This window comes from Pseudophryne corroboree, chromosome 3 (genome assembly GCF_028390025.1).
Source record: "Pseudophryne corroboree isolate aPseCor3 chromosome 3, aPseCor3.hap2, whole genome shotgun sequence".
Classification (NCBI taxonomy): Eukaryota; Metazoa; Chordata; class Amphibia; order Anura; family Myobatrachidae; genus Pseudophryne; species Pseudophryne corroboree.
The window spans coordinates 11,111,265-11,388,395 of NC_086446.1; the positions used below are offsets into that span (position 1 = coordinate 11,111,265).

Consider the following 277,131-nt stretch of genomic DNA (forward strand, 5'->3'; position numbering starts at 1 on the left):
GTGGACAACTGGGGCCTACCAGATGTAGACCTGATGGCGACACAATCACAAGATTCCGGTCTTTGGAACAAGAACAAGGGATCCTCAAGCGTTCATGGATGCACTGGCATTGTCTCTCAGACCTGCAGGGTTTTTCGATAGAGTGTCCTCTTCTACTTCCACAATGCCCAGACCTCTTTGTTCAGGGCTTCTGTGTTTACCAGGATCAGGCCCGACTGGCTTTGACGGCTTGGCTCTTGAAGCTTCCGTCCTGAGGGCCAAAGCTTTTTCTGAGGCGGTCATTCAAACAATGTGGAAAGCCCGTAAACCAGCTTCAGCTCGGATTTATTATATAGTCTGGAATTCTTACTTCACCTGGTGTGTGGCTAAGAATTACGATGCATACAAGTTCAGTACTGCCAAACTTTTGGCGTTGTTGCAACAGGGCCTGGACTTAGGCCTTCGTCTGGCCTCCCTCAAGGTTCATATTTCAGCCTTATTAATATGGTTTCAGAGAAAAATTGCGTCTCTGCCTGATGTTCATACTTTCACTCAGGATGTCCTACGGATTTAACCTCCCTATGTCCCTCCGGTGGCTCCTTGGGATTTGTCTGTTCTAGATGCCCTGCAAGAGGCTCCGTTTGAACCTCTTGAGTCTGTGGACCTTAAATGGCTTACGCTTAAGGCTATTGCCACTGCTAGACGGGTTTCGGACTTGCGTGCCTTGTCATGTTGGTCACTCTTTCTGATTTTTCACCGTGACAGTGCGGTTCCTAGAACTCTCCCGGGTTATTTACCTAAGGTGGTGTCATCTTTCCACCTTAACCAAGAGATTGTGGTTCCAGCATTTATCTCTCCTGATTTGTCCTTGAAAGAGCGTGGTCTTTGGATGTGGTACGGGCTCTCTGTATCTATGTGAAGAGAACCGCCTCCCTTAGGGGATCTAATTTTCTCTTTGTCCTTTTTGGTTTTCACAAACGTGACTGGCCTGTTAATAAGCAGACCTTGGCCAGATGGATTAGAATGGTGATTGCACAAGCTTATGTACAGGTTGGACTTCCAGCTCCTGCTTCTATCAGGGCCCATTCGACTCGGTCTGTTGGACCTTCTTGGGCAGCCCGCTGTGGTGCGACCCTTGAACAATTGTGCAAGGTGGCTACGTGGTCCTCTGTGAACACTTTCATAAGGTTCTATGCCTTCAATACTTCCGCCTCCCAAGATGCTTCCTTTGGACGTCGGGTTCTTGTGCCTGCTACAGTGCGTCCCTTCCCATGAGGAACTGCTTTAGGACATCCCCGATGTTATTCCCTGTGGAATACCAGTGTACCCCACTGCAGAAAAGGAGATTTATGGTAAGAACTTACCATTGTTTAATCTCTTTCTGCGAGGTACACTGGATTCCACAGGGCACCCACCCTGACGAACTTAGCTTCTTTGGGTTTGTATGACATTAGCCGCTGGTACCTTCTCCTGTCGTGAGAATGTGGGTCTGTGGCTGCTAACTGTTGTCTCTTTTACCTGCTACTGCATTCGACTGGTTAACAAAACTGAGCTCCTGTGTACCGAGGCAGGGTTATAGAGGAGGCAGTGCAAGGCATACTGGGAACAGTCAAAGCTTTAGCCTGTTGGTGCCTCGGATGAAGATCCAACTCTACACCCCGATGTTATTCCCTGTGGAATCCAGTCTACCTCACAGAAAGAGATTTAACAAAGGTAAGTTCTTATCATAAATCTCCTTTTATTGTTTGCAAGGGGGGGGGGGGTGCCGAAAACACTAGCACTGGCCCTAGTTCCGCTTAATGTGAGGGGGGCTGGGTAAATTAGTTATACCACCTCTCCAGGACAACTTTAAGCCCTGGATTATAATCACCTATCAAGTTGTCTTAATTTCTTTAAAAGATTATTTACAAGACTTCCGGTGGGTGGACCTGGCCGCTGGCCGCCTTTCACCTGAGCTATCCCCTCCTGGCTGTTACCAGCACCGATTGCAGCCGTGAGCGCCGGGACTAGCGCCCCCAAGACATCGGAGCAGGCGCCGGAGATAGCGGTGGGCAAGCGGCAGCAACTCCCCGGCTCCCCACCACCCCGTACAGGCCGGAATCGCAGCGTTTGTAAAGACGCTCCACGCGGTGGTCGCCATCTTGCCACCAGCGTAATCTCTTCAACATTGCAGCGGCTCTCTCCTGTAGCCTGGGATAAGCGCCATGCCATCACCCAGACAGGTACAAATCACTGTGGGGACATAGTTTGCATTTCCTGGTGGTCAAACTCACCAATATGGCATCAGCTTCTCTGCACTAAAACGGAGAGCCCTCTCATATACAGCTGAGCTGCAGAGACACACTCAAAGGGAGAGTGAAGTTACTCCCTGCACACCCTGCAGTGTATGATATCCTGCTTCCACTGTTCCAAAGGCTCCAGTAATCCTTTATACCTCCCAGCTGATTTACACACTCTCTATCTGATTACACTGCAAGTGTCCTGAGTGATTGACATTCTGTAACACTTGTTCTGCCACTTCTTATTGTCATCCTCAGCATATAATTCCATTGGGTTTCTCCATTCCTGCTTCTGAAGGTAGTGTTTACTGGACATTGTTTGCCTATACAGTCGATCATTACACAATTCATACACTGTTATACTACCATCTGCTGTGTGTGACGTAATACTGCTCGCTCTTGTTTGCTGGTTTTATTTCTGTGACCAATTGTGCAGTGCATCTCCTACCATGGATAAGTTTGTTGCTAAATCTCAGAGGGGCTGACAGGGGGTGGTACAAATGCCAAAGCTCGGGAAACGAGAGCTACTGCCACGCCGGCGCCAAGTCCGCCGTCTTCGCCATCTGGAGACGATATACTGCAGGGAGTATTAGACCCTACTTCCTTCAGTGCTGCATCCATAGCCAAGGTTCGGGAGATATCTGATTTATTATCACCTCTTTTGGATAAGAAACTTGCCGGCCTACAGGCAGCCATCGAATCTACTGTCACTCAACTTAAAGAACATAGGCGGTCATTCCGACCTGATCCGGGTTGGAACTGCGCATGTGCCGGCGCATGGCAGTCGTCGGTGCCCAGTGATCGCCTCTGAGGCAGAGGCGGTCACTGGGCGAGAGGGGGCTGAACGCCGCCGTTTAGTAGGTGCGGTCCGACCAACGCAGGCTTGGCCGGACCGTTTGGGGGGCGTGGCACGGCGGCTGTGTGACGTATCATGCAGCCGCTGCGGCCAGCGGCAGGAATACACAACTCCCGGCCAGCCGCAGGAGCTGCGCTGGCCGAAAGTTAATCCACAGATACAAATGCTTTTGTATTTGTGCGGGGGGGCGGCACTGACATGCGGGGCGGACTAGCCCTGTGCTGGACATTCCCACGCATGTCTGTTTACGATCGTAGCTGTGCTAAATTTAGCACAGCTACGATTAACTCGGAATGACCCCCATAGTGCCCGCATTGATGAAGCTGAACAACGGATATCTAACGTGGAAGATCACTTGATTGCTGCAAAAGCCACCATGGTTTCCCCGGAAGCATCACTCATAATGATACATGATAAATTGGAAGATCTAGAAAATAGGAACCATCAAAACAACATCCGCCTGAGAGGTCTACCTGAATTGGTCAAGCAAAAAGACCTGATGGAGTTGGTTTCTGTGTGGCTTCCTACAGAATTGAGTTGTCTACCAAAGTAGGGCGCTCTACTTATAGAGAGAGTTCATCACATCGGTCCAGACCAACAAAATGATCGTCGCAGACCCAGACCGGTCATCTTCAAATTTTTGAATTACGTGGATAAAGTCTGCATGTTGCTTATAGGAAATCTTGTGATTTGAATTACCATGGAGACAGACTTCTACTGTTTCAGGATTTCACCGACCAAGTTGCGATGAAAAGAAAGGAATTCGCACCTGTCTGTAAATCCCTCTTTAATGCTGGTCTTCGTTTCGCACTTCTATATCCGGCTAAATTGAGGGTGCAACTGGATGGAAAAAGTAACTTCTTTGAATCTGCACAGCCTGTGAAATCATTTCTTGCTTCGCTTTCCTCTCACCCGAACACGTTGTCAGATGACACGGACTAAAACCAGGACTGGTTCGCAAGTATAACATCCTTTATGTAAATTGTTATGTCACTACGGTTGGGTTTGTTGCTTGACTTTTTCTTACAATTTATGACAAAGATATTGCCACTGTTTTGCCATAAGCTCATGTTATTATGGTCTCATTGGTTGTCTTGGATAGCTTGTCTTTATTTACTGGGTGCCAGTTACATTATTCCTTGTCCCCCATTCCCCCCACTACCTCATTTCGAGAAAGTTACAAATGTTTCTGATTGGCCCTTCTGGTATTTGCAGGTATAGAAAAATATGAATGGTTCACCTATGTGGCGCAAAGCTGCCCGTCCACTGAAAATATCAACGTAAAAATCACTGGTTTTACAAAAACAATATGCAACAAAGAAAAGAGATGATATTAATCTATGTCCAGGGTGCATATAGAACATTCAACATAAAAAATACATCCCTTATTATAGAAGATGAATGATCTCCTTCAAATGTAGGCTTAGGAATTTCTCTGTTCGGAATTATCTTCTCTCAATGTGTCGTGAATTTCTCCCAATTCATACAGAAAAATAAAAGCAAAAAAAAAAAAAACATGTGTAGAACAATTTCACATAAATCAGATTATTTCCACAGAAATTAAAAAGGAAGGGTGTACCCCACTCACACAGAAGCAAGTGAGTGTAAACCCATAAAGGTATCTTTGTTAAAGTCTATATTTCTTTTTAAATTAGCACCAGAATTTCAATGACTAAGCGTACCCGAAACTCACACTAAGAGTGAGATGAGAAATCCTATAAGTTATCTTTACAACCAACTGGATGCGTACCCCAACTTACACAAATCGGGGATAGAACATATATATAAAGGTATCTTTTCAGAAGACAATCATATGTGTACCCCAACTCACTCAATAATAGGTAGATGACTCCTATCAAGTTATCTTTATCCTGAGTCGCATACTTGAGAAAAAGATGTATTTCCAAATACCAGAAAAAAAAAGGAATAATCTTTGTATGTATAAAAAAAAGGGAATTTATTTAAAACAGTCCAGTGTATAATCAAGGATACCACCATATATAAAAAAAATATATATAAAACCAATAATAAAACAGAAAACGATTTCCAATAGGACAAATAGGTCCAAATTTGCTTGTCCAAGACTACTCACAGTACAGCTGTCCAATTTGTTTCGATCTTAAATGGACCTTTATCAAGAACTGTCTGCACTGTGAGTAGTCTCCATATTTATAATATTAACATCCAAGAGTGAGTAGCAGGAAACGACATCATTATTTAAGCATACAAATTTTTCTCCTTTAAAAATCGATAATAGAACAATAAAACCATCAAGTGCATAAACCTATATTCCAAATAATAAATTACAAGGTAGTGTACACATTATACAGCACTTTTATACATATTCCAATTACGATCATAAAACAGGCCGGGAATTATGGGAAATGTAGTTTCCATTAAGGACTACTAGTAGCCATATATGGAGTTCCGCCGGAAATCCCGTCTAAACGCCGCCGTGGAAACAGTTCCCCATATCTCTTTCTCCAATGTTCTGTATCTAAATGAATCGGTGGAAGTGACGTGACACTATTTTCACTTCCGTCCCGGAGGCTCATGGGAATTGTAGTGAAAATAGACGCCACTGATGTTAATTCTTGCGGCGCTGTGCTGCATACGGGTTCTTCTTTAGATGGTTTCCCTGGTAACATTAGATGGACTCGTTCTTCTATACATTTATTAATGATTGGGCTCCAGTGATGTTAAACTAGTACAACAATTAAAAACAGTACAGTGTGTATCAAGGATACTAGTACAATGGGACAAAGAAAGAAAAGTAAACATACATGTATTACATGCGGAAAACAAATGTGAATGGACTTTTATAACCCAATATAATCAACAACACAAAGAAATTGAAAATATTTTGAGGAAACATTGGAATTTGGTGAAGAAGGACCCCATCATTGGATCTCTTGTTCCAATGAGGCCAATGAACAGCTGATTATCATGTCTAAGAGCAGCAAGGGTTACGAGGTTACATTAACAGTAACACCAACACTTATAACATGTTTATCCTGCAAAGTAGGATTACCCTCTCAGGATCTGGCACATGATGGTCTGTGTAAAAATTGTTTTTTATTCAGCAGATCACAAGGCAGATTGATCAATGACAGGTTGATCCACCTTGGGCTATGTTTGCACAGACCCTGTGCAGTATAGCTGAACCGGTAGTCCATACAGCTTCAATATCAGGAATAGGATATACTATAAACCCATACATGCAGCTGATAAACCGAGTTTAAATAAATCATCAATTTCACAGACTACACAAGATGATACATCAGATGATGATAGTTCTATATACTCTGCTTCAGCATATGAAGAACAGGTAGAAGGTATCAGCTCAGAGGCTATAGTTGAATTAATTGGAGCAATGAAAGCGATTCTGTCCTTAGAGGATTCGGCACAGCCGGTGTTAAAAACTAAAGCACCAGTGTTTAAACGTCCCAAAACAGTTAGGGTTGAGTTTCCAGGATCAGATCAGCTGACGGAAATCACGGAGGAAGCCTGGGCTACACCCAGTAAAAAATATAAAATTCCCCAAAAATGGGATTCCTATTACCCTTTTCCAACTGGGGACTGTTTAAAGAGAAGTGCCTCCTAAGGTTGATACGCATGTCATTCGATTAGTGCGAAAATCCATATTGCCTTTACCGTCAACATCATTAAATGATGTCACAGACAGAAGAGTGGATGGGTTTCTGAAAACCATATTTTCTCTGTCCGGGGCAGTCATAAGGCCAGCTATGGCCTCAGCCTGGATGGCAAAAGCAGTAGCTGAATGGAGGTACCAGAAGACGGGCTTTCAGCACCGACTAGCGAGCAAGAATCCCATATAGCTCATATGAAACAGGCTGCAATATTCTTAGAAGAAGCAGCATTTGATATGGGTACTGTTGCTTCCAGAGCATCAGCCTTAACGGTAGCTGCTCGCAGAGCAGTTTGGCTTGGTACATGGAAAGCTGATTCAGAATCTAAAAAGGTTCTGGAATCTTTGCCTTTTGTTGGAAATATTCTGTTTCGTAAGGAATTGACAGATATTTTGGAATCAGAAGCAGAATCCAAGAAGGTCAGGTTTCCTGCCACTTATAACCCCAGGCCTAGGGGTTCAGGTTTTCGGCCATTTCGGTTGCAACGAAAAACAAAAGGAAGAAGTGACTTTAAGCAGCCCCTATACAATAAGTTTGGTAAGGCAAAGAAGCAATGGGCCACTAGAATGCCAGCTTCTAAACCAGAGGAAAAGCCATCAGCCTGATGGGGCAGGCCTTCTCCTGGGGGACCTCAGGGTAGGGGGCCGACTTCTTCAATTTGCACACATATGGCAGCAGTCGACAACAGATGACTGGGTGCAGGAAGCGGTATCTCAGGGTTATGCTTTCCCTTTCAAAAGGCAGCCTCCTCAAAGGTTTTTTTGCACCAGTCCATCTCAGATAGAGGCGAAGGCTACAGCCCTGCAGGAAGCGGTTCAGAAATTGTTTCAGTCAGGGGTGATTATTCCAGTATCCCCTGCACAACAGGGACAGGAGTTTTATTCTAACCTATTTTTAGTTCAGAAGCCAAATGGGTCATTTCGGGCCATTCTCAATCTCAAAATGTTGAACAAATACATTTGGGTTCCACATGGAGACGTTATGCTCCATAGTTTTGCCCATGGAACCAGGGGATTACATGGTATCCCTGGATATACAGGATGCTTACCTGCATGTTCCTATAGCATTGTCTCATCAGTGTTACCTCAGGTTTGCCATCCTAGGGCAACATTTTCAGTTCCAGGCCTTACCCTTTGGGTTAGCCACAGCCCCCATAGTATTTACCAAGATTATGGTGGTTACGGCAGCTTATCTCCGCAAGCAGCGGATAAGGATTTTTCCATAGCTCGACGACCTTTTAATCCTGGCACAATCCCAGGAATTGCTCTTGAGCCATCTTCAACAGAAAATAAATTGTCTACAGACGCACGGGTGGCTCATAAATTGGGCAAAGTCATCTCTGATTCCGTCACAACGGATGATTCCTTGGGGGCTGTATTGGATTCAAGTCTGCAGAGAATATTTTTACCTTGGAACAAGATATCCAAGGTACAGTTAAAGACTCAGGAATTGTTACACAGTCAGAAAGTTTCAGTTCACGCAGCTATGTGTGTGATGGGTATGATGGCGTCAACATTTGACATGGTGGAATATGCACGATTCCACTCGAGACCTCTGCAGCATCAGATTCTTGCCAGATGGAATGGAGACAATAAAAAAGCAGACCGTAGTACTTTCAGAAAAGATAAAAAGGTCATTAGTCTGGTGGCTACAGACATCCCATCTGGACAAGGGGAGACCCTTTTGGATATCACATTGGGAGATCCTGACAACGGATGCTAGTCTTCAAGGCTGGGGAGCAGTGTCCAGGCAAAGGACATTCTGAAAGGAAAACCAGTCCAAATCCGCACAGACAATGTGACGGCAGTAGCGTACTGCAACCATCAGGGAGGAACTTGCAGCAAAAAAGCAATGAAAGAGGTAAGTCACATACTAAAATGGGCAGAACTCCATCTTCCAGCATTATCCGCAGTGGTCGTTCCGGGAGTCCTAAACTGGGAAACGGACTTTCTCAGTCGACATACCATTCAGGCAAGCGAATGGGCTCTACACCCGGAAGTCTTTCAGACTCTGGTAGACAAGTGGGGTTTGCCAGATATAGATCTCATGACGTCACGTCTGAACAACAAAGTGCCAGCTTACGGGTCAAGAACAAAGGATCCCTGAGCGATCTTTGTGGACGTCGTGTCAGTGAAATGGGATTTTCATCTGTCTTATGTTTCCTCCGATCACCTTGTTACCCAGGGTGGTGAGAAAAATAAAGCAAGGAAGGGGTGCCATGATACGAATAGCTCCAGCTTGGCCTAAAAGACATTGGTACACAGATCTGCAGAGAATGTCAATGGAGGTTCCACACTTCTGCTGCCTCAACGTCCAGATCTACTGATGCAGGGTCCTTGTTATCACAGACATCTGGACCGGCTGTCTTTGATGGCATGGCTCTTGAAACCTCTATCCTGAAGTCAAGAGGATTCTCACAGCAGGTAATTCAAACAATGCTCAGAGCTAGGAAACCTTCCTCAGATCGTATTTATCACCGAATATGGCAAGTATATATTCATTGGTGCAGTGAACGGAAAATGGACCCTAAGTCTTTCAGAGTATCCAGGGTCTTAGCATACCTTCAGGCAGGAATGGATAAGGGTTTGAAGGTAGCTTCCTTGAGAGTGCAATTATCATTGACTGTATGGTTCCAAAAGAAAATTGCCTACTTTTTTCCAGGGAATATTGCGCATTCAATATCAGTTTGTTCTGGCTGCAGTGCCGTGGGACTTATGTGTAGTCCTGAAGGCCCTTCAAGTTGCCCCGTTTGAACCACTTAATAAAGTGGATCTAAAATGGTTGACAACTAAAGTGCTCTTTCTATGACTATGGCATCAGCTAGAAGAGTATCAGATTTACGGGCGCTGTCATGTCGTTCCCCATTTCTGACTTTTTATCTAGATAGAGCAGTTCTTAGAACTAGATCTGGGTATCTTCTTAAGGTGGTATCAAAATTCCACCTTAATGAAGAAATTGTAGTCCCGGCTTTTCAGATATCGGGACTTTCTGCGGGAGATGCATCGCTGGATGTGGTCCGTGCATTAAGGGTCTACGTGCATCGTAACAGTGCCATCAGAAAGACAGATTCTCTCTTCATTCTCTACGGATTTCACAAGAGAGGATGGCCTGGTAGTAAACAAACGCTGGCAAGATAGGAATGCAAGAGAAAAAATTACCAAGGTAATAGACCTGGCGCTATCAAGAGGAGCGGTTTAAAGGGGTAGTTAGCCCCTGAGATTAACAGTAAAGGAAGGTGTATACAGCGCTTCTGAAACTGTATATGAAAACAAAATGTATTTTATTACATATATTCCAAAGAAAAAAAAGAGCCACAGTCCTGGGAGCAATTTTCAATGCTCTTTTTTTTTTCCCTTGGATCCTATACAGTGGATTTTGTCCAGGCTTCCTATATGGTAATATACCAAATATAATGCTGTGCTTGCCCTTTTTTTATTCAATTTTAGATGCAAATTGTATATTTTATGTAATAAAATACATTTGGTTTTCATATCCAGTTTCAGAAACGCTGTATACACCTTCCTTTAAACGCTGGCAAGATGGCTTCGGATGACTATTGCAGAAGCATATTCTCGTGCTGATCTCCCTGTTCCGGCTAATGTCTCTGCTCACACTACTCATAAGGTAGGTCCTTCATGGGCAGCACAATGTGGTGCTTCAGCAGAACAGATTTGTAAGGCAGCCACATGGTCTTCTATTAACACATTCATTAGACATTATGCCTTGGATACCTTTGCCTCTCATGACGCTGAATGCGGGCGAAGGGTTCTCCTGTCCAATCAGGAGCGTCCCCACCACTAAATTGCTTTGGGAAATCCCATTGTTATCCTGTGGATAACCTGTGGACCCTGCCGGAGAAATATACGTTATGGTAAGAACTTACCGGTGATAACGGTATTTCTCCTAAGTCCACAGGTTCCACAGGGATCCCACCCTGACGCACCTAATTTGGGGATCCTTCTACTCACTAACCTCTTCATTCTTGTATGGAAGGGTGTGCGTGTGTGTTCTTCTCGCCTGATTAGGGCTCTACATGATGCTCCTGTCTAGTGCTTTGGAATACAATCGATTTGCCTGAGCCAGTGGGCAGGGATATATGGAAGGCCAGAAAGCTTTGATCGATTGGTGCCAATCCGCTGACGCTCCTTCATATGCCATTGTTTTCCTGTGGAACCTGTGGACTTAGGAGAAATACAGTTATCAACGGTAATTTCCTACCATAACGTATATGTTGTGAAGTGACTTCTTTTCATGCAGCATAGCAGCAATTACCGAAGCCGGGATACCCTTTCTTTTCAATAGCGCCTTCTCAACAGCTACGTCCTTAAACGTAGCCGCTGTACGGTCGGATAAACAAAAGGACCCTGCTGAAGATCTTCTCATAGAGGCAGATGAAATGGCTCGTCGACAAGAAGAGCTAGAAGGTCTGCATACCACGCCCTGCGTGGCCAATCTGGAGCCACCGGGATTAACATCACGCCTTCTCATTTTAGGCGCTTGAGTAGTTGCATAAGTAGAGGGAATGGTGGAAAAAAGTACGCTATCTGAAACCCCTAAGGAGCTGTCAATGCATCCATCACCACCGCCTCTGGATCCCTGGTCCCCGAGTAATAGCGTGGCATTGTCCGATTGCACCTGCACAGCCTGTCCCCTTAGGATCGGAAAAGCTTGACAGAAAGCATTGTAGATCACTCGTAATCCCAAGATATTGATGGGAAGAAAGTACCCCTGGTTGGACCAACAACCCTGAAACTGGTGGTCCAAGGTCACTGCACCCCAACCCTGGAGACTTGGATCTATCGTCAAGAGTACCCAATTCTGAGGCCCGCCAGCAGATGAGAAGTCTGCAACCACAACTCGACTGCGGGGAGAGGCGAACCAACCTGTGCATGTGCAGATGCGATTCCCGACCACTTGGATAGGAGGTCCAGCTGGAATGTTCTGGAGTGGAATCTGCCATATTGAATTGCCTCGAGGGAGGCCACCATCTTGCCTAGTAGTCGAATACAAAGATGTATGGAGACTCGGTGGAGTTGCAGGACCTGCCAAACTAAATCCTGTATTGTCCTGATCTTGTCCAAGGGCAGGAATATTCGTTGTTCCACTGTGTCCAGGGTCATTCCCAGGAACAACAGTCTCTGCGTAGGCTCCAGATGAGACTTTTGAAAATTTAGTATCCATCAGTGCTCTAATAGGAGATCTTGCATCAGGGAAATGTTCTGTAAGAGCTCCTCCCTGGAAGAAGCCTTTATGAGCAGGTCATCCAGATAAGGAACCACATTCAGTTGACTCATCATTTCTGCCATCACCTTCGTGAACACTCACAGGGGCTGTTGACAGTCCGAATGGCAGAGCCTGAAATTGATGACAATTTTGAAGAGCAAACCGAAGGAAGGCTTGGTGTGGGGTCCAAATGGGAATGTGAAGGTAGGCATCCTTTATATCTAGGGATACCAAGTACTCCTTTCTTTCCACACCTGCAATCACTGCCCGCAGAGATTCCATTTTGAACTTGAAAATTCTCAGATAGGGGTTCAGGGACTTAAAATTCAAAATTGGCCTGACCGAGCTGTCTGGCTTCGGGACCACAAATAAGTTGGAGTAAAACCCCTTCTTTTGCTGCTGAGGTGGGAGCGGAACAATTACAACTGCTTGTAGTAACCTGTGAATGGCCCCTTGCAGAATTACCTGTTTTTCTTTTGAAACTGGTAAACCTGAGGTAAAAAACCGAGGTGATGGTTGCATCTCGACCTCTATTTTGTACCCCTGAGTAATGAGATCCCTTACCCACGCATCTTGACAAGTCAGTTTCCAAACATGACAGAACTTTTTGAGACATGCACCCACACTGGGATCCCCCAGGTGAGATGGTAAACCGTCATGCAGCAGGCTTTGGATCCTGCTGGGGGGTGGTCATGGAACGACCCTGTCCTCTGGTTCCCCTGTTAGCCGTTGAGGCTTCTCTTCAGCAGCCTCTATATCTTGTAGGTGATCAAAAGGACCGAAAGGCCCCGTGTAAGGACGTCTCTGAGGAGCTGCCGAAGGAAGATAGGTAGACTTACCTTCTGTAGCTTTTGAAATCCATTTATCAAGCTCTTCTCGAAAAAAGGGCCACTCCATCAAAAGGTAAACCGTCAACACCTCATTTGGATTCCGTATCAGCCAACCAATGTCAGAACGCACTCCGAGCTGATACCGCCATTGCTGAAATTCTAGAGTTTAGCAAGCCTATTTCAATGGATGCTTCACAGAGATATACTGCTGACTCTTGCATGTGTTGTGCAAATACCACTAACTCATCTGTGGGAAGGGCCTCCTGAATCCCTGAAACTAATTTCTGGGCCCAGGCTTCAACGGCCCTATTTACCCAGCAACCAACTATGGGTAGTCTAAGGGTTACCCCTGCCACTGTGTAAAATAAGAATTTACTCACCGGTAATTCTATTTCTCGTAGTCCGTAGTGGATGCTGGGGACTCCGTAAGGACCATGGGGAATAGCGGCTCCGCAGGAGACTGGGCACATCTAAAGAAAGATTTAGGACTATCTGGTGTGCACTGGCTCCTCCCCCTATGACCCTCCTCCAGACCTCAGTTAAGATACTGTGCCCGGAAGAGCTGACACAATAAGGAAGGATTTTGAATCCCGGGTAAGACTCATACCAGCCACACCAATCACACCGTACAACTCGTGATAATAACCCAGTTAACAGTATGATAACAATGGAGCCTCTGAACAGATGGCTCCCAACAATAACCCGAGTAGTTAACAATAACTATTTACAAGTATTGCAGACAATCCGCACTTGGGAAGGGCGCCCAGCATCCACTACGGACTACGAGAAATAGAATTACCGGTGAGTAAATTCTTATTTTCTCTGACGTCCTAGTGGATGCTGGGGACTCCGTAAGGACCATGGGGATTATACCAAAGCTCCCAAACGGGCGGGAGAGCGCGGATGACTCTGCAGCACCGAATGAGAGAACTCAAGGTCCTCCTCAGCCAGGGTATCAAATTTGTAGAATTTTGCAAACGTGTTTGCCCCTGACCAAGTAGCAGCTCGGCAAAGTTGTAAAGCCGAGACCCCTCGGGCAGCCGCCCAAGATGAGCCCACCTTCCTTGTGGAATGGGCTTTTACAGATTTAGGCTGCGGTAGTCCCACCGCAGAATGCGCAAGCTGAATAGTGCTACAAATCCAGCGCGCAATAGACTGCTTAGAAGCAGGAGCACCCAGCTTGTTGGGTGCATACAGGATAAACAGCGAGTCAGTTTTCCTGACACTAGCCGTCCTGGAAACATAAATTTTCAGGGCCCTGACTACGTCCAGTAACTTGGAATCCTCCAAGTCCCTAGTAGCCGCAGGCACCACAATAGGTTGGTTCAAGTGAAAAGCTGATACCACCTTCGGGAGAAACTGAGGACGAGTCCTCAACTCTGCCCTATCCATATGAAAAATCAGATAAGGGCTTTTACATGACAAAGCCGCTAACTCTGACACACGCCTGGCCGAAGCCAGGGCCAACAGCATGACCACTTTCCACGTGAGATATTTCAAATCCACGGTTTTAAGTGGCTCAAACCAATGTGATTTCAGGAACTCCAAAACCACATTGAGATCCCAAAGTGCCACTGGGGGCACAAAAGGGGGCTGAATATGCAGCACTCCTTTTACAAATGTCTGAACTTCAGGCAGTGAAGCCAGTTCTTTCTGGAAGAAAATCGACAGAGCCGAAATCTGGACCTTAATGGACCCCAATTTGAGGCCCAATGTCACCCCTGCTTGCAGGAAATGCAGGAATCGACCCAGTTGAAATTCCTCCGTAGGGGCCTTCCTGGCCTCACACCAAGCAACATATTTCCGCCAAATGCAGTGATAATGTTTTGCAGTGACATCCTTCCTGGCTTTGATCAGGGTAGGGATGACTTCCTCCGGAATGCCTTTTTCACTCAGGATCCGGTGTTCAACCGCCATGCCGTCAAACGCAGCCGCGGTAAGTCTTGGAACAGGCAGGGCCCCTGCTGCAGCAGGTCCCGCCTTAGCGGTAGAGGCCATGGGTACTCTGAAAGCATCTCTTGAAGTTCCGGGTACCAAGCCCTTCTTGGCCAATCCGGAACCACGAGTATAGTTTTCACTCCTCCCCTTCGTATTATTCTCAGTACCTTGGGAATGAGAGGCAGAGTAGGAAACACATAAACCGACTGGTACACCCACGGTGTTACTAGAGCGTCCACAGCTATTGCCTGAGGGTCCCTTGACCTGGCGCAATATCTTTTTAGCTTTTTGTTGAGGCGGGACGCCATCATGTCCACCTGTGGTCTTTCCCAATGGTTTACCAGCATTTGGAAGACTTCCGGATGAAGTCCCCATTTTCCCGGGGTGGAGGTCGTGCCTGCTGAGGAAGTCTGCTTCCCAGTTGTCCACTCCCGGAATGAACACTGCTGCCAGTGCTAACACGTGATTTTCCGCCCATCGGAGAACCCTTGTGGCTTCTGCCATTGCCCTCCTGCTTCTTGTGCCGCCCTGTCTGTTTACATGGGCGACCGCCGTGATGTTGTCTGATTGGATCAGTACCGGCTGGTTTTGAAGCAGGGGTCTTCCTTGGCTTAGGGCATTGTAAATGGCTCTTAGCTTCAGAATATTTATGTGAAGTGAAATCTCCTGATTTGACCACAGTCCCTGGAAATTTCTTCCCTGTGTGACTGCACCCCAGCCCCGAAGGCTGGCATCCGTGGTCACCAGGACCCAGCCCTGTATTCCGAATCTGCGGCCCTCTAGGAGATGAGCCCTCTGCAGCCACCACAGCAGTGACACCCTGGTCCTTGCCGACATGGTTATCCGCTGCTGCATCTGGAGATGGGACCCGGACCATTTGTCCAACGGGTCCCACTGGAAAATCCTTGCGTGGAACCTTCCAAATGGAATTGCTTCGTACGAAGCTACCATTTTTCCCAGGACTCGTGTGCATTGATGTACCGACACCTGTCCTGGTTTTAGGATGTCTCTGACTAGAGATGACAACTCCTCGGCTTTTTCCACTGGAAGAAACACTTTTTTCTGGTCTGTGTCCAGAATCATTCCCAGGAACAGAAGACGTGTCGTCGGGACCAGCTGTGACTTTGGAATATTGAGAATCCAGCCGTGCTGCTGCAGCACTTCCCGAGAAAGTGCTACCCCCACTACCAACTGTTCCTTGGACCTCGCCTTTATCAGGAGATCGTCCAAGTATGGGATAATTAAAACCCCCTTCTTGCGAAGGAGTATCATCATTTCGGCCATTACCTTGGTAAAGACCCTCGGTGCCGTGGATAACCCAAACGGCAGCGTCTGGAACGGATAGGGACAGTCCTGTACCACAAACCTGAGGTACTCCTGGTGAGGTGGGTAAATGGGGACATGCAGGTAAGCATCCTTGATGTCCAGGGAGACCATGTAATCCCCCTCGTCCAGGCTCGCAATAACCGCCCTGAGCGATTCCATCTTGAACTTGAATCTTTTGATATATGTGTTCAAGGATTTTAAATTTAAGATGGGTCTCACCGAACCGTCCGGTTTCGGTACCACAAACATTGTGGAATAGTAACCCTTTCCTTGTTGAAGGAGGGGTACCTTGACAATCACTTGCTGTGAATACAGTTTTGGATAGCCACCAACACTGCCTCCCTGGCAGAGGGAGTTGCCGGTAAGGCAGATTTTAGGAAACGGCGGGGGGGGGAGACGTCTCGAATTCCGGCCTGTACCCGAGATATTACTTGAAGGATCCAGGGATCCACCTGTGAGAGAGCCCACTGTGCGCTGAAATTTCTGAGACGGGCCCCCACCGTACCCGGGTACGCCTGAGCAGCCCCAGCGTCATGCTGTGGACTTACCGGATGCAGGGGAGGACTTCTGCTCTTGGGAACTAGCTGTATGCTGCAGCTTTTTCCCTCTACCTTTGCCTCTCGGCAGAAAGGATGAGCCTCTAGCCCTCTTGCTTTTCTGGGGCCGAAAGGACTGTACCTGATAATACGGTGCTTTCTTTTGTTGTGGGGTAGCCTGTGGCAAAAAAGTTGATTTCCCAGCAGTAGCTGTGGAAACGAGGTCTGAAAGACCATCCCCAAACAGTTCCACCCCCTTATAGGGCAAACTTCCATGTGCCGTTTTGAATCGGCATCACCTGACCATTGCCGAGTCCATAACCCCCGCCTGGCGGCAATGGACATAGCGCTTATTTTTGATGCCAGCCGGCAAATATCCCTCTGTGCATCACGCATGTATAAGACAGCGTCTTTTATATGCTCTATTGTCAGCAAAATATTGTCCCTATCCATGGTATCAATATTATCCGACAGGGAATCTGACCACGCAGCAGCAGCACTGCACATCCATGCCGATGCAATAGCTCAGGGACGGGGAACCTTCGGTCCTCCAGCTGTTGTTGAACTACACATCCCAGTATGCCGTGCAACAGTTTTAGCATGGCCAAATATCAAAACTGTAGCAAGGCATGCTGGTATGTGTAGTTCAACAACAGCTGGAGGGCAAATGGTTCCCCATCCCTGCAATAGCGGGTCTCAATATAATGCCCATGTGTGTGTATATAGCTTTAAGGGTAGCCTCCTGCTTTCTATCAGCAGGTTTCTTCAGGGCGGCCGTATCCAGAGACGGTAGTGCCACCTTTTTTGATAAACGTGTCAGCGCTTTATCTACCCTAGGGGGTGTTTCCCAACGTGACCTATCCTCTGGCGGGAAAGGGTACGCTGCCAATAACCGTTTAGAAATTATCAATTTCTTATCGGGGGAAGTCCACGCTTCCTCACACACCTCATTTAATTCCTCAGATGCAGGAAAAACTACTGGTAGTTTTTTCTCACCAAACATAATACCCTTTTTTGAGGTACCTGGGGTATTATCAGAAATGTGTAATACATTTTTCATTGCCTCAATCATGTAACGGGTGGACCTATTGGAAGGTACACTAGTCTCATCGTCGTCGACACTGGAGTCGGTATCCGTGTCAACATCTGTGTCTGCCATCTGAGGTAACGGGCGTTTTAAAGCCCCTGATGACATTTGAGACGCTTGGACAGGCACAAGCTGAGTAGCCGGCTGCCCTATGTCGTCAAACCTTTTATGTAAGGAGCTGACACTGTCACGTAATTCCTTCCATAAGTCCAACCACACAGGTGTCGACCCCGCAGGGGGTGACATCACATTCACAGGCATTTGCTCCGCCTCCACATCATTATCCTCATCATACATGTCGACACAGCAGTACCGACACACAGCACACACACAGGGAATGCTCTGACAGAGGACAGGACCCCACAAAGCCCTTTGGGGAGACAGAGGGAGAGTATGCCAGCACACACCAGAGCGCTAAATACCACAGGGATATCACCTATAGACAGTGTTTTCCCTTATAGCTGCATTATAATACTATACTGCGCCTAAATTTTATGCCCCCCCCCTCTCTTTTTTACCCTTTCTGTAGTGCAGGACTGCAGGGGAGAGCCAGGGAGCGATCCTTCCAGCGGAGCTGTGAGGGAAAATGGCGCCAGTGTGCTGAGGGAGATGGCTCCGCCCCTTTTTCGGTGGGCTTTCTCCCGCTGTTTGTGAAACTCTGGCAGGGGTAATTTACACCTATATAGCCCCTGGGGCTATATATGGTGTCAGTTTTGCCAGCCAAGGTGTAAATATTGCTGCTCAGGGCGCCCCCCCCCCCCAGCGCCCTGCACCCATCAGTGACCGCAGTGTGTGGTGTGCATGAGGAGCAATGGCGCACAGCTGCAGTGCTGTGCGCTACCTTGGAGAAGACAGAAGTCTTCAGCCGCCGATTTTCCGGACCTTCTTGCTTCTGGCTCTGTAAGGGGGACGGCGGCGCGGCTCCGGGACCGGACGACGAGGTCGGGTCCTGTGTGCGATCCCTCTGGAGCTAATGGTGTCCAGTAGCCTAAGAAGCCCAAGCTACCACCAGTTAGGTAGGTTCGCTTCTTCTCCCCTTAGTCCCTCGTTGCAGTGAGCCTGTTGCCAGCAGGTCTCACTGTAAAATAAAAAACCTAAACTATACTTTCTTTCTAGGAGCTCAGGAGAGCCCCTAGTGTGCATCCAGCTCGGCCGGGCACAGAAATCTAACTGAGGTCTGGAGGAGGGTCATAGGGGGAGGAGCCAGTGCACACCAGATAGTCCTAAATCTTTCTTTAGATGTGCCCAGTCTCCTGCGGAGCCGCTATTCCCCATGGTCCTTACGGAGTCCCCAGCATCCACTAGGACGTCAGAGAAATTGACTTTAAGGTGGTTTCTAGTTTACGATCCCATGCTTCCTTAAGGGAGGTAGCCCCTGGGACCGGAAGAACAATCTTCTTGGATAACCTCGAAACTGACGGATCCACCGTAGGCAGATTTCCCCACTTCCGTCTGTTATCCATTGGGAACAGGTAAGAGGTAAAACTTCTCTTAGGAATTTGAAACTTCTTATCTGGATGAGACCAAGCCTCCTCAAATAAAGTGTCTAATCCCTGTGCTACTGAAAATGACACAGAGGATCTTTGCCTTGGTCCAAAAAATGAGGGCTGAGTAGGAACTGGGTCAGAGTCTGGTATTTGTAAAACATCTCTTATCGCTAGGATAAGTGCCTCAATCCCCTGAGACGAAGAGTCGGGTTCTTGCTGAGGATACTCCTCTTCCGTTTCCGGAATAAATTCTCCTTCCTCCGGTGTCGGCATATCCTCATCAGATTCATCTGATTGTAGTACCGCAGGAAGCTGCCTTTTCTTAGCCACCTGATTAGATGGAAGAGATTTCTGTGCAGAACCCATAGCCGAAGTTAAACTGTCTTTTTTTAACCTCATTAACTAGGTTACTAGGATCGAGGCTGAGAGTGCTTTAAACCAGTCTCTGTAATTTATTGCCAGAACAAGTCACTGCTTAGGAAAAGCAATACCATTGGTGTGTTTGGTCTAAGATAACGTTCCAGTTATCTTATAGCTGAGGCTAGTGCTGAGTATCAGGTTCCAATTCTGGTTCTATGTAATGGGGTTTGGGTCCCAGGTCTGAGTGTCTATGTAGGATGCATGGATCTGCACTTCCCACCTATAATCTCAGTCTAGTTTTATTTTGGGTCTACTTCTCTTGCTCTCTGAGTTCCTAGCTGTGGGTTCCAGCCCCAAGTTCCAGGATTTAGATGCTAGGGCTGAGTTGATCATGATCAGTTCCAGGGTTTCATTCTGGTTCATTCCATTATTCCCATCCCTAATTCCAGTCCAGTCAAGGGTCATTCCCTATTCCCAATGCTGCCCTGGTCCTGGTAATATCTAGGTAAGCAGAAGTCTTATTAAAGCACCTAGTCCCAGCTTCAAATAGATCCAAGGGTCCATATACAGGTGACCATGACAACTTTGGCCAGCAACACACTAAATTCCTTCTCTCTTCTCCTGTATCTTTTCTTCATTTGGTTCCACAAAGGGCTAAATGTAATAGGGCAAGAGTTCTAACACTCTGCGGGTATAGCGCTAAACATACTATTTCAGAACTCGCACATGTAATAGGATTAGGGAACATACAAAGTCACGTGTTTCTCGCAGTCCCACAACTCGCATGTTCGAAACACGCATCCAGATGTTTTCCTATGAAAAACATACAACTCGGCCATTGTAATAGAGTGCAGATTCTACAGTTGGACCAAAAACTTGTCCAAAAATAGACTTGCTTTTGATAGGCGAGTCCAGGCTTTTGTTTGTAAAGGTGAAAAAACAGTTAAAACACATAAAAAAAAAAAAAAAAGTAAAACCAGCCCAAGCTGGTCCTGATTTTAAAAATACAGGGAAAAGTGCCTGGGGTTCCCCTGTATTTTAAGAACCAGCGCTGTACTCTTGGACCGGTCCTGGTTTTAAAAATGAGTAGGGGTTTCCAGTAGCAGATTAAGGGGAGAGGGCGCCTCTAGGCACAGCAGCAATGGCCGCCCCCGCCTAATTTTATTATTTGGTTATAATCCCTCATGTGATGATGGCCAATTTAATAGAATAATAAAATGCCATTAACGGACATTTTGAATTATGTATACATATTTTCTAAGTCAGACAGTTTACAGGGGCGGTATGTGCATGGTCCTACCCATTTACACACCATTCAAGATGGCATATGGTACAGTACAATAGATATATTTTGCAGTTACTTGTACTTTTTGGACTGAAATTAACAACACAAGCATCCAAGTGCTGCCCCGTGGCATGTGTTTCGTGGCTAATGGGAAATTTGCCACTGGCAGTCTCCCATATTCTTAGAACAAGCATTGGGTTCCACTAGCAGGGGGGTAATGTTACAGCCAGGGTACACACTTTGGTCCTGTGGCTAAAACATTAATCCCAAGAACTAGTCAGCCCAGACCGGGTTTTCCTGGGGAAATGGGGATTCCCCAATAATGCTGAGTTGATAGCAAACAAGGAGTTTTAGTTTGAAAATAGATGGTCTTTTGCAGGACTACAGGTCGCAGCTAGGCTACCCCACATGCAATACTCTTTCATATTTGAGTGTCAATTGTATGCAGATGATACTCAAATTGACTTCTCTCCATATCTCAGCAATCACTCATGTTGGCCCACATTACTGAATATCTGGACGTGCTTATAATGCAGACAAACCCCCAAATTTCCTATTTTTCCGTGGACGCCAAGAGCTGTGAGCTTTAGTCAGATGTCAAGGATTCTCGCGTGTCCCCTATCGACGGGGAGTTGTTGGAGTGACTCTTTCTAATGTACGTATAAGATCTTTTTTAGAAAGATCACTCAAAAAAAATAGTAAGACTATAAAAATAAAATAAAAAGCTTATGGCTGCTAAAAATCAGCAGCCCTCTGACCATAGTCCGGCTCCTGCCGCACCAAACAAAAAACTGATTTGCCTGTGCCAGGAGGCGGGGATATATGGATGGGCCTGTTGCATGCTGGGAGGCCGAAAGCTTTGATCGTTTGGTGCCAATCTGCTGTCGCTACCTCATATCCCATTGTTATCCTGTGGATTTACGAGAAATAGAGTTCTCATCGGTAAGTCTACCATAACGAATATATTTCATGTAAATAAAATATTTAAAAACAATTATGCTGTCATATTACTTAGCACGCATTCTCTGAGGGGAAACTTGCTTTGTACACAGTCATTGCGGAGGGACTCTTTGAACTCCCTGTAGAACAATTGGCTTTATGTAGAGATTATTCCCATCACACAAGGTTATCTGGATTGATCTAGCGCTATAGTACACATACAAAGTCGCAGAAGAACCACAAGACGCCTGTTTGGGACGGAACAAGTCTGCCCACTATCCGGTCTGCTCCAGCATCTAGTGGCCACTTACAGCCACAGCCCTTGCACTAAGACCCGGTGTCTGTGGTCTGCTGGACCACTCTGTACATTTTACAAACTGCAGCCCTCGAACAATTCACCAGTGCAGCCATTATACTAATGCCGGCACCATCCCCAAATTTCTATGGTTATCGTCCATCATATTGCGTTATTTTTGTCCGTTTCACCATGAGTGATGCAGATCATTATACGTCCCCGCATGCCTTCCCCTTTCCGTTCTTATACAGACTCAGACATCCTAGGTCAGCATGACATGCGGAATACCTACTATGCATTAAATCGCCTGGTGGTCATAATTTGGCCACTCAGGGTATACACAGACTATCCCCTTATCAGCTGCTTCCATCCTCTTTTTCCATTTTCTCTGTTTTCTCATGTATATAGTGTTAAGAAAAACAAGACAACTTGGTCGGAATGTGTAGATTTTAATGCATTATTTGTGTACAGACTGTATGTTATATTGATGTATATACTGTTGTTATTTAATCTACTTATTCCCTACATACAGAATAAAGAATTACAGATACAGAATAAAAAAAATCCCTTATTCACTGTGCAAACTACAGTAATATCATACACCTAGGCCAGCGATGTTCTGTAACTTGCATAGAAAGAACGACAACTACAATACTACAAATATTCTCTAAGGTGTTATATCCAAGATCACACTGAATACAGGCAGGGAACATTCTGTAGAGTGATGTCACCCAGTTCATGGAGAAACTTTGTGAGGTCACAGTGAACGCGCCGATGTTGGTTCAGACTACAAAATGGCCGCCTCCACTGTGTTAAGCGGTAATTGTGAGAACCATCCTGCACGTAATACAGCCCAGCTGCAGTAAAAGGTAAGTGTGGTGAGGATTTGAACTTTAAAAATGCTCATGGAGTTTTTGCTATTTAGAGTGTTCTTTGTTTTGGAGGATCTGCAGTCTGCCAAATGGATGGACATCAAGAAAACGATATACAAGTCCAGCACCTCCTTAACCAAACATGGTGGCCGCGAGTCTCAAATATACATCCTAGCAGACCCAATATAAGGTTTATGAGTGCATCAAGGCCATGTACTGCAAGGACCGCCTATATTCACTTAGCTCCTCCCACAATAGGATGCATATTCATCTGGAAACACAAAGCCACGCCCATATCTGTATGAATGGGTGTTTGTACATAAATAGCCATGTCATCAGTCACACCTTCATTTAGAGAGCATGATCACATGTAATGCAACATTGGTATAATGGGGGTAATTCCAAGTTGATCGCAGCAGGATTTTTGATAGCAACTGGGCAAAACCATGTGCACTGCAGGGGAGGCAGATATAACATGTGCAGAGAGAGTTAGATTTGGGTGTGGTGTGTTCAATCTGCAATCTAATTTGCAGTGTAAAAATAAAGCAGCCAGTATTTACCCTGCACAGAAATAACCCAAATCTAACTCTTTCTGCACATGTTATATCTGCCTCCCCTGCAGTGCACATGGTTTTGCCCAGTTGCTATCAAAAATCCTGCTGCGATCAACTTGGAATTACCCCCAATGTTCCTGTGCTACGGGGCTTAGGCAGGGCTGCAGAAAAGTCCATTTTATGGGGGGTGTTTGTGTGATTTTTTTGCACTCTTCATAGCTGAGCTTATGCACCTACGGGAGAAATCAGTCCTATGCATTTCACATCGTATCTCCGCTTGGGACTGAATGGCCATAGCTGGGTGGAAACAAAACCTTCTTGCATGGGCATGTCAACCGAATTGCGGGCTATGCCTAGTTGTGTGTACTCAGAGTTGTCTGGTTTCAGATGGATCTCCTGCACCAGGGACAGAACTGGTGCAAGTGCAGTGAGATTGATGTGCTCAACTATACATATGGGCAAATATTTATTTCCATCCATGCAATGTGAGTGTAATTGCTGCCAACTTGAGTAAATCAGCCCCTTCATCTCTAGCCTGCTGCCAGGGATATTTTTGTACCAAATAGAACAGTGGTGCCCAGGGTGCCGAACAATTCACGTTTTCCAGGTCACCTAGCAGGGGCGCAGGTGTACTCATTACCCACTGACACATTTCCCAGGTCACCCAGCAGGCACACAGGTGTACTCATTACTCACCGACACATTTCCCAGGTCACCCAGCAGGAGCACAGGTGTACTCGTTACTCACCAACAAATTTCCCAGGTCACCCAGCAGGAGCACAGGTGTACTCATTACTCACCAACACATTTCCCAGGTCACCCAGCAGGAGCACAGGTGTATTCATTACTCACTGACACATTTCCCAGGTCACCTAGCAGGTGCACAGGTGTACTCATTACTCACTGACATTTCCCAAGTCACCTAGCAGGGGCACAGGTGTACTCATTATTCACTGACACATTTCCCAAGTCACCCAGCAGGGGCACAGGTGTACTCATTACTCACCTACACACTTCCCAGGTCACCTAGCAGGGGCACAGGTGTACTCATTACTCACTGACATTTCCCAAGTCACCTAGCAGGGGCACAGGTGTACTCATTACTCACCTACACACTTCCCAAGTCACCTAGCAGGGGCACAGGTGTACTCATTACTCAATGACACATTTCCCAGGTCACCCAGCAGGTGCACAGGTGTATTCATTACTCACTGACACATTTCCCAAGTCACCTAGCAGGGGCACAGGTGTACTCATTACTCAATGACACATTTCCCAGGTCACCCAGCAGGTGCACAGGTGTACTCATTACTCACTGACACATTTCCCAAGTCACCTAGTAGGAGCACAGGTGTACTCATTACTCACTGACATTTCCCAAGTCACCTAGTAGGAGCACAGGTGTATTCATTACTGACTGACACATTTAAAAGATCCCCAGGTAGAGCTGATTATTTCACTTGTGATTCTGTGGGGAGACCTGGAAAACATGAACTGTTTGAGGTAATGAGGACAAAGTTTGAGAACCTATCATAGAAGAATGTGGACAGCTACTACTGAGGATAGTAATGCATATATCGAAAATAAAAAATAAAACTGAAACAAGTTGCCCACAAGAGCTAATCTTCCAGTGTTACTTTGATGATATTCATTCCACCTATGTTTGTGCATTGTTGACATTTTATCTGTGTGATTGTAGCTATTTCACTGCCTGCATAGCTCAATGATGTCAGTATTCACTTTACATATACAGTGCATCCGGAAAGTATTCACAGCGCTTCAGTTTTTCCACATTTTGTTACGTTACAGCCTTATTCCAAAACAAAATAAATTATTCCCCCCCCCCCTCAAAATTCAACACACAATAACCCATAATGACAACGTAAAAAAAGTTTTTTTTTGAGATTTTTGCAAATGTATTAAAAATAAAAAACACTAAGAAATCACATGTACATAAGTATTCACAGCCTTTGCGCAATACTTTGTTGATGCACCTTTGGCAGCAATTACAGCCTCAAGTCTTTTTGAATATAATGCCACAAGCTTGGCACACCTATCTTTGGGCAGTTTCGCCCATTCCTCTTTGCAGCACCTCTCAAGCTCCATTAGGTTGGATGAGAAGTGTCGGTGCATAGCCATTTTCAGATCTGGCCAGAGATGTTTAATCGGATTCAAGTCTGGGCCACTCAAGGACATTCACAGAGTTGTCCCGAAGCCACTCCTTTGATATCTTGGCTGTGTGCTTAGGGTCGCTGACCTGCTGAAAGATGAACCGTCGCCCCAGTCTGAGGTCAAGAGCGCTCTGGAGCAGATTTTCATTCAGGATGTCTCTGTACATTGCTGCATTCATCTTTTCCTCTATCCTGACTAGTCTCCCAATTCCTGCTGCTGAAAAACATCCCCACAGTATGATGCTGCCACCACGTTGAACTCATACTTGCCTACCTGACCCCCTCCATGAGGGAGAAAATGCTCTGTTCCTGGACTTTCCTGGTAATGTATGATTGCCATCACCTGTGGTGAAACACCTTTCTTATCAATTAACTAGCTCACCACAGGTGATGGCAATCCTACATTACCAGGAAAGTCCAGGAACAGAGCATTTTCTCCCTCATGGAGAGGGTCAGGTAGGCAAGTATGGTTTAACTGTAGGGATGGTATTGGCCAGGTGTTGAGCGGTGCCTGGTTTCCTCCAAACATAACGCCTGGCATTCACGCCAAAGAGTTCAATCTTTGTCTCATCAGACCAGAGAATTTTGGCAAACTCCAGGCGGGCTGCCATGTGCTTTTTACTAAGGAGTGGCTTCCATCTGGCCACTCTACCATACGGTCCTGATTGGTGAATTGCTGCAGAGATGGTTGTCCTTCTGGAAGGTTCTCCTCTCTCCACAGAGGAATGCTGTAGCTCTGACAGAGTGACCATCGGGTTCTTGGTCACCTCCCTGACTAGGGCCCTGCTCCCCCGATCGCTTAGTTTAGACGGCCAGCCAGCTCTAGGAAGAGTCATGGTGGTTCTGAACTTCTTCCATTTACAGATGATGGGGCCACTGTGCTCACTGGGACCTTCAAAGCAACAGATATTTTTCTGTACCCTTTCCCAGATTAGTAGCTCGAGACAATCCTGTCTCGGAGGTCTACAGACAATTCCATTAACTTCATTCTTGGTTTGTGCTCAGACATACACTGTCAAGTGTGGGACCTTATATAGACAGGTGTGTGCATTTCCAAATCATGTCCAATCAACTGAACCACAGGTGGACTCCAATTAAGCTGTAGGAACATCTCAAGGATGTTCAGTGTAAACAGGATGCACCTGAGCTCAATTTTGAGCTTCATAGCAAAGGCTGTGAATACTTATGTACATGTGATTTCTTAGTTTCTTATTTTTAATAAATTAAAAAAAACTCACAAAATGTGGAAAAAGCGAAGCGCTGTGAATATTTTCCGGATGCACTGTATGTTTAGTTTCTAATTAAGATTAATATAATCAATAGAGTGATGCTATAATCCTGTTTCATATCCATTAGTTCAAAGAAATTGCTTATGACTGCTGTGGATTTTCTGATATCAGAACACAAGGTGATTTTGGTGTAAAACATTTCCCACACTCAGAACATGGAAACGGTTTCTTGTGTGAGTTCTCTGATGTATAGTAAGATAAGGTTTACGTGTAAAGCATTTCCCACACTCAGAACATGGAAATGGTTTCTCACCTGTGTGAGTTTTCAGATGTGTAACAAGAGCTGATTTGTCTGAAAAACATTTCCCACACTCAGGGCACGGAAATGGCTTCTCACCTGTGTGAGTTCTCAAATGTTTAACAAGATCTGATTTCTCTGTACACCGCTTCCCACACTCAGAGCATGAAAACGGCTTCTCTCCTGTATGAAGTCTCCGATGTACAATAAGGCTTGATTTACACGTGTAACCTTTCCCACACTCAGAACATAAAAATGGTTTCTCACCTGTGTGAGTTCTCTGATGCTTAGTAAGATCGGATTTCTGTTTAAAACATTTCCCACACAGAGGACATGGAAACGAATTCTCACCTGTGTGTGTTTTGTAATGTTTAACAAGAGACGATTTTTCTGTAAAACATTTCCCACACTCAGTACATCTAAATGGCTTCTCACCTGTGTGAAGTCTCTGATGTTTAACAAGCCCCGATTTACGTGTGAAGTATTTTCCGCACTCAGAACATGGAAATGGTTTGTCACCCGGGTGACTTCCCTGGTGCATATCAAGTCCAGATTTACGTGTAAAACATTTCCCAAATTCAGGACATGAAAAAAGTCTGTCACCCTTGTGACTGCTGTGATGTCTCACAAGATCTGTTTTACTTGTAAAACAGTTCCCACACTCAGGACATGGAAATGGTTTCTCACCTGTGTGAGTCCTCTCATGTGTAACAAAGTTTGACTGATGTAAACAACTGTTACCAGAATTAGAACAGGAAGTTATTGTATCACCTGCATGAGGTAAGTTACCAGGAGGACATGCCTCATGATTAGAGGGATTATATGACATATTTGCACCGTAGAATGCTGGATATATATTTAGGGTAATAGGGTATTCTTCTTGAGAATTTTTTGTGATGATGTTATCTTCTATCACCACATCTGGAGATAAACCGAGATATCCGTTAATGTCACTGCTGCATTTGAGTCCACCTGCTGAAAAGAAAATATATGTAAGGAAACAGACATCTTGTTTTACACCGACGAGCAGATTATAGCGTCCCAAAAATATTTTATAATCATTAAGTGCCACAGGGTGAACGCAAATGCAGACAAAAACTAGATATAAATACAAAGCGTAAATACAATGTACAACTGTACACCATCACATGACTGCAAACACAAAGAGCCAAAGAATATTGCAGTAAAACCACAGACAAGTACTAGGGGAAAGGATAGAGCAATTCTGTCATGAATACAGAGTTTTGGAGATCTGGATCCAGTCCCTAGCTAGCTTAGTAGGAGAAAAGCTGACGCTGGGGACCTTGATGAAACTCCTGCTCCTCTGGGCTTAACCTAGATGAGTGGCATAGCTTCTGTGGGTACCGAAGGCCTGAGATACGAAACCCAGAATTGGAGTCTGAACCAGAGAAATCAGGACTGGAAACAGTCATGGGACACTCAGGACTGGGACCTGAACACAGGTGCACAGACCTTGAACCTGCTACATGGAACCCAGAGCTGGAATGAACAACAGGTGACTTGGAACTGGCACCAGACTGTTGACGGTAGATATTGCAGTCAGGAACAGAGCACTTGGTAATGCTAGTAGGAGATACTGCTAGAGATACTGCTGTCAGGAACATAGAAGATGGTAATGCTGGTAGGAGATACTGCTGTCAGTAACAGAGAAGATGGTAATGCTGGTAGGAGATACTGCCATCACGGACACAGTACAGATTGTGGGATTACAATTCTGATGTTTACATTTATCAGGTTTCTTAGACGTAGTAGTGGGATCTACATCATCATCGATTTGTAGAATCATCTTAATAGCCTCCACTAGGTCAGGGACATCAACTTGCGTTGTAGTTTCCTCGTCAGAAGCAGCTGTATCAGTGTCTGACGGGTCAGTATATTCCCCATCCTCATCAGAAGTATCATCTGAGATATTAGTGGATTATGAGGAGGCGGCCCGCTTAGATGACCCCTTGACCGCAGAGGGACGTGGAGTAGGTTTTTGTCTAACCAAAGATTGATTCAATTGTTTTATCTGGGTAGACAGAGTATCCGCACAGGGCGGAATTACCATAGTGACAATATGTGGCTGCAATGGCACAGGAGGTCCCATAGGGCGTGCCACAAGCATATTAAGCATATTTGAGAATGCCACCCAAGGTGGCTACAGGAGCAGTGGGCAGACTGGGAGATGTATGACATATATTACACAGATCATCCTTCAAAACTCCCCCCTGCATGATGTAGGAGCGTCCACGGATTTCCAGCCCTTTGTGGTAGACATTATGGTGAATGTAACCTTAGAGCGTAATAGTACGATATAGCCAGACAAATAAAATACCTGCAAATAAATCCCCTATTTATGTGGCAGAAAATGCAAAACACAAGAAGAGAAAAAATGCGGTATGAGGTGAATAAAATAAACAGTAAAATACACTTAACTGTAAATACTGCGCAGCACTTTATAATACACTGACAGTTAAATCCACACAGCAAACACAGGCACACACAGTCACAGTGACAATGCAGATAACGAGATTTATGGTAAGAATTTACCATTGTTAAATCTCTTTCTGCGAGGTACACTGGGCTCCACAGGAAATTACATTGGGGTGTAGAGTAGGATCTTGATACGAGGCACAAACAGGCCTAAAGCTTTGACCTTCTTCCCAGAATGCCTAGCGCCGCCTCCTCTATAACCCTGCCTCCGTGCACAGGAGCTCAGTTTTTGTTAACCAGTCCAATGTAGTAGCAGGCAAAAGAGACGACAACTGTTAGTAGCCACAGACCACACATTCTCACGACAGGAAAAAGTGTCAGCGGCTGATACCATACCAACCCAAAGAAGCTAAGTGCGTCAGGGAGGGCGCCTTGTGGAGCCCAGTGTACCTCACAGAAAGAGATTTAACAACGGTAAGTTCTTACCATAAATCTCGTTTTCTGCTGCGGGTACACTGGGCTCCACAAGGATTCACATCGGGGATGTCCTAAAGCAGTTCCTTATGGGAGGGGATGCACTGTAGCGGGCACAAGAACCCGGCGTCCAAAGGAAGCATCCTGGGTAGGCGGAAGTATCGAAGGCATAGAACCTTATGAACGTGTTCACTGAGGACCACGTAGCCGCCTTGCACAATTGTTCAAGGGTCGCACCACAGCGGGCCGCCCAAGAAGGTCCAACCGACCGTGTAGAATGGGCCTTTATGGTAACAGGAGCTGGAAGGCAAGCCTGTACATAAGCATGTGCAATCACCATTCTAATCCATCTGGCCCGGGTCTGCTTGTGAGCAGGCCAGCCACGTTTGTGAAAACCAAAACAGCACAAAGAGAGAATCCGACTTCCTGATGGAGGCAGTTCTCTTCACGTAGATATGGAGAGCCCGTACCACATCCAAAGACCGCTCTTTGGAAGACAATTCAGGAGAGGCAAAAGCCGAAACCGCAATCTCCTGATTAAGGTGGAAAGAAGACATCACCTTAGGTAAATACCTGGGACGTGTTCTAAGAACCGCCCGATCACGGTGAAAAATCAGTCATGGTGACCTACAAGACAAGGCACCCAAATCTGACACCCTTCTAGCAGAGGCAATAGCCAGCAGAAACAATACCTTAAGAGAAAGCCACTTAAGGTCTGCAGATTCAAAAGGCTCAAACGGAGACCCTTGCAACGCCTCCAAAACTACGACAAGTCCCAAGGGGCCATAGGCGGGATATTTGGAGGCTGAATCCGCAACACACCCTGAGTGAACGTTTGTAAATCAGGTAAAGTCGCAATTTTTCTCTGGAACCAAACCGACAAGGCAGAAATATGAACCTTGATGGAGGCCAAATGAAGGCCCAAGTCCAGGCCCTGTTGTAGAAAGGCCAAAAGTTTGGCCGTATTAAACTTGAAAGCGTCATAATTGTTAGATGCGCACCAAGCAAAGTAAGAATTCCAGACCCTATGGTAAATCCGAGCAGAAGCCGGTTTCCGGGCCTTCAACATGGTTTGAATGACTGCCTCAGAAAATCCTTTGGCCCTCAAGACAGAAGCTTCAAGAGCCACGCCGTCAAAGCCAACCGGGCTAAATCCTGATATACACAGGGGCCCTGAACGAGGAGATCTGGGCGCTGTGGAAGTAGAAGAGGGCACTCTATCGAGAGACCATGAAGGTCTGAGAACCAATGCCGTCTGGGCCACGCGGAAGCGATCAGAAGTAGGATTCCTCCTTCTTGCTTGAACTTCTTTATTACTCTGGGCAGCAGTGACACCGGAGTTCCATGGAATTGCCAGTGCGTCCACGAACACTGCTTGAGGATCCCTTGTCCTTGCTCTGAAGACCGGAACCTTGTGATTGTGTCGAGACGCCATCAGGTCCACATCTGGAAGGCCCCACCTGTCCATGAGGAGTTGAAACACTTCTGGATGGAGGCTCCACTCTCCGGCGTGTACGTCCTGACGACCGAGAAAGTCCGCTTCCCAGTTTAGGACCCCCGGAATGAACACGGCCGATATGGCTGGCAGATAGCGTTCTGCCGACTAAAGAATCCCTCATTGCCATGCGGCTTCGAGTGCCGCCTTGATGATTGATGTATGCCACCGTGGTGGCATTGTCAGACTGTAATTGAACAGGTCAGTTCTGTATAAAATGCTGGGCCAAGTTCAGAGCATTGAACACCGCCCGCAGTTCCAGAATGTTTATCGGGAGGAGAGACTCTTCCTTGGTCCACCGACCCTGAAGGGAATGTTGCTCCAGCACCACGCCCCAACCACTCAGATTGGCATCCGTCATCAGAAGGACCCAGTTGGAGATCCATAAGGGACGACCCCTGCTCAATCATTGGTCCTGAAGCCACCAGCTCAGTGACAGACGGACCTCCGGAGACAGACGGATCATTTGAGACCTGATCCGGTGAGGCAGGCCATCCCACTTGGCAAGAATTAGCTTCTGCAGAGGGCGGGAATGGAATTGAGAATACTCCACCATGTCGAAAGCCGACACCATTAGACCTAGCACTTGCATTGCCGAATGTATCGACACTTGCGGACGAGATAGGACGCATTGAATCCTGTCCTGAAGCTTCAGGACTTTCTCCTGAGACAAGAACAACCGCTGGTTGTGAATGTCCAACAACACCCCCAGGTGCACCATGCTCTGAGCAAGGACCAGGGAAGATTTCTTCCAGTTGATGAGCTTGCAGAAACTGGATAGTCAGATCCAGATGGCGTAGGAGAATTTCTGGGTAATTTGCCAGGATCAACAAGTCGTCCAGGTACGGTAGGATCCTGACCCCTTGACGACGGAGTACAGCCGTCACTACCGCCATAACCTAGGTGAAAACTTGCAGAGCTGTGGTCAAACCAAAAGGTAACGGACGAAATTGGTAATGGAGGTTGACGACCGCAAACCTCAGGTATTGCTGATGCGACACTGCAATGGGAGAATGCAGGTAAGCATCCTGTATGTCCAGGGAGACCATGTAATCCCCAGGTTCCAATGCCAGAACAATAGAGCGAAGAGTTTCCATACGAAACTTGGAGACCCTCACAAATTCAAGGACTTGAGATTGAGAATGGGCCGGGAGGACTCATTCGGTTTCGGGACTAGGGACAGCGGTGAATAGTACCCCTTGCCTCTCTGAGCCAGAGGCACCTGTACTACCACTCCTGTCCAGGAGGGACTGTACCACTGAATGAAGAGTTTTTGCCTTCACCTGATCCGAAGGGATACCTGTCAAGCAAAATCGATGAGGGGGACAATTCTTGAAGGATACGGCGTAACCTTGAGTGACGACTTCCCGTACCCAGGCATTGGAAGTGGTCTTCAACCATTCCTGGGTAAACCCTAGAAGTCGGCCCCCCACCCTGGGATCCCCCAGAGGGAGGCCTGCCCCGTGATGCGGCAGGCTTGTCAGTTTTGGAAGCAGGCTGACGGGCAGCCCAGGCCCGTTTGGGTTTGGAGTTATTGGGTTTGGAAGTGCACACCTGTTTCGGGTACGCCTGACCTTTTACTTTCCCTGGAGGATGAAAGGAGCGAAAGGGAGTACTCTTAGCCTTCGGCACCGAAGGTGCAGTACTAGGTAGACATGCTGTTTTAGCAGAAGCTAAGTCAGCTACTATTTTGTTGAGGTCTTCTTCGAAAAGAATGTCTCCCTTAAAAGGGAGTACCTCCAGGGTTTTCTTAAGAGTCCAGATCCACAGACCAGGACCGTAACCAGAGAATCCGGTGAGCCAAAATGGACGTAGTAAAAGATTTGGCCGCCAGAATACCGGCATCAGGAGCCACCTCCTTAATATAATGAGACGCTGTGAATATATAGGACAGACATTGCCCAGCATGATCAGAAGCGTTGGAAGGCAATTCCGCCTCCAGCTCCTGAGCCCACGCTTCTACGGCCTCTGCAATGGTGGGCCTATGCGCAGCACCAGTTAGGGTGTAAATTACCTTTAAACAACCCTCCACATGTTTATCCGTCGGTTCTTTCAGAGACATGACGGTAGTTACCGGCAGAGCTGAGGATGCCAACTGCGAATCCACTGGCGGGGGTGTCTCACAATTTTTACTTAGCTCCGCCGTGTGGGAATAGCGAGCCAGCATCTTCTTGTGAGGCGTGAATTTCTTTCCTGGATTCTCCCAAGATTCCTGACGTATATCAAGTAAATGGTCAGAGTGAGGTAAAACTTGTTTAACCACTTTCTGACGTTTAAACCTGCCCGTTTTTTTAGGGGCAGCATCAGGCTCCGGGTCATCAGTAATTTGAAGAATGAGCCTGATAGCCTCCAACAAGTCATGGACATCCACCTGTGAAACAGATTCCCCATCAGAAGCATCGGGATCAGAATCTGTGGGGTCAGTATAAACGCCATCCTCATAAGATGAGGTGTCTGGGACGATGGTGGACTGTGAGGAAGTAATTGCCCGCTTAGAGGACCCCTTGGTCTTAGGCGGGCGAGGGTTAGACTTCTGAGTAGTCAGTGATTGGTTCAATTGCTGTAACTGAGCGGACAGTTGATCTGCCCATGGTGGTTGTACTGGCACAGGAGGTCCCATAGGGGCGTTAGTCTAGTTACCAGCGTATTCAATAGCGTGGAGAAGGTAGCCCAAGGTGGGTCATTTTGAACCCCTGTTGCTACAGTACCACTTGGGGGTAAGGATCCCCCAGAACCTGAACCCTCAGCTGCTATGTTTTCCTCAAATTTGTCTGCAGCGTCACTACCACGCAATGTGGGATCAGTCCCAGCTCCGTTGCCCTTTCTAGCTGACATATCCGAAAGCTCAATGCAAGGCAACACAGTACAATATCAGCAGCACAATACCTGACAAGAACCCCCGTGTAGTGTATCAGCACAAACAGGGAATTCAAGAGGTATATGGTGACTTAAAATCACAGAGAAAAATACACACTGAGTATACCCTGTGAACTACCTATATTAAATGATAAACCTGACGCACTTAGCCCCCTCACGTTATAGAATATAGGGATAGCAATCTGAGTGAGATACATGAAATGGAGGTCACACAGCAGCTATATGCACACACAGAGTCACATTGTACAATGCAGAAATTATGACATGCAATAAAACTGCACTGGACTCGCAATACAGAATAGTACTATGTATAGCTATACACTCAATAGATATAACAATGCACAGTAAAGACTGGATGTTTATCACAGGGTACCTGTACTATATAACCCTGACTAAATGCACTCTCTCTCAACTAACACTGTCAGCAGACATGTAGAATACTTCAGTGTCCTTTAAAATGCACAGCGCTGACATGCAGGCGGCTTTACAGAGGAGGATTTGCCCAAACAGTCCCAGGATCAGCTCAGCGTGTCCTAAAGGCGCCCAAACGCTGACAGGGTGTGAGGGAGAGATGCAGTTCCAGGGCGGGAACATTTACTCTAAATGGCGCCCTGAGGCTGGGGGAGGGGCTACAGGTCAAAGCCTTATCCCCCTGCTGGACTTAACCACCGGGTACTGTGGGCTTATATAAACGGTTTATGAGAAAAAAACCGACCTGTGCCCTTACCCTGGTGGTCTAGTGGGGCCCCTGTACTACCACAGTGTCCACGCCAGCACACGCAGCCTGCCTCCCACCGGCCGCGCGGGATCGCGATTTACAGTGGGTCCCGCCGGGGGGGACCCACTTAACTCCTCCCTGAGTGCGGCCACGTGATCCAGGGGTCCAGCGGTCGTGTGTGTGACTAACTGGAAGAAAACCGGAGCCTCCACTGTAGGTACCCGGCAACCAGGGCGCGGGAGTGTACAGCGCCGCTGGGGAGGTGATGGAGCTGCAGCAGGAGATGTCTGACTGACATCTAACACAAACAGTGTCTCTGCTGCAGCCCTTGAAATCTTTATTTTTCTTTAAAAGCTTTTTCTCAGGGCTTCTGGAGCAGCTCCCCTGTTGTATGCCTGCTTACTGCATGGCACAAACTACAAAACAGAGCCCCTGTGCCTGGAGGCGGGGTTATAGAGGAGGCGGCGCTAGGCATTCTGGGAAGAAGGTCAAAGCTTTGAGCCTGTTGGTGCCTCGGATCAAGATCCTACTCTACACCCCAATGTCATTCCCTGTGGAGCCCAGAGTCTCTGTCAGGGAGTGAGGGAGAGTGTGAAGCAACACCCAGTGGAACACCAGCAGTAGATGGCACCCGAGCTGGGGGAGGGGCTACAGGTCAAGCACCTTATCCCCTATCTATGCTGGTCCTCACCACCTGGTACTATGGAGCCTTATTAAATTGGATAATGTATTATCCGACCTGTGCTCCCCTGCTCTGGTGGATATAGTGGGGTCCCTGCTCAGCCACAGTGTCCACGCCAGCGTCGCGGTCCGTCTCCTTAGACCGTGACCGGAATGTGATTTAATGGCGGGTCCCGCCTGGGGGACACTCTTACCTCCTCCCTGAGAAGCAGCCACGCGATCCAGGAGAGCATCTGAGGTGGTGTGCCTAGGAACCTCCGCCGCAAGTACCCGGGAACAGAGACAGCGGGATTATGCAACGCCGCTGGGGAGGTGATGGAGCCGCAGCACAGTATGTTACACTGACGTATGAAGTGCTGCAGCCCTTGAAGTCTTCTAAATAGCTTTTTCAGGGCTGCCTAGCGCAGTTCCCCTGTTAAGTGACCTGCTTATGCAGGCACCAGGGGGTTATATAGAGGAGGCCCCGCAATGCATCCTGGGACAGTCTAAACTAAGCTTTAGCATGTTGATGCCTCAGGATCAAGATCCATCGCTACACCCCTATGTATTCCCTGTGGAACACAGTGTACTCCACTGAAGAAAAAGTAATTTTTTAGACAAATGGAGAAGGAGAGAATCGGTATTACAGGAATCCAGGTACCAACATTACAACCGATACGAACCACTATCTGGAACCCCAAAAAGGGCAAGAGATACAGACCAAGAGGGCGACTAGGAGGAAAGAAAAACGAAAAACCAGCAGTTTCATTGAAACCAAAAGAGGTTTTAAAACTCTCCTCAATACCATCGCAACAGAGATACTATCTAACGGGATGAATTTTACACCCACATCTCAGCCCAATTTCTTTGAGCTCTTCATTGAACTCAATAGATTTGTGAGAGGGTTATGCAGGAAAAGGTTCTGCGCAGCTACCGACAGGCATCGAGATATGAATATTGTTGTTCTGCTTGACCCTAACAGATCAGTCTGGTTTGAATATTTTGAATGATCTACTACTAGGAACGCAGATCCTGATGATCTGTCTAATGGCTATGGTACCCTCTTTTTGATACTAACACTGCATCCAAAAATAGATTAAAAAACAAATCCCAATTTTTTCCTATTCAACATAAAAAGTAGTGCTATAGAAACATTCTATAATACTACTTTGGAAGAGTTCCGCCTCTTATGCGACTCTAAAATACATCCCTGTTTGGTTTCATTTAAGACCGGAGGAGAGGAAAGCATTTAAAACTCTCTCTCTCTAGGTGACCCCTCCCTGACCATCAAGCCGGCAGATAAGGAAGGAGGGGTGGTAGTAGGGAGGCCAATCCCGGGCCGTTTTTTCAATCCCGGGATTCGGGATTGAAAAACGATCAATCCCGGGATTACAGTAGGGATTAGAGAAAATTGTAGGGAGCAGCGCTGGAGGGAGTGTGTAGGTAGCGGTGCGGGAGGTAGGGAGGGTGTAGGTAGCGGTGCGGGAGGTAGGGAGGGTGTAGTAGGTAGCGGTGCGGGACTCAGTCAGGACAGAGGGTGTAGGTCGCAGCAGGGAGGGAGGAAGGCTGCACGGAGGGAGAGAGGGTGGGTGTAAGTAATAGTACTTACTATTAGACGGGCGGCAACCATTAAAACACTGAACGCGGCGGCATTTCAAATGAAGCGCCGGCAGCCAGCCAACCAGAGCTGGCGGACCGGCAGCCAATCAGGGAAGCGGCCGCAGCAGTCGCTCCTGATTGGCTGCCGCTGCAGCTTCCCCGATTGGCTGCCGGTCCGTCAGCCCTGATTGGCTGGCGGCCGGCGCTCCATTTGAAGTGCTGCGCGCGTTCTACTTGTTCATGGCTGCTGCCCGCCTAAATGAGTAAGTATTATTACTTACACACCAACCCTCCTGCCGCCGCGCATGCGCAGAATAATCCCGTGAATCCCGGCATTTCTGGGCCCAAATCCCGGGATCCCACCGATCCCGGGATTGGCCTCCCTAGGTGGTAGTACAAAGCACTGATGATTAAGTGAAGGAAGCCAAGCGTCAATTGTCGGATAGAATCTTCTTTAGACCCTTAAAGCATGATCCTACTGCGGAATATCAATTAGCACCCAAAGACCTATTGCAAACGGTCATTACAGATGGTGTCCTTACACGAGATGAGTTTGACTTCCTCTACCCCCTCCACCCCATCACCCCCAATTACTATCACCTTCCCAAGATTCACAAAACACTTCAGAATTTCCCAAGGTATCCTATTATTTCTGGTATGGAGGGTCTTGCTTCTAATCTGTATTTTTATGTTGATTGCTATTTGCAGCCACACACTTCCTCTCTGAGATCACACATCTGTGATACATCAGAGTTCATCAAGTTAATTGAGGGCTTGGAGTGGGACCCCCGATACCTCTTGGTTACATGCGATGTCCAAGCAGTGTGTACGAACATCCCGCGTGATGCTGTTGGGCTTGGACCTGGACTAAGACAAGAACATCTGAGAGAGGAAGCGTCACTTTATTTAGTAGGCCATCTCTTTTATTCTTTCTCACAATTATTTTTTGTTTGATCACTGTCACTATCTTCAGGTCTTCGGTACTGCGATGGGGACCAGGTTTGCAAACATCTATATGGGTGACCTTGAGAGCACCCTAATCTGGGAAGGTCCCTACACTGCGAACCTAGTCCTCTATGGTCGCTATATGGACCACCTATTCATCATTTGGAATGGGGAACGTTTCTTCAGTAAATAATTTTGAGGACTATATCAATAACAACACATATGGGCTATCTCTCAAACACACACATCAGCCGTCTCGTATTCATTTTCTTGATGTTACGGCAGAGGATATGGTTATAGTCGAATCTTGTAAGAAACTGGTTGTTGTATGTAGCTTCATACCCTACTCAAGCAATCACAACAAGACCTGGATCAACAATGTACCTAAAAGTCAACTGTTTCGTGTAAGAAGGAATTGCACCTCTGAAAACACGTACAGAGAACAAGCAGACAAACTGGTTGCCTCTTTTGAAGAGCAAGACTAGATCCCTAGAATATTTCAGGGGCTGATCTAATACTTCTCTGGGATAGTTAGATCCAAGATGGTCACTTACAAACAGAAACCCCTTGAGCGCGAGAATAAAAATATTTCAGACACTGCCGGTAAACAGGAAAAACTGACCGAGCAAGATAAATAAAGACTAGAGTCTCTCCTTTACATCTAAATACAATGTGGCGGCCAGGAAAGTCCCGAACATTATAAAGATAAATGATAGGCTCTTCTTTGTGCCAATCTAGATAAAATGACCTCCATTGTTTTCAAAAAGGCCAGACATGTGAAAAACTTTTTGGCTCCCCAGCTTTTTTAAGGGAATACCAAAACATGAAAAAGTGCCCAAAGAACCTTAGTAGGACCTAAGGTCCTTGGTTTCTATAGATGATTACTTAATTAGATTGCAAACTATAAAGCATTTAGCACAATTAGAATTGAACAAAGAGCAAATATTTATAAAACATTGGAATAACATGTAACTAAACCACATTACCCAGCAGAAAGTATAGACCCGGCCACAGATGCAGATAAAACAGTTACATCAGACCACTCCATAGAAAATACTTTTGGCTAGTTACACTTTCCAAGCATACACAGTGCCCAGCCGGCATCACAGGACCGGAGTCCTCCTAAGCCAGAAACCATCCCAGACATCACCCTTACACACCGCCCAGCCAGCATCACAGGACCGAAGTCCTCCTAAGCCAACGACCCTCCCAGACATCGCCCTTACACACCGCCCAGCCGGCATCACAGGACCGAAGTACTCCTAAGCCAACGACCCTCCCAGACATCGCCCAGCCGGCATCACAGGACCGGAATCCTCCTAAGCCAGCGACCCTCCCAGCCATCACCCTTACACACCGCCCAGCCGGCATCACAGGACCGAAGTCCTCCTAAGCCAACGACCCTCCCAGACATCGCCCTTACACACCGCCCAGTTGGAATCACAGGACTGCAATCCTTCTAAGCCAACGACCCTCCCAGACATCACCCTTACACACCGCCCAGCCGGCATCACAGGACCAGAGTCCTCCTAAGCCAACGACCCTCCCAGACATCACCCTTACCCACCGCCCAGCGAGCATCACAGGACCAGAGTCCTCCTAAGCCAACAACCCTCCCAGACATCGCCCTTACACACCGCCCAGCCGGCATCACAGGACCGGAAACCTCCTAAGCCAGCGACCCTTCCAGACATTGCCCTTACACACCGCCCAGCCGGCATCACAGGACCGGAGTCCTTCCAAGCCAACGACCCTTCCAGACATCATCCTTACACACCTCCCAGCTACGCATTTAGGTAGCATTAGCATAGACAAGGAAAGATACAGAAGTGGTCCCAACCGGTATCCAAGCACAGAGACAGCAGAGGAGCTACAGTGTAATGATTGGTGTATGCCTATAGTGACATATCCAAGACTGTGGGGTTTGTCTCAGTATGTTAGATTGGTGGAATTACCTAATTTTGCATACCAGCGTTATTGGATATTGAGAAGTAAATATGTAGTTATTATGAAACAAGGAATAAAATGATTAATATCACATGTGGTAGCACACAGCGAGGATTATGTGTCATATATCAGCTAATTTACATGTAGAGTCATGAATAATTACTCACCTGGAGTGATATCTGTAGGGATTTCCTGCTCACACTGCTGATCACCCCTTTCACATCTCTCTTCTTCTCCCTCTGTATCTTCTGCCTTCATATCAGTCACATACGTCTCATCTTCTCCCTCTATATCTTCTGCCTTCATATCAGTCACATACGTCTCATCTTCTCCCTCTGTATCTTCTGCCGTCATATCAGTCACATACGTCTCTTCTTCTCCCTCTATATCTTCTGTCTTTATATCAGTCCCATACATCTCTTCTTCTTCCTCTAGATCTTCTGCCTTCATATCAGTAACATACGTCTCTTCTTCTCCCTCTACATCTTCTACCTTCATATCAGTCACATACGTCTCTTCTTCTCCATCTATATCTTCTGCCTTCATATCAGTCACATACGTCTCTTCTTCTCCCTCTATATCTTCTGCCTTCGTATCAGTCACATACGTCTCTTCTTCTTCCTCTAGATCTTCTGTCTTAAAATCAGTTGGACCTTCATGCTATTTAAACACCCAAAATAAAATAACACTAAAAATGAGTTTTATGGTAAGAACTTACCTTTGTTAAAACTCTTTCTGCAAGGTACACTGGGCTCCACAAGGAATGGACAATAGGGTGTAGAGTAGGATCTTGATTGGAGGCACCAACAGGCTCAAAGCTTTGACTGTTCCCAGAATGCATGGCGCCGCCTCCTATATCACCCTGCCTCCCTGCACAGGATCTCAGTTAACCACTCCAATGCAGTAGCAAGAAGAGAGACGACAACGGTTAGTAGCCACAACACCACATTCTCACGACAGGAGACGTGTCAGCGGCTAATGCCATACCAACCCAAAGAAGCTAACTGCGTCAGGGTGGGCGCCTTGTGGAGCCCAGTGTACCTCGCAGAAAGTTTTAAAAAAGGTAAGTTCTTACCATAAAACTCGTTTTCTGCTGCGGGGTACACTGGGCTCCACAAGGAATGGACAATGGGGATGTCCTAAAGCAGTTCCTTATGGGAGGGGACGCACTGTAGCGAGCACAAGAACCCGGCGTCCAAAGGAAGCATCCTGGGAAGCGGCAGTATCGAAGGCATAGAACCTTATGAACGTATTCACAGAGGACCACGTAGCCGCCTTGCACAATAGTTCAAGGGTCGCACCACGTTGGGCCGCCCAAGAAGGTCCAACAGACCGAGTAGAATGGGCCTTAATGTGATCAGGAGCAGAGAGACCAGCCTTCACAAAAAGCATGTGCAATCACCATTCTAATCCATCTGGCCAGAGTTTGCTTGTGAGCAGGCCAGCCACGTTTGTGAAACCCAAACACAATAAAAAAAGAATCAGATTTCCTAATAGGAGCAGCTCTCTTCACATAGATACGGAGAGCCCGTACCACATCCAAAGACCGCTCTTTGGGAGACAGATCAGGAGAAACAAGTGCCGGAACTACAATCTCTTGGTTAAGGTGGAACGAAAAAACCACCTTAGGTAGATAGCCGGGACGAGTCCTAAGAACCGCCCGGTCACGGTGAAAAATCAGATATGGGGAGCTACAGGACAAAGCACCCAAATCCGACACACGTCTAGCTGAAGCAATAGCCAGCAGAAACACCACCTTAAGGGAAAGCCACTTAATGTCAGCTGAACCAAGAGGTTCAAACGGAGACTCTTGCAACGCCTCCAAAACCACCGACAAGTCCCAAGGAGCCGCAGGCGGGACATAGGGAGGTTGGATACGCAACACACCCTGAGTAAAGGTATGCACATCAGGTAAGGTCGCAATTTTTCTCTGAAACCACACCAACAAGGCAGATATTTGAACCTTGAGGGAGGCCAGACGCAGGCCTAATTCCAGGCCCTGCTGAAGAAAGGCCAACAACTTGGCTATACTAAATTTGGAAGCGTCATAATCGTTAGATGCGCACTAAACAAAGTAAGAACGCCAGACCCTATAGTAAATCCGAGCCGAAGCCGGTTTCCGGACCCGCAACATTGTTTGAATGACCGCCTCAGAAAACCCTTTAGCCCTTAAGACGGAAGCTTCAAGAGCCACGCCGTCAAAGACAGCCGGGCTAGGTCCTGGTAGACACAGGGACCCTGAACGAGGAGGTCTGGGCGTTGTGGAAGTAGAATTGGACGCTCTGACAATAGGCCTTGCAGGTCTGAGAACCAGTGCCGTCTGGGCCACGCTGGAGCTATTAGAAGCAGAATTCCTTTTTCTTGCTTGAACTTCCGAAATACCCTGGGCAGGAGGGACACCGGAGGGAACACGTACGGCAGCCGAAACCTCCACGGTACCGCCAGCGCATCCACAAATGCTGCTTGAGGATCCCTTGTCCTTGCTCCGAAGACCGGAACCTTGTGATTGTGTCGAGACGCCATCAGATCTACGTCTGGAAGGCCCCACCTTTCCACTAGGAGTTGAAACTTCTGGATGGAGGCCCCACTTGCCGGCATGTACGTCCTGACGACTGAGAAAGTCCGCTTCCCAATTCAGGACTCCCGTAATGAATATTGCCGATATGGCCGGTAGATGGCGTTCTGTCCACTGTAGAATCCGTGAGACTAGGCGGCTTCGAGTGCCGCCTTGATGATTTATGTAAGCAACTGTGGTGGAGGTGTCCAACTGTACTTGAACAGGACGGTTCTGAATTAAATGCTGGGCTAGGTTCAAGGCACTGAAGACCGCCCGCAACTCCAGAATATTGATCGAGAGGAGGGACTCCTCCTTGGTCCACCGCCCCTGAAGGGAGTGTTGCTCCAGCACTGCGCCCCAACCTCTTAGACTGGCATCTGTCGTCAACAGGACCCAGTTGGATATCCAGAACGGACGGCCCCTGCACAGTTGTTGGTCCCGGAGCCACCAGAGCAGCGACAGACGGACCTCCGGAGTCAATGAGATCATTTGAGACCTGATCCGGTGTGTAAAGACTTGCGGAGCCGTTGTTAAACCAAAAAGATAACGCCCGAAACAGGTAAAGGCAGTTGCCAATCGCAAACCTCAGGTATTGCTGATGAGACACTGCTATAGGAATATGCAGGTAAGCATCCTGTATATCCAGGGAGACCATGAAGACCCAGGTTCCAAGGCCAGAACTATAGAGCGAAGGGTTTCCATCCGGAACTTGGAAACCTTCACAAACCTGTTCAATGCCTTGAGGTTGAGAATGGGCCGGGAGGACACATTCGGTTTCGGGACTAGAAACAGCGGAGAATAGTACCCCCGGCCCCTCTGAGCCAGGGGCACCTGTACTATGACTCCTGTATCCAGGAAGGTCTGTATCACCGAATGTAGAGTGTTTGCCTTTGTATTGTCCAACGGGACATCTGTCTGGCAAAATCGATGAGGGGGTCTGTTTTTGAAGGCTATGGCGTAACCTCGAGTGACGACTTCCCGTACCCAGGCATCTGAAGTGGTCTTCAACTATTCCTGGGTATACCCTAGAAGCCGGCCCCCCACCCTGGGATCCCCCAGAGGAGGGCCCGTCATGTGGCAGGCTCATCAGTCTTGGAAGCTGGCTGACGGGTCGCTCAGGCTCTTTTGGGCTTGGGCTTACCAGGTTTGGAAGTGCACACTTGACCTTTTGCTTTACCTGAAGGACGAAAGGGGCAAAAGGAAGTACCTTTAGCCTTCGACACAGAAGGAGCAGTACTTGGCAGACAGGCAGTTTTGGCAGTAGCCAAGTCAGCCACAATCTTATTTAAATCCTCCCCAAACAGAATATCTCCCTTAAAAGGGAGTACCTCCAGGGTTTTTCTAGAGTCCAGATCCACAGACCAGGATCTCAGCCACAATAACCGGCGAGCCAGGACTGACGTAGTAGAGGCCTTGGCTGCTAGGATACCGGCATCAGAAGTCGCCTCTTTAATATAACAAGAAGCTGTGACAATATAAGACAAGCATTGTCTAGCATGGTCAGAGGAGATTTCAGCATCTAACTCCAAGGCCCATGCTTCAATGGCCTCTGCAGCCCAAGAAGCTGCAATAGTGGGCCTTTGTGCAGCACCCGTGAGGGTGTAAATTGCTTCAAGACAACCCTCCACACGTTTATCCGTAGGCTCTTTTAGAGACGTGACGGTGGTAACCGGTAGAGCTGAGGAAACCACCATCCTAGCCACATGTGAGTCCACTGGAGGAGGCGTTTCCCAATTCTTAGACAGCTCCGGCGCAAGGGGATAGCGAGCCAGTATCTTCTTTTGAGGCACAAACTTCGTACCCGGGTTTTCCCAGGGTTCCTGAAGTATTTCAATTAGATGATCAGAGTGAGGTAAAACTTGTTTAATCACCGTCTGACGCTTGAACCTATCTGGTTTCTTAGGAGGAACGGATGGCTCGGGATCATCCGTAATCTGTAAAATTAACTTAATAGCCTCCAAAAGATCAGGAACATCCACATGTGAACCACCGTCCCCATCAGCCGTATCTGAGTCAGAACCTGTGGGGTCAGTATAAGTGCCGTCTTCATCCGACGAGGTGTCAGTGACAGCAGTGGATTGTGAGGAGACAAGCGCTCGCTTAGAGGACCCCTTGGACGTAGGCGAGCGACGGTCAGACTTTTTAGTAGTCAGGGACTGGTTCAACTTCTTTAATTAAGCAGATAAATCGTCCGCCCACGGCGGGTTAGCTGCAGGGACCACAAACGGTTGTACTGGCATTGGGGGTCCCATAGGGGATGTTAGTTTATGAATTAGCGTATGCAGAAGCATGGAAAAAACGGCCCACGGCGGGTCATTATTTGCCCCCGTTGCCACCGTCCCACTGGGAGGCAAGGAGCCCCCCGAACCAGAGCCAAAAGCTGCTATATTCTCCTCATAGGTATCTGCGGCTTCAGCAACACCAACAGTGTGTTCAGCCCCAGAACCGTTACCCTCAGAAGCAGACATGATATAACTTGCAGTATCAGGTAACACAGTACAATTTGTCAGCAACACAATACCTCTAGCCCAAACCCCTGCGCAGTGTAGTCAGCACCAGCAGAGATAAAGGAGAAATATGGTGACTAAATCACAGAGAAAAATACGTAATACAGTATATCTTTGTGAAAATCCTATATCAGATAAAACCCGACGCACCAAGCCCCTCAGGTTATAGAATATAGCAGTGGATTCCAAACTTTTTTGAATCACGACGCCCTAGAATATCAGAATTTTTTGCACGGCACCCCTAGGCAAAACATTTTCTTATTGAGAAATTTAGAAAGAAATATTACATTAAGTAGATTGCGTTTATATGTCATCCTTAGGGTCAGTTGTGTGGTGAGGGACAAGATTTGCTTCTGTTTGACCACATATTTTATGACTGGCAGCCACCAGCATCGGTTTTGCCTATTACATTGACCATGAATTATTTGAATTGGTCCTGGACCACCAACCCAGGGCACCCCTGCAAGTGTCCCGAGGCACCCCAGGGAGCCACGGCACACAGTTTGGAAACCTCTGGAATATAGGGATAGCAGGTTGAGTGAAAGACACGAAATGGACACCACTCAGCTATCAAATGCACAAACAAATAGTCACAGTTTGTACAATGCAGAGGTTATTACTGACAATAATACTGCACTGGACTAGCTTACACAGCTATATAACAATAGATATAACACTACAGTAAGAACTTGATGTATATCACAGGGTAATTGTACTAGGAAACCCTGACTAAGTGCACTCTTTCTTAACTAACACTGACTAAAAAGGCAGGTAGAATACTTAAGTGTCTTGTTAAGTCACAGCACTGACAACCAGGCGGCTTTACATAGGAGGATTTGCCCAAGCATTCCCAGGAACAGTGAGCTGAGGGATAATGGCGCTGCAGACACTGCCAGGGAGTGAGGGAGAGACAGATATGCAGCTCCAGGGCGGGAACATTTGCAGAAAATGGCGCCCTGGGGCTGAGGGAGGGGCTTCAGGTCCAAAACCACCGGGTACTGCGGGCTCTAATAAAACGGTTTATAGAGAAAACCTGACCTGTCCCATGCCCTGGTGATCTAGTGGGATCGCCTGTACTGTCACAGTGTCCACCGCCAGTGCGCGTGGCCCGCCTCCCACTGACCGCGCCGGATCGCGATAAAGACCGGGTCCCACTTACCACCTCCCGAAGCGCGGCCACGCGATCCCGGAGAGCCCCCGTCGTGTGTGCCTGACAAGAAGAAAACCGGAGCCTCCTGCTGTAGTTACCCGGCAACCAGGGCTCGGGAGTGTACAGCGCCGCTGGGAAGAGACGAAGCTGCAGCCGTGAATGTCCACTGACATGTAACACTGCTGCTGCCCTTGAAGTCTTCACTTTTTTCCTCAGACAAAAAGCTCTTCTTAGGGCTGCCTGGAGCAGAGCCTCTGTTAAGTGCCTGTTACTGCAGCACCAACTACAAAACGGAGATCCTGTGCAGGGAGGCGGCGTGATATAGGAGGCAGCGCTATGCATTCTGGGAACAGTCAAAGCTTTGATCCTGTTGGTGCCTCGGATCAAGATCCTACTCTACACCCCATTATCCATTCCTTGAGGAGCCCAGTGTACCCTGCAGCAGAAAATAAGAATTTACTTACCGATAATTCTATTTCTCGTAGTCCGTAGTGGATGCTGGGAACTCCGTAAGGACCATGGGGAATAGCGGCTCCGCAGGAGACTGGGCACAAAAAGAAAAGCTTTAGGACTACCTGGTGTGCACTGGCTCCTCCCCCTATGACCCTCCTCCAAGCCTCAGTTAGGATACTGTGCCCGGACGAGCGTACACAATAAGGAAGAATTTTGAATCCCGGGTAAGACTCATACCAGCCACACCAATCACACCATACAACCTGTGATATGAACCCAGTTAACAGCATGATAACAGAGGAGCCTCTGGATAGATGGCTCACAACAACAATAACCCGATTTGTTAACAATAACTATGTACAAGTATTGCAGATAATCCGCACTTGGGATGGGCGCCCAGCATCCACTACGGACTACGAGAAATAGAATTATCGGTAAGTAAATTCTTATTTTCTCTGACGTCCTAGTGGATGCTGGGAACTCCGTAAGGACCATGGGGATTATACCAAAGCTCCCAAACGGGCGGGAGAGTGCGGATGACTCTGCAGCACCGAGTGAGAAAACTCCAGGTCCTCCTCAGCCAGAGTGTCAAATTTGTAAAATTTTACAAAAGTATTTGACCCTGACCAAGTAGTAGCTCGGCAGAGTTGTAAAGCCGAGACCCCTCGGGCAGCCGCCCAAGATGAGCCCACCTTCCTTGTGGAGTGGGCTTTTACAGATTTTGGCTGTGGCAGGCCTGCCACAGAATGCGCAAGCTGAATTGTACTACAAATCCAGCGAGCAATAGTCTGTTTAGAAGCAGGAGCACCCAGCTTGTTGGGTGCGTACAGGATAAATAGCGAGTCAGATTTTCTGACTCCAGCCGTCCTGGAAACATATATTTTCAGGGCCCTGACAACGTCCAGCAACTTGGAGTCCTCCAAGTCCTTAGTAGCCGCAGGTACCACAATAGGCTGGTTCAGATGAAACGCTGAAACCACCTTTGGGAGAAATTGAGGACGAGTCCTCAATTCTGCCCTGTCCGTATGAAAAATCAGGTAAGGGCTTTTACAGGATAAAGCCGCCAATTCGGACACACGCCTGGCTGAAGCCAGGGCCAACAACATGACCACTTTCCATGTGAGATATTTTAATTCCACAGTGTTGAGTGGTTCAAACCAATGTGATTTTAGGAAATCCAAAACAACATTCAGATCCCAGGGTGCCACTGGAGGCACAAAAGGAGGCTGTATATGTAGCACTCCCTTAACAAACGTCTGGACTTCAGGCACTGAAGCCAGTTCTCTCTGAAAGAAAATTGACAGGGCAGAAATCTGGACCTTAATGGATCCTAACTTTAGGCCCATAGACACTCCTGCTTGCAGGAAATGCAGGAATCGACCCAGTTGAAATTCCTCCGTCGGGGCCTTTTTGGCCTCGCACCACGCAACATATTTCCGCCAGATGCGGTGATAATGCTTTGCGGTTACATCCTTTCTGGCTTTTATCAAAGTAGGGATGACTTCGTCTGGAATGCCTTTTTCCTTTAGGATCCGGCGTTCAACCGCCATGCCGTCAAACGCAGCCGCGGTAAGTCTTGGAACAGACAGGGTCCCTGCTGGAGCAGGTCCCTTCTCAGAGGTAGAGGCCACGGGTCCTCTGTGAGCATCTCTTGAAGTTCCGGGTACCAAGTCCTTCTTGGCCAATCCGGAGCCACGAGAATAGTTCTTACTCCTCCCCGCCGTATAATTCTCAGCACCTTGGGTATGAGAGGCAGAGGAGGGAACACATACACCGACTGGTACACCCACGGTGTTACCAGAGCGTCCACAGCTATTGCTTGAGGGTCCCTTGACCTGGCGCAATACCTGTCCAGTTTTTTGTTGAGGCGGGACGCCATCATGTCCACCTTTGGTTTTTCCCAACGGTTTATCATCATGTGGAAGACTTCTGGGTGAAGTCCCCACTCTCCCGGGTGGAGGTCGTGCCTGCTGAGGAAGTCTGCTTCCCAGTTGTCCACTCCCGGAATGAACACTGCCGACAGTGCTATCACATGATTTTCCGCCCAGCGAAGAATCCTTGCAGCTTCTGCCATTGCCCTCCTGCTTCTTGTGCCGCCCTGTCTGTTTACGTGGGCGACTGCCGTGATGTTGTCCGACTGGATCAGCACCGGCTGACCTTGAAGCAGAGGTCTTGCTTGGCTTAGAGCATTGTAAATGGCTCTTAACTCCAGGATATTTATGTGAAGTGATGTCTCCAGGCTTGACCACAAGCCCTGGAAGTTTCTTCCCTGTGTGACTGCTCCCCAGCCTCGCAGGCTGGCATCCGTGGTCACCAGAACCCAGTCCTGAATGCCGAATCTGCGGCCCTCTAGAAGATGAGCACTCTGCAACCACCACAGGAGAGACACCCTTGTCCTTGGGGACAGGGTTATTCGCTGATGCATCTGAAGATGCGATCCGGACCATTTGTCCAGCAGGTCCCACTGGAATGTTCTTGCGTGGAATCTGGGAACTGGCTGTTTGCTGCAGCCTTTTTCCTCTCCCTCTGCCACGGGGCAGAAATGAGGAGCCTTTCGCCCGCTTGCCCTTATGGGGCCGAAAGGACTGCGCCTGATAATACGGCGTCTTTTTATGTTGAGAGGCTACCTGGGTTAAAAATGTGGATTTCCCAGCAGTTGCCGTGGATACCAGGACCGATAGACCTACCCCAAATAACTCCTCCCCTTTATAAGGCAATACTTCCATATGCCTTTTGGAATCAGCATCACCTGACCACTGCCGCGTCCATAACCCTCTTCTGGCAGATATGGACAGCGCACTTACTCTTGATGCCAGTCGGCAAATATCCCTCTGTGCATCACGCATATATAAAAACGCATCTTTTAAATGCTCTATAGTCAGTAATATAGTGTCCCTATCCAGGGTATCAATATTTTCAGTCAGGGAATCCGACCAAGCCACCCCAGCACTGCACATCCAGGCTGAGGCGATTGCTGGTCGCAGTATAACACCCGTGTGAGTGTATATACATTTTAGGATATTCTCCTGCTTTCTGTCAGCAGGTTCCTTAAGGGCGGCCGTATCCGGAGACGGTAGTGCCACCTGTTTTGACAAGCGTGTGAGCGCTTTATCCACCCTAGGAGGTGTTTCCCAACGTGCCCTATCCTCTGGCGGGAAGGGGTATGATGCCAATAACTTTTTAGGAATTATCAGTCTTTTATCGGGAAAAACCCACGCTTCATCACACACTTCATTTAATTCCTCAGAAGCAGGAAAAACTACAGGTAGTTTTTTCTCACCAAACATAATACCCTTTTTAGTGGTACTTGTACTATCAGAAATGTGTAAAAATAAGAATTTACTTACCGATAATTCTATTTCTCGTAGTCCGTAGTGGATGCTGGGGACTCCGTCAGGACCATGGGGATTAGCGGGCTCCGCAGGAGACAGGGCACATCTAAAAAAGCTTTTTAGGTCACATGGTGTGTACTGGCTCCTCCCCCTATGACCCTCCTCCAAGCCTCAGTTAGGTACTGTGCCCGGACGAGCGTACACAATAAGGAAGGATCTTGAATCCCGGGTAAGACTCATACCAGCCACACCAATCACACCGTACAACTTGTGATCTGAACCCAGTTAACAGTATGATAACAAAACGAAGTAGCCTCCGAAAAGATGGCTCACAACAATAGTAATAACCCGATTTTTGTAACAATAACTATGTACAAGCATTGCAGACAATCCGCACTTGGGATGGGCGCCCAGCATCCACTACGGACTACGAGAAATAGAGTTATCGGTAAGTAAATTCTTATTTTCTCTAACGTCCTAGTGGATGCTGGGGACTCCGTCAGGACCATGGGGATTATACCAAAGCTCCCAAACGGGCGGGAGAGTGCGGATGACTCTGCAGCACCGAATGAGAGAACTCCAGGTCCTCCTTAGCCAGAGTATCAAAATTTGTAAAATTTTACAAACGTGTTCTCCCCTGACCACGTAGCTGCTCGGCAAAGTTGTAATGCCGAGACTCCTCGGGCAGCCGCCCAGGATGAGCCCACCTTCCTTGTGGAATGGGCATCTACATATTTCGTCTGTGGCAGGCCTGCCACAGAATGTGCAAGCTGAATTGTACTACAAATCCAGCGTGCAATAGACTGCTTAGAAGCATGAGCACCCAGCTTGTTGGGTGTATACAGTATAAACAGCAAGTCAGACTTTCTGACTCCAGCCGTCCTAACTATATATATATATATATATATTTTTAGGGCCCTGACCACGTCTAGTAACTTGGAGTCCTCCAAGTCCCTAGTAGCCGCAGGCACCACAAGAGGTTGTTTCAGGTGAAAACGCTGACACCCCTTTATGAAGAAACTGGTGACAATGCTAAATTCCTTTGTCGTATAAACAACCCTTTATGAAGTCTAAGAACACTGTACGCTGTTTGCTTAAGAAGTACCGTAAGGGTACGCTATCTGCGTAACGATCGCTCAGCCGTAGGCGAGACGCTCAGGCGTCACGTTCGCTCGCGGCCCAGTGATCACAGGACACGTTATTGGCTATGACTAGAGTAATGATTTGCTATGGCGTAGCTTACGCTCGAGACCACGAGGAGGTCACCAGCGGTGCAGACGCTCACAATGCTATACCTTTATGTCTAAACCTTATACCAATGAAATACACAGAATACCTTAATGTGAATACAGGGTGTAAGTGCAACCTTGTGTAACCTGACTAACTACAAAGCTGCTTGAGCGTTACCGACGCTCAAGTGAACACTTAACACTATAGAAAATACACAGATACTGGTTTAGGGTCCAAAGCCTATTAACTGTATTATATCTAATATACTTGTATAAAGGGGATAACAGTACAAATGATACACTACAATATAACAGAGACTTCCTAACCACAGAATTAAACAACAAATACAAAAAGACAATACTACTCTGCAATACAATACAATACTATGAGGGATATAAGAGAAAAGAGGAGAGAGAGAGACGGAGAGAGATGAGAGAAATTGGCTCACAGAAAGACAATGATTACGGAGAGAAAACTTACGCACAAAGGGTATGATCGCATGCGCCTCGATATCCAGCTCCCGGCTATCAGCAGATAACCGTTGATGAGAGAGTGAAGTTGGATATGGTCGGCCTGCCTATTTATGCCCCACACACAATGCAATCTCATAGTCCCTACAATCCCATTGTCCATTGGCCGAAGGAATTCGGCCCTGCATCATAACAAAAGGTCATAGGGTGATTCATACAGGTGGGCTGTGACGATTTCCAACAGCTCAGGTGGGTGGGAAACTAGGTTTCCCGCCGCATACCTGAGTATGAGTAAATAATAGAAATGGACATAAACTTCTTATGTCCATAACTATTCGCACGAGCGATTAATACGCTCCAAACCAACACCGGAATATTGCTAATTAAATACTCTTCCGATGGGTACCAAACACTGCTGTATGATTCCTGTTAGACCCTTCGTACAATACAAAGAGGGATTCCTTTAGACAGGGACCTTCTATATTAACCAAACTTTCAGAAACTATCAAAGGGATCATGATCTATAAACCACATTAATTGTGAAAATATGTAACGAATGGGTCGCACGCTACGACTACATAAACTCTACCGTAAATACGCATACCGCGCCTGCGAGTGCACGCTATTGCGGGTATGCGCCTTCACGGGAGAGCGTACGCATGCGCAGCGCGGACCAGTGTGCGGTGCAAATATGGCAACGTGCATAGAGACATTTTTCTGACTTTGACAGTCCACCCTTTGGCAGTCAATAATAACTGCCACCTTCTAAAATATTTAAGGAGAAAAATGTAAGTCAGGGGTTAATTGATTTCCATGGTGGGGTAAGGAAGAAGAGAGGAGTAGGTGTGAAAAGGGTATGACCTAGTGAGAGAGTAGAAGCTTGTGTGTATGAGTCCATGTTTGGAGGGTCATGTATCATCGTGCCGTACGTGTGGTAAATCAAGCTTCGAGGTATTGCGAAGTATACATTTGAATTCCTTCTTATCCTGTGGTACAGGTCTGTGGATGGGCTGTCAAACTCTACCGAGCTCATTTCGGCTTTCAGTTGTAACAAAATGGGGATGCACATTTTAGTTGATGATACATGAATGGGGGAGGTATGTGGTTGCTGATATCTGTGCCTGTATTCCCTATCGTCTATGTGTGTCGTTACCTGAGGGTTGTAGGGATGAAGATAAAGAACACTTACGAAAAATGCAATGATATTCTATGTCAGGGAAATGTACATCTGTTGTTGAAGTTGTGTTCGGTATCTGTTGAGAGTCGTCTTCTTTGCGCTGTTTTGCTCCTTAGGCATGAGCAACAAGCTTTGTCAGTGCCATCAGATTTACAAAAAAAATGTTGGGCTTGCGTGAGTTTAAAAGTACTAGGGAAACTGGGGATCCATGGCAAAGTTCATCAAGTGTCCATATCATAGGTTGTCAAAACTTCATCTTTGGTGCTTGTCTGTTGTCTGTATACATCTCGTCTCGTCAGCTTCCTCGTCCAAGGGGGTCTTTGTATCTTGGAGAAAAACAGAAAAACAGGTGAAAGAAACGGACCGTATAATCGCATTTTCATCACATTCTGGTTTCTATCATTGGGTCATAAATCAAATCCAGGTTAATTACGGTTTCCTCACTCCTCAAGCTCATCACTTTTGTACTTTGTTTGCACCTCATTAAAGCCTGCCCGCATCTAAATATCAATCCAATCGATATAATGACACCCAAGATACATAGTAGAAACTTTCCAACATCCATTATGACTCCTTGAGCCCAGTCTCCTAAACCGGAGAACCAATTTCGCGGGTTCAACCATGACACCCAACCAGTCAGCTCATTACCTACAGCAGCAAGGGTGAGATTGTGTTTTCGACGAAATTCCCACTTCAATTGGAGAATATCGTCCATCTTTTGGTCTATGACCTCTACCGGATCCTCGGTGCTATTTGTGATATACGTGCAACACTTTATGCCGTACTGTGTTGCCAATGTAACACAATATCCGCCTGTTACTGCTGTAAGATAATTAAGAACCATCCTATGCTGAACTAGTTCTGTTTTGTAGGCTTGAAGTTCTCTTCCAGTGTATCTAAACGTGTCATCATACATTTCAGTGATATTATCTAACAAATTGGCGAGTGCGGAAATGTATCTATAATTCATCACTCCTCGAGCGGTACGAGTGAAATCTAACGCTACCAGAACCTGAATCCCGGTGGATTCATGGATAAGATCAGAGGCCGGATGCTCTAACCTTTCTGACAGTTGTCTTTTAACTCGGTGCTCGTAATGAGTGTGAGTATAAGGAGCTTGGGCACCACGGTGTATGTCCTTCATTTTGTCATGTGTAACAGTCATCACTTCAGGCAATACCTTTCCAATATAACACAATCCTTCAGAGTTTGGGGCAAGCCACTTGTACGCCTTTCTCCCGCATATGAAATATGCATCATCGGGGAGAACATAAGGGACGGAGAAGGACATGATCATGTTACAAACCTTCCAGGTGAAATCTCCTGACCCTAATTCTTCCATCTGCTTAATGCACGTATCGGTTTGTACGATATGTGCACAGTATCCTGGTGATACCTCTCCAACTCTAGTAATCCTATTTCCTAAGGTATATCGATACCGGAAAGATTTTCCTCTACTGGCTATGTGGCGTACGAGCTCTGTATCTGTAGGCATTCTATCTGCTCTGTGTGAAAAGGTCATGGTAAGGTTGCTCCATGATACTTCCCAATTTCCCGGCTTACGGGGATTGGAGATATTAAAACATAAGAGGGACCTATCCACATGGTATTGGTGGAGCTTCAAACTAGGAGGGCTGGAGATGTTAAACCTCCGGTCCACCGGTCTCCCACCACTTAGCTCAAGTACCTCCCCTAACGTTAAAGGAAATGGCACTAGCCCTGATTTGCTATGACCCTGAGGTACTTGAGAGCATACCCAACAATCTGTTTGGTTTAATACGTTACCCACTAAGGAGTGATAGTCACTCAATGGATGCCGGTCCATATGGATATTAAAACTGGATTGGCATTTCTTTATGCACCCATCCTCAATCAAATTGTCACAGAGCCTACAGATACAATTTTCTTCAGCTAACAATCCATCACAATTTCTTCTATCGGATCGTTTTCTGATACTCGCCTTTGCTTGTTGGTTTGGTTGATCTTGGAAAACTACGCCTCCATCATCATAATAGGAACCCATTCCAGAACCTCTCTCGACCTCTATGGTACTTTCGCCGGAACAGACTGCTCTGGTCAACATCATGGTTAACATCAAAATCCGGGTCACAGTCTCTTGGGGCAAGTCCATCTTTGAGGAGGAAATAGAGAGGAATGAGAAGGGGAAAAAAGAAATTTTAAGGGAGAGGGGATGGGAAGTGGAGAAAAACAATAAAAGGGAGAAGGGAGTCGACAGCTGCTTTCGATCTTCAAGGCTCAGGTGCCACCTCAGTCCTCCTGGAACAGACACTCCAGTGATACAACCTCTACCGTCTGTTCCTTATCACGGGACTTCTCTGGATCAGCAACCTTTTTGCAGTGGGATGAATGGACCCAAGTCTCTCTCTCAGCAACCTTCAATGCTGTGGTGCTAGTCAATAAGACCTGGTATGGTCCTTCCCATCTATCAATAAGACAACCTGAGCGTAGAAAATTTCGTATCATTACATAATCCCCAGGTTCAATGTCATGACAATTACTACCTGGTAAATCAGGAATCACCAACTTCAGATTATCATTTTGATTCCTCAACTGCTTACTCATGTTAATCAAGTACTTTACAGTTACTTCATTGTTACATTTCAAATCATCCTGAGGGTTAATCATGACATGCGGTTGTCGACCAAACAAGATTTCAAAAGGGGACAGATTAAGAGGGGACCTGGGAATGGTTCTGATACTGTACAATACAATGGGTAAAGCTTCTGGCCATGTCAATCCTGTCTCTGCCATCACTTTACTCAATTTATTTTTAATAGTGCTGTTCACTCTTTCGACCTTCGCACTCGCCTGTGGACGGTACGGAGTGTGCAGCTTACTATCAATTCCCATCAACTTACACATTCCTTGAAAGACATCACCTGTAAAATGGGTACCCCTATCACTTTCAATGATTCTAGGGATACCATATCTACATACAAATTCCTGCACAATTTTCTTAGCTGTAAACATAGCGGTATTTGTAGCTGCTGGAAAAGCTTCGACCCAATTCGAGAAAACATCTATACAAACAAGTACATATTTCAAATTTCGACATGGGGGTAATTGAATGAAGTCAATTTGTATTACCTGGAAAGGGCCGCCGGCAGGTGGGATATGGGATGGTTCTGTAGGTATTGCTTTTCCAATATTCTTTCTCAGACAGGTAAGGCATGACATTGCTCTTTTACTCGCATGAGAGGAGAATCCTGGGGCGCACCAGTATGCTCTTACCAATTTGCACATCCCCTCCCTGCCTAGATGAGTCAGCCCGTGAGCTGCTTCAGCCAGACATGGAAGGTATGCCCTGGGGGCCACTGGTTTACCATGTCCATCCGTCCAGAGCCCTGAGGACTCCTGGCCATATCCCTTTGCCCTCCAGACTGCTCTTTCCTGTGTGGAACACAAATTCTGCATCTCACACAACTTTTGTGTGTTGATGGTATTAAATACCATCAGTTGTGTGGTGTCTGTCTGTATGGGGGTAGCAGCTGCAAGCTTTGCGGCTTCGTCTGCTCGGCTGTTACCAAGTGACACTGGGTCTTGACTATATGTATGTGCTTTACATTTGATAACAGCCACTCTGTCGGGTTCCTGTATCGCTGTTAGAAGCCTTTTTATGTGAGCTGCATGCGCTATCGGTGTACCAGCCGCCGTCATGAAATTTCTGAGCCGCCATAGCGCTCCGAAATCATGTACTACCCCGAAGGCGTATCTAGAATCGGTGTAGATATTGGCTGACTTACCCTTAGCCAATTCACATGCTCTGGTTAGGGCGACCAGTTCAGCAACCTGGGCTGAGTGAGGTGGGCCTAGCGGTTCCGCTTCTATGGTGCCTTGGTCATCTACGACTGCGTATCCAGTACACAAGTCTCCCGAGTCTGACTGTCTGTGACAACTACCGTCCGTGTAGAACGTAAGTTCTGCATCTTCCAGTGGATTGTCACTGATGTCAGGCCTTGCGGTAAAATTTTGGGTCAAATATTCCATACAATCATGTGTATCTTCCTTTGCATTAAATCCTCCTTCCCCATCACTCTCACCTTCCACCCTTTGTGCCTGACCAGGCACACCTGGGAGAAATGTTGCAGGATTTAATGCACTGCATCTCCTTATGGTGATGTTTACTGGGGCCATTAATGCCAATTCCCATCTTGTAAACCTTGCAGATGAGACGTGTCTGGTTTGGGCAGAATTCAATAAGGCAGATACCGCATGCGGTGTATGGATTGTGAGGTTGTGGCCTAGCACGACATCTTCGCTTTTCGTCACTAGCAATGCTATCGCCGCAACGCTACGCAAGCATGTGGGGAGGGATCGCGCTACCGTATCTAGCTGAGCGCTGTAGTATGCAACTGGCCTGCTGGCGTCACCGTGTTTTTGGGTTAGTACACCTGCTGCGCACCCAGCACTTTCTGTTCCGTATAGTTCAAAGGGTTTCCCATAGTCTGGCATACCTAGTGCTGGTGCCTGCGTTAGGCATTGCTTAAGTCTCTCAAATGCTGTTTCGGATTCGTCTGTATGCGAAATCCGATCAGGTTTGTTTGAAGAGACCATTTCCTGCAGAGGTAGCGCCAATATGGAAAACCCTGGGATCCAATTACGGCAATACCCACACATTCCTAGAAACGTCCTGATCTGTTGCTGGGTTTGTGGCAGTGTCATGTCTCTAATGGCTTGGATTCTATCAGCGGTCAGGTGTCTCAGTCCTTGTGTTAGACAGTGTCCCAAATATTTTACCTTAGTTTGGCATAATTGTAACTTGTCTTTGGAAACCTTGTGACCTGTGTCTGAAAGATGAAACAGGAGCTGTTTCGTATCCTTCAGGGATGCCTCCAATGAATCAGAACACAGTAGTAGATCATCCACGTACTGTATCAACACTGATCCACTCTCCGGTTGGAAAGACTGTAAACAATCATGCAAAGCCTGAGAAAATATACTTGGACTATCTATGAAACCTTGGGGTAACCGAGTCCACGTGTATTGGACTCCTCTGTATGTGAATGCAAACAAATATTGGCTGTCAGGGTGCAGAGGTACCGAAAAGAAAGCGGAGCAGAGGTCAATAACAGTGAAAAATTTGGCAGTGGGAGGAATTTGCATTAGGATGACAGCTGGATTAGGCACTACGGGGAACTGACTCTCAACTATTTTGTTAATCCCCCTTAGATCCTGCACTAGCCTGTAACCCCTCCCCCCACTCTTTTTAACAGGGAAGATGGGACTATTTGCTGTGCTGGACGTTCTTACTAGAATGCCCTGTTGTAGCAAGCGCTCTATTACTGGGAAAACTCCTAACTCCACCTCTGGCTTCAGAGGATACTGTGGGATTTTTGGAGCTATCCTACCATCTTTTACTTGTACAACTACTGGAGCTACGTTTGCCATTAATCCAGTGTCCTGTCCATCTTTTGTCCAAAGTGACTCTGGTATCTGAGATGTCATCTCTTCTACTTGGGATGGATTCCTATTTGTCATAATGGAATGTGACATTAATTTTGATGGGGAGTCTAACATGTCTCGTACCTCCTGAGCGTGATTCTCAGGTATGTCCAAGAATACACCTTCAGGAGTACAATAAATGACGCAACCCATTTTACATAGTAAGTCTCTACCCAGGAGATTAGTTGGTGCCGATGCAGCCAGCAAAAAGGAATGCTTGGTATGCAAAGGCCCTATTGTAATCTCGGCTGGTTTGCTAACAGGGTAGTGCTGGACTACCCCTGTTACTCCCATGGCTGGAATTGTCCTACCAGTAGTTCTCATGCCCACTGTCGAATTTATCACTGACTTGGCCGCCCCTGTGTCTACAAGAAAGTTTAAAGTTTTACCAGCTACATTGATTGCAATCTCTGGTTCGCTTCCAAGACTAGCAATCAACTTAACTGGGTGCAGATTGCAGGTATGGCCACACCCCTATTGGGTATGCTGACCTCCCTGAATCCCGCTGGCAGCGACTACTTGTGCGGGGGTTAGCTGGGAACTACCAGAGGCATGCCAATCTCTGTTCGGGGGATATCTTTTTGTTTCCCCTGTATGTGGCTCAAAACTCCGCCTCTGTGGACCCTGCTCCCAATGTCGTGTGTCGTGTCGTTGTCTAGGGGGTTGAAAAGATCTTTGTACACTCTTTGTTCTACATTCTCGTGCATAGTGTCCCGGTCTGTTACAAGAAAAACATGTTATTACACTTGCCTTACCCACAGGATTCGGTGGTACATACGCAGGCTGCCTTGTGGTCAGCGCCTGTATACTTACGGACATCAACTTATCACTTTGCGATTCCCTGTGCCTAGTGATGTTTCTGTCGTGATCAATAGCAGCCTCTCTCAATGTGGACACTGACAGACCTCGCCAACATGGTTGTGTGGTCTGTACCCTAGCTTTTAATGTTTCTTTCAAACCATCCATCAGTACAGATACTGCTACTTCTCGATGGTTTGGGTTGGTCTTAATGTCTTCTATACCAGTGTACTTTGCCATTTCTAATAGTGCCCGGTGAAAATATTCTGTTGCTGTTTCGGACTCCTTTTGCTTAATGGAAAATATTTTATTCCATTTAACAACGGCTGGGAAATACTCCTTTAGCTGTAAATTTATCCTTTTTACATTATCCTTGTTGTACACGTCTGTAAGCGGTACATCTTTATCCAATGCGCAGTCAACTAAGAATTGAGTTGCATCGACATTGGAAGGTAAACAAGCTCTTAGCAGTATCTGCCAATCCTTGTTGTTGGGTTCTACAGTGTTACCTAGATCCCTGATGTATTTTTGGCTAGCAACTAAGTCCTTCCTGGGGTCAGGAAATTCGGACACTATTGTTCTTAATTCCATTCTGGAAAATGGAGTGTACATGGCAATGTTCCTTATGGGAGTGGCTCCAGACACATCTGTTTTTCCATTGGGAACTGCTATTACCCTTACAGGAGCAATTCTAACAGCCTCTTCCTGTGTAGATTCTACTGCTTGTTGTGGTACAGTTGTTTCAGTGTAGTGCATGGTGCCGTACTTACCCGTTGACACGACCTCACCTATCCCTCCGCTAGGGGCTTTCACTAATCTCGTGGGTGTCGCTGTGCCTACTGTGGTCTCTGCTATGGTGGCTGCAAGAGAGAGAGCTGAAATTGTTGCCGAATCTTCTTCTTGATCACACTCCTGAGGAAGGTTCAAAACAGGGTACATCTTGCACGGGTTAATACTTGCATGAGTTATTTGGTTAACATCATTAACATTTACAGGGTTACTAAGAGTTTGTGTTTTACAACCCAGTGCGTTTCTCTCCGCAATCAACTTCTCTCCTGCAATGTATGGTGGAGGAGGAGCTGTGGCTATCAGCTTCCTGACTGCCCCAGATCCTGCCGCCAGAGCCAAACCTCTCTGTATCTCACCTTCCTGGTGCCATAACTGTAAATAATCATGATGTTGAATTCGTCTCTTTGTTGATTTTACGAGACATATCCTCCTCCTTAAATTTTGTAACACTTCTGGACTAAAGCTACCTATTCTTGGGAATTTGTCCCTGTCTTGTACAGTCATTTTCTCCCATTCATCACATAAAGATTCGGTGTGACTTCCATATTTTTCACACATTACATATCGTGCCGACCCAACTGGTCGGTTCACAGAATCAACCTGAACCAAGGTTGATCGCCCCCTACCTGAGCAACTGGCCCCCATAGTCTGCAGGTGTTGCTTAGTCCTCCTTGGATTTCTGTATCAAGGTTTTCAGCAAGCCTTTACAGACAACCAAATTACTCCACAGTAGGCCGGCGGTGGCGGTTTACCGAGTACCCCACTCACTCGCCCACCTCGACCAATACGACCTGATCACACCGACGTGGTGCTGGCGTACTCGATACAGGGCCCTACCAAAAACCTTCTGTTTACTGGAACATATGAGGGTTACCCGCAGGACACTTACTCTTTCCAGTAAAGGTGGGGTTGCTAGATAGTTCCTGAGTGACCAGCGAACTTCCCTTTAAAAATAAAAAATTACACAAATCACGTCAGAATGTACAAATAGCGTTTGTGACCACTTTACTCTAATGGTATTAGGTCAGATTACTAACTATTGCACACAATTACGTGCGGTCCAATCGTTCAGTACATAAGCACTACCTGTTATGTACTGAGAGATTTAATGGAATCGATGTTTCCGGCCGCGATTCCTTCAGCAAGAGCTTATGGCCTATATGGGTTCTGCACCAACGCCCCCAGGGGTTGTGCCACTGGACTTTTATAGCGGACCTCTTTAGTACCTTACGACCTCCTGGTCTTGTTACCTTGTGGTCCGCTATACTCTAATGCTCAAATATTATTTAACCAGGGATGCCTCCCTAGCCACCGTATATGTCACTTACACGTATGTCCCTTGACGAGTACCCGACTTTCCTTTTGGTTCCACCTTAAAGTTGTATAAACTTATGTATAAAAACACACTCACTCAACACATGTACACTTTTGTTTCTATATCTATTTCTGCGCAGAAATTGTCTTCAGTCCAACAGTGTTACCAATTAGGAGCAGGATCTGTTAAACTAAATTTCAGATTTTTCCAAAAATAGATTTGCGTTATTTACCGCTTCGCATTACTTATCACTGTGCGTTACTTATCGCCTTTGCGCTAATTATCGCTTTGCGCTAATTCACCTTTTTCGTGACTTTGAGCTACGTGGGCGTAACCGGACGCTACGTTGCGTAATGTACGCTGCGTGCGTCTGCCTTTTGGATTGCGTACGCTAGTCTTTGTTAGCGACACGTGTACGCAATGCAAAGATCCACCGTAACACAATATATACTTTTATCAATGTAAATGATCCCTGATCATCTACCGCAATCCACACTGACTGCCTTGTCTCCTAGACAAATCGTGTGTTGTTCTATACTTTAACTATTACCTTTACTATGAAATAACAGCAAATCTCTTTTAGCACTTTCTATCAACTATAAAAATTGGCAAACAGGAATAGTGATATACGAAATTGAAAAAGAAATGCAGATAAATGTATGCGTGCGTGTATACGCAAGACAGAAGAGAAATAAAACAGTTTTAAAAGACACAAGCGTTTTGTTCTTACTTCCGGTTCCCGGATTCCTTCAGCACTCTTTATCTAAGCGAAGCAGACACTTATCCCGTCAGCACTGCGAGACAACCTCCCACCCTTTGCTGGAGGGATAATGTCTGCTGATCTACCTAGTGCAGATATGAGAAGGATCGGACGAGTCCCCAATTGACAATGCTAAATTCCTTTGTCGTATAAACAACCCTTTATGAAGTCTAAGAACACTGTACGCTGTTTGCTTAAGAAGTACCGTAAGGGTACGCTATCTGCGTAACGATCGCTCAGCCGTAGGCGAGACGCTCAGGCGTCACGTTCGCTCGCGGCCCAGTGATCACAGGACACGTTATTGGCTATGACTAGAGTAATGATTTGCTATGGCGTAGCTTACGCTCGAGACCACGAGGAGGTCACCAGCGGTGCAGACGCTCACAATGCTATACCTTTATGTCTAAACCTTATACCAATGAAATACACAGAATACCTTAATGTGAATACAGGGTGTAAGTGCAACCTTGTGTAACCTGACTAACTACAAAGCTGCTTGAGCGTTACCGACGCTCAAGTGAACACTATAGAAAATACACAGATACTGGTTTAGGGTCCAAAGCCTATTAACTGTATTATATCTAATATACTTGTATAAAGGGGATAACAGTACAAATGATACACTACAATATAACAGAGACTTCCTAACCACAGAATTAAACAACAAATACAAAAAGACAATACTACTCTGACCTAAATGCAATACAATACAATACTATGAGGGATATAAGAGAAAAGAGGAGAGAGAGAGAGAGAGAGAGAGAGAGAGAGACGGAGAGAGATGAGAGAAATTGGCTCACAGAAAGACAATGATTACGGAGAGAAAACTTACGCACAAAGGGTATGATCGCATGCGCCTCGATATCCAGCTCCCGGCTATCAGCAGATAACCGTTGATGAGAGAGTGAAGTTGGATATGGTCGGCCTGCCTATTTATGCCCCACACACAATGCAATCTCATAGTCCCTACAATCCCATTGTCCATTGGCCGAAGGAATTCGGCCCTGCATCATAACAAAAGGTCATAGGGTGATTCATACAGGTGGGCTGTGACGATTTCCAACAGCTCAGGTGGGTGGGAAACTAGGTTTCCCGCCGCATACCTGAGTATGAGTAAATAATAGAAATGGACATAAACTTCTTATGTCCATAACTATTCGCACGAGCGATTAATACGCTCCAAACCAACACCGGAATATTGCTAATTAAATACTCTTCCGATGGGTACCAAACACTGCTGTATGATTCCTGTTAGACCCTTCGTACAATACAAAGAGGGATTCCTTTAGACAGGGACCTTCTATATTAACCAAACTTTCAGAAACTATCAAAGGGATCATGATCTATAAACCACATTAATTGTGAAAATATGTAACGAATGGGTCGCACGCTACGACTACATAAACTCTACCGTAAATACGCATACCGCGCCTGCGAGTGCACGCTATTGCGGGTATGCGCCTTCACGGGAGAGCGTACGCATGCGCAGCGCGGACCAGTGTGCGGTGCAAATATGGCAACGTGCATAGAGACATTTTTCTGACTTTGACACTGGAGACGAGTCCCAGTTCTGTCCTGTTCAAATGGAAAATTTTAATATGGGCTTTTGTAAGACAAAGCCGCCCATTCTGACAATCGCCTGGCCGAGGCCAGGGCTAACAACATGGTCACTTCCCATGCGAGATATTTGTCAACAGCATGGTCACTTTCCATGTGAGATATTTCAAATCCACAGAATTGAGCGGTTCAAACCAATATGATTTTAAGAAATCCCAACACTATGTTGAGATCTCACGGTGCCCCTAGGGGCACAAAAAAGCTGTATATGCAATACATCCTTTACAATCTGGACTTCAGGAACTGAAGTCAATTCTTTCTGGAAGAAAATCTACAGGGCCGAAATTTAAATGTTAATGAACCCCAATTTGAGGTCCAAAACACTCCTGTTTTCAGGAAGTGTAGAAATCGACCTAGTTGAATTTCCGTCGTGGAGCCTTCCTGGCCTCACCCACGCAACATATTTTCACCACATGTGGTGATGACGTTGTGCGGTCACCTCCTTCCTGGCTTTGACCAGGGTAGGTATGACCTCTTATGGAATGCCTTTTCCCCTCAGGATCCGGCATTCAACCGCCATGCCGTCAAACGCAGCCGCGGTAAGTCTTGGAATAGACATGGTACTTGCTGAATCAAGTCCCTTCTTAGCTCCCCAGGCCCTTAGTCCTCTGTGAGCATTTCTTGAAGTTCCGGGTACCAAGTCCCTCTTGGCCAATCCGGAGCCACTAGTATAGTTCATACTCCTCTATGTCTTATAATTCTCAATACCCTGGTTATGAGAAACAGAGGAGGGAACACATACACAGACTGGTACACCCACGGTGTTACCAGAACATCCACAGCTATCGCCTGAAGGTCTCATGACCTGGCGGAATACCTGTCCCGTTTTTTGTTCGGGCGGGACGCCATCATGTCCACCTTTGGTCTTTGCCAACGGTCCACAATCATGTTGAAAAACTTCCCTATGAAGTTTCCACTCTCCCGGGTGGAGGTCATGCCTGCTGAGGAAGTCTGCTTCCCAGTCGTCCACTCCCGGAAAGAACACTGCTGACAGTGCTATCACATGATTTTCCGCCTAGCGAAAAATCCTTGCAGTTTTCACTGCCCTCCTGCTTCTTGTGCCGCCCTTCTGTTTACGTGGGCGACTGCCGTGATGTTATCCCACTGGATCAATACCGGCTGACCTTGAAGCAGAGGTCTAGCTAAGTTTAGAGCATTATAAATTTGCTCTAAGCTTATTTATGCGGAGAGAATTCTCCAGACTTAATCACACTTCCCTGGAAATTTTTTCCCTGTGTGACTGTTCCCCAGCCTCTCAGGCTGGCCTCCGTGGTCACCGGCATCCAATCCTGAATGCCGAATCTGCGGCCCTCTAGAAGATGAGCACTCTGTAATCACCACAGGAGAGACACCCTTTTCCTTGGATATAGGGTTATCCGCTGATGCATCTGAGGATGCGATCCGGACCATTTGTCCAGCAGATCCCACTGAAGAGTTCTTGCGGGAAATCTGCCGAATGGAATTGCTTCGTAATAAGCCACCATTTTTACCAGGACTCTTGTGCAATGATGCACTGACACTTTTCCTGGTTTTAGGAGGATCCCGATTAGCTCGGATAACTCCCTGGTTTTCTCCACTGGGAGAAACACGTTTTTCTGGACTGTGTCCAGAATCTTCCCTAGGAACAGTAGACGTGTCGTCGGAAAAAGCTGCGATTTTGGAATATTTAGAATCCACTCGTGCTGTCGTAGAACTACTAAAGATAGTGCTACTCCGACCTCCAACTGTTCTCTGGACCTTGCCCTTATCAGGAAAGCGTCCATGTTTCTTTTAAGAAAAATCATCATTCCGGCCATTACCTTGGTAAAGACCCGGGGCGCCGTGGACAATCCAAACGGCAGCGTCTGAACTGATAGTGACAGTTCTGTACCAGGAACCTGAAGTACCCTTGGTGAGAAGGGCAAATTTGGACCTGTAGGTAAACGTCCCTGATATCCAGTGACATCATATCGTCCCCTTCTTCCTGGTTCGCTATCACTGCTCCGAGTGACTCCATCTTGATTTGAACGCTTGTATGTAAGTGTTCAAATATTTCAGATCTCACCGAGCCGGTTGGCTTCAGTACCACAATATAGTGTGGAATACTACCCCCTTCCTTGTTGTAAGAAGGGTACTTTGATTATCACCTGCTGGGAATACAGCCTGTGAATTGTGTGAGGGGGAGACGTCTCGAATTTCCAATGTACACCTGGGATATTACATGTAGGATCCCGGAGTTCCCTTGCGAGTGTTGCTGAAACTCTTGAGATGACCCCCTACCGCACCTGAGTCCGCTTGTACGGCCCCAGCGTTATGCTGCGGACTTGGCAGAAGCCGTGAGGAGCTTCTGTTCCTGGGAATGAGCTGCTTGCTGCAGTCTTCTTCCCTTTCCTCTCCCCCTGGGCAGATATGACTGGCCTTCGCCCGCCTGCCCGTATGGGGACGAAAGGACTGAGACTGAAAAGACTGTGTCCTTTTCTGCCAATATGTGACTCGGGGTAACAAAAGGTGGATTTTTCAGCTGTTGCCATGGCCACCAGGTCCAATGGACCGCCCCTTTATACGGCAATACTTCCATATGCCGTCTGGAATCTGCCTCACCTGACCACTGTCGTGTCTTCGTCTGGCAGATATGTACATCACATTTACTCTTGATGCCAGAATGCAAATATGCCTCTGCGCATCACACATATATAGAAATGCATCCTTAAAATGCTCTATAGACAATAAAATCCTGTCCCTGTCAAGGGTATCAAAATTTTCAGTCAGGAAATCCGACCAAGCCCCCTCAGCGCTGCACATCCAGGCTGAGGCGATTGCTGGTCGTAGTATAACACCAGTATGTGTGTATATACTGTTATGATATTTTCCAGCTTCCTATCAGCTGGCTCCTTGAGGGCGGCCGTATCTGGAAACGGTAACGCCATGTTTTTTATAAGCGTGTGAGCGCCTTGTCCACCCTAAGGTGTGTTTTCCAACTCGCCCTTACTACTGGCGGGAAAAAGGGTATACCGCCCATAACTTTCTGTCGGAGGAACCCCACGTATCATCACACACTTCATTTAATTTATCTGATTCAGGCAAAACTACAAGTAGTTTATTCCCACCCTACAAAATACCCTTATTTGTGGTACTTGTGGTATCAGAAATACGTAACACCTCCTTCATTGCCCTTAACATGTAACTTGTGGCCCTAAAGGAAAAATACGTTTGTTTCTTCACCGTCGACACTGGGGTCAGTGTCCGTGTCAGTGTCTGTCGACCGACTGAGGTAAATGGGCGTTTTTACAAGCCCCTGACGGTGTCTGAGACGCCTGGACCGATACTAATTTGTCCGCCGGCTGTCTCATGTCGTCAACCGGCTTGCAGCGTGTTGACATTATCACGTAATTCCATAAGTAAGCCATCCATTCTGGTGTCGACTCCCTAGAGAGTGACATCACCATTACAGGCAATTTTCTCCGTCTCCTCACCAACATTTTCCTCATACATGTCGACACACACGTACCGACCTACAGCACACACATACAGGGAATGCTCTGATAGAGGACAGGACCCACTAGCCCTTTGGGGAGACAGAGGGAGAGTTTGCCAGCACACACCAAAAGCGCCATAATGTATATAACAACCCTAGAAGGTGTTGTTTCTATATATGGGCTCTTAATATATAATTATATCGCCAATTTATGCCCCCCTTCTCTTTAACCCTGTTTCTGTAGTGCAGGGGAGAGTGGGAGCCTTCCTCACCAGCGGAGCTGGTCAGGAAAATGGCGCTGAGTGCTGAGGAGAATAAGCTCCGCCCCTTTCACGGTGGGCTTTTCTCCCGGTTATTAGGAAAACTGGCCTGGGTTAAATACATACATATAGCCTTAATGGCTATATGTGATGTATTTATTTGCCTCTAAGGTAATCTATATTGCTGCCCAGGGCGCCCCCAGCAGCGCCCTGCACCCTCCGTGACCGAGATCAGTGAGCCGTGTAGCAACAATGGCGCACAGCTGCAGTGCTGTGCGCTACCTTCATGAAGACTGAGGAGTCTTCTGCCGCCTGTTTCCGGACCTCCGTTCTGCCGTTCTTCAGCGTCTGTAAGGGGGATCGGCGGAGCGGCTCCGGGACGAACCCCAGGCTGACCTGTGTTCCGACTCCCTCTGGAGCTCAGTGTCCAGTAGCCTAAAACTTCAATCCTCCTGCACGCAGGTGAGTTGCAAGTCTCTCCCCTAAGTCCCTCGTTGCAGTGATCCTGTCGCCAGCAGGAATCACTGATTAGAAACCTAAAAAAAAAACTTTTCTAAACAGCTCTTTAAGAGAGCCACCTAGATTGCACCCTCTCGGACGGGCACAAAAACCTAACTGAGGCTTGGAGGAGGGTCATAGGGGGAGGAGCCAGTACACACCATGTGACCTAAAAAGCTTTTTTAGATGTGCCCTGTCTCCTGCGGAGCCCGCTAATCCCCATGGTCCTGACGGAGTCCCCAGCATCCACTAGGACGTTAGAGAAACATTTTTCATTGCCTCAATCATGTAACGTGTGGCCCTACTGGAAGTCACATTCGTCTCTTCATCGTCGACACTGGAGTCAGTATCCGTGTCGGCGTCTGTATCTACCATCTGAGGTAGCGGGCGTTTTAGAGCCCCTGATGGTCTTTGAGACGCCTGGACAGGCACCAGCTGAGTAGCCGGCTGTCTCATGTCATCAACCGTCTTTTGTAAAGAGCTGACACTTTCACGTAAATCCTTCCATAAGCTCATCCACTCAGGTGTCGACTCCCTAGGGGGTGACATCACCAGTACAGGCAATTGCTCCGCCTCCACATCATTTTCCTCTTCATACATGTCGACACAGTCGTACCGACACACAGCGCACACACACAGGGAATGCTCTGATAGAGGACAGGACCCCACTAGCCCTTTGGGGAGACAGAGGGAGAGTATGCCAGCACACACCAGAGCGCTATATATATGTTGGGATAACACCAAACAAACAGAGTGTTTTTCCCTTTATAGCTGCTGTGTATATTATACTGCGCCTAATTAGTGCCCCCCCCTCTTGTTTTACCCTTTTCTGTAGTGCAGGACTGCAGGGGAGAGTCAGGGAGACGTCCTTCCAGCGGAGCTGTGAGGGAAAATGGCGCCAGTGTGCTGAGGAGATAGGCTCCGCCCCCTTCTCGGCGGACTTTTCTCCCGCTTTTTTTCGGAATCTGGCAGGGGTTAATATACATCCATATAGCCCTGGGGGTTATATGTGATGTAATTTAGCCAGCCAAGGTGTTTATATTGCTGCTCAGGGCGCCCCGCCCCCCCAGCACCCATCAGTGACCGGAGCGTGTGGTGCATGAGGAGCAATGGCGCACAGCTGCAGTGCTGTGCGCTACCTTGGTGAAGACTGATGTCTTCTGCCGCCAATTTTCCGGACCTCTTCTTGCTTCTGGCTCTGTAAGGGGTCCGGCGGCGCGGCTCTGGGACCGGACTCCGAGGCTGGGCCTGTGTTCGGTCCCTCTGGAGCTAATGGTGTCCAGTAGCCTAAGAAGCCCAAGCTGGCTGCAAGCAGGCAGGTTCGCTTCTTCTCCCCTTAGTCCCTCGATGCAGTGAGCCTGTTGCCAGCAGGTCTCACTGAAAATAAAAAACCTAAAACTAACTTTTCCTAAGAAGCTCAGGAGAGCCTCCTAGATTGCACCCAGCTCGGTCGGGCACAAAAATCTAACTGAGGCTTGGAGGAGGGTCATAGGGGGAGGAGCCAGTGCACACCAGGTAGTCCTAAAGCTTTTCTTTTTGTGCCCAGTCTCCTGCGGAGCCGCTATTCCCCATGGTCCTTACGAAGTTCCCAGCATCCACTAGGACGTCAGAGAAAATATGTATTATCTCATTAAAAGTACACAGTATAATATATAAGACACACACAGCTTCTCTACACATCATATAGTGACAGTCACTTTGGTATATTGGTGAGACCCTAAATCCCACCTACCTGATCCTCCTGTGGGAGCCTCTGATTCTCCTCTGTACAATCCTGGGAATACAGAGGACGGGGACATCTCTCTGGGGTATCTCTGTTACTGGGCCTATCTGTAGGAGACACACAGTGACTGAGTACAGTGTATATATGTGATTATCAGATGTGTGTATATAGGGGTCCCCATACCTGCTCCCCCCTGTACAATACATGACAGTCTCCTCTTACCCAGTGATGTGAGGGGCCGGTGACTCTCCATCATCACGTCCTTGTACAGACCCCTGTGTTCCTCTATATACTCCCCCTCCTGCATGGAGACATAGACAGTGACATCCTGACACCTTATAGGAACCTGACACACACAATGATACATTCATCACCCAGACACATCCCCTGGTGTTACTGTATAATGTCCCATTCCCAGCAGTCACCTCTCCAGTCATCACCCAGACACATCCCCTGGTGTTACTGTATAATGTCCCATTCCCAGCAGTCACCTCTCCAGTCATTACCCAGACACGTCCCCTGGTGTTATTGTATAATGTCCCATTCCCAGCAGTCACCTCTCCAGTCATCACCCAGACCCATTCCCCTGGTGTTACTGAAAAATGCCCCATTCCCAGCAGTCACCTCTCCAGTCATCACCCAGACACATCCCCTGGTGTTACTGTATAATGTCCCATTCCCAGCAGTCACCTCTCCAGTCATCACCCAGACACGTCCCCTGGTGTTATTGTATAATGTCCCATTCCCAGCAGTCACCTCTCCAGTCATCACCCAGACACGTCCCCTGGTGTTACTGTATAATGTCCCATTCCCAGCAGTCACCTCTCCAGTCATCACCCAGACACGTCCCCTGGTGTTACTGTATAATGTCCCATTCCCAGCAGTCACCTCTCCAGTCATCACCCAGACACATCACCTGGTGTTACTGTATAATGTCCCATTCTCAGCAGTCACCTCTCCAGTCATCACCCAGACACGTCCCCAGGTGTTACTGTATAATATCCCATTCCCAGCAGTCACCTCTCCAGTCATCACCCAGACACATCCCCTGGTGTTACTGTATAATGTCCCATTCCCAGCAGTCACCTCTCCAGTCATCACCCAGACACGTCCCCTGGTGTTATTGTATAATGTCCCATTCCCAGCAGTCACCTCTCCAGTCATTACCCAGACACGTCCCCTGGTGTTACTGTATAATGCCAGATTCCCAGCAGCCACCTCTCCAGTCATCACCCAGACCCATTCCCCTGGTGTTACTGTATAATGTCCCATTCCCAGCAGTCACCTCTCCAGTCATCACCCAGACCCATTCCCCTGGTGTTACTGTATAATGTCCCATTCCCAGCAGTCACATCTCCAGTCATCACCCAGACACATTCCCTGGTGTTACTGTATAATGTCCCATTCCCAGCAGTCACATCTCCAGTCATCACCCAGACACATCCCCTGGTGTTACTGTATAATGTCCCATTCCCAGCAGTCACCTCTCCAGTCATCACCCAGACACGTCTCCTGGTGTTACTGTATAATGTCCCATTCCCAGCAGTCACCTCTCCAGTCACCACCCAGACACGTCCCCCAGTGTTACTGTATAATGTCCCATTCCCAGCAGTCACATCTCCAGTCATCACCCAGACACATCCCCTGGTGTTACTGTATAATGCCCCATTCCCAGCAGTCACCTCTCCAGTCATCACCCAGACACATCCCCTGGTGTTACTGTATAATGTCCCATTCCCAGCAGTCACCTCTCCAGTCATCACCCACACACATCCCCTGGTGTTACTGTATAATGTCCCATTCCCAGCAGTCACCTCTCCAGTCATCACCCACACACATCCCCTGGTGTTACTGTATAATGTCCCATTCCCAGCAGTCACCTCTCCAGTCATCACCCACACACATCCCCTGGTGTTACTGTATAATGTCCCATTCCCAGCAGTCACCTCTCCAGTCACCACCCAGACACGTCCCCCAGTGTTACTGTATAATGTCCCATTCCCAGCAGTCACATCTCCAGTCATCACCCAGACACATCCCCTGGTGTTACTGTATAATGTCCCATTCCCAGCAGTCACCTCTCCAGTCATCACCCGGACACATCCCCTGGTGTTACTGTATAATGTCCCATTCCCAGCAGTCACCTCTCCAGTCATCACCCAGACACATCCCCTGGTGTTACTGTATAATGCCCCATTCCCAGCAGTCACCTCTCCAGTCATCACCCAGACACATCCCCTGGTGTTACTGTATAATGCCCCATTCCCAGCAGTCACCTCTCCAGTCATCACCCAGACACATCCCTTGGTGTTACTGTATAATGTCCCATTCCCAGCAGTCACCTCTCCAGTCACCACCCAGACACGTCCCCCAGTGTTACTGTATAATGTCCCATTCCCAGCAGTCACCTCTCCAGTCATCACCCAGACACATCCCCTGGTGTTACTGTATAATGTCCCAGTCACCTCTCCAGTCACCACTGTCAAAGTCAGAAAAATATCATGCTACACGTTGCCATATATTCCCCATGCGCTTGCCCGCTGCACGTGTACATTCTCTCCCGTGCGTGCGCATACACAGTTGCGTGACGGCGCCTCCACGGGCGTGCGCTCGAGCGCATGGTATGTGCATTTACGGTAGAGTTTGTGTGCGTCTAGCGGGCGACTCAATCGTTACATAATAAATCCAAATAGTGCGTTTTATAGATAATGTTCCCCTTAATAATAACTGTAAGGTTGTTTAATGTAGTTGGTCCCTGGACAAAGGAATTCCTCTTTTCATGGTACAAAGAGTCAGACAGGGTTTGAGCAGTTGTGTTTGGTACCTAACTAAAGAACATTTTATTAGAAACAATCCGGTGCTGGTTAGGTAAAGATTAATCGCTCCGGCGTATAGTTATGGCCATTAGCAGTTTCTGGACATTTATTTATTGTCCATGTGTTGGAAATCCTGAGTTTCCCTCCCACCTAGGCAATTTGATATAGTCACAGCCCACCTGTTCAAACTAACCTATGACCTTTTGTTATGATGCGAGGAGACATTCGTGTGTCCAATTAACAATGAGATTATAGGTCCCTTTGTAGTATACTGTATGTAGTGTATATAAGAACAAGCCAGCCTGAAGCAGCTCTCTCACTCTCCACAAACGGTTTTCATCTTGACTAACTTGGAGCTGGTACCAGAAAGCTGCGCAGCGATCATTCCCCAGTGTGTGTAAGTAATTCTCTGTAATCAACTTGTTCTCTGTTTGTATTGGCCATACTCTCTCTCTCTCTCACTCTGTTATAGTATAAGATTGTGACGCTATTGTATATTTCTGTCTAGATATTCTGTTAGAATTATATGTTAGCTTGTAGTATATAAGCTGTAACTGTGTACCCCTTTTGATATATCTAAAAGCTCGTTAGTAAAGGTTTTGGAACCTCAGCAGGGTGTATGTGTCTCTCTAGCTAGTACAAAGGGTTTCTGAGTATCTCAATTGCTCAAACAGCTTGCATACTCACAAAGGTTCAGTGTTAAATGCATTATAGTACCACGGTATTAAGGTTTACAGTGTAAGCATATTCTGTGTTTAAAGTTTATAAAGGTTACTGTCTGTGTGTATGCTCGCTGTGGGTATTCCGTACACCCAGCACAGCGTGTGTACTTAATTTGCGTACCACGTGCGAGGTCTTCATATGCAAATAGCGTACGGAGTGCGTAGCATGTGCACGTGGTTTAGCAGCCATTACGGCTACACGACAGTAGTAATAGCTTGTGTTCTAAGGTAAATAATCAGCTCTATCACCACCCAGACACATCCCCTGGTGTTACTGTATAATGTCCCATTCCCAGCAGTCACCTCTCCAGTCATCACACAGACACATCCCCTGGTGTTACTGTATAATGCCTCATTCCCAGCAGTCACCTCTCCAGTCATCACCCAGGCACGTCCCCTGGCGTTACTGTATAATGTCCCATTCCCAGCAGTCACCTCTCCAGTCATCACAGAGACACATCCCCTGGTGTTACTGTATCATACCCCATTCCCAGCAGTCACCTCTCCAGTCATCACCCAGACACATCCCCTGGTGTTACTGTATAATGCCTCATTCCCAGCAGTCACCTCTCCAGTCATCACCCAGGCACGTCCCCTGGCGTTACTGTATAATGTCCCATTCCCAGCAGTCACCTCTCCAGTCATCACAGAGACACATCCCCTGGTGTTACTGTATCATACCCCATTCCCAGCAGTCACCTCTCCAGTCATCACCCAGACACATCCCCTGGTGTTACTGTATAATGCCTCATTCCCAGCAGTCACCTCTCCAGTCATCACCCAGGCACGTCCCCTGGCGTTACTGTATAATGTCCCATTCCCAGCAGTCACCTCTCCAGTCATCACAGAGACACATCCCCTGGTGTTACTGTATCATACCCCATTCCCAGCAGTCACCTCTCCAGTCATCACCCAGACACATCCCCTGGTGTTACTGTATAATGTCCCATTCCCAGCAGTCACCTCTCCAGTCATCACCCAGACACATCCCCTGGTGTTACTGTATAATGCCTCATTCCCAGCAGTCACCTCTGCAGTCAGCACCCAGGCACGTCCCCTGGTGTTACTGTATAATGCCCCATTCCCAGCAGTCACCTCTGCAGTCAGCACCCAGGCACGTCCCCTGGTGTTACTGTATAATGTCCCATTCCCAGCAGTCACCTCTCCAGTCATCACCCAGGCACGTCCCCTGGTGTTACTGTATAATGTCCCATTCCCAGCAGTCACCTCTCCAGTCATCACCCAGACACATCCCCTGGTGTTACTGTATCATACCCCATTCCAAGCAGTCACCTCTCCAGTCATCACCCAGACACATCCCCTGGTGTTACTGTATAATGTCCCATTCCCAGCAGTCACCTCTCCAGTCATCACCCAGGCACGTCCCCTGGTGTTACTGTATAATGTCCCATTCCCAGCAGTCACCTCTCCAGTCATCACAGAGACACATCCCCTGGTGTTACTGTATAATGTCCCATTCCCAGCAGTCACCTCTCCAGTCATCACCCAGACACATCCCCTGGTGTTACTGTATCATACCCCATTCCCAGCAGTCACCTCTCCAGTCATCACCCAGACACATCCCCTGGTGTTACTGTATAATGTCCCATTCCCAGCAGTCACCTCTCCAGTCATCACCCAGACACGTCCCCTGGTGTTACTGTATAATGCCCCATTCCCAGCAGTCACCTCTCCAGTCATCACCCAGACACGTCCCCTGGTGTTACTGTATAATGCCCCATTCCCAGCAGTCACCTCTCCAGTCATCACCCGGACACGCCCCCTGGTGTTACTGTACAATGTCCCATTCCCAGCAGTCACCTCTCCAGTCATCACCCAGACACATCCCCTGGTGTTACTGTATAATGTCCCATTCCCAGCAGTCACCTCTCCAGTCATCTCCCAGACACGTCCCCTGGTGTTACTGTATAATGCCCCATTCCCAGCAGTCACCTCTCCAGTCATCACCTATACACGTCCCCTGGTGTTACTGTATAATGTCCCATTCCCAGCAGTCACCTCTCCAGTCATCACCCGGACACATCCCCTGGTGTTACTGTATAATGCCACATTCCCGGCAGTCACCTCTCCAGTCATCACCCAGACACATCCCCTGGTGTTACTGTATAATGTCCCATTCCCAACAGTCACCCCTCCAGTCATCACCCAGACACGTCCCCTGGTGTTACTGTATAATGCCCCATTCCCAGCAGTCACCTCTCCAGTCATCACCCAGGCACGTCCCCTGGTGTTACTGTATAATGTCCCATTCCCAGCAGTCACCTCTCCAGTCATCACCCAGACACATCCCCTGGTGTTACTGTATAATGCCCCATTCCCAGCAGTCACCTCTCCAGTCATCACCCAGGCACGTCCCCTGGTGTTACTGTATAATGTCCCATCCCCAGCAGTCACCTCTCCAGTCATCACCCAGACACGTCCCCTGGTGTTACTGTATAATGCCCCATTCCCAGCAGTCACCTCTCCAGTCATCACCCAGACACATCCCCTGGTGTTACTGTATAATACCCCATTCCCAGCAGTCACCTCTCCAGTCATCACCCAGGCACGTCCCCTGGTGTTACTGTATAATGTCCCATTCCCAGCAGTCACCTCTCCAGTCATCACCCAGGCACGTCCCCTGGTGCTACTGTATAATGTCCCATTCCCAGCAGTCACCTCTCCAGTCATCACAGAGACACATCCCCTGGTGTTACTGTATAATGTCCCATTCCCAGCAGTCACCTCTCCAGTCATCACCCAGACACATCCCCTGGTGTTACTGTATCATACCCCATTCCCAGCAGTCACCTCTCCAGTCATCACCCAGACACATCCCCTGGTGTTACTGTATAATGTCCCATTCCCAGCAGTCACCTCTCCAGTCATCACCCAGACACGTCCCCTGGTGTTACTGTATAATGCCCCATTCCCAGCAGTCACCTCTTCAGTCATCACCCAGACACGTCCCCTGGTGTTACTGTATAATGCCCCATTCCCAGCAGTCACCTCTCCAGTCATCACCCGGACACGCCCCCTGGTGTTACTGTACAATGTCCCATTCCCAGCAGTCACCTCTCCAGTCATCACCCAGACACATCCCCTGGTGTTACTGTATAATGTCCCATTCCCAGCAGTCACCTCTCCAGTCATCTCCCAGACACGTCCCCTGGTGTTACTGTATAATGCCCCATTCCCAGCAGTCACCTCTCCAGTCATCACCTATACACGTCCCCTGGTGTTACTGTATAATGTCCCATTCCCAGCAGTCACCTCTCCAGTCATCACCCGGACACATCCCCTGGTGTTACTGTATAATGCCACATTCCCGGCAGTCACCTCTCCAGTCATCACCCAGACACATCCCCTGGTGTTACTGTATAATGTCCCATTCCCAACAGTCACCCCTCCAGTCATCACCCAGACACGTCCCCTGGTGTTACTGTATAATGCCCCATTCCCAGCAGTCACCTCTCCAGTCATCACCCAGGCACGTCCCCTGGTGTTACTGTATAATGTCCCATTCCCAGCAGTCACCTCTCCAGTCATCACCCAGACACATCCCCTGGTGTTACTGTATAATGCCCCATTCCCAGCAGTCACCTCTCCAGTCATCACCCAGGCACGTCCCCTGGTGTTACTGTATAATGTCCCATCCCCAGCAGTCACCTCTCCAGTCATCACCCAGACACGTCCCCTGGTGTTACTGTATAATGCCCCATTCCCAGCAGTCACCTCTCCAGTCATCACCCAGACACATCCCCTGGTGTTACTGTATAATACCCCATTCCCAGCAGTCACCTCTCCAGTCATCACCCAGACACATCCCCTGGTGTTACTGTATAATGTCCCATTCCCAGCAGTCACCTCTCCAGTCAGCAGCTGAATGATCTTGTTGGTGAGTTCCAGGATCTTCTGGTCATTGTGTCTCTCATGTATCAGTGAGTGAGGTGGAGGCACCGTAATGAGGCTCTGGGTGCTGCTCAGTCCTCCTGACACATGGGGACGGCTGCTGGGTGTCTCACCGGATGTCTTCTTCACTACTGTGTAATCCTGTGTTTTGGAGAAGACATCAATGAAAAGGTAAATGACAAATTAACACACTTGGAGTGCACGGATTTGGTAGGATGTGCGCAATAACTAAAACTGCAAAAGGTATAAATATATACCATAAACAGGAAAGTGCACTTACCTGCCATCCTTTGTGCACCCAACATTTTTTGAACTGGATCTACACAGAGCAAGGAATGCTTCCTAAACGGAACCCAAAATCTCCCAGAATTCCTCACCTCTCCAGTCAGCAGATAGATAATCTGCAGGGTGAGATGTAATATCCTCTCAGTCATGTGATCCCTGTTCATGTCCATCTTCAGTGACTCAGCGATACATAGAGGATCGGCACCATCCTCACGCAGCGTCTAAGAAATACTCTGGTTAATCATAGCTGGATTGTCTGAGGATAAAAAACATCGGATTATACTCACCGATAATTGTTTTTTTTTTCGAGAGACTCCATGGCAGCCTTACATTGGGAATAGGGCCTGTACCCGCCAGCACAGACAGGAAGTTTTTTTATCAGGGTCCGCCTCCTCACTCTCACACGTCTGTTTTCCTGTTTCCAAGGAAGTATAGTACAGTACAGTACTACGCTGCGACAAAGCGCAGGCAAACGTGATGCGATTAGTTTTACTACACGCCACACGAAGGCTAGATGAGCATGGCTACATCTATATCTCTGCATGGCCCCTTCTCCCCTATATAATAATGATACCACATATCAGTGTGTGCCAGAAGCGGTGTTATTACCCTCATATATCACTGTACGGTCCCCTCTCCGCTATATAATAGTACCACATATCAGCGTGTGCAGAGAGCTGTGCTATTCCCCTTATATATCACTGTACAGTCCCCTCTCCCCTCTATAATAATAATACCACATATCAGCGTGTGCCAGGAGCTGTGTTTTTCCCCTCATATATCACTGTACGGTCCCCTCTCCCCTATATAATAATAATACCACATATCAGCGTGTGCCAGGAGCTGTGTTATTCCCTCATATATCACTGTACGTTCCCTCTCCCCTATATAATAATAATACCACATATAAGAGTGTGATGGGAGCTGTGTTATTACCTCTCATATATCACTGCACGGTCCCCTCTCCCCTATATAATAATAATACCACATATCAGTGTATGCCGGGAGCTGTGTTACTCCCCCTCATATATCACTGTACGGTCCCCTCTCCCCTATATAATAATAATACCACATATCAGCGTGTGCCGGGAGCTGTGTTATTCCCCCTCATATATCACTGTACGGTCCCCTCTCCCCTATATAATAATAATACCACATATCAGCGTGTGCCGGGGGCTGTGTTATTCCCCCTCATATATCACTGTACGGTCCCCTCTCCCCTATATAATAATAATACCACATATCAGCGTGTGCCGGGGGCTGTGTTATTCCCCTCATATATCACTGTACTGTCCCCTCACCCCTATATAATAATAATACCACATATAAGAGTGTGATGGGAGCTGTGTTATTACCTCTCATATATCACTGCACGGTCCCCTCTCCCCTATATAATAATAATACCACATATCAGTGTGTGCCGGGAGCTGTGTTACTCCCCCTCATATATCACTGTACGGTCCCCTCTCCCCTATATAATAATAATACCACATATCGGCGTGTGCCGGGAGCTGTGTTATTCCCTTCATATATCACTGTACGTTCCCTCTCCCCTATATAATAATAATACCACATATCAGCGTGTGCCGGGAGCTGTGTTACTCCCCCTCATATATCACTGTAAGGTCCCCTCTCCCCTATATAATAATAATACCACATATCAGCGTGTGCCGGGAGCTGTGTTATTCCCCCTCATATATCACTGTACGGTCCCCTCTCCCCTATATAATAATAATACCACATATCAGTGTGTGCCGGGGGCTGTGTTTTTCCCCTCATATATCACTGTACTGTCCCCTCTCCCCTATATAATAATACCACATATCAGCGTGTGCCGGGAGCTGTGATATTCCCCCTCATATATCACTGTACGGTCCCCTCTCCCCTATATAATAATAATACCACATATCAGCGTGTGCCGGGAGCTGTGTTATTCCCCCTCATATATCACTGTACGGTCCCCTCTCCCCTATGTAATAATAATAATAATAATACCACATATCAGCGTATGCCGGGAGCTGTGTTATTCCCTTATATATCACTGTACAGTCCCCTCTCCCCTATATAATAATAATACCACATATAAGAGTGTGACGGGAGCTGTGTTATTCCTCTCATATATCACTGTACGGTCCCCTCTCCCCTATATAATAATAATACCACATATCAGCGTGTGCCGGGAGCTGTGTTATTCCCCCTCATATATCACTGTACGGTCCCCTCTCCCCTATATGATAATAATACCACATATCAGCATGTGCCGGGAGCTGTGTTATTCCCCTCATATATCACTGTACGTTCCCTCTCCCCTATATAATAATAATAATACCACCACATATCAGTGTGTGCCGGGGGCTGTGTTATTCCCCTCATACATCACTGTACGTTCCCTCTCCAGTATATAATAATAATACCACCACATATCAGTGTGTGCCGGGAGCTGTGTTATTCCCCTCATATATCACTGTACGTTCCCTCTCCCCTATATAATAATAATAATACCACCACATATCAGTGTGTGCCGGGGGCTGTGTTATTCCCCTCATACATCACTGTACGTTCCCTCTCCAGTATATAATAATAATACCACCACATATCAGTGTGTGCCGGGGGCTGTGTTATTCCCCTAATATATCACTGTACGTTCCCTCTCCCTTATCTCCTATATAATAGCCCAGATCTGTGTCTCTGTGCCTGTGTGTATAACGCTGGGCGTGGCTAGGAGCTCTCATTGGGTTAGTGGCAGGTCTATCACACCCAGTCCACAGCTGATTGGGCGAGAAACGCCCTCTCACACAGGTTACATCCAATGGGAGGCTCTGCCCTTTGCCTGCTGTGTTTTCACAGAGCAGGATTAGTAATGGGACTGATGGAGCTGCAGCTCCAGGTCCACACCCCAAAATAGTCCCACTGCATCTGCAGCAACACACCCTCCAACAATCTACACAGAAAGGAGAAGCATTAGCCGCCCCCCCTCCACCTGCGGTGGCTCCTGCCCCCCTCCCCCACCCGCAGCACCCCCGCACCTCCCCCACCTGTGGCACCCGCGATGGCTCCGGACCCCACCTGCGGAACCTGCCCCTCACCCACCCGCGGCACCAGCCCCTCCCGTGGTACGGTGTGAAGAGCGCCTGTAGGGCGCGATGAATCACCTAGTATAATAATAATACCACATATAAGAGTGTGCCGGGAGCTGTGTTACTCCCCCTCATATCACTGTATGGTCCCCTCTCCCCTATATAATAATAATACCACATATCAGTGTGTGCCGGGAGCTGTGTTATTCCCCCTCATATATCACTGTACGGTCCCCTCTCCCCTATATAATAATAATACCACATATCAGCGTGTGCCGGGAGCTGTGTTATTCCCCCTCATATATCACTGTATGGTCCCCTCTCCCCTATATAATAATAATACCACATATCAGCGTGTGCCGGGAGCTGTATTATTCCCCCTCATATATCACTGTACAGTACCCGCTTCCCTATATAATAATAATACCACATATCAGTGTGTGCCGGGGGCTGTGTTATTCCCCTCATATATCACTGTACGTTCCCTCTCCCCTATATAATAATAATACCACATATCAGTGTGTGCCGGGAGCTGTGTTATTCCCCCTTATATATCACTGTACGGTCCCCTCTCCCCTATATAATAATAATACCACATATCAGCGTGTGCCGGGAGCTGTGTTATTCCCTCATATATCTCTGTACAGTACCCGCTTCCCTATATAATAATAATACCACATATCAGTGTGTGCCGGGAGCTGTGTTATTCCCCCTCATATATCACTGTACGGTCCCCATTCCCCTATATAATAATACCACATATCAGTGTGTGCCGGGAGCTGTGTTATTCCCCCTCATATATCACTGTACTGTCCCCTCTCCCCTATATAATAATAATACCACATATCAGCGTGTGCCGGGAGCTGTGTTATTCCCCCTCACATATCACTGTACGGTTCCCTCTCCCCTATATAATAATAATACCACCACATATCAGTGTGTGCAGGGGCTGTGTTATTCCCCTCATATATCACTGTACGTTCCCTCTCCCCTATATAATAATAATACCACATATAAGAGTGTGATGGGAGCTGTGTTATTCCCCCTCATATATCACTGTACGGTCCCCTCTCCCCTATATAATAATAATACCACATATCAGTGTGTGCCGGGAGCTGTGTTATTCCCCCTCATATATCACTGTACGGTTCCCTCTCCCCTATATAATAATAATACCACCACATAGCAGTGTGTGCCGGGGGCTGTGTTATTCCCTTCATATATCACTGTACGGTCCCCTCTCCCCTATATAATAATAATACCACATATCAGCGTGTGCCGGGAGCTGTGTTATTCCCCCTCATATATCACTGTACGTTCCCTCTCCCCTATATAATAATAATACCACCACATAGCAGTGTGTGCCGGGGGCTGTGTTATTCCCTTCATATATCACTGTACGTTCCCTCTCCCCTATATAATAATAATACCACATATCAGCGTGTGCCGGGAGCTGTGTTACTCCCCCTCATATATCACTGTACGGTCCCCTCTCCCCTATATAATAATAATACCACATATCAGTGTGTGCCGGGAGCTGTTACTCCCCCTCATATATCACTGTACGTTCCCTCTCCCCTATATAATAATAAAACCACATATCAGTGTGTGCCGGGGGCTGTGTTATTCCCCTCATATATCACTGTACTGTCCCCTCTCCCCTATATAATAATACCACATATCAGCGTGTGCCGGGAGCTGTGTTATTCCCCCTCATATATCACTGTACGGTCCCCTCTCCCCTATATAATAATAATAATAAGAATTTACTCACCGGTAATTCTATTTCTCGTAGTCCGTAGTGGATGCTGGGGACTCCGTAAGGACCATGGGGAATAGACGGGCTCCGCAGGAGACTGGGCACTCTAAGAAAGATTTAGGACTACCTGGTGTGCACTGGCTCCTCCCCCTATGACCCTCCTCCAAGCCTCAGTTAGGACACTGTGCCCGGAAGAGCTGACACAATAAGGAAGGATTTTGAATCCCGGGTAAGACTCATACCAGCCACACCAATCACACCATATAACTCATGATAGGAACCCCGGTTAACAGTATGATAACAAAAGGAGCCTCTGAACAGATGGCTCGCAATAACAACCCGATTTGTGTAACAATAACTATTTACAAGTATTGCAGACAATCCGCACTTGGGATGGGCGCCCAGCATCCACTACGGACTACGAGAAATAGAATTACCGGTGAGTAAATTCTTATTTTCTCTGACGTCCTAGTGGATGCTGGGGACTCCGTAAGGACCATGGGGATTATACCAAAGCTCCCAAAGGGGCGGGAGAGTGCGGATGACTCTGCAGCACCGAATGAGAGAACTCCAGGTCCTCCTCAGCCAGGGTATCAAATTTATAGAATTTTGCAAACGTGTTTGCCCCTGACCAAGTAGCAGCTCGGCAAAGTTGTAAAGCCGAGACCCCTCGGGCAGCCGCCCAAGATGAGCCCACCTTCCTTGTGGAATGGGCTTTTACAGATTTAGGCTGCAGTAGTCCTACCGCAGAATGCGCCAGCTGAATAGTGCTACAAATCCAGCGCGCTATAGTCTGCTTAGAAGCAGGAGCACCCAGCTTGTTGGGTGCATACAGGATAAACAGCGAGTCAGTCTTCCTGACTCCAGCCGTCCTGGAAACATATATTTTCAGGGCCCTGACTACGTCCAGAAACTTGGAATCCTCCAAGTCCCTAGTAGCCGCAGGCACCAAAATAGGTTGGTTCAAGTGAAAAGCTGATACCACCTTCGGGAGAAACTGAGGACGAGTCCTCAACTCTGCCCTATCCATATGGAAAATCAGATAGGGGCTTTTACAGGACAAAGCCGCCAATTCTGACACACGTCTGGCCGAAGCCAAAGCCAACAACATAACCACTTTCCACGTGAGATATTTTAAATCCACAGTCTTAAGTGGCTCAAACCAATGTGATTTTAGAAACTCCAAAACCACATTGAGATCCCAAGGTGCCACTGGGGGCACAAAGGGAGGCTGAATATGCAGAACTCCCATGACAAAAGTCTGAACTTCAGGCAGTGAAGCCAGTTCTTTCTGGAAGAAAATCGACAGGGCCGAAATCTGGACTTTAATGGACCCCAATTTGAGGCCCAAAGTCACACCTGCTTACAGGAAATGTAGGAATCGACCCAGTTGAAATTCCTCCGTTGGGGCCTTCTTGGCCTCACACCAAGCAACATACTTCCGCCAAATGCGGTGATAATGCTTTGCGGTGACATCCTTCCTGGCTTTGATCAGGGTAGGGATGACTTCCTCCGGAATGCCTTTTTCCTTTAGGTTCCGGCGTTCAACCGCCATGCCGTCAAACGCAGCCGCGGTAAGTCTTGGAACAGACAGGGTCCCTGCTGCAGCAGGTCTTGTCTGAGCGGCAGAGGCCAAGGGTCCTCTGCAAGCATCTCTTGAAGTTCCGGGTACCAAGCTCTTCTTGGCCAATCCGGAGCCACGAGAATAGTTCTCACTCCTCGCCTTCTTATTATTCTCAGTACCTTGGGTATGAGAGGCAGAGGAGGAAACACATAAACCGACTGGTACACCCACGGTGTCACTAGAGCGTCCACAGCGATCGCCTGAGGGTCCCTTGACCTGGCGCAATACCTTTTTAACTTTTTGTTGAGGCAGGACACCATCATGTCCACCTGTGGTTTTTCCCAACGGTTGACCAGCATTCCGAAAACTTCTGGATGAAGTCCCCATTCTCCCGGGTGGAGGTCGTGCCTGCTGAGGAAGTCTGCTTCCCAGTTGTCCACTCCCGGAATGAATACTGCTGTCAGTGCTAACACATGATCCCATCGGAGAATCCTTGTGGCTTCCGCCATTGCCCTCCTGCTTCTTGTGCCGCCCTGTCTGTTTACATGGGCGACCGCCGTGATGTTGTCTGACTGGATCAGCACCGGCCGGTTCTGAAGCAGGGGTCTCGCTTGACTTAGGGCATTGTAAATGGCCCTTAGCGCCAGAATATTTATGTGAAGCGAAATCTCCTGATTTGACCACAGTCCTTGGAAATTTCTTCCCTGTGTGACTGCCCCCCAGCCCCGAAGGCTGGCATCCGTGGTCACCAGGACCCAGTCCTGTATTCCGAATCTGCGGCCCTCTAGTAGATGAGCCCGCTGCAGCCACCACAGTAGCGACACCCTGGTCCTTGCCGACAGGGTTATCCGCTGTTGCATCTGGAGATGGGACCCGGACCATTTGTCCAACAGGTCCCACTGGAAAGTCCTTGCGTGGAACCTTCCGAATGGAATTGCCTCGTACGAAGCTACCATTTTTCCCAGGACTCGTGTGCATTGATGTACCGACACCTGTCCCGGTTTTAGGATGTCTCTGACTAGAGATGACAACTCCTCTGCTTTTTCCACTGGAAGAAACACTCTTTTCTGGTCTGTGTCCAGAATCATTCCCAGGAACAGAAGACGTGTCGTCGGGACCAGCTGTGACTTTGGAATATTGGGAATCCAGCCGTGCTGTTGTAGCACTTCCCGAGAAAGTGCCACCCCCACTACCAACTGTTCCTTGGACCTCGCCTCTATCAGGAGATCGTCCAAGTACGGGATAATTGAAACTACTTTCTTGCGAAGGAGTATCATCATTTCGGCCATTACCTTGGTAAAGACCCTCGGTGCCGTGGACAACCCAAACAGCAGCGTCTGGAACTGATAGTGACAGTCCTGTACCACAAATCTGAGGTACTCCTGGTGAGGAGGGTAAATGGGGACATGAAGGTACGCATCCTTGATGTCCAGGGAGACCATGTAATCCCCCTCGTCCAGGCTCGCAATAACCGCCCTGAGCGATTCCATCTTGAACTTGAACCTTTTGATATAAGTGTTCAAGGATTTTAGATTTAAGATGGGTCTCACCGAACCGTCCGGTTTCGGAACCACAAACATTGAGGAATAGTAACCCTTTCCTTGCTGAAGGAGGGGTACTTTGACAATCACTTGCTGTGAATACAGTTTTTGAATAGCCACCAACACTGCCTCCCTGGCAGAGGGAGTTGCCGGTAAGGCAGATTTTAGGAAACGGCGGGGGGGAGACGTCTCGAATTCGAGCCTGTACCCCTGAAGTACTACCTGAAGGACCCAGGGATCCACCTGTGAGAGAGCCCACTGTGCGCTGAATTTTCTGAGACGGGCCCCCACCGTACCCGGGTCCGCCTGAGCAGCCCCAGCGTCATGCTGTGGACTTACCGGACGCAGGGGAGGACTTCTGCTCTTGGGAACTAGCTGTGTGTTACAGCTTTTTTCCTCTACCTTTGCCTCTCGGCAGAAAGGATGAGCCTCTAGCCCTCTTGGTTTTTGGGGGCCGAAAGGACTGTACCTGATAATACGGTGCTTTCTTTTGCTGTGGGGCAGCCTGGTCGATTTCCCAGCAGTAGCTGTGGACACGAGGTCCGAAAGACCATCCCCAAACAGTTCCACCCCCTTATAGGGCAAAACTTCCATGTGCCGCTTTGAGTCGGCATCGCCAGACCATTGCCGAGTCCATAACCCCCTTCTGGCGGCAATGGACATAGCACTTATTCTTGATGCCAGCCGGCAAATATCCCTCTGTGCATCACGCATGTATAAGACTGCATCTTTTATATGCTCAATCGTCAGCAAAATATTGTCCCTATCCATGGTATCAATATTATCCGACAGGGAATCCGACCACGCAACAGCAGCACTGCACATCCAAGCTGATGCAATCGCTGGTCGCAATATAATGCCCGTGTGTGTGTAAATAGCCTTTAGGGTAGCTTCCTGCTTTCTATCAGCAGGTTCCTTCAGGGTGGCCGTATCCGGAGACGGTAGTGCCACCTTCTTTGATAAGCGTGTCAGCGCCTTATCTACCCTAGGGGGTGTTTCCCAACGTGACCTATCCTCTAGCGGGAAAGGGTACGCTGCCAATAATCGTTTTGAAATTATCAATTTCTTATCGGGGGAAGTCCACGCTTCCTCACACACCTCATTTAATTCCTCAGATGCAGGAAAAACTACAGGTAGTTTTTTCTCACCAAACATAATACCCTTTTTTGTGGTACCTGGGGTATTATCAGAAATGTGTAAAACATTTTTCATTGCCTCAATCATGTAACGGGTGGCCCTATTGGAATGTACACTAGTCTCATAGTCGTCGACACTGGAGTCAGTATCCGTGTCGACATCTGTGTCTGCCATCTGAGGTAGCGGGCGTTTTTGAGCCCCTGATAGCTTTTGAGACGCCTGGGCAGGCACGGGCTGAGAAGCCAACTGTCCCACATCTGCTATGTCGTCAAACCTTTTATGTAAGGAGTTGACACTGTCGCATAATTCCTTCCACATATCCATCCATTCAGGTGTCGACCCCGCAGGTACACTAGTCTCATCATCGTCGACACTGGAGTCGGTATCCGTGTCGACGTCTGTATCTGTCAGCTGAGGGAGCGGGCGTTTTAAAGCCCCTGATGACATTTGAGACACTGGAACAGGCACAAGCTGTGTAGCCGGCTGTCCTATGTCGTCAAACCTTTTGTGTAAGGAGTTGACACTTTCACGCAATTCCTTCCATAAGTCCAACCACACAGGTGTCGACCCCGCAGGGGGTGACATCACATTCACAGGCATTTGCTCCGCCTCCACATCATTTTCCTCCTCATACATGTCGACACAGCAGTACCGACACCCAGCAGACACACAGGGAATGCTCTTACAGAGGACAGGACCCCACAAAGCCCTTTGGGGAGACAGAGGGAGAGTATGCCAGAACACACCAGAGCGCTATATATCACAGGGATATCACCTATAGAAGTGTGTTTTCCCCTTATAGCTGCATAAAACGTTATACTGCGCCTAGGGAAAAATGGCGCCAGTGTGCTGAGGGAGAAGGCCCCGCCCCTTTTTCGGCGGGCTTTCTCCCGCTATTTTAATATATCTGGCAGGGGTTAATATACACCTATATAGCCCCTGGGGCTATATATGGTGTTAGTTTGCCAGCCAAGGTGTTAATATTGCTGCTCAGGGTGCCCCCCCCCAGCGCCCTGCACCCATCAGTGACCGCAGTGTGTGGTGTGCATGAGGAGCAATGGCGCACAGCTGCAGTGCTGTGCGCTACCTTGGAGAAGACAGAAGTCTTCAGCCGCCGATTTTCTGGACCACCTTCTTGCTTCTGGCTCTGTAAGGGGGACGGCGGCGCGGCTCCGGGAACGGACGACGAGGTCGGGTCCTGTGTTCGATCCCTCTGGAGCTAATGGTGTCCAGTAGCCTAAGAAGCCCAAGCTACCACCACTTAGGTAGGTTCGCTTCTTCTCCCCTTAGTCCAGAGGTTCCCAAACTGTGTGCCGTGGCTCCCTGGGGTGCCTCGGGACACTTGCAGGGGTGCCCTGGGGGGTGGTCCAGGACCAATTCAAATTATTCATGGTCAATATAATAGGCAAAACCATTGCTGGTGGCTGCCAGTCATAAAATATGTGGCCAAACAGAAGCAAATCTTGTCCCTCACCACACAACTGACCCTAAGGATGACATATAAACGCGATCTACTTAATGTAATACTTCTTTCTAAATTTCTCAATAAGAAATTTTTGGCCTAGGGGTGCCGTGAAAAAAATTCTGATATTCTAGGGTGCCGTGATTCAAAAAAGTTTGGAAACCACTGCCTTAGTCCCTCGATGCAGTGAGCCTGTTGCCAGCAGGTCTCACTGAAAATAAAAAACCTAACAAACACTTTCTTTCTAGGAGCTCAGGAGAGCCCCTAGTGTGCATCCAGCTCAGCCGGGCACAGAAATCTAACTGAGGCTTGGAGGAGGGTCACAGGGGGAGGAGCCAGTGCACACCAGGTAGTCCTAAATCTTTCTTAGAGTGCCCAGTCTCCTGTGGAGCCCGTCTATTACCCATGGTCCTTACGGAGTCAACAGCATCCACGAGGACGTTAGAGAAAAATAAGAATTTACTTACCGATAATTCTATTTCTCGTAGTCCGTAGTGGATGCTGGGGACTCCGTCAGGACCATGGGGTTTAGCGGCTCCGCAGGAGACAGGGCACAATAATAAAAGCTTTAGGATCAGGTGGTGTGCACTGGCTCCTCCCCCTATGACCCTCCTCCAAGCCTCAGTTAGGATACTGTGCCCGGACGAGCGTGCATAATAAGGAAGGATATTGAATCCCGGGTAAGACTCATACCAGCCACACCAATCACACCGTACAACCTGTGATCTGAACCCAGTTAACAGTATGATAACAACGAAGGAGCCTCTGAAAAGATGGCTCACAACAAGAATAACCCGATTTTTGTAACAATAACTATGTACAAGTATTGCAGACAATCCGCACTTGGGATGGGCGCCCAGCATCCACTACGGACTACGAGAAATAGAATTATCGGTAAGTAAATTCTTATTTTCTCTAACGTCCTAAGTGGATGCTGGGGACTCCGTCAGGACCATGGGGATTATACCAAAGCTCCCAAACGGGCGGGAAAGTGCGGATGACTCTGCAGCACCGAATGAGAGAGCTCCAGGTCCTCCTCAGTCAGGGTGTGCCCCTGACCAAGTAGCAGCTCGGCAAAGTTGTAAAGCCGAGACCCCTCGGGCAGCCGCCCAAGATGAGCCCACTTCCTTGTGGAATGGGCTTTTACTGATTTTGGCTGTGGCAAGCCTGCCACAGAATGTGCAAGCTGAATTGTACTACAAATCCAGCGAGCAATCGTCTGCTTAGAAGCAGGAACACCCATCTTGTTGGGTGCATACAGGCTAAACAGCGAGTCAGATTTTCTGACTCCAGTCGTCCTGGAAACATATATTTTCAGGGCCCTGACAACGTCAAGTAACTTGGAGTCCTCCAAGTCCCTAGTAGCCGCAGGTACCACAATAGATTGGTTCATGTGAAAAACAGAAAACACCTTAAGGAGAAATTGAGGACGAGTCCTCAATTCTGCCCTGTCAGAATGAAAAATTAAGTAAGGGCTTTTATATGATAAAGCCGCCCATTCTGACACACGCCTGGCTGAAGCCAGGGCTAATAGAATCTTCACCTTCCATGTGAAATATTTTAATTCCACAGTGGTGAGTGGATCAAACCAATGTGACTTTAGGAAACTCAAAACAACATTGAGATCCCAAGGTGCCACTGGGGGCACAAATGGAGGCTGTATATGCAGTACCCCTTTTACAAACGTCTGCACTTCAGGCACTGAAGCCAGTTCTTTCTGGAAGAAATTTGACAGGGTCGAAATTTGAACCTTAATGGACCCTAATTTTAGGCCCATAGACAGTCCTGTTTTCAGGAAATGTAGGAAACGACCCAGTCGGAATTCCTCTGTAGGGACCTTCTTGGCCTCACACCACGCAACATATTTTCGCCAAATGCGGTGAAAATGTTTTTCGGTTACATCCTTCCTGGCTTCGACCAGGGTAGGGATGACTTCATCTGGAATGCCCTTTCAGGATCCGGCGTTCAACTGCCATGCCGTCAAACGCAGCCGCGGTAAGTCTTGGAACAGACAAGGCCCCTGCTGGAGCAGGTCCTTTCTTAAAAGGTAGAGGCCACGGTTCTTCCGTGAGCATCTCTTGAAGTTCCGGGTACCAAGTCCTTCTTGACCCATCCGGAACCACGAGTATCGTTCTTACTCATCTCCTTCTTATGATTCTCAGTACTTTTGGTATGAGATGCATAGGAGGGAACACATACCCTGACTGGTACACCCACAGTGTTACCAGAGCGTCCACCGCTATTGCCTGAGGGTCCCTTGACCTGGCGCAATATTTGTCTAGTTTTTTGTTCAGGCGGGACGCCATCATGTCCACCTTTGGTTTTTCCCAACGGTTTACAATCATGTGGAAGACTTCCCGCTGAAGTCCCCACTCTCCCGGGTGGAGGTTATGCCTGCTGAGGAAGTTTGCTTCCCAGTTTTCCACTCCCGGAATTAACACTGCTGAGAGTGTTATCACATGATTTTTCGCCCAGCGAAGAATCCTTGCAGTTTCTGCCATTTCCCTCCTGCTTCATGTGCCGCCCTGTCTGTTTACGTGGGCGACTGCCGTGATGTTGTCCCACTGGATCAATACCGGCTGACCTTGAAGCAGAGGTCTTGCTAAGCTTAGAGCCTTGTAAATTGCCCTTAGCTCCAGTATATTTATGTGGAGAGAAGTCTCCAGACTTGATCACACTCCCTGGAAAATTTTTTCCTTGTGTGACTGCTCCCCAGCCACTCAGGCTGGCATCCGTGGTCACCAGGACCCAGTCCTGAATGTCGAATCTGCGGCCCTTTCATAGATGAGCACTCTGCAGCCACCGCAGAAGAAAACACCCTTGTCCTTGGAGACAGGGTTATCCGCTGATGCATCTGAAGATGCGATCCGGACCATTTTCCCAGCAGATTCCACTGAAAGGTTCTTGCGTGAAATCTACCGAATGGGATCGCTTTGTAAGAAACCACCATTTTTCACAGGACCCTTGTGCAATGATGCACTGATACTTTTCCTGGTTTTAGGAGGTTCCTGACTAGCTCGGATAACTCCCTGGTCTTCTTCTCCGGGAGAAAACATCCTTTTCTGGACTGTGTCCAGAATCATTCCTAGGAACATTAGACGTGTCGTCGGAAAAAGCTGCGATTTTGGAATATTTAGAATCCACTCGTGCGGTCGTAGAACTACTTGAGATAGTGCTACTCCGACCGCCAACTGTTCTCTGGACCTTGCCCTTATCAGGAAAGCGTCCATATTTCTTTTAGGAAGAATCATCATTTCGGCCATTACCATGGTAAAGACCCGGGGTGCCGTGGACAATCCAAACGGCAGCGTCTGAACTGATAGTGACAGTTCTGTACCACGAACCTGAGATACCCTTGGTGAGAAGGGCAAAATTTGGACATGTAGGTAAGCGTCCCTGATATCCAGTGACACCATATCGTCCTGGTTCGCTATCACTGCTCTGAGTGACTCCATCTTGATTTGAACCCTTGTATGTAATTGTTCAAATCTTTTAGATCTCACCGAGCCGTTTGGCTTCAGTACCACAATATAGTGTGGAATAATACCCCTTCCCTTGTTGTAGGAGGGGTACTTTGATTATCACCTGCTGGGAATACAGCCTGTGAATTTTTTTCCAATACTGCCTCCCTGTCGGAGGGAGACGTTGGTAAAGCAGACTTCAGGAACTTGTGAGGGGAAGACGTCTCGAATTTCCAATGTACACCTGGGATACTACGTGTAGGATCCAGGAGTCCACTTGCGAGTGAGCCCACTGCGTGCTGAAACTCTTGAGATGACCCCCCACCGCACCTGAGTCCGCTTGTATGGCCCCAGCGTCATGCTGCGGACTTGGCAGAAGCTGTGGAGGACTTCTGTTCCTGGGAATGGGCTGCCTGCTGCAGTCTTCTTCCCTTTCCTCTAACCCTGGGCAGATATGACTGGCCTTTTGCCCGCCTGCCTTTATGGGTACGAAAGGACTGAGACTGAAAAGACTGTGTCCTTTTCTGCTGAGATGTGACTTGGAGTAACAAAAGTGGATTTTCCAGCTGTTGCCATGGCCACCAGGTCCAATGGACCGCCCCTTTATACGGCAATACTTCCATGTGCCGTCTGGAATCTGCATCACCTGACCACTGTCGTGTCTATAAACATCGTCTGGCAGATATGGACATCACATCTACTCTTGATGCCAGAATGCAAATATCCCTCTGCGCATCTCGCATATATAGAAATGCATCCTTAAAATGCTCTATAGTCAATAAAATATTGTTCCTGTCAAGGGTATCAATATTTTCAGTCAGGAAATCCGACCAAGCCCCCCCAGCGCTGCACATCCAGGCTGAGGCGATTGCTGGTCGTAGTATAACACCAGTATGTGTGTATATACTTTTTAGGATATTTTTCAGCTTCCTATCAGCTGGCTCTTTGAGGGCGGCCGTATCTGGAGACGGTAACGCCACTTGTTTTTATAAGCGTGTGAGCGCCTTATCCACCCTAAGGTGTGTTTCCCAACTCACCCTCACTTCTGGCGGGAAAGGGTATACCTCCAATAATTTTCTATCGGAGGAAACCCACGTATCATCACACACTTTAATTTATCTGATTCAGGAAAAACTACAAGTAGATTATTCCCACCCTACATAATACCCTTATTTGTGGTACTTGTAGTATCAGAAATATGTAACACCTCCTTCATTGCCCTTAACATGTAACGTGTGGCCCTAAAGGAAAATACGTTTGTTTCTTCACCGTCGACACTGAAGTCAGTGTCCGTGTCTGTGTCGACCAACTGAGGTAAATGGGCGTTTTTACAAGCCCCTGACGGTGTCTGAGACGCCTGGACAGGTACTAATTTGTTTGCCGGCCGTCTCATGTCGTCAACCGACCTTGCATCGTGTTGACATTATCACGTAATTCCTAAATAAGCCATCCATTCCGGTGTCGACTCCCTAGAGAGTGACATCACCAATACAGGCAATTTGCTCCGCCTCCTCACCAACATCGTCCTCCTACATGTCGACACACACGTACCGACACACAGCACACACACAGGGAATGCTCTGATAGAGGACAGGACCCCACTAGCCCTTTGGGGAGACAGAGGGAGAGTTTGCCAGCACACACCAAAAACGCTATAATTATACAGGGACAACCCCTTATACAAGTGTTTTCCCTTATAGCATTTTCACATATGTAATCATATCGCCAAATAAGTGCCCCCCCTCTCTGTTTTAACCCTGTTTCTGTAGTGCAGTGCAGGGGAGAGCCTGGGAGCCTTCCTCACAGCAGAGCTGAGCAGGAAAATGGCGCCGTGTGCTGAGGAGAATAGGCCCCGCCCCCTAAAACGGCGGGCTCTTCTCCCGGAGTTTGTGAGATCTGGCAGGGGTTAAATACATCCATATAGCCTCAAGAGCTATATGTGATGTATTTTAGCCATAAAAAAGGTATAATACATTGCTGCCCAGGGCGCCCCCCCCAGCGCCCTGCACCCTCAGTGACCGCTGGTATGAAGTGTGCTGACAACAATGGCGCACAGCTGCAGTGCTGTGCGCTACCTTATGAAGACTGAAAGTCTTCTGCCGCCTGTTTCTGGACCTCTTCAACTTCGGCATCTGCAAGGGGGGTCGGCGGCACGGCTCCGGGACGAACCCCAGGGTGAGACCTGTGTTCCGACTCCCTCTGGAGCTAATGGTGTCCAGTAGCCTAAGAAGCAAATCCATCCTGCACGCAGGTGAGTTTACTTCTCTCCCCTAAGTCCCTCGTAGCAGTGAGCCTGTTGCCAGCAGGACTCACTGAAAATAAAAAACCTAACTTAAACTTTTATTCTAAGCAGCTCAGGAGAGCCACCTAGATTGCACCCTTCTCGGCCGGGCACAAAAATCTAACTGAGGCTTGGAGGAGGGTCATAGGGGGAGGAGCCAGTGCACACCACCTGATCCTAAAGCTTTTATTATTGTGCCCTGTCTCCTGCGGAGCCGCTAAACCCCATGGTCCTGACGGAGTCCCCAGCATCCACTTAGGACGTTAGAGAAATAATACCACATATCAGCGTGTGCCGGGAGCTGTGTTATTCCCTTATATATCACTGTACAGTACCCGCTTCCCTATATAATAATAATACCACATATCAGCGTGTGCCGGGAGCTGTGTTACTCCCCCTCATATATCACTGTACGGTTCCCTCTCCCCTATATAATAATAATAATACCACCACATATCAGCGTGTGCCGGGAGCTGTGTTATTCCCCTCATATATCACTGTACGTTCCCTCTCCCTTATCTCCTATATAATAGCCCAGATCTGTGACTCTGTGCCTGTGTGTATAACGCTGGGCGTGGCTAGGAGCTCTCATTGGGTTAGTGGCAGGTCTATCACACCCAGTCCACAGCTGATTGGGCTAGAAACGCCCTCTCACACAGGTTACATCCAATGGGAGGCTCTGCCCTTTGCCTGCTGTGTTTTCACAGAGCAGGATTAGTAATGGGACTGATGGAGCTGCAGCTCCAGGTCCACACCCCAAAATAGTCTCACTGCATCTGCAGCAACACACCCTCCAACAATCTACACAGAAAGGAGAAGCATTAGCCGCCCCCCCTCCACCTGCGGTGGCTCCCGCCCCCTCCCCCACCCGCAGCACCTCCCCCACCGCACCCGCCACTCCCCCACCTGCGGCACCCGCGATGGCTCCGGACCCCCACCTGCGGAACCTGCCCCTCACCCACCCGCGGCACCAGCCCCTCCCGTGGCAACCCCGGTTAAGGGGGCGTAGCCATTTACGACGGTGTGAAGAGCGCCTGTAGGGCGCGATGAATCACCTAGTATAATAATACCACATATAAGAGTGTGCCAGGAGCTGTGTTACTCCCCCTCATATCACTGTATGGTCCCCTCTCCCCTATATAATAATAATACCACATATCAGTGTGTGCCGGGAGCTGTGTTATTCCCCTCATATATCACTGTACGGTCCCCTCTCCCCTATATAATAATAATACCACATATCAGCGTGTGCCGTGAGCTGTGTTATTCCCCCTCATATATCACTGTACGGTCCCCTCTCCCCTATATAATAATATTACCACATATCAGCGTGTGCCGGGAGCTGTGTTATTCCCCCTCATATATCACTGTACTGTCCCCTCTCCCCTATATAATAATACCACATATCAGTGTGTGCCGGGAGCTGCGTTATTCCCCCTCATATATCACTGTACTGTCCCCTCTCCCCTATATAATAATACCACATATCAGTGTGTGCCGGGAGCTGTGTTATTCCCCCTCATATATCACTGTACGGTCCCCTCTCCCCTATATAATAATATTACCACATATCAGCGTGTGCCGGGAGCTGTGTTATTCCCCCTCATATATCACTGTACTGTCCCCTCTCCCCTATATAATAATACCACATATCAGTGTGTGCCGGGAGCTGTGTTATTCCCCTCATATATCACTGTACGGTCCCCTCTCCCCTATATAATAATAATACCACATATCAGCGTGTGCCGGGAGCTGTGTTATTCCCCCTCATATATCACTGTACGGTGCCCTCTCTCCTATATAATAATAATAATACCACATATCAGCGTGTGCTGGGAGCTGTGATATTCCCCCTCATATATCACTGTACGGTCCCCTCTCCCCTATATAATAATAATACCACATATCAGCGTGTGCCGGGAGCTGTGTTATTCCCCCTCATATATCACTGTACGGTCCCCTCTCCCCTATATAATAATAATACCACATATCAGCGTGTGCCGGGAGCTGTGTTATTCCCCTCATATATCACTGTTCGGTCCCCTCTCCCCTATATAATAATAATAATACCACATATCAGCGTGTGCCGGGAGCTGTGTTATTCCCCCTCATATCACTGTACGGTCCCCTCTCCCCTATATAATAATAATACCACATATCAGCGTGTGCCGGGAGCTGTGTTATTCCCCCTCATATATCACTGTACGGTCCCCTCTCCCCTATATAATAATAATACCACATATCAGCGTGTGCCGGGAGCTGTGTTATTCCCCCTCATATCACTGTACGGTCCCCTCTCCCCTACATAATAATACTACATATCAGTGTGTGCCGGGGGCAGTGTTATTCCCCTCATATATCACTGTACGTTCCCTCTCCCCTATAATAAGAATTTACTCACCAGTAATTCTATTTCTCGTAGTCCGTAGTGGATGCTGGGTACTCCGTAAGGATCATGGGGAATAGCGGGCTCCGAAGGAGACTGGGCACTCTAAGAAAGAATTAGGACTACCTGGTGTGCACTGGCTCCTCCCTCTATGCCCCTCCTCCAGACCTCAGTTAGGGAAACTGTGCCCGGAAGAGCTGACACAATAAGGAAAGGATTTGGAATCCCGGGTAAGACTCATACCAGCCACACCAATCACACCGTACAACTTGTGATACTATACCCAGTTAACAGTATGAATAACAACGGAGCCTCTCAACAGATGGCTCCAAACAATAACCCTTTAGTTAGGCAATAACTATATACAAGTATTGCAGACAATCCGCACTTGGGATGGGCGCCCAGCATCCACTACGGACTACGAGAAATAGAATTACCGGTGAGTAAATTCTTATTTTCTCTGACGTCCTAGTGGATGCTGGGAACTCCGTAAGGACCATGGGGATTATACCAAAGCTCCCAAACGGGCGGGAGAGTGCGGATGACTCTGCAGCACCGAATGAGCAAACTCAAGGTCCTCCTCAGCCAGGGTATCAAACTTGTAGAATTTTGCAAATGTGTTTGAACCCGACCAAGTAGCAGCTCGGCAAAGTTGTAAGGCCGAGACCCCTCGGGCAGCCGCCCAAGAAGAGCCCACTTTCCTCGTGGCATAGGCTTTTACAGATTTAGGATGCGGCAGTCCAGCCGCAGAATGTGCAAGTTGAATCGTGCTACTGATCCAGCGAGCAATAGTCTGCTTTGAAGCAGGAGCACCCAGCTTGTTGGGTGCATACAGGATAAATAGCGAGTCAGTCTTCCTGACTCTAACCGTCCTGGAAACATAAATTTTCAGGGCCCTGACTACGTCCAGCAATTTGGAATCCTCCAAGTCCCGAGTAGCCGCAGGCACCACAATAGGTTGGTTCAAATGAAACGCTGATACCACCTTAGGAAGAAATTGGGGAAGAGTCCTCAATTCTGCCCTATCCATATGGAAAATCAGATAAGGGCTTTTACATGACAAAGCCGCCAATTCTGACACACGCCTGGCCGAAGCCAAGGCCAACAGCATGACCACTTTCCACGCGAGATATTTTAGCTCCACAGTTTTAAGTGGCTCAAACCAATGCGACTTTAGGAAATCCAACATCACATTGAGATCCCAAAGTGCCACTGGAGGCACAAAGGGGGGCTGAATATGCAGCACTACTTTAACAAAAGTCTGAACTTCAGGCAGTGAAGCCAGTTCTTTTTGGAAGAAAATCGACAGAGCCGAAATCTGGACCTTAATGGAACCCAATTTTAGGCCCATAGTCACCCCTGACTATAGGAAGTGCAGAAATCGACCCAGCTGAAATTCCTCCGTTGGGGCCTTCCTGGCCTCACACCAAGCAACATATTTCCGCCATATGCGGTGATAATGTTTTGCGGTCACATCCTTCCTAGCTTTAATCAGCGTAGGAATGACTTCCTCCGGAATGCCCTTTTCCTTTAGGATCCGGTGTTCAACCGCCATGCCGTCAAACGCAGCTGCGGTAAGTCTTGGAACAGACAGGGCCCCTGCTGCAGCAGGTCCTGTCTGAGCGGCAGAGGCCATGGGTTCTCTGAGATAATTTCTTGAAGTTCTGGGTACCAAGCTTTTCTTTGCCAATCCGGAACAATGAGTATAGTTCTTACTCTTCTCCTTCTTATTATCCTCAGTACCTTGGGTATGAGAGGAAGAGGAGGGAACACATAAACCGACTGGTACACCCATGGTGTCACTAGAGCGTCCACAGCTATCGCCTGAGGGTCCCTTGACCTGGCGCAATAACTTTTCAGCTTTTTGTTGAGGCGGGACACCATCATGTCCACCTGTGGCCTTTCCCAACGGTTTACAATCATTTTGAAGACTTCTGGATGAAGTCCCCACTCTCCCGGGTGGAGGTCGTGTCTGCTGAGGAAGTCTGCTTCCCAGTTGTCCACTCCCGGAATGAACACTGCTGACAGTGCTAACACGTGATTTTCCGCCCATCGGAGAATCCTTGTGGCTTCTGCCATCGACATCCTGCTTCTTGTGCCGCCCTGTCGGTTTACATGAGCGACCGCCGTGATGTTGTCTGACTGGATCAGCACCGGCTGGTCTTGAAGCAGGGGTCTTGCCTGACTTAGGGCATTGTAAATGGCCCTTAGTTCCAGAATATTTATGTGTAGGGAAGTCTCCTGGCTTGACCATAGTCCTTAGAAGTTTCTTCCCTGTGTGACTGCCCCCCAGCCTCGAAGGCTGGCATCCATGGTCACCAGGACCCAGTCCTGTATGCCGAATCTGCGGCCCTCTAGAAGATGAGAACTCTGCAGCCACCACAGCAGAGACACCCTTGCCCTTAGAGACAGGGTTATCAGCCGATGCATCTAAAGATGCGATACGGACCACTTGTCCAACAGATCCCACTGAAAGATCCTTGCATGGAACCTGCCGAATGGAATTGCTTCGTAAGAAGCTACCATCTTTCCCAGGACTCGCGTGCAGTGATGCACCGACACCTGTTCCGGTTTTAGGAGGTCTCTGACTGGAGATGACAGCTCCTTGGCTTTCTCCTCCGGGAGAAACACTTTTTTCTGGTCTGTGTCCAGAACCATCCCCAGGAACAGTAGACGTGTCGTAGGAACCAGCTGTGACTTTGGAATATTCAGAATCCAGCCGTGCTGTTGTAACACTTCCCGAGATAGTGCTACTCCGACCAACAACTGCTCCCTGGACCTCGCCTTTATAAGGAGATCGTCCAAGTACGGGATAATTAAAACTCCCTTTTTCCGAAGGAGTATCATCATTTCGGCCATTACCTTGGTAAATACCCTCGGTGCCGTGGACAGACCAAACGGCAACGTCTGGAATTGGTAATGACAGTCCTGTACCACAAATCTGAGGTACTCCTGGTGAGGAGGGTAAGTGGGGACATGCAGGTAAGCATCCTGGATGTCCAGTGATACCATGTAATCCCCTTCGTCCAGGCTTGCAATAACCGCCCTGAGCGATTCCATCTTGAACTTGAACCTTCTTATATAAGTGTTCAAGGATTTCAAATGTAAAATGGGTCTCACCGAACCGTCCGGTTTCGGTACCACAAACATTGTGGAATAGTAACCCCGTCCTTGTTGAAGGAGGGGTACCTTGATTATCACCTGCTGAGAATACAGCTTGTGAATCGCCTCCAGCACTGCCTCCCTGTCTGGGGGTGTTGTTGGCAAGGCAGATTTGAGGAAACGGCGAGGGGGAGACGTCTCGAATTCTAGCTTGTACCCCTGAGATACCACTCGTAGAATCCAGGGATCCACCCGTGAGCGAGCCCACTGCTCGCTGAAGTTTCTGAGGCGGGCCCCCACCGCACCTGGCTCCGCCTGTGGAGCCCCAGCGTCATGCAGTGGACTTAGAGGAAGCGGGGGAGGACTTTTGTTCCTGGGAACTGGCTGTATGTTGCAGCTTTTTCCCTCTACCTCTGCCTCTGGGCAGAAAGGACGCGCCTCTAACCAGATTGCCTTTCTGGGGCCGAAAGGACTGTACCTGATAATACGGTGCTTTCTTTGGCTGTGAGGGAACATGGGGTAAAAATGTCGACTTCCCAGCTGTTGCTGTGGAAACTAGGTCCGAGAGACCGTCCCCAAACAATTCCTCACCTTTGTAAGGCAAAACCTCCATGTGCCTTTTAGAATCTGTATCACCTGTCCACTGCCGAGTCCACAATACTCTCCTGGCAGAAATGGACATTGCATTAATTCTAGACGCCAGCCGGCAAATATCCCTCTGTGCATCTCTCATGTATAAGACAGCCTCTTTAATATGCTCTATGGTTAGCAATATAGTGTCCCTGTCTAGGGTATCAATATTTTCAGATAGGGAATCTGACCACGCAGCTACAGCATTGCACATCCATGCTGAAGCAATAGCCGGTCTCAGTATAATACCCGAGTGTGTATATACAGACTTCAGGATAGCCTCCTGCTTCCTATCAGCAGGCTCCTTTAGGGCGGCCGTGTCCGGAGACGGTAGTGCCACCTTCTTTGACAGGCGTGTGAGTGCTTTATCCACCCTAGGGGATGGATCCCAACGTAACCTGTCCTCTGGCGGGAAAGGGTACGCCATTAGTAACTTTTTAGAAACCACCAGTTTCTTATCGGGGGAAGCCCACGCTTCTTCACACACTTCATTTAACTTATCTGATGGGGGAAAAACCACTGGTAGCTTTTTCTCCCAAAACATAATACCCTTTTTTGTGGTACCTGGGTTTATGTCAGAAATGTGCAAAACATTTTTCATTGCCGTAATCATGTAACGGGTGGCTCTATTGGAATGTACACTAGTCTCATCGTCGTCGACACTGGAGTCAGTATCCGTGTCGACATCTGTGTCTGCCATCTGAGGTCGCGGGTGTTTTTGAGCCCCTGATGGCTTTTGAGACGCCTGGGCAGGCACGGGCTGAGAAGCCGGCTGTCCCACATCTGCTATGTCGTCAAACCTTTTATGTAAGGAGTTGACACTGTCGCGTAATTCCTTCCATATATCCATCCATTCATGTGTCGACCCCGCAGGGGGTGACCACATTTATCAGCACCTGCTCCGCCTCCACGTAAGCCTCCTCATCAAACATCGACACAGCCGTACCGACACACCGCACACACACAGGGAATGCTCTGACTGAGGACTGGACCACACAAAGTCCTTTGGGGAGACAGAGAGAGAGTATGCCAGCACACACCACAGCGCTATATAATGCAGGGAGTTACACTACACAAGTGATTTTTCCCTATAGCCGCTATATATATAGTATTTGCGCCTAAATTTAGTGCCCACCCATCTCTTTTTTACCCTATTGAGCCTGGAAACTGCAGGGGAGAGCCTGGGGAGCGTCCTTCCAGCGGAGCTGTGAGAGGAAATGGCGCCAGTGTGCTGAGGGAGATAGCCCCGCCCCTTTTTCGGCTGACTTTTACCGCTCTTATAATAATAATGTGGCTGGGGTATTTTACACATATATAGCTTCTTAGGCTATATTATGTGTGATTAGCCACCTTAAGGTACTCTAATTGCTGCCCAGGGCGCCCCCCCCCAGCGCCCTGCACCCATCAGTGACCAGAGTATGTGGTGTGCACAGGGAGCAATGGCGCATAGCTGCAGTGCTGTGCGCTACCTTAATGAAGACCGGAGTCTTCAGCCGCCGATTTCCGTGAAGATCTTCTTGCTTCTGACTCTGCAAGGGGGTCGGCGGCGCGGCACCGGACGACCGAGGCTGGGCCTGTGTTTGATCCCTCTGGAGCTAATGGTGTCCAGTAGCCTAGAAGCCCAAGCTAGCTGCAAGCAGGTAGGTTCGCTTCTCTCCCCTAAGTCTCTCGTTGCAGTGAGTCTGTTGCCAGCAGATCTCACTGAAAATAAAAAACCTAACAAATACTTTCTTATCTAGGAACTCAGGAGAGCCCCTAGTGTGCAACCAGCTCTGGCCGGGCACAGATTCTAACTGAGGTCTGGAGGAGGGGCATAGGGGGAGGAGCCAGTGCACACCAGGTAGTCCTAATTCTTTCTTAGTGTGCCCAGTCTCCTTCGGAGCCCGCTATTCCCCATGGTCCTTACAGAGTTCCCAGCATCCACTAGGACGTCAGAGAAATAATAATATCACATATCAGTGTGTGCCGGGAGCTGTGTTATTCCCCCTCATATATCACTGTACAGTCCCCTCTCCCCTATATAATAATAATACCACATATCAGCGTGTGCCGGGAGCTGTGTTATTCCCCCTCATATATCACTGTACTGTACCGTCTCCCCTATATAATAAGAATAACATTATATACTTTACACGGAACACATTACCTGGCTGTAGCTGAATGCAATGGCTACGAGAAAATGGCGGCTAAAGACTCTGGTCCCGCCCTCTGCAGCTCTCTGGAAGGGAGACAATAAAAACATGGACGCCGTACATGAAGACACGAGGACGTTATATGGATGTTGCTCTAGTGATGGAGCTGGGGGCGGGACAGAGGCAGGCGGCTGCGGATACAGGACGATCTCCGTATTCTCTGCCGCCTGATTGGCTACTCGGTGCGATAATCACAGCCCTGAGTACAAGAAGAGGGGCGGAGCCGTTATTATCACCATTTGGGATTGAATTGGGCGGGCCGTGTTTAGCCTAAGGGGCGTTTACTTTTATACAACGTTAACTTCCAGGTGATGGGCCTAACCGGAGGAAGTAGGGAGCGGCCATTTTTCTGTCTGGCAGCAGGTAATGATATTACTTATTGTTATACAAGGGGAGCCGATTCTAGCGTTTTATTAACATCATACAGGTAGAGCAGGCTATAGTGTTACATATAATACAGAGGGAGCAGCCTGTGGTGCTGCATTATCATCATACAGGTAGAGCAGGACATAGTGATATATGTATATGATACAGGCGGGGCATTCTGTGGTGCTGCATTATCATCATACAGGTAGAGCAGGCTATAGTGTTATATATAATACAGGTGAAGCAGCCTGTGGTGCTACATTATCATCCTACAGGTAGAGCAGGCTATAGTGTTACATATAATACAGAGGGAGCAGCCTGTGGTGCTGCATTATCATCATACAGGTAGAGCAGGACATAGTGATATATGTATATGATACAGGGGGGGCATTCTGTGGTGCTGCATTATCATCATACAGGTAGAGCAGGCTATAGTGTTATATATAATACAGGTGAAGCAGCCTGTGGTGCTACATTATCATCATACAGGTAGAGCAGGACATAGTGATATGTATATGATACAGGGGGGGCATTCTGTGGTGCTGCATTATCATCATACAGGTAGAGCAGTCTAGAGTGCTATATATAATACAGATATAGTAGTCTATAGTGTTATATATAATAAAGGGGCAACGGCATGTGGTGCTGCATTATTATCATACAGGTAGACCAGATCCAGTGTTATATAAAATACAGGGGGAGCACTCACCAGTGCTGCACTATCATACATGTAGAGCAGGCTATTATGATATATATATATATATATATATATATATATATATATATATATATATATATATATATATATATATATATATATATATATATATATCTCCGGTGCAAGGTTTTTCGGCACCCTAGGTACACCTCATAGTTGCTTACCTGACCCTCTCCATGAGGGAGAAAATGCTCTGTTCCTGGACTTTCCTAGTAATGTATGATTGCCATCACCTGTGGTGAAACGCCTTTCTTATCCATTCGCCTGTTCAACATAGGTGCCGGCAATCATACACGAGGCGGGAAGTCCAGAAGCAGAGCATTGTGTCCCTCCTGGAGTGGCTCATGTTGGGAGGTATGATTTTAGGCATACTTGCCTACCTGAGCCTCTCTATGAGGGAGAAAATGCTCTGTTCCAGGACTTTCCTGGTAATGTATGATTGCCATTACCTGTGGTGAGCTAGTTAATTGATAAGAAGGGTGTTTCACCACAGGTGATGGCAATCATACATTACCAGGAAAGTCCAGGAACAGAGCATTTTCTCCCTCATGGAGATGGTCAGGTAGGCAGGTATGGTACACCTTCAGGTTATTGCTCCTCACACCGCCACCCATATACCAATACCTACTTTCCAGACCCTCAGGTGAAAGTGTGCAGGTGTTGGCTAAGAAGTTCAACAGCTGCTGTTTGCATTAAATTCAACAAGAATCCCTCTCTCAGAGACATTCTTAGTTTTGTGATAGATAGACTCAGGTGGCTTCTGATCAGAGGGTTTGGGTGTGCCGCAGACCCCATGAGAGCCATGGAACCCAGTTGTCAACAAGGCACCGTGCTGGCTTATGTGGTTTCATCACGTGGCACAAGTTGGGTCTGCTGGTCCGCATGAACACGTCATTGACCAGTAACCATTACATTGCAATTCTGGTTGTCACAGGGACTGGGTTTTGTGAATCCGGAATTGTGTCGTGCGGTTTGGTATCGGTGACTTTAGGCAGGATTAGCCGAGCAAGTTGAATGAAAGTCTTTTCATAGAGCTTTAAAGGAGGTTCCACAGTTGCCCTAGCTGTTTACTTGTTAGAGCGGTTGCGTCGACAGGACCTGTACGTCTGTGGACGAACGTCTGGCGGAAACCCGGATAGGAAGACTGTAGACTGGGGTAACTGAGACTCGCTGAGAGGGATGGTGACTCGGAGAGGTCAGCATACGAGGAGAAATAACCGGGTGTAGATCCAGCAATCCAGGTGAGAACTCAGGGAACAGGATGCTTTAGAAGCAATGCTGTGGAGCACAGGGAACTAACACACACAAGGCTGTGTGAGAGACGTCGCACTGGCAATTTGCTTACCCAGAAATCCCTAGATTTATACCTGCAGACTGTTTCCCATTGGTTTTGCAAACCTTGCAGGTGACTGAGTGTTTTAGATTAGCTGACCCTTCCAAGGCGGCGACGCCCAACCCGGACCTCTGCAGCTGGAAGCTGCACAAATGTTTGCTGCTGCCTCTGAGCCCTCTCCTCCCAGACATGCCTGCAAGTTGTGCCCCTCGCCAGCAGCCCGCACCCCCATCGGAGGGACCGCGCCAGAGCATCCGGACAGGTAAGTACCGCTGGTCCCGAACCCGATCCGCCGGACCGTGACACTTGTGACCATGTGCATGGATTTCGTGTCCCACGTTGTCCAGAATTGGTTTGAGGAGCATTCTGGAAAGTTCAGATGAGTGGTATGGCCACCATGTTCACCCAACATGAACCCAATACAGCGTTTATGGGACATGGTGGAGAGGTCTATTAGCACCCAAGATCCTGCACCTATAACTATCAGGGAAGTTTGGGAAGCTATTCAGATGGCATGGGTCAACATCTCTCCAGAGGTCTTCTGTCCACTTGTGGAATCCATTCCACATCAACTTGCTGCACTTCTTCATGACTTTTGACATTTCATATTTTATAGTGGTTGTGGCCGGAGAGATCCTCCAGCCAAATGTGTAATGGCGGCCACGGCACCATTTTCCTGGACAATGGGCGCTTGGCGCCACTTTTTGAATGGACAACATTTAAAATGTTATGGGCGCTAGGAGCCGTGTGTTTATGTTTTAATGTCTTCTCCGTGGTCCCGGACCTCTCCGGCGGCAGTAAGGGTGACCCCCGGACGCACTGGCTTGTGTGTGCGCCAGGGGAGATCAGCTCCCGCTGCAGTGCTCTGTGTGTGATGCCGCCGCTGGGGGTCAGGAGCTCTGCTCATGGCGCCTCAGCACTGCAGAGATGGCCAGCCGGGACGAGTGTCCCGAGCTGCAGGGTGGTGCGCCGCTCACGGGGGACCTGGCTAGCCGGCTCCCTATGCGGCAGGGGTGAGCAGGATGGTGAGCGCAGGGGTCCTCAGCGCTGCAAAGAGACACAGAGCCGCCACGACTGGGACGAGCGACCTGAGCTGCCGGGCTATAGGAGGTGGGTGCGCCGCAGCCCAGATCCACTCCAGCGGGTTGCGGCAAGGCCACTAAGTGAGTGCTGCACTGGGGGGCCAGGGAGAGCCAGCTCCCTGGACCCCAGTGGCAGGCATTGCACAGGACTGAGCACTGAGAGTTGCCGCTGCAGCCAGGATGAGTTTCCTGGGCTGCAGGGCTAAGGGAGCCCAGCGCTGTATTCAAACTTAATAAAACATATGAATTGTATGATGAGGCACTGCAGTGCCTGGGTATGTAGAGCCTGTGTAGGGCACAGGCTCAGTTTAGATTTAAAGAAACATGTACAGTGTATTTAAATGTGTTTTAAAGGAAAATGCACTTGATTGTGTGTCCCAGGAGGGGGGAATCCATGGCTGTGCAGGCTGTTGGATTCCTCCAGACCTTTTCCCCAAAAACGGAATGCCTTCTCCTCCAGCCTCAAACTTAAAAGTAACATGGGGAGAGAAAGGAGAAGCTCAGTTTTCCAACAAGCTGAGTGGTTTTCTGGAGCTCCATAGAGATCACCACTGGTGAGCAGGAAACCCTGACCACGGATCTAGGCTGCCCAGCTCAGGAGCCCGAATTCAGGCTGCAGATGGTGAGCTGGTCCCAGGCATATTCCTGGAAGTAAGTTTAGGCGGGAAAACTTCCCCCAGCGCAGAATGAATGTCACCAGGGCGGATCTAGATCATCCAGGATGGGACGGTCAAAGGACAGTGACCACTCCCCACTGTCCATAGAGAACAATGGTAGCTGTGCATGTGACCAAGGCATGCACAGCCCATCGGTAAACACTGATTGGTTGTAAACCACAGGGCGGACTTACCCCCTGTGGTATTGTGTATTGGAGTAGGATAATAGGAGGGCAGCTGCCCCATGAAAACTTTATTATACAATTTTCACTCTGCTGTAACATCTGCTGTATTGCTGAGTTCTTTTCAGAACTATTTTGGCAAATAAACATCTGCCTCAAGACGACCATTTCATCTTGTGACCTGCAGGGCTAGACGAAACATAGCTCCATTTTCCTGCTGTCCAGGGTGTAACCAGTGTCTCCAAGCTCCGCCTCCAGCCAGCTACCAGGTAGAGGCATAGTCAAGCGACTAGTGGGGATTCGTCAGGAATCCCCTATGTGGCCAGGTCCGGTGTAACCTAAACATCCATTCTGTGACTGGGGACGGGATTCAAAGCGGTGAGGGCTGTCGTACGGGACCGTCCGGTCACAGAGGTAGGCTAACTGTGGATTCCAGTAATATGGAGCATGCTGGGACTTATGGTCCCAGTACAGTTGTGGAGTCACAGATTGTACAAGACTGTTGACACTCGGTACATACTGCGGATGTGAGAGAAGAGAATATAAGATGGGTGACTACACAAGTCACCCAGATATGTAGGAGACAGAGGAGTGGAGAAACAGGGAAGTAGTGGGGGAGGTGGCTTGAGAGGTGAGGGGAGCTATCGGAGGGCGTATAAAGTCTTAGGGGTGTGATATTGGTGTGACCTGTGTGTATCATGTGCGTGATACTAGTGTGACTTGTGATCAGTATGTGTCAACTGTGTGATATGGATTTGGGGAAAAGAGGAAAGCTTAGAGGTTACTCATATCCCTTTTCCGGGTTGGTCACGCTGCTGCTGAAGCGGCAGGGTCGGCGCTGGGAGATCACTAGATCTCCCAGCGCCACCCTTCCATTCCCTGTGAACGCGACACGGCTCCTGTTCACACTAGACAGCTAGCCGGGTTCAACCCGGCTAGCTACCCGGGTAGGATTCCCGGATCACTTGAGCCGGGAATTTGCAGGGGGGACCGTTTCCACTAGGGAAAAATACGGGTAAATGCGCGCCCCCGCACATTTACCCGTGTTTTTAGAGCTAGTAAAACCCGCTGATAATAGTTTCTGCAGCGGCTAAAAAAATGTATCTTACAGATGTGGATACATTCCACAGCTCCCCCACTATCACTTTTTTGGGGGAAACTCTTTCACATTTTCAGACTGGAATGGCTGGAGGCTTCTTTACAGAAAGAAGAATTCACTATGAAATTCTTTGAGACATGGGAAAGCTATATAGAAACCCTGTCCCGCCCATTAAAGGAGCAAGTGTGGAGGTGTTTTAAAAACACATTATGGTATGAAACACGTATTTCTGAACATGATCCCCCAATCTCTCTTGACAACGATTGATTTTTCACCATACACAACCCTGAGAAAAATATAGAATCCTTCTATGGGAGGGGGATGGTGAGGGTGTGGTTGTGGTTGTGGGCATGTATCCGGGCTCGCATCTTTTCTCTTAAATACATAGTCAGATTTTATGTATGTTTCATATAAGCAAATTAGATGGTACAATGATGACAATTGTTGAATTACATTTATTGCATCTTGTCTGGATGTTTCAATATATCTGTTACAATGATTGTACACAGTGATGTATTTTGCTTGTGAATTTCTGTCATGCTACAACTGAAATAAATGATAGAAAAAAATGTACTCTGTGATAAATATATATATATATGTATATATATATGTATATACATATATATATATATATATATATATATATAAAATTATTATTTCTCTTACGTCCTAGAGGGTGCTGGGGACTCCGTAAGGACCATGGGGTATAGAGGGGCACCGCAGGAGACATGGGCACTATAAAGAACTTTTAATATGGGTGTGCACTGGCTCCTCCCTCTATGCCCCTCCTCCAGACCTCAGTTAGATCTTGTGCCCAGAGGAGACTGGGTGCATTACAGGGAGCTCTCCTGAGTTTCTCTGATAAAAGAATTTTGTTAGGTTTTTTATTGTCAGGGAGCACTGCTGGCAACAGACTCCCTGCATCTTGGGACTGAGGAGAGAGAAGCAGACCTACTTAAGTGATAGGCTCTGCTTCTTAGGCTACTGGACACCATTAGCTCCAGTGGGATCGGAACGCAGGTCTCACAGCACTAACCAGCGCCATTTTCTCCACAGTGATCTGAAGAGAAGCTGGCTCCCCGGACTCTCCCCTGCTGAATGGTGACACAGGGCTGAAAGAGAGGGGAGGGGGGGGGGGGCACATTTAGGCACAGTGAGTGTATTACACTGTTAATATATATATATATAAAAGCGCTATATCTGTGAATTGTTTCCAGTGTCAGTTGGAGCTGGGTGTGTGCTGGCATACTCTCTCTCTGTCTCTCCAAAGGGCCTTGTTGGGGAACTGTCCCCTTATAGAAATATCCCTGTGTGTGCGGGTGTCGGTACGCGTGTGTCGGCATGTCTGAAGCGGAAGGCTCATCCAAGGAGGAGGTGGAGCAGATTGTGGTGTCTCCATCGGCAACGTCAGGGAAACAGCAGGGAGTCAATCCGCGGATTTAACTGGGTCAAAAGCGTCCCCTATCACAAATAGCAGACACTGATACCGACACGGATTCTGACTCCAGTGTCGACTATGATGAGGCAAGGTCATACCCTAAGGTGGCCAAAAGTATTCATTATATGATTATGGAAATAAAAGATGCTTTACATATCACAGATGACCCCTCTGTCCCTGACACGAGGGTACATATGTTTAAGGGAAACAAACCTGAGGTAACGTTTCCTCCATCTCATGAACTGAACGAATTATTTGAAAAAGCTTGGGAAACTCCAGACAAAAAACTGCAGATTCCCAAGAGGATCCTTATGGCGTATCCTTTCCCTGCAAAGGACAGGATATGGTGGGAATCCTCGCCCAGGGTGGACAAGGCGTTAATGCGTCTGTCCAAGAAGGTGGTGCTACCGTCTCCAGACACCGCGGCCCTTAAGGATCCTGCGGCTCGTAGACAGGAAACTACCTTAAAGTCTATTTATGCACATACGGGTGCTTTACTCAGACCGGCAATAGCATCGACATGGGTTTGTAGCGCTGTTGCAGCATGGACCTTGTTAGCTGACATGAATACACTGGACAAGGATACCATTGTACTGACTTTAGCTCACATTAAAGACGCAGTCTTATATATGAGAGACGCTCAAAGAGACGTGGGGCTGCTTGGTTCCAGAGCCAACGCCACGGCAGTTTCGGCAAGACAAGCTCTGTGGACCCGCCAATGGTTGGGTGATGCCGACTCAAAGAAGCATATGGAGGTTTTACCTTACAAGGGTGAAGTTTTGTTTGGGGATGGTCTCGCGGACCTGGTTTCCACAGCTTCCGCGGGTAAATCTACATTTTTGCCTTTTGTTCCCCCACAGCAAAAGAAAACCCCACAATATCAGATGCATTCCTTTCGGTCGCATAAGTCCAGAAGAGGTCGGGGCTCCTCTTTCCTCGCCAGAGGTAAGGGTAGAGGTAAGAGAACACCTGTTTCGGCTAGTTCCCAGGAGCAGAAGTCCTCCCCGGCTTCTGCTAAATCCACTGCATGATGCTGGGGCTCCACAGAGGGAGTCTGCACTGGTGGGGGCACGTCTTCGACTCTTCAGCCAGGTCTGGGTTCTATCAGACGTGGATCCTTGGGCGTTGGAAATTGTATCCCAAGGTTACAAACTGGAGTTCGTAGAGGTGCCCCCTCGCCGATTTTTCAAGTCGGCCTTGCCAGCCTCTTCCCCAGAGAGGGAAGTGGTATTAGATGCAATTCAAAAGCTGTGTCAACAGCAAGTGATTGTCAAGGTTCCCCTAGGCCAACAGGGGAAAGGATACTATTCAACACTATTTGTGGTCCCGAAGCCGGATGGTTCGGTCAGACCCATTTTGAATCTAAAATCCCTAAACCTATACTTGAAAAAGTTCAAATTGAAGATGGAATCACTCCGGGCTGTGATATCCAGTCTGGAAGCAGGGGATTTTATGGTGTCGCTGGACATGAAGGATGCCTACCTTCATGTCCCCATATTTCCTCTTCATCAGGAATACCTGCATTTCGCGGTACAGGAATGTCATTACCAGTTTCAGACGTTGCCGTTTGAGCTTTCCACGGCCCCGAGAATTTTGACCAAAGTAATGGCGGAAATTATGGTGCTCCTGCGCAAGCAGGGAGTCACAATTATCCCGTACTTGGATGATCTCCTGATAAAGGCGAGATCAAGAGATTAATTGCTGAAAAGCGTGTCGCTCTCCCTGAGAGTGTTACATCAACACGGTTGGATTCTCAATCTGCCAAAAGTCACAGTTGATTCCAATGACTTGACTATCATTCCTATGCATTATTCTGGACACGGAACAGAAGAGGGTTTTTCTACCAATAGAAAAAGCCCAGGACCTCCAGAACATGGTCAGGGACCTGCTAAAACCAAAAAGGGTGTCTGTTCATCAATGCACTCGAGTTCTGGGAAAAATGGTGGCAGCCTACGAGGCCATCCCCTTCGGCAGGTTCCATGCGAGGACGTTTCAGTGGGACCTTCTGGACAAATCGTCGGGGTCCCATCTACACCTACATCAAAAGATAAGCCTGTCCCCCAGGGCCAGGATTTGTGTCTCCTGTGGTGGCTGCAGAGTGCTCACCTTCTAGAGGGTCGCAGGTTCGTCATTCAAGACTGGGTTTTGATGACCACGGACGCGAGCCTCCGATGATTGGGAGCAGTCACAAAAGGAAGAAATTTTCAGGGACTATGGTCAAGCCAGGAGGCTTGTCTACACATCAACGTGCTGGATTTGAGGGCCATATACAACGGCCTACGACAAGCGGAGTATCTTCTTCGCGACCTACCGGTTCTGATTCAACCAGACAACGTCACAGCCGTGGCTCATGTAAACCGCCAAGGCGAGTGGCAATGGCGGAAGCCACCAGAATTCTGCACTGGGCGGAAAATCGCGTAAGACTCCTGTCAGCAGTCTTCATACCAGGAGTGGACAACTGGGAAGCAGACTTCCTCAGCAGACACTATCTCCATCCAGGAGAGTGGGGACTTCATCAAGAGGTCTTTGCAGAGATAGCAAGTCTTTTGGGACTACCTCAAATAGACATGATGGCGTCACGCCTCAACAAAAAGCTTCGGAGGTATTGTGCCAGGTCAAGTGACCCTCAAGCAGTAGCGGTAGACGCCCTAGTGACACCATGGGTGTTTCAGTCGGTTTATGTGTTCCCTCCTCTGCCTCTCCTCTCAAAAGTGTTGAGAATCATAAGACGAAACAGAGTACAAGCAATACTCGTGGTTCCAGATTGGCCTCGAAGGGCCTGGTATTCGGATCTTCAGGAGATGCTCACAGAAGATTCATGGCCTCTTCCTCTCAGGGAAGACCTGTTGCAGCAGGGGCCTTGCATGTTCCAAGACTTACCGCGGTTGCTTTTGACGGCATGGCGGTTGAACACCGAATCCTAGCTGAGAGAGGTATTCCGGAGGAAGTTATCCCTACTCTGATAAATGCTAGGAAGGAAGTAACGGCAAAGCATTATCACCGTATCTTGGTGTGAAACCAAGAATGCTCCTACGGAAGATTTCCATCTGAGCCGTTTTCTCCACTTCCTACAGACAGGAGTGGATATGGGCCTAAAATTAGGCTCCACTAAGGTACAGATTTGGGCCCTATCTATCTATATTTTTTCAGAAGGAATTGGCTTCTCTCCCAGAAGTACAAACTTTCGTAAAAGGGAGTGCTGCACATCCAGCCTCCTTTTGTGCCACCAGTGGCACCATGGGACCTTAACGTGGTGTTACAGTTCCTTAAATCACACTGGTTTGAACCTCTTCAAACGGTGGAATTAAAATTTCTCACCTGGAAGGTGGTCATGTTATTAGCCTTGGCATCTGCAAAGCGGGTGTCAGAGTTGGCGGCCTTGTCTCACAAGAGCCCCTACTTCAGGGGTGGCCAACCAGTCAGAGACAAAGAGCCAAAAAATCTTGTTAGGTATGTCAACGAGCCGACATCGAGCCGAAGGCGCGTGTGCAAAAATGGGGTGTGGCTTTATGCCGGCTAGGGCACACCCCTGGTATAAAATACATTGAAAAAGCCAGATCCAGCATAAAATACATTGAAAAAGTCACTTTCACATAAAATAATTGAAAAAGCCAAATCCCTGTAAAAAATGGGTCCGCTTGCTTGAGTCTGCCCCCCAGGCTAAAGGTTGCCACCAAGCCCCTGAGTGCAGCAGCCCCTTATGTGTCCTCTATTTGCCAGTGGATGTCTCACCTATAGTATTTGGCTTCCTCAGTTTTCAGTCACCGTAGTGCTGCTGCGTGTCTGACTGGAGGGCAGTGGTTTCTGTATCGGTTGTGTTCACGTGACTTTGAGTGTTGGGAGCCACATTTGAGTAAAGAAAGAGCCACATGTGGCTCAAGAGCCACAGGTTGGCCACCGCTGCCCTACTTGATTTTTTATGTGGATAGAGCAGAGTTGAGGACTCGTCTTCAATTTCTGCCTAAGGTGGTTTCTTCTTTTCATATGAACCAACCTATTGTGGTGCCTGTGGCTACGGGTGACTTGGAGGACCAAGTACCTGTATGTAGTCAGGGCCTTAAAAATGTAAGTAGCCAGGACGGCTACGGTTAGGAAAACAGAGGCTCTGTTTGTCCTGTATGCAGCCAACAAGGTTGGCGCGCCTGCTTCTAAGCAGACTATTGCTCGCTAGATCTGTAACACGATTCAGCAGGCTCATTCTACGGCTGGATTGCCGGTACCAAATTCGGTAAAGGCCCATTCCACTAGGAAGGTGGGCTCTTCTTGGGCGGCTGCCCGAGGCGTCTCGGCATTACAGTTCCGAGCAGCTACTTGGTCGGGTTCAAACACTTTTGCAAAATTCTACAAGTTTGATACCCTGGCTAATGAGGACCTTGCGTTTGCTCAATCGGTGCTGCAGAGTCATCCGCAATCTCCCGACGGTTTGGAGCTTTGGTATAAATCCCATGGTCCTTACGGAGTCCCCAGCATCCTCTAGGACGTAAGAGAAAATAAGATTTTAAACCTACCGGTAAATCTTTTTCTCCTAGTCCGTAGTGGATGCTGGGCGCCCATCCCAGTGCGGACTAAATCTGCAAGACTTGTATATAGTTGTTGCTTACATAAGGGTTATGTTACAGTTAAGATCGTTCTTTGACTGATACTGTTTTTTGTTCATACTGTTAACTGTATATTCCAGGTTATACGGTGTGTATGGTGTGAGCTGCTATGTATCTCGCCCTTAGATTAACAAAATCCTTTCCTCATATTGTCCATCTCCTCTGGGCACAGTTTCTCTAACTGAGGTCTGGAGGAGGGGCATAGAGGGAGGAGCCAGTGCACACACATACTAAAAGTTCTTTATAGTGCCCGTGTCTCCTGCAGAGCCCGTCTATACCCCATGGTCCTTACGGAGTCCCCAGAATCCTCTATGGACTAGGAGAAAAAGATTTACCGGTAGGTTTAAAATCTTATTATTTATTCCTAGACAAGTAAAGAACCAGAGAGTATTTACTAGAAGACAAGTGAGGGTGAGACGTGTCCTGTATAAAGTACTGATTCCCAGAAGATGGACAAAGACAGAAGTCACAGGACTGACAGGATACTAAATCTCACCCTGGAGATCATCTACCTGCTGACTGGGGAGGTGAGGGGATCTGGGAGCATCACTGTGACATCACTTATATCTATTGTAATAATACAGGGACGTGACTGGGGAGGTGAGGGGATCTGGGAGCGTCGCATTATCATCACTTATATCTATTGTAATAATACAGGGGCATGACTGGGGAGGTGAGGGGATCCGGGAGCGTCACAGTGACATCACTTATATCTATAGTAATAATACAGGGACATGACTGGGGAGGTGAGAGGATCTGGGAGTGTCACAGTGACATCAATTATATCTATAGTAATAATACAGGGAGGTGAGGGGATCTGGGAGCATCACTGTGACATCACTTATATCTATAGTAATAATACAGGGACATGACTGGGGAGATGAGGGGATCTGGGAGTGTCACAGTGACATCACTTATATCTATAGCAATAATATAGGCACATGACTGGGGAGGTGATCTGGGAGCGTCACAGTGACTTCACATATCTATAGTAATAATACAGGGACATGACTGGGGAGTGATAATACAGGGACATGACTGGGGAGGTCAAGGGATCTGGGAGCGTCAGTGACATCACTTGTATCTATGGTAATAATAGAGGGACATGATTGGGAAGGTGAGGGTATTTGGGAGTGTCACAGTGATGTCACATATCTACAGTAATAATACAGGGACATGACTGGGGAGTTGAGGAGATCTGGGAGCGTCACAGTGATATCCAATAGCTATAGTGATAATACAGGGACATGACTGGGCAGATGAGGGGATCTGCGAGCATTACAGTGACATCACTTATATCTATAGTAATAATACAGGAACATGACTGGGGAGGTGAGGCGATCTGGGAGCGTCACAGTGACATAACTTATATCTGTAGTAATAATACAGGGACATGACTAGGGAGGTAAGGGGATCTGAGAGCTTCACAGTGATGTCACATAGCTAAAGTAATAATAAAGGGACATGACTGGGGAGGTGAGGGGATCTGGTACTGTATACAGTGATATATAGTTTCTCCCCCAATACACAGGGATACGTGATAGTGAAGAAGACATCCGTTGAGTGTGAGACACCCATCAGCCGTCCCCGTGTGTCAGGAGGACCGAGCAGGACCCAGAGCCCCATCACGGTGCCTCCACCTCACTCAGTGATACATGAGAGACACAATGACCAGAAGATCCTGGAACTCACCAACAAGATTATTCAGCCGCTGACTGGAGAGGTGACCGCTGAGAATGGGACATTATACAGTAACACCAGGGGACGTGTCTGGGTGATGACTGTATCTTTGTCTGTGTCAGGTTCCTATAAGATGTCAGGATGTCACTGTCTATGTCTCCATGCAGGAGGGGGAGTATATAGAGGAACACAGGGGTCAGTACAAGGACGTGATGATGGAGAATCACCGGCCCCTCACATCACTGGGTAAGAGGAGACTGTCATGTATTGTACAGGGAAGAGCAGGTATGTGGGCCCCTATATACACACATCACCTGATAATCACATATATACACTGTACTCAGTCACTGTGTGTCTCCTACAGATGGGCCCAGTAACAGAGATACCCCAGAGAGATGTCCCCGTCCTCTGTATTCCCAGGATTGTACAGAAGAGAATCACAGGATCCCACAGGAAAATCAGGTAGGTGGGATTTAGGGTCTCACCAATATACCAAAGTGACTTTCAGTATATGATGTGTAGTTTAGCTGTGTGTGTCTTATACACTGATATTATACTGTGTTCTCTCTCTTAAATTAATATGACTATTTAATTGTCTTTTTATTTTTTTTAGGGAGAAGATCTGACTAATATTAAGATAGAATATACGTATTTGACCGATATGAAGGTAGAAGTTACAGAGGGAGAAGAAGAGACGTATGTGAGGGGTGATCAGCAGTGTAAGGAGGAGGAGATCCCTACAGATATCAGCACAGGTGAGTAATAAACACTTATTACAGATAAGTCACATATACTCCTTACTCAGTCACTACAGCAATCTCTTATCCTACACCCTCTGTCTGTACAATGGCCCTCATTCCGAGTTGTTCGCGCGCTGCTTTTAGCAGCTTTGCACACGCTAAGCCGCCGCCTACTGGGAGTGAATCTTAGCTTTGCAGAATAGCGAACGAAAGATTCGCAGAATTGCGAATAGAATAGCGATCAGAAATTTCTTTGCAGTTTCCGAGTAGCTCGATACTTGCTCTGCAACTGCGATCAGTTGAGTCCTTTTCGTTCCTGGTTTGACGTCACAAACACACCCAGCGTTCGCCCAGACACTCCTCCGTTCCTCCAGCCACTCCCGCGTTTTTTCTCACACTCCCATAAAACGGCCAGTTTCCGCCCAGAAACATCCACTTCCTGTCAATCACACTCCGATCAGCAGAACGAAGAAAAATCTTCGCTAAGTCGTGAGTAAAATACCAAACTTATTTGCAAATTTACTTGGCGGAATGAGTGCCAATATAAGGAAAATGTGTCTGCCCAGTGGAGGATTATGGAGCCATCAGCCCCTATTATACTCCTGCTCTCCCCCTCACATCATGTCACTGAGTGTTACCAGCCCAGAGATCTGACCAGTCTCCTCCCCACACTCTCTGGTGTATCTCATACATCAGGAGCCATCAGCCTCTATTATATTCCTGCTCTCCCCCTCACATCATGTCACTGTGTATTACCAGCCCACAGATCTGACCAGCTCCTCCCCACACTCTCTGGTGTATCTCGTACATCAGGAGCCATCAGCCCCTATTATATTCCTGCTCTCCCCCCCACATCATGTCACTGTGTGTTATCCCCCCCCACCCTCATGATATGGTTCTTCCCCTACCATGGAATGCAGTGGAGAGTGGTTCAGGGTGGGCTGATCACCAGTTCCCCGTGCTGTAGCTGGTTTAACTAAGTTCCTCTCCTCGTACTGTTGTCCCGGGTGCATGTGCCTCAGAGTGCCGTTCACATGCTGTGATGTCTGTGGCCATGGAGCGCTTGCTACATCTGGGCCAGATGTAGCAGAAGTATTTCCTCTTTGACTGCCTGCTGATGACCGTGCATCTCCTGGCGATATAGGGGCACAGTATGGTGATGGGCCAAATAATCGGTCACTCTGCAGACCTCTTGTGGCCAGGGGGAAGGTTTTGTGGAGTCTGTGACCCACTATGAGCAGGTTGCACCACAACTGTGGGAAGATGGTGGTCACCAGAACTGCAGGGTCTTATGCTGACAATTGCCACCTGCAGCAAACAAAGCTCCTCTGTGACAGTCCGCCCTCCGCATATGAGATGGAAGCAGTACCTTAGAGTGAGGAGATGTTGTCCATGGGCAGGTGGATTCCGGTGATAGGGAAGTGGCAGGGAACTGGCTATTTCACTAAGCCTTTCCTCTACGTATATATCCTGATGGTAATGGTCCAAGATGCTCAGATGAGTGAGTTGTTGTACATCTTTAGTTACTAAATACAGTCTGAACTAGAGGAGCTCTGTTAAAATGTGTCCTCAGTGCTTGTCTGCCCACTGGACATCCATACTTTCCAGCCTCGACCGCTACCCACTGAAATTTGGATTCATTGGCATGATAAAATAAACCTTTCCCAGTGATTTCCCCAAGTCCTCGGATAGGCATGTTGTGTAGACTAGATTTACAGGACAACAATGTGGGGGCTGATGAACAATGTGGGGACCCTAGACGTATGGTGTCACAGATCTGCCCTGTCACACTGCCGGGGATGGGGGAATGGTTTCTACAGTTAGAAGCAGTAACCTTACAGGTCAGTTGCAGCTTCCAGGATTCTTCGCTTTGTTGTCTTGCTGATCCCAGCAGGGAATCCTGTCACTTCATTGACCACCATGTATCTCTGTGGCATGGTAAACATCTCATGGACATTGCACATCGTTTCTGCAAGACTCGATCTCGCAGTATTTTTGTTTCATGGGATTTCTGGATAGTCTATCTTTTATTTTTTACTCAACAGATGGACACAGCAGTCTAAATACTTCAGTGGAACATCTCCATTTGGCTCCGGATGATGAAATAGAAGATAATTACATCACACAAGATTATGCTACAGAAAACTCCATGACTCCATTTATACCTAAAGTACTTCACAGTGCAGATATGTCACCTGATGCTTCTAATCACGAGGACTGTGCCCCAGATAGATCAGATATTCTTCCACCTATTACAGGTCTTACAATAGATAAAATATTCCCCCCATCTATAGATGCCAATTGTTTAATACAGAGCACAGAGCTTATTACCCATCAGCCAGCTAAGGCAGGTGAGAAGCCCTTCCCATGTTCTGAGTGTGGGAAATGTTTTACACGTATGTCAAGTCTTGTTAGACATGAGAGAATTCACACAGGTGAAAAACCATTTCCATGCTCCGAGTGTGGGAAGCGTTTTACAAGAAAATCATACCTTCTTACACATCAGAGACTACACATTGGTGAGAAACCATTTTCCTGTTCTGAGTGTGGGAAATGTTTTACACAGATATCAAATCTTGTTACGCATCAGAGAAGTCACACAGGTGAGAAGCCATTTACATGCTCTGAGTGTGGGAAATGTTTTACACACAAGTCACATCTTGTTACACATCAGCGACATCACACGGGAGAAAAGCCATTTCCATGTTCTGAGTGTGGAAAATGTTTTGCGAGGAAATCATACCTTCTTACACATCAGAGGCTACACATTGGTGAGAAACCATTTTCCTGCTCTGAGTGTGGGAAATGTTTTACACAGATCTCAAATCTTGGTAGACATCAGAAAAGTCACACAGGCGAGAAACCATTTCTGTGCTCTGAGTGTGGGAAATGTTTTGCACACAAACCACATCTTGTGAAACATCAGAGAAGTCACACAGGTGAGAAGCCATTTTCATGTTCCGAATGTGGGAAATGTTTTACATGTAAATCAGCTCTTGTTACACATCAGAGAAATGTCTCCCATTAATTTTGATATATAAGGCATTCTGATTTTTGCACATTTTTATTTCATTCTACTTCAGTGAAGAGGCTCAACAGCTGCTCAAGATATTTTGGTTTGTCTTTCAGTTGTTTTTTTCCTTTTTTCTCCTCTCCTTGATAAATAGATCCACCAAAGAGAAGACATTGAAGATAGCCTCCCACTGAGATTTTAATTCTTCTTTTGCAGTAAATGAGGCCGACTAATTTTGAGATTCCTAGGACTGATTGGGCTTGCTATGAATTATACTCCTATAGCAATCTCCCACCAAGTTCTGTTTTTTCTTTTAAAATGGTATTCTCAGATTTCTAGATTTTCCAGAATTTCGTCCTCTACTGTTCCAGTTGGAGGTGATGAGAAGGCTTCCTCTAAAAAATGTTTTCTGTTAATCTGATGTCGAAACATAGTGCAGCCTAGAGAGGGATGTAGTCAGGTGACCTGTGGTCGGGATACCAGATGCCGGCAGAAGGCCCAGGGCTTTTCCCACTTGTGGGTGTCCACGACACCCATAGAGGGAGATTAGAACCTGTGGCGAGCGCATCAAGGTAAGAGCAGTTTGTGCTTGCCCCCTGCCGGCATCCTGGCAGCTGGGTTCCCGATGTCGGTATGCTGAACAATATGAATAACCTTTGCTGCTTATTTTCTAAAGTATCCTCCAGGTGTGACTCAGGAACAGGAGTTCCTAACCATGGTCCTCAAAGCACTCGAACAATCCAGGTTTTAAGGATAGCCATGCTTGAGCACAGTACCTCTGTTTATTTCAATGTACAAGCATGAATATCTCTAAAACCTGGACTGTTAATGTGCCTTCAGGAACATGGTTGGGAATCACTGATCTAAGCTAAAGGTCTCTGGCCATTTGAGTGTGTATAAGCAAACAATATCGGATTTGGTTGTTTTTGGTAATAACCATATAAATCTATTGTAGATGGTTGAATAGAATAGGAATAAGAAGGATGTATACATGTGTGGAATTTGTTTAATAGTCTAATTTAAAAAATATAAGCTTTATAGAATTAATTATAAGTTCTGCTTAGCTTATGCAAACCCATGAGATGTTAAGAAAGACAAGTAATATTGTTGAAATGATGGTCTTAGTAATGAACTGCTTAGTAGTAAACACCAGGCTCCAAGTAGCCAACCACACGGTGCTTGGACAAACTGCCGGACCACGAGATGCAGAGCACAATGATTGAGCAAAATTATGTCTAAACCTATTTGGCACCAACGAGAGTACTGGCTTATGGTGATGTCTGCCCTATTCCAGGAACCAAAGAAACGGATGTGCATTCACAAGGGTTGCGCAATAAAAGCAGACAAGGCAGCCTTACTGACAACACGGATAGGGACAAACACAAAATCCCTGAATACTCAATGAATACAAAAGATGTGCAGTAGTATTGGCGCTGAGTCCGTAAGATGTACCCTTATATTACTAAGGGAATATATAAATGAGATCTAGTGGATGTATGAAGTACAATACATTTTATTGAACATACATACACAACATTGAATGAAGTTTAAAAAATTAAAAATGCAAACTTAATGGACACGATACAATACATATATGTGCAACTGGAGCTGGGGGATAGTGACTTGGTTAAAGTGCTGGTGCAGTAAGCAGATGGTAAGTCTCTCACCCTTTGGTGGCCCTGCCTTGAAAAAGGTCTAAAATAAATGACCGAAACGCGTTGTTACACTGGATTGAACACTGGACCTGGGAACGGTGAACACCTGGCAAAGGACTAAGAAGCTGATTTCTGCCCTGTGCGGTGGTGCCGGGCTACATCAGCGCCGGACCAGCATTGCTTTCTTAAGCTAGCCCACCGCAGGGCCACCAAAGGGTGAGAGACTTACCATCTGCTTACTGCACCAGCACTTTAACCAAGTCACTATCCCCCAGCTCCAGTTGCACATATATGTATTGTATCGTGTCCATTAAGTTTGCATTTTTAATTTTTTAAACTTCATTCAATGTTGTGTATGTATGTTCAATAAAATGTATTGTACTTCATACATCCACTAGATCTCATTTATATATTCCCTTAGTAATATAAGGGTACATCTTACGGACTCAGCGCCAATACTACTGCACATCTTTTCTATTCCAGGAACCACAAAGAGCAGGAACGAATAATAATGAATAATGAACTGTTATGTAATAGACCCTTGAGGACAATAGGAATTCTTCTTTAAGATGCTGTCTACTGATGTCTTAGTATTTGACATTTTATAGTTGAAGACTAGTCATGTATTGGGCTGTGGGACTGGGATCAAATAAATGTTGTGTGTAGGGGGTAATTAAGCTTTTGGCTTGAAGCCTCTGGGGACATGTTCACCCGGGATGTGACACAGAAGGTCATGGCTTGCATGCTATTTTTACTTAAACTTTAAAAACCTGAATTAAAGTCCTCATATCCTCCTCTTCTTTATCTCTGATGTGGCAGTTATTTATTACACTTCAAATACATGCAACTGTATTCTGCAAGCTATCTGGGAACTCTTCCAGGACACACTAGGGTATCGCTGTCGCGGCCTGGGGTTCTGATCCGAGGTAGGATCCATAGGCTTGACTGACGAGAAGTGAAACCTGGGGGCTTCATAGGACTTCTGCACGTGGACCAACAGTGGAGGAAAACTCTGGACCACAATGACTACTAAACCAGAGAACTGGAATCCACTAGCCAGTCCTTGGAACCAGTAAGAGGAACTCTGCTTCAGGCCTGAAACCCAGAAACTGTGAAGCTGGTACCATCAGCCAGGAACTCTGTTAACTGAAATAATTCTATTTCAACCAGATTGGCATACAATAAATTGCACGCTTCCCAGGAACCGGTGCTGGGAAGCCACTGATGGTTAGCATCTGTCTTAGAAGACCAACTCGCTTCATAAGTGCATGTGCTCTCTGTGATGTTGAAAAATGGGGCCTAAGGAGAGGTTAGGTAAGACTCTTCAAGATGTTGCAATTAGGTAAGAGATACAGTATATAGTTAAAACTCAGCCTTTAAAAGTCTAGATCAGTGGTTCCCATACTTTCTTGAATCACAGTGCACTAGAGTATCAGCATTTTTTCATGGCACCCATAGGATAAAAGTTTATTATTAATATGGTTTGGGGGAAAAATGTAAGTAAATGGTGCAATCCTTAGATTCAGTTAAGTGGTGGTGTACAGTTGTGCTTCTGATTGTACACATGTTTTATGACTGGTAGCCACTAGCACTGGTTTTGCCTATCATTTTGACCTTTAGTGATTTGATATGGTCCTGGACCACCAACCCAAGGCACCCCTGCAAGAGCCTTGTGACACCACAGGGTGCCTAGGCACACAGTTTGGTAACTACTGGTCTAGATTATAAAAATTAAAAAAATACTGACAATGAGATGTTGCCAATGAAAACAAACTAACATATATATGGGGCATCCTGTCCCAAGGTACGGCAAAATATAAACACACATGGACACCTAAACATACTGACATATACAAATGATAAAAAAAGCACTCCGGTTCTCCCCCACATTGTGGATAGGAATGATAATTGTGTCATTGGAATACTTCTGTGTATCTGTATTGCGGCAGAGTTTATGTGTTTGCCGTGAGCAAATCGGTTGATGTTTTCTTACTGCGAATGCATCTGAGCTTGGTGATCGCTGCAGGGGATAAGTCACAAAGTGAGTGACAGGTAGATAGAGTTTGTAGGCAGTATGAGGAGTGCTTGGGTAAATGCAGGCGAATCATCGTTCAAATGGTGCTTTCTGCGATCTTGCTAAATAATATGTTTGCATCGCACTGCCTGGAATCTCCTATTGCAAATTAACTGCTATGTAAGTGATCCAAATCTATTCTGCATAAAGGATCTGAGTTTCCAAAATTGTTCCAAAGGATTTCATAAGTGCCATCTTTAATTACTCAACACCACAGTTACACATTGAGCACCTTCAGCTGTTCCCGCAGACAGGTAGAGATCACGGCTGCTGACATTATAGACACCATACTAATAGGCTCATTCAGGGTATCTCAAAATGGTACAGACATACTAAACCTGGGTGCTGGGGTGCCCTGCTCTGCGCAGGAAGTGGGTACACCCAACAGCTTCTTTATGTATGGTTCACCCACAGAGGCTTTCTTACAAGGAAGAAAGGTCAATGAAATGCTCCCCAGATCTTGTACGTTTCACCCGTAGATGCTTTCTCACAAGGAAGACAGCTCAATACAAATCTCTCCAGATCTTGTACAAAGAAAGCTTAATAGAAATGCTCCCCAGATCTTGTATATTTCACCCGCAGAGGCATTCTCACAAGGAAGAAATCTCAATAGAAATGCTCACCAGATCTTGTACGTTTCACCCGCAGAGGCTTTCTAACAAGGTAGACCGCTTCCAGGACATGCTGCCCAGATCTCTCTGTTAAGCTATCTTGTCCAGATTTATTGTCCTATCAGGTGGGATTGTTTCATGATTGACATTCACCATCATTACTCATCATCTGTCAGATCACACAAATGGGAGAGGTTAAATCAAACTAATGCATCTATTTTTCTTTGTGGAAAAGTCCCTGGCATTCCATTAGGTTATATGAGGAGTTCCAAAACCGCGTTTGCGGTCAGATGAATGTATAGACCAAAGTAGCAAAAAGTATTGTGAAGTGACAAACAGTGCGCAATGAAGGCTGCTAGTCATACAGTGCACCACCAGAGGCTTTTCCCACCTCTCATATAAAATACAATGGAAAAAAGATACGTGGAATACCACTCGACCAGCGCCTCACTCTACGTCAGTAGAGCCTTATTTTCACCCAGCTCTCAGATCCATATCATCCTTGACAACATGACAAAAACAATTTTAAAACACAAAAACTACACAATTGTGGTGCAGACATTCACTGGTAGGGCTGACACCCTGGGCAACAACAGTAGAAATGGCTGATTACCGGTTAGAGTCCTAAGTGCTCTTTGGACTGACCTCCTGAGAGTGAACGACGGAGTGTGGACTGAGCCGGTGTATGAAGGAGTTCTGAGACTGGGGAATCCCTTGCTGCAGCCTGGTGATATCCTCTGTGTTACTCATGCTTTTAGAACGTACGTGAGCCAGTTCTCCCCTCTAGCCGGTAATCAGCCATTTCTACTGTTGTTGACCAGGGTGTCAGCCCTACCAGTGACTGTCTGTACCACAATTGTGTGCTTTTTGTGTTTTAAAATTGTTTTTAATTGTCATGTGTGATGTATTAAATTTTTAAACAGTATCGCACTATGGTTGCCCATTATCTCTCTTTCCGGTAAAATTCATGTGACCCATACTGAGAGTCTCTTCCTGTATCAAACGTCCGAAGGATGATATGGATCTGAGAGCTGGGTGAAAATAAGGCTCTACTGACGTAGAGCGAGGCGCTGGTCGAGCGGTATTCCAGGTATCTTTTTTCCAGATGAATGTATAGACTCTATCACCAAAAAATTAGGAGCATCAGAACTCGTATATTACGAGTGTAGATTAGATTGTAATAACTACCAATTAATTTATATCATATTCTTATTTCATTTTTAACCATTAACAGGGAAAGTTGGCATATATATGAAAAGGGGGAAAAGAGGGTTTCTTTACAGTAGGGATCAAACATTTGTGATATAACTCGTGGTTTATTACTGAATGGAATGATTCAATTATAAGTTTAGATGGAATATAGGAATGTAGTAATACCTAACTGACTTCTCTTGCTGCTCCATATAGACTCAGAGCCTCAGCAGCTTACGTTGGTTTGAGCCCTGTCATCCTTCCAAGCGAGGTCTCTACATTGTGTAGAGATTATATGTTAGCTTGGGAGAAAATAATTGTCCGTATACTGTTGTGGCATCCTGGTAAGCTTGAGCTGCACCTATTCTATTACAGATAAATAATCATGTACCCAAAGCGCTAACACACTTGTGCAGCCACTTGAGGATGTAAGGGCCACTTCACCCTTATAGAGATACAAAAAAAAAACAAATACTCAAATAAAAGCGCTCAGTGTTGTTTCATATAAAAATTATACTTAATGTCCATATATGAATAAAGGGAGAGATCCAACTTCAATATGACTCCTCCTGTTGCAATGTAGGTAATTCTTCTACTCCGGAAGATATCTCACGGTAATATGCAATGAAAAATGACAATAACACATCATAGTGTAATAAGTCCTTAAAAAGAGGAAGATTATGTTATCTCAGACAATATTGAATCCACTAAGCATGGATCTTAGCATTGGTATCCAGATCGTGCCGAGACCCCTCGGGCAGCCGCCCAAGATGAGCCCACCTTCCTGGTAGAATGGGCCTTCACTGACAAAGAAAAACATGACTCATCAACAAAACATATTCTGCAATTTCTGGCCATTGATAATATAAGAAACACACGGAGACACAGAAATGAAATAATGAGACTGGCTAAAACTGAGATGAAATGGATTAACAAATTAAAAAGCCTTATTCCCAACGGCTTGAATGCAGACTTTGAACTTAAATGGTTTCTCTAACCATATCTCTTTTTGCCCTTTAGTTCCTTAAATCCCATATATCTTCATTCCTTAATTATTAATTTCACTTTAATTATTCATTTCACTTTAAGCATCAGGATCTATAATCAATATTAACTTTTTCACATTTATGATAGGTGGTTCTAATGCATAGTATTCTATCTCCTCTTTCTCTGACGTCCTAAGTGGATGCTGGGGACTCCATCAGGACCATGGGGATTAGCGGCTCCGCAGGAGACAGGGCACAAAAATAAAAGCTTTAGGACTAGGTGGTGTGCACTGGCTCCTCCCCCTATGACCCTCCTCCAAGCCTCAGTTAGGTTTTTGTGCCCGGCCGAGAAGGGTGCAATCTAGGTAGCTCTCCTGAGCTGCTTAGAATAAAAGTATAGACTTAGGTTTTTTTTATTTTCAGTGAGTCCTGCTGGCAACAGGCTCACTGCATCGAGGGACTAAGGGGAGAAGAAGCGAACTCACCTGCGTGCAGAGTGGATTGGGCTTCTTGGCTACTGGACATTAGCTCCAGAGGGACGATCACAGGCCCAGCCATGGATGGGTCCCGGAGCCGCGCCGCCGGCCCCCTTACAGAGCCAGAAGAGTGAAGAGGTCCAGAAAACGGCGGCAGAAGGCATCTTGTCTTCAAGAAAGGTAGCGCACAGCACTGCAGCTGTGCGCCATTGCTCTCAGCACACTTCACACTCCGGTCACTGAGGGTGCAGGGCGCTGGGGGGGGGGCGCCCTGAGACGCAATGAAAACACTATTTATGGTAAAAAATACATCACATATAGCTCCTGGGCTATATGGATGTATTTAACCCCTGCCATTTTACCGCATAAAAAGCGGGAGAAAGGCCGCCGTGAAGGGGGCGGAGCCTATCTCCTCAGCACACAAGCGCCATTTTCCCTCACAGCTCCGCTGGAAGGACGTCTCCCTGACTCTCCCCTGCAGTCCTGCACTACAGAAACAGGGTAAAAAAGAGAGGGGGGGGCACTAATTTGGCATATAAAAACATATATAGCAGCTATAAGGGAGAAACATTTATAAGGTTGTCCCTATACATATATAGCGCTCTGGTGTGTGCTGGCAAACTCTCCCTCTGTCTCCCCAAAGGGCTAGTGGGGTCCTGTCCTCTATCAGAGCATTCCCTGTGTGTGTGCTGTGTGTCGGTACGCGTGTGTCGACATGTATGAGGAGGAAAATGGTGTGGAGGCGGAGCAATTGCCTGTATTAGTGATGTCACCCCCTAGGGAGTCGACACCTGACTGGATGGTCTTATTTAAGGAATTACGTGATAGTGTCAGCACTTTACAAAAAACTGTTGACGACATGAGACAGCCGGCAAGTCAGTTAGTGCCTGTCCAGGCGTCTCAAACACCGTCAGGGGCTCTAAAGCGCCCATTACCTCAGTCGGTCGACACAGACACGGACACTGACTCCAGTGTCGACGGTGAAGAAACAAACGTATTTTTCAGTAGGGCCACACGTTACATGATCATGGCAATGAAGGAGGCTTTGCATATTTCTGATACTACAAGTACCACAAAAAAGGGTATTATGTGGGGTGTGAAAAAACTACCCGTAGTTTTTCCTGAATCAGAAGAATTAAATGAAGTGTGTGATGATGCGTGGGTCTCCCCCGATAAAAAATTGCTGATATCTAAGAAATTATTGGCATTATACCCTTTCCCGCCAGAAGTTAGGGCGCGTTGGGAAACACCCCCTAGGGTGGATAAGGCACTCACACGCTTATCAAAACAAGTGGCGTTACCGTCTCCTGATACGGCCGCCCTCAAGGAGCCAGTTGATAGGAAGCTGGAAAATGTCCTAAAAAGTATATACACACATACTGGTGTTATACTGCGACCAGCGATTGCCTCAGCCTGGATGTGCAGCGCTGGGGTGGCGTGGTCGGAGTCCCTGACTGAAAATATTGATACCCTGGACAGGGACAGTATTTTATTGACTATAGAGCGTTTAAAAGATGCGTTTCTATATATGCGTGATGCACAGAGGGATATTTGCACCCTGGCATCAAGAGTAAGTGCGATGTCCATTTCTGCCAGAAGATGTTTATGGACACGACAGTGGTCAGGTGATGCGGATTCCAAACGGCATATGGAAGTATTGCCGTATAAAGGGGAGGAGTTATTTGGGGTCGGTCTTTCGGACCTGGTGGCCACGGCAACAGCTGGAAAATCCACCTTTTTACCCCAACTCACCTCTCAGCAGAAAAAGACACCGTCTTTTCAGCCTCAGTCCTTTCGTCCCCATAAGGGCAAGCGGGCAAAAGGCCAGTCATATCTGCCCCGGGGTAGAGGAAAGGGAAAAAGACTGCAGCAGACAGCCTCTTCCCAGGAACAGAAGCCCTCCACCGCTTCTGCCAAGTCCTCAGCATGACGCTGGGGCCTTACAAGCGGACTCAGGTGAGGTGGGGGGTCGTCTCAAGAGTTTCAGCGCGCAGTGGGCTCACTCGCAAGTGGACCCCTGGATCCTACAGGTAGTATCCCAGGGGTACAGATTGGAATTCGAGACGTCTCCCCCTCGCAGGTTCCTGAAGTCTGCTTTACCAACGTCTCCCTCCGACAGGGAGGCAGTATTGGAAGCAATTCACAAGCTGTATTCCCAGCAGGTGATAATCAAAGTACCCCTCCTACAACAGGGAAAGGGGTATTATTCCACACTATTTGTGGTACCAAAGCCAGACGGCTCGGTGAGACCTATTCTAAATCTGAAATCTTTGAACACTTACATACAAGGGTTCAAATTCAAGATGAAGTCACTCAGAGCAGTGATAGCGAACCTGGAAGAAGGGGACTATATGGTGTCCCTGGACATCAAGGATGCTTACCTTCATGTCCCAATTTGCCCTTCTCACCGAGGGTACCTCAGGTTCGTAGTACAGAACTGTCATTATCAGTTTCAGACGCTGCCGTTTGGATTGTCCACGGCACCCCGGGTCTTTACCAAGGTAATGGCCGAAATGATGATTCTTCTTCGAAGAAAAGGCGTCTTAATTATCCCTTACTTGGACGATCTCCTGATAAGGGCAAAGTCCAGGGAACAGTTGAAGGTCGGAGTAGCACTATCTCGGGTACTGCTACAACAGCACGGGTGGATTCTAAATATTCCAAAATCGCAGCTGATCCCGACGACACGTCTGCTGTTCCCAGGGATGATTCTGGACACAGTCCAGAAAAAGGTGTTTCTCCCGGAGGAGAAAGCCAGGGAGTTATCCGAGCTGGTCAGGAACCTCCTAAAACCAGGAAAAGTGTCAGTGCATCATTGCACAAGGGTCCTGGGAAAAATGGTGGCTTCTTACGAAGCGATTCCATTCGGCAGATTTCACGCAAGAACTTTTCAGTGGGATCTGCTGGACAAATGGTCCGGATCGCATCTTCAGATGCATCAGCGGATAACCCTGTCTCCGAGGACAAGGGTGTCTCTTCTGTGGTGGCTGCAGAGTGCTCATCTACTAGAGGGCCGCAGATTCGGCATTCAGGATTGGATCCTGGTGACCACGGATGCCAGCCTGAGAGGCTGGGGAGCAGTCACACAGGGAAGAAATTTCCAGGGAACGTGGTCAAGTCTAGAGACTTCTCTCCACATAAATATACTGGAGCTAAGGGCAATTTACAATGCTCTATGCCTAGCAAGACCTCTGCTTCAAGGTCAGCCGGTGCTGATCCAGTCGGACAACATCACGGCAGTCGCCCACGTAAACAGACAGGGCGGCACAAGAAGCAGGAGGGCAATGGCAGAAGCTGCAAGGATTCTTCGCTGGGCGGAAAATCATGTGATAGCACTGTCAGCAGTGTTCATTCCGGGAGTGGACAACTGGGAAGCAGACTTCCTCAGCAGGCACGACCTCCACCCGGGAGAGTGGGGACTTCACACGGAAGTCTTCCACATGATTGTGAACCATTGGGAAAAACCAAAGGTGGACATGATGGCGTCCCGCCTCAACAAAAAACTGGACAGGTATTGCGCCAGGTCAAGGGACCCTCAGGCAATAGCTGTGGACGCTCTGGTAACACCGTGGGTGTACCAGTCAGTGTATGTGTTCCCTCCTCTTCCTCTCATACCCAAGGTACTGAGAATTATAAGACGGAGAGGAGTAAGAACTATACTCGTGGCTCCGGATTGGCCAAGGAGGACTTGGTACCCGGAACTTCAAGAGATGCTCACAGAGGACCCATGGCCTCTGCCGTTAAGAAGGGACTTGCTTCAGCAAGGACCCTGTCTGTTCCAAGACTTACCGCGGCTGCGTTTGACGGCATGGCGGTTGAACGCCGGATCCTAAGGGAAAAAGGCATTCCGGAAGAGGTCATACCTACCCTGGTCAAAGCCAGGAAGGAGGTGACCGCACAACATTATCACCGCATTTGGCGAAAATATGTTGCGTGGTGTGAGGCCAGGAAGGCCCCCACGGAGGAATTTCAACTCGGTCGATTCCTGCATTTCCTGCAAACAGGAGTGTCTATGGGCCTCAAATTGGGGTCCATTAAGGTTCAAATTTCGGCCCTGTCGATTTTCTTCCAGAAAGAATTGGCTTCAGTTCCTGAAGTCCAGACATTCGTCAAGGGAGTACTGCATATACAACCCCCTTTTGTGCCTCCAGTGGCACCGTGGGATCTCAACGTAGTTCTGGGATTCCTCAAATCACATTGGTTTGAACCGCTCAAATCTGTGGATTTGAAATATCTCACATGGAAAGTGACCATGCTGTTGGCCCTGGCCTCGGCCAGGCGAGTGTCAGAATTGGCGGCTTTGTCTCACAAAAGCCCATATCTGATTTTCCATTCGGACAGGGCAGAACTGCGGACTCGTCCCCAGTTTCTCTCTAAGGTGGTGTCAGCGTTTCACCTGAACCAACCTATTGTGGTGCCTGCGGCTACTAGGGACTTGGAGGACTCCAAGTTGCTAGACGTTGTCAGGGCCCTGAAAATATATATTTCCAGGACGGCTGGAGTCAGGAAAACTGACTCGCTGTTTATCCTGTATGCACCCAACAAGCTGGGTGCTCCTGCTTCTAAGCAGACGATTGCTCGTTGGATTTGTAGTACAATTCAGCTTGCACATTCTGTGGCAGGCCTGCCACAGCCAAAATCTGTAAACGCCCATTCCACAAGGAAGGTGGGCTCATCTTGGGCGGCTGCCCGAGGGGTCTCGGCTTTACAACTTTGCCGAGCTGCTACTTGGTCAGGGGCAAACACGTTTGCAAAATTCTACAAATTTGATACCCTGGCTGAGGAGGACCTGGAGTTCTCTCATTCGGTGCTGCAGAGTCATCCGCACTCTCCCGCCCGTTTGGGAGCTTTGGTATAATCCCCATGGTCCTGACGGAGTCCCCAGCATCCACTTAGGACGTCAGAGAAAATAAGAATTTACTTACCGATAATTCTATTTCTCGTAGTCCGTAGTGGATGCTGGGCGCCCATCCCAAGTGCGGATTGTCTGCAATACTTGTACATAGTTATTGTTACAAAAATCGGGTTATTATTGTTGTGAGCCATCTTTTCAGAGGCTCCTCTGTTATCATGCTGTTAACTGGGTTCAGATCACAAGTTGTACAGTGTGATTGGTGTGGCTGGTATGAGTCTTACCCGGGATTCAAAATCTTTCCTTATTGTGTACGCTCGTCCGGGCACAGTATCCTAACTGAGGCTTGGAGGAGGGTCATAGGGGGAGGAGCCAGTGCACACCACCTAGTCCTAAAGCTTTTATTTTTGTGCCCTGTCTCCTGCGGAGCCGCTAATCCCCATGGTCCTGACGGAGTCCCCAGCATCCACTACGGACTACGAGAAATAGAATTATCGGTAAGTAAATTCTTATTTTTTTTTATAGTTATTGTCTTCTTATATACTATTTAGGTGAGAATGTCATATATTAGAATGATATATTTATTCTATTTACTATATTTATTGTTGCTCCATATATGAATTTATATCTCCATATCCTAATTTTGCATTGCCAACCATGATTTATCTGTATGATAGGAAGGTAGCTGACTAGGAATCTTCCAAAGTTCAGCATTACCGATGTTATGCGCTCCAAATGCGTTCCAGTGACGCAAACCGGAAGTGCATCACCGGAAGTCGAGATGCGGCCTGCAGTGCGTTACACGGACTGGAAGTCTGCGGGCAATACCCGCTGAACACTATTCCAGAGGATCCATTGTGTACAATCCATTCATACCACCAACGTTCAAGCAGAGGGAACCATAAAAGAATTATAAAATAACATTGAAAGGACACGATTTACCGGACCGGAAGTACGGAGGACATCACTTCTGGTGGGCGTATTGTTTATAAACACTATATTCTGCATTTTTATTCAGATATTCATCTATTTAACATATTAAGCTAGAATATCTTATTTATTTGATATGGCTACAGATTCTATGTATAGTTTCATTCCAATCACACAAGTGACCCCGTGACCCGGATACAATTTCTACTTAGGGTATAAATAGCCCATTTGGGCCCAGTTCCTGTCATGCTGCCTTGAGGAAGGGAAAGATCCCGAAATGCGTTAGCACTGTATGACAGGAGCATTATTTCTGGAGGGAGATTCACCAGACGGACAGAGTTGTGTGGACTTTGGAGACAGGTTCCGAAGCCGGTGTCTCCCCACCTTTACATCTTAAAGGCACATACCTCATGAAAATCTGGTAAACCTCCACCTTTATATTTTTTCCGCCTTGAGATGTTTGTTCTGCAAAGTATACACCAGCGAGATACATCTTAAAGGCATTTTATAAGGCTTTCCTTATACCAATATCTGGTAAACCTCCATCTATTAACATTTGATCTTAAAATTGTCTGTATATGGTTTTATTGGCAACTTTTATTATTTTATTGTATTACATTTTTTTTTATTTGGAACGTACTACACCATATTTGGAATTACAGGTTGAGTATCCCATATCCAAATATTCCGAAATACGGAATTTTTTGAGTAAGACTGAGATAGTGAAACCTTTTTTTTCTGATGGTTTAATGTACACAAACTTTGTTAAATACACAAAGTTATTAAACATATCGTATTAAATGACCTTCAGGCTGTGTGTATAAGGTATATATGAAATATAAATGCATTCTGTGCTTATATTTATGTCCCATCACCATGATATCTCATTATGGGATGCAGTTATTCCGAAATACGGAAAAATCCGATATCCAAAATACTTCTGGTCCCAAGCATTTTGGATATGGGATACTCAACCTGTATTTCTTTTTCCCCCACATATGGATTCCGTTTGTCTGAAGTACATGTTAAACCCTACGACAGAGGAATTGTGAGGGAAGTACCAATTGCTTATTGTTATTTGATCAGCGCACCTCGTCTGGTCTAACTTTCTGTGTTCACATTATTATTTGTTGTATTGAGAATACCTTTTGACCAGCTTCTTTGCAGCTCATCTGTCTTGGCGCCTGGGCACTTTTCTGTCACTATTAGCAAAGTACAAGAGAAAGCTTGGCATGCAACAGAACTATAACATAAAATTCATTAACAGAATGCAAACAGGAATGAACCACTGCTTGTGGTTCATAACAGTACCCCCTCCTTAAGGGTGGACTCCAGACACTCCATAAAAGCCAAGAGGACAGTGGTGTAACTACTGCCCTCGCGGTGGCTTGGGGGCGAGGGGCTGCGGGGGCGCCACTGATTTAGCGCAGATTGACATGCGGACGAGCGTCCGCATGTCAATCTACTCCTACTATCCCTCCCTGCTGTGTTGGAGGGACACGGAGGGCACAGCGCGCGCCTCTCCTGTGTCCCCTCCTGCATCTCCGGCGGCCGCGGGTCTAGTAAACGAAGTGCCGTTCGTGAGCTCTGATTGGCTCACGAACCGTCACTCCCTCTATTAGATCCGCGGCCGCCGGAGATGCAGGAGGGGACACAGGAGAGGCACGCGCTGTGCCCTCTGTGTCCCTCCAACAGCGGGGGAGCGGTGACGGCGGGGGAGGGGCACGCACTGAGGGGGCATATATGGCACTGGGGGGGAATATCTGGCACTGGGGGCATATGTGGCACTGGGGGGGGAATCTGGCACTGGGAGCATATGTGGCACTGGGGGGGAAATCTGGCACTGGGAGCATATGTGGCACTGGGGGGGGATCTGGCACTGGGAGCATATGTGGCACTGGGGGGGAATATCTGGCACTGGGAGCATATCTGGCACTGGCGGGGAATATCTGGCACTGGGGGCATATGTGGCACTGGGGGGGGGAATCTGGCACTGGGGGCATATGTGGCACTGGGGGGGGATCTGGCACTGGGAGCATATGTGGCACTGGGGGGAATATCTGGCACTGGGGGCATATGTGGCACTGTGGGGGAATATCTGGCACTGGGGGCATATGTGGCACTGAGGGGGAATATCTGGTACTGGGGGCATATGTGGCACTGGGGGGGTATATGTGTACCTGGCACATAGGGGGGGGCTATATTGTGCACTGGGGTCATGTGAGTACCTGGCACCGTCGGGTAATATCTGGCACTGGAGACATATGTGGCACTGGGTGCACAGCCCTAGCAACAAGCACTACCCCCTAGCAACGAGCATGACACCCAGTGCATGAAACTGCTGGCAACGAGCATGACACCCTGAGCATGAAAACCCCTGGCACCGTGCATGGAACCAAGAGCATGAAACCCCTGGCAACGAGCATGACACCCAGTGCATGAAACCCCTGGCAACGAGCATGACACCCAGTGCATGAAACCCCTGGCAACGAGCAGGTAATTTAAAAGTAATTAGAAGCCTTACTGTAGGACTTAATGTATAATGGGCATTACGGTGTGTGGCATAATGTATCACGGACATTGCGGTGTGTGTCATAATGTGTCACAGGCATTACGGTGTGTGGCATACTATATCACGGGCATTGTGGTATGTGGTATAATGTCTCAGGGTCATTGCAGTGTGGCATAATGTATAACGGGCATTGCGGTGTGTGGCATAGGGTATAACGGGCATTGCGGTATGTGTCAGGCATTACGATGTGTTGTATACTATATCACGGGCATTGTGGTATGTGGTATAATGTATCAGGGGCATTACAGTGTGTAGCATAATGTATAATGGGCATTGCGACTCCTGTCATAATGTGTCGGGGGCATTACGGTGTGTTGTATACTATATCACGGGCATTGTGGTATGTGGTATAATGTATCAGGGGCATTGCAGTGTGTAGCATAATGTATAACGGGCATTGCGATTCCTGTCATAATGTGTCGGGGGCATTACGGTGTGTGGCATAATGTGTCGGGGGCATTATGGTGTGTGCATATTGTGTCATGTGCATTATTGTGTGTGGCATAATGTCTAAGGGCCATTGCAGTATGTGGCATAATGTACACTGGGCATTACTATAAGGAGGAAAAATGACAAATAATGTAAGGGGCATGAATCAGGATTATTTTTCTTTCCGTGCAGGTTGGAAAACTGGGGTATAACAAAGTCTTTTCCTGCAATGCCACGCCCCTTTATGTGAAGCCATGCCCATCCCAACGAAGCCACACCCATTTTGCGGCGCGTGCGCGCCTTAGGCGCGCGCACATTTATCCCTTTAATAGTGCCAATGGGGGATGTGAGGGGGGGGGGGGGGCGCCGAAGAATTTTTTGGCTTGGGGGAGAAAAATTTCTAGTTACGCCACTGCAAGGGGAACAAAAACAGAAGTATAACATAAAATACATAACCAAAATACAAAACAGGAATGAGCCACTGCCGTGGCTCATAACAGTAACCCTTGAGGAGGGGTCAAAGGACCCCAAAATTCAGGTTTTCCAAAACAAGGGATACATAAAAAAAACAAAACAGAAACAGCGTGGCCATTGGACAAGACAAGAACTCTTTTTTTTTAAACAAGGCAAGAGTGAGCATTTATTTCTTTTTCTTCTTTTTTCAACATGGTTCTTGAGGTCTGACCAAGGTAATTCCCCAAACATTGTCTGAACTGATGGTACCTTCTAGCAAGGCTGGGTTCAGTCCCGAGATTGTTTTTTTTTTACCTTGGGGGCTGAACTTTCAGAAGAAGTACTGCTAGAAGAGGATAGAAAAGCACCCCCTGCAGTCAAAACAATAGGCTGAGATTTTTGTTCAGAGTTTATAGTATTCGGTGGACTCAGCAGATAAGACGGGTGACTTAGAGGAACCTAAAACATTTTCTTTGGAACCATATTTCTTAATAACTGCATCACTGAATGCCCGGGCATCCTGAAGAATGGAATATTCAGTTTTAATTAAGTTGGACGCACATTCAAAAGGCTCCCCTCTAAAGGAATATATCAGATAGAGCACACAGTTCTCTGAAGTGATGCCCAAAGATGGTCTGGACAGCAAGAAATTGGATTAAGTCCCCATCAAAGACTATAGATGTTGAGATATCAAAAGAGTCAGGATCCGCTTCATTCTTATCTGACTGACTGGAGTGCATTGCTGGGACCAGGTCACTACCGACCTTACTCGAGGCTGTGGCCTTCAGGAACACCTCTGGGGCAGCGGCCTTCGGAACCCCCTCTGGGCAGCGGCCTTCGGAACCCCCTCTGGGGCAGCGGCCTTCGGAACCCCCTCTGGGGCAGTGGCCTTCGGAACCCCCTCCGGTGCAGCGGCCTTCGGAACCCCCTCCTGGGCAGTGGTCTTTGGAACCCCCTCCGGGGCAGTGGCCTTGGACTCCCTCGCTGGGACCGGACCATCGGACTCCCTCTTTGGGACCGGACCATTGGACTCCCTCTCTGGGACTGGACCATCGGACTCCCTCTCTGGAACCGGACCATCGGACTCCCTCTTTGGGACAATAATTATCAAAACTTCTCCCGGGGTTATGGCCTCCAGGACATTTGCTGAAGCTATGACCTTCAGAACCTCCATTAAAGCTATGCCTCTTGAGTCCTTTCCTGGGGAAGTGACCTCTATAACCCGTCCTGGGGCTGTGCCTCTCGAGACCCCACCTGCGGATATTGCTTCAAAGATCCCTACTTTCTTCATTTTTAATTATGTATACATATTTTCTAAGTAGGACAGCTTTCGTATGTGCAAGTCCTACCCATTTACTGGGGTTGTGCTTCTCAAGTTCCCTTCTGGAGCTATGGCTTTAGATACCCTTTCTGGGGTTGCGCCTTTCAAGTCCCTACTTGGGGAAACAGCTTCTGAGACCCCTTCTGGGATTGACATCTGAACTATTATATCTGATGCCCCTCTTGGACCCTGAGCATCGGGCACCGCTCTTAGACCCTGAGTATCGGGCACCGCTCCAGGACCCTGAGCATCGGGCACCCATCCTAGGCCCTGAGCATCGGGCACCCATCCTAGCCCCTGAGCATCGGGCACCGCTCCTAGATCCTCGGCATCAGGCTCCGATTCAGGATCCTGAGATTCCACTACTGGGGTTTGCAACTCTGATTCAACAGGAAAGTCAAAAGATGAGAGAAACATTCTCCTTTGATTCCGGAATCCATAATGAGCTCTCTTCTAGTCCTAGGACCCCAATTATAGGACAGAGTGCTTTTTTGTGTGGGTTTCGTGACAAGTACCTCTGCCACAGTAGAGACAGGAGTAGGTCTTAAATCCTGACTCATCTTGGCCAGAGGGCAGGACTTGTCACCACATTTTGACTCTTCAAATTAAAAACTCTGGTACCCAAAGGACTTGATGGCGATTTTGAACTTAAGTGGTTTTTATAATATCCTCATGTTTTACTATCCTCATGGTTTTATTCTGATGTCTCTTTTATCTTTTTTTGTTTTTTATGGATTGGATTATTGCCCTGAACCAATATGGCCGACTTTGAGACTTATTTTGGACTATCGTCTAATAAAGTATGACAACGTCAATCTGTTTAATGCCAGGTTACATGTTTAATATATTTTTAAATTGTGAGTGCATAGTGTCAACAAATTTACATTTGTTTTTTGCGATATTGCACTAGGTTTTTTCTTTTCTTTTTGAGATATATTTAATCCTCTGTGGATGGTTCCAACTGTAACTATTGTTATCATATGGAGTGGAAGGATAAGGACTGCTTGAAGAGTCAAGTACACCCGGTCTGAACATTTGCTCCATAATTTGAGACTACTGAATGACTATTTATCATGTATGTGTGCGCTATCTTGAGAGAATCCATTTTATTTATTATTTATTACCAGTTATTTATATAGTGCACACATTCCGTAGCACTTTACAGAGAATATTTGGCCATTCACATCAGTCCCTGTCCCTGTGGAGCTTACAATCTATATTCCCTATCACATGTACATGCACACACATTCACACAAGGGTTAATTTTTATTGGGAGCCAATTAACCTACCAGTATATTTTTGGATTGGGGGAAAAAACCGGAGTACCCGGAGGATACCTATGCAAGTACGGAGAGAATATACAAACTCCACACAGTTAGGGCCATGGTGGGAATCGAACCCATGGCCTCAGTGCTGTGAGGCAATAATGCTAACCATTACACCATCCGTACTGCCCATTTTATTTGTTTATACAATAAATGACGCCTGTTGTGCGGCAGTTGATGTAGTCTTTAATCTTGTTGTCATTTCCATACTTATCTCTTACCATTTTGATCCTTATCATAAATTGGCACGCCTTACAGGCTCCACACGGGAAAGAGCTCATCAATGTGGGCGGTTTTTGTGCAGTTCGAGTATAATGGCTTCTCAGAAGATGATCCAGTAAGTTAGGGGCTCTATGGAAACATTTATAACAATGTGCTTTGACAGATCGTAATCAGAGAGGAGAATATGCCAGTGTTTTTGGATACACTTCTTGATCTGATCCCACTCATGGCTGAAGTTCATAACAAATCTCAGTTTCTCCTCCTTTTTCGAAGTGTCATCACTTTTGCTAAAAATCAGAGATTCCCTGTTGGTATCTCTCAGTGATCGTTTAACTATTTTTATTGAGTTGTGGCTGTAACCTCTTTCCTTGAGTCTGCTGGGGAGTTCTTCACTCTGTTGTTTGTAGACCGAAGTTTCCAAGCAGTTCCTGTGGAGTCTTAAGGCCCATACACACTTGACGATGCACACGTCGTCAACGACCATCGCCAACGACTTCCCTTGAACAGCTGAGCAAACGACATGAGCATACACACTACACAAACGACCAACGACCAATCAGCATCCAAGCTGGACAGTTTATTTAAATAATGGGCTGGGAACAGGGCTGTCACTTGGATAAAGAATAAACACAGGGCTGGCATAAATAGTGTAGAGTGGGCAGGACATATTGAGGGAATAAATATCATCGGCCATTTTAAAATATATGCATTCATGCTGTTTGCCTAGTTTGGTTTGGTTTATACCAGCTGAACATTCTCATACTGCTATTTTATCTGTACTTTGCTACATCTTTATTTGGTGATGGATCCCTTTCATTACGAAGTGATGGTAGCAGTTGCTGGAGTTGCTTTGTTAGCTGAGAGATAGAGGTTGCAGAAACGGAGAAGGTTTCGCTCTTGCTGGTCAAAGCAGTGGCTTTTGCGGAGGGATGCACTCTCTAACACGGTGCTTCTTTCTGAAATCCGCGAGAACAACCCGGACGACTTTCGGAACTTCTTGCGCATGGATGATGCCACGTTCACGGAGTTGTTGGCTCTGGTGAGGCCTAAAATCGAAAGGCAGGATACAAACTGCGCAGGGCTATCTATACCTGCTCACGAAAGGCTTATTGCAACCCTTCGATTCCTGGCCACTGGCAGGTCCTTGCCGGACCTGAAATTCGGGGCAATCATGTCACCGCAGGCTTTGGGGGTCATAATTCCAGAGACCTGCAAAGCTATATACTCCGTCCTTAGCAGTACTTCAAGGTAAGAACATTTTACTATATGGTTTCTCCTTCAAACCTAATTTGCTGCTCCCCTTTATAAAGTCTTGCCACCCCCCCCCCCCCTCCTTCCCCCTTATAATATACAGTCAGACTCAAGGGGGTATATTTACTAAGATTTGCATTTGTAGGAATTTGGTGGGAGAATAAACCCGAATAACATCGGTTGTCACCCACAAGAGTGACCCCAATTAGCCCGCAAAGTTCCCATCATTGGTTACAATAAAGGTGTACCCCGGCTGTGGCATTATCTCTCTGGCTAGTGGAGCCCGGTGCTGGTTTAAAAAATATGGGGGACCCCTACGTGTTTTGTCCCCCGTATTTTTTTTTAACCAGGACAGGACGCAGAGCCCGGTGCTGGTTGTTTAAATATGGGGGGAACCCAATAATATTTTCCCCTGTATGTTTTCAACCAGGACCGGCTCAAAGAGCCCAAGGCTGGTTATGCTTAGGAAGGGAGACCCCACGCAATTTTCTTTTCGATTTATAACCCATTCACACCCCTTCACATTGATAGCCATGTACGGATCAGTGAGATCCGTGCATGCTTATCAGAATACGGATAAAAAAAAGCAGGTCTATTTGAAAACTGTTTTTTTAAAACGAATTGTAACATTTAATGGCAGTGTTTGGCTATTGCCGGCAGTGAGTGTGAATACGGATTCTTATTAAATTACCGAGTTGTATAAAATAACAGGCATGTTTGACCGGTGTTGTATTCATTCGTATTTTTGCCCATCCAAAAAAATACGAATGCCCTCATCACTGGCAAGATTTCTGTTTAGTGAATTCCCGAGATGACACTTTGGGAAAAAAAAATCGGTCAAAATCGTGAGCTTAGTAAATATACCCCAAGATTGTTGTAGCCTGTTGCATTTTAATGAAAAGCCCTACTCATTTGGATATTTGTCCCTGTGCAATGAGTTAGAATCCTGGCTATGTTTGCATGTATGTCGAATATATATCAAGGATTAAATTTATATATTAATTTTTTCTTTGCTATTTTTTTCCTGTCGTTGCCCTCAACTGAGGAGGATTGGCGGCTTAATATTGCTGCTGATTTTAATGAACGGTGGAATTTCCCCAACTGTGGAGGAGCCATAGACAGGAAGCACATCCGGATAATCCCACCTGTGATTACTTTAGTATTGTGATGATGGCTATAGTTGATGCAAACTACAATTTCCTGTACGTTGACGTTGGAAAAAAATGGCTGTGCATCTGATAGGGGATCCTTTAAGGACACCCTATTTTACGAGAGACTCGTATCAAGAAGCCTCTGTCATGATCCGGGTATCTGGACGCCATTTCTTACCTATCAGATGCCTCCTAAGGCTGGCTCAGCGCTCCAGGACCGGATCCCATCTGTTATCCTGATGTGCACATTCCCGCATCCTCTCCTGTCTCTCTGGACGCAGTCACAGTAACGCCTTATACATCTGGCATGGCGTCTCCCGCGGCCTCCGCCGCCGTCCCTGAGCTTCTGCATTCAGAGTGGCGATTACGTCAGCCGCGGCCTCCGCTGTGTCCGCGTGGTCGGATGTGCATCTGTCAACCTGGCGTCTCCTGTCTCCGGTGGCTGGCGCCGCCATTACTGTTTTCCAGACCACATGGATTACAATCCAAACTTCCCTCCAAGTGTCTGCATGGGCGCAGCCATCTTGGATTCTGTCAGCTGATCATTCCTACCAATCCGTTGTCAGTATTATTAATTTGCATAATTGCCTAGCCAATGCCTTCCTTGCTGCAGGTATAAATAGGTTGTGCCTGAGCAAGGAAGGCGTCAGTGCTTTGGTTGTCAAACCTAGTTCCAGTTTGTCTCTCTCCTGTGATTGTCTTCCAGGTTCCAGCTCCTGTCTCCAGACTTCTGCTATAGAGACCCGCACCAGCATTCCATCTGCGGTGTAGCCTGACTCTCCGATCCATTCTGGACTCACCTGTTTCCAGCTACAACATCACCTGCTTCCAGCTCAGCTTCCAGCAGTGTACAGCTTCTCTTAAAGGGCCGGTGTCCTTTCTGCAGTTTACCACTCTCCACCGGTATTATTATTTCTCCGCTCTCAAATTCTACATTTCATCTATATTGCATCGCTCTCAAGCTTTATTTATTATTTAACTGGTTCCAGCCAGTATCCACTCCGTGCCAACACCTGTCTGGTTCTAACCAGTACCCACAGCAGCATTTTATCTACAGCAGTCCAGCTTTCCCTGGAACACCAGCTGGTACGACCCTGGGCTTTCCTCATTGCTACAGTTGAGCCTGGTAAGGACTTTCCAACTTGCAGATAATAAGAACTGTCTCATACCACCAGAGCTCTGTGGCCCCTGCCACCCTGTAGTACCCAGGAACTGTATTATTATTTATCTGCTGATTTTTATGTTTCTTTTTACTGCTACTGTGATGCATGGAGTTTGTCATAAATAAATATCATTGAGTTTTACTCAAGTTGTCGTGGTCACGTCTTCGGGCGGTGTCTCTTCATGTTACTTACATGTCCAGGGGTCTGATACAACCTCCCAGGTTCCGGTACATCTCAGCCCCTACAACTGAGGCTGCCTTCCGTCAGCTCAGGCCCTCAGTTGTGACAGTAAGCACCGACCAAATGAATCCAGCCGGAGACCAGGATCAAGCGGCCAGGCCGATGCAAGAACTGGCAGCCCGACTTGAACATCAGGAGGCTGCACAGGGCCACATCATCCGCTGTCTCCAGGATCTCTCTACTCGGCTGGATGGGATTCAGACAACTCTCATCTGGGGCGTCAACCACAGTGACTCCAACTATAACCCTACCCACCTTACCCGTTTCTGCTCCACGTCTTCATCTTCCAACGCCAGCAAAATTTGACGGATCTCCAAGATTCTGCAGGGGATTTCTCAACCAGTGTGAGATTCAGTTTGAGCTACAACCTGGCAATTTTCCCAGTGACCGTACAAAAATTGCCTACATCATCTCTCTTCTCAGTGGCTCAGCCCTCGACTGGGCATCACCGTTATGGGAGAGGTCCGACACCCTGCTATCTTCTTACACTGCATTCGTGTCAACATTCAGGCGCATCTTCGACGAGCCAGGCCGGGTAACTTCAGCTTCGTCTGAGATTCTCCGTTTACGCCAGGGATCACGTACTGTAGGACAATATCTTATACAGTTCCAGATCCTGGCATGGAACGAAGAGGCCCTGTATGCTGCATTCTGGCATGGTTTATCCGAGCGTATTAAAGATGAGTTAGCTACCAAAGACTTACCCTCCAAGTTAGATGAGCTAATCTCACTTTGTACGAAAGTTGACTTACGTTTCAGAGAGAGAGCAACTGAGCGTGGAAGATCATCTGCTCCAAAATCTTCTGCTCCTCCTCCTCGCCAACTGTCACCAACTAAAGATGAACCCATGCAAATTGGCCGTTCCCGTTTAACTCCTGCTGAGCGCCGAAGACGTCTCTCTGTCTGTATTGTGCAGCTCCGTCTCACACTATTAATGCCTGTCCCAAACGTCCGGGAAACTCCAAATCCTAGCTCGCCAAGGAGAGGGCCGGCTAGGAGTAATGATCTCCTCTCCATCTCCTCAAGATTGTAATCTCCCAGTCTCGCTTCAAGTTGCTCAACGTTATCAGAACGTCATTGCCCTCCTGGATTCCGGAGCAGCTGGGAACTTTATTACCGAAGCCTATGTTAAACGGTGGTCCCTACCCACCGAGAGACTTCCTTCCTCCTTTTCCTTAACTGCCGTGGATGGCAGTAAAATTTTTGATACAGTTATTGCTCTAAGGACTCTACCAGTTCGTCTGAGAGTGGGAGTTCTTCATTCCGAACTTTTTTCACTTTTAGTGATTCCAAGAGCCACACATCCTGTGGTCCTGGGCCTTCCATGGCTCCGTCTTCACAATCCTACAATTGATTGGACGACTACGCAAATCCTGGCATGGGGTCCCTCCTGTGCTGAGACATGTTTGTTTAAAGTGTTGCCTGTCTGTTCTTCCTCCCCCAGGTCGTATGATGTTCCACCTCCTCCATATCAAGATTTAACGGATGTGTTCAGTAAAGCTTCTGCTGATATCCTTCCTCCTCATAGAGAATGGGACTGCCCGATTGATCTCGTTCCAGGGAAGGTTCCACCTCGAGGCCGAACTTATCCGTTGTCTCTGCCCGAGACGCATTCTATGGAGGAATACATTAAAGAGAACCTAGCAAAGGGGTTCATTCGACCTTCTTCTTCTCCAGCCGGCGCAGGCTTCTTTTTTGTAAAAAAGAAAGATGGTGGTCTGCGGCCGTGCATCGACTACAGAGGTTTGAACGACATTACCATCAAGAACCGCTATCCTTTACCCCTGATTACTGAGCTCTTTGACAGAGTTAGCGGAGCTACCATCTTTACAAAGCTGGACTTGAGAGGTGCATACAATCTCATCCGGATCCGTGAGGGTGACGAGTGGAAGACCGCATTTAACACCCGTGACGGACATTATGAGTACCTCGTCATGCCCTTCGGATTGAGCAATGCTCCAGCTGTCTTCCAGCATTTCGTCAATGAGATCTTCAGAGACATTCTATACCGTCATGTCGTGGTCTATCTAGATGATATCCTCATTTTTGCCAACAATTTAGAGGAACATCGTTTTTGGGTAAAGGAGGTTCTGTCCCGTCTCCGTGTCAATCATCTCTATTGCAAATTAGAGAAATGCGTCTTTGAAGTCAAGTCCATTCCGTTTCTAGGGTACATTGTGTCCGGTTCCGGACTAGAGATGGATCCTGAGAAACTACAAGCAATCCAGAATTGGCCGGTACCCTTAACCCTCAAAGGGGTCCAGAGGTTCTTAGGGTTCGCCAATTATTACCGAAAGTTTATACGAGACTTTTCCACCATTGTGGCGCCTATTACTGCTTTCACCAAGAAGGGTGCTAACCCGTCCAAGTGGTCTGAAGAAGCCATGCAAGCTTTTCATCTTTTAAAACAGAGGTTCATCTCTGCGCCTGTCCTGAAACAGCCTGACATCGACTCTCCTTTCATCTTAGAGGTGGATGCCTCCTCCGTTGGAGTAGGAGCGGTGTTATCTCAGAGGGCTAAAGATGGCCATTTACATCCTTGCAGTTTCTTCTCACGGAAGTTCTCCCCAGCGGAGCGCAACTATGCCATTGGCGACCAGGAGTTGCTAGCCATCAAGCTCGCTCTAGAGGAGTGGAGATATCTGTTGGAGGGAGCTTCTCATTCAATCACCATCCTTACAGACCACAAGAACCTTCTATATCTGAAAGGCGCACAATGTCTCAACCCTCGTCAGGCCAGATGGGCACTTTTCTTTTCCAGGTTCGACTTTAAACTCCAGTTCTGTCCGGGCTCTCAGAATCGCAAGGCCGATGCCCTTTCCCGCTCATGGGAGCAAGAAAATGAGTCAGAGTCTTCAGACAAGCATCCTATTATAAATCCGTTGGCATTCTCCACGGTAGGGATGGACTCTACGCCCCCATCAGGGAAAAGTTTTGTGAAGCCGACACTAAGGAAGAAGCTCATGCATTGGGCCCATGCTTCCCGCTTTGCCGGACATACAGGTATCCAAAAAACCCTGGAGTTTATCTCTAGGTCCTATTGGTGGCCAACTCTGAAAAAGGACGTTTTGGAGTTTATTGCATCTTGCCCAAAGTGTGCTCAACATAAAGTATCCCGCCAGTCGCCTGCGGGGCAACTGGTTCCACTATCTGTTCCCCGTCGACCATGGACCCATTTGTCGATGGATTTTATTACAGATTTGCCCATGTGCAACAAGTTTAATACCATCTGGGTGGTAGTTGACCGGTTCACCAAGATGGCACACTTCATTCCTCTCACCGGTCTTCCGTCAGCTTCCAAGTTGGCTCAAGTATTCATACAAGAGATCTTTCGACTCCACGGTCTTCCTGAAGAAATTATCTCAGATCGAGGAGTTCAATTCACAGCCAAATTCTGGCGAAGTTTATGTCAAGTCCTCCAAGTCAAGCTAAAGTTTTCCACGGCTTACCATCCTCAGACCAATGGTCAAACTGAGAGGGTGAATCAGGACTTGGAGTCCTTCCTCCGCATCTATGTGTCCTCCTCTCAAGATGACTGGGTTCAATTACTTCCCTGGGCCGAGTTCTGTCATAACAACCAGTATCATTCTTCATCTTCTTCAACACCATTCTTCACCAACTTTGGATTCCACCCTAAAGTCCCTGAGTTCCAACCGCTTTCAGCAACTTCTGTTCCCGCAGTGGATATCACCTTGCATCAGTTTGCCAATATCTGGAAGAGCGTACGATCAGCTCTGCTCAAGGCATCGTTCAGGTACAAGAAGTTTGCGGATAAGAAGCGTCGAGCAGTTCCTGCTCTCAAGGTGGGTGATCGGGTATGGTTATCCACGAAGAATTTGAGGTTAAGAGTTCCCAGTATGAAGTTTGCACCTCGCTACATCGGTCCTTTTAAAATTGATCAAGTCATCAATCCTGTTGCTTACAGACTCCAGTTGCCTCCCTTCTTAAAAATACCCAGGACATTCCATGTTTCCCTGTTGAAACCGCTAATCTTGAATCGGTTTCATTCCTCACTTCCTCCAACTCCGAAAGTCCAAACTCAACGAGGCGTTGAGTATGAAGTAGCCAAGATCCTGGACTCACGTCACCGTTACGGTCAACTTCAGTATCTTATTGACTGGAAGGGTTATGGCCCTGAGGAACGTTCATGGACCAATGCTTCTGATGTCCATGCTCCTGCCTTGGTCCGGAGATTCCATTCCAAGTTTCCTCAAAAGCCAAAGAAGTGTCCTGGGGCCACTCCTAAAGGGGGGGTGCTGTCACGATCCGGGTATCTGGACGCCATTTCTTACCTATCAGATGCCTCCTAAGGCTGGCTCAGCGCTCCAGGACCGGATCCCATCTGTTATCCTGATGTGCACATTCCCGCATCCTCTCCTGTCTCTCTGGACGCAGTCACAGTAACGCCTTATACATCTGGCATGGCGTCTCCCGCGGCCTCCGCCGCCGCCCCTGAGCTTCTGCATTCAGAGTGGCGATTACGTCAGCCGCGGCCTCCGCTGTGTCCGCGTGGTCGGATGTGCATCTGTCAGCCTGGCGTCTCCTGTCTCCGGTGGCCGGCGCCGCCATTACTGTTTTCCAGACCACATGGATTACAATCCAAACTTCCCTCCAAGTGTCTGCATGGGCGCAGCCATCTTGGATTCTGTCATCTGATCATATTCACCAATCTGCTGTCTGTATTATTAATTTGCATAATTGCCTAGCCAATGCCTTCCTTGCTGCAGGTATAAATAGGTTGTGCCTGAGCAAGGAAGGCGTCAGTGCTTTGGTTGTCAAACCTAGTTCCAGTTTGTCTCTCTCCTGTGAATGTCTTCCAGGTTCCAGCTCCTGTCTCCAGACTTCTGCTATAGAGACCCGCACCAGCATTCCATCTGCGGTGTAGCCTGACTCTCCGATCCATTCTGGACTCACCTGTTTCCAGCTACAACATCACCTGCTTCCAGCTCAGCTTCCAGCAGTGTACAGCTTCTCTTAAAGGGCCGGTGTCCTTTCTGCAGTTTACCACTCTCCACCGGTATTATTATTTCTCCGCTCTCAAATTCTACATTTCATCTATATTGCATCGCTCTCAAGCTTTATTTATTATTTAACTGGTTCCAGCCAGTATCCACTCCGTGCCAACACCTGTCTGGTTCTAACCAGTACCCACAGCAGCATTTTATCTACAGCAGTCCAGCTTTCCCTGGAACACCAGCTGGTACGACCCTGGGCTTTCCTCATTGCTACAGTTGAGCCTGGTAAGGACTTTCCAACTTGCAGATAATAAGAACTGTCTCATACCACCAGAGCTCTGTGGCCCCTGCCACCCTGTAGTACCCAGGAACTGTATTATTATTTCTCTGCTGATTTTTATGTTTCTTTTTACTGCTACTGTGATGCATGGAGTTTGTCATAAATAAATATCATTGACTTTTACTCAAGTTGTCGTGGTCACGTCTTCGGGCGGTTTCTCTTCATGTTACTTACATGTCCAGGGGTCTGATACAACCTCCCAGGTTCCGGTACATCTCAGCCCCTACAACTGAGGCTGCCTTCCGTCAGCTCAGGCCCTCAGTTGTGACAGCCTCGAACTTCCACCTGCCTCACATTGCACAAAAGGCTTGAAGTTTGTCTTTGTTGCTGATGAGGCTTTTGCTTTGCATGAGCAGGTTATGAAACCTTATCCTAAAAGAGGATTAACAACAGAGAAGAGGGTATACAATTATCATCTTTCAAGGGTACGCAAGACAGTAGAGAATGCCTTTGGTATTCTAAGTAATAGGTTCCGTATTTTCCACACTGCACTAAACCGGAGAGTAGATAAAATTAATTGGGTGGTGTTAGCATGTTGTGCCCTGCACAATCTACTTAGAAAAAATAAGATGCCACCTCGCAACCCAGCACGGCCAGAGCCTACAGAAATTGTGAGCAATACCTGTTTCACACCTGTATGTAGACCAGAAGCTACAGTAGTGAACCCTACAGATGCGAAAAGGGTCAGGGAAGAATACCTGGCCTATTTCAATGGGGATGGGGCAGTGGATTGGCAGGATGAAATGATATAATGAAGGCCAGGTTAAAATAATAAATTCTTCTTTTACACCTGCTGTTATTGTATTGGTATTAAATATTAACTTTTAAAACTTATTCTAATCATTTTTCACATTTGCAATTGTGTGTTTTATTGTTCAATAAAATTACTTTTATGTTTTCACCTACTGCTTTGCATGTGTCATAGGTTAGCTTATAACATGGTAGTTACAAGCATTTAACATTGCGTGTGTTGGGATTCATTACTGTCAGTTGGGAAGAAGGCTGTTAAAATATTCACAGCAGCATCCTATCTGCCTGAATGGCGGCAGTGGAACAAGCGCAAAGAATCTACTTGCAGACTCGCAGCGCATGAAACACTGCATGCTTATTCTCAACACAGGGTCACCACATCCTCATATAGGGGTCATTCCATGTCAGTTTCCATGTCAGTTTACCATGTGATTTTTTTAACAAAACAAACACAAACAGCTCAGGCACCATATTGTCCTAATAGAAAATGTACTGCTTAACCCATAAAATTTTAATTTATACCCCTAGATGCAACACCCCCACGCCATCACACTGTAGCCCTAGACAGGGTGTAAATTAACACTCAACACTTTGTTTTTTTTGTTTTTTATATAATAACTTAAAAAAATAACATTTCTGGACTGTATTCATTGAGCATACCAGCCCGCTGAGTGTCTCGGGAGAAAAGAATATGTCAATAGGGATGCCTTAACAAAAAAGGCAAACCAGGAGCATATAGGAGTACAGTAAAGGCAAAACCAGTAAAGCGACAGCCATAGGGTCAAGAATAGAATGCATTTTCCGAACAGTTACCAACAAAAGAACACAATGTGTCCCAAGTCTCAACATCCAGTAACAGAGTCCAAACGAAGTTCGAGACCATCACCGTGGCACTCTTTCCCACTCATGGACAACCTGTAACAAGAACCCAAGGGGTCGCACACAACAATTTCTGAGGTCCATAAAACCGGAAAATAATTACATATTGAAAAAAAATGGATCATCTTGGAGAGTGGCCTGCGCACTCATCCAAACAGAGTGTGGCTATCACTCGAGACATTGGGAATGGTGGAAGGTGGTGGAGGGGCTCGCAAAAATGTATGGGATGGTGGCTGATGCGGAGGATTTGGTTGTGGGGGATGCGACGGATAGGAAAAGCTAGTCATTGTGACTGGGGGAGTGGGTCAACGCAATGTATGTGATGGCAGTAAGAGGCACTCAGGCAATTGGCCATTTTGCGCACATACTAGCGCATCATATAGAATGGTTTTGAAACGCTGTCGCTGGGTGGGTTCCAGCGACTGCATTTCGCAGGCAATATTCATCCCGAAAATCATTTGTGCATCCGGGGGCCTTTGAAGAATCTCCTCCGCACGGTTCAGAAACTGATGTGTACGTGCCTCTCCAGAACTGGAAGTCCGCGGTCCCACCCGACGTCTCCTGTTTGGTGGCTGAGACGGCTGAGGTGGCACGGGTTCAATCTCAATGACTTCCATCTCTGAGTGCTCAGCAATGGGAGGGTTGCCTTCAGTCGTCAAGGGTGAAAGCTGTAATTGAACCAAAGAATTTGTACCATTAGCAGTTTTCTTGAAAAAAAAGTAAAAAAAAATACAATAAACAGGGGCAATGGACATATAAAAGCAGTGAAAAGAAAGTAAATAAACAAAAACAAAAAGTGGTGTAGGGTGTGTTTACCATATATACTATATATCTACTTACCAGCTCCTCACTGCCCACTTCCTCCTCCAGAACTCCCTCGGGCGACTTCGGCATAGCTGAGCACACCGACTCCGTCCTGGGTTCTTGTTCCAGGGTGAACATGAGCAGGTTATAGTACCACAGTGATGGTCTGCGAACTTCATCAGACCCTGCACCGGAACGTTGAGACTTGATCACTCTCTTGTGTTCTTTGTAGAACACTGTTCGGAAGTTTTGGATTCTCTTCTTAACCCACTGGATGTCCGCTTGACTGTTTCTGCCTTTACTGTAATCTATGAGCTCCTGGTATGCCTTCAACTTCTTCTCCCTATTGAAATATTTCTTGGACTTAACTCTCCAGAGACACTCATGGCTTCGGTATAATTCAATAAATCCAGTCCAGAAATCATGGTCTGTGAATTCAATAGACATAGCTGTAAAAAAAAAAAAAAAGAAGGAATTAAAGAGAAAACAAATGACAAAAATAATAAAAAAAATATATAGATATATATCTATCTGTGTATACCTCCACAGTGCCAACACAAAAACACAAGTGGTATTACAGTTGATAAAAGTTTCATTGTTTTGTGATGTTATAGTTAGAGGAACACATGATACAGTGCCCACATTATGATCCTTTGCCTCTAATGTTGGAAATGATAGAGTTTCCTGCAGCGGTATCTTTCAGTTGACTTGGAGCAAGGATTTCTTTTAGAAGAATTCTTTGTTTTTTTAATTCCCCCATGAAAATGAAGCAGGTGGTACAATGTCCCTCAGTATGAGGTCTATTCACAGAATGCGCCAATGTTTCTTCATTCTCTATTTAATTCAACTCTCACCACAATTATACTATTATACTGTGTTATGAATAGTACTTGGTCTTCTTTGGGTGGAATTCACATTTTTGAAAAGTCGGTTGGGTGTGTTTTTTCCCGTCTATTAGATAGGAAAAAACAGACTCCCAACTGACTTTTCAAACATTTGAATCTCCACCTTTATCTTTATTTGATACTCCAGAAGACCTTCCCTATTGAGGCTAGAAGTTTTCACAGTGGCACCTTTAAAGATGTTCTCTGGATACATCTGTCTATGAATCTATCCACATAGATCTGAATTTGTTCCTGGCATAGAGCTTCTGTAGTACAGTTCCTTTAAATATTATGAAATTGGCTATAATGGACGCTATTTTTCCCAATGTTTGGCTTGTCTGCTCTTGTAATGAAGGTAGGTGTTGGCATCCACCTCCATGATATAGTTTTTGGTAATAACCTTTGCCATCATTGTGGAAAAATAATAGATGTAGTCACATTTGAAGTGAATTTGAGCTTAAAAATCGTTGATACCTATATAATGCTTGAACTTATTAAAATATTTTTCATCACTTACCCATATTAAAATGTCTTTGTATTGTTTAAGAAGTTATATCTGCTTAGGGAATGGGTTATTATTGTAAATGTATGCGTCTTCCCACATGCCGATCAGAAGGTTAGCATAAATTGGTGCAAAAAACGTGCCCATCGCTGTGCCCCATACTTGTATGTAAAATTTCTCTAAAATGTAAAATAGTTATAGGTCAAAATAAAATAAGATAACATATAAAATTCAAATGTGGTAGAGTAATAGAGGAGTCTCTCTCCAGTGCTTCTCTGGAAGCTTGTATTCCTTTTTAGTATTTTATGGAGGTATACAATGAATCAACATCTATTGTGACACATAGAAAGTTATCCTGCCAAATTGTACCCTTTGTTATTTCCATGTATTCTTATGTATGGGATATGAGCGGATTCCCACTATGATGGGTCTTCTGGGTGGTTGAGCTAAGCTTCTATGTATCTTTGTAAGATGTGGTTTGGATCCTTTGGTTATGGTTTGTAAGATGTGTAACAGAGTCTAAAGGATTGTTTCGTGTAATCCTATTTTGTATGACCAGACCTTCACCCTCGTCAGCTGGCTTTATAACAAGTTGTTCATTGTTTTTAAAGATCTTCAGTCCCTTCATTTCTTGATTAGGGAGAGTCTTCTCGACTAACTGGGTCATCCAATTCTTTTAAGCTTTACTTGAGTAGGTCATGAAATATCTTGATGTGGTTTCCTTCAGATTCCAGTAGATAGAACTTTGAAGTACATTAAGGCCTGCTTTTGAAATACACGGTCGAGTCACATTATAACGACCTCCTACATTTGATGTCGGCAGTGGATAGCCCATGAAGTTGTGTGCTGGCTTGGTGGCTATATAAGGTGTGTGGTAGGTCGTCTGCACACATCACTCATTGCTAAAAGGGGCAAGAAATGTTTATCGACGTTCGGGCCAAGGGTGGCAGTATATCTGAAACAGCGCAGTTTGTGACCTATTTGCGTGCTGCTGTGGTGAAGGTATATTGTGACTGAACCAATGGCACCATTGTTAATAACTGATGTGGAAACTGAAGAGCACCACATGCCAATGATGTGAGAGGTGAACATCGATGCGTATGGACCGATCGACACGCTACAGTAGAGCAGCTCACTGTCAAACTGAACCTGGGGGCCATCAGACGTGTGTCTAAAGTGACAGTTCAGCAAACGCTACTGCGCATGGGCTCTGAAGCAAACTGATGGTCACTGCACCTAGCTTCTGGTCATAATAATGTAACTCGACCGTGTATTTTCATAATTAGAAATTATGGCATTTTTTTTCCTTATGGAAATATCTCGAGTATGTTTGTGAACATAACTCTTTATATCAACATTTGGAATTTGTTTTTTGTGATGGTTTAAAACGAAGGACATAATTCAACATGGAATGCTGCGCACACACGGAAGCTGCCCTGCGCGTGTGCACACAGTGAGATGCGACGGCTGTTTGCCGGGCGGTCGGTGGCGGCTGCGTGTGATGTCACGCAGCCGATGTGTCCCAAAACATTTGCGGGGGTTGGCCAGTCAGGGCCCGGCGTGCGGGGCGGACTTGCCCAGGGCTGGGTATCTACAACCCATACTGAATCAGGTCCCAAGTCCCTTACTTCATAGAAAGATTTCCGATTAGACTAACTTTGGACAGCTTGAAAATCTCATTATTTGTTGGCTCTTCTATAGGTGTCTTCTTTGCTTGTTGACTTCTCTGGATACTTTTTTTATACAGATGGAGCCATGCTCATCTAGGCTTCTCTGCTGCACCTAGGTGCACCAAGGCTTATTAACATAAACCTTTCATCTATTGTTCTCAGCTGCAATACAGTACAGAGAGAACAATACAGCAGGGGATTAAGTCATTACAGCAGGGGATTAAGTCTGACTGCCCTGGCTCAGTTAATCCTATTGAAGGGATAGATGAGGAGGGTTCCATCTGTATATATTTTATTGAACAGATCACATCATGTTACATTGGCCACAAATTTCAAGGGATAACAGCGTATTATAGAAAAGAGATTCTGGTAACAGATCTGTAGTTATATTAGCTAAAGGTGATGGTTATTTAGAACTAGAGGTGACGAAAAACAGCCTCACATGCAACGGTGCGGCCAGCCGCAGAGAGAGAAAAAAAGAGAGAAAAGGTAAAGTAAGGAATGGAGGGAAGAGAATGAAAAAGAAAGACCAATAGGAGTAAAGGAAAATGTGGTGGCGCTCCTGTTGGAGAGTTATACACAGGAAGAGTTAGCATTACTTATTTACCTACAGAACGGTGAGGGGGCACTATGAGAGGCTAAGCAGGGAGTCCAAATTTTATCAAATGATTTGCTGAATGTTTACTTATACTGGTCATGTACTCCATCTTAGTATACCAAATGCGGGAGATGACCAACTGCGGCAGATGACCAAATGCGAGAGATGACCAACTGCAACGTTGGCAGAGTAGACGATTTCCAGTCTGCTGCAATCTGGCAAGTCGTAGTGGAAACAATGATGTGTTAATTTGTTTTGGTATCTAGACATTGAGAGCCCCGTGGGTGGGAGGAAACACTTGGGGACATAGGCGTTAAATAAAAGCAAGAGATTTATGACTTCGATAAGGATGTTATTCTTCAGATACATCCACCAGATAAAAGGTCCGTCTAAGGATAACACTCTCCATGCATTTTCTTTGAATATGGTTCTCCTTTTGGAGTTGAGTTGTAAGGTTACAGTTAGGGATAATAATCAATTCTACTGAATATGATATACAGTACCGATTACTAATTCTAAGTTCTTGTGTCTTTGGGGGAGCATCTGGTTTCGGTAACATTCTTTTTTAAGATGCATGACATTTTAGAATAGTATATTTTAAGAAATTTATGTGGATAATGACTATGAAAACACCATGAGCGTCAGCTCATTGGGCAAACCTGTAGTTAGGTGAAGGTCGATTAAGAACATGCTTTAGCCAGTAAAGAAGAACAGTGGTTTGTTGGGGACACTACGCTTTGGTAAAGTCCACATATTAGGGGTGAAATGCATCAGTGAGATTATACACACGCCTCGTGGGAAAGTGATTGCTGGTGCAAAGTCACAGCCTGTATAAGGCTGGCTACATCTGTATATACACTGTGGGGGTAATTCAGAGTTGATCGCAGCAGCAAAATTGTTAGCAGTTGGGCAAAACCATGTGCTCTGCAGGTGGGGCAGATGTAACATTTGCAGAGAGTTAGATTTGGGTGGGTTATTTTGTTTCTGTGCAGGGTAAATACTGGCTGCTTTATTTTTACACTGCAATTTTGATTTCAGTTTGAACACACCACACCCAAATCTGTGTCTGCACGTTATATCTGCCCCTCCTGCAGTGCACATGGTTTTGCCCAACTGCTAACAAATTTGATGATACGATCAACTCAGAATTAGGCCCTAAGTGCAAAACACTACAGTTGCCCCAAACTACAAAAGGAGCAATTTGGGGATTTCCAGCACTTTCAAACCCAAATCCTGGGTCCAAGCCAGGTTAATGAAGATGGTTTCAACCTGTGTTGAAGCTTCTCAAACCCCTTTTTTACATTTACTGGTGGTGCTATACAGGTGCATGGTCCGCTGGTGCTTTTCCTGCAGAAAAATTGTACTGAGAATTTAAATTGCTTCACGCTAGCATATTGCAGTAGAAGGGAAATTGTTAACATGACGTGGGAGTGACTAGACTCCAGGCCCTACATGCAATGTTTTCCTAGTGAATTTGCTCCCATGTAACAGTGTAAGTAATATATATTTTGTTTTTACTCCTCTTTAGATAAAAATACTTTGTAGAAAATGGGAAGACACATGTAGCTGGACACGTTTATCTGTATGTCTGTCCTTATTCCACAAAGTCCAGATAAATAAGGATACCACTTCTAGTGTATATGCTGTTAGCTTGTAGGAATGAGGCTGACATTCACACACAGCACATATATAATGATATTCACAGATCCATCAGGGAGACAGGGTAAGCGATTTGTAACATCAAGTCTCTGATACAGCGACTGACACATTTCACCTCCAGCTGATACTTTATGAAAGAGTCATTGATGGTCTGTGAAAGCTTTGTGGTGGAAATGGTCCAATTGCTGCATGGCATTAATTGGCCTTACATGATGTTAGTGGATCATTTAGTTTGTGACATTTGAAAAGTGCATGACATATAAATATATTGAAACTGTAAAAAAAATAAAAAAAATGCTCATGTGAAATTGGGTGCACAATTTATGCGTTTGGTGTAATTCATGTGTTAGGGCTATTCATTAAAACTCAAACACTGAATAAAGAAAGTTTTTACTTTCCTTGGTTAATTAGTACCTGACAGTCTCTTGAATACCAATATTGGAAAGTAGATGTTAATACATGGAAAGTCAGAGAAATCAAACTACACAAAAAAAAAACAATGTAGCACTTCTAAATACATTAGTACATACAACAGAATATACATTTTCAAAAAACTAGATCTTTATAGCATTATCTTCTGAGCTCGGGAGAGTAGCAGAGAATGGTTTATTTGCATACACAGATACACTATATGGACCAAAAGTTTTCAGACGCAAATATAGATACTTTAATATGGTGTTGGCCTCCCTTTCACAACTATTACAGATTCCACTCTTCTTGGAAGGCTTTCCACAAGGTTTTGAAGCGTTTCTGTGGGAATTTGTGCCCATTCATTCTGTAGAGCATGTATGAGGTCAGTCACTAATGTTGGACAACTAGGCCTGGCTCACAATCTCTGTTCCAGGTCATCCCAGATGTGATCAATGGGGTTGAGGTCAGGGCTCTGTGCAGGCCAGTCAAGTTCTTCCACACCAACCTCCTCAAACAATGGGCCTAATTCAGGACTGATCGCTGGGCTGATTATTTTGCTGTCCTGCGTTCAGATAGTCGCCGCCCAAGGGGAGTGTAAATTTGCCTGTGCAATTGCATGTGTACGCCGTGCTACAAATATCCCTCCGTCACTGGACAGCTGCAAATCCATTCACATCACCCTCACCATCTATTGATTTAACACTGTGTGCAGTGTGTGCGTAGCCCAGGACTTACTCCTACAGTGCGATGAGAACGGGCTGATCAGGTCCGGAGCGGACGTCACACACCCTCCCTGAAAACGCTTGGGAATGCCTGTGCTTACCCTGACTCTCCCAGAAAACAGTCAGTTACCACCCGCTTCCTCTCAATTAGCTTGCGAATTGCTGTGCGACTGAAAGTTTTGTACCAGCCTGTCCCTGTTCAGCGATGCCTGTTGTTGTTTGGTGACACGCGTGCGCATTGCGGTGCATATGCATGCGCGTTCTATCGATAATCGCCCGCTGTGCAAAAGCGCGCAGCAACGATCAGGTCTGAATCGATCCCCATGTCTTTATAGTCCTTGCTTTATGCACAGCCATGTTGTAATAGAAAAGGGACTTCTCCAAACTGTTGACACAAAGTTGGAAGCATAGCATTGTCCAAAATGTCTTGGTATACTGAAGCATTCAGATGGCCCTTCACTAGAGACAAGGGACCGAGACTAAACCCCGAAACACAGCCCCATACCATTATCCCTCCTCCAAACTTCACGGTTGGCATAATACAGTCAGACAAGTGACATTCTCCCAACATCTGCCAAACTCAGACTGGCCCACCTGACTGCCAAACAGAGAAGCGTGATTCATCACTCCACAGAACACGTGTCCACTGCTCCACAGTCCAGTGTCGGTGGGCTTTACACCTCTCCATCTGACGCTTGACATTGGACTTGGTGATGTGAGTCTTGCATGCAGCTGCTCGGCCATGGAAACCCATTCCATTAATCTCCTGCCGAACAGTTTTTGTGCTTAAACTAATGGCAGTGAAGTGCGGAACTCTTCAGCTATGGTATCAGCAGAGCGTTGGCGACTTTTAAGCACCTTAGCAGTCGTTGACCCCGCTCTGTGGTGTTACGTGGTCTTCTGCTTCGTGTCTGAGTTGCTGCTGTTCCTAAACACTTCCACTTTCTAATAATATCACTTACAGGTGACCGTGGGAAATCCCGCAGGGATGAAATCTCATGAACCATCTTATTGCAGAGGTGACGTCCTATCACAGTACCACGTTGGAAGTCACTGAGCTCTTCAGACCGACCAATTTTGTATCACAAATGTTTGCAAATGGAGACTGCATGGCTAGGTGCTTGATTTTATACACTGTGTCAATGGATCTGATTGAAACACCGGAATTCAATAATTACCAGGTGTGGCCAAATACGTTTGTTCAGGTAGTGTATATACACATACTAAAAACCCCACCTGGAGCACCACGGACACCCACAAATAGGACAGTCCTTACCCATCATTGGTGATGAGTCCCGACGGTGTGTGAATGCAGTTTTATCTCTCTCTCTAGCCCATACCTCCCTGTTATATCCTCCCATTACTCTGGGCACCTGCCCCCTGCAGCATAGAATAGGTATTACATAGAGGGGAGGAGGTTGGCGGCAAGATCTTCTCTATCAGGTCTCAGACCTTATGGTCTATTATTAGATGGTAGCACTCCATTACTACCTTGGCCACTGTTCCATGTGTCTTCCTACACACTGTTATACCATTCAGGAGATCCCATTCCAAATACTGCTATACCCGCTGCAGAGTAACTTTCCTTACAAAATACCAAAAAGCAAGAAAAACAACAAGAGACTACAATGAGGACAGTAATGCAATCTATGAACATTCAGTCTTCTGGGTCATGAAACAGAAATGTCAGAGGTCAATGAAGAGCTCGGGTCAGGTAGAATACCATGCTCAATGAGATGTTTTAATTTCAGAAATAATGAAATACTCAAAGTTTCCTCAGTGTAAATAAAGAATGGTTTAAAGATTTCTGTAATTTCCTACAATTAGAACATGAGAATATCTAATCTATGTGATGTCTAACAAGATCTAACTTCTGTATAAAAATCTTCCCACACTCAGATCATGGAAAACAGCCTCTCATCTGTGACATTTCTGATGTGTAACAAGATCTGACTTCTTTGTAAAACATTTCCCACACTCAGAACATGGAAATGGTTTCTCACCTGTGTGACTTCTCTGATGTCTAACAAGTTGCGATTTCTGTGTAAAAGATTTCCCACACTCAGAACATGAAATTAGCTTTAAACCTGTGTGATGTCTCTGATGTAACAACAGAACTGATTTTCGTGTAAAACATTTCCCACACTCAGAGCATGTAAATGGTTTCTCCCCTGAGTGACAGCTCTGATGTGTAACAAGATTTGACATTTGTCTAAAACATTTCCCACACTCAGAGCAGAAAAACGGTTTTTCACCTGTGTGACTTCTCTGGTGTATAACCAGATCAGATTTCTGTGTAAAACATTTGTCACATTCAGGACATGGATATGGTTTCTCACCTATGTGACGTCTCTTATGTGTAACAAGATGTGATTTCTGTGTAAAACATTTCCCACACTCAGAACAAGGAAATGGTTTCTCACCTGTGTGACTTCTCTGATGTCTATCAAGATGTGATTTCCGTGGAAAATATTTCCCACACTCAGGACATATAAGAGCTGTTATAGATGTACTAGGACTACAGTCCTCATTATAAGCAGGAACAGGTGATACATATGCACTGTGAGGAACTTCATGTAGAACTGGACCCATGGAGGTTCCTCCCAGAGAGTCTTGTTTGAGGTCATTATGTTCTATTTCACAACGTGGAGATAAAATTAGATTTTCCGTCCAAATATTCCCGCTTTTACATCCATGTGCTAGGAATAAAATAAACACTGGAATCATACCCCATGAATTTCATTTTCCAATAAAAAGACTGTTAGCAGAAGTCCTAAATTTACCACCTGTTATGGGTTTATAGGTTGATTGGTATACGGTGCACTGGAACTTACATTGCAACATCAAAGCAACGTGTGGTAACAATAAATCTATAAAATGTGCTGTAAAATATTAAATCATTGTTGCATAACATTAAATCAGAAAAGTGTGCAACAAATACTGCTGGTAAAATTTGCAATATTCAGGAGACATACTGAAACAAAAATTGCGAATGTGACAATGCAGATGTTGGACCATGTCATATTCACAATAAAAAACACCTTTTTCATTAGACGAAACAATACATTGTGGATGAATCATCAAAAAAAAAAAAAAAAAAAACACTGTGGCAACAACAAAGCAAGAACATATTGCGCAAACTGACCATCTATAGCGGTCTCAGGAAGAAAAGGCATTGCTACATCTTTTCACCAAAATTACTTGAGATCTGTATCCTCCCAAATTTAAGGATTCCAACTCCTCAAAAGGTCAGGTCATCTAAGACTACGGCCAGGATGCAATGAAGTGCGAGTTCGGTGGCTGCGCACGGTACTAGCCGAACTCGGACGTTTCTTTAAAGGAGCAATTGTGTACAAGGCTAATGCCGGTGGTAACAATGTGTTTCAATTGTTTTCCGTTTGTGTCAATGTATTTGATTTTTTTCCTGTATGGGGAGAACGCATTTGATTTTTTTCCTGTGGGGGCAATGTATTGGATTTTTTTTACTTGTGGGGGCAATGTATATTTTTATGTAGGGGGCAGTGTGTTATTGCCTATGGTAGCAATGTGCTTAGTTTTTTTTCTGCGGGGGCAGTGTATTTATTACTGTGGGGGCCAATGTGTGATTTCAGGGGAAACAGTCAATACACCCCTTGCAGCAAGGCCACATCCCCTTTTTGTAATGGCACATCCTCGTAGAGTAGATGATCAGGTGAAGAGTACTGGATGAGGATTGCTGTGGATGAGGGGTGTTCTGTGCAACTAGTAGAGGTGTGCTGGGTCACAGGTGGAATTAAAGTAGCAGCGGAGCTAGGGGACACCAGCCAAAATCATCCATAGGGCATCAAACTGGTTAGGGCCGGCTCTGGTCACACCATCCAGGTCACTCAGTCAACCCCACAACCTAGTCAGTCTATCACACGCAGTCCCCACATAGTAAAACGTTAGGTCTCAGCAGGTTTAAGAATATATGTGTTGACATCCGAGTGTGGGGACTGAGTGGTAGGTGAATTATGATGGTGGAATGAGCCTTACAAAAGGACATAGTAACAGACTGGGAGACAAGGCAATGGGATAGATTGGGAAGGACTGAATCAGAGATGGCCGCTGATTGGGATGTGGGGATAGTGGGATGTAGGGTGATGAGTGCAATATGGACAGTAATTCTGAATTAAAAAAAAAATAGGATTAAAAACATATCCAATGTCAAAACGAGACAAACAGCATATCAATCAATATAATTTTCCCAAATTCTATAGAAGGGATGGTCCAAGTAGGAGATCACAAGATAAGTGGTCCTTCCTGGGTGAGGGTGTCTACGAAAGATTAAAAGGAACATCCAATGCGTTTCATTTGAAAAAACAAAACTTCCTCAGGGAAAATAAAAATAAAAAAAATTCTAAATGAGCCTTCTCTGTGTGTTAGGTGCTGAGCTATATTCCAGATATGGAGATAATCAAAAGTGGTTGCCAAAGTGTCAGAGGTGATGATTTTATCCTCCTTTCCCCATTACCCTTCTGTGGTATATAAGAGTAGCATATCCATATTTACACACACACACACACACACACTTACTTATTAACTAGCTGAAGTGTCTGACGTTGCCCGGGTTAAATTTTCCAGTTATTAAGTTATCAATGAGTTGGATGTAACTATCAACATATTAAAAATAATTAATAGCCCTTCCAACACACCCACGAGGTGGCTGTCCAGTGTCGATTTTTTTGGGGAGATGTCACCAGTACCCCTGATCCATAGCTTTTCTTTCTGTTCAGTTTTAGAATCACTTTTACATTGTGAGATGGGTTTAAAGTTTTCCATTTGTATCAATGTTGCTATTCCAAAGCTTCTGGATACACATTTAGTGTCTTCCCACCTCCATTTCTGTCCATTACTTTAGTTCATTAATTTATGGTTATTTCAGGTCATCATCCCATCCAGTGGAAGGCCCAGAACAGGATCCCTAATATGCTCCGATATTACCACTCTGAAGTTTTCATCCAAATACATCCAGTGGAAGGCCCAGAACAGGCTCCCTGGTTCAGTGTTCTGCCCAGCGTACACCAACAGGAGGTCAACCAATAAGTGTTTATTACTCACCTGTATTGATATCTGTAGGGATTTCCTCCTCCTTACACTGCTGATCACCTCTCATATACATCTCTTCTTCTCCCTCTATATCCTCTGCCTTTATTTTAGTGACATAAATCTCTTCTCCATTCATATCAGTCACATACATCTCATCTTCAACCTCTGTATCTTCTGCCTTCATATCTGTCACATACGTCTCGTCTTCTCCCTCTATATCTTCTGCCTTCATATCAGTACCATACGTGTCTTCTCCCTCTATATCTTCTATCTTTATGTTAGTCACATACAACTCTTCTTCATCTTTAACTTCCACCTTTATTTCACTCAGGTGTTTATCCTAAATTACCCACAAAAATAAAACACATTTTAATAATGTCGGAGTACATTAGCTATATAAATATATATGCAAAAGCCCTCCCTCAGTCACTGACTATCTCACTCAATTACTCTCTTACTTATATATTAGGAAGATTAAATGTAACATAGATATTCTTCAGGTGGGAAGTAGGAAAACGACATAATTAGAATGTTAATAAACCTCCCCTATGGGGATGAAAAGGAAGTTGACATAATAACGTCATTACCGATGTGTGGCCTGCGTTGCGTGAACGATAACGCCCAAACGGACAATCGGATCAAAATTTGAATTGCACCTCCAGTGTGTCGTAAGTAATAAACTACAAAAAATGGCCCTGTCACTTTTTACCATATCTGCCATCGGTTAACGCCAAGAACCATGGATTAATATTACATCTCTATAGATTTAATATTTAACACATTTTTAACCCTCATTTATATTTACAACCGTGAAAATCAGAAACTACTGTGCGAAGAACAGGTAGAGCAGCTAGTACGAGAATAAATAGTATAATTTCAGCATGTAAAACAATTAATTAGATGCAGATTAATTAATCAATGCAGGTTAATTAATGAAAAATCACTTTGGTATGTCGATCTCTGGAAGAGCCTATATTACCGTATCCTCCTGTGGGATCCTGTGATTCTCCTCTGTACAATCCTGGGAATACAGAGGACGGGGACATCTCTCTGGGGTATCTCTGTTATTGGGTCCATCTGTAGGAGACACACAGTGACTGAGTACATTGTATATATGTGATTATCATAACTCCCTCTGCTGCATTTTCCTAATATATAAAGAAGTTATTGTAAAGAGATGAGGATAGGGGTGCCCTCTCATGGGGTAGATGAGTACCTCCAAACACACAGCAAATAGGAAAATAGCACATCAATCCAGGTTTTCATGCAATCTAGCTGTGGCTAGTTTTATTGTGCAGTATAAAACAAAAAACATAAAAATAAATCCTAGTAGTGAACTCTGAGCCAAACACTGATACCGCTTATAACAGCCTCTTACAGGTGCAGGTCCTAATTAGCCAGCTCTCAGGCTAAAGACCTAAAGATCTGAAATAGGCCTTGTGGATGGGGCCCTCCCTTCCATCTCACATCCACACCCTCAGGACCCATAGACGGCTCTTACTAAGAGCCGAAAGTCTCTTTCAGTCCATTTCGTAAAACAGATAGTCACAGTTCCAGCGTGATGATTCTCCAGATACGCCAATCTTAGAACTGCTGCCTCTGACACATTACGGATTACCCCAGAATGTGTGGTAAATCAAAGCGGTTACTGCCACCAGCAGAAGTACCAGTCATTGCGCCAGTCAGGCCAAGCGACTTTGAGGGACCACACCCAGGGTGAGCTTCTGCTCCCACCCACACATACAATTATTAATATGTAAAAAAAAAAAAAAAATTAGGGAACATGAGCCTCTCTGGGCTCAGGGGAGAAAACAGGGAATCCAGAACTAAAATTAAGATTTTTAATGAAAGTAAAAACTTCAAAGCTTATATTTACAGAAAAAGAACGGTTACAAGATTATAAAAGTGTAAACAGTTACATCAGTATTCACAATTTTAAGAAATAAAAATAAGGGGGAAAAAGACAATTCGATCACCTGTAGAGTTGAACGCTGGTTGAGTAAGGTTTTTCTTCATATCCTGTACATTATAGGCCCCAGTCTATCCATGGATGACACCTCAATGATAATGACAACTCTTGATCTGTGCTTTCTCATATTTAAACCTCCATGCTGCAGCTTTCCCCCAGCCCCCACCTCTTTGGGATTCCTTTAACCCTCCCAAAACCAGTGGATTGAGTCTCAGCTTACACTTTGGGGTTTCTCAGCAAGTGTAGCAGGGCTGTTACTTTCATCTTTATGGCTTGCTTTAAAGCCCTGGACCTGGTTCTTGGGCAAACAAATGTTTGTTCTGGTACACCAGGACAGGATGACCTTTTCACACCTGGATAGACAATGTGTCTTCCCTGAACTGCAGGCTTGACCCCTGCTGTGTTTATATAGATTCCTGACCAATACACAGGATTCTAGGGCTGATTAGCATCTGTCTCTGAACTTCTGGTGAATAGGAGCACATTCCAGAAGATCAATTAAATTTCTACCATTTGACAAGCAAAGGACAGATCTGTGACACCGTAAGTGTAGGGTCACCACATCCCCAGCAGTGTGACAGGGCAGATCTGTGATGCTGTATGTCTAGGGTTCTCGCAACCCCCGGCAATGTGGCATGTTATTTGTAAGGCTCTCTGAAAGCAGATGACTTTGCTCCACCAGGTGATCACAAATATTCCTCACCACTGCCAGGGATTTCCTCTCACATCAGTAACCGCCTGTTACTGCCATCAGAAGGCTCCCACACCAGATTCTAGAACCCCCTACATCTGTATATGTGTGGAAATGCTGGTGTGACACTTTCTGTTCAGTGTTGGCTAATTCCCACTGGTTCCTCACCATGGATAAGTCTGCATGGGGTACCAGGCAGAAGGTTTCAGCTTGGAAACACTGAGTAGAATCCAGAATGGAGTAGCGTTTTGCACTATTCTGGTGATCACAGGATACAATCAGACACAGGCATCTTAAGACAAAAAAAATATTGCTCTAACCACCTACACCACATTGTCTCCCCTGTGGAGCCCTATGGATCCCGAAGAAGAAAGACAAATTCTCTTGCTGAAGATGCTTGGGGCAATCACAGCACACAAGATGTTACATACGTACAATCCTTCTTAATGTTGCATGCACACATTTAAAATGGTCTCCTGGCCACCAACTGGGTGCACTTTAGAGAACCAATAAAACAATTAGCTGGCCAGCTCTCCTTGCACCTCCTTATCCCACTGCATAGTGACATGATGTGAGGGGGATAGCAGAAGACTAATAATGGCTTATAGCTCCTAATCTATGAGATACACCAGAGAGTATGGGAGGAGACTGGTCAGATCTCTGGGCTGGTAACACACAGTGACATGATGTGAGGGGGAGAGCAGGAGTATAATAGGGGCTGATGGCTCCTGATGTATGAGATACACCAGAGAGTGTCGGTAGGAGACTGGTCAGATCTCTGGGCTGGTAACATACAGTGACATGATGTGAGGGGGAGAGCAGGAGTATAATAGGGGCTGATGGCTCCTGATGTATGAGATATACCAGAGGGTGTGGGGAGGAGACTGGTCAGGTAACACAGTGACATGTGAGGGGGGAGAGAAATACCTCATTAGTTTGTCCTGATAGAAGAGGGTGTAGGATAAGAGAATGTTGTAGTAATGAGCGAGGAGAATGTGTGAATCTATTCTGTAATATGTGTATTTTACACTGCCGTAAAAACCCGGGTTATTTCTGGGTTAACCCGACTAGTGGCTCAGTGTATTAGAGTTAATAATACATTTTTATTTATATACTGCTCTTTCTCCAACAGGACTCAAGGCGCTTTACAGACATCAAAAACAATGCAGAAGATGTAAGTAATACAGCAAAAGACTAGCCGCATCGACATAAAATAGAAAACCTGCTCCCGTGGTGAGCATATGCACTCCGCAAAGGGCTTCAGACTGCGCTTGCAATCTGAATTAAGCCCTGTATCCAGGGAACTGTGGTGTTAAAGGGGTATTACTCACCTGTGCTGATATGTGTAGGGATCTCCTCCTCCTTACACTGCTGATCACCCCTCACATAAGTCTCTTCTTCTCCCTCTATATCTTCTGCCTTCATATCAGTAATTTCTTAACCCTGATATAACCCAAAAAAAACAAAACAACAACACATAAACACAGATAAATTATATCAGACACTGTAATATAATATTTTCGATAGCTAAAAACGGACAATTTCCTTGGTTGAGCAGTTATGTTTTTCCTTAAAATGGTTCGGAAGCGAATGTGTGGTGAGGCCTTTCTTAATATTACGAAGATATTCGCTCAATCGGGTCTTAAGTGCTCTGCTTGTTCTGCCAATGTAAACAAGGTAAATATTAATATTAACCTTGTTTACATTGGCAGAACAAGCGGAGCACTTAAGAGACGATTGAGCACTGAAGAGACTTTTAGCTATTGAAAATATTCAACATAATTGGAAGTATAGAGACGAAACCACACGGCTGACAAAGAATTAAATTAAATGGATCCATAAAATGAAAAGCCCTGTACCTAATGGTCTGATTGCAGACTTCGCATTCCTGTGTCATGACTGTGGTTTTTGTGAAACCGGTGTTAGTGAAGTCTGTGTGGGCGACTGGAGGACTATGTGAATATTAGGCTGGTCTGTAGGAATCAGTGAGAAGAAGGAGCAATCCCTGACCGGGGATCGAACCCGGACTTCGGCAGAGGAAGCCGTATCCTGACCACTGGATGACCAGGGATTTTGATAGCAGGATGATGAATGTATAGGTGAGACTGTGCTGGATATAGTGCCCCAGGAATAGGTGCTTATGTACTCAAGGTGACTGGCGAGATAGTAAGACGGGCTGGTTACCGGTGAGACTGGGATGCAACTGTAATCCGGGCTGGTACCAGATATAACTGGAAATGCAACTGAAAGTAGAACGATGACTGTGGCTGTGAATTTGGGACGAGGCTGAAGAACACTGCGGCTGTGACTTTAAGATCAAACTATGGAATACTGCAGCTGTGGCTTTAAGTTGAGACTGTAGAATACTGCGACTGTGATTTTAAGATGACACTATGGAATACTGCAACTGTGCCTTTAAGATGAAACTGTAGAAATACTGGATATCAATGGTAACACAAATGTAATCCAAACTGGGTAGCAAAGCAAGAGTTTATACAGGAACTGAAGTACAAGGGTTACCTTTAGGGAGCTCAGCTTCAAAGCTCACAGAGCTGTGTGTGACACAAGGAACTGACAGAGTTTCCACCACAGCCTCCTGACTTTTACTTCCTGGTCCTTGGTGATTGGTGAGCAGTGTCAGGTGATTCAAAGAGTCTCAGGCTGGCACAGGATTGGACAGCTCTGGGTCAGGTGAACAGTCACTGTCATGTGAGTACTCTAGACTAGGCTGTGATGTGGAGTGAGGCCTAGCAGGCCGAGAGAACACTGAAGCCTGAATCTCTGCAAACAAACAGAGGATGCTGGCTTTCAGGCCTAAACTTTAGATAGCTGAATTCAGACTCACACAGAAGATTAATCACCACAGGTGGAGCTCGTTAACTATTACCTTCCAGGCAGAGAACTCAGGACTCAGGAAACTTATGGTATTGGCAAGCTGTTTATCCCAGTGAGCAGAAAGATGCAGGATCCAGGACAGAGATGGCAGAGGTAAGTCACCAAATATGAAAACTAAAGTCAGGATCGTGACATCCTGTAAGTGGTTCCTGTAATCTTTTTTCATTATCCTAATCCTATTTTATCCACCAAGCTTATTTTTCCTTTAAATCTTTCTAGATCACTAAGAATATAGGGGGTAATTCCAAGTTGATCGCAGCAGGAATTTTGTTAGCAGTTGGGCAAAACCATGTGCACTGCAGAGGAGGCAGATATAACTTGTGCAGAAAGTGTTAGATTTGGGTGGGTTATTTTGTTTCTGTGCAGGGTAAATACTGGCTGCTTTATTTTTACACTGCAATTTAGATTGCAGATTGACCACACCACACCCAAATCTAACTCTCTCTGCACATGTTATAGCTGCCTCCCCCTACAGTGCACATGGTTTTGCCCAACTGCTAACAAAATTTCTGCTGCGATCAACTTGGAATTACCCCCATTGTGCCAATATCAACATCATAAAAGCACTGTGGCCCTAATTCATAGTTATTCGCTCGTTAGCTGCTTTTAGCAGCATTGCACACGCTAAGCCGCCGCCCTCTGGGAGTGTATCTTAGCTTAGCAGAATTGCGAACGAAAGATTAGCAGAATTGCGAATAGAAATTTCTTAGCAGTTTCTGAGTAGCTCGACACTTACTCCTACACTGGGATCAGTTCAGTCAGTTTCGTTCCTGGTTTGACGTCACAAACACACCCAGCGTTCGCCCGGGCACTCCCCCGTTTCTCCAGCCACTCCTTCGTTTTTCCCAGAAACAATAGCGTTTTTTCACACACTCCCATAAAATGCCCAGTTTACACCCAGAAACACCCACTTCCTGTCAATCACACTCCGATCACCAGAACAAAGAAAAATCCTTGTAATGCCGTGAGTAAAATACCTAACTTTTGAGTAAAATAACTAAGCGCATGCGCTCTGCGAACCATGCGCAGTAAGCGACTAATCGCAATATAGAAAATCGGCAACGAGCGAACTCGGAATGAGGGCCAGTATCGTTTTGGCAGGTTAAATATGAACTCCGTATAAAGCTTGGCATCTGTTTTCTTTCCATAGGATACCTACGGAAGTTGCCCTCATTATTATTGAATAGAGACCATATTTCATAGGATCAATATTATTTTTTATTGAAGTATTATTGCGAATATGAACATGGGGGTTGTTTGCGGTCCACCAGCGTGGCTTTGACATAAACAGGAAGAACGTAATTGGAAGTACCGTTGCATGTCACCATGCGTTCCATCTCACTGAAAGTTGATTGTGGTCCATGAGAGTGTCATCGATGTAAATTGGAAGGCTGTCACTGGATGTACCGTTGCGTGTCATCTTGCATTTCATCTGACTAAAAGATCCGTGCTCTATGACTCTTAATTGATTCCATGGCATGGACACTTTTTTAAACATTTGGACAGAGAATTAAATGGTGTTTCAGAGCAACATTGTTTTTTGAAGTATTCATTCTGCCATGAGGCAGTGCTGGTATGACCGGAAGCGATGTGACGATTACTTCCGGACATAAGAAAATGTCCTTTTTACGTAGTTTTAGAATTGTTTTACGTTTTGATCGAAGTATGAATTTAAGGGTTACAAATTGCTTTTTTGTTTATGGTGTAATGGAGATTTTTTTAACCTTTAAATAAATAATTGAGACACAGGGTTTAAATGGCCCGTAGTCACACTCCACCCTCACTACCTGACGAAGGGAAGTGTCCTGAAACGCGTTGCAGCAGGGGATTGGAGTGTGTTTCTAATTTGGACGGTATCAGGCTGACCAGACGGAAGCGTCATGTGGACCAAAGAGACGGGTACCGGAGCCAGTCGTCCTAAACTAACAGCTCATGGCCCATATTGCGCTGCCATCTGGTAATCCTCTACCTTAACCATTACCCACTGTACAGGTTATTTTTATGAAGGAATACCATTTTGTCTTATATGTTTTATATGCAGACTATTGAAGTCCTTGTTATATTAAAATTGCCTATTTAAATATACTACACTATGGGGGTCATTCCGAGTTGTTCGCTCACTAGCTGCTTTTAGCAGCATTGCACACGCTAGGCCGCCGCCCTCTGGGAGTGAATCTTAGCTTAGCAGAATTGCGAACTAAAGATTAGCAGAATTGTGAATAGAAAATTCTTAGCAGTTTCTGAGTAGCTCCAGACTTACTCCTACACTGCGATCAGCTCAGTCCATTTAGTTCCTGGTTTGACATCACAAACACGCCCTGCGTTTGCCCAGCCACTCCCCCGTTTCTCCACACATTCCCGCGTTTTTCCCCTGACACGCCTGCGTTTTTTATCCAACGCTGGGAAAACGCTGAGTTACCACCCAGAAACGCCCCTTTCCTGTCAATCATTTACCAAACACCAGTGCGACTAAAAAGCGCCGCAGAAGCCACAGCAAAACAGCTACGTTTTTAGTAAAATAACTAAGCGCATGCACTCTGCGTACCTTGTGCATGCGCAGTTAGCGACTAATCGCAGTATAGCGAAAATCGGCAATGAGCGAACAACTCGGAATGACCCCCTATATGTTATCCATATTTTCTCTATATATGGAACCCATGTGGAACCTACTTACACATGAACGTGTGACGTATTAAGGGAAGTATACCATATTGATTCACTCATTTGAGCGCACCCTATTGGACCTTCTTTTGCATGTTCTAAAGCCACTTAAGATCCGCAGATTCAAGAGGTTTAAACAGAGACTCTTGCAAAGCCTCCAGAACCACCGACAAATCCCAAGGAGCCACAGGTGGGACATAGGGAGGTTGAATTCGTAAAACACCCTGAGTGAATGTATGAACATCAGGCAGAGTTGCAATTTTTCTCTGAAACCATACCGACAAGGCAGAAATATGAACCTTGAGGGAGGCCAGGCGAAGGCCCAAGTCCAAGTCCAGTTGTAGGAAGGCCATGTGACGACACAGCTGGCACGTCGTGTCGCACAGTCGGAAAATACATGCGGTTACTTTCCTAGCTCTGGTCCTACCCATGAACTCCACTAATTGCTGATATGTTAGTAGTTATATGCTAGGCAATATTGTATTGTATTGTTATTATATTGTAGTTATGTTTTATCTGTTATATTAGGAATACGCAGTTTATTTGGTTATACTGTGTTCAATGTGTGTGATTGTATGCCAGAGTGTTAGTAACATAGTTACATCAGTTCATTGTAATGTAAGTCCCCTAGCTGTACAATCAGATGTGATTAGGATAAGTAGGTTCAGTAGTAGTAAACAGGTTATGTATGGAGCTGCAGGTAATCTGATCCTAAACACCCCATTGTGTACAGGAGCCCAGACACCTCGTCTCCACTCCTCTGTGACCTACTCACTGACCAGTTTGTGTGATGGACAGGGGAGGGTGTAACAAGAGGAGTGAGCTCTACTGGTGAGGGAGAGATCTGCACAGAAGGTCAGAGAGTGGATGTACCTCTGAAGTGCAGACACTGACTAGGCATTGCGGTGCCGTCAGTGGCGAGAATCCGTGGCAAAGGACGCTGTGTGAGCTGGTATTGCATACCAGGGGACACAGAACCACAGGCAGCGTGTAACAGCAGGAGATCGCAGGCATCTGTAATTCTATACTACGGTGGGAACTTAGTAAGTAAGATACCACCCTGGCTTGCAATTGTTACTGTTATTGTGTACTGTGTGTGTATATTTACAATAAAGGGCATTTGCCACTTTACTAAACTGTTTACCTGAGTGATCAGAGAATCTGTATCTTCACAAATGGTGGCAAGTGGTGGTATCACTCAGTCCTGGTTCACCCTGGGTAAGGTTGCGAGAGGTGTCGGCGGATTACACCTAAGAGCCTTGTAAACAGTTGGGCACACAGTAGCCAGGTATCTTGCTGAAAAGTTGTTGGTACGTTTGGAAAGTCAGCAGTATGGAGGCAGAAACAGAGGAGTACAAAAACCTCAACAAGAGATTCCTGCATATGGTCTGTCGAGCCCGCGGTATTAAGGTGACTGTAACGGATGTAAAGGAATCCCTAATTGCAAAATTGGTTCTATGGGATCGAGAACATCCTGATAATGAGGATGAGGACTCCGAGGAACAAGTGATGGAATGGTTGAGACCTGCAGTCGGGGACATTTGATGCCAATAACTGCAGGGAGAGCGGAGGATCGGAGGTGGGATCCCGAGGGTTAGTACAACCCCATCAGAAAGCCCTTGGATGAGGGGAAGATTTGAGAAACATTTGATAGGAAACCAGAGGTATTACAGGCCCATCTAGAAGCACTGGGATATGGCGCGACACCTGATGATCGGATATGGGTAATAAAGGAGGTGCTGGGATTACCAGACAACAGTCCTACAGTGCAAACTCTTGCACCAGCAGCCACCGTTCTACAGACTGCCCTGTCCCATCAGGATGTACCCCTGAGAAGTTGTCAGCGACGCAACCTGGCATCTGAAGTTTCATGCAAAGATGATTCACAAAACCAGCGACTGGATCAGAGGATGGACAGCTCTAGAAGTTGGCTGATGGTATATACTCTGAGGTTGCGTAAACAGACCAGGGAACAGGTTATGTTGGACCACCCCAGGAGGTAATTATCTCCAGACCGAAGACAGTGGTGTCTGGATCATACTGTCACGATCCGGGTATCTGGACGCCATTACTTGCCTTTCAGATGTCTCCTGAGGCTGGCTCAGCGTTCCAAGGCCGGATCTCATTCTGCATATCCCTCCTGTCACACTGAGACGCTGTCACAGCGCGCAATGTTTGAATCCTGCATGGCGTCTCCTGTCCTCTGCGGCTGGCGCCGCCATTACTGTTATGTTTCCACATGGTTTCCAAACCAGCTTTCCCTCCAAGTTCTAACATGGGCGCAGCCATGTTGGATTCAATCACATGTTTCAGTTCCTCCAATCCACTGTCCCTGGAAATCTGCATAATTGCCCAGCCAATGACTGCATAGCTGCAGGTACACATATCCTGTGTCTGGGCCAGATAGACGTCAGTGCTTTGTTTGTCATACCTTGTTCCAGGCTCTCTCCCCTGTGGTTGTTTCTCCAGGTTCCAGCTCCTGTCTCCAGCATCCACTAAAGAGACCCGCACCTGCCTACCATCTTGCAGTGCAGCTTAACTCTGCAGCCCTCCGTGGCTGATCCAGCTTCCAGCTACTTCATCTGCTTCCAGCAGTATCCACTACCACCGGTAATCATCCTTCAACTCCTCTGTTTCCACGCTCCCTAGCATCTTACTACATTCACTCCGTGTTTCATCACCTGGCTGGTTCCACCCAGCATTCATTCAGTGACTTTACCATCTGGCTGATTCCATTCCGCATCCACTCCGTGTCTTACCACCTGGCTGGTTCTATCCAGCAAATACAACAGCTGATTCAAGTTACCAACTTCATCTGTTCCATCTACTGGCATGTTCCTTGGAGATCTTCACTACTACAGCCAGGCCTGGTAAGGTTATTCCATCTAAGGACTTTAACAGCTGTTCTTACCTACCAGTGTCCTGTGTAACCATTTCATGACCAGAGTGCTCCAGGAATCATATTAATTATCATTGCCATTATTTACCTTGAATGCTGTTTGTTTACACGGAGTCTGTTAATAAACTTTTATTTTAACTTTTACCTGGTTGTCATGGTCACACCTTCGGGTTTCATTTGAACACTTACATGTCCAGGGGTCTGATTAAACCTCCCCGGTTTAAGTTCCTCTCAGCTTCTACAACTGAGGCTTTCTCCTGTCAGTCAAAATCCTCAGTTGTGACAGTAAGCACTGACCATATGAATCCAGCCGAAGACCAGGATCAAGCGGCTAGGCCGATGCAAGAACTGGCAGCCCGACTTGAACATCAGGAGGCTGCACAAGGCCATATCATCTGCTGTCTCCAGGATCTCTCTACGCGGCTGGATGGGATTCAAACGACCCTCTGTGAACCTGACACGTCCGGTGCGTCCACCACAGTAACACCAGCTGTAACCCCACCCACCTTGCCCATTTCCATTCCACGTCTTCATCTTCCAACGCCAGCAAAATTTGACGGATCTCCAAGGTTCTGCAGGGGATTTCTCAACCAATGCGAAATCCATTTTGAGCTTCAACCTGGCAATTTCCCCAGTGACCGTACTAAAATTGCCTATATCATCTCCCTTCTCAGCGGCTCAGCCCTTGACTGGGCATCACCTTTATGGGAGAAGTCTGATCCCCTGCTGTCCTCCTATACTGACTTTGTGGCAACATTCAGGCGCATCTTCGACGAGACAGGCCGGGTAACCTCTGCTTCATCTGAGATTCTCAGTTTACGCCAGGGAACACGTACTGTGGGACAGTATTTAATACAGTTCCAAATCCTGGCATCCGAACTGGCATGGAACGACGAGGCCCTGTATGCTGCATTCTGGCATGGCTTATCTGAGCGCATCAAGGAGGAGTTAGCTACCAGAGACTTGCCCTCTAAGTTGGATGAGCTAATTTCATTATGCACGAAGGTTGATCTACGGTTCAGCGAAAGAGCTATTGAGCGAGGAAGGTCATCCACTCCAAAATCTTCTGCTCCTCCTCCTCGTCAACCGTCTCCGTCCAAAGATGAGCCCATGCAAATTGGTCATTCCCGTCTATCCCCTGCTGAGCGCCGAAGACGTCTTTCCGAGTTCCTCTGTCTCTACTGTGCAGCTCCGTCTCACACAATCAATGCCTGTCCCAAACGTCCGTGACTTCAAGTCCTAGCTCGCCAAGGAGAGGGCCGGCTAGGAGTAATGCTCTCCTCTCCATCCCCTCGTGATTGTAATCTCCCAGTCTCGCTTCAAATTGCTCAACGTTACAAGAACATCATTGCCCTCCTTGATTCCGGAGCAGCTGGAAATTTCATAACTGAAGCTTATGTTAAACGGTGGTCCCTACCCACAGAGAGACTTCCTTCGTCCATCTCCTTAACTGCCGTGGATGGCAGCAAGATTTTTGACGCAGTTATTTCTCTAAGGACTCTACCAGTTCGTCTGAGAGTGGGAGTTCTTCATGCAGAATTTATTTCCTTCCTAGTGATTCCAAGAGCCACACGTCCAGTGGTTTTGGGCCTTCCATGGCTCCGCCTCCACAATCCATCGATTGATTGGACGACTATGCAGATACTAGCATGGGGTCCCTCCTGTGCTGAGACCTGTTTGTCCAAAGTGCTTCCTGTTTGTTCTTATCTCCCCAGGTCGTCTGAAGTCCCACCTCCTCCATATCAAGACTACACGGACGTGTTCAGTAAAGCTTCTGCTGATATCCTTCCTCCTCAGAGAATGGGACTGCCCAATTGATCTCATTCCAGGGAAGGTTCCACCTCGAGACCGAACTTACCAGTTGTCTCTGCCTGAGACGCACTCCATGGAGGAGTACATCAAAGAGAACCTGGCGAAAGGTTTCATCCGACCTTCTTCTCCAGCCGGCGCAGGCTTCTTCTTCGTTAAGAAGAAAGACGGTGGTCTGCAACCATGCATCGACTACAGAGGTCTGAATGACATTACCATCAAGAACCGGTATCCTTTACCCTCGATTACTTCGATAGAGTCAGCGGTGCAACAATCTTTACAAAGTTGGATTTGAGGGGTGCCTACAATCTCATCCGGATCCGTGAGGGCGACGAGTGGAAGACCGCCTTTAACACCCGTGATGGACATTATGAGTACCTCGTCATGCCCTTCGGATTGAGCAACGCTCCAGCTGTCTTCCAGCATTTCGTCAATGAGATCTTCAGGGACATCTTATACCGCCATGGCGTGGTATATCTAGACGATATCCTCATCTTTGCCAATAATCTAGAGGAACATCGTTACTGGGTAAAGGAGGTTCTGTCCCGTCTCCGAGTCAATCATCTCTATTGCAAATTGGAGAAATGTGTTTTTGAAGTTAAATCCATTCCGTTTCTAGGTTACATTGTGTTCGGTTCCGGACTAGAGATGGATCCTGAGAAACCACAAGCAATCCAGAATTGGCCGATACCCTTAACCCTCAAAGGGGTCCAGAGGTTCTTAGGGTTCGCCAATTATTACAGAAAGTTTATACGAGACTTTTCCACCATTGTGGCGCCTATCACTGCATTAACGAAGAAGGGTGCTAACCCGTCAAAGTGGTCTGAAGAAGCTACACAAGCTTTTCATCTTTTGAAGCAACGTTTCATCTCTGCACCAGTTCTGAAACAGCCCGACATCAACTCTCCTTTCATCCTAGAGGTGGATGCCTCCTCCGTTGGAGTAGGAGCGGTGTTATCCCAGAGGGCTAAAGATGGCCATCTACATCCTTGCAGTTTCTTCTCCCGGAAGTTCTCCCAAGCTGAGCGCAACTATGCCATTGGCGACCAGGAGTTGCTAGCCATCAAGCTCGCTCTAGAGGAGTGGAGATATCTGTTGGAGGGAGCTTCTCATTCAATCACTATACTTACCGACCACAAGAATCTTCTATACCTGAAAGGCGCACAATGTCTCAACCCTCGTCAGGCCAGATGAGCACTTTTCTTTTCCAGGTTCGACTTTAAACTCCAGTTTTGTCCGGCCTCTCAGAATCGCAAGGCCGATGCCCTTTCCCGCTCTTGGGAGCAAGAAAACGAGTCAGAGTCTTCAGACAAGCATCCTATTATTAATCTGTTTGCATTCTCCACGGTAGGGATGGACTCTATGCCCCCACCCGGGAAAAGTTTTGTGAAGCCGGTGTTGAGGAAGAAGCTCATGCATTGGGCCCATGCTTCCCGTTTTGCCGGACATACAGGCATTCAGAAAATCCTCGAGTTTATCTCTAGGTCCTACTGGTGGCCAACTCTGAAGAAGGACGTCAAGGAGTTTATTGCCTCTTGCCCAAAGTGTGCCCAACACAAAGTCCCCCACCAGTCTCCTGCGGGGCAACTGGTTCCATTATCTGTTCCCAGTCGACCGTGGACCCATTTGTCGATGGACTTTGTCTCAGATCTGCCTATATGCAACAAGTTTAATACCATCTGGGTGGTAGTTGACCGGTTCACCAAGATGGCACATTTCATACCCCTCACCGGTCTTCCGTCAGCTTCCAAGTTGGCTCAAGTGTTTATCCAAAAGATCTTCCGACTTCACGGTCTTCCTGAAGAGATCATCTCTGATCGTGGAGTACAATTCGTAGCCAAATTCTGGCGAAGTTTGTGTCAAGCCCTCCAAGTCAAGTTAAGGTTTTCTACAGCTTACCATCCTCAGACCAATGGTCAAACCGAGAGGGTGAATCAGGACTTGGAGGCCTTCCTCCGCATTTATGTGTTTTCCTCCCAAGATGACTGGGTTCAACTCTTTCCTTGGGCCGAGTTTAGCCACAACAATCAATACCATTCCTCATCTTCTTCAACACCATTCTTCATCAACTACGGATTCCACCCTAAAGTTCCAGAATTCCAACCGCTTCCAGCAACTTCTGTTCCAGCAGTGGATGTCACCTTGCGCCAGTTCTCAAATAACTGGAAGAATGTCCGCGCGGCCCTGCTTAAAGCCTCATTCAGATACAAGAAGTTTGCCGATAGGAAGCGTAGAGCGGTTCCTGCTCTCAAGGTGGGTGATCGTGTATGGTTGTCCACGAAGAATTTGCGGTTGAGAGTTCCTAGCATGAAATTTGCACCTCGTTTCATCGGTCCTTTTAAAATTGAACAGGTCATCAATCCCGTTGCTTACAGATTACAGTTACCTCCCTTCTTGAAAATACCCAGGACATTCCATGTTTCCCTGTTGAAACCGCTGATCCTGAAATCGGTTTCATTCTACACTTCCTCCAGCTCCTAAAGTTCAGACTCAACGGGGAGTCGAGTATGAGGTGGCCAAGATTCTGGACTCACGTTTCCGTTACGGTCAGTTGCAATATCTTATTGACTGGAAGGGCTATGGTCCTGAAGAACGCTCTTGGACCAATGCGTCAGATGTCCATGCTCCTGCCTTGGTCCGGAATTTCCACTCAAAGTTTCCTCTAAAACCTAAGAAGTGTCCCGGGGCCACTCCCAAAGGGGGGGGGGGTGCTGTCACGATCCGGGTATCTGGACGCCATTACTTGCCTTTCAGATGTCTCCTGAGGCTGGCTCAGCGTTCCAAGGCCGGATCTCATCTGTGTCCACATTCTGCATATCCCTCCTGTCACACTGAGACGCTGTCACAGCGGCGCCATGTTTGTATCCTGCATGGCGTCTCCTGTCCTCTGCGGCTGGCGCCGCCATTACTGTTATGTTTCCACGTGGTTTCCAAACCAGCTTTCCCTCCAAGTTCTAACATGGGCGCAGCCATGTTGGATTCAATCACATGTTTCAGTTCCTCCAATCCACTGTCCCTGGAAATCTGCATAATTGCCCAGCCAATGCCTGCATAGCTGCAGGTACAAGTATCCTGTGTCTGGGCCAGATAGATGTCAGTGCTTTGTTTGTCATACCTTGTTCCAGTCTCTCTCCTGTGGTTGTGTTTCCAGGTTCCAGCTCCTGTCTCCAGCATCCACTAAAGAGACCCGCACCTGCCTACCATCTTGCAGTGCAGCTTGACTCTGCAGCCCTCCGTGGCTGATCCAGCTTCCAGCTACTTCTTCTGCTTCCAGCAGTATCCACTACCACCGGTAATCATCCTTCAACTCCTCTGTTTCCACGCTCCCTAGCATCTTACTACATTCACTCCGTGTTTCATCACCTGGCTGGTTTCACCCAGCATTCATTCAGTGACTTTACCATCTGGCTGATTCCATTCCGCATCCACTCCGTGTCTTACCACCTGGCTGGTTCTATCCAGCAAATACAACAGCTGATTCAAGTTACCAACTTCATCTGTTCCATCTACTGGCATGTTCCTTGGATATCTTTACTACTACAGCCAGGTCTGGTAAGGTTATTCCATCTAAGGACTTTAACAGCTGTTCTTACCTACCAGTGTCCTGTGTAACCATTTCATGACCAGAGTGCTCCAGGAATCATATCATTGCCATTATTTACCTTGAATGCTGTTTGTTTACACAGAGTCTGTTAATAAACTTTTATTTTGACTTTTACCTGGTTGTCATGGTCACACCTTCGGGTTTCATTTTAACACTTACATGTCCAGGGGTCCTCTCAGCTCCTACAACTGAGGCTTTCTACTGTCAGTCAAAATCCTCAGTTGTGATACACACAGCACAGGTAAGTGCAGTGAATGCTGCCCTGCACTACCCTATACAAGAAATATCTGAGGAAGGGCTGAGTTGCAGCATTCCTTTGCAAATGACTAACCAGTCAATTAAGGAGCCTATGGTTGGAGGGCTTGATACCTCAATCACAGAGGACAAGACACAGAGTGAGTAACTGCTTGATATAACTACAGACCAAGCAGAGATGCTGCTACCCAGCTTTCCCTTTTCAGAGGTGGAAAATGAAGAAATGGTGAAGGAATGCCAGTACCAAGAAGAGGTCAGTGTCAATGGAACCAAGGAGTCCGCAAGGGTTGAGGACTTACAGATGCAGGTGAGATCTAGTCTGCCAGTAGCACTCAAACCAGTTGCCCAGTGTGCTATGCTGGGGGAGGTTGTTGTTGACCAATTGGATGTCCAACGACACTGCCTGAAACCGCTTCTCATCGAAGTGGGACAAGCAGCAGAGCCGGAACACAAACTGTTGGATTTAAACGAGTTGACAGAGGCCAAAAAAAGTTAATGGAGACTCCGACATCCAGGTGGATGCCAGTAGGCACCGCCAGCTACAGCTTCTCTCTGCCATGAATATCCCTTGTCCTTGTTCCGAAGACCGGAACCTTGTGAGTGTGTGAGACGCCATCAGGTCTACATCTGGAAGGCCCAACTTGTCCACTAGGAGATTAAATACTTCTGGGATGAAGGCTCCACTGTCCAGCATGTACGTCCTGACGACTGAGGAAGTCCGCTTCCCAGTTGAGGACTCCCGGAATGGACACTGCCGATATGGCTGGCAGATGGCGTTCCGACCATTGCAGAATCTTTGACACTTCCATCATTGCCATGCGGCTTTGAGTGCCGCCTTGATGATTTATGTACACCACCGTGGTGGTGTTGTCTGACTGTACTTGAACAGGCCTGTTCTGTACCAGATGCCGGGCCAGTTTCAGAGTATTGAACACTGCCCGCAATTCCAGAATGTTTATGGGGAGGAGAGACTCCTCCCTGGTCCACCGACCCTGAAGAGAGTGTTGCTCCAACACCGCGCACAAACTCCTCAGACTGGCATCCGTCGTCAGAAGGACCCAGTTGGAGACTCAATCGGTGGTCCAGCAGCCATCAGGCCAGTGACAGACGGACCTCCAGAGAAAAGGAGATCATTTGATATCTGATCCAGTGAGGCAGGCTGTCCCACTTGGCAAGAATCAGTTTATGCAGAGGGCGGGAATTAAATGGAGCGTACTCCACCATGTCAAAAGCCGACACCATGAGGCCTAGTACTAGCATCGCAGAGTGTATCGACACACGCGGACGAGAGAGGAAGCAACGTATCTTGTCCTGAAGCTTCAGGACTTTACCCTGTGACAAAAGCAACCTCTGGTTGTGAGTATCCAACAATGCTCCTAGATGCACCATCTTCTGGGCAGGGACCAGGGATGATTTCTTCCAGTTGATGAGCCACCCGTGGGCTTGCAGAAACTGGACCGTCAGATCCAAAATAACGGAGGAGAACTTCAGGGGAATTAGGCAGGATCAGCAGATCATCCAGATACGGCAGTATTCGGATGCCCCGACGGCAGAGTGAAGCCGTCATAACTGCCATGACCTTGGTGAAAATTTGTGGAGCCGTGGTCCGACCAAACGGTAAGGCCCGGAATTGGTAATGGAGATTGCCAATAGCAAACCGCAGGTATTGCTGATGTGACATGTCAATAGGGATATGCAGGTAAGCATCCTGTATACCCAGGGATACCATATAGTCCCCTGGTTCCAAAGCCAGGACAATAGAGCGAAGAGTCTCCATATGAAACTTGGAGACGCTCACAAACTTGTTCAAAGATTTGAGGTTGAGAGTGGGCCGGGAGGAACCATTCGGTTTGGGAACTAGGAACAGCGTTGAATTGTACCCCCTGAGCCAGAGGCACCGGTACTACCACTCCGGTGTCCAGGAGGGATTGTACCACTAAACGGAGAGTTGTTGCCTTCATCTGATCCGAAGGGATGTCCGTCAGGCAACGGCGAGGAGGGGGACGTATCTTGAAGGATATAGCGTATCCGCGAGTGACGACTTCCTGTACCCAAGCGTCTGAAGTGGTCTTCAACCATGCCTGGGTGAACTGTAGAAGTCGGCCTCCCACCCTGGGATCTCCCAGAGGGAGACCCGCCCTGTCATGTCGCAGGCTTGTCAGATTTGGAAGCCGGCTGACGGGCAGCCCAGGTATGTTTGGGCTTGGGGGTTTTGGAAGTGCGAGACGTTTCGGGTACGCCTGACCCTTTGCTTTACCTGGAGGGCGAAAGGAACAAAAAGGAAGTACTCTTAGCCTTCGGGGTCGAAAGAGTAGTACTAGGTAGGCATGCAGTCTTTGCAGACGCCAAGTCAGCAACAATCTTGTAGAGATCCTCACCAAAGAGGATGTTTCCTTTAAACGGGAGCACCTCCAGGGTTTTCTTAGAGTCCAAGTCCACCGACCAGGAATGCAACCAGAGAATACGGCGCGTCAAAATGGATGTCGTAGCAGCCTTGGCCACCAGAACACCTGCATCTACAGCTGCTTCTTTAATGTAATGAGAAGCCGTGACAATCTGAGAGAGACATTGTCTGGCATATTCAGAAAAATTGGACGGAAACTCAGACTCTATTTCCTGAGCCCACGCCTAAATAGCATCTGTGGCCCAAGTGGCCGAAATGGTGGGCCTATGCGCAGCCCCTGCAAGGGTATAGATCGCTTTTAAGCAGCCATCCACACGCTTATCCGTCTGCTCCTTGAGAAAAGTGACAGGCAGAGCAGACGACACCACCAGCCGAGCGATTTGCGAATCCACCGGCGGTGGAGTTTCCCAATTTTTACTCAATTCTGCTGCAAGGGGATAGCGGGCTAGCATCTCCTTGTGTGGGGTGAATTTCTTTCCTGGGTTCTTCCAGGATTCCTGACGTATGTCAACCAAGTGGTCAGAATGAGGTAAAACCAATTTAGTAACCTTCTGACGTTTGAACCTGTCCGGTTTCTTAGAGGTAGTGGCAGGCTATAACATCCACCTGGGAAACAGATTTCCCATCAGAAACGTCATGATTAGAGTCTGTGGGGTCAGTATACACACCATCTTCATCGGAAGAGGTATCCGGAACATGCGTGGATTGAGTGTAAGTAACAGCCCGCTTAGAGGACTTCTTAGGTTTAGTCTTAGGCGGACGAGGGTCAGGAATACGTTTATCCAAAGAGTTATTCAAGTGCTGTAACTGAGTGGACAGAGCATCTGTCCATGGCGGATTAACCGCAGGGATCATATAAGGCTGATAAGGCACAGGAGGTCCCATAGGGGGCGCAAGCCTAGTTACCAGCGTAGTCAGTAAATTAGAAAAGGCAGCCCAAGGTGGGCCCTGATGTGCCCCCGTTGTTACAAACTGACTGGGGGTATAGAACCCCCAAAACCTGAACCCTCCGCAGCCATGTTATCCTCCAATGCATCTGGTACATCATAACCGCGCACAACGGAATCAGCCCCAGACCCATCGCCCCCTGTAGTTGACATGATATGAAAGCGTAAACCACGGTCGACACAGTACAATGGGGGTCATTCCAAGTTGATCGCTCGCTAGCAGTTTTTAGCAGCCGTGCAAATGCTATGCCGCCTCCCATTGGGAGTGTATGTTAGCTTAGCAGAAGTGCAAACGAAAGGATCGCACAGTGGCTACAAAAAAAATAAAAAATTGTGGAGTTTCAGAGTAGCTCCAGACCTACTCAGCGCTTGCGATCACTTCAGACAATTCAGTTCCGGATTTGACGTCACAAACACGCCCTGCATTCGCCCAGCCACGCCTGCGTTTTTCCTGGCACACCTGCGTTTTTCCGAACACACCCTGAAAACGGTCAGTTGACACCCAGAAACGCCCACTTCCTGTCAATCACTCTGCGGCGGGCACTGCGAAAGAAAAGCCTAGCTAGAGCTTGTGTAAAACTACATCGGATGTTAGGAAAGTACGTCGCGCGTGCGCATTGCGTCACATGCGCAGAAGTGCCGCTTTTTCACTTAATTGCTGCGCTGCAAACATTTTTATCTAACGATCAACTCGGAATGACCCCCAATATGCGCAGATAAAATACCTAACACAAACCCCCCGTGCAGTGTAATAGCACAAACAGTATTTCTGAGGTAAAATGTGACTGAAAAACACAGAGAAAAATACAGGATACGTATATCCTGTGAAATACCTATATTATCTAATAACCCTGATGCACGGAGCCCCCTCAGGGTACAGAATATAGGGATAGCAGTAGGAGTGCGATACACGGAGCAGAGATCACCCAGCAGCTATATGCACACACACAGTCACATGTACAATGCAGGAATTATGACAAACAATAAAACTGCACTGGACTAGCAATTGTCACAATCCTGACTGTAGGTTTCATATTTGCTGACTTACCCCTGCCATCTGTCCTGGATCCTGTGTCTTTTCACTCACGGAGTTAAACAGCTTGTCAGCACTGAGTTTTCCTGAGTCTCTGCCTGAGAGGTAATAGTTAATTAGCTCCACCTGTGGTGATCTCCTGTGTGAGGCTGAATTCAGTAATCTGAAGTTCAGGCTTCAGTGTTCTCTCGGCCTGCTAGGCCTCGCTGCACTTCACAGCCTCCTCTAGAGTAGTCACATGACAGTGACTTCACCTGACCCAGAGTTGTCCAACCCTCTGCCAGCCTGAGACTCTCTACATCACCTAATCCTGCCCACCAATCATCAAGGACCAGGAAGTATAAATTAGGAGGCTGAGTTGGAATCTGGGCCAGTTCCTTGTGTCACATACAGCCTTGTGTGGGTCTTAAGCTGAGCTCCCTAAAGGTAACCTTTGTACCTAAGTTCCAGTGGAAACTCTGTTCCCTTGTTACCGTTTGGTTTATTTGTGTGTTGCCAATTGATTTCACCATTTCCCTGAGTCTCAATGTAAAGGTACAGCTGCAATGTTTCGTCTTAAAGGCACAGTACTGAATTCCGTGTTCTCCACTGAAAACCACAGCTGTCGTGTTTCAGTTTTACTACTGTTGTAGTTGGGATCTCCAGGGCTCAGTACCTCGTGCCTCAGCATCTCCGTGCTTCCAGCATCTCCGTGCCTCAGTACCTCAGCACCTCCGTGCTTCCAGTACCTCCGTGCCTCAGTACCTCCGTGCCTCAGTACCTCCGTGCCTCAGTACCTCCGTGCCTCAGTATCTCAGCAACTCCGTGCCTCAGCCTCTCCGGGCTTCCGGCACCTCCGTGCCTCAGTATCTCAGCACCTCCGTGCCTCAGCATCTCCGTGCTTCCAGTACCCCTGTGCCTCAGTACCTCCGTGCCTCAGTACCTCCGTGCTTCCAGCACCTCAGTATCTCCGTGCCTCAGCACCTCAGTGCCTCAGCACCTCAGCATCTCCGTGCCACAGCACCTCCGTGCCACAGCACCTCCGTGCCACAGCACCTCCGTGCTTCCAGCACCCCTACGCACCCCAGTGCCTCCACGCACCCCAGTGCCTCCACGCACCTCAGTGTCTCCAAGCACCTCAGTGTCTCCAAGCACCTCAGTGTCCGCAAGCACCTCAGTGTCCGCAAGCACCTCAGTGTCCGCAAGCACCTCAGTGTCTCCAAGCACCCCGTGCCCTTTAGCACAATTATACCTGGTATTCTTCACTGATTCATCAGTGCCTTTCCAGTTCTGTCTTTCAGGAGACCTTCAGCATGCCTCCTGTCTGCCGACCTAATCCTGCATGAGGAGAACCTAGATTCGGCCATCGCTGCTGCGGTTCCTCTTCCCAGTCACCGGAAGAAACCCAGAGTCCACAACATTTCCAAACCAGGTCAGTGGTAGTATTCACATAATCCTCCAGTCGCCCGCACAGACTTCACTACACCGGGTTCACAAAAACCTTAGTCATGACAGTAGGAACTGGCCACATGGACCCGGCCGAAAGTGTTAGTCTGACGCATGACCTCCTAAGCAATATTGCAGGACGCTTGGAAGGTCTGGAGTCGACTCAGCATCGATTGGCACAGTGTCTGCAGCGGAATTCGTCCTCCAGAGATTCTATGACCTTCTGCTCTAAGACTCCTGACCAACTGCAGATTTTCTACCAGATGTTACTACAGTTACAAGAACTTTTGCCTAGTATTCTCTCTGTGATGCCTGATCTCCTCAGGAATACTACCAACGTTGTTGATCCTGTTTTGTCCCATCCAGTTAATAGAGTCTCTTCCTCTGCGCAAGGGAAAGTTTTTCATCAGAGCTATCCACGGCCCAAGCTCTCTGAAGCTGAACGTCAGCGGCGTAAGGAGCTACATCTCTGTCTTTACTGTGGAAATTCTGGTCATTTTGTTAAAGACTGCATTCTTCGCAAGCCAGGTAATAGTGACAAATCTCAGTATCATAGTGCTCATGTCTACAAGTCATCCACAGTATCCGATCCTTCTGCTGCTGACGGGGGTATCAAGAAGGCTACTCTTCTGAGAGAGACTCAAATTTATGACTGGGGTCCGGTGGTTAAAAGACCTTATCCCAAGTTGGGTGTCCAGAGAAGAATGTTCAAGCCATTTACAGTCACAGAGGAGTCCGTGTCCACAACCCCAGGAGGGGCGTCTTCAGAGCGTCCAGCCCCAGGAGGGGCGTTTTCAGAGCGTCCAGCCCCAGGAGGGGCGTTTTCAGAGCGTCCAGCCCCAGGAGGGGCGTTTTCAGAGCGTCCAGCCCCAGGAGGGGCGTTTTCAGAGCGTCCAGCCCCAGGAGTGGTGTCTTCAGAGCGTCCAGCCCCAGAGAGTCTTCAGAGTGCTGCCCAGCCAGTGAGTCTTCAGAGTGCTGCCCAGCCAGTGAGTCTTCAGAGTGCTGCCCAGCCAGAGAGTCTACAGAGTGCTGCCCAGCCAGAGAGTCTACAGAGTGCTGCCCAGCCAGAGAGTCTACAGAGTGCTGCCCAGCCAGAGATTCTACAGAGTGCTGCCCAGCCAGAGATTCTACAGAGTGCTGCCCAGCCAGAGATTCTACAGAGTGCTGCCCAGCCAGAGATTCTACAGAGTGCTGCCCAGCCAGAGATTCTACAGAGTGCTGCCCAGCCAGAGATTCTACAGAGTGCTGCCCAGCCAGAGATTCTACAGAGTGCTGCCCAGCCAGAGATTCTACAGAGTGCTGCCCAGCCCCGTGAAGAGGGGGCTCTTGCCTCAGCCCAGCCCCGTGAAGAGGGGGCTCTTGCCTCAGCCCAGCCCCGTGAAGAGGGGGCTCTTGCCTCAGCCCAGCCCCGTGAAGAGGGGGCTCTTGCCTCAGCCCAGCCCCGTGAAGTGGGGGCTCTTGCCTCAGCCCAGCCCCGTGAAGTGGGGGCTCTTGCCTCAGCCCAGCCCCGTGAAGTGGGGGCTCTTGCCTCAGCCCAGCCCGGTGAAGTGGGGGCTCTTGCCTCAGCCCAGCCCGGTGAAGAAAGGGCTCAGCCCGTCCCGGTTCCAGCCGGTCCAGCAATACTCCAGGCCCAGCCTGGTCAGTCCGTCCCGGTTCCAGCCGGTCCAGCAATACTCCAGGTCCAGCCTGGTCAGTCCGTCCCGGTTCCAGCCGGTCCATCAATACTCCAGGCTCTGCCTGGTCAGTCCGTCCCGGTTCCATCCGGTCCAGCAATACTCCAGGCCCAGCCTGGTCAGTCCGTCCCGGTTCCAGCCGGTCCAGCAATACTCCAGGCCCAGCCTGGTCAGTCCGTCCCGGTTCCAGCCGGTCCAGCAATACTCCAGGCTCCGCCTGGTCAGTCCGTCCCGGTTCCAGCCGGTCCAGCAATACTCCAGGCTCCGCCTGGTCAGTCCGTCCCGGTTCCAGCCGGTCCAGCAATACTCCAGGTTCCACCTGGTCAGTCCGTCCCGGTTCCAGCCGGTCCAGTAATACTCCAGGACCAGCCTGGTCCGTCTCCTTTGGCTCCAGCCAATTCAAGTTGACAATGCTAAATCCCTTTGTCGTATAAACAACCCTTTATGAAGTCTAAGAACACTGTACGCTGTTTGCTTAAGAAGTACCGTAATGGTACGCTAGTTGCGTAACGATCGCTCAGCCGTAGGCGAGACGCTCAAGCGTCACGTTCGCTCACGGCCCAGTGATCACAGGACACGTTATTGGCTATGACTAGAGTAATGATTCGCTATGGCGTAGCATACGCTCGAGACCACGAGGAGGTCACCAGCGGCGCAGACGCTCACAACGCTATACCTTAATGTTTAAACCTTATACCAATGAAATACACAGAATAACTAAATGTGAATACAGGGTGTAAGTGCAACCTTGTGTAACCTGACTAACTACAAAGCTGCTTGAGCGTCACCGACGCTCAAGTGAACACTTAACACTATAGAAAATACACAGATACTGGTTTAGGTTCCAAAGCCTATTAACTGTATTATATCTAATATATTTGTAAAAGGGGATAACAGTACAAATGATACACTACAATATAACAGAGACTTCCTAACCACAGAACTAAACAATAAATACAAAAAGACAATACTACACTGACCTAAATGCAATACAATACAATACTATCTAATACAATACAATACTAGCCTAGTCTAGGGGAGATATGAGAGAACAGAACAGAGAGAGAGAGAGAGAGAGAGAGAGAGAGATAGATGAGAGAAATTGGCTCACAGAAAGACAATAATTACGGAGAGAAAACTTACGCACAAGGGGAAACGATCGCATGCGCCTGGACATCCAGCACCCGATTTTCAGCAATGAGAACCGTTGAAGAGTGAGCGCTGGATGTGGTCGGCCTGCCTATTTATGCCCCACACACAATGCAATCTCCTGGTCCTACAATCCCATTGTCCATTGGCCGAAGGAATTCGGCCCTGCATCATAACAAAAGGTCATAGGGTGATTCATACAGGTGGGCTGTGACGATTTCCAACAGCTCAGGTGGGTGGGAAACTGGGTTTCCCGCCGCATACCTGAGTATGTGTAAATAATAGAAATGGACATAAACTTCTTATGTCCATAACTATTCGCACGAGCGATTAATACGCTCCAAACCAACACCGGAATATTGCTAATTAAATACTCTTCCGATGGGTACCAAACACTGCTGTATGATTCCTGTTAGACCCTTCGTACGATGCAAAGAGGGATTCCTCAGCTCAGGGACATTCTATATTAACCAAACTTTCAGAATCTATCAAAGAGATCATGATCTACAAACTACATTAATTGTGAAAATATGTAACGAATGAGTCGCACGCTACGACTACATAAACTCTACCGTAAATACGCATACCGCGCCTGCGAGTGCACGCTATTGCGGGTATGCGCCTTCACGGGAGAGCGTACGCATGCGCAGCGCGGACCAGTGTGCGGTGCAAATATGGCAACGTGCATAGAGACATTTTTCTGACTTTGACAGTCCACCCTTTGGCAGTCAATAATAACTGCCACCTTCTAAAATATTTAAGGAGAAAAATGTAAGTCAGGGGTTAATTGATTTCCATGGTTGGGTAGGGGAGAAGAGTGGAGTAGGTGTGAAGAGGGTATGACCTAGTGAGAAAGCAGAAGCATGTGTGTATGAGTCCATGTTTGGAGGGTCATGTATCATCGTGCCGTACGTGTGGTAAATCAAGCTTCGAGGTATTGCGAAGTATACATTTGAATTCCTTCTTATCCTGTGGTACAGGTCTGTGGATGGGCTGTCAAACTCTACCGAGCTCATTTCGGCTGTGGTTGTAACAAAATGGGGATGCACATTTTAGTTGATGATACATGAATGGGGGAGGTATGTGGTTGCTGCTATCTGTGCCTGTATTCCCTATCGTCTATGTGTGTCGTTACCTGGGGGTTGTAGAGATGAAGATAAAGAACACTTACGAAAAATGCAATGATATTCTATGTCAGGGAAATGTACATCTGTTGTTGAAGTTGTGTTCGGTATCTGTTGAGAGTCGTCTTCTTTGCGCTGTATTGCTCCTTGGGCATGAGCAAATAGCTTTGTCTGAGCCATCAGATTTACAAAAATGTTGGGCTAGCGTGAGTTTAAAAATACTAGGGAAACTGGGGATCCATGGCAAAGTTCATCAAGTGTCCATATTTAAAGTTGTCAAATCTTCTTCTTTGGTGCTTGTCTGTTGTCTGTATAGCATCTCGTCAACTTCCTCGTCCAAGGGGGTCTTTGTATCTTGGAGAAAAGCAGAAAAACAGGTGAAAGAAACGGACCGTATAATCGCATTTTCATCACATTCTGGTTTCTATCATTGGGTCATAAATCAAATCCAGGTTAATTACGGTTTCCTCACTCCTCAAGCTCATCACTTTTGTACTTTGTTTGCACCTCATTAAAGCCTGCCCGCATCTAAATATCAATCCAATCGATATAACGACACCCAAGATACATAGTAGAAACTTTCCAACATCCATTATGACTCCTTGAGCCCAGTCTCCTAAACCGGAGAACCAATTTCGCGGGTTCAACCATGACACCCAACCAGTCAGCTCATTACCTACAGCAGCAAGGGTGAGATTGTGTTTTCGACGAAATTCCCACTTTAATTGCAGAATATCATCCATCTTTTGGTCTATGACCTCTACCGGATCCTCGGTGCTATTTGTGATATACGTGCAACACTTTATGCCGTACTGTGTTGCCAATGTAACACAATATCCGCCTGTTACTGCTGTAAGATAATTAAGAACCATCCTATGCTGAACTAGTTCTGTTTTGTAGGCTTGAAGTTCTCTTCCAGTGTATCTAAACGTGTCATCATACATTTCAGTGATATTATCTAACAAATTGGCGAGTGCGGAAATGTATCTATAATTCATCACACCTCGAGCGGTGCGAGTGAAATCTAACGCTACCAGAACCTGAATCCCGGTGGATTCATGGATAAGATCAGAGGCCGGATGCTCTAACCTTTCTGACAGTTGTCTTTTAACTCGGTGCTCGTAATGAGTGTGAGTATAAGGAGCTTGGGCACCACGGTGTATGTCCTTCATTTTGTCATGTGTAACAGTCATCACTTCAGGCAATACTTTTCCAATATAACACAATCCTTCAGAGTTTGGGGCAAGCCACTTGTACGCCTTTCTCCCGCATATGAAATATGCATCATCGGGGAGAACATAGGGGACGGAGAAGGACATGACCATGTTACAAACCTTCCAGGTGAAATCTCCTGACCCTAATTCTTCTATCTGCTTAATGCACGTATCGGTTTGTACGATATGTGCACAGTATCCTGGTGATACCTCTCCAACTCTAGTAATCCTATTTCCTAAGGTATATCGATACCGAAAAGATTTTCCTCTACTGGCTATATGGCGTACGAGCTCTGTATCTGTAGGCATTCTATCTGCTCTGTGTGAAAAGGTCATGGTAAGGTTGCTCCATGACACTTCCCAATTTCCCGGCTTACGGGGATTGGAGATATTAAAACATAAGAGGGACCTATCCACATGGTATTGGTGGAGCTTCAAACTAGGAGGGCTGGAGATGTTAAACCTCCGGTCCACCGGTCTCCCACCCCTTAGCTCAAGTACCTCCCCTAACGTTAAAGGAAATGGTACTAGCCCTGATTTGCTGTGACCCTGAGGTACTTGAGAGCATACCTAACAATCTGTTTGGTTTAACACGTTACCCACTAAGGAGTGATAGTCACTCAATGGATGCCGGTCCATATTAAGACTGGATTGGCATTTCTTTATGCATCCAGCTTCAACCATTGTCACAGAGCCTACAGATACAGTTTTTCTTTTTGAACTAACAATCCTTCAAAGAAAACGTTTACAGATAACATGGTTGTTAGATCGTGCCCGGTACTCGCCTTTGCTTGGTGATTGGGTTGCTATTGGAAATTTACACCTCCGTCTCAGTCATCAGGACCTTTCTGGATCCTTTCTCGACCTCACTGGTACTCTCACCGAAACAGACTGCTCTGGTCAACATCATGGTTAACGGAAAAATCCATATCACAGTCTCTTGGGGCAAGTCCATCTTACAGGAGGAGAAAAGAAGAAATTTGTAAAGGGGGTATAAGAAAACAGTTTGAGGGGGAGAGAACTTGTTACGATAATAAGTTCTCTCGTCTTGTTGTTCTTCTTGTTCTGCTGTCCTCTCAAAGGTGCTGTCTCTCAGTCTTCCAAACGAACATTCTGGTGATGCAATGTTCCTTCCCAACCGACGATCTTTCTGTAAGGAGCAAAAATCTGGCATTACCATTGGTACAACTGAGGGGTGACATACTATCTTTAAACCATAAAACATGAGTGAGAAGAGAGAGACAACAAAAAAAACAAAAGAGATAGAGAACAATTCATGTGCATATATACATTACATAACTCGACAATAACCACCAATGAGAAAAGAGAAACAAAACATTTTTAAACATTGTCAACATTAAGAAAACATTGTTAGCATTAGAAAAACATTGTCAGACTTTTTAGGCTGTCATATCTATGTGTCTAATGGTCTCCTTGAGCAGTCCCTCCCCACCAGCACCTGCATTACTCCACTGTCTGTATCTGGCCAGAAATACATTGTGGCGGAGGTCATGCTGGGGTTTGGTAGACTTCTGCAAGGACCAAGTGGATATGCAATGTGTGAATTCTTACCACTACTCGTCAGAGATGGGGATAGAGAGAGAGAGAAAAAAAAACATTTTTCACAAATACATTTACAACGTTTAACCTGGTCATTCCTGTGTCTTCAGTGAATGACCTCCCAATTTACTAACCGTTACCTCAGGCTTACCATCAGTCGTATGATCACCTTTCCTGCCTATGTGATTCTTGATTATAATGGTGTGTGTTGTAATTTTGCTCATTTCTTGGTCTAGGGGGTCTGATTTTATGTGGGTTATTACAGTTGCTGGCATAATGCCCTTCTCTCCTACAATGATAACAAATCCTGGGCTTCCTCCACGTGTCAATGACCTGAGGTTTTGGTTGATTTGATGCCTCCTCAAACGCTCGGATGCTCATCATCATCAATCGTTTCCCCTGTACTTCCCTGATTCCTTGGATTTTATGATTATGGTGTTGTCTTTCTCTTGATCTACAGTCTCTTGCAAAGTGTCCCTTTTTATGACAATTGTAACAGACTTCCATATCTGGATTTCTCGCAGGGGTGTGGGGCTTTTGTTGGGGTGGTCTTGTGGTTTGGGCCTGTATATTTGCTGCCATTAACTTATCTCTTTGAGACTCTCTGTATCTGGTGATATTCTGATCCTGATTGATGACGGCCTCTCTTAGTGCGGTCACCGAGATATCTCTCCAGTTTGGGTTGGTGGTCTGTACCCTTGTTTTTAATTCATCTTTTAAACCATGCATCAATACCTTAACCGCTATTCCTTTATGTTGTGCATTTGTCTTGATGTCTGCGATCCCAGTGTTTCTAGCCATTATTTGCAGTGCTCGATTGAAATAATTAGAAACATTTTCCCTTTCGTTTTGCCTTATGGAGAAAATGTCATTCCACTTGACAGCAGCTGGGAAATATATTCCTAACTGTCGGTTAATCTGCCTAATACATTCCTGATTGTGTTCCTCCATACAAGGTACCTCTGTGTTTAATTTACAATCAGCAATGAATTTTTCAGGGTCAACCCTGGAGGGCAAACATGCCCTCAGCACTGTCCGCCATTCTTTGTTGGTGGGTTCTGTGGCGTTTCCTAGTTCTTTAATAAACCTTTGACATTTGGCTAGATTTTTCCTAGGATCAGGAAATTCAGACATAATTGATCTCAATTCGGTCCGGGACCAGAGACAGCGCATTGCACTGTCCTTGACGGGAATGATTCCCTGATCGTCAGTCTTCCCATTGGGGACTGAGATCACCCTGGCCAGATCGAGCTCAGTTACATCATCTTGTGTTGGTCTTACATTTTGGGGTATATTTGTTTGTGCGTGACATGAAACATTGTACGTACCTGTGGACACGACCTCACCTGACCCTCCGTTAGAGGGTTCGATTATTGCCTTTACCAATTTGGTCGCGTCCACCTGGGTGTCTTGTAGGATGGCTTTCGGAAGAGGTGCTGACATTGTTCTGGCCTCACTTTCATGAGTGTATTCCTGGGGGAAGTTTGACATGGGATGCAACTTGCATGGGTTAATAGTTGTACATTCAACAGTATTACAATAATCATTGTTACATTTATTACACTTGTTCTTATACTCTATACTACAGTTGCTAAGAGCGTTTTTATTGTTCAACCTTGTGCTTTTCTCTCCGCAATCAACTCCTCTCCTGATGCCACTGTCTCTCCTCTCAGAAAAGTCAGTTGAATCTCTTTGTAATTCACCTTCCTGTTGCCCTAACTGCAAATAATCATAATGTTTACTTTGTCTCTTTGTTGGGTCAATGAGACATATCCTCCTCCTTAAATTTTGTAACACTTCTGGACTGAAGCTACCTATTCTTGGGAATTTGTCCTTGTCTTGTACAGTCATTCTCTCCCATTCATCACATAAAACTTCAGCGTGATTTCCATATTTCTCACACATCACATATCGTGCCGACCCGACTGGCCGGTTCCCTGAATCAACCCGAACCGAGGTTGATCGCCCCCTACCTGAACAAATGGCCCCCATAATCTGCAGGTGTTGCTTATTCCTCCTTGGATCTTTATCTCAAGGTTTTCAGCGAACCCTTACAGACAAACCAAGATGTCCTGGGCAGGCCGGCGGTGGTGGTTTATCAAGTACCCCACTTACTTCTCGCCCACGTTGGCCAGTACTGCAATAACTGTAACCAGAGCTGCGGTACCCAACCCAGGGCCCCTGTGAACCTTTATTTACTGGGGCGTGCTGGACCTACCAGTCCCCAGCAAGTATCGGTTGTTGGATAGTTCCCGAGTGACCAGCGAACTTCCCTTTAAAAATAAAAAATTACACAAATCACGTCAGAGTGTACAAATAGCGTTTGTGACCACTTTACTCTAATGGTATTAGGTCAGATTACTAACTACTGCACACAATTACGTGCGGTCCAATCGTTCAGTACACAAGCACTACTTGTCATGTACTGAAAGATCAATGGAATCGATGTTTCCGGCCGCGATTCCTTCAGCAAGAGCTTATGGCCTATATGGGTTCTGCACCAACACCCCAGGCGTTGTGCCACTGGACTTTTATAGCGGACCTCTTTGTCTATTTTGTGACCTCCTGGTCTTGTTCCTTATGACCTCCTGGTCTTGTTACCTTATGACCTCCTGGTCTTGTTACCTTATGGTCCGCTATACTCGAATGCTCAAATATTATTTAACCAGGGATGCCTCCCTAGCCACCGTATATGTCACTTACACGTATGTCCCTTGACGAGTACCCGGCTTTCCTTTTGGTTCCACCTTAAAGTTGTATAAACTTATGTATACAAAACCACACTCACTCAACACATGTACACTTTGTTTCTATATCTATTTCTGCGCAGAAATTTTTCTTCAGGCCAGCAGTGTTACCAATTAGGAGCAGGATCTGTTAAACTAAATTTCAGATTTTCCAAAAATAGATTTGCGTTATTTACCGCGTCGCGTTATTTACCGCTGTGCGTTACTTATCGCCTTTGCGCTAATTATCGCTTTGCGCTAATTCAACTTTTCGTGACTTGAGCTACGTGGGCGTAACCGGACGCTACGTTGCGTAATGTACGCTGCGTGCGTCTGCCTTTTGGATTGCGTACGCTAGTCTTTGTTATAGACACGTGTACGCAATGTAAAGATCCACCGTAACACAATTTCTATTTTTATCAATGTAAATGATCCCTGATCATCTACCGCAATCCACACTGACTGCCTTGTATCTCAGACAAACCGTGTGTTTGTTCTATACTTTAACTATCACCTCTACTATGAAATAACAGCAAATCTCTTTTAGCACTTTCTATCAACTATAAAATTTGGCAAACAGGAATAGTGATATACGAAAATGAAACAGAAAATGCAGATAAATGTATGCGTGCGTGTATACGCAAGACAGAAGAGAAATAAAACAGTTTTAAAAGACACAAGCGTTTTGTTCTTACTTCCGGTTCCCGGATTCCTTCAGCACTCTTTATCTAAGCGAAGCAGACGCTTATCCCGTCAGCACTGGGAGACAACCTCCCACCCTTTGCTGGGGGATAATGTCTGCTGATCTACCTAGTGCAGATATGAGAAGGATAGGACGAGTCCCCAATTGACAATGCTAAATCCCTTTGTCGTATAAACAACCCTTTATGAAGTCTAAGAACACTGTACGCTGTTTGCTTAAGAAGTACCGTAATGGTACGCTAGTTGCGTAACGATCGCTCAGCCGTAGGCGAGACGCTCAAGCGTCACGTTCGCTCACGGCCCAGTGATCACAGGACACGTTATTGGCTATGACTAGAGTAATGATTCGCTATGGCGTAGCATACGCTCGAGACCACGAGGAGGTCACCAGCGGCGCAGACGCTCACAACGCTATACCTTAATGTTTAAACCTTATACCAATGAAATACACAGAATAACTAAATGTGAATACAGGGTGTAAGTGCAACCTTGTGTAACCTGACTAACTACAAAGCTGCTTGAGCGTCACCGACGCTCAAGTGAACACTTAACACTATAGAAAATACACAGATACTGGTTTAGGTTCCAAAGCCTATTAACTGTATTATATCTAATATATTTGTAAAAGGGGATAACAGTACAAATGATACACTACAATATAACAGAGACTTCCTAACCACAGAACTAAACAATAAATACAAAAAGACAATACTACACTGACCTAAATGCAATACAATACAATACTATCTAATACAATACAATACTAGCCTAGTCTAGGGGAGATATGAGAGAACAGAACAGAGAGAGAGAGAGAGAGAGAGAGATAGATGAGAGAAATTGGCTCACAGAAAGACAATAATTACGGAGAGAAAACTTACGCACAAGGGGAAACGATCGCATGCGCCTGGACATCCAGCACCCGATTTTCAGCAATGAGAACCGTTGAAGAGTGAGCGCTGGATGTGGTCGGCCTGCCTATTTATGCCCCACACACAATGCAATCTCCTGGTCCTACAATCCCATTGTCCATTGGCCGAAGGAATTCGGCCCTGCATCATAACAAAAGGTCATAGGGTGATTCATACAGGTGGGCTGTGACGATTTCCAACAGCTCAGGTGGGTGGGAAACTGGGTTTCCCGCCGCATACCTGAGTATGTGTAAATAATAGAAATGGACATAAACTTCTTATGTCCATAACTATTCGCACGAGCGATTAATACGCTCCAAACCAACACCGGAATATTGCTAATTAAATACTCTTCCGATGGGTACCAAACACTGCTGTATGATTCCTGTTAGACCCTTCGTACGATGCAAAGAGGGATTCCTCAGCTCAGGGACATTCTATATTAACCAAACTTTCAGAATCTATCAAAGAGATCATGATCTACAAACTACATTAATTGTGAAAATATGTAACGAATGAGTCGCACGCTACGACTACATAAACTCTACCGTAAATACGCATACCGCGCCTGCGAGTGCACGCTATTGCGGGTATGCGCCTTCACGGGAGAGCGTACGCATGCGCAGCGCGGACCAGTGTGCGGTGCAAATATGGCAACGTGCATAGAGACATTTTTCTGACTTTGACAAAGTATCCTCGGATCCAATCCAGTCCTACTCGTCCAGCCAAAGCTTTCTTCAGTTTCAGCCTCTAAGCTTTCGTCTGATGGTTTTCCACCTATTTACTTTGATGGAGATTTATTGCAATATGTCGCTCTGGTTGAACAATTTCTCTCTCGGATGGAGTCTGATCCTTCAGGTGCAGTAACTCCTTCCAACGTTACTCGATATCTGTTCCTGGCATTCAGAGGAAGAGCTTTGGAGTGGGCCAACATGCTCTTTGAGAGTAATGATACTGTGTTCCATGACTTACAGACTTTTAGTAACGCTGTAGTTAAAGAATTTAGTCCTAAACCTTTGGAATCTGCATCAACGAAGGTCCTAAATTCTTCTGTATGAATTTCTCAAGTTCCTCTAGATTCAAGATGGGTGTCCGGAGTCCACCCTTGAAGAGGGGGATACTGTCACAATCCTGACTGTAGGTTTCATATTTGCTGACTTACCCCTGCCATCTGTCCTGGATCCTGTGTCTTTTCACTCACGGAGTTAAACAGCTTGTCAGCACTGAGTTTTCCTGAGTCTCTGCCTGAGAGGTAATAGTTAATTAGCTCCACCTGTGGTGATCTCCTGTGTGAGGCTGAATTCAGTAATCTGAAGTTCAGGCTTCAGTGTTCTCTCGGCCTGCTAGGCCTCGCTGCACTTCACAGCCTCCTCTAGAGTAGTCACATGACAGTGACTTCACCTGACCCAGAGTTGTCCAACCCTCTGCCAGCCTGAGACTCTCTACATCACCTAATCCTGCCCACCAATCATCAAGGACCAGGAAGTATAAATCAGGAGGCTGAGTTGGAATCTGGGCCAGTTCCTTGTGTCACATACAGCCTTGTGTGGGTCTTAAGCTGAGCTCCCTAAAGGTAACCTTTGTACCTAAGTTCCAGTGGAAACTCTGTTCCCTTGTTACCGTTTGGTTTATTTGTGTGTTGCCAATTGATTTCACCATTCCCTGAGTCTCAATGTAAAGGTACAGCTGCAATGTTTCGTCTTAAAGGCACAGTACTGAATTCCGTGTTCTCCACTGAAAACCACAGCTGTCGTGTTTCAGTTTTACTACTGTTGTAGTTGGGATCTCCAGGGCTCAGTACCTCGTGCCTCAGCATCTCCGTGCTTCCAGCATCTCCGTGCCTCAGCATCTCCGTGCCTCAGTACCTCAGCACCTCCGTGCTTCCAGTACCTCCGTGCTTCCAGTACCTCCGTGCTTCCAGTACCTCCGTGCCTCAGTATCTCAGCAACTCCGTGCCTCAGCCTCTCCGGGCTTCCAGCACCTCCGTGCCTCAGTATCTCAGCACCTCCGTGCCTCAGCATCTCCGTGCTTCCAGTACCCCTGTGCCTCAGTACCTCTGTGCCTCAGTACCTCCGTGCTTCCAGCACCTCAGTATCTCCGTGCCTCAGCACCTCAGTGCCTCAGCACCTCAGCATCTCCGTGCCACAGCACCTCCGTGCCACAGCACCTCCGTGCTTCCAGCACCTCCGTGCCTCAGCACCCCTACGCACCCCAGTGCCTCCACGCACCCCAGTGCCTCCACGCACCTTAGTGCCTCCACGCACCTCAGTGTCTCCAAGCACCTCAGTGTCCGCAAGCACCTCAGTGTCCGCAAGCACCTCAGTGTCTCCAAGCACCCCGTGCCCTTTAGCACAATTATACCTGGTATTCTTCACTGATTCATCAGTGCCTTTCCAGTTCTGTCTTTCAGGAGACCTTCAGCATGCCTCCTGTCTGCCGACCTAATCCTGCATGAGGAGAACCTAGATTCGGCCATCGCTGCTGCGGTTCCTCTTCCCAGTCACCGGAAGAAACCCAGAGTCCACAACATTTCCAAACCAGGTCAGTGGTAGTATTCACATAATCCTCCAGTCGCCCGCACAGACTTCACTACACCGGGTTCACAAAAACCTTAGTCATGACAGTAGGAACTGGCCACATGGACCCGGCCGAAAGTGTTAGTCTGACGCATGACCTCCTAAGCAATATTGCAGGACGCTTGGAAGGTCTGGAGTCGACTCAGCATCGATTGGCACAGTGTCTGCAGCGGAATTCGTCCTCCAGAGATTCTATGACCTTCTGCTCTAAGACTCCTGACCAACTGCAGATTTTCTACCAGATGTTACTACAGTTACAAGAACTTTTGCCTAGTATTCTCTCTGTGATGCCTGATCTCCTCAGGAATACTACCAACGTTGTTGATCCTGTTTTGTCCCATCCAGTTAATAGAGTCTCTTCCTCTGCGCAAGGGAAAGTTTTTCATCAGAGCTATCCACGGCCCAAGCTCTCTGAAGCTGAACGTCAGCGGCGTAAGGAGCTACATCTCTGTCTTTACTGTGGAAATTCTGGTCATTTTGTTAAAGACTGCATTCTTCGCAAGCCAGGTAATAGTGACAAATCTCAGTATCATAGTGCTCATGTCTACAAGTCATCCACAGTATCCGATCCTTCTGCTGCTGACGGGGGTATCAAGAAGGCTACTCTTCTGAGAGAGACTCAAATTTATGACTGGGGTCCGGTGGTTAAAAGACCTTATCCCAAGTTGGGTGTCCAGAGAAGAATGTTCAAGCCATTTACAGTCACAGAGGAGTCCGTGTCCACAACCCCAGGAGGGGCGTCTTCAGAGCGTCCAGCCCCAGGAGGGGCGTTTTCAGAGCATCCAGCCCCAGGAGGGGCGTTTTCAGAGCGTCCAGCCCCAGGAGGGGCATTTTCAGAGCGTCCAGCCCCAGGAGTGGTGTCTTCAGAGCGTCCAGCCCCAGAGAGTCTTCAGAGTGCTGCCCAGCCAGTGAGTCTTCAGAGTGCTGCCCAGCCAGTGAGTCTTCAGAGTGCTGCCCAGCCAGAGAGTCTACAGAGTGCTGCCCAGCCAGAGAGTCTACAGAGTGCTGCCCAGCCAGAGAGTCTACAGAGTGCTGCCCAGCCAGAGATTCTACAGAGTGCTGCCCAGCCAGAGATTCTACAGAGTGCTGCCCAGCCAGAGATTCTACAGAGTGCTGCCCAGCCAGAGATTCTACAGAGTGCTGCCCAGCCAGAGATTCTACAGAGTGCTGCCCAGCCAGAGATTCTACAGAGTGCTGCCCAGCCAGAGATTCTACAGAGTGCTGCCCAGCCCCGTGAAGAGGGGGCTCTTGCCTCAGCCCAGCCCCGTGAAGAGGGGGCTCTTGCCTCAGCCCAGCCCCGTGAAGAGGGGGCTCTTGCCTCAGCCCAGCCCCGTGAAGAGGGGGCTCTTGCCTCAGCCCAGCCCCGTGAAGTGGGGGCTCTTGCCTCAGCCCAGCCCCGTGAAGTGGGGGCTCTTGCCTCAGCCCAGCCCCGTGAAGTGGGGGCTCTTGCCTCAGCCCAGCCCCGTGAAGTGGGGGCTCTTGCCTCAGCCCAGCCCCGTGAAGTGGGGGCTCTTGCCTCAGCCCAGCCCTGTGAAGAAAGGGCTCAGCCCGTCCCGGTTCCAGCCGGTCCAGCAATACTCCAGGCCCAGCCTGGTCAGTCCGTCCCGGTTCCAGCCGGTCCAGCAATACTCCAGGTCCAGCCTGGTCAGTCCGTCCCGGTTCCAGCCGGTCCATCAATACTCCAGGCTCTGCCTGGTCAGTCCGTCCCGGTTCCATCCGGTCCAGCAATACTCCAGGCCCTGCCTGGTCAGTCCGTCCCGGTTCCAGCCGGTCCAGCAATACTCCAGGCCCAGCCTGGTCAGTCCGTCCCGGTTCCAGCCGGTCCAGCAATACTCCAGGCTCCGCCTGGTCAGTCCGTCCCGGTTCCAGCCGGTCCAGCAATACTCCAGGCTCCGCCTGGTCAGTCCGTCCCGGTTCCAGCCGGTCCAGCAATACTCCAGGTTCCACCTGGTCAGTCCGTCCCGGTTCCAGCCGGTCCAGTAATACTCCAGGACCAGCCTGGTCCGTCTCCTTTGGCTCCAGCCAATTCAAGTATCCTCGGATCCAATCCAGTCCTACTCGTCCAGCCAAAGCTTTCTTCAGTTTCAGCCTCTAAGCTTTCGTCTGATGGTTTTCCACCTATTTACTTTGATGGAGATTTATTGCAATATGTCGCTCTGGTTGAACAATTTCTCTCTCGGATGGAGTCTGATCCTTCAGGTGCAGTAACTCCTTCCAACGTTACTCGATATCTGTTCCTGGCATTCAGAGGAAGAGCTTTGGAGTGGGCCAACATGCTCTTTGAGAGTAATGATACTGTGTTCCATGACTTACAGACTTTTAGTAACGCTGTAGTTAAAGAATTTAGTCCTAAACCTTTGGAATCTGCATCAACGAAGGTCCTAAATTCTTCTGTATGAATTTCTCAAGTTCCTCTAGATTCAAGATGGGTGTCCGGAGTCCACCCTTGAAGAGGGGGATACTGTCACAATCCTGACTGTAGGTTTCATATTTGTTGACTTACCCCTGCCATCTGTCCTGGATCCTGTGTCTTTTCACTCACTGAGTTAAACAGCTTGTCAGCACTGAGTTTTCCTGAGTCTCTGCCTGAGAGGTAATAGTTAATTAGCTCCACCTGTGGTGATCTCCTGTGTGAGGCTGAATTCAGTAATCTGAAGTTCAGGCTTCAGTGTTCTCTCGGCCTGCTAGGCCTCGCTGCACTTCACAGCCTCCTCTAGAGTAGTCACATGACAGTGACTTCACCTGACCCAGAGTTGTCCAACCCTCTGCGTGCTTCCAGCATCTCCGTGCCTCAGTACCTCAGCACCTCCGTGCTTCCAGTACCTCCGTGCCTCAGTACCTCCGTGCCTCAGTATCTCAGCAACTCCGTGCCTCAGCCTCTCCGGGCTTCCAGCACCTCCGTGCCTCAGTATCTCAGCACCTCCGTGCCTCAGCATCTCCGTGCTTCCAGTACCCCTGTGCCTCAGTACCTCCGTGCCTCAGTACCTCCGTGCCTCAGTACCTCCGTGCTTCCAGCACCTCAGTATCTCCGTGCCTCAGCACCTCAGTGCCTCAGCACCTCAGTGCCTCAGCATCTCCGTGCCACAGCACCTCCGTGCCACAGCACCTCCGTGCCTCAGCACCCCTACGCACCCCAGTGCCTCCACGCACCCCAGTGCCTCCACGCACCTTAGTGCCTCCACGCACCTCAGTGTCTCCAAGCACCTCAGTGTCCCCAAGCACCTCAGTGTCCGCAAGCACCTCAGTGTCCGCAAGCACCTCAGTGTCCGCAAGCACCTCAGTGTCCGCAAGCACCTCAGTGTCTCCAAGCACCCCGTGCCCTTTAGCACAATTATACCTGGTATTCTTCACTGATTCATCAGTGCCTTTCCAGTTCTGTCTTTCAGGAGACCTTCAGCATGCCTCCTGTCTGCCGACCTAATCCTGCATGAGGAGAACCTAGATTCGGCCATCGCTGCTGCGGTTCCTCTTCCCAGTCACCGGAAGAAACCCAGAGTCCACAACATTTCCAAACCAGGTCAGTGGTAGTATTCACATAATCCTCCAGTCGCCCGCACAGACTTCACTACACCGGGTTCACAAAAACCTTAGTCATGACAGTAGGAACTGGCCACATGGACCCGGCCGAAAGTGTTAGTCTGACGCATGACCTCCTAAGCAATATTGCAGGACGCTTGGAAGGTCTGGAGTCGACTCAGCATCGATTGGCACAGTGTCTGCAGCGGAATTCGTCCTCCAGAGATTCTATGACCTTCTGCTCTAAGACTCCTGACCAACTGCAGATTTTCTACCAGATGTTACTACAGTTACAAGAACTTTTGCCTAGTATTCTCTCTGTGATGCCTGATCTCCTCAGGAATACTACCAACGTTGTTGATCCTGTTTTGTCCCATCCAGTTAATAGAGTCTCTTCCTCTGCGCAAGGGAAAGTTTTTCATCAGAGCTATCCACGGCCCAAGCTCTCTGAAGCTGAACGTCAGCGGCGTAAGGAGCTACATCTCTGTCTTTACTGTGGAAATTCTGGTCATTTTGTTAAAGACTGCATTCTTCGCAAGCCAGGTAATAGTGACAAATCTCAGTATCATAGTGCTCATGTCTACAAGTCATCCACAGTATCCGATCCTTCTGCTGCTGACGGGGGTATCAAGAAGGCTACTCTTCTGAGAGAGACTCAAATTTATGACTGGGGTCCGGTGGTTAAAAGACCTTATCCCAAGTTGGGTGTCCAGAGAAGAATGTTCAAGCCATTTACAGTCACAGAGGAGTCCGTGTCCACAACCCCAGGAGGGGCGTCTTCAGAGCGTCCAGCCCCAGGAGGGGCGTTTTCAGAGCATCCAGCCCCAGGAGGGGCGTTTTCAGAGCGTCCAGCCCCAGGAGTGGTGTCTTCAGAGCGTCCAGCCCCAGAGAGTCTTCAGAGTGCTGCCCAGCCAGTGAGTCTTCAGAGTGCTGCCCAGCCAGTGAGTCTTCAGAGTGCTGCCCAGCCAGAGAGTCTACAGAGTGCTGCCCAGCCAGAGAGTCTACAGAGTGCTGCCCAGCCAGAGAGTCTACAGAGTGCTGCCCAGCCAGAGATTCTACAGAGTGCTGCCCAGCCAGAGATTCTACAGAGTGCTGCCCAGCCAGAGATTCTACAGAGTGCTGCCCAGCCAGAGATTCTACAGAGTGCTGCCCAGCCCCGTGAAGAGGGGGCTCTTGCCTCAGCCCAGCCCCGTGAAGAGGGGGCTCTTGCCTCAGCCCAGCCCCGTGAAGAGGGGGCTCTTGCCTCAGCCCAGCCCCGTGAAGTGGGGGCTCTTGCCTCAGCCCAGCCCCGTGAAGTGGGGGCTCTTGCCTCAGCCCAGCCCCGTGAAGTGGGGGCTCTTGCCTCAGCCCAGCCCGGTGAAGTGGGGGCTCTTGCCTCAGCCCAGCCCTGTGAAGAAAGGGCTCAGCCCGTCCCGGTTCCAGCCGGTCCAGCAATACTCCAGGCCCAGCCTGGTCAGTCCGTCCCGGTTCCAGCCGGTCCAGCAATACTCCAGGTCCAGCCTGGTCAGTCCGTCCCGGTTCCAGCCGGTCCATCAATACTCCAGGCTCTGCCTGGTCAGTCCGTCCCGGTTCCATCCGGTCCAGCAATACTCCAGGCCCTGCCTGGTCAGTCCGTCCCGGTTCCAGCCGGTCCAGCAATACTCCAGGCCCAGCCTGGTCAGTCCGTCCCGGTTCCAGCCGGTCCAGCAATACTCCAGGCTCCGCCTGGTCAGTCCGTCCCGGTTCCAGCCGGTCCAGCAATACTCCAGGCTCCGCCTGGTCAGTCCGTCCCGGTTCCAGCCGGTCCAGCAATACTCCAGGTTCCACCTGGTCAGTCCGTCCCGGTTCCAGCTGGTCCAGTAATACTCCAGGACCAGCCTGGTCCGTCTCCTTTGGCTCCAGCCAATTCAAGTATCCTCGGATCCAATCCAGTCCTACTCGTCCAGCCAAAGCTTTCTTCAGTTTCAGCCTCTAAGCTTTCGTCTGATGGTTTTCCACCTATTTACTTTGATGGAGATTTATTGCAATATGTCGCTCTGGTTGAACAATTTCTCTCTCGGATGGAGTCTGATCCTTCAGGTGCAGTAACTCCTTCCAACGTTACTCGATATCTGTTCCTGGCATTCAGAGGAAGAGCTTTGGAGTGGGCCAACATGCTCTTTGAGAGTAATGATACTGTGTTCCATGACTTACAGACTTTTAGTAACGCTGTAGTTAAAGAATTTAGTCCTAAACCTTTGGAATCTGCATCAACGAAGGTCCTAAATTCTTCTGTATGAATTTCTCAAGTTCCTCTAGATTCAAGATGGGTGTCCGGAGTCCACCCTTGAAGAGGGGGATACTGTCACAATCCTGACTGTAGGTTTCATATTTGCTGACTTACCCCTGCCATCTGTCCTGGATCCTGTGTCTTTTCACTCACTGAGTTAAACAGCTTGTCAGCACTGAGTTTTCCTGAGTCTCTGCCTGAGAGGTAATAGTTAATTAGCTCCACCTGTGGTGATCTCCTGTGTGAGGCTGAATTCAGTAATCTGAAGTTCAGGCTTCAGTGTTCTCTCGGCCTGCTAGGCCTCGCTGCACTTCACAGCCTCCTCTAGAGTAGTCACATGACAGTGACTTCACCTGACCCAGAGTTGTCCAACCCTCTGCCAGCCTGAGACTCTCTACATCACCTAATCCTGCCCACCAATCATCAAGGACCAGGAAGTATAAATCAGGAGGCTGAGTTGGAATCTGGGCCAGTTCCTTGTGTCACATACAGCCTTGTGTGGGTCTTAAGCTGAGCTCCCTAAAGGTAACCTTTGTACCTAAGTTCCTGTGGAAACTCTGTTCCCTTGTTACCGTTTGGTTTATTTGTGTGTTGCCAATTGATTTCACCATTTCCCTGAGTCTCAATGTAAAGGTACAGCTGCAATGTTTCGTCTTAAAGGCACAGTACTGAATTCCGTGTTCTCCACTGAAAACCACAGCTGTCGTGTTTCAGTTTTACTACTGTTGTAGTTGGGATCTCCAGGGCTCAGTACCTCGTGCCTCAGCATCTCCGTGCTTCCAGCATCTCCGTGCCTCAGCATCTCCGTGCCTCAGTACCTCCGTGCTTCCAGTACCTCCGTGCTTCCAGTACCTCCGTGCCTCCAGTACCTCCGTGCCTCAGTACCTCCGTGCCTCAGTACCTCCGTGCCTCAGTATCTCAGCAACTCCGTGCCTCAGCCTCTCCGGGCTTCCAGCACCTCCGTGCCTCAGTATCTCAGCACCTCCGTGCCTCAGCATCTCCGTGCTTCCAGTACCCCTGTGCCTCAGTACCTCCGTGCCTCAGTACCTCCGTGCCTCAGTACCTCCGTGCTTCCAGCACCTCAGTATCTCCGTGCCTCAGCACCTCAGTGCCTCAGCACCTCCGTGCCACAGCACCTCCGTGCCACAGCACCTCCGTGCCTCAGTACCTCCGTGCCTCAGCATCTCCGTGCTTCCAGCACCTCCGTGCCTCAGCACCCCTACGCACCCCAGTGCCTCCACGCACCCCAGTGCCTCCACGCACCTTAGTGCCTCCACGCACCTCAGTGTCCGCAAGCACCTCAGTGTCCGCAAGCACCTCAGTGTCCGCAAGCACCTCAGTGTCCGCAAGCACCTCAGTGTCCGCAAGCACCTCAGTGTCCGCAAGCACCTCAGTGTCTCCAAGCACCCCGTGCCCTTTAGCACAATTATACCTGGTATTCTTCACTGATTCATCAGTGCCTTTCCAGTTCTGTCTTTCAGGAGACCTTCAGCATGCCTCCTGTCTGCCGACCTAATCCTGCATGAGGAGAACCTAGATTCGGCCATCGCTGCTGCGGTTCCTCTTCCCAGTCACCGGAAGAAACCCAGAGTCCACAACATTTCCAAACCAGGTCAGTGGTAGTATTCACATAATCCTCCAGTCGCCCGCACAGACTTCACTACACCGGGTTCACAAAAACCTTAGTCATGACAGTAATACTATTACTGAGTAAGGCTATGTATATAAACAGATGTATCAATGCACAGTAAACACTGGATGAATATCACAGGGTACTCGTACTAAATAACCCTGAAGTATGCACTTGTTCTTAACGAACACTGTCTAAATGACATGTAGAATACTTGTGTCCTGTAAATGCACAGCGGTGATGATGCAGGCGGCTTTACAGAGGAGGAATCGCCCAGCAGTCCCAGAATCAGCGCAGCTCTGTGTAATGGCGCCAAACGCTGACAGGGAGTGAGGCAGCTCCAGGGTGGGAACATTTACTTTAAATGGCGCCCAGGGGCTGGGGGAGGGGCTACAGGCCAGAGCCTTATCCCCTTGCTGGACTTCATTACCGGGTACTGCAGGCCTTAATAAAAGGGATTATAGCCTAACACGACCTGTGCCCTTCGCCTGGTGGTTTACTGGGGTCCCTGTACTGCCACAGTATCCACGTCAGCGCTTGCGGCCCGCCTACTAATGGCCGCGGCGGATCGTGATATCCAGTGGATCCCGCCTGGGGGACCCTCTTACCTCCTCTCTCAGTGCGGCCCCTATATAATAAATGATAATACCACATATCAGTGTGTGCCCGGAGCTGTGTTATTCCCCTCATATCACTGTACTGTCCCCTCTCCCCTATATAATAATACCACATATCAGCGTGTGCCGGGAGCTGTGTTATTCCCCCACATATATCACTGTACGGTCCCCTCTCCCCTATATAATAATAATACCACATATCAGTGTGTGCCGGGAGCTGTGTTATTCCCCCTCATATATCACTGTACAGTCCCCTCTCCCCTATATAATAATACCACATATCAGCGTGTGCCGGGAGCTGTGTTATTCCCCCCCATATATCACTGTACAGTCCCCTCTCCCCTATATAATAATACCACATATCAGCGTGTGCCGGGGGCTGTGTTATTCCCCCTCATATATCACTGTACTGTCCCCTATCCCCTATATAATAATAATATCAGCATGTGCCAGGAGCTGTGTTATTCCCCCTCATATATCACTGTACGGTCCCCTCTCCCCTATATAATAATAATACCACATATCAGTGTGTGCCGGGAGCTGTGTTATTCCCCCTCATATCACTGTACTGTCCCCTCACCCCTATATAATAATAATACCACATATCAGCGTGTGCCGGGAGCTGTGTTATTCCCCCTCATATATCACTGTACAGTCCCCTCTCCCCTATATAATAATACCACATATCAGCGTGTGCCGGGGGCTGTGTTATTCCCCCTCATATATCACTGTACTGTCCCCTCTCCCCTATATAATAATAATATCAGCATGTGCCAGGAGCTGTGTTATTCCCCCTCATATATCACTGTACGGTCCCCTCTCCCCTATATAATAATAACACCACATATCAGTGTGTGCCGGGAGCTGTGTTATTCCCCTCATATATCACTGTACGGTCCCCTCTCCCCTATATAATAATAATAATACCACATATTAGTGTGTGCCGGGAGCAGTGTTATTCCCCTCATATATCACTGTACGGTCCCCTCTCCCCTGTATAATAATACCCCATATCCTCTCCCCTATATAATAAAATAATAATAATAATAATAATAATAATAATAGTATAAAACATACTGAACACATTACCTGGCTGCGAATGTGATTGAAGTGGCTACAACAAAATGGCGGCTGAAGCGTCTGTGGCCTGCTCTCTCTGCTATCAGACAAGGAAACGAAAAGAAAATGGCCGCCACACATGAGGACACCGGAATAACGTACGCTGTTTCTCTAGTGATGACGCTAGGGGGGCGGGGTTAGATTTCGGCTGCTGCTGGTTACCCGACGGTCTCCTTTTTCTCTGCTGCCTTATTAGCTACTCGCTGCGCCAATCACAGCCCTGATAAGAATGATTGGGGCGGTTACTAGGATTAGAGGGGCGGGGCAGATAGTAGTAACGCTACATATGATAGAATGAGTCGGGGCGTGGCTACCTAGAAGGGCGTTTCCTCCTCTGTAGCGTCTGTTTCTGGGTGACGTTCCCTTAGGAGGAAGTAAGGCAGCGGCCATTGCTGTGTCTGGCAGCAGGTAATTATATTACTTATTGTTATACGGGGGGAGCAGCCTGTGGTGCTGCATTATCATCTTACAGGTAGTGCAGGCTATAGTGTAATATATAGTACAGGGGGAGCAGCCTGTGGCGCTACATTATCATCATACAGGTAGTGCAGGCTATATTGTTATATATAATACAAGGGGAGCAGCCTGTGGTGCTGCATTATCATACAGGTAGTACAGGCAATAATGTTATATATATATATATATATATATATATATATATATAGTACAGGGGGAGCAGCCTGTGGTGCTACATTATTATCTTACAGGTAGTGCAGGCTATAGTGTTATATGTAATACAGGTGGAGCAGCCTGTGGTGCTGCATTATTATCATACAGGTAGTACAGGCTATAGTGTTATATATAATACAGGGAGAGCAGCCTGTAGTGCTGCATTATCATCATAAAGGTGAGAGCAGGCTATAGCGTTCTATGTAATACAGGAGGAGCAGCTTGTGGTGCTGCATTACCATTATACAGGTAACGCAGGCTATAGTGTTATATATAGTACAGGGGGAGCAGCCTGTGGTGCTGCGTTATCACAATACAGGTAGAGCAGGCTATAGTGTTCTATATAATACAAGGGGAGCAGCCTGTGGTGCTGAATGATCATCATACAGGTAGAGCAGACAATAGTGTTATATATAATACAATGGGAGCAGCCTGTGGTTTTGCGTTATCACCATACTGATAGAGCAGACCGTAGTGTATTATATAATACTGGGAGAGTAACCTGTGGTGCTACGTTATCACCATACAGGTAGTGCAGGCTATAATGTTCTATATAGTACAGGAGGAGCAGTCTGTGGTGCTACGTTATCATCATAGAGGTAGAGCAGGCTATAGTGTTACATATGAGAGGGGGAGTAGCATGTGGTGCTGCATACCATCATACAGGTAGAGCAGACTATAGTGTTATATATAATTCATAGGGAGCAGCCTTTAGTGTTGCATTAATATCATAGAGGTAATTAAGGCTATAGTGTTATATATAATAAAGGAGGAGTAGCATGTGGTGCTGTATTATCGTCATACAGGTATTGCAAGCTATATTGTTATATATAAGACGGGGAGTAGCCTGTGGTGCTGCATTATCATATAGGTAGACAGGCTATAATGTTATATATAATACAGGGGTAGCAGCCTGAGGTGCTACCTTATCATCATACATGTAGTGCAGGCTGTAGTGTTTTATATAATACAGGGAGAGCAGACCCTGTTTCTGTATTACCATACAGGTAGAGCAAGTGCCGTAGCTAGACATTTTAGTGCTGCGTACAAGAAACAGCATTGCCCCCCTCCCCTCCGCCACCCCTCTCCTTGTATGTATAATGCAGCCAGTGAAATTAAGGCAAGAAAAAAATAAGGGTGTAGCTTCATGGGGAAGGAGTGTGATCACAAAATAATACCAATTCATATTACACTGTATAGTAGTCTAGATTATTCAAATTACGCTGCACAGTAGTGGCACTTACACGCATAATGGCAGGTAGAGCCCCTTTTACACATAATGGCAAGTAGAGCCCCTTTTACACAGCAGGGCAGACAGAGCCCCTTTTACACAGTAGGGCAGGCAGAGCCCCCTTTTACACAGTAGGGCAGGCAGAGCCCCCTTTTACACAGGGCAGGCAGAGCCCCCTTTTACACAGTAGGTCAGGCAGAGCCCCCTTTTACACAGTAGGTCAGGCAGAGCCCCCTTTTACACAGTAGGTCAGGCAGAGCCCCCTTTTACACAGTAGGTCAGGCAGAGCCCCCTTTTACACAGTAGGTCAGGCAGAGCCCCCTTTTACACAGTAGGTCAGGCAGAGCCCCCTTTTACACAGTAGGGCAGGCAGAGCCCCCTTTTACACAGTAGGGCAGGCAGAGCCCTTTTTTACATATTACGCCAGGCAGAGCCTCCTTTTACACGTTATGGCAGGTAGAGTCCCCTTCTACACATTACGGCATGCAGAGCTACCTTTTACACATTACGACACAAAGGGGTCTCTTTTACACATTACAGCAGGCAGAGGCCCCTTTTATACATTATGGCAGGCAGAGGCCCCTTTTATACATTATGGCAGGCAGAGGCCCCTTTTACACATTATAGCAGGCAGATGCCCCTTTTACACATTATGGCAGGCAGAGGCCCCTTTTACACATTATGGCAGGCAGAGGCCCCTTTTACACATTATGGCAGGCAGAGGCGCCTTTTACACATTATGGCAGGCCGAGCCCTCTTTTACACATTACGCCAGGCAGAGCCCCCTTTTTACGCATTACGGCAGGCAGAGCCCCCTTTTACACGTTATGGCAGATAGAGTCCCCTTCTACATATTACGGCATGCAGAGCTACCTTTCACACATTACGACACAAAGGGTTCTCTTGTACACATTACGGCAGGCAGAGGCCCCTATTACACATTATGGCAAGCAGAGGCCCCTATTACACATTACGGCAGGCACAGGCCCCTTTTACACATTACGGCAGGCAGAGCTCCCTCTTACACATTACGGCAGGTAGAGTCCCCTCTTACACATTACGGCAGGTAGAGTCCCCTTTTACACAGTACGGTACAGTAAGGAAATATCTTGTGATATGGTGTTGTGTGTATTATACTATGTGTAGTAATCTCTGGTTATCAGATGTGTAACCTGTGTATACTGATCAGTGCATGTGTGTGATGTGGCTCAGGGAAAAGAAGAAGGCTAAATGTTTACTCAGCGTTTCTTCTTTAAATATGTTGCATGTACTTTGTTTATTATATTTATTCCTAGAGAAGTGAAGAACCAGAGAGTATTTACTAGATATCACATGAGTGTGACACGTGTCCTGTATAACGTACTGATCACTGAGGATGGACAAGGACAGGAGTCACATGAATGAGAGAATACTAAATCTCACCCTGGAGATCATCTACCTGCTGACTGGGGAGGTGAGGGGATCTGGGAGTGTCACATTGACATCACTTGTATCTATAGTAATAAAACAGGGACATGACTGGGGAGGTGAGGGGACCTGGGAGCATCACAGTGACATTACTTATATCTATAGTAATAATACAGGGACATGACTGGTGAGGTGAGGGGGTCTGGGAGTATCAGTGACATCACTTATATCTATAGTAATAATACAGGGACTTGGCTGTGGAGGTGAGTGGTTCTGGGAGTGTCACAGTGACATCACTTATATCTACAGTAATAAAACAGAGACATGACGGGAGGTAATGGGAATCTGAGCATGTCACAGTGACATCACTTATATCTATAGTAATAGTACAGAGACCTGACTGGGGAGGTGAGGGGGTCTGGGACTGTCACAGTGACATCACTTATATCCATAGTAATAGTACAGAGACATGACTGTGGAGGTGAGGGGGTCTGGGAGTGTCACATTGACATCACATATCTATAGTAATAATACAGGGTCATGACTGGGGAGGTGAGGGGGTCTGGGAGCGTCACAGTGACATCACATATCTATAGTAATAATACAGGGACATGACTGGGGAGGTGAGGGGATCTGGGAGCAACACAGTGACGTCACTTATATCTATAGTAATAATACAGGACATGACTGGGGAGGTGAGGGTGTCTGGGAGCATCACATTATCATCACTTATATGTATAGTAATAATACAGGGACATGACTGGGGAGGTGAGGGGATCTGGCAGTGTTATAGTGACATCGCTTATATCTATAGTAATAATACAAGGACATAATCTGGTGAGGGGATCAGGCAGTATATGCAGTGATATGTGCTATCTCCCCCAATACGCAGTATTACACAGTAAGGAGGAAGACATCCGGCGAGTATGAAACACCCAGCATCCGTCCCCATGTGTCAGGAGGACTGAGCAGGACCCAGAGCCACATCCCGGTGCCTCCACCTCACTCACTGATACATGAGAGATACAATGACCAGAAGATCCTGGATCTCACCAACAAGATCATTCAGCTGCTGACTGGAGAGGTGACTGCTGGGGATGGGACATTATACAGTAACACCAGGGGGATGTGTCTGGGTGATGAGAATGGGACATTATACAGTAACACTGGGGGGCATGTCTGGGTGATGACTGAAGAGGTGACTGATGGGAATGGGACATTATACAGTAACACCGGGGGATGTGTCTGGGTGATGACTGGAGAGGTGACCGCTGGGAATGGGACATTATACAGTAACACCAGGGGATGTGTCCGGGTGATGACTGGAGAGGTGACTGATGGGAATGGGGCATTATACAGTAACACCAGGGGATGTGTCCGGGTGATGAATGGAGAGGTGACTGATGGGAATGGGGCATTATACAGTAACACCAGGGGATGTGTCCGGGTGATGACTGGAGAGGTGACTGATGGGAATGGGGCATTATACAGTAACACCAGGGGACGTGTCTGGGTGGTGACTGGAGAGGTGACTGCTGGGAATGGAACATTATACAGTAATACCAGGGGATGTGTCTGGGTGATGACTGGAGAGGTGACTGCTGGGAATGGGACATTATACAGTAACACCAGGGGATGTGTCTGGGTGATGACTGGAGAAGTGACTGCTGGGAATGGGACATTATACAGTAACACCAGGGGATGTGTCTGGGTGATGACTGGAGAGGTGACTGCTGGGAATGGGACATTATACAGTAACACCAGGAGACGTGTCTGGGTGATGACTGGAGAGCTGACTGCTGGGAATGGGACATTATACAGTAACACCAGGGGACGTGTCTGGGTGATGACTGGAGAGGTGACTGCTGGGAATGGGACATTATACAGTAACACCAGGGGATGTGTCTGGCTGCTGACTGGAGAGGTGACTGCTGGGAATGGGGTATTATACAGTAACACCAGGGGATGTGTCTGGGTGATGACTGTATCAGTGTGTGTGTGTGTGTGTGTGTCAGGTGTCTATAAGGTGTCAGGATGTCACTGTCTATGTCTCCATGCAGGAGGGGGAGTATATAGAAGAACACAGGGGTCTGTACAAGGACTTGATTATGGAGAATCACCAGCCCCTCACATCAAAGGAGGATCAGGTAGGTGGGATTTAGGTCTCACCAATAGATCATAGTGACTGGAGCAGATTCAATTGGAAGCGATGTAAAAAACCATGCTTACCTTGTGTCCTGTTTTGGATTATTGCAGTTGTGTGCTCTCCCGATACCCTCATTAAATGGTCTCAGTGTTTTCAGTGCTGAAAACCCTTTAGCGCGTAAAAAGTTTGCCAAGTGAAATCACCATCCCATTTTCAGTCCCGCAGCTGAATTCCAAAACCCCCGCGCCGTGGGCTTTATAAAATTTAGCACCCGCAATTCCCCTCATTGTCTTTATATGATCTGTTGAGCAGCCGTGTGTGTCTTATACACTATCCTACTGTTTTGCCTCAATTAATAAAGTTGGACCATATTAAAGTGTTCTTATTTAGGGTGAAGATTTTAGTGATGAAATGGTAGAAGATACAGAGGGAGAAGAAGAGACGTATGTGAGGGGTGATCAGCAGTGTAAGGAGGAGGAAATCCCTACAGATATCAGCACAGGTGAGCAATAATCACTTATTACAGATATGTCACATATTCTCCTTGACCAGTCACTACTGCAATCTCTTATACTACACCCTCCTCCACCAGTACAGACTCAGACTAATGAGGGAAATGTATATGCCCAGTGAGGGAGTCCAGAGCCATCACCCGCTATTATACTCCTGCTCTCCCCCTCACATCATGTCACTGTTACCAGCCCAGAGATCTGACCAGTCTCCTCCCCGCACTCTCTGGTGTATCTCATACATCAGGATCCATCAGCCCCTATTATACTCCTGCTCTCCCCCTCGCATCATGTCACTGTGTGTTACTAGCTCAGAGATCTGACCAGTCTCTTCCCCACACTCTCTGGTGTATCTCATACATCAGGAGACATAAGCCCCTATTATACTCCTGCTCTCCCCCTCACAACATGTCACTGTGTGTTACCAGCCCAGAGATCTGTATCTCATACATCAGGAGCCATCAGCCCCTATTATACTCCTGCTCTCCTCCTCACATCATGTCACTTCGTGTTACTTGGCCAGAGATCTGACCAGTCTCCTCCCCACACTCTCTGGTGTATCTCATACATCAGGAGCCATCAGCCCCTATTATACTCCTGCTCTACTCCTCACATCATGTCACTTTGTGTTACTAGGCCAGAGAACTGACCAGTCTCCTCCCCACACTCTCTGGTGTATCTCATACATCAGGAGCCATCAGCCTCTATGAGGCGTCTGCTGTCCAGCATTTAAACATCTTGGAAGGCAGCACTCGTACAACCATATTAGGGTGTGAGAACCTCTTAAATCTATCGGTCTGGAAGGCTTTCTTCAAGTTCGGTGATATAACAATGTAATGAATCATGTTTTACAGTATACTGTTATACCTAATGGGGTGTCCCTGTGCCGGTTGTGTTCTGGTGCTAGGTGAGAGCCTTTGCCAGGTTATATCTGGTGCTGGGTGAGGTCCTGTGCCGAGAGTCCACATTTTGTTTACACTGCCATCATCTTCAGCTTTTTCCATCATACCATGATACAGCGAAGAGCCCTTGGCCCATTACTAGAAGTGGTCGGGCATAACCTTAACACCAGAGGGGTCCCATGTTACATAATGGCCTGCAGAGTTGGTGCAAGTTATTCCTAAACCACCAGTGGAACCTCCCTTACTTACAGCTGCTAAGAACGTTCCGTCAATGAGTTGAACCAGTATCCACCATGTGGTAGCACAGTCGGAGTGAGGGCAGCTGAAAAAAAGACTTGCCGTCACAGGGAGACGACCTTTCTGAAGCTAGCCAACCATGTACTGAGTTAGTAGCCTTCTGTCCTACTGGAACAGCTGGTGGTTACTCTTCCATTTCCCCTCTTCACACTATGATTGTTAGGTCGATAAGACATTTCCGTGTTATTTGTCTGTCTGAATAGCTGAGAGTGAGTCCCACTTGTCCTTAGCAGTTACGGAGCTATTAAATTAGGACACTGAATGGAGAGGTGGTTTCAGTCCTAGAAGACACTATTGTTTCCAATCTCAGGGATCTGAGCCTGTGTCCAGAGGGCCATAATTTGAATATGTAGGCGTTTCCTAATATGAAGCATTATGTACAATGCTTATGAAAAACAATGCAGTACAATGAAAAACAGTATATACACGGGGCTTGCAAACAAAAAAATAAAAGGAAGTAAGTTACAGATAACACACAGAAACCTGGGATGGGGAGACACAGCGGGAAATGATGGAACAGCCTCTCAGTCACATTGATCCCACTGAACAAAGGGGCTCAGGCCTTTAATTAGCAGCCAGTCACACCTTGGATGATGTTACATCAGACGGCACAATGCCCCAACCAGACCTGCCGACATGTGACCTTCAAAGATCACAAAATGGGAGATCAGGGAAATTAAACATGTTAAAAATGCCCCATTTCCCCAATCCCCCTTGGTATCACTGATCCCCTGGCCTTACATCTGGGGATTGGGGCATTGCCACAATATATCCCTGAATTATGGGGTTCGTAAGAGTCTCTGCTGACTGGATGGTTTATTAGGACAGGGACCCTCCCTGAACTGCTCAAATCACTTTTTAACTTACGTCTACATAATTGTGCATAACGTCTCCTGCAAAGTGATGACCTAGAAAATGTCCACATTGCTCTCTGCTATTGTAGCTGCATTATCACTGTAAATATGATGCATTGTGCGGTGTAGGGAGGCCAATCCCGGGCCATTTTTCAATCCCGGGATTGCAGTAGGGACCAGTGAAGGTTGTAGGGAGCAGCGCTGGAGGGAGGGTGTAGGTAGTGTTGCGGGAGGTAGGGAGGGTGTAGGTAGTGGTGCGGGAGGTAGGGAGGGTGTAGGTAGTGGTGCGGGAGGTAGGGAGGGTGTAGGTAGTGGTGCGGGAGGTAGGGAGGGGGTAGGTAGTGGTGCGGGAGGTAGGGAGGGGGTAGGTAGCAGTGCGGGAGGGTGGGTGTAGGTAGTGGTGCAGGAGGGAGGATGTAGGTAGCGGCGCGGAAGGGTTGGTAGCGGCGTGAGAGGGAGGGTGGGTGTAAGTAATGACACTTACTATTAGGCGGACGGTCGCAGCAGCCATGGACACACTGAACGCGGGAGCATTTAAAATGAAGCGCCGGCCGCCAGCCAACCAGAGCTGGCGGACCTGCGGCCAATCAGGGAAGCGGTCGCAGCAGTGGCTCCTGATTGGCTGCCGCTGCTGCTGCATCTTCCCTGATTCGCTGCCGAGCCGCCAGCTCTGATTGGCTGGCGGCCGGCGCTACATTTGAAGTGCTCCCGCGTTCAGTGAGTCCATGGCTGCCGCGGCCCTCCCGGACATGCGCACTGTAATCCCTTGAATCCAGGGATTGGAAGTTCCAATCCCGGGATTCAAATCCCGGCATTTTTTGGCCCAAATCCCGGGATCCCGCCGATCCCGGGATTAGCCTCCCTAGTGCAGTGGGATTGGCTAGATACTTTATATCTCTAGAACGACAGTGATTTACAAATCGCATCGGACCTGTGCTTCCACTTCAACTATTTCTCATACGTCCTAGAGGATGCTGGGGTCACCATTAGAACCATGGGGTATAGACGGGATCCGCAGGAGACATGGGCACTTTAAGACTTTGAAAAGGGTGTGACCTGGCTCCTCCCACTATGCCCCTCCTCCAGACTCTGGACAACATATAAACCTCAAAAACAGGCTGTCAAGAGGGGACATAGGTGCAGAGGCACTGTCCTAACCCCGCCAGTATAAATAATAGGGTAGAAAAAGCGGGACTGAAGCGCTCCATTGCGGGGGCGGAGCTTAGTCCTCTCAGCTCACACAACTCAGCGCCATTTTCTCTACACAGGCTGCAGAGACGCTGGTCCTTCCTCACACTGCTGCATAAGTATCAGGGTGTAAAACGGGGGGGCACAGTAATTTTGGTGCAATATATTTCTATTATAAAAGCGCTGCAGGTCTGGGGCATTATCTTGTGTTCCAGAACGTTGGTGAAGCGCTGGGTTGTGAGCTGGCAAACTCCCTCTGTGTCTCTCTGACAGACTCTACTGTGGGTCTGTCCCCTATATGCCCGGTGTGTCTGTGAGTGTTGGGTACACGTGTGCCGGCATGTCTGAGGCGGAGTGCTCTTCCCAGGATGAGGCTGTGTTGGGGACACAAACGGCTGTGGGAGTGACCCTGTCAGCACCGCCGACTTCTGATTGGGTTAATGTGTTGAATGCTTTGAATGCAAATGTGGCTCTTATTAGTAAGAGATTGGATAAATCTGAGTCTCCGAACCAGGCATGGAAGAAATCTGTGGATGATGTGTTGTTGCAAGTTCAGACCCCTTTGGGATCACAAAAAAAGATTGTTTGCCCTGTTGGCAGGCACGGATACCGACACAGACTCTGACTCCAGTGCCGACTATAGTGATGCCAGATTAGATCCAAAATTGGCAATTAGGTATATGATTGTGGCGATAAAAGACGTACTACAGATCTCGGAGGACCCTGCTGTTCCTGACAAAAGGGTCTGTATGTATAAGGGAAAGAAGCCTGAGGTAACGTTTCCTCCCTCTCATGAACTGAACGCTCTAATTGATAAGGTTTGGGAAAGTCCTGACAAAAATTTTCAAATTCCCAAAAGGATTCAGGTGGCGTACCTTTTTCCTTCTGGGGATAGGGAAAAGTGGGAGTCACCCCCCATTGTGGACAAGGCTCTATCTCGCCTGTACAAAAAGGTGGCTCTTCCTTCCCCTGACACGGCAGCCCTAAAGGATCCTGCGGATCGTTGGCAGGAAAATACATTGAAATCCATTTATGTCACCACAGGTACACTGCTCTGGCCAATCATTGCATCTTCCAGGGTGAGTACTGCTATCGAAAAATGGGCAGAGAACTTGTCATCTGATATAGATACCCTAGATAGGGATAACGTTCTCTTGACTCTAGGTCACATCAGAGACGCTGCAGCATACCTAAAGGAAGCTGCAAGGGATATTGGCCTTTGGGGATCAAAGGCCAATGTCATGGCTGTCTCAGCTAGGCGTGTGTTGTGGATTCACCAATGGAATGCTGATGCTGACTCCAAGAAAAGTATGGAAGCTCTACCATATAAAGGTAAGGCCTTATTTGGAGACGGCCTTGATGATTTGGTGTCTACAGCTACCGCGGTAAGTTATCCTTTTTACCTTGTGTTCCTCCACAACAAAAGAAAACGCACCACTATCAGATGCAGTCCTTTCGGCCCAATAAATACAGAAAGGGCCGGGGTTCTTCCTTCCTTGCTACTAGAGGAAGGGGAAGAGGTAAACGATCTCCAGCCTTGTCAGGCTCCAAGGAGCAGAAGTCCTCCCAGGCTTCTGCCACCCCCACCGCATGACGTTGGGACTCCTATGTGGGAGTCCGCACCGGTGGGGGCCCGTCTGAAACTCTTCAGTCAGTTTTGGGTTCGTTCGAACCTAGACCCTTGGATTTTACAAATAGTATCCTAAGGGTACAAGCTGGAGTTTCAAGACGCCCCCCACTCGACATTTTTTCAAATTGGCCTTGCCAGCTTCTCTTCCCGACAGGAAGGTAGTTTGCGACGCAATACAAAAATTGTGTTTAAATCAGGTTATCGTCAAGGTTCCCCAGTCACAACAGGGAGAAGGTTTTTAGGTGAGCCTGTTTGTGGTCCCGAAGCCAGACGGCTCGGTCAGACCAATCGTAAACCTGAAATCCCTGAATTTTTACCTAAAGAGATTCAAATTCAAGGTGGAGTCTCTCCGAGTAGTGATCTCCAGTCTGGAGGAAGGGGATTATATGGTGTCTGTGGACATAAAAGATGCCTACTTACATGTTCCCATTTATCCTCCGCATCAGGTTTACCTGAGGTTTGCAATTCAAGATTGTCATTACCAATTTCAAACATTGCCGTTTGGTCTTTCCACGGCTCCGAGGATTTTCACCACAGTGATGGCGGAGATGATGGTTCTCCTTCGCAAACAAGGAGTCACAATTATCCCATACTTGGACGATCTCCTGATAAAAGCGAGATCCAGGGACCAGTTGGTCAAAAACGTTGCACTCTGCATGACAGTTCTTCAGCAACCTGGTTGGCTCCTGAACTTGCCAAAATCATAGTTGATTCCGACGACGCGGTTTTCATTTTTGGGAATGATATTGGACACAGAACTACAGAGAGTCTTTCTTCCTGTAGAGAAGGCGCTGGAACTTCAGAGTCTGGTAAAACAAATTCTGAAACCAGCAAGAGTGTCAATCCATCAATGCATTCGGTTGCTGGGGAAGATGGTTGCGGCCTACGAGGCCATTCAGTCTGGCAGGTTCCATGCCAGAGTGTTCCAGTGGGACCTGTTGGATAAGTGGTCTGGGTCCCATCTACTAATGCACCAGAGGATAATCCTGTCGTCCAAGGCCAGGATATCGCTCCTGTGGTGGCTGCACAGCTCTCACCTCCTCCTAGAGGGGCACAGGTTCGGAATACAGGATTGAATCCTGGTGACCAAGGATGCAAGCCTCCGATGCTGGGGGGCAGTCACAATGGGAGAAAGCTTCCAAGGAAGATGGCCAAGTCAGGAAACTTGTCTCCACACATGTTATGGAGTTAAGGGCCATTTACAACGGCCTCCTGCAAGCGGAACATCTTCTTCGAGATCTGCCGGTACTGATCCAGTGGGACAATGTAACAGCAGTAGCATACATAAACCATCAGGGCGGAACGAAAAGCAGAGCGGCAGTGGCAGAAGCCACAAGGATTTTCCGCTGGGTGGAAAAACATACAAGCGCTCTGTCAACGATATTCATTCCAGGAGTGGACAACTGGGAAGCAGACTTCCTCAGCAGACACTATCTCCATCAAGGAGAGTGGGGCCTCCACCAAGAAGTCTTCGCAGAGATAACAAGTCATTGGGGAGTTCCTCAAATTGACATGATGGCATCTCGTCTCAACAAGAAGCTTCAGAGATATTGTTCCAGGTCAAGGGACCCTCAAGCAATAGCAGTGGATGCACTGGTGACACTGTGGGTGTTTCAGTCGGTGTATGTATTCCCTCCACTTCCTCTAATTCCGAAAGTTCTAAAGATCATAAGAAGGACAAAGATCCGGGCGATCGTCATTGTCCCAGACTGGCCAAGGAGGGCTTGGTATCCAGACCTTTGGGAATTACTCATAGGAGATCCCTCGCCTCTTCCTCTACGCGAGGACCTGTTACAACAGAGGCTGTGCGTGTATCAGGACTTACCGCGGCTGCGTTTGACGGCATGACGGTTGAACGCAGAATCCTAACCTGTAAGGGTATTCCCAGTGAAGTAATTCCTACACTTATTCAGGCCGGAAAAGGAGCAACGGCTAAACATTACCACCGTATTTGGAGGAAATATATCTCTTGATGTGAAGCCAAGGGGGCCCCTATGGAAGAGTTTTCGCCTGGGGTGTTTCCTCCATTTTCTACAAGCAGGTGTGGATGTGGGCCTAAAGTTAGGCTCAATCAAGGTACAGATTTCAGCCTTATCGTTTTTCTTTCAGAAACAATTGGCCTCCCTTCCAGAAGTTCAGACTTTTGTGAAAGGAGTGTTGCACATCCAACCTCCATTTGTGCCTCCGGTGGCACCTTGGGACCTTAATGTGGTGTTGCAGTTCCTTAAATCACATTGGTTTGAACCTTTGCGGAAGGTGGAGTTGAAATTCCTCACTTGGAAAGTGGTCATCCTGTTAGCCTTGGCATCTGCAAGGCGGGTGTCTGAGTTAGCGGCCTTGTCTCACAAGAGCCCTTATTTGATTTTCCATGAAGATAGAGCTGTATTGAGGACACGTCAGCACTTTTTACCGAAGGTGGTTTCCTCTTTCCACATAAACCAACCTATCGTGGTTCCTGTGGCTACTGACGCCTTCATTGAGTCAAAATCTCTGGATGTGGGCAGAGCTTTGAAGATTTATGTCGCCAGAACAGCTCAGATTAGGAAAACAGAGGCTCTGTTTGACCTGTATGCTCCCAACAAGGTTGGGTGTCCTGCTTCCAAGCAGACCATTGTGCGCTGGAAATGTAACACGATTCAGCAGGCCCATTCCACGGTTGGATTACCATTACCGAAATCAGTGAAGGCCCATTCCACCAGGAAGGTGGGCTCATCCTGGGTGGCTGCCCGGGGGGGTCTCGGCATTGCAACTTTGGTTGGGGTCAAACACTTTTGCAAAGTTCTACAAGTTTGACACCTTGGCCGATGAAGACCTTAAGTTCGGTCAATCGGTGCTGCAGAGTCGTCCGCACTCTCCCGCCCATTCTAGAGCTTTGGTATAACCCCATGGTTCTAATGGTGACCCCAGCATCCTCTAGGACGTATGAGAAAATAGGATTTTAATACCTACCGGTAAATCCTTTTCTCTTAGTCCGTAGAGGATGCTGGGCGCTCGTCCCAGTGCGTACTGTATCTGCAGTTAATAGTTCTGGTTACACATCTGTTGTGTTATGTTTTTTGTAGAGATGAGCGGATTCGGTTTTACTCCGTTTTACTCGGTTCTCAAAACCGAACCTTATTGGCTATCCAAAACACGTGACATCCGTGAGCCAATTAGATGCCGTTTTGAGAACCGAGTAAAACCGAACCCGCTCATCTCTAGTTTTTTGTCAGCCTGTTGCTGCAGTTGTTCATGCCGTTGGCCTGCGTTCTGTTGAATGCCATGTTCTGCGGCATGGTTGAGTTGTGAGCTGGTATGAATATCACCTTAGTTTAACGATCAATCCTTTCCTTGAAATGTCCGTCTCCCTGGGCACAGTTCCTATAACTGGAATCTGGAGGAGGGGCATAGAGGGAGGAGCCAGTTCACACCCTTTTCAAAGTCTTAAAGTGCCCATGTCTCCTGCGGATCCTGTCTATACTCCATGGTTCTAATGGTGACCCCAGCATCCTCTACGGACTAAGAGAAAAGGATTTATCGGTAGGTATTAAAATCCTATTTTATTAGGATTTTTTTTCAAGTTTCCAACTATCATTGAAATATCCATTTTTACATAACAAACCGTATGAGGGATTGTTTAGATCTCTGCCTCTGTCTACTCACACCTAAGCGGCTAGGCTGAATACACATGTGGCTTGATTACCCCCCACCGGGTTGATTCCTTTAGATCACTTTTTCTCAAACTCTGACCTCAGGACCCCAAACAGCTCATGTTTTTGAGGTCACCCAGGAGGTGCACAGGTGTACTCATTTCTCACTGGAGCTAATTATTCCACTTGTGATTCTGTGAGGAAATATGGAAAACATGAACTGTTAGTGTGTCTTGAGGACTGAGGTAGGGAATGCCTGCCCTATGGAAACTACTTATTTCTATGTGGACAGACTTATACAAGTAGATCAAAGGAACTTAATGAAGGCATTCAGGTCACCTACCCTCTGACTTGGAGTCGCAGAAACCAGAAGCCAATACTAGGTATGGCCATCGATGATTAGAAATGATCGATGTTCTATGACCAATGTTAATTACCTTTATCTTCAATGGGGGAGAACCAGATGGTTTCCCGCAATCGATTATATGGAGCTAAAGATATATATTTTATTTTTTTCATCCACTAGGGGTCACTGGAGTACTCTTGGGATATGGACTGTGCGATAGGAGGGATAGGCACATTTAAATATTTAAATGTGAAATCCTCCTTCCCCTCCATACTCCCCAGAGACCTCAGTGTTTTTTATGTGCCTCAGGGATAGCACATCCTGGACTCAAGCTCCAGATATTTATTTTTAATTTTCAAGCAGTAGGGGTGTTGCTTAGACCTGCTTTCATTGGTGTTTGGAAGGCTGTAGTTGCATAGGCAACGCAGCTCAAGTGGGCTTACCAGACCATCCCTTTAGACCAGTTTCTACTTCTTGCTGATCACATCTGTGAATCTGCTGAGTATTTAGGTACGGCTTCTGTGGAAGTTTCACTAATTGCGGCCCGCCGGACACTTCACCTGCATTCTTGGCAGGCACAGGCAGTCAAAACGAGGAATAGAGGCGTTGCTTTACACTGGCAATATGTTATTTAGTCCTAAATTGAAAACATGGATTTCTCAGGCTACTGGGGGGAAGTCTGTTTTCCTGCCATTGCCCGCATCAGTTCCTAAAAGGAAATGCTGGACCAGTGTTACAACCTTTTAGACCTCAGTCCTTTCGAGGCCGTGCTACAGGAACATCTATACAGAGTAGAAGTGGTAGAGAACGTGGTTTTCAATAAACCACTAACCGTCGTCAGGACACAAAGGCCGCCGACAAGCCAGGGGCATGACGGCCTTCCAGCCCATCTCGGATCTTCAGTGGTGGGAGCAGGCCTTCATACGTTTCTTTTGGCGTGTTTCAGACATCCACAGATGGGTGGATCCGCAATTTAATGTTCAAAGATTACAAAATACAGTTCAATTGTCTACCACTAAGGTGGTATTTCAAGACAGGCCTGCCTGTGTCAAAAGTCAAAAAGGCAGTTTTGCAGACCGCGATTCAGTCTCTCACAGATTCAGCAGTTTGATTCACACCAACACAGTCAAGGTTATTATTCCAATTTTTTTTGTAGTACCAGAGCCGGACGGCTCGGTCAGACCGATATTGAACCTAAAGCGGTTCAATCAGTACATCATGTACTACATATTCAAGATGGAATTCCTGCGGTCAGTGAAGACAGGTTTACAACCACAGGAATTGATAATTTCACTGGATCTCAAGGATGCGTACTTCCACCGCATCAGATGTTCTTAAAGTTTGCAGTACAACAAAACCATTAACAATTTCAGGCATTACCATTTGGCCTCCCATCAGCGACTCGGGTATTCACAAGGGTGATGTCTGTGATGATAACTCATCTCAGATCCCTGGCAGTGATAATAGTTCCGCACTTAGACGACCTTCTAATCAAAGCTCTGTCTCAACAAATACTCCTTCAACATGCCTTACTGACATACAATGTACTAGTTCAGCACTGCTGGATTATCAACTTCAAGAAATCAATCCTGGTCCCGTCTCAAAGAATTCAATTACTAGGAATGTTTATGGATACGGTGATTCAACAGACTTACCTGCCAGAACAAAAAGCACAAAGTATTCGTAGAAAACTAGTACAGTTAGTGCTCAAGCCACGGACAGTCTCAGTGCATTTGTGCATTCGACTATTAGGAAAGATGGTGGCGTCTTTCGAAGCTCTCCGGTTCAGAAGATTTCACTCACGTTCTTTTCAACTGGATCTTCTCGCAAAGTGGTCAGGTTCTCATCTACAAATTCATCAGGGGGTGCGATTGTCTCCAAGAGCCAGAGTATCACTACTCTGGTGGCTACACTTACACAATCTAATTCTGATGACAGATGCAAGTCTCAGAGGTTGGGGAGCAGGGGTCCTACATAGTCAATTTCAGGGTCTCTGGTCAGACAAGAAAGATTACTGTCAATAAATGTCCTGGAACTCAGGGCAATCTACAACGCTCTGCGTTAGGCTGCTAGAATACTCCAGTCTCAGACTGTTCAGGTTCAGTCAGACAACACGACGGCAATCACATACATTAACAAACAAGGAGGGACTCGTTGTCGGATAACATGCGAGAAGTTGCTTGAATCCCGATTTCGGCCCGGCATCACCAGGTGATATTTTCAGCAGTGTTTATTCCAGGAGTGGACAACTGGGACGCAGATTATCTCAGCCATCAGGATTTTCATCTAGGAGACTGGGCTTTAAAGCCATGGGTGTTCCAGATGTTGGTCCAGCGGTGGGGTTACCCACAGGTGGATCTAATGGCATCTTGCCAAAATCATCAAACACCTCAGTATGTGTCCAGAGCAAGACATCCAAAGCAGTGGCAGTGGATGCTCTCACAATAGTGTGGCCGTACAGCCTTGTGTATCTGTTTACACCATTTCCGCTGGTTCCTCGGTTGCTAAAGCAAATAAAAAGAGGGAATTCATGACCGTCATACTAGTGGCGTCTCATTGGCCTCGGAGAGTGTGGTTCTCGGATCTCCGTGGGCTACTCGTAGACGATCCGTGACCGCTTCCGCTACGTCCACACCTACTATAGCAGTGTCCGTTCCTTTACCCCAATTTAGCGCGGCTGCGTTTGACAGAGTGGCTGTTTAAACCGCTCTCAAGATGAGAGGGTATTCCATAGTCGGTTATACAAACTATGTTACATGCAAGGAAGCCAGTTACAGCAGATCATTATCACAGGATTTGGCGAGCTTATATAGGTTGGTGTGAGGTTTGGAAGTTTCCGAAATCTTCTTTCAAGTTATCCCGTCTTTTGCTATTTTTACAGATGGGGTTAGATGGAGGACTACGTTTATCTACTCTAAAGGTGCAGGTCTCTGCCTTGTCAATTTTCTTTCAAAGGCGTTTGGCCCTTTTGCCAACAGTTCACAATTTCCTGCAAGGTGTCCTTAGTGTTCAACCTCCATTTATACCACCTACAGCGCCTTGGGACTTTTTAGATTTTTTTGCAGTCTTCAAAGCAAGTGGATGTTAAGTTGCTAACTTGGAAAACAGTTTTTTCTACTAGCCTTAGCTTCGGCAAGGCGTGTTTCAGAATTGGGTGTCTTGTCATGCAAGCCGTATCTGGTGTTTCATAATGATAGAGCAGAGCTTCAAAAGATTCTCGCTTTTATACCAAAGGTAGTATCTGTTTTTCACATCAACGATCGTGGTTCCTGTTTTTCTGAAGGTTCAGGAACTTCAGCTACTTTGAATGTGGTACGCGTAAAACAGATACGTTGTTTATTCTGTATGATGCAGTCAAGATAGGTTGGCCAGCTTCCAAACAGATCTTGGCCAGATGGATTATGCTAACCATACATCAGGCTTGCTTTCATGCTAGTCTACAACCGCCTGCATCTATTTCAATACATTCCATGCGTTCTGTGGGAACTTCATGGGCTGCAGGTTGTGCGGCTTCCATGACACAACTTTGCCGGGCAGCTACATGGTCATCAGTGCACACGTTTGTGCACTTTTACAAGTTTGATACATTTGCGGCATCAGCATCTAGCTTTGGCCGTCTACTGTTACAGGTGCCAGCCAGCTCTCCCGCCCAAGGGGGAAACTTTGGTACGTCCCAAGAGTAATCCAGTGACCCCTAGTGGATGAAAAAGAAAAGGATTTTGTTACGTACCAGATAAATCCTTTTCTTTGAATCCACAGGGGCCACTGGACGCCCGCCCTGAGCAGTTTCACCTGTCTTGTGGTAAGTTCAGTGTATCTTATGGTAACACATTATCACCGGCTTGTTGAAAGTTAAGGTGATTGTTATCTGTTTTTGTGTCAACTTTCTAGTTGTCCATTATCTTATAATGTTATCTGTAATTCTCCATTGTTCATCCTCTATTTCGCTCCTGTTCGGCTCAGTAAAAACACTGAGGTCTCTGGGGCGTATGGAGGGGGAGGAGGATTAAATATTTATGTGCCTATCCCTGATATCGCCCCATTCATATCCCAAGAGTACTCCAGTGCCCCCTGTGGATTCAAAGAATAGGATTTACCTGGTAAGTACCAAAATCCTCTTTTTCCTCCAAAGTGTCTGTACATGACAAATCATCGATGATGCCATTGATGGATAACCCAATGATGGCCATCCCATATATACTGTACTAAAAAGAAATAGCTCAACGTTTATGGGCTTCTATGGGATCGGAAGGTCGGGCCAACCAATAAACAGCACATAAGATGTGACCTCCCGATCCCGGCTGTTGCAGCAGCATTATAAGCTGTTCATTGGCTAATGCTCCAGCAACTGACCTGCATACATACCGATACAGTCGTTGGCCCATGTATCTGATATTGGGTGAACGGGTAGACGGTTGTATAGGTGTGTACCCAGCCTAAGAATCGCACACTGTTCATAATCTCCATCACATTATTATCCATATCTCTGGGGTGTTGGGTGTTTGGGTCAGGAGCACTTGGGATAGCTGAGTGTACTGGTGTATTGGAGAATCTGGATGGCCTAATGATTCTGTTCCTCATGCAGACCAATAGAGGGTGAGGATGTGGGATGCTCCCATAGAGCGGATACCACGGCCGAATTGCAGGTGGTAGGAGCAGTGATAGCTGCACAGGAGGTGTTGGCGCTGGTGTAGGATGCAGGTTTTCAAAATATACTGAGAGTGGATGTGCAGGTACAGTCCTTCAGGATAACCTGAATACTGGAACAAAAAGACAGGTGCAGGTTTATGGGATTGCCCATATGTAGGAACTCAAGGTTGTGGGATTTATTATACGGGAACAGGAGGGCAATTGCGGGATACCCGTAAGCTGGAACATGAGGGCACATGCAGGCTTTTAGAATGTCTAATGTGGGAACGCCAGAGCAAGTTTCCAGGATGTCAAGGGAAGGAGCACTGGAGCAGCTTTTTAACTAGAATGCGGAACAGGATCCTGGAACCAAAGTACTAGCTTCTGGAAGGGTTGTACTGACCATCCTTTGCCAACAGTTCCTGACTTAAATAGGGCTACTTGGCTGGTGATTGGCTGTCGTGTAAATCACCTGATTGACTTTCCTATGTATCTTTTTTATTTAGTGCAGGATGTCAGTGAGATACAGACTCCATGTGACATCTACCTTTATACTGTAGGCTACTGAGGCCCATCTTATACGGCGTCTGCCCACAGTCACTCTTTAGGGGTTATGTCATTAATATAAGATATATTCTACAGCTTCTTTGCATTTTCTCAGTACTAGTTTCTTCTCTTTTGCGGTTATATGATAACATTAAGTATTCTCTGTCCTCTCTTAATATTTTCTCATCCCCGGTCTCCTTCTGTGATTATATGGGATCTGACATGGTTTCTAGGTCGACATGACAAAAGGTCGACATGAGTTTTTCACAATTTTTTCTTCATTTTTTAAAAACATTTTCATACTTTACGATCCACGTGGACTACGATTGGGAACGGTTACCTGTGCCGAGCGCAGCAGTAGTGAAGCAAGGCACCTTTCCGAAGCATGGCGAGCAAAGCGAGGGGACACGGTGCGCTAATTGGGGTTCCTGGGTCACTCTACGCCGTCTACGGAGAAAACTACACCAATTTTTTGTTTTACAAAACTCATGTCGACCTTTTGTCATGTCGACCTTTTTCAGGTGTCTACCTACTTACTGTCGACCAATAGTGGTCAACCTAGTCACTGTCGACCTAAGTGTGGTCGACCCAACGAACCACACCCGATCAGACCCTTTGGAATAGTAAGTTCTGGGATTTCTGCTGTTGATGCTGGATTGTGTTGGACATTGAGAAAATGTTTCCGTGAGGAGCATCTACACATATTAATTAGTGTGAGATATCCTTATTAACTTGCAGTGTCTCCACAGTAGTGAGGTGGGAGCGGCTGGGTTCACTCTCCTATACAGACGGGGATGCGGGGACCCTAGACGCCCAGTGTCACAGATCTGCCCTGTCACACTGCTATTCAAAATGATTGATTATCCTATCACTTCTCCTACAGATGGGCCCAGTAACAGAGATACCCCAGAGAGATGTCCCCGTCCTCTGTATTCCCAAGATTGTACAGAGGAGAATCACAGGATCCCACAGGAGGATCAGGTAGGTGGGATTTGGGGTTTAGACAAATATCAAGAGCAGATTGTTATTTAACTATGTGATCTATAAAGCAGCTGTGTGTGTCTTACACTCTCGTATTATACTGCTTAATCACAATTTGTTAAATCAATTATTAAATGTAATTTTATTGTTTTGTTTGGTTATGTAGGGTGATTATCTGACTTATATTAAAATAGAAGATACAGAGGGAGAAGAGACGTATGTGAGGGGTGATCAACAGTGTAAGGAGAAGGAAATCCCTACAGATATCAGCACAGGTGAGTAATAAACACTTGTTACAGAATAGAGTCACATATTCGCTACAGCAATCTCTTATCCTTCGCCCTCCTCTGGCAGCCCCTATTATACTCCTGCTCTTCCCCTCACATCATGTTACTGTGTGCTACCAGCCCAGAGATCTGACCAGTCTCCTCCCCACATTCTCTGGTGTATCTCATACATCAGGAGCCATCAGCCCCTATTATACTCCTGCTCTCCCCTCACATCATGTCACTGTGTTACCAGCCCAGAGATCTGACCAGTCTCCTCCCCACACTCTCTGGTGTATCTCATACATCAGGAGTCATCAGCCCCTATTATTCTCCTCACATTCTCTGGGTTGTATAATAATACACCTATATATACTGTACTCAGTCACTGTGTGTCTCCTACAGATGAGCCCAGTAACAGAGATACCACAGAGAGATGTCCCCGTCCTCTGTATTCCCAGGATTGTACAGAGGAGAATCACAGGATCCCACTGAAGCATCAGGTAGGTGGGCTTTGGGGTCTCAGCCATTTACCTAAGTGACTGTCACTAAATGATCTGCAGATCTTCTTAAACTTAGTTAATTTAATTGGACAGTATTATAGTGTTTTATTGTTTGTTGGGGTTATTTAGGGTGGAGACCTGATTAATATTAAGGTAGAAAATATAAGTGAGGAAGAAGAGACGTATGTGACTGATATGAAGACAGAAGATACAGAGGGAGAAGAAGAGACGTATGTGAGAGTTGATCAGCAATGTAAGGAGGAGGAAATGCCTACAGATATCAGCACAGGTGAGTAATAGTCACTCATTATAGAAAAGAGTCACATAATCTCCTTATTCCGTCACTACAGCAATCTCTTGTTATACACCCTCCCCTGTCAGTACAGACTAATGAGGGAAATGTATCTTCCCAGAAGCCATCAGCCCCTATTATACTCCTGCTCTCCCGCTCGCATCATGTCACTGTGTGTTACCAGCCAAAAGATCTGACCAGTCTCCTCCCCACACTCCCTGGTGTATCTCATACATCAGGAACCATCAGCCCCTATTATACTCCTGCTCTCCCCCCTCACATCATGTCACTGTGTGTTACCAGCCCAGAGATCTGACCAGTCTCCTCCCCACACTCTCTGGTGTATCTCATACCTCAGGAGCCATCAGCCCCTATTATACTCCTGCTCTCCCCCTCACATCATGTCACTGTGTGTTACCAGCCCAGAGATCTGACCAGTCTCCTCCCCACACTCTCTGGTGTATCTCATACATCAGGAGCCATCAGCCCCTATTATACTCCTGCTCTCCCCCTCACATCATGTCACTGTGTGTTACCAGCCCAGAGATCTGACCAGTCTCCTCCCCACATTCTCTGGTGTATCTCATACATCAGGAGCCATCAGCCCCTATTATACTCCTGCTCTCCCCTCACATCCTGTCACTGTGTTACCAGCCCAGAGATCTGACCAGTCTCCTCCCCACACTCTCTGGTGTATCTCATACATCAGGAGTCATCAGCCCCTATTATTCTCCTCACATTCTCTGGGTTGTATAATAATACACCTATATATACTGTACTCAGTCACTGTGTGTCTCCTACAGATGAGCCCAGTAACAGAGATACCACAGAGAGATGTCCCCGTCCTCTGTATTCCCAGGATTGTACAGAGGAGAATCACAGGATCCCACTGAAGCATCAGGTAGGTGGGCTTTGGGGTCTCAGCCATTTACCTAAGTGACTGTCACTAAATGATCTGCAGATCTTCTTAAACTTAGTTAATTTAATTGGACAGTATTATAGTGTTTTATTGTTTGTTGGGGTTATTTAGGGTGGAGACCTGATTAATATTAAGGTAGAAAATATAAGTGAGGAAGAAGAGACGTATGTGACTGATATGAAGACAGAAGATACAGAGGGAGAAGAAGAGACGTATGTGAGAGTTGATCAGCAATGTAAGGAGGAGGAAATGCCTACAGATATCAGCACAGGTGAGTAATAGTCACTCATTATAGAAAAGAGTCACATAATCTCCTTATTCCGTCACTACAGCAATCTCTTGTTATACACCCTCCCTTGTCAGTACAGACTAATGAGGGAAATGTATCTTCCCAGAAGCCATCAGCCCCTATTATACTCCTGCTCTCCCGCTCGCATCATGTCACTGTGTGTTACCAGCCAAAAGATCTGACCAGTCTCCTCCCCACACTCCCTGGTGTATCTCATACATCAGGAACCATCAGCCCCTATTATACTCCTGCTCTCCCCCCTCACATCATGTCACTGTGTGTTACCAGCCCAGAGATCTGACCAGTCTCCTCCCCACACTCTCTGGTGTATCTCATACCTCAGGAGCCATCAGCCCCTATTATACTCCTGCTCTCCCCCTCACATCATGTCACTGTGTGTTACCAGCCCAGAGATCTGACCAGTCTCCTCCCCACACTCTCTGGTGTATCTCATACATCAGGAGTCATCAGCCACTATTATACTCCTGCTCCCCCTCACATCATGTCACTGTGTGTTACCAGCCCAGAGATCTGACCAGTCTCCTCCCCACACTCTCTGGTGTATCTCATACATCAGGAGCCATCAGCCCCTATTATACTCCTGCTCTCCCCCTCACATCATGTCACTGTGTGTTACCAGCCAAAAGATCTGACCAGTCTCCTCCCCACACTCTCTGGTGTATCTCATACATCAGGAACCATCAGCCCCTATTATACTCCTGCTCTCCTCCTCACATCATGTCACTGTGTGCTAGCCGTCATATCTCCTTACCATACTTTTTGGTGATTGTCTTACATCAGTACAATGTATAACATCATCTGTGATTCAATCGCTGATCAGTTGAATGATATCCCATGTGACATTACCCATAATCCTCTCTGTGCACTAACCAACCACAACCATTACAAATAGGGTGCGAGTTATCGCACAGAGAAATTTATGAGGAAACAGACCTGCTTCAGATCGGCGAGTTTTACCGCGACATGCACAGATCAGCAATATATGTATTTCCTCTGTATTTAAAAGTTATAAAGAATCCAGAAAAAAACAAAAGTTATAAAAAATACATGGAACAAAACAAATAGAGTTCCATCATATCTTAAGAACCAGCACTGGGCTCCACTAGGAAGGGGTAATGCCACAGCCAGGGGCCACACTTGATGGGTCCCCCAGCAGAAGTATTCATCCAGGAATTACTGAGGAAATGGGGACCTCCTCCCCCCCCCCCCCCCCCCTGCCAAGAAAGAGGTCTTCTCACTCCAGGTCACCCAAGGCATTGGCACAATCTTGGGGCTATCTCCGGCACACCTGAGCGACGGGTGCCGAATTGATAGCATTCAACGAAAATAATTAATATTGTGTTTTACAGGAGGACTACAGGTCCCAGCAAGCCTCCCTCACAAGCCGGTACTTTGAGAACCTCAAGTACCAGCATGCAGTGCATTAAGAGCCCGCTGGTACCTATAGTTCCCCCTTTTAAAAGAAATATTCAAATAAAGACAATAGAACTTTAAGATTCAAACTCGCACATACTCCCCTCGTCCCTGGTGCCGCTTGGTCCAATTGTCCATGTAGAATCCGTTACATGGGAAGAAGTCCTACTCGCCTATCCCTTGTGTAGATTGGGTCCTCTTTTCAGTAGGCCTCCAAGGGGTTAACAAATTAACCCATTCCATATCAGATCAGAGGAGCTACAGATGAAGCCTCGCCCATCTAGCCTTTTCTGCTGCACCTAGGTGCACCAAGGCTTATTGGCATAAGCCTTTCATCTATTGTTCTCAGCTGCAATACAATACAGAGAGAACAATACAGCAGGGGATTACCTCCGACTGCCCTGGCTCAGTTACGCCTATTAAAGGGATAGATGAGCAGGGCTTCATCTGTATATGTTTTACACCTATAGCTCTTATCCGTGATCGATGAAACCCTTGTGGTTTTAAACATTTGCGAAAACCACCAGCCACTGGTCAGCCTCTGCTAAGGTAACAGCCCGCTTATTGGCCCTCATTCCGAGTCGTTCGCTCTGTAAATTTCATCGCATCGCAGCGATTTTCCGCTTAGTGCGCATGCGCAATGTCCGCACTGCGACTGCGCCAAGTAAATTTGCTATGAAGATAGTATTTTTACTCACGGCTTTTTCATCGCTCAGGCGATCGTAGTGTGATTGACAGGAAATGGGTGTTACTGGGCGGAAACTGGCCGTTTTATGGGCGTGTGGGAAAAAACGCTACCGTTTCCGGAAAAAACGCAGGAGTGACTGGAGAAACGGGGGAGTGTCTGGGCGAACGCTGGGTGTGTTTGTGACGTCAAACCAGGAACGACAAGCACTGAACTGATCGCAGATGCCGAGTAAGTCTGAAGCTACTCTGAAACTGCTAAGAAGTTTGTAATCGCAATATTGCGAATACATCGTTCGCAATTTTAAGAAGCTAAGATTCACTCCCAGTAGGCGGCGGCTTAGCGTGAGCAACTCTGCTAAAATCGCCTTGCGAGCGAACAACTCGGAATGAGGGCCCTTGTCTGTGAGTGGCCTGTCAATCAAGAGCAGATTCATGCCAGTTTGTACTCGGATTTATACTGGCACCCTATTCCATCTAGCCCTAGTCTGACGGGAGTCATTTTTATATTGTAATTATTTGTAATTTGGAAAAGAACTAAAACCACTAAACATCATGACCATTCTATTTCCATACATTTTATTCCTATTCCCAGCAGAGAGAGGCACAAACAAGAATAACAAAACGAAAAACAAGAAAAGAGATCAAATTTATTCTTCAGATTTGAAAATAGAAGATAACAACACAGAAGATTCTTCGGGAGACAATCCCGTTTCTCTATACGTACTCCCAGTACCTCACAGTGCTGATGTATCTGGCTCATCTAATCATGGGGAATGTTCTACTGATATCTCCGGTATTGCTACTCACAGTACAGTATTTGGAGGTGATAATATCTTTCTCTGTTGTGAGTGTGGGAAATGTTTTACACTAAAATCATCTCTTGTTATACATCAGAGAACTCACACAGGTAAGAAACAATTTTCATGCACAGAGTGTGGGAAATGTTTTAAACGGAAATCATCTCTTGTTACCCATGAGAGAAGTCACACAGGCGAGAGGCCATTTCCATGTTCTGAGTGTGGGAAATGTTTTACACAGAAATCACATCTTTTTAATCATAAGAGAAGTCACACTAATGAGAAGCCATTTCCATGCTCTGTGTGTGGGAAATATTTTAAGCGGAAATCAGATCTTGTTACACATGAGAAAAATCACACAGGTGAGAAACCATTTCCATGTTCTGAGTGTGGGAAATGTTTTACTTATAAATCAGTTCTTGTTACACATCAGAGAAGTCACACAGGCGAGAAGCTCTTTCCATGCACCAAATGTGGGAAATGTTTTATACATAAATCCGCTGTTGTTGCACATCAGAGAAGTCACACAGGTGAGAAACCATTTCCATGTCCTCAGTGTGGGAAATGCTTTACACATAAATCAGCACTTGTTAGACATCAGAGAAATCATGCTGGTGAGAAACCATTTCCATGTTCTGAGTGTGGGAAATGTTTTACACAGAAATCACATCTTGTTACACATCAGAGACTTCACACAGGTGAGAAACCATTTTCATGCTCTGAATGTGGAAAATGTTTTCCAGACAAATCATATCTTGTTATACATCAGAGAAGTCACACAGGTGAGAAACCATTTTCTTGCTCTGAATGTGGGAAATGTTTTACACAGAAATCAAATCTTGTTAAACATCAGAGGCACCACACAGGTGAGAGACCATTTCCATGCTCCGAGTGTGGGAAATGTTTTACACAGAAATCAGCTCTTGTTACACACCAAAAAATTCACAAAAAAGATGAGCTGATAGATTTGAAAAGCATTACATCTCTGGAAGGCTCATTTTATCCTGTAAACCTCAACTGAGCTTAAGAATTCCATCTCTGTTCCACAGTTCATGGAGCCATATAGACATCCTCAGGAGAATTTTGGGTACACTTAAATAAAACCATTCTGTAAATCTTATTAACAACCAAACATGGGTGTCAGAGCACGGGAAAGTCCAGGAGCCATATAGGTGCCAACCAGGGGCCCATTCTATAGTAGACCATTGTATCAGCTCAGCTGGGCAAGACCACGTCAGAATAATGTGACTTGTGAGGTGACTTTTTCATTTTTGTACATTTATAAATATACTGGAACATGTTTTTTTCTCTGTATGAGTCTTTGCTCATTGTAGTAGAAGTAAAGCCGTACGAGGCCTAACACCCTGCAGAGCCTACACTGAGATGTGACTGACGCTATATGTGAGGTAAATCATGAGGGGCCTGAGCATGGGATAATTATCAGTCATCGGAATCTCCTGAGTGACAGCTGTATGGGGAATGAGGAAGGTTGCTAGAGATAGACGCCAGATGTGTGAAGCATTATGGGATATCGGAATATGAAGTGATTGGCTAAACATGGTGACATCACTGTGGGTATAATATGTAAATGAGAGAGTGACATCACTGCGGGTATAACATGTAAACTGAGAGAGTGACATCACTGTGGGTATAACATGTAAATGAGAGAGTGACATCACTGCGGGTATAACATGTAAGTGAGAGAGTGACATCACTGCGGGTATAACATGTAAATGAGAGTGTCAGTCACTTATCACATATACGCTTATCTGATGGTTACTGTGTGTACACAATAAATATCACATCTTTTATACTACAGTATTGAGTGGAATCATTTCTGTAACAATCGCATATTAATAATTGGGGGAGTCAGGGAGCTGGAGACCACCTTGATATTTCCACTCACACAGAACAGAACAGAATCCCTAAGCCTTGTGTCTGACCACCCCAGACAGTCACTGAGCATATCAAGAAGTTCCTGTAAGGAAAATCCAGGAGAACCTGAACTGGAGCTTCTGGCAATCAGAGAATGTTGGGAAGAGATTCATTACCAGGACAACGACTCTACCAAGCCAGCTCTGATGTCTGCCCTGGTTTCTGAAGGGCTGGTGAAGTGATCAGAGGTCTGGCTGGTGACCATCATACCCAGATACCATGGTTGGAAGGAGGCACCACATATATGGGAAAGTGAGTTTCAGGCCAACGACTTGGTGGTCCGGAGCAGTTCAATTCTTGGCCACCAATTTGGAGTACTTTTTCTTAAATTGGATAACAGGATATATTTTTGAGATTCCTTGGAGAGATGCAGCGCAGAGAACAAGGGAAACCCGTGTCTTGTGCCATTATAGATCGTAAACAGGAGTGCGTCCGTCACCCTTCTCTCTGGCAGAATAGCTATAAAAGAGAAAGGATCTTCGCACGGCATGTAAGCTCCCAGGCCCAGAACATGTATCTTGTGTCCTGGGTGGCTTTGTGTGTGTGACACCCACAGTAAACAATTTGCCCAACAAACTACCTTTAGAGCTGCTATATCTGTGCCCTTGTGGTTGTAGGATCTGTCCAAAGACTCTATTACCATTTGCCACCATGGCTAAGACACCAAAGAGATGAACCTACCATTAGTAAGTACTGTACCTATAGATGTATTCCTGACTCGGGGCCTAATTCAGATCTGATTGCAGCAGCAAATTTGTTAGCAGTTGGGCAAACCCATGTGAACTGCAGGTGGGGCAGATTTTACATGTGCAGAGAGAGTTAGATTTGGGTCGGGTGTGTTCAAACTGAAATTTAAATTGCAGTGTAAAAATAAAGCAGCCAGTATTTACCCTGCACAGAAACATAATAACTCACCCAAATCTAACTCTCTCTGCACATGTTCTATCTGCCCCACCTGATGTGCACATGGTTTTGTCCATTAGCTAACAAATTTACTGCTGTGATCAGATGTGAATTAGGCCCTCAGTATATTATTGTGCATGGTGAAGCATGAAGGAGGTGTGGTGCCCAGGTAAGTGGCTCCTATCCCCTGATGGGTGAGTGTGTTAGTCATAACTCCCTGCATAGTTGCCAGGCTAGGCGTGGGTGCTGTATCCCCAGCAATTTGGAGGAGGGGAAGATACTATGTGGATATTGTGGCTTTGGTGTGACCAGATGTCAGCAGGGTACAAATCTCATTTTGTTTAGCACAGCCAAACTGGGATTCCTTCAAGGCCCTTTTTACATGATACTTTAATAAAGAGGATAGCTAAACTCAAATCCTTCTATAGGAAAAGGGAGTTAGAGCTCGAGTCTGCTGGTCCTAATTTTAAAATGGTGTATTTAACTGATGGCCTTGAGTTCTCTAGGCTTCAGTGGTTATCATCTCAGACCATCTGGACATCATAACTGAAGGGTGTTATTCTCTTCCCACTCACATTACGGCTATCTGGTGAGATTGGTTAGTTCTGACTGTCGCCCAAATACGGTAGCCAAGACTGTAGATGTTCTATGAGCGTCGTCGTCTAGCTTTTCGCCCTGTCAGGACGGGCGGTCGGTGGCCGCCCATACACTCTGAGCGATATGACCGCTCATATCACTCAGTAACGTCATGCAGCTGCCACCAGATAGTCCAGATCGAGCTAGCATGCACTGCCAACAGCGACGATCATTGCCGACCTGGGGGCCGTGCATTGTTCGTTGCTGGCGGCATACACACTTGCCGATAAAATAAGCGACGACGCTCAGGAAGGGGGAAAATGAGCGATGCCGCTTGTTTTACCGGCAAGTGTGTGTGGGTCTAATGTTTGTACATATGAAAACAAATTGCTTTGGAAGGTTTAAAGGGAGGAATGACTGATACGGTCATTGGGTCGACCACTATTGGTCGACGTGCATTAGGTCGACAGGGTTTCTAGGTTGACATGACAAAAGGTTGACATAAGTTTTTTTTCACAATTTTATTTACTTTTTCGTTCTTTACGATCCACGTGGACTACAATTGGGAACGGTAACCTGCGAGCGAGGCGAGTCATGCGAGGGGACACGGTGCACTAATTGGGGTTCCCGGTCACTCTACGAAGAAAACGGCACCAACATTTTTTTTTTAATCTCATGTCGACCTAGAACATGTCGACATCGTTAATGGTACAACGTTGAAGCGCTCGCAACCGATTGCCAGTTGCGAGCACTTCAAGGTTGTACCATGAAGCCAACGATACTGATGTACGTAATGTATTTTTTTATTGATGGGGGGAGAGATTTCACATTAGGTAACCATATATTCAAGAATTTTTCATCCCTCTTCTTTTGGTTAAGTGACATTTTAAGCCAATCCACTGAAAACAAGTATGAAACTCTAGGTAAAAACAGTGGTAATGTCAATGTATCCGACATGATCCGTTGCGATAATAGAGTCTTCCGTCCTGCTGCTGCCAGTTTAGCCAACAATAATTTTTGTCCCAGTGGCGGCCTGTTCCCAACAGGGGTCAAGTATATGTCCCCTGCAGCCCTTTCTGGGGTAGGGATAAATGTGATGTCATAAGTGTTTTCAATGTACTGACCTATCGTCATCCAAAATTTATAAACCTCTGGGCAGCTCCACATCCAGTGATACAAATCCGCCTCTGGAACCGCACATTTAAAACACTTCGAGTCCGTGGAGGCGCCCATTAACCAACGTCGTTTCGGGGTATAGTATGCACGATGCAGTAACATTTATATTGCTTCTCTATATTGGAGGCCAAAATACAGGTTTTATTTAATGGGTATGGGTCATTGGGTTGACCACACTTAGGTCCAAAGTCAGGTCACCCACTATTGGTCGACATGTATTAGAGCGACAAGGTTTCTAGGTCGACGTGATAAAAGGTCGACATGAGATTTGAATAAAAAATTGGTGTCGTTTTCTTCGTAGCTTGACCGGGAACAGCCATTGGTGCACTGTGTCCCCTCGCCTGGCGAGCGAACTTCACGCAAGGTGCCTCGCTCCGCTACCGCTGTGATCGGCACAGGTTACTATTCCCAATCATAGACCACGTGGATCGTAAAGTATGAAAAAGTTTTTAAAAAAAGTAAAAAAATTGTGAAAAACGTTGACCTTTTGTCATGTCGACCTAATGCATTTCGACCAATAGTGGTCGACCTAATGGAGAAAGGATAGGATAGCAGAAAGGATAGCCTCAAGGGGGAAATTGGGTACGTCCGTGGTACATTTCGCCATTCCTCCCTGTAAACCTTCCAAAGCAATTTGTCTTTTGATATGTGCATATATCAAAGAGGTATTGCGCACCCTGTCATCAGTATGACTACCCAATAGTCTTTGTCGGGTAATTTGGAAAGAGCGCTAGGAGTAAAACTTCTTCTTTTGAGAATATAGAAATAAGGGTATGGGCAAAAATGGGTAATTTTCTTACAATTGCGGAAAAGAAAACATTTTCCGACCACCTGTTTCCAAAACACGTAAAAGTAAACAAGGCCCTTCCCTGCGCCAAGCTATGGACAGTGGAGAGTATTGCATTTATGAGCTATGCCTAGTAGTGGTATGGTAAAACGGTAAGAATATGGTATTATGTGGTGAGAGTCCCCCCGGTTGGAGCAAGATAACCGCCAGGCAGTACAAGTATTTGTAAGCAATACATGACCAGTTATGCTAGTGGGGTATTCAGAAGGTTTCAAGTGCAGCAACCCAGGTAAAGCGAGGTCTGGACAGAAGGCTTGTTCCAGGGCAGTATTTGCGTAATTTCTAGAAGTATTAATCCAGTCCACTGCGTAGCGATGTTCCCTTTGTAAATATATGAACATGCTCTGCATGAGTCGCAGGGAAAAGTCCCTGTATCCTTGTCCTGTCCTCTAGGGTGCTTGACAAAGTGACTTTTTACCAGGTGATCCCTGAGGTTTCTAGATCTGCACCAACTCATCTGAACTGTTGGTTCAAGGTGAGTGGCCACGTTTGGATCTGATTGCAGAATAGGATAATGTTTCTGTATAGCAGCCTTCAGCTCATGTCACTCTTTACAAAAGGTCCCAACGTTTGAGTTTGGTATTGTCTTTCTCTTGAGATGTATGGTTTAATGGGGGTAATTCTGAGTTGATCGCAGCAGGATTTTTTATAGCAATTGGGCAAAACCATGTGCACTGCAGGGGAGGCAGGTATAACATGTGCAGGGAGAGAGAGATTTGGGTGTGGTGAGTTAAATTTGCAATCTAAATTGCAGTGTAAAAGTAAAGCAGCCAGTATTTACCCTGCACAGAAACAAAATAACGCACCCAAATCTCTCTCTCTCTGCACGTTATATCTGCCCCCCTGCAGTGCACATGGTTTTGCCCAACTGCTAAAAAATTTCCTGCTGCGATCAACTTGGAATTACCCCCAATGTTCGATAAAAAACATTAAAGGAGCGCTGGTATCAGATAAAAAAGTATTTAATAATAAGTATGGTGGAAAAGACCACCTAGAGTAATTAGTTAGAAGCTTAAAAACAAAAGCAGTGCAAATACATATACATATATAGGTATAGTTCACATTCACAATAGATGAATTGGCTATAAATGGCTTATACGCCCATTGTAAAGTTGCAGTCCACAATCATATCTTATGCTGGTGGCTTCCGTACTGTTAGGGGGCTTAGGTAAGTGTCTCGACAGGTTAATTTGAATTCTGCTGATAAATTTAGTCAGAAAGGTTGGATTGCGATTGCTCACCCCTAATAATAGGATCCGTTCTCACCCATTGTTGTAAGCGCTGATTCCCGTCGATAGCAATTAGCGGAGGTGACTCTCAGCATCTGACGGTGGCTGTGTCAGGATGTCCGGAAAAGAGAGTCGTGCAGATAGCGTAATACCTCAGCAGAACGGGGCTTTTCAAGCACAGCGGGGGAATTTATTAGCAGGTAATGTATCCAGTTAGGTGATGAGAAAACGTCCAAGAATCCCCAATCTCAGAAACGGAAAGTCCGTGAAGATCTCCAGCAGTGGACAGAAGTAAAAGTAACCCTCTACGCGTTTCTCCACCCACGATACCGGCGGTTTCCTCAGGAGGTGTGGATACCCGTTTTTCAAGTGTGCATGTATTTAAATGGTCAACAGCCAATCAACTTTGGAGTCTCTTGATTCACACCTGAAGGTTGTAATTGGGTTTCACACTGGGTTGAATCGTATGCACATATTTAATTCATTGATTTTAATCAGGTGTACAAATTACATGGTTACCAAATGATAATAAAAAACAAGTTAAGCAACAAAGAAAGAAAAGAAAGGAAATACATAAACATTAAATTGCCACTGTCGATAGGCGAGGTGTCGAAAATATATATATTAAGGCTCTCATAATTTAGATGTGTATATATATGTGGTTACATAATTAGCATATAAAGAAACTTGTTTGGAGCTGATGAACTTAGCGCTCCTATAGTATAAGTTTCACAAGGGTTATGGTATATCTACTTTTTTTGACCACCCTTGATATATTATATTTATCTTGAGATGGTCTATTGGAAAAGATCAGAGTATTTCTCATACGTCCTAGAGGATGCTGAGGATGCTTCAAGAACCATGGGGTATAGATGGGATCCGCAGGAGACATGGGCACACTATAAGACTTTGAATGGGTGTGAACTGGCTCCTCACCCTATGCCCCTCCTCCAGACTCCAGTTAGATTCTGTGCCCAGTGAGACTGGATGCACACTGAGGAGCTCTCCTGAGTTTCTCTGAAAAATACTTTATTTAGTTTTGTTGTTTTCAGGAATACCTGCTGGCTACAGGCTCCCTGCATCGTGGGACTGAGGGGAGAGAAGCAGACCTACTTCTTAAGAGTTCAAGGGCTCTGCTTCTTAAGCTACTGGACACCATTAGCTCCAGATGGTTCGATCACTACGGTACGCCTAGCTGCTTGTTCCCAGAGCCGTGCCGTCACCCCCCCTCACAGAGCCTGAAGATAGAAGCTGGGTGAGTATGAGAAGGCAGAAGACCTCAGTGATGGCAAAAGAGGTACCGCGCAGCGGATGCGCTGTGCGCCATGCTCCCACGCTTATCACGGCACTGCAGGGCGCAGGGGGGGCGCCCTGGGCAGCATGAGACCTCAGATCAGACCAGTATAATCAATATTTTGAGCCGGACTGAAGCGCGCCATGTAGGGGGCGTGGCTTAGCCGCACAGCTCTGACCAGCGCCATCTTCTCTCTCCTCAGAAGCTGCAGAGACGCTGACCCTGTCCTCCGCACTGCTGTATAAGTAACACGGAGACAACCGGGGGGGGGGGGGGGGGGGGGCACAGGCAATTTGGTGCTGATTGATTATATTAAAAGCGCTAACAGGTCTGGGCAGTCATTTTACTGGCCTCAGTACCGGGATAGGCGCTGGGTGTGAGCTGGCAGATCTCTCTCTGTGTCTCTCTGGCAGGCTTTATTGTGGGTCTGTCTCCTATAGCCCCAGTGTGCTTGTGGGTGTCGGTATATGTGTGTGTCGCCATGTCTGAGGCAGAATGCTCTTCCCAGGAGGAGGCTGGAGTGGGGACAGAAAATACAGTGAGAGCGGCTATGTCGGCACTGCCGACGGATGATTGGGTGAATATGTTGGGTGTTTTAAATGAAAATGTGACAAAACTAAGAGATTTGATAAATCTGAGTTTAAGAACCAGACATGGAGGATGCTTTGTCACAGGCCCAGACCCCTTCGGGGTCACAGAAATGTGCATTTACCCAGACAGCAGATACAGATAGCGACACGGACTCTTATTCCAGTGTCGACTATAGTGATGCCAGATTACATCCAAAACTGGCTAAGAGCATTCAGTACATGATTGTGGCGATAAAAGACATATACATATCACAGAGGACCCTGCTGTTCCTGATACTAGGGTATGTATGTATAAAGGAAAGAAACCTGAGGTGACGTTTCCTCCCTCTCATGAACTGAATGCACTTTTTGAAAAAGCTTGGGAAAATCCGGACAAAAAGATTCAGGTTCCCAAAAGAATTCCAGTGGCATATCCGTTCCCCTCTGGGGACAGGGAAAGGTGGGAGTCAACCCCCACGGTAGACAAAGCTTTATCGCGTCTATCCAAAAAGGTGACGCTTCCGTCCCCTGACACGGCAGCCCTGAAGGATCCTGCAGATCGTAAGCAGGAAAATACACTAAAATCCATTTATATCACTACAGGTACGCTACTCAGGCCTGCCGTTGCTTCGGCATGGGTGAGTAGCGCTATGGAAAAGTGGGCAGATAACTTGTCACCTGAGGTAGATTCCGTAGACAAGGATAGCGTGCTTTTGACTCTGGGTCACATCAGGGACGCTGCAGCATATTTAAAAGAAGCTGTAAGGGATATTGGCCTTTTGGGTTCAAGGGCCAATGCCATGGCGGCAGGGACGTGCAGTGAGCTAAAAGGCTAAGGAGGCACTATCTCGCACCAGAGTCAGATTTACACACAAAATATGAGCCAAAGCGTACATCTGGGCATTATACACAGGTGCAGCAGTATAAACTCCTGGAAATTTGATGAGTTTTGATCAGAGATGTGCGGAAAAGCACTGCCTCACCTGCCATAGACTTTTTACTCGAGTTTTGGCTATAAAATTGATTAGAATAATGTAAAGAAGATATTTCAAACATATTCTTTGTATTTTTCATATACTTTATACAATCAAAACTCCGGTACAAACGTAAGTATGACAGGAAAGGCTCTGCCTCACCCCACCGCACGTCACTGCATGGCGGTCTCTGCAAGGAGAGTGTTGTAAATACATCAATTGAATGCTGATGCTGACTCTAAGAAGGCGATGGAGGCTCTACCGTTTAACGGTAGGGTTTTGTTTGGCGACGGCCTCACTGACCTGGTGTCTACGGCTACCGCGGGTAAGTCTTCCTTTTTACCTTATGTCCTTTCTGCCCAATAGATTCAAAAAAAGATGAGGGTCCTCTTTCCTTGCTGCAAGGGGGAGAGGTCGGGAAAAAAGGTCACAGGCTGTGGCAAGTTCCCAGGAGCAGAAGTCCTCTCCGGCTTCTACCAAATCCACCGCATGACGCTGGGGCTCCTCAGCGGGAGTCCGCACCAGTGGGAACACGTCTCAAGCTCTTCAGTCAGGTCTGGGTGCACTCGGACCTGGATCCCTGGATAGTAGACATTGTAACCCAGGGATACAAGTTAGAGTTTCAAGACGTGCCCCCTCACAGATTTTTCAAATCGGCCTTGCCAGCTTCTCTTCCAGAAAGTGAGATAGTAAGCGCTGCGATACTAAAGTTGTGTCAAAATCAAGTGATTGTTACGGTACCCCCGTCACAACAGGGGGAAGGTTTTTATTCGAGCCTGTTCGTGGGCCCGAAGCCGGATGGCTCAGTCAGACCAATTCTAAACCTAAAGTCTCTCAATTTCTTTCTGAAAAGATTCAAGTTCAAGATGGAGTCTCTACGAGCAGTGAACTCCAGTCTGGAGGAGGGGAATTTTATGGTGTCGGTCGACATAAATGATGCATACTTACATGTTCCCATATATACTCCACATCAGGCTTACCTGAGATTTGCGGTGCAGGGTTGTCATTACCAATTGCAGACATTGCCGTTTGGTCTATCCACGACTCCGAGGATTTTCACCAAAGTAATGGCGGTAATGATGGTTCTCCTGCGCAAGCAGGGAATCACAATTATCCCGTACTTGGATGATCTCCTCATAAAGGCGAGGTCCAAGGAGCAATTGTTGAAGAATGTTGCCTTTTCACTGACAATCCTGCAACAACATGGTTGGCTCCTAAATTTGCCAAAATGACAGTTGGATCCATCGACACGGCTGTCGTTCCTGGGTATGATTCTGGATACAGAATTGCAGAGAGTTTTTCTTCCAGTGGAAAAAGCTCTGGAAATACAGAACATGGTAAAACAGATTCTGAAACCGGCAAAGGTGTCAGTTCTTCGCTGCACTCGGTTGCTGGGGAAGATGGTGTCGGCCTATGAGGCCATTCCTTATGGCAGGTTCCATGCCAGAGTGTTTCAGTGGAACCTGCTGGACCAGTGGTCCGGGTCTCACCTGGACATGCACCGGAAAATAATTCTATCTCCCAGGACCAGAATTTCACTTCTGTGGTGGCTGCACAGTTCTCACCTTCTGGAAAGACGCAGGTTCGGGATTCAGGACTGGATCCTGGGGACCACAGATTGAAGCCTCCGAGGCTGGGGAGCAGTCACACAGGGAAGAAACTTTCAGGGAAAGTGGTCAAGCCAAGAATCTTGACTACACATAAACATTCTGGAATTAAGAGCCATATACAACGGCATACTGCAAGCAGAACATCTTCTTCGAGGTCTGCCGGTCTTGATTCAGTCAGACAACGTGACAGCAGTGGCGTACATAAACCGCAAAGAGCAGAGCGGCGATGGCCGAGGCCACAAAAATTCTTCGCTCGGCGGAAAAGCAGGCCAGCGCTCTGTCAGCGGTCTTTATTCCAGGAGTGGACAACTGGGAAGCAGACTTCCTCAGCAGACACGATCTCCATCCAGGAGAGTGGGGTCTTCATCAAGAGGTCTTTGCAGAAGTGACAAGTCACTGGGGAGTTCCTCAAGTGGACATCATGGCGTCCCGCTTCAACAAGAAACTTCAGAGATATTGTTCCAGGTCAAGGGATCCTCAAGCGATAGCGGTGGACGCCCTAGTGACACCGTGGGTGTTTCAGTCGGTGTACGTGTTCCCTCCACTTCCACTCATTCCAAAGGTGATAAAAATTATAAGAAGAACAAGGGGTCAGGCGATCCTCATTGTTTCGGATTGGCCAAGAAGGGCCTGGTATCCAGATCTTCAGGAGTTGCTCATAGAAGATCCCTGGCATCTTCCTCTTCGGGAGGACCTGTTTCGACAGGGGCCGTGCGTGTATCAGGACTTACAACGGCTGTGTGTGACGGCGTGGAGGTTGAGCTCCAGATCCAAGCCGAAATGGTATTCCCAGTGAGTCTTTCCTACACTTCTTCAGGCTAGAAAAGAAGTAACGGCAAAGCATTACCACCGTATTTGGAAAAAATGTCTCTTGGTGTCAATCCAAGAAGGCTCCTACGGAGGAATTTCACTTGGGGCGTTTGCTCCATTTTCTACAAGCAGGTGTGGATGCGGGCCTAAAGTTAGGCTCCATTAAAGTACAGGTTTTGGCCTTGTCGATCTTTTTTCAAAAAGAATTGGCCTCTCTTTCAGAGGTTCAGACCTTCGTAAAAGGCGTGCTGCACATCCAACCTCCCTTTGTGCCCCCTGTGGCACCATGGGACCTTAATGTGGTGTTGCAATTCTTGCAATCACACTGGTAAGAACCTTTGTGCAAGGTAAAGTTAACATTCCTTACTTGGAAAGGCCCATTCTACCAGAAAGGTGGGCTCATCTTGGGCGGCTGCCCGAGGGGTCTCGGCATTACAGCTTTGCCGAGCTGCTACTTGGTTGGGATCAAACGCCTTTGCGAAGTTTTACAAGTTTGATACCCTGGCTGAGGAGGACCTCATGTTTGGTCAATCGGTGCTGCAGAGTCATCCGCACTCTCCCGCCAATTCTAGAGCTTTGGTATAAACCCCATGGTTCTTGAAGCATCCCCAGCATCCTCTAGGACGTATGAGAAAATAGGATTTTAATACCTACCGGTAAATCCTTTTACTCTTAGTCCATAGAGGATGCTGGGCACCCGTCCCAGTGCAGGCTGTAACTGCAGTTATTGGTTATAGTTACACACAGGTTGTGTTGAGTTCAGTCAGTTTGTGACTGATGTTGGTCATGCTGTTGCATGTGTTGTTGTTGAATGCCATGTTGTACGGCGTGTTAGTAGTGTGAGCTGTTATGTATCTCACCTTAGTTTAAAATTATTAAATAAATCCTTTTCCTCTAAATGTCCGTCTCCATGGGCACAGTTCCTATAACTGGAGTCTGGTGGAGGGGCATAGAGGGAGGAGCCAGTTCACACCCATTCAAAGTCTTATAGTGTGCCCATGTCTCCTGTGGATCCCGTCTATACCCCATGGTTCTTGAAGCATCCCGAGCATCCTCTACGGACTAAGAGAAAAGGATTTACCGGTAGGTATTAAAATCCTATTTTCTCTGTTTGACTGACCATTTTTTTGTGCGCGTTTGAGTGACCTCTTACTGTAACCACGATTAATCGTCAATGGACAGAAAATCAACATAAAACAATACTTTAATTGCAATACAAGTGGAGTCATCTACTGTCTCACATGTACCTGAGGGATGAAGTACGTTGGTATGACAATGCGTGCTTTCAAGCACAGAATCTTGGAACACGCCTTCGACCTTATCAAAATAAAAAAAATTACCTCGGTTGCCCATCATTTCCATACATACCATCAGGATTCCTCTAACGACATGAAGATCTTTGGCCTAGAACAGATACACTTGGGTATAAGAGGAGGCAATATAACACACAATCTCCTCAGAAAGGAAAGTGACTGGATCTTCCGACTTGGAGGACTTAAACCAACAGGCCTCAACGAGACACTTAATTACAACGTCTTGATTTAAATAATACATTTTCTCACACATAGGGGGTCATTCAGAGTTGTTTGCTCGTTATTTTATTTTTTTCGCAACGGAGCTAATGCGCATGCGCAATGTCCGCAGTGCGACTGCGCCAAGTAAATTTGCTATGCAGTTAGGTATTTTACTCACGGCATTACGAGGATTTTTCTTCGTTCTGGTGATCGTAATGTGATTGACAGGAAGTGGGTGTTTCTGTGCGGAAACTGGACGTTTTATGGGAGTGTGTGAAAAAACGCTGCCGTTTCTGGGAAAAACGCAGGAGTGGCTGGAGAAACGGGGGAGTGTCTGGGCGAACGCTGGGTGTGTTTGTGACGTCAAACCAGGAGCGAAACTGACTGAACTGACCGCAATGGCAGAGTAAGTCTCGAGCTACTCAGAAACTGCTTAGAAATTTCTATTCGCAATTTTGAGAATCTTTCGTTCGCAATTTTGATAAGCTAAGATACACTCCCAGAGGGCGGCGGCTTAGCGTGTGCAATGCTGCTAAAAGCAGCTTGCGAGCGAACAACTCGGAATGAGGGCCATAATTCCTTCTGCACACAATTGATTTATATTCATTGTCATAGAATACTTCACTTTCCCCTGTCTATGATTATGATCATAGATTCACACCTATTCTCCTAGGAGATCTTTATTCAACACTATAGTTCATATCAACACTTACCTCACATTATTTGAATCCCTGTAACTAACTTGCTGACTCTTTGTCTCAACATAGAATGTCATGATCACCTACCGGGTGTGTCTCACTCACCCTTGACAAACAATGGCCCTCATTCCGAGTTGTTCGCACGCAAGCTGCTTTTAGCAGATTTGCTCACGCTAAGTTGCCGCCTACTGGGAGTGAATCTTAGCTTCTTAAAATTGCGACCGACGGATTCGCAATATTGCGATTAGACCTCTCTTAGCAGTTTATGAGTAGCTCCAGACTTACTCGGCATCTGCGATCAGTTCAGTGCTTGTCGTTCCTGGTTTGACGTCACAAACACACCCAGCGTTCGCCCAGACACTCCTCCGTTTCTCCGGCCACTTCCGCGTTTTTCCCAGAAACGGTAGCGTTTTTTCACACACACCCATAAAACGGCCAGTTTCCGCCCAGAAACACCCACTTCCTGTCAATCACATTACGATCACCAGAACGATGAAAAAGCCGTGAGTAAAATACCTAACTGCATATCAAATTTACTTGGCGCAGTCGCAGTGCCGACATTGCGCATGCGCAGTAAGCGGAAAATCGCTGCGACGCGAAGAAAAATACAGAGCGAACAACTCGGAATGACCACCAATGTTTTTTCACTTATTATTTTTTCACCTCACGTTTTGTTGTGGTAATTTAAGTGCGTCCACCTGTTTTTCCAATATTTGGTTTTCACCTACTACACCTTCTTCGTACACTCTAGTCCCACCAATGAATTCACTCAAAACCTTACCCACTCATTCTTTGGGCAACTATAATCCCCTGTGAACTCATATAAGAACTTTATAACGGTCTGCCTTTTTCATAATAATATCTGGTATTTTATTCTTGTTCCGTCTGACCAAAACAAACGCACCAGTGTGGGAATATTTGATCTTTGCACATAGGTATATGTGAACCCGTGCACAATTATAAATATATCTATGCCTTCTTTGTGAGACAATACCCCTTTGGTTCTGGTTTGGAATTTCCCCACTTTATATTCATTTTTATGGCTATCTCAAATATCTCTTCTTTACTAAATTTATAATAAGAGATTTAAAAAGTCCCCTTTTTTTCTCTATATGTTGTACTGTAATGCTTAACACTACACTGTCAATTCTATCTAAGCTTTTTATTCGGTATCCCTTAGGGTCTTTTTAACGTTTCTGTAACATTTCATTATGCATTCAGTAGGGATTCAACATATATTGCTCAATATGCCACAAACAGTGATGTATTGGTTAACACTAAGCAAACAATCATCCCTTTATTGCACTGAATAGTGAACGGGGTCTGGGGGTGGTGCCATGGCACCACACACCCCATCAGGTCCAATGAGCTTAGTTCCTCTCTTCCTGATAACGCAATAAAGTCACCGCCAGTGGAGACAGGAAGTGGAAGTGAACAAGCCCGGTAGCCACGGGCGAAATACGTCTTCTACAGCTCTCACTAGTGGAAGCGGGTCCTACACGGTTGTGTCTATGTTACCTTCATGCTCAGGACCTGGAAGTGACAAAACGAGAGGGCAGGAGAGAACTTCTGCCCTTACAGCACCTACATGTTTTCTTCGTTCTCCGTTCGTTTGGGGTAATTTTTGTTTTCTATGGAGCATTGGACCCTCGTAGGCTCGCTTCGCTCACCACGCTTCGGGCTTGTGTCCCGCTTTGCTCGCCACACTTTACTATCCCAAATAGATTGTGACATGGACCCAGTGGGTTATGGGAAAGGTCCTCTCCACGAAGGTGATAAAGATGGAAGCCATACTTGTTCATAGACTCCATGTTCTAATTGACATCTGATAATCTGTTTAAAATTGTTTTTCAGTTCAGAGCTGATATTGGAACAAGTGGAAGGTTTTGCACTTTGTATGACCTTTTAAGTGAAAAACAGTTCTATATTTTGGTACTTTCTTGCTTGAAATGTAACTAGTAGCAGCTACATGTAGGCTTCAAAGGGTATCTGTCCCATTTGTGGTAAGGCAGGTGTGAAACAATATCAGACAAATGTATGTCTTGTTTTTAGCAAAATTCCCCTAGCTAACCCACTTAAAAGCACATAAAGGAAATATAGACGTTGGTAAACATATTACGTATAAGATAGGAGTTTTATTAGCCAATAGGATTAAGCTTCGTGTCAGGAAACTACGACACGATATGTTAATTTCTATCACATTATAATGTACTGGTTTTTTTTCAAATTAAATGCTTCTGTTATTTCCTAAGTCCACGACCCCCCTGGAGGGAGAATAAATAGCGTGGCGAACGCAGCAAGCCCGCAAGGGGCTCATTTGCGCTCGCCACGCTGTCGGCATGCCGGCGGTCGGGCTTACGGCGCCGGTATGCTGTTCGCCGGGATCCCGGCCACTGGCATACCATACTACACCCCTCCCTCGTCCCTTTTTTCACCCTACTACTTTTCTCTCTCCGCTATCAGAGTATCTCCTGCATGACCAGCTCATATGCCGGTACCAGCACATCATTACAGGGACACCTTCAATTACTATCATGTGCAGACTGTCGATAACAGGTCTATTTACAATTTAGTGTTAAATTTGGCGCTATTAATAGATTTATCCACAGCAGAATAATTCAGTGTTAAACCAGGTATTATTTCTGCATATCAGCATGTCCAATACCAATATAAGTCCTGTCCAGCTAACTTCTCTTTACTTAAACTTTGTGCATGATGGAAGTCTGTGGAAATCTATATCTGCAAGGTGTACATATTTGTGACTTGAGGATGCTAATAGATATCTTTTCTGAATGGCAACTCACCCTAGGGCCCTCATTCCGAGTTGTTCGCTCGGTAAAAATCTTCGCATCGCAGCGATTTTCCGCTTATTGCGCATGCGCAATGTCCGCACTGCGACTGCGCCAAGTGAATTTGCTAAGAAGTTAGGAATTTTACTCACGGCTTTTTCATCGTTCTGGCAATCGTAATGTGATTGACAGGAAATGGGTGTTACTGGGCGGAAACTGGCCGTTTTATGGGCGTGTGGGAAAAAACGCTACCGTTTCCGGAAAAAACGCAGGAGTGGCAGGAGAAATGGGGGAGTGTCTGGGCGAACGCTGGGTGTGTTTGTGACGTCAAACCAGGAACGACAAGCACTGAACTGATCGCAGATGCCGAGTAAGTCTGGGGCTACTCAGAAACTTCTACGAGGTGTGTAATCGCAATTTTGAGAATCGTTCGTTCGCAATTTTAAGAAGCTAAGATTCACTCCCAGTAGGCGGCGGCTTAGCGTGAGCAAATCTGCTAAAATCAGCTTGCGAGCGATCAACTCGGAATCACCCCCTATGTCAGTGCAGACTTTAAACAACAGATGTTTGGTCTTATTTATATATTTAAAAAATATATATTTTTTGTTTGCAACACTTTGGTTTTTCAAACCCACTATGTAGAGAACCCACATATGTTAATATATATTACTTGTGATTTGAGGGTACAAACACACATAGGGGTAAATTTACTAAGGTGGGAGATTTTTAGAACTGGTGATGTTGCCCATAGCAACCAATCAGATTGTATCTATTATCTTCTAGAAGCAGCTGGACAAATGTTAAGTAGAATCTGATTGGTTGCTATGGGCAACATCACTAGTTCTAAAAAAACTCCCACCTTAGTAAATTTACCCCATACTGTTTGATCCAATTCTTACCAGCACACAGTTTTTGAATTACTGAATCTACATGCCCCATTAGAGGCCGATGGTAACCATTGATCTGTTCATGGATCCATTGTGCTGATTTTGCATTATTTTGCCCTGGTATACTCTTTGTGCATAGGAACCCTGTGGAACCTTATAGATATGATCATAATAATAATAATAATAATAATAATAATTTTATTTATATAGCGCTCTTTCTCCAACAGGACATACATACCCATATGTAAATGAGTATACATCTGAGCATACCATCCAACATTTGAATTCCTTCTAGTAATCACAACTGCAAGTGTATATACACCGGAGGTTTTCAACATAAATGTTTTTTGGGCTCACACTATCTACATCTGACAAACATATTGTCTGTTTAGCCCTAACTCACTGAATTATCTGTTAACAGCATCTTTATGTCTAGGATTTCTCCTCTCCGAACCTTTTCCTTGTTATTCTGGGAATCTCATTGGTGATCCAGCAAATCCCTTACCTATGGCAGTTCCTCAACTGGTAGGTTCATAATTGCTGCCCAACACCAACACCAGATCCCACCTTTATATATTATATCAGGGTCAACTGACCACCTAAATATTTTCATGAACACTCATCAATGGTTCTGGAGAAAACACAACAGGCACTCCAGTGAACTACTATCATACCATACTGCATATGCCCAATCCCGTCCGATCCTGGAAGTATACAGTATAGGGCCGATACAGTATACAAGATACAGTATAGGGCCGAGCCAGTACCAGGGGGGAGACTACCTGGGAATACCCGGTGTACTTTAAGATCAGGAACTGCTGATATTTTACACTGCTGGAATGTATACAGGGTCTAGGTGATCTGTGAATAGGTACAATAGAGTTTATGGGGTGTATTCAATTGAAGTCGGTTCCATTCAGACATTCATTTGTCGGAATGGATCCGACCTGGGCTATCCAATGCATTATCAATTCCACTTTAAAAAAAGTCGTATTGAGATGCGGGAGCTTAGACGGGGGAGAGCCGCGGGCAGACGGGGGAGAGCAGCGGGCAGATGGGGGAGAGCAGCGGCTATAATAGCTGCTGTAGCACTGCTCTTTGCCGTCTGTCCGCGCCCCCCCCCCCCCCCGTTTCTCTGCCTCTCCCCGTCCCTCCTCTCCCCATACATGCATCAAAGCCGCCGCTCACAGCGGCGTCCACCTGGCTCCAGCAAGCGAGGTCTCGCCCCCGTCTCTGCTCCCGCATCTCACTTCAACTTTTTTAAAGTCGAATTGAGATGGTCGAAAAGGGGGCCAAACGCGTGCTTTTCGAAAAGTCGAATTCCTCGACTTGTCGAATAATTTGGGGTTAGATTGAATTGGTCGGAACCCCTTCCGACCTAAAAAAGTCGAAAACTGCTGTCTTTTCCACAGACAGCAGCTTTCGACTTCAATTGAATATACCCCTATATGTACTCCTCTTTTTTGGGGGGCAATTGTTAATTCAAGAACTGTGTGGGGTTTCTTTGTGGGTTTTTGTTTACATAATTGCTACATAAGAAATATTCACCAGATTTTGGACCTTAATAATCCTTCAAGTGCATAGGTGCGCTGACTGAAGTCCAATCCAGGACCATTAATATGATACTAACATTCCCGCTATCCCTGCCATGTAACCATATCTATAATGATCTGGAAATAGAGGAAGAAACAACAGAGCGCCTATAGTGTAGTATCCTTTAGTTTTTGTCACACGCAAGAAAAATACTGCGTACCGGATTACGGCTTGACTCAATGCTTATCGGTCCCCTGGTCTTTTTAGTCCTCGTCTCTGTCAAAATCTAGATAGAGTCAGGAGACAGGGAATCGCTATATAGCGTAGTAATTATTCAAAAGATAGTGTCAACATTTTTTCCGTCTTACGTTTAAATTACATGCGTACCAGATGAAGTATTAATTTGTGCATGTCAGTATAAATACTTGTATCTCGGTCCTCATCAGAGGGTGGTAGTCATATGGAAGCCCGGCACCAGCGTTGCTTGGCTTTTGCAAAATGATAACAATACTTTATCTGGTACGCATGTAATTTAAACGTAAGACGAAATTTTTTTTGACTATCTTTTGAATAATTACTACGCTATATAGCGATTCCCTGTCTCCTGACTCTATCTAGATTTCGACAGAGACGAGGACTAAAAAGACCAGGGGACCGATCAGCATTGAGTCAAGCCGTAATCCGGTACGCAGTATTTTTCTTGCGTGTGACAAAAACTAATTTAAGGATACTACACTATAGGCGCTCTGTTGTTTCTAACTCTATTTCCAGATTCCCCTTTGGGCTACGCATACCTAGTGGCACTTTTTGAAGAACTGAGCAGCCACCCGTTAAAACGGGGAAAGTGTGGACTGTTTGGCAATTAAACCAAACACAAACTCTGGAAGAAATTATTTACTGGATTGGTCACTTGACCGAATTTATTTATGACTGTAGATTACACTTTTATAGTAAGGAACTTTGCAGAATTTAAACAAGCGCACTGATTTACTCTTTGACAATATATCTATACTGATATTCATCAGTTAATTCTTTAATCTTTTTTCTTCTTCATTTTTAACCAAATAATTAAAAGGTAATTTTTATATTTCCATAACATCACAGATACACTTGTTTATTATATAACTCCTTTTTTTTTCTAAAGAGTGCGCCAAACAAAAAGTCTACTCTTTTCTCTTTGTTTGTACTGTAAAATATTATCATCTTGATTAAGTGACACCTACATATATAAGACAATGACAGGTATCTCCAAGATCGAAGGTCCGGTAGGGGACCTAATCCAGACCTGATCGCTAGGCTGCATTTTCGTACAGCCTGCGATCAAGTCTGAACTGCGCAAGCGTAGGCACCACAATGCGCAGGCGCGTTAGTCTGCAGCAACGGGGAGCGCTGGGATGGTGCGAAGAAAGCGATTGCACGGGCGATCGCAAGGTGACTGACAGGTAGAGGCCGTTCATGGGTGCAACTGACCGTTTTAGAGGAGTGTCTGGAAAATCGCAGAAGGGACCAGGCGTTTGGAAGGAGGATTCCTGACGTCAGCTCCAGCCCCGATCATCGCAGCGGCTGAGTAAGTCCTGGGCTGTGCAGAGTCTGCACAATCTTTTGTTTGTGCAGCTCTCCTGCACATGCCATCGCACCCCTTGCACAGCGATTTCCCCCTCTCCCTGTAGGCAGCGACTACCTGATCGCAGGGATGCAAAGAACGCACCCTAGCCATCAGGTCTGAATTAGGCCCAATGTGCGGGTAATCAACCCAGGGAAGTGAGCTTTATACAAGTCCGTCGGTTTCACCGGTATTCTTAGCCCTAGATATACAAGCGAAGAATCTGCCCGTACAAATGGAAAGCCTTCCGTCCAGTTCTCCCTCGCACACACATGTAAAGCTAATGCTTTGGTTTTTAATTTGTTTATAAGAAAACCTGAGACCTTTTCAAAATCATGTAAAATTTGCAAAGAAACGGGGAACGCCTCCTGAGGATTCGTGTAATATAGCAGGAGATCATTGGCATAAGCCGAGACTTTCAATACATTTGATCCTATCTCTATTCCACGCCAAGGGGTGTCCAGATGAAAGAACCGAATTAGAGGATCTATTGCCAAGTTAAATAATAAGGGGAATAATGGGCAACCCATGCCTAGTGCCACGAAATAAAGTGAAACTTGAAGTATTTAAATCATTAATGGTTAAGAAGGTTGTAGGAGAGGCGTAAAGAGTACGAAATAAAGTAATAAATCCAACACCAAAATTTTGCATCTGCATTACATGAAGCAAATGTGCCCACAACACCCTGTCAAAGACTTTGTCTGCATCGCAACTAAGAGGTGCTTGCCTTCAGGGTCAGTTACAGACCAGGTCACAGCTGCTATGTTATGTACAGAAGAACGACCTCGGAGACGGATGTAGTAATTTGGGCATTATTTGTAGCCGTCACGCTATAATAGCTGTCAATAGTTTAAGATCTTGGTTCAAAAGGAATATAGGGCGGTATGACGTTACTAACATAGGGTCCTTACCTGGTTTCGGCAAGATTATAATCCTGGCCTGATTAAAATTGGGAGTGGGCTTTCACCTGAAAGTATGGAGTTAGACAAATTTAGAAGATGTGGCAGCAGATGTGGGGATAATAATTTGTAATATTCGGCGCTCAAGTCGTCAGGACCTGGGGCCTTACCATTAGCTAATCTGTAAATGGCGGAACCGAGTTCCTGTTCTGAGATAGGGCCCACCAGAGCTTCTCCTTCAGCTTCTGCCAGTATCTGAACCTCAGCTTTTCTAATAAAATCCATGTCTAATGAAGGATTATCTAGGGGGTGGTGTAGATGTGTTTATATTTGCTATGTTATGAGCTGATGTTAATTGTCCCGCGTCAGAAATGATCTTCAGTATGTGTACTCGTGACCGTTTGGCTCTGGACTACGGAGGCCAATATTTTATTGGCCTTATTACCCCACCTAAAGTATCGATTTTTTTTGGTAGTCCAAAGAATACTGTGCCTTTTCAGTGCATAAGGAATGATACATAGCTTTTGTATTAATATAAAGTTGATGATTCTCTGGAGTGTCATTGTGTAAAACATTTGAGTAAGTATTGGAGACTGCCTGTCAGGAATCGGCGTTCAGTGGCATCTCACTTACCAGTGCGCTGGTGTGCAGGCCTCCGGAAGTCACGGCCCCAGTTTGCGGCTGCATGAATGCTCTGTGCGCGGGCATGGTGTCCATTGTCATTGTGTACCCCTGAAGTCCATCCAGTGTGTACCCCGCTGTGTGCCCACCATCTGTGCAGCATGGGCGCCCCATGACACTTGCGGTCAGCTGACCTGTAACACCCAATCCTGCGCTGTCTGCACACATGATTCAAGCATCCAATGCCTGCTGACCAGGGGGTATAAATCCAGAATATCGGCTCAGTCTCATCGCCTTGAACAATGCGCCGCATCCAGTGTACAGCGTCTCTTGGCTCCAGTCTCCTGTGATTTCTTTGCTCCAGTGTCTCCATGGAACTACAGGCTCCAGCCATCCTGCTCTGCTACAACTCCTTCCACAGTCAGCTTCCACCTCTGCATGCAGTAAGACACTCTCTCCAGGTGCTACTTACCATTCTCACCTGTGTGTTGTTTATCTGCGTTCAGCACTGTGCTATTGCATCCAGCACTTAAAACAACCAGCTTGCAATTTACAAACTGTCTCCTGTTTTTGCCTTCCTTAGCTTTGTGGACTTTTGCATATATACAGACTGTGTGAATCTATTGCTGTTGGTTTCCAGACCAATCTCCGGAGTTACTATTGCCTATGTTCACTGTCATCAGTTGCATTACTTATCATCTGCATATTGATCCTGTTACCATCAACTTCCAAGTCGACCATCGATGTTTGCCATCGGCTTCCAGGCCGATCTTCGCTGTTGTTAATTTCACTGGTTTCCAGACCATCACCTGTGACTGTTGTTATACCTCTGTCAGCTTCTCTGCTCAAACCATCAGTATTGTTATTGTGCTTCAGTGACTGTTCATACCTCTGTGCGCAAAATAAATATCATTGTGCACATGCGCAGGAATTTACTATCGCCTCTTCGTTTCAACCACCACTGACCCACTAGTGCCCCCTCCGGGAACAGACAGTTATAGTGTTGACACTGTCAAGCTAAGTTCCTGTATCCTTTTGTTCAAAGCCTTGTGTTTAGCCGTGACATACGCAATAATATGACCCTTAAGTACCAGTTTGGTGGATGCTACCCAAAACAAATTAATATTGTCTGAATGTTGGATATTATCATCCATGTAGTTTAAAAAGTGTTGTTTCAGGGACAACTTGAAATCTGGGGAGTCTACTAAATAAGCTGGGAACCTCCAATTAAAAGAGAAAAATTTGGGAGAGGGACGCTGCAATGTCAACCATGTTGGGGCGTGGTCTGAGATAGCGATGTTCTCAATTTTCGAGCGATGTACCATGACTAATAGGGAGTTAGGGGTAAGCCAATAATTGATTCTCGTAGAGGTATAATGCGGATGGGAATAGAAGGTGTAATCTGTCTCTACTGGGTGTTGAAACCTCCATGGGTCAGGGACATCATTAATATGGCAAGAGCTGCCGGTGGTGTGGTACAGGTAGCGTTTATTTGATTTGTCCAATGATTGGTTTAGGGTGGTATTGAAGTCCCCTCCAATAATAATATTCCCCGCTGGCCAGTCTTGCAAATTGGCATAAATATCAGTAAAAAAGACAATATTTGGGCCAGTCGGAGCATATAACGTAACTATCGTATAAACTTCTCCCTCCAATTGGTTTTACAAAAATAAATCTCCCTTCTGGATCACATAACTTATCTAACACTATATATTGTAAAGATTTATTAATAATGAGACGCACCCCTCGCCGTTTGGTGGGCTGAGATATAATCGGAGAACCAAAGATCTTTGAGTATTCGGGTTCCCGTCCCTCCAGTGGGTTTCCTGCAGTACCACAATATCCGGTTTAAACCGTTTTAAGTGTTGCAGTATTTTCTTCCACTTCAGCTGAGTATTAAGGCCCTCTTCATTTCAAGTGAAAATTTTTATGTGGTCCTGTTTAGTAAGTAGTGCTGTTGGTGTTTGTGTCATGCTAACCAATGCCTGTACTTGGAAATATATATGAGTATATTCAATTGGTATTCGACAGCATTCAACTGACAAAACCCTCCTTCCCGGGCACTGAATTCGACATACTCAATTTGAAATGGATTCGACACGCCTCCGGTAAGAAAGGGAGCAATGGTTGGATTGATGGGCGGCCGGGATTCGACTTCATGAACATCACAATCTGGTCAGAAAATGGCTCTATTATTGGAGTCAGTGTAAAAAAATATGATATATATGTTAAAAACGCAGATTGCCCTAAAGAAAACTATTCCACAAGACAGCTGACTGTGTAATGGCTGCTCTTCTCCCTGAAGTCTCAAGCATAGGAGTGGCTTTGGTGAAGTGTAACCTGGGTAAAAATGTTGAATCATGGGTAAATTCCTTCCCTTAGCCCAGTAAAGAAAAAAATATTCGGATAAAAATAAAAATATAATAATGTGGCTCATAAATACAAAAAGCAATTATATAATTACTTACAATATAAATAGATATGCTAGTAGAAATAAAAAAACTACAAAAAAAATTTAAGAATTAAAAATTTCTTGTCAGATTAGACAGAAAAACTTGGCGCAATGAAATAGTTGAAAGTCACGTCAAATACCACTGATACCGATTTGACAATCTTCAGTTGAATATACTTTTGTCGAAAACCTGGGTTTTTTTTTAATTGCAGACACTCAACTGTTGAAAATTCAAAAGTCAAAACGGATCCAACAGGTTTTTTTTTTGCTGAAAAGTGGCGTACTGAATAGTCAAATGCAATTCAACAGGTTTTTTGTTGTTGAGAAAGCCCCGTTATCCGACAAAAGAGGGATTCGACACCAATTGAATATACCCCATAACCTGACTCAAACATGAAAAAGGTGATTCCCCTCGTCCCAGCAAGTAGGGGGATCGCCAAGTAAAATAACATATGCTTTTGAAGTAAAAATGGAAATGCAAAATAACAATAGCATAATGCAGTTCTAACAAATTTTGCAATTTTTTGAACCCAGGCAGACGGCCAGATCGGCCGAGCATAACCAGCGGTAAATTTACTGAATCGATACATAGAAGGGGGAAGACTAAAATGAGGAACAGTAAAGGACACAACAAAAAAATAATGGGGAAAAAGTAGAGGAAACCAATTGAACCTCATCAGGTTTGTAATATAGTGCCTTCAACAATAAAACGACAATCTTTACAGGAAAGAATCAGCAACATTTTCAGCTTTAGATGCATTATCGTCCATGAAATAGAAGTTATACTTGCAAATTCTTAACGCTGTCAGTCCATATCATCGGACGGCGTAATCGGCCTGTCAGAGAGAAGCAACGAACGACCTGGCAGGTGAAACAGACTAGAAGAAGTATTGCTTGCCATCATGTTGAACTCTCAGTTTGGATGGATAGAGGAGGGTAAAACGGACACCCGCTTCAAAGAAAGATTTGCCAACCGGCAAGAACTCCTTCCTTTTCATCGCTACTTGATAGGAAAAGTCCTGGGATTTTCTGTAAACTGCTTGCATGCAGACTCTATCAATATAATTTAAAAATGCACTCTCTCAATGAGCATGGCACTCGATGTAGGTAAACACCACAATTCATTTGGAAGCCAGGTAGAAACTAAATCCATCAGGTCTTTCTGCTTGACCGGCTCGGGAAGACCAATCAGACGAAGGTTATCACTTTGTTTCTGTTTTCAAGATCGTCCAGTTTGTCCTGTATCGCTACAAGAGAGACTTCCTGGGAAGCGATAGTGGCTTTAGTTGCAATGAGGTCATCCTCTACATTGGAGATGTGTTGTTCCACCTCCACAAAGCGAGCACCATGGCCCTCAGTCCGAGTTGATCGCTTGTTAGCTGCTTTTAGCAGCAGTGCAAACGCTAAGCCGCCGCCCTCTGGGAGTGTATCTTAGCTTAGCAGAAATGCGACCGAAAGATTAGCAGAACTGCTTGAAAAAAATGTTATGCCGTTTCTGAGTAGCTCCAAACTTACTCCTACCTTGCGATCACTGCAGACAGTTTAGTTCCTGTTGTGATGTTACACACATGCCCTGCGTTCGGCCAGCCACTCCGCCATTTCCCCAGGCACGCCTGCGTTTTTACCTGACACGCCTGCGTTTTTTTAGCACACTCCCGGAAAACGCTCAATTACCTCTCCTGTCAATCACTCCCTGATCAGCCGTGCAACTGAAAAGCGCCGCTAGACCTTGTGTAAAACTACAGTTTTGTGCGAAAGAACTTTGCGCGTGTGCGGCCCCAACTTTGAATGGTGCGCACTGCGGCCCATACACATGCGCAGAAATGGCGATTTTTTTGGCCTGATCGCTGCGCCCGAAAGCAGCTAGCGATCAACTCGGAATGAGGGCCCATGTTCCTTGAGTTGAGTCAGTGCTGATTCAATGGCACTTTTTAAGCCCATTCGTTTTTGGTCAAGCAAGCGGGACAATACATCAGAGATCTCCTGCAGAGGCGGGATGTCGGACCGCTGCTCTCTCCTCACCCACACACGAGGAGGTAAAGGTGCAGCGGCTCAGTCTCCGCAGCGGCAGCCTAGCAGAGGGAGCGTGAAAGAAGCCTGTGGCTGTAAGATGACATCTGCCTCGTGCTGTCTCTCTGGATACCTCGATTCCAGTGTTCACAAGGTTGTGGGGAGCCGGGGACCACAGCCTGTTGCCCACCTTTATCTTCGGTGCCTGAAGATGTAAGTTGTGGGCACAAATCCCAGCGTTATCAGGTGCTATCAACACCGATATTTTAGGGGGAGCAGAGAGCTTTGTTAAAATGCGGCCAGCAGCTAGGTCTGCCCATCAGAAGTCCCGGCCCTCACCTTCTTAATGTCTATAATACATTTTTCAAGGAAGGGGGTGCTTCCATCCTTTATGTCTGTATCCTTAATAACAGTACTGCCTAAGCTCAGCAAGCGGCCGGTTCGTAGGTCAGAGTCTCAGTGCCAGGGACTGATGATATTAGGTGTGTCAGAGGAGCACAGTGGATTGGGTCTGCATGCCATTGCTGCAGATTGACCATTAGTGTTGGGACATTTGTTTGCACCTGCCTGTTTAATTTCATGTGCCTGTTTGTCCAGGCTTATTACTATAAAGTGCAGTGTCTGCTGCCATTAAAGACTGCTTCACCATGAACCTGCCTGTCGTGAGTCCTCTTACCTACAACCCAGTTTATAGGAAAATATATTGTATACCTAGCTCCAATCAGCACCTGAAAATGAAGGTTTGAACATAGATTTATGCAATGAATCCAATTAACAATTTGCTTATTTGCATTGACACTCATTACCGGTACTAGAAGACTGTGTATGAATTTGAATACAGGCGATCACCAACTAATGATGAATTGTAGTGATTGGATGCTTATTTCCATATATACAAGGAAATGTAATTAACTGTTATAGGAGAAAATGGCGCTGACATTTTCTGTTGGTTTGGGCTATATACCTTAAGGGTGCTGGTGGACCCCTTAGCTGCTGCTCCTATTCCATTACTGACCACAGAGTGCACATGAACATTTTTATTTTCTTCTTTGAGTAAAGAAAATAGGATTTTAATTACCTACCGGTAAATCCTTTTCTCGTAGTCCATAAGGGATACTGGGGTCTTAGTACGATGGGGTATAGATGGGGTCCAAAGGAGCTGGTGCACTTTACATTTCTTCAGCTGGGTGTGCTGGCTCCTCCCCTCTATGCCCCCTCTTACAGCCAGTCTATGCCCCCTCTATGCCCCCTCTTACAGCCAGTCTAGGAGAATAGACATTCTTCAGAGAAGGAACAGAACAATAACGAGTGGTGAGATTTACACCAGCACACCACAACATAACTGATCAGTAACAGCTGGTAACAAAACAACAGCTTAACAGGTAACCTGGGGATGTCCCAAAGCTTCCAGAAAGTCCGGGAACGTGCGGAGACATCTGCAGCACCGCCTGCCCAAACTGGGTATCCTCTTTGGCCAGGGTATCAAATTTGTAGAACTTCACAAAGATGTTCTTCCCCAACAAGGTAGCAGCTCGGCATAGTTGGAGGGCCGAGACTCCACAGGCAGCCGCCCAGGAAGACCCCATTGATCTCAGAGAGTGGGCCTTCAGAGACTGTGGAACAGGTAAGGCTGCCGACACATAGGCCTGTTGTATAGTAAGACAAATCCAATGAGCAATCGACTGCTTTGAAGCAGGGCAACCCCTTTTTCTACGCATCATACAGCACGAACAAGGAATCTGTCTTTCTGATCCGAGCCATCCTCTTGACATAGATTTTCAAGGCTCACTCTGCATCCAATGCCTCCGGAGGGGCAGAAGTGCCAGAACTGGACAGAATCACAATAGGTTGATTCAAGTGAAACGCAGAGACCACCTTCAGCAGGAACTGCTGTCTAGTCCAAAGCTCCGCTCTGTTCTCGTAAAAGACCAAGTAGGGACTTTTACATGATAAGGCCCCCAATTCTGAGACACGTCTAGCAGAAGCCATAGCCAGTAACATCACCGTATTCACGTGAGGTACTTGTCTTCTACCGTCATCAGAGGTTCAAAACAGGAGGACTGTAGAAAGTGTAACACCACATCCAAGGTGCTGTAGGCGGCACGAACGAAAGTTGTATGTAAAGCACCCCTTGAAAGAAGGTCTGAACTTCTGGCAGGAGAGCCAACTTCTTCTAGAAGAAGATAGAAAGAGCTGAAATCTGGACCTTAATGGATCCAAGACGTAAGCCTTTATCCACTCCAGCCTGCAGAAAATTAAGAAATCTTCCCAAGTGGAAATCTGCAGATGGATATGTGCGTTCCTCGCACCAAGAGACTTATCTTTGCCAGATATGATGATAGTGTTTTGACGTCACAGGTTGTCTGGCTTACACCATAGTGGCAATAACCATTTTGGAAAGCCTTTTGTAAGCTAGGATGTTCAGCTCAACTTCCATGCCGTCAAACGAAGCCGCTGTAAGTCCGGGTAGACGAACGGCCCTTGCTAAAGATCTCTTCTTAGAGGCAGAGGCCACGGGTCATCGATGGCCATGTCCAGAAGAGCCACGTACCACGCTCTTCAAGACCAATCCGGGGCAATCAAGATTGCCTGCACTCCTTGATGTCTGATCCTCTTGAGTACCCTGGGGATCAATGAAATCAGAGGAAATAGGTAGACCAGCCGGTAAGGCCAAGGCGTTGTCAGCGCATCCACTGTGCTCGCCTGAGGGTCTCTGGTTCACGAGTAATAGCAGCGAAGCTTCTTGAGGTGAGAGGCCATCATGTCGATCTGTGGGCAGCCCCACCTGTCGATGATCTGTTAAAACACCTGAGGGTGTAGTCCCCACTCCCCTGAGTGGAGATCATGGCGACGGAGGAAGTCCGCTTCCCAGTTGTCCACTTCCGGAATGAAGATTGCGGACAGTGCTCTTGCATGTCTTTCGGCCAAGAATAGTATTCCTGACACTTCTCGCATGCAGTCTCTGCTTTTTGTCCATCCTTGTCGATTGATGTACGCCACAGCCGTAGCATAGTCCGACTGAACCTGGATCACCCGAAACCGGAGTAGAGGGGAGGCCCAAATCAGAGCACTGTAAATGGACTGAAGTTCCAGGATGTTGATTGGAAGGAGGGCCTCTTGGGTAGACCACCTGCCCTGGAACTGCGCACCCTGGGTGACAGTTCCCCATCTTCTCAGACTCACGTCCGTCATGAGGAGGATCCAATCCTATATCCCAAATTGGTCGACCTTCCAGCAGGTTGGAAGACTGTAGCCACCACAGGAGGGAAATCCTGACCTGTGGTGATAGCCGAATCATCCGGTGTATCTGAAGATGTGAACCGGACTACTTGTTCAGAATAAAAATATAAAATGATAAAAAACAGGCATTCTCTAAAGTATTAAAACTTTAAAAGGTGATATAAATTCACTCCAATCTCTGAGGCTTCCTCCAGATTAGTACACAGGTGTTACCACGTGGTTGAAAAGACACTTACATCAAAATTCAACCTCACGTTCCCATAAAGGTGTCATGCCGCCTCGGCCGCTGCGCTTTCCCCTCCGGGTGCGCTGGGCTTCCTGGCGGCCGTCCCCGCTGGTGGTCCCCGGCTTCTGATGCTCTGTTGGCGCTGGTCCCGGCGGATGTCCGGGGGACGGGCGTCGCGAGTGCGCCTGGCGTCCCTGGGGGTCAGATGGGGGGGTGACATCATCGGCGCTCTCCGCCAATCGGAGAGAGGCGGGAAGTTTAAATTCAGACACCGGGCAGAGCTCCGGCTCCTGAGTATCATCAATTCTGCCATCAGAAGATGTGATTTCCAGAGCTCCCACGTTCCTGCGGTCTCCGTGCCTGCAAACATTTCCGTGCCTCCAAGCACCTCCGTGCCTCCAAGCATTTCCGTGCCTCCAAGAACCTCCGTGCCTCCAAGCATCTCCGTGCCTCCAAGCACCTCCGTGCCTCCAAGCACTTCCGTGCCTCCAAGCACCTCTGTGCCTCCAAGCATCTCCATGCCTCCAAGCATCTCCGTGCCTCCAAGCACTTCCATGCCTCCAAGCATCTCCGTGCCTCTAAGCACTTCCGTGCCTCCAAGCATCTCCGTGCCTCCAAGCATCTCCGTGCCTCCAAGTACTTCTGTGCCTCCAAGCACTTACGTGCCTCCAAGCACCTCCGTGCACCTCTAGCACCTCTGTGCCTCAGCACTCAGCATCGCTGTGCCTCAATACCTGTGCCTCCAGCACCTCTGTGCCTCAGCACTCAGCATCGCTGTGCCTCCGGCACCTCCGTGCCTCAATACCTGTGCCTCCAGCACCTCAGTGCCTCCAGCACCTCTGTGCCTCAGCTCTCAGCACCTTTACAAGTCTTGTCTTTCAGGAGACCTTCAAGCATTCCTCCGTGCCTCCTGCCTACCGTCTTAATCCTGTATGTGGAAGACCTACATCCGGCCATCTCTACTGTGACCCAGTAGCGGTTCCTCTTCCCGGTCACCGGAAAAGCCCCGAGTCCACAACACTTTCCAACCAGGTCAGTGATAGTATACTCAGGCCACATGGACCCGGGGAATCGTAACACAGAGTCGAGCGCCACCCAAAGTTTGGCTTCCCGAGTTCAGTCTCAAGAGGCGACACAGGGTCAGGTGATGCAATATCTCCAGGAACTGTCCGGCCGATTGGATCAAATCCAAGCATCCTTAGCCTCCGCAATTCCGGCTCCAGCTTCCGTAACTGCTCCAGTTGCTGTTTCCAGTAATGTCCAACCTCCGGCCGGTACCAGGTCACGTCTTCAGCTTCCTACTCCTTCCCGCTACAATGGGAACCCAAAGAATTGCCGTGGTTTTTTAAATCAGTGCGAGGTGCACTTCGAGCTGCTCTCTCATAACTTCCCTACGGATCGCTCTAAGGTAGCGTATATCATTTCCCTGCTTGAGGGATCAGCATTGGATTGGGTGTCTCCGTTGTGGGAACGATCTGATCCCGTGGTTTCCAACTACACCAACTTCCTCATGTCCTTTCGAAGAATCTTCGACGAACCCGGCAGGATGACTACTGCTTCTTCCGACTTGCTCCGTGTTCGTCAGGGCTCCCATTCCGTGGGTCAGTACGTGGTTCATTTCCAGACCATTGCCTCTGAATTACGCTGGAATAATGATGCCCTGAGAGCTGCCTTCTGGAACGGTCTATCCGACCGGCTGAAAGATGAGTTGGTTACAAGGGATCTGCCGGATCCCTTAGAAGAGTTGATTTCCCTTTGCGTCAAGGTGGATCTTCGGATGCAGGAGCGTGGAAGAGAACGTAGCCGTTCAGATCATTCCAGGTTCCGGAATCCTACTCCTAGACCGGTGGCTATGCCTAGCTCGGACAAGCCCATGCAAATAAACCGATCCCGACTGTCTCCGGAAGAACGACAGCGTCTTCGTGAGGGTAAACTTTGCCTTTACTGTGGAGCCGCAGATCACTTTCTCAAGTTTTGTAAATCCCGTCCAGGAAACGGGCAGGCCTAGCTTGTTCCGGAGGAGTCAAGCTGGGGGTTACCACAAAATCTTCTCCAATTTTGGACTGTTTGCTTCCTGTAACTCTAGTCACCGATTCAGCCTCCAAGTCTTGTGAAGCCCTGTTGGATTCCGGGGCTGCGGGGAACTTCGTTTCTTCCTCCTGTGTCCAAAGCATGGGTTTAAAGTTACGGCCTATCGAGCGGCCTATTTCGTTGATGGCTATCAACGGGACTAGAATTTCCAAGGGTCTCATAATGTGGCGCACGGAGCCAGTTAAGCTGCAGGTTGGGGCTCTACATCAAGAAAGTCTGGAACTCTTGGTGATTCCAGAAATGCACCATGATCTGGTCCTTGCAATGCCTTGGCTAAAAATTCATAATCCCCACATTGACTGGAAGTCTTCACAAATTCTGTCCTGGAGTTCCTTTTGTCACGCTAGTTGTCTCACTCCTGTTTGTCCGCTCCGTGTCTCTTCCAAGACGGATGAAGAGCATATTCCGGAGGCGTATCAAGGGTACAAGGATGTGTTTTCGGAACAAGCAGCTGATCTGTTACCACCTCATAGGCCTTGGGACTGCCCTATTGACCTTGTCCCAGGGAAGACGCCACCTCGTGGTCGCACATATCCCCTGTCACTTCCCGAGACTCAAGCTATGCCGGAATATATTAAGTCCAATCTGCTCAAGGGATTTATTCGCCCCTCTTCCTCCCCTGCTGGAGCGATCTTCTTTTTCCTGAAGAAGAAGGATGGGGGGTTGAGACCATGTATCGACTACCGAGGCTTAAACGATATCACTATCAAGAATAAATACCCCTTGCCACTAATCACAGAGTTATTTGATAGGGTTCGTGGTGCCCGCGTTTTCTCCAAACTCGACTTGATGGGAGCTTATAATCTTATACGCATCCGAGAAGGGGATGAATGGAAGACTGCCTTCAATACCCGGGATGGGCATTACGAATACTTGGTGATGCCGTTTGGTCTTAGTAATGCTCCTGCTGTTTTCCAGGGATTCGTCAACTAAATCTTCCGAGACATGTTATATCAGAGTGTTGTGGTATATTTGGACGACATACTGATTTTTTCCAAGAATCTTGTTGAACACAGGACTCAAGTCAAAGAAGTGCTCCACCGTTTACGAGAGAATCATCTCTATGCTAAGCTTTCCAAATGTACCTTTGAAGTAACATCAATTCCGTTCCTCGGTTATATCATCTCGGGGATGGAGCTTCGCATGGATCCGGAAAAGCTTTCTGCCATTTGTGACTGGACTCAGCCTCTCTCTTTGAAAGCAATACAAAGGTTCCTGGGCTTTGCGAATTACTACAGGAAATTCGTTAGAGGTTTCTCCACCATTGTCGCGCCCATTACTGCCCTGACAAGAAAGGGCTCTAATCCGAGTTTGTGGCCTTCCGAAGCCATTGAGGCCTTTTCCCACTTGAACTTAGCTTTCATGGCTGCTCCAGTTCTCCAACAACCAAATTTCGATGAACCTTTCTTCCTAGAGGTTGACGCATCTTCAGTCGGGGTTGGGGCCGTTCTCTCTCAGTACTCCTGATAAGAAATTACATCCGTGTGGCTTCCACTCTCGTAAATTCTCTCCGGCCAAACGAAATGGCACCATCGGAGACCAGGAACTTTTGGCAATTAAATCCGCCTTGGAAGAGTGGAGATACCTCTTAGAAGGGGCTAAACATGTGTTTTCCATTTACACGGATCACAAAAATTTGCTGTACATCAAATCCGCACAATGCTTGAATCCTCGCCAAGCGAGATGGGCACTTTTCTTTACTCGTTTTTCTTTTGTTATCAAGTACCGGGCCGGGACTCTCAATATTAAAGCAGATGCGCTGTCCCGTTCACAAGTTTCCACAGACGAGGATGAATCTTTTGAGCGGAGTTTAATTCTAAACTCAGTTTCTGTCTCCGCTGGTTTAACTACTCCAGCTCCTCCTCCTGGAAGAATGTCCGTACCAGCTAGATTCGAGCCAAGAATCTTACAGTGGGTCCATAACTCCAAGTTTTCCGGTCATCCCGGTGCCCAGAAGATGTACAAGTTTCTGCAAAGGTCTTACTGGTGGAACACCATGAGGAAGGATGTACAGGATTACGTTAATTCTTGTCCACAGTGTACATAACATAAATCTCCTCGCCTGCCTCCTGCTGGGTTACTTTGTCCTTTGCCTATTCCTGTGAGACCCTGGACTCACATTTCCATGGACTTCATCACTCACTTGCCCTGTTCCAAGGGTTGTAACACCGTCTGGGTAATCGTCGACCGTTTTTCGAAGATGGCACACTTCGTTCCTTTGACTGGTCTACCGCCAGCTCCGAAACTAGCTCTACTGTTCATCCAAGAACATTTTCGGTTGCATGGGTTGCCACAGGAAATAGTCTCTGATCGTGGGGTACAGTTCACCGCAAGGTTTTGGAAAGCCCTCTGTTCGACTATACAGATTAAACTTAAGTTTTCATCCGCTTATCATCCCCAAACGAATGGTCAAACAGAACGAGTCAATCAAGATCTAGAGACTTTCCTTCGTCTTTATCTCTCCCCTTCACAGGACAACTGGGTGGAGTTGTTGCCTTGGGCGGAGTTTGCCCATAACCATTCCTTTCATTCTTCCACTGGGGAATCTCCATTCTTCATCAACTACGGGTTCCATCCACGTGTTCCAGAATTACCAAGCCTTCCGATAGAAGAGGTTCCAGCTGTAACGTCCACTCTACAACACTTCGGACAAATTTGTAGTAAGATTCATGCTAATCTTAAGAAGGCTTCAGTCCGGTACAAGTTCTTTGCAGATAAGAAACGGTGAGCCGCTCCTCAATACAAGGTTGGTGACAGGGTATGGCTGTCCACATGTAATCTCCGGTTGAAGGTGCCCACCATGAAGTTTGCTCCAAGATTCATCGGTCCTTACCCTGTGCTACAAGTCTTGAATCCTGTGGTCTGTAAGCTGGGTTTGCCTTCTCACCTACGTATACCTAATACCTTCCATGTTTCTCTTCTTCGTCCTCTCGTCCTTAATCGTTTTAATTCAAAGGCCTCTAGCCCCACCTCAATGGAGACTGAAACAGGAACAGACTTCGAGATCAAAACTATTCTAGACTCTCGTTACTATCACAAGAGTTTACAATATTTGGTGGAATGGAAGGGTTATGGACCTGAAGAAAGAAGTTGGATAAAGGCTTCTGAGGTCACTGCTCCCCGACTAATTCGGATCTTTCATTCCAGACACCCAACTAAACCAGGAAAGTGTCCTGAGGCCACTCCTAGAGGAGGGGATACTGTCATGCCACCGCCCCCGCTGCGCATACCCCTCCGGGTGCGCTGGGCTTCCTGGCGGACGTCCCCGCTGGCGGTCCCCGGCTCCTGGTGCTGTTGGCGCTGGTCCCGGCGGATGTCTGGGGAACGGGCGTCGTGAGTGCGCCTGGCATCCCCGGGGGTCAGATGGGCGGGTGACGTCATCGGCGCTCTTCGCCAATCGGAGAGAGGCGGAAGTTTAAATTCAGACGCCGGGCAGAGCTCCGGCGCCTGAGTATCATCAATTCTGTCGTCAGAAGCTGTGATCTCCAGAGCTCCCACGTTCTTGCGGTCTCCGTGCCTGCAAGCATTTCTGTGCCTCCAAGCACCTTTGTGCCTCCAAGCAATTCCGTGCCTCCAAGCATCTCCGTGCCTCCAAGCACCTCCGTGCCTCCAAGCACCTCTGTGCCTCCAAGCACTTCTGTGCCTCCAAGCACCTCCGTGCCTCCAAGCACTTCCGTGCCTCCAAGCACTTCCATGCCTCCAAGCATCTCCGTGCCTCCAAGCATCTCCGTGCCTCCAAGTACTTCTGTGCCTCCAAGCACCTCCGTGCCTCAATACCTGTGCCTCCAGCACCTCTGTGCCTCAGCATCGCTGTGCCTTCAGCACCTCAGTGCCTCCAGCACCTTTGTGCCTCAGCACTCAGCATCGCTGTGCCTCAATACCTGTGCCTCCAGCACCTCTGTGCCTCAGCACTCAGCACCTTTACAAGTCTTGTCTTTCAGGAGACCTTCAAGCATTCCTCCGTGCCTCCTGCCTATCGTCTTAATCCTGTATGAGGAAGACCTACATTCGGCCATCTCTACTGCGACCCAGTAGCGGTTCCTCTTCCCGGTCACCGGAAGAAGCCCCGAGTCCACAACACTTTCCAACCAGGTCAGTGATAAAAGGTATCTTTGAACTGCTGTGAATTCAAACCTCTCACAGATAATGATCACAGGGAATGACACATTTGAATTCAGTCTCAAATGCACTGAAAGGTTTCTTTCAAAACCCCCATACGTTGTGGACAGGAAGCAGCCAAACCGAAGTACACTGGTTTTATTCACAAACTGAAATAGACATGAATACTGCAGCAAAAACGTCCCGCAAATGGTGTGTGTTCGTCACAGCATGGATAACTTCAACGCGTTTCAAGGATTCGCTCCCCTTTGTCAAGAAGTGCTGTGTGGGTCCTGGCATTCCTGAATTTATCCTGAGGTTTTTTCGGTCACATGGTATCCTTGACCAATCCTGAGTAGTGTCCAATCTCGTAAAAATATATAACAGCTGGTTTGTATATAAACACATGATAACGCTGCAGAATTCAAACTGAAGCATATTTCATAAAAACAAATATCACAACATTACCTATAAAAATGCACACATAAATAAAATAAATACAATCGCCCGATAGTGAAGCGCTCATAAGGACTCCATTCAATAATGGGACAAGATCTAAATTAATTGGACTCATGTGCAGAGAAAAGACCCTGTATGGGCTTAGTCTGCTGATGCTATTTATATTAAAAAGAGGAAATGATAAACCCGATATAAGCTAAAAAACGGCCACCATAATATTGGCCGCACGAAATATAATGAAACAAATAATCAGATCAGGTGTATAAATTAACTTAAACACACCTGTGTTACACAACATAGCAGGCCAGGGTAACTGGATCCGCTATATCAGCCGTCCCGATCACGTGACCGGTGTTTTGACCAATAGCCGTACTCTGCAAATCTAGTGAATGAAAAAGGCTGACAGTTACATAATTACTAACTGAGACCTCACCATCAAGAAGAAAACTTACAAATGTTGCCATTAACGTAACGCAGCTATATTCTAAGCGTTTGTATACAGGTAATAATACTGAAGCAAAGAGAAATGGTGAAGAAGAATAACAGAAAGCATAGATAGTTTGTGCAGTTTTTCAAGTACACAAACAAAACAAAATGAATATAACGGAAATTCCCAATAGGGAGGTCTCATTTACGTAGTCACTCAAAACACTTTTATACAAAAGAGCATACTGATGCGTTATTTCCATGTTAGTAAATCGCGGCTCCAATAGGAAAAGGCAGACATATGTACAGGATGTCCTTCAATTCATATCCACTTTCTGTTAACTGGAATGATTTTTGTGTCCATAGCAACTCAATGGTTAAAATCAATAATATAGGAAACAAGAGAGAAAGAAAGAACAAAAAGGGTCTGTTAGTGATACATAACTCATCCAAAATAGGAAAACAGATTATATAAACCATTTAATCTCGAATTCTAGGTTTAACCCGTTTGGAGCTAGGGTTCTAAGCTGATGTATAACCTTCATTTCCTCCAGAGCTAAAGCCTTATTCACATTATGTGTTCTCCAATTTCATTGGTAGTAAGCGCCGCTGCAGCATCCCCCTCTCCTTCCGTATTGGCTGCCCGGCGCTGCTGTGGATGCTGGGATGAAGGAACCGCATCCCAGCATCCATAGCAGCGCCGGGCATCCAATACGGAAGGAGAGGGGGATGCTGCAGCGGCGCTTACTACCAATGAAATAGCGCTGCTGCGGCTCTAGTCTCCCTCCCTCCTCCTCCTTCTTCTCCGCTACCCGGCGCTGCTGACTTCTCCCTCCACAGCGCGGCGCACGGCGCAGACTTCAGAGGCGGCATGTAATGAGTCAATTTGACTCATTACATGCCGCTGGCCGTGCGCCCTCAGGGCAATTGCGCTGTGTGCCAGGCCCACTTGGCACACACGTAGTTACGGCCCTGAGATTCACATAGTGTCTCTGCACACTTTAAGGAAAAACATGTCTGTAATTCGAAGGGCTTAAAAAGCTGTTTTCCTATTTTGGATGAGATATGTATCACTAACAGACCCTTTTTGTTCTTTCTTTCTCTCTTGTTTCCTATATTATTGATTTTAACCATTGAGTTGCTATGGACACAAAAATCATTCCATTCCATGAGTTAACAGAAAGTGGATATGAATTGAAGGACATCCTCTACATATGTCTGCCTTTTGCTATTGGAGCCGCGATTTACTAACATGGAAATAACTCATCAGTATGCTCTTTTGTATAAAAGTGTTTTGAGTGACTACGTAAATGAGACCTCCCTATTGGGAATTTCCGTTACATTCATTTTGTTTTGTGCACTTGAAAAACTGCACAAACTATCTATGCTTTCTGTTATTCTTCTTCACCATTTCTCATTGCTTCAGTATTATTACCTGTATACAAACGCTTAGAATATAGCTGCGTTACGTTAATGGCAACACTTGTAAGTTTTCTTCTTGATGGTGAGGTCTCAGTTCGTAATTATGTAACTGTCGGCCTTTTTCATTCACTAGATTTGCAGAGTACGGCTATTGGTCAAAACCCCGGTCACGTGATCGGGACGGCTGATATAGCGGATCCAGTTACCCTGGCCTGCTATGTTGTGTAATACAGGTGTGTTTAAGTTAATTCATACACCTGATCTGATTATTTGTTTCATTATATTTCGTGCGGCCAGTATTATGGTGGCCATTTTTTAGCTCATATCGGGTTTATCATTTCCTCTTTTTAATATAAATGGCATCAGCAGACTAAGCCCAGACTAAGGTCTCGTGTCAACATGGGACCCCTTTCAGTCCGCTGGATCAGGTGTTGGTTGTTTTTTTTTTTAACAAGTACGTGGATTATAATCTGGACGTGGATTTATCTCTGGACCCTGGATCAGATGAGCCTAATTATGTCGGTCCTCTTCTCTCAAGTAGAATCCACGGATACCTGAAAATAAAAGATAATTATGCTCATATCCAATTCAAACGAGGCCACCATCTTTCCCAACAATTTTATGCAAAGATGAATGGATACTCGAGCCAGTTGGAGTACCATGTGAACCATTTCCTGAAGTGTTCTCGCTTTTTCCTCTGGGAGAAACACTTTGTGCTAAAGTATCCAGTAGCATCCCGAGAAACAGGAGCCTCTGAGTTGCTCCGAAGTGGGACTTCTGCAGATTGAGGATCCACCCGTGGTGAGACAGAAGTTGGATAGTGCGATCTATATGGAGCAATAGAAGCGCCCTGGAACTCGCTTTTATCAGGAGATCGTCCAGGTGTGGAATTACATTAACCCCCTGGACCCTGAGCTGAAACATAATTTCTGCCATCACCTTCGTGAACACCCTCGGGGCTGTAGACAGGGCAAAGGGTAACGCCTGAAACTGGTAGTGATCGTTTAGTAGGGCAAACCTCAGATAGGCCTGATGAGAAGGCCAAATTGGGATATGTAGCTAAGCGTCCTTGATATCCAGTGACACCAGGAATTCGAGCTGTTCCAGTCCTGCAATCAGTGCTCTCAAAGACTCCATATTCAATTTGAAAACCTTCAGGTAAGGATTCAAGGACACCAGATTCAGAATGGGTCTCACAGACCCATCTGGTTTTGGTACTACGAACAGACTTTAGTAACCCTGTCCTTGTTGTAGTAGGGGTACTGGAATAATGACCTGGGACAGGACCAACTTATTTATGTCCAGTAGTAGCGTGCCACGCATATTTTCCAAAGCTGGTAAGCCTGTTTTGAAAATCGTTGGGGATGAGCCCCGTCGAACTCCAGCTTGTAACCCTGAGAGATAAGGTCCCTTACCCAAGCATCTTGGCAGGAACCTTCCCAGATGTGGCTGTAGTGACGTAACCGAGCTCCCACCACGAAATCCCCTGGGGGTGGGTAGGCACCATCATGCTGAAGTCTTTGTGGAAGCAGAACTGATGTTCTGGTCCCGCGATCCAGCAATGGCTGGATTCTGAGGTTTTCCTCTGGAGCCTCTTGCTGCGCTGGAGGCCCCTCTGGCCCTAAAGCGAAATCTGGAGGACCGAAAGGACTGAGTAGATGGTCCCGGGTAGGTACGTCTAGCAGGTGGAGCCCCTAAAGGGAGAAACGTAGATTTTCCAGCAATAGCTTTGGAAATCCATGCGTCCACTTCACCTCTAAGAGCCATTCACCTGTGAAGGGAAGAGATTACACATTACGGTTGGGTCAGCAGCAGCGATCCACTGACGCAACCATATGGCTCTGCGACGTCTACTGCTGGAGAATGCAGACACCTGATATTATTTTATCTGGAGTTTTCCAGGCTATTTTAAATAAGTCATCCAATTCTTTGGAATCAGGAAATGTGACTGTCATTTTGTCTTGTGGGAGGAAAAATGATTGCGGAGTATTAGCATCCTCCAGGGGGAGCTTTAACACATCCCGAATAGCCAATATGAGGGGTTCAATAACCTGGGTAGGGATGGAATCCCCACTTATGGGGTCAACATCATCCCCATCATCCTGTATATCATCATCAGTATCTGATAGGAGTGCAGGTAGAGCACGTTTTTGTGCACCTGTAGCAGACAGGGGGGATGTTTAGCAGTTAGATTTTGTGCTTATTGGCATTTGCAGTGAGCTGAGATGACATATCAGAAATCTGGTTTTTGATAGCCCTCAACCAGGAGGTCTCTGGACAGTCCCCCACGTTGTTATCAGCATTCTGAGATGACTGACTACACTGCTCACATGATACTGAGCCAGATGAACTAGGGGAGAATCTAGCATTTCAAACACTGCAGAACTTCTGTTTTACCATATTGAATAACACAGGTACAATACACATACAACACTGCCTGAAATACAATACAAGCCTGTCCTACAGCATGTGAGAGGAGACACAGGAGAGAGGACACCAGTGAACCAAACGCTGTACAGCCCGAGTGAGGCTGTCAGCATTTTATATGTAAACAACAGTGAGACTGTATTATGAAAAATCCCTCAGAGGGATGTTACTTGTGCACACTATAGCAGCTCTCCCCCTCCAGCCACTGATCCAGGGACTGTTATGGAGGAGCTGCTGCTATGCAGAGGAAGGCGCCAAAATGCAGCTGAGCGCGCTCTTGTGTAGCTCCGCCCTCCGCCATGGCGCCGGAGCCATTGCTTTATATTTATACTGCCGATGTCTCCCAATGTGTGTATCCTCACATAACTGCTTGGTACAATGTTTATTTTACCAGTCTCAAGCAGGGGCTACATCGGGGTCCCCCCCAGGAGGGACCCGTACGCCTCTCCTGTGCAGTGAACCGAGGGGACCCCCTAGCGGGGCCCCCTGTTAGTACTCACCACCGGCGATCACCTTCAGGCAGCGTTAGGGGTGTGCGGCGTGCTGCGACAGCCAAGGCGCTATGCCCCGCTGAACAAACAGCCCCTCAGGACGGTGTTCCTGCGGTGGGGAAGCGGCTCTGCACCTCAAGAGGCCGGTGTTGACCCCACCCCTAACTCCCACGGTGCAGGTATGCTGTTGCCCAAACAGCATACCGAAATAAATAAAAGTTTATAAGAAATTGAAGAAAAATCTCTGGAGCTAGCAGAGTGTGCATCCTCTCCTGAGGGCACTCTTTTCTAAACTGACCTGTAGGAGGGGGCATAGAGGGGAGGAGCCAGCACAACCAGTTGAAGAAATTTAAAGTGCACTGGCTCCTTTGGACCCGTCTATACCCCATCGTTCTAATCTGTCCCCAATATCCCTTATGGATGTTAGAAAAAACAGGATTATTCGTGTAGTTTTCCATAATAAAATCGGCACTCGAACATGATAATGCATATTTTTATTAGTTTGAATGAAATACATAGAATATGCAAGAACAATTATGTACCCCAACAAGAAACACCATTTTGAAAAGTAGACAACCTAACATGGAATGAGAGGAACATTTATTGTTGTCAGGATGGGGTGATATTGGCATCACCAGACAATAAGTACTAAGTGGGCATAGTTACTGACAGTGAGTATGCACATACCAGGATGTGGGAGAACAAGCACATTTAATGCCCACCCCAATTCAAGTGTCTTTGAATTTATTGAAGTCAGGATGGGAGAGATCCTTCTCCATCCCTTTAGTTCATGATTTCTACAGCATAGAAGCTTACTGACTGGTGAACACACTGATCAAATGACAACTTCTAAAGTAAACAAATAATCTGAAAAAGATGACTCCCTTCTTTCTAAAGAAGTTACCCAGGAATATTTAGGTGCCAGGATGAGGAAGGTTGGCCATATTTAACGCCATCCAGCCATTTCCAGAGTCTTAATAGGTAGGGCCTGATGTCAATAGGTACTGCAGTGCAGTGTGAGGTCATCATGCCCTGCCTCCTCCATTGGCCTCCATCAACAGTAAGGTAAGATTCCTCCCCTCTTTAATCTCCTGGGTCTTGTCCTCAACACGTTTGATGTACATGTTGAGGACAAGTCCCACTCGTCCTTAGCACTGAAGGGGTTGATTAGAAAGTATGACCAAACAATGTTCATTTATCCAAAACACACGTTGTTGTCCTCCGTGCAGGGCGCTTTAAATAAACTGCAGCTGTTTCCTTTATTTGTGGCAGGTCAGCTCACACTGCCCAAATAATACACATAAAAGGAAAATATTCAAATAAAGGCAAATCACAGCGGTTTCTAAAATCTCATGTGGATATACTCCAGGCTTCCTCAATTGTATGAAGGACACTTTACCACATAGGCATTGATAAAAAATAATCCATACTTTATTCCAAAAGATCCAAATTTAAAACGTCTTTTTGTGCAGACACGGGGCAATCACAGCATGAGAAGCGGCACAGATGTTTAACTTGTGGGATATATATAAGGAGCTCACCAGACCCTCAGGACGCAGTTTATACACGTGGTGCTATCTGTAGCAGGGTATGCTCACCCGCAGTTGTAATAAAAGCACCCGCTAGCTGTCCTTCGATCACGGACTCCCCAGGCGCTGCAGTCGCCTCCACACTCCTCCGCTCTCCTCCGCTAGACGTTCCCGGCTGTGCACTGTTTCCAATCAGGTTCACGTACGGCTGCCGACGCGTTTCTACCCTCTGTGGGTCTTTGTCGAGGCATAGGTGAAACTGATCTAATTGCTGATTATATACCCTCTCCCAGGAGTCTGGTGTGCTCATTCCCAAATGCTTTAATACAGATTACAGGGTTTTACAGGGTTTACTTAAAGACACAAATCCTTCTTTTAATGCATATAGACATGACAACATTTTCTTACAGGAACCATTTAATCTCAAAACTCCCATTTAGACCTTGGCTGTAATGTCTTTAATTCCTGTATCCACCACATCTCTTTTCTTGCTAAAGCAGCAGCTACATCATTTCTCCTCCAATTTCCTTTCACATGATCGATAATTTTACAACTTATTATACTTTCAACAGAACAATCATGCACGTCCCTACAATGGGCCGATAAACAGTGGGTTTCTAATCCCTTTTTAATGTTCTTCACATGTTCACCCATTCTTATCTTGAATGGGCGACTAGTTCTTCCCACATACTGTTTCAAGCATTTACATTGTATCAAGTACACTACATTGCTGCTGCTGCATGTTACAAAATGTTAAATTTTATACTGCTTTTGGTGGTATTGGATACAAAGGTTTCTATTTTTCCCCCTTCCTTGCTCTTAAAGTGCCTACATCCCACACATAGACTACATCTGTAAAAACCCTTTGATTTAATTCTGGTAATCATAGTGGATTTTGGTGCGATTGCACTCTTCACAAGGCAGGATTTCAAGTTAGAAGCCCGTTTATATATAATTCGGGGTTTAATCGGAAGTATTTTTTCCAGGGTGGGATCTGTTTTTAAAATACCCCAAT

General features: G+C 46.8%; 3 protein-coding genes across 7 annotated transcripts; 1 reads left to right on the top strand and 2 right to left on the bottom strand.

Moving 5' to 3' along the window:
* Positions 1-26,123: 26,123 nt before the first annotated feature.
* On the bottom strand, positions 26,124-102,319 carry LOC135056984 (zinc finger protein 436-like). 4 transcript variants are annotated; one of them, XM_063962812.1, is made up of 8 exons: positions 102,180-102,319; positions 77,921-78,048; positions 77,726-77,854; positions 77,304-77,489; positions 70,121-70,199; positions 69,908-70,005; positions 40,513-41,005; positions 26,124-28,169 (listed from the first exon to the last, which is right to left on the bottom strand). In XM_063962812.1, the coding sequence occupies exons 3-8, from the start codon at positions 77,801-77,803 to the stop codon at positions 27,064-27,066; spliced, it is 2,040 nt and encodes a 679-aa protein (XP_063818882.1). In that variant the 5' UTR covers positions 77,804-77,854; positions 77,921-78,048; positions 102,180-102,319; the 3' UTR covers positions 26,124-27,063. The 4 variants fall into 4 exon arrangements, with proteins under 4 accessions (XP_063818882.1, XP_063818881.1, XP_063818883.1 ...); XM_063962811.1 differs by lacking the exon at positions 77,921-78,048 and having other exon boundaries at positions 77,726-77,889; XM_063962813.1 differs by having other exon boundaries at positions 26,124-28,166; positions 77,726-78,048.
* Positions 102,320-102,405: 86 nt separating this feature from the next.
* LOC135056942 (uncharacterized) lies at positions 102,406-234,596 on the top strand. The gene is made up of 20 exons (XM_063962724.1): positions 102,406-102,588; positions 114,066-114,224; positions 115,229-115,420; positions 115,500-115,662; positions 115,742-115,839; positions 115,991-116,132; positions 118,163-119,140; positions 170,814-170,995; positions 171,310-171,488; positions 209,902-209,980; positions 210,827-211,018; positions 211,995-212,081; positions 212,471-212,582; positions 227,494-227,591; positions 227,758-227,866; positions 228,263-228,360; positions 228,490-228,649; positions 229,456-229,553; positions 229,683-229,842; positions 232,574-234,596. The coding sequence occupies exons 2-20, from the start codon at positions 114,147-114,149 to the stop codon at positions 233,797-233,799; spliced, it is 4,431 nt and encodes a 1,476-aa protein (XP_063818794.1). The 5' UTR covers positions 102,406-102,588; positions 114,066-114,146; the 3' UTR covers positions 233,800-234,596.
* Positions 148,721-206,799, bottom strand: LOC135057004 (zinc finger protein 34-like). 2 transcript variants are annotated; one of them, XM_063962859.1, is made up of 7 exons: positions 206,598-206,799; positions 165,265-165,376; positions 162,253-162,350; positions 161,286-161,613; positions 158,630-158,905; positions 149,797-150,209; positions 148,721-149,624 (listed from the first exon to the last, which is right to left on the bottom strand). In XM_063962859.1, exons 2-7 carry the CDS (start codon positions 165,356-165,358, stop codon positions 149,262-149,264), a joined length of 1,572 nt encoding a protein of 523 aa, XP_063818929.1. In that variant the 5' UTR covers positions 165,359-165,376; positions 206,598-206,799; the 3' UTR covers positions 148,721-149,261. The 2 variants fall into 2 exon arrangements, with proteins under 2 accessions (XP_063818929.1, XP_063818930.1); XM_063962860.1 differs by lacking the exons at positions 148,721-149,624; positions 149,797-150,209 and having other exon boundaries at positions 155,493-158,905; positions 206,598-206,795.
* Positions 234,597-277,131: the final 42,535 nt, after the last annotated feature.

Excerpts from the sequence above, each read along its gene's own strand:
- LOC135056984 (XM_063962811.1), bottom strand. The coding sequence starts at position 77,803 with ATGGACATGAACAGGGATCACATGACTGAGAGGATATTACATCTCACC. Across the intron at positions 77,490-77,725 it reads TCTATCTGCTGACTGGAGAG|GATTACACAGTAGTGAAGAA; the intron begins GTGAGGAATTCT and ends TCCAAAACACAG. Across the intron at positions 41,006-69,907 it reads GGCTCCCACAGGAGGATCAG|CATGAAGGTCCAACTGATTT; the intron begins GTAGGTGGGATT and ends GTGTTTAAATAG.
- LOC135056942 (XM_063962724.1), top strand. The coding sequence starts at position 114,147 with ATGGACAAAGACAGAAGTCACAGGACTGACAGGATACTAAATCTCACC. Across the intron at positions 119,141-170,813 it reads ACATCAGAGAAATGTCTCCC|TCAGCAGTATGGAGGCAGAA; the intron begins ATTAATTTTGAT and ends ACGTTTGGAAAG. Across the intron at positions 228,650-229,455 it reads GCCTACAGATATCAGCACAG|ATGAGCCCAGTAACAGAGAT; the intron begins GTGAGTAATAGT and ends TGTCTCCTACAG.
- LOC135057004 (XM_063962859.1), bottom strand. The coding sequence starts at position 165,358 with ATGAAGGCAGAAGATATAGAGGGAGAAGAAGAGACTTATGTGAGGGGT. Across the intron at positions 158,906-161,285 it reads CCCTACAGATATCAATACAG|CACATGGATGTAAAAGCGGG; the intron begins GTGAGTAATAAA and ends TTTTATTCCTAG. Across the intron at positions 150,210-158,629 it reads ACATCAGAGAAGTCACACAG|CTATGTCTATTGAATTCACA; the intron begins GTGAGAAACCAT and ends TTTTTTTTACAG.